We start from the raw sequence: 248,316 nt of genomic DNA, 5'->3' as shown, positions 1-248,316 counted from the left end.
AGCTGTGAGGTTTCATGGAAGATGTCACTCTGGGTACCAGCAGAAATCACAGTGTGTTCACATGCAAGGTTTGAAATCAATTTATGGGAAAGCAAGAGCAGGTTGCAACTGCATTTCTGTTCCCTGCAGGAGGCTTCAAAATAATAAGGGATGCTCTGAAAATTCTGTGTTTTTTTCAGATTATAGTTTAGAAATATTGTTAAAATAGGACCTAGAGGAGAAAGGCAAATTACTAAGGAAAGAGCTGCCACAAGTTAGCAGATTATTGTACCAAGGAAGAGACCATAAACCAGACGCCCTCTGTATATTTTATTACAGTTACCTTTCGCATGCAGTGCTTAGCTCATGAGCTTACGTGCCGGGCACCCTGTCTGCAGCGGGAGCCCTTGTGCGTGCACAGCAGATAAGAGCTGCTCTCTGTGCTGCCCTGTTATCAGGCCAGAAGCCCACGCTGCCTGCCCTGACTCACACTCCAGCAGAGGCCAGGCGTGGGGTGGTGGAGCCGTGGCCCCCCACTCCGAGCTGTGGGTTGGGTGTTTAGCTCTGTTTGCCATATCCCAATGGTGAAAGGCCTCGTGGAGCGTGACTGCCAATGGGTAAGTGGTGTCAAGGGCAGCAAAGAGCCCCAGAACAGCCTGTTCGGTAAACCATCAGCAAATACCTGCAAATGAGGGAGGAGAAGTCTGGGATTCCCTGGGAATGACTCACAAACACTAAAACCTGCCCAAGTTTAGCACGCAGCGTTTTCCAAGCTGAAGGAGTGTAGCAAGGTGAAACACTGAAAGTTTGCAAAGGCAACTCATTCCTGGCTCTTTCACAGATAGGTCCCAAAGTACTTTGCCAAGTAGGTCGATATCATTACACTCCCTTTTTAAGTAGGGTGACAGAGGCTGGCCTGAGGAGAGGCATCCTGCAAGCAAGAAGTGTGGCCAAGGGCAGAACAAAAGTCTTCTTTGTCACTCACCAGTGACCTTCCAGTCTAAAAATCCAGATATTCTCTTTTGTTGGGATGGGGAAGGAAGGAGGTTTTCTCAAGTTCAGATTTGTGCTTTGAATTAATAATGCTGTAAATGTATTTAATCTAATTGCTCAAATTTAAATTTTTCCCCTTATCAAATACATACTAAAAAAACCAACAACACTGTAAGAGAATCTGTTTAAATCAAAGCCAATCCCACTCTAATTAGTTCTTAGGGCCATGGAGCAGTGACCCAACACTTGATATTTAAATGGCCCCATCCTCCCTATTACCAAAATTCTGAATAAAATTAATATGATTCATACTTCTGACACAACAGCACTGAGAACAGGGGTTTGCAGAAGCCAGAGGAGACACTGGAAGAATCCATCTGTTCTCATTCCCCAGTGAAACACTGGTTTGTGAGCCTACAGGTTAATGGAAGCATAACAACATACAGCAGAGCCATGAGGGAGAAGACAGGAGCTGTGATGGGGCAAATGATCACAGCCTGAGCTCCAGGGAATATCCTATACCCTGTCCCACAGTTAACTCCTCTTCTCCCACCCAGACCTGTTCTCTGGGACAGACTCCTCCAAGACCACTGTCACTGAGGAAAACAGAGAAAAATGCTATTAAGATGCTTGAAAGGTGAAGGATGGGTCTATTGTATTTGTCCTCCTCAGCTGCTGAAAGCAGGAACACAGAATAATTAAACTCCATGTGATGTGCCAGCAAAATGTTTAAATGTGACTGCTTTGTTTCTCTGAGTCCTTATTACAGAATCCCCTGGTGGTGATGGTGGGAGATTGCCATGCACAAGCAAGGTGCTCCATAATTTCCACGTTCCTTTGAAATAGGTCTTTCTCAGGACTTCACTGCTTCTCCAACAGGTGTTACCTCATTTGATGCCCGAAGTTTTCTAATTTAGTTTACTGATTCCATCTCCTCCACCTACATTAGACAAATTTCCCATCAAGCACTGATAATGCAATAGAAAAATCTCACTGTGCTGCCCCTAGGAGAGCTTTTGATTTGCCATCAGCCTTGTGAATACTTTTACTCTGAGTTTCCTGGGAAGCAGTATCAACTACATCCAGTGCAGCATTAACTACATGATAAGATTCCTTCCCTTACAAAGATTAAGAGGAATATTTCTTTCTAATTGAAAACTGAAGTTTTTAGAAGGAGTCTGAAAAAAAGCCATCTGAAAGATACTTGCTCCTCTAAGTCTTGCTCATGTGAACAGCACCATGGTGTGTTTACAGGGTGAAAACTTTTCTCTGCCACATCAAGCCCATCTTGCTCTCAAGCAAGGGAGAGGAAGAAGGGTCTTGTGTACTCTGTATGCTTTGTGCACCCACTAGTCAAGTACTGCCTAAAAAATAAATAGTGAAGTTCTTCCTTCGGTCAGCTTCCCTGAGGTTAAATATATTTGTGCAGCATAGAAATCAGTGGTCTTTTACACAGAGTTTATTACACAAAGTAGGAGAGACACAGGTTTTATACAGTTAAAGTCACATTTATGCTCTTAGAAAAGCTGACTGTTCTTCCAAAGAAAATTGTTAACATTAGAAAACAAACAACCCCTCCTTTAAAAAGACAACTCCTCTTTTAAATTACAATGAACTACTGTGGGGTTTTATACACCTGGCCATTACCAGTTGTCTCAGCTGTATTTATCTAAACTCTGTTTATGATTATACACAATATATAACATATATTGTAGCACACCAATAAAACTAGATACGAGTCACACCTTAGACAATGCAGAGTTCAAGGACTTCACATTCATCCGTTGCTTTTATTGATAATTGTGGTGAACTAGGCCAGTCAACTTCAGCCCTCAGCATGAACGGAAAAACACCAGCACGGCAATCCAGATGCTAGTAATCATCAGCTTTTGGGGTAAGACCATCCAAAAAGGAGGCAAAGCAGTCCTGGGAAGGGCCACTAGTGCTTTTACCTAATGCTTTCACTCTGCACTCCAAATGTTGTAAAAAAGAATCTCTACATTTACAGACTCCCTTGCCCTGTGCCTGGCTCCCTTCCAGCTGGGGAAGCACATGAATACAGCAGCTGGAGACATGAGAAGGCTCAAAGAAAAGAGGTTAACTAGTTTAACAGTTAACTAGTTAACTGTTTAAACTATTTTTTTTTATAGCTTGAAGCAAGCCCTTGCTAAGGGCCTGAAACCAGGAAGTGCAGAACTTTTAAGAGTTTATTTTGCATAATTCTCAGCCTAGAGTACTTATTCTCTGTCACAGAACGCAGGAAGGAGAGGGTCTTCTGCTAGACTGACAAGGAACCTTGCCACTCCACTAATTTCCAAAGGTTCTGCTGTGGTTCTTCCTTTAGGCCACCCCAGGACAATGGGGTTCTCAACAACACCTGCAGACAGGACACAAAGCTGCCTCCCTGGGCTGCTTGGCATTGCTGCCCCTGCACTAATTCCCTGCAACTTCGTGGGCAGCTGTGCAGTGCTGCCAGCCTCTGGAAACCACCTCCCTTTTCAGTGCCTAGCAAAGGATTTTCTTTGGAAATTATGGTCATCATCATTATCTGGCAGTTTAAGAAAAGGTGGAAAGTCAGAAAGTTCCTTATTGCTCTCTGATAAATATCTGACAACAATTAAAAACTGTGTTCTGCAACAACCCAGGGCAGGGAAGTAGCATTTCCCTGTCCTCCAGGGCTTAGAAGTACAGGCATGCCCAGCCTAGTGACATGCTAAGCAAACATGGAATATCCGGCCCTTGTTGGAGGGTTTAAAGGTATGTGTTTCTCACAGGGCTCCCCTCTCCACAACCTCAGGGCTGTTTTGGAGGAGATAAACACACAACACAACTTCGAGGTGTTTCTGAAATCCACCCCCTGCCACCCTGAGTCACTAAGAAAAGTAGTTTGAAAATCTAGAGTCAAGCTACAGGAGGTCAGTGTTTGGTGCAGCACACAGGACATACCTAGGAGCTCGGCCTGCTGTATTTCTTTGTGACACTGCAAAGAAAATGGGATCCCTCTGTTTTCCCAAGCCTCACACCTCCAACAGCCTCAGTTTCCCCCCTTGACTACTCACCCAGAAGAGCAGCAGGGCAGGGCAGGTTCAGCTGTTCTCCCCCAGGATCTGGGATGGGGAGCAGTGCCTGTACTTAGACCTATGTCAGAGCTTTTGATCACAGAAGTCCTCCAAATCCCTGACCAAAGCATAACCAGCTATCAGTAACAACAACAAAATAATCCGGGTTTGTGCCATGTGCAGTCAGAACTGATATCCTATTCTATTATGTTATGAACATGTTTGATTTAAAAAAGGAATTACTTCAAATGTTATCAGAAATATCTTCTCTTCATCTCCCTGTGCAAGTGGTGATAAGAAACACCACGCTGACGTTTGCTATCACTGCTTTTTTACATATCTTTTAGCAAAGACAATGACAAATTGGATTTTCAATTCCTCCTATTTTGTTTAGATTCAACTTAATAGTTGCTAAAGTTTCATGTAATGGAGTCCACAAACACATTCTCTCACTGAATTTGTAGATTGTTTGTAAGAGGCTGAAAATAATAATAAATCCAAGAGTGTTCTTTATTCAGAATGATTTCCCTAAAACTTTCTAAGGAGTGCTCAAGCTGTACATAGTTTGTATGTCAGTATTCAGAGTACAGGGCAGACTGGCTAAGTCTGGATGGCCTGATGGATCACATGGAATCATTTCTGAAAAAAACATTTATACATCTCAGCTGCATGTGGCAAAGGAGAGCCCCATTAAGCAGGTCATAACAGCTATACCAAAGTTACAAGGATGAAAAATAATAAAATAGAGAACAGAGTAACACAGGTCTATGAAATACATTTGAATCTGCAGTTCCTCTAACCCTTTCCATTTCAGGGAGGAAAAAATGCACTCATTGTCAATAAATCTGCACATTTGGAGGCATTTTAGTGCATGCCTAAATGCAAGTCTATGCTAATGGGACATCATTTGGCTTACAAAACTGAGGACTTAAAAGTTAAGAAATGGCAATAGGAGGATTACCTTTGCAATCTGAGATATCTCCTCTCACATGTGCAGGCATGCAGACACCTAAGCATGAGATTGCTTGTAGCTATAGCTCTCCCAGGCCTAGCAGGGATACAGAATCTGTCTCATGTGGTCTCTGTCCTTCAAAGTACAAGGCCAGCAGAGGAAATCACACTTTGCTATCGGCTGGGAACAGGATGGAGTAAATCCTAACCAAGAAAAAAGCTTATGGGTAGAAGCAATATTTTTCATTAGCCCAGTTAGGATAGTTAAGAAAAGAAGAAAACCCTCTAGGCAGACAAGTGCTTTTACAGGTCCAAACCAGAATCAGCTCAATATTTCCAATAAAGCTGCAAGCATGTGCTCTGGGAAAAAACAAACCAAACAAACAAAACCAAAACCAACGGAAAATCCCCCTCTCCAACCCCAGGATCTGAGCTCCACAGAGGCAATGGCCACCTAAGCAGACAATACAAATCCCTGCAGATGGGTGCTTGTCTGTCACAAGGTTGAGACCTGCTTTTCCCCAAGATGTGTTTCATATCCTGGAGGGGCCCCTTCTCCCTGGCAATCACTCACTGTGGCTGCAGAGGTAGGGCAAAAGCAGGCTTCCCAACTGCTCTGGGTGAGAGAAGAGTAATGGCACAAGCCATGGAGGATGGAGGCAGCACAGGGCAGGAGCTAAATTCCTCTGCACCCATGACAAGCTCCACTGCCAGCCCACATGGTAGATTATATTCACCCAGGTCTGGGTCTCCCCTCCCCATCTAAATCACCTTCAGCCAGCCTGAGGCATCACTGTGCTCCAGCTGCCCATCAGCATTTTGGCCCTTGCTCTCACTCATCTATCTTCCAAGAAAAGTTATTTTTCTTGTATGCTTCCTCATGGTGCTGGCTGAAAGGTCTAAGGATTGTGGGAGCTGCATTATGGCAAAAACCCAACAGATAAATGGAAGGGATAAATTGGAACACTATGAAAGCAGTAGGCTAGATACACCAAGATTCCAAGGTGGGTCTGTTAGTAATTTGGAACGCATTTCTCCTTTAGGAAAGCCAGTACCAGGAGCTGCAGATCGTAGGTGAATCATCAGGTGGCTGTCCTGGCAGCCTTGCTGATGTTTTTCTGAGATCGGAATATGCACATAGCAATTCTTTTCTCCTTATCTAGTCCTCAAAATTTCTTGTAAGTATGCATGCTTGCAAGTCACCCCAGGTTAGCTTTGTCAGAACAACAACCGATCACACAGGCCTGGCTTTTCGGAACCCTTGAAGGTTGAGAGCCATTAAGTTGACATGTTTTTCTCCATGTGATCCCCCTAGTATGGCTTTGTGGTGGCCTGATGTCATACCTAACCACCAAAGACCATGATCTAATCTACCATAACTGTTAAAAAAATATAGTGTCCAACACATTGGTTTCCAAACCTCACAGGGAAAATATTTATGCCATAAATCTTCTCAGCTTTTCAAAGAGAAGGGCCCTGAAAGATGACATTTAAAATACCATATGGTATACTTGGTGTGTAGGAACATTAAATGGGTGAATTAGCTTTTAAAATTATTATTATTTTACAAAAGCATTTGATACTTCTATAGAATATAGAAAATATTCTAGAGACATGAAAGAACGTTCCTTTCGAAGTCCAGCTCTCTTTTATACCACACTGGCAGTCCAGCAGTTTGACATTGCTGGAGCAGTATAAAGCAGCCTCTGGGTGAGAACCCACTTCAGGCAGTGGGAAATTGCAGTTTAACAGATCAATCATTTGCTGGCCAGAATTGAAGAAAATACTTATAGGAAAGAAGATGCAATTAATCTGTTGCAAAATGATGTTGGCAAGGGCAAGGCAGCAGAAGATATTTTCAGGACCTTGTGAACAAGCAGGAGACTGTGAAGGGGCAAAAGTATATTAAAAAAAAAAAATACAAACTCTTCAAGACACACTGCAGTGTTACCACTTGTTACTGTTTCGTTTCCAGCAGCTGAAATTCTGTGCTGTTTTACAAACACACCGTTTGTGTTTAGAGCTAAAGGTTTTATCTTGAAATGCAGCCCTTTTCCTGAGGGCTTGTGGCCTGTACAGCTTTCTTTCTACCTTTTTTTTTTTTCTTCTTTGCCCAGCTATGGCTTCATTCCCACATTTGACTAAGGTGGAAGTTGGCAGTCCCTAAGAGGCAGGGCAAGGGCTGGAATTTCTCAGATCACATGCTGGACTCCAGCCTCATCCCAGGCATGGGGCACAACCTCTGAGCAGGAAAGGTGCTTACAGCTGCTCTCTGTTCTCCAATACAAGTTTAATAATGTCACTGTCTAAATTAATTAGTTCTCTGCAGAGCAAGAAATACCATCACTGCTACCACAGGCAATCTTCAATGCATGCATTTCCATTTCCCCCTCCTTGCAGTGAGTCAAGGGAAGGGTGTTGTTCATTTCTCTCCTCACAGATGTCTCATAGGTGGTTTTGCCAGCATGATGGTCCTGCAGCTGATTGTGGCACTTCAATGATCCCAAATCTAGAGGTGAGGGCACAGAGGCATCAGAAGTTCCTTGGTGCAGGTTTGGCCAGAATTTTTGGGGGGGCAGGTATTCCAAGTGCTCCCTTACTGTGCTCTGATGCTAGGCTCCACATCTGGCTGATGCAGACTTAGATTCGGACCAGAGCTGAATGTTTTGGGACAGCTCCAGTAAACTGGGCTCTGCCTCAGATCTGGCAGGCAGAAGATGGGGCTGCAAAAGCTGGGAAATCAGTCTAAAAATAACGTATTTCAGTAAAAGTTTGTTTTTTAACTCTGTTTTTCTGCCTTACACGCTAGAAATGTTGGGCAAGTGGTTTTTGGTCCCAAGAACTGCCTTTTCATTATAAAAGAATGTCCCCACCAACCACATCCCCATGTAAGGAAAAAGCAGCAACTTACTGGTAAAGCTGTTAAGTGGGAAGGCAGAATTACATTCTCTGCTAAACCTTACTGTCATTTCAGTGAGGCTTCGATGGTTTCAGCAGCTCCTTGCTGGGCCTGATGTACACAGGAGGTCAGCACGAAACCCACTGGCTCAGCTGAGGGCTGCTGAAAGCAGGAGCCTTGCCAGGCTGCCAGGGAAAGTCTCTGCTCCTTATTGCATCCAGGTTGTAGAGGTCTGTGTGTTTACATAAATCAGAGAAAGCATGGGATGCAATTCTTCTTTATTAAGGCTGCAGCTGGGGTCATGCCTTCTGATTTTTTGAAAAGCCCAGAAAAAACTAGCATTTTGCACTTATTATTTTTGGGCTGAAGAGGAATGTTCTTCTGACAAAATGAATGCGTGGAGAGTGTTATGAAAAGAGGTGAAAAAGTTTCTTGTACCTTTCATAGAAGCGTGCCACATGCAGCTTGGTCTGTCAGCTGAGGGAACTCATAAGCTGTAACCAAAACTTAAAGGCTTACAGGCCCATAAGGCAGTCAGTGCTGGGTATTTGTGTGAAAAAAAAATATTATCATTCATATACATATATATATATATATATACACACACACACATATATATGTCCTGAAAATAAGAAAAGGTTGAGAATAGTTTTTTATTCTGATTTTGTACACAAATTCTGGTTTTATATTTTATTTCATTATTTAATTTGGTTTTATATTTTATTTAATTCTGGTTTGGAACAATCTCAAATTCCAATACCTGGGGAAAAAATAAGCAAAAGGAAGAGTTTGGGAGATACAAAGTCTGGACACAGGATGGCATTTTGGAGCACAGATTCATCTCCTGTTAAAAACAAAACCAAATGCTGAACTATTTAACCCAACCACAGTATCCTGCTGATTCAAGAAGCCCTTCCATTCAAAGAATGTAAACTCTGCTATGACAGGACCTGAGAGCTCTCTTTTATGGGGAGCAGGAAACTTTTAGAAAAGGCCAGTTTATGACCTGGTTGGAGAGCTGGAAATAATTAAGTGTTCTTGTCAAAGGTCAAAGTCATAGGGTTAAATTCCTAGGAACTCAAAACAACCCTCGGTGACTGTGCCAAGACTGATCATTTGGCCCTTTCCTGCCCATGATGGGCGGGCACTGAGCAGCCTGGGACAGGAATGAGCCATGCCTCAGTTATCTGCTCTTTCAATCCCAGGCCTGACAGTTTTAGACTCATCACATGCTCATGGTCTAAAAAAAGCAAAGCTGAGGTTAAAAAAATAAAAATAAAATCTGGAAATAAGAATTGCAGCCAAATGACCTATTTATAGCCACACCAAATATGAGCTAAATGACAAATGAAGATCCTGATTCATATTCTTCTTCTGATGTAACACTGCTCAATTTGATGTGCCATCAGACTCTGCAGGAAGAATCTGGCCCATGGGGAGCTGTCATGCTCTGCTGCGTACACCAAAACTGCAGAATTATCTATACCTATAGGGACCTTGCTGCTTAAATTTGAAGCTGTGCATGGTGTTACTCCTGAGCAGGGCACAAAAATGTAATGAGGGGGAAGGCGGAATTCACTCATTTGGTGCTTTTTACCAAATGATGACATCAGAGGAGCAACAGACTGTCTCCTCTGGTGACACTTAGCTGGAACACTGTGCAACAATGAGTTGCCAACACCCCTAAAGCAAGTTACAAGCTTTTCCTGGTGACACTCTAACCGATGGACTCAGCAGCCTGAAAGCAGAGGCAAGAGGAGAGCAGCAGTGGAGAGGACCAAGATTTCCTCCACAAACTGTATGACAGGGGAGAAATATGCTGCCCTTGGAGTTGCTTTTCCCATTGCTTCTCAATCAAAGTATTTTGCCCTGGTGCCTTCAAAAACTATTTGACTCTGGCTTTCAGCATCTTTATAAGGCAAAAAAAATTGCTCCTGAAATCCTCAGAGAATGTTTCTCAGCTCTAATTGCAGTCAAATTTTCTGTTACAAGCCAAGCAGATTTTCCTTCTACACCAGGAGAGCACAATTACAGTTTCGCCCCAGTGCTTTAAGCTGAAAATTGTCTCCACTCAGCCTTGTGCAAGGAATTGGTTTGTCCAAATCCCTTGCTTCAGTCAAGGCAACTCATCTGGTATCAAATTTCTTCTTTAAAGTTCAAGGTCTCAGACTGGATCTGAAATGTTCACAAAACTTGGTGGACAACTTGCTTCCCCATGGGATGAACTGAGGTCAAATTATAAATATTTCTGCAATTTTGCAGATCAGATCAAGTCCAGGCACAGTGGGATGAGTCAGTCTCTATTGAAAATGGCCCTTCTGCTTGTGTCTCTTCACAAGCTGTGGTTCTGCCAGTCCTCAAGCAATCCTGCTCCACCAATTCAACCGTATTCATCCCACTCCTTCCTTCCCACTCAAATTTCTAAACCTGAAGAGCAACTGAGACCATCCGGTGACCTCCTGAACTGACTGTTCTGTCTTTTGTGAATCTAAATTGATTTTCCTTGCATGGGAACATCCAGGATCTACCCTTTGACCTTCAGACTGGGGTTGTGTATTAGGAGTAAGAGAGAATGCAAAAGTGGCATTTGACTGTCAGTGTTGCCAAGAAATATGAGCCCTTCTCTACTAGGAAACAGTCCTGCTTGTGTCCAGTGCCTGGAAATATGGGAATTGCCAGACTTGCTTAGAAACAAGTGTCAATATCCTGTCCCTGATGCTAGCCAGCACCAGATGCTTGAGAGAAAGGTCTGAGAAGCCTGCAGCTGGGCAGATATGGGATAATTCCATTCTTATCTCCCTGCTTTGGAGAGCAGTGTAGCAAGCACGGACACAAGCACGGGCAGAAACACAGACACAGATGTGCACACTGGAAACCACGTGCCTCAAAGACCTCTTTTCCTGGGAATATTGCAGTACTCTGTGTCAAGTCCAGAATTTTTAATACCCATTGCCACAGTATTCAACAGACCCCAGGGACCTGGCTTTGTTAAGGAAGGGAATGAACAAGGCACAAGATGATGGAGGTTCAGGAACCGTATTTAGCATTTGGTTTTCCATAATCAGCATGCAGTTAATAAGTCAACTTAAAATGGCCACTAAAAACAGCACCGTTCACATGCCCAGGAGCTAAAAATGCCATAATTTTGCAAAAGAACAGTGTTGTTGAACGAAATTGCAAACCCTTCACCCATATTCTACATGTGGGCATATTTTATAACCCAAGTATATCCTTGATGATGGTTTAGGGCCCCTTTTCCATGCTTCTAGGGTCAATTGTTAGGCTTCCAGATTATTTCAGGCAGGTAGTCAATGGTCTTCAAGACTCTAACGTACGTTCAGCTTGCAGCAATGTTCCTTCTAGTCCCTACATACTGGAAGGAAGATGAAGTGGGACCAGGCTGAGCCTGGATATGTTTCTACACTACCCTGAAGAGATTGCCCTTTCTACCTATGATTTAATAATGTTGGATTTTTCTTTTTCCATAATGGCACTGATTCACAGGAAAAAATAAGCTTTCTTTGTGTCAAGCTGCAGCTGGGGATTTGATGTGAGGTTTGTCAGGGATTCTGGAAAGCTACTGGAACAGCCACTGTGGATTTCCTGGCCCAATTTCTTTCTGTGTTTTGAGCATGTCTGCTGTTACATAAATCTCATGATTATGAAAACACTACACTGTTGAATACCCACAGCTCAGACGAGAGGGGGAGGAGGAAGTTTGTGCTGACCTGTAAGAGAATCTTGTTATTGATACAGTTGAGGAAAAGAGATCTCAGCACACTTTGCTTATTTAATTAGTGTCTGTTTCTAAGCCTCAGCTGTCCCACAGAACTCTTTCTGTACCAGTAATTAAAACACATAAAATTGTACAGAACTATAAGATGATAATCCACATTGTCTGATACTGCTGCTATTTGATAGCTCTTCAAACGAAGTACAAAGCAACCCTGACCTTCCTAATGGGTTTTACTCAGAAAGAGACTCAACACAAAGGGATGTGTAACTCTGCCCTCTAAAACCAGTGGGCATAGAAAATAGGATTGCAATTTCTTGGCCAAAAAAAGAAGTGTTTCCTTGGTATTAGGGGAGTAAGCTAATTTTAGTTTTGCTCTGAAGTCTTTGTGAGGGGCCTCTCTGAATCAGTCCAAAACACAGTTCTCCTCCCTAATCTGGAGAACATTGTACTCTTTCTCTTGCAATGCATGCTATTGAACAGCAAAAGAATAACCTCATGGGCAGGTTTTTCTGGAAAGGCTCCTTAAATAAAAGCACCTTCTGTCCTCCCTCATCCTTTGTAGATGCAGTTCCACCCAGGGTTTACCAGCTCCTCTGCAAACAAAGGACAGCCAGGGCTGAGTTCCAGAATTAACTCTCTCCTAGGACTGCTCTGTGTGTGTCATGCTTTGTCCTCACTTCACAGCAGGCAAACTTTCTTCTCTTTCTCTTTCTACTCCTCCCCGTTCTTCCCACGAGGGCACACAACCCATATAATGGTTCTCTTTCTCAGGCAGGGCATCATTTAGGAGAAACAGTACATTCTCTAGATAACTGCTAGTTCCATATGGGAAACTGCCTGGCTATGTTGTGCAAAATTTAATCTGATAAAAATTAATTCTGCTGGCTCAAGGTGGTAAAAAAAGTGTTGATGGTTACCCTTGCATTGGCAGAATTAATATCGGAGCAGAACTTTGCCAGCAGCACAAAGCCCCTGTAAGAGCATGGGATCAGCATAAACCTGTGCTGCAGATTTTGGCTGACTGGCCCACTCATGGTATCCAAATGATGATGGATATGATGGGCGCCACTACCAGGTGATGATCAAGTACATACTAATGAGGGGCTGCTCTACAGAGTCTTGCAACAACAAACATGATACTGAGTGCTCCAGGGTCCTAGCAGGCTTGGCAGTGCCACCCACCACTGCACCTCTGCACAGGGACTTCAAGAGGGGAAGACATTATTCCAGCTAGTCAGATGTTTTCTGGCCTGCCAGGCAGAAAACCCTTATTCACAGCAGGCTGTGACATGGTCTTTCAGCCAGCTGTACCCCATCGGGAAGAGACAGGTGCCCAAGATCAGAGACAGATCACTTTACATGGGATCCTGAGGACACATCAACTCCTGGCTGCCCCCCAAGGGTGTACTTCAAGTCTGATGTGTCCCTGTCTTCAATAGAAACCAGTCTTCAATAGAAACATCAGTTTACAACCAAGAAACCTCTCTTTATGTCTTGGTCCATCTTGCTTTCCCTGAGGAACACAGTCCAGCACTGGTGCCTCACCCTCCTCTGCCAGGAAAGCCAAGCCGAGCCAAGCCAGCCCAGCTGGTTCAAGGACTGCTTCCTGAGCATCCCCACGAAGCTGTTTGGCAGCAGCTGTCCTGTAACTGATCCCACCAAGCTTGGTGGGACATGCCTGGGCTTTCCAAAAAAAGCTACCTTAGGATGTAACAGGAGAAATTGGAGGGCCTTACAGGCTCAGAGCCAGCACAGTGCTGCCTCTGAGGATGCTGTTCAATGTGGCCAATCCCTGTAGCTGTTAAAAAATAAATTGATACATAAAGTCATTCTGCAGTCAGGTAGAGCTTCAGTAACATGACAGTCACCAGAGAGCTGTTGAGTCCTCGTAGCTAGTTGCTTGCTGTTAGAAACATTCCCTAGATTATAAAAGCTTTCAGGGAAAACGTGTTCCCCCCTAAGCCCTGTTGCTAGGGCCAAGGCTGTATAAGGTACATGGTCCTGCTGGGTAGCCCATCACCTGCTCTTTGAGCTGAAACAAAACCTTTTTCTACTGAAAAAGCTTTCCTATGTAAAATCAGTGTGCTAGTTAAATGGAATTATCTGTCATGCCCAACTTATAGAGAGTAAAATGTAAGCACTTGTTAAAAATACTTATATGCTCCCAAACTCAAAAAAAATTTAATCAAAACACTGTAAATTTCAATACACAGCCCAACTCAATGTTTTCCACACAAAATATTTTAAAAAAGAGTGTCTCTTTTAGAGGGACTCTCCACCTTCCTATTTTCTCATTAAATAGTCAGTATCATACCCCTGTTTTGGTGTTAATAGTAAAATAAAGAAGTTATATAGGCAGTTCAGAAGCATTTTTTTTTTTTCCCTACTTGAACATTCATGACAAATTAAACTAGAAAGAAATGGGAAGATATATGATTGTGGCATTTATTAACTGAAAGAAAACAGAGGTAATTTCTTTCTTCTGATATTGATATAAGTCTTTTTCTCTGGAGACTGCAGGAAGAATTTCCTTTATTTTCCCATTAGTGATGCCCCGCTCTGTTCGATGCCCTTCTGTGGTGCTCCATCCTCAGGGATTGCATTTGCCCATGTGCCAAGGCCCTGCCCTTCTGCCTTCCAGTTTCCTCACTAACTTCACAGAGCTGTAGGAATTAGGTGGCATAATTGAGAAGGAAGGTAATAGGCCTTAATCCTGTAAAGTTTTCTTTTAGCAAGTTGAACAGCCTTCATGCTAAAGAGATAAAGTGAAATGTTTCTTTTAAATTCAGAGGTTGAAGGACATCACTCCCTCAGTGCTCTCCATCCATCTCTTTTTAGCCCTCATCCCTCTCCCTGCCAACTGAGTCCTGCCCTAAGGATAGTGATAACTTTACTATGAGTTCAGGAATAACTGTTCCTTTTGTTATCTGTGCCATTTCCAGACTCTCAGTTGATTTCTAACTTTTACCAAGCCTGGGAGTACTTAAATTACAGAAAAAACATATATGAAAACTGCAGTGCTCTGTTCTAAACAAAGCCCAAATGCATTTTCCTAATTTCTTTACAAAAGCACAGTGATAACTTTGAAGCTATTGCCAAAATATAACTTTACAATGAATAGCCATTTTGTGCAGCACCCCACTGTGTTTTTCGGGAATGGGTGGTATGAACATCCCTCACACGAACATAAAATGTGAATAATGATGATACTTGCAGGTATGTGCTCTAAGAAGAAAAACATGGTCCAAAAGCACTGCACATAACTTTTATCCCTGAGAGTGATTAAATGCAGATGGCTGCCAGGAAAGCTGGGTTTCGCAATAGCAATCATATAGGATCCTTCAGACTATTTGGCTAGTAATTTAAGTTAGGAAAGCTATTTGCAGAATGTGACCTCTGGAATGTAGTTCTTCCAGGAAGATGTAACATATTATCAAGGAGTGAATTCCAGGGCTGAGTTATTTCTGGTAACAATTGAACTATGACAAAAATATTTACAACCAACTTATAAAATAAAAACATTCAAATATTTGACAAGGAGTTTATTTACAATGAAAAGTTTCTGCAGATCTCATTAGTTTTTACTTAGGAGAGAAATAAAAGGACAGAGACTTTGGAAATGATCCTGTGCATTAATTTACAAGATACATACCATTCTGATTAATTTTAAACAACGGTGCAATAAACAGCAAAGGCTAACAAGACACGCAACCCACAAACTGCTGCAAGTGCTCTGCTCATAGCTCAGCATTTCACAGAAGTTCTCCATTTCTTCACAGCTGGTCTCCATATGAACCAACAGCTCAGTCCCAATGAAGACTTTTACCCTCGTCCAAATAAACCCAGAGCAAAGGTAAATCAGAGCAATGGTGCTGCAGCTCTTTGCACAGAAGCACAGACCTGTGCAAGCACAAGACACTAGAAACATGAGGGAAGGTCTTAAATGCTTCCTGTGTAAAACTGCCCACCAGCTAGAAAGATTTTGCTCTCACCACCAGATACCATAAACTTTGCTGAAAATGAGGACAGAAGATGGGAAAGGATATTCCAACCCCACATCATACAATTCCTTTCCATCTGCACCTTCAATGGAGGTTTGTTTTTATCCCACCAACACTCCCTGCTCTTGTGGGTAGAGGTCTCCTTTCAGGGCTGACATGAGCATTTAAGGTTCATTTATTCTCATGTCAGAGTTCTTCTTCAGCCTAAACAGCTTTCTTTTTTTTTCTGGGGTATATTTGCTGAAGTTCCTATAAACAGCAATTGTATCCCCTTGAAGCTTTTGTTTTGCAAAGCTAAACAAACCAATAGGCATTTTAATACCTTTTCCTAACAAAAAAAAACACCCCCTAATCATCTGCTTAATGAACCTAATGACCTCTCTTGGCATTTGTCCCAGTATGAATTGATTTTGCTTGGAAGTAGGTGACTAAATTTCTAGATAACATCTTGTTGGTGCTTTACAAAAGAGCACTGATATTTCTATGCCCTGCCTGGCAATTCAATTCCTTTTCCTTCAGGGCAGATCATGTTAGTGACCCCAGGTGGTCTTGTGATCAATTAGTACACAAGTGGCACCTTTGCATCTTTCCTTCCCCTCTGTACACAAACCAAGCATGGTGACTGCACAAGTCACATTCAGACTGACCCAGCAGCTCCTTCCTCTAAAGCACCTCTTGCCCCCTACACCAGCCTTGGCCCAGAAATGCAGATTTGAATGGATGAATGGTATTTCACCCAAAACAAAACTTTGCCTCTGAACACCTCCCACTTGTCAGCAATCCACAGACCTTAAACGAGTGCCACAATCTACACCTTTCTCATTTTGCCTTCCCTGTACACTACTACCTGACACTTCTCTCCAAAAAGGCCTCCCAGCCCTGCTGCTCACCCCTGTCTTGTCAAAACATTGCACACACGTCAGCCTCTGCACTGCTCAGTCATCCATGGAGTCAGGTTTTACATGGCCCCAGGGCCACCTTGGCTGGTTTTCCTAGCACCCACAAAAAGGACAAATGCTTTACTCCCACATAGTCTCTATTGGTCTGTCCTCTTCCTACTACACTAAAAAATACTGGAACAATGCACAAACTCTTGCTCAAGCAGTGCCAGTTATCACTTCATTATTTCAGGGAGAATATTTTGCAATAGCTAAAGATAGTCCTTGGGTTTTATGTTATTTATTTAAGTGCATGTTGAGCAGTCTAACCTTAGCACAGATAAACAAAGTATCCCAGAGAAATTTTAGCACAATAATCTACATGTCCTGAGAGAAAGTCATGCCTCAGAAGCTTTCCGTTAGAAAGCAATAGGAAAATGGAATTTGTAGTGCAGCTGACTATACATTATTAAGCTGATCATTTCACAGTACTTATTTCTATTATTTCTTTTGACTGCAAGCATCCCAAAGGTGGGAGGTGTGTCAGGAAAGCTGAGTTTGCTCTATCAGGCCCATTGAATGGCTCAGTTTGTGCTGCACCTCCCCTTCCCAGTGATCCCAGAACTGTCTCATTTGAGAGACACAGGGGCCACCTGGTCGGGTGGCGACTCTTGTGCGCTGCTGGCACTGCTTCCTGCAAACTTCTCCTGCACCCTGCTGCTAGAGTGCATCATAAAGGGCTCAGCTTACCCATTTATAACCCAGCTGTGTGTCACGCAACACTGCTACTTACACCATGCTCAGAATGCCCCTCTTGGATATGTATTTTCAGTTTCGTAAAACGCACCCGGAAGCCACGGTTTTCTTTTCCCCTCAGAGCCACCACTTTATTCAGCATCTAAACCAACAGAAGTCGGGAATAGAACTCTGTTTCCACTGGGTGAAAACATATCAAGTGCTTCGTGCTACAGCCTTCCTGGCAAGACAGAAAAGTCTCTAAGTCATACCCATTTTTGGACTGCAATGTCAAACCAGATGTGGGACCAGATTTACTGTAAAAGGCTTCTTCTGGCCATGAATAGTCTAGAAAATCTCTAATGCCCTGAGCACAATTTGGAGTAATTATAGCCTCACTTGTAAACCCAATGAGATTTATAATTTCACATAATTTTGACACAAGCCCAGTTGAAACTCAGTGGATTGTTTCACTTTTTGGTACCTGCCAAGCCTTCAGGACAGTTTCATTCCCTCAGCAAAGGCATTAACCCAGTGTGGCAAAATAAGATGGAGAGAGTTTGTACCTGGTTTCAATATGTCTATATTTGGGATATTTTAACATAGATTGTTCTTCCAGTGAAATAAAGAAAGTTTTTTTTGAGTGTTTAGCAGAGTCAAATCCCCAAAACACAGATCTATCTGAAACACAAGTTTTTCAGGAAAACCAAAATAAGCTGTTCCCAGGACCTCACTGATACATACTGATGCAGACACCCACAAAGTATAATTCCTATTTTTTATGACCAAGTCTCACTAGTTCCTTGTTCTTTATTGCTGTCATTTTTCAAGGCTTGTGTTGAGGAACACTTCCAATGTATCCATCTAATGTAGTGGCCAGGGAGAGAGGAAGTAGTTTGTAATGATGTTGAAAAAAAACAAGCCAAAAGTCAATCCTGACACAAAGAGACTCTTCAGTTGATACTGCCAAGGAGAAGAAGAGAAAGGGGGCATTAAAATGCCAGAATTTTTTATTGAAGACCACACTCCATAGCAGATCTGGGAAAAAAGCCTCAAGCCTTTTAGCTTTCAATCCACAGTCTTAACATTCTATACCAGTCTTGTGAACACTCATCTTACACTGGGGTGGCACATCCACCTCTTCCTGAGTATTTATTCTGCTTGCAAGCTTCATCACAGGTCCATTTACATCAAAGCATAGGAAAATTGGGAAAAAAAATCCAAATGAGCCACAACCAGAGGCTCGCTCTATTAAGCTTAATTAGCTAAGCAGTGCTCCAGGAGCAGCTGAGGGACTGCAGATCCTGTCTCAGAGGGGCACGGGGCTGGACAAGACTGCCTGTCATGATAGCCATGTTCCAGAGGCAATGAAAATGGGAAGGGGGCAATTACAGAAGTCCACGAGCCTGCTGTGTCATTTTGTGCAATGTCTGTTTTGTGTCATGTCTCATGCAACAACCGTGCTATGTAAAAGCAATTTGTGTAAAACTACCCTTTCCTGAGGAACTGGGGTGCAGATACGGACACAGCTCTGGGGGCTGAAGCTCAGACAGAACCTGATGAGTCTGAACATTGCAAGACACTAATTACCTCAAAGGGGGCTATAAACATACAGATTCATGGAGCTGTGGAAAGATGATTTGGCCACAGATTTACCTAGAAAAAAAAAAAGAAAAAGTTGGCCACTGAACGTTGGGGAAAATTATTACAGATAGTGTTTGGGGAAATAAATGGGTCTGTTGGACCAGTGTCAAATAAGAAGAGGATTTTTTGGAAATTTTGGCCAAGCAGCACTGTAGGCAGTAAGAGAATAAAAGAATTAACAGAGAGCAAATTATTCAGTAGAAAAGCCACTAGTGTTTATACCAGGAGTCCTTCTGTGAGGAGAAGGCTCTGTGAGCCAATAATACAGCAGTAGTTGATGTTTATAATGTGGATGCACTCTGAAACAAGCTGAAGCTGCCTGAAAGGAAGAGTCTTTTTTCTTTTGGTGTTTGAGCAACACCTTGTTGGTGGTTTTCACCGACTCTGTGGCCATCAGGAAGGATTGCCAATTTTCTTTTTTAGTTCAATAAGCTTGGAATTTGTTATGCAACCAAAAACTTTTAGAAAGCAATGGGTTTCATACACAGAAGAACACACTGACTTCCATGCCCATTTAAAATAACAAGACACACTGTTGGCACCAACCTGGACACACAGCATCAGTTTGTCCAGCTTTGGAAAATGAAAAGCTGGGAGTGAAGGCTTTGACTTGAAAGAGATGGGAAAACCTACGTCATTATATGTTTGTGCTCAACAAATTGCAGCAACAGCATCTGGTTATTCCTCTTCATTTAAAATTAATGTTTCATTTCTGGAGGAAGGAAGGTCCTCAGACATGTTACCTTACATTTTCTGCAAGATTTCTATTATTTGACTTTTCCAGGAGCATCTATCCACATCCCAGATGGATTTTTCTATTTGAAATTACAGCTCAGAGTTTGCAAACCTATGATGAGACTTCTGAGGATCAGACAAATGCTCTGCCTCTCCACTGGCACAGACAACAGCAATCTGCTCAGTGCAGCAGAATTTAATATCAAAAGAGTTACACACACCAACAAAAATATAAATTATTTTCACCAGTAAGAGACATCTTTTGTCAATATGTCACAGTTTGCCCTGAGGACTGTGCAGGTTAAGAAAATAATACTTTTACTTTATCAGAATAACAAATCCAGTCTACTCAGGCCTGATACAGTCTAACTTGCTGGATATTCTAAGGTTTTCAAATGCCTGAGGACCTTATCTGCCTTCTGCCTGCCCAGTTAATTTTGGAGGTAACACACACTCACAGCCCAAACACATGGTTGCAACTCCTGCCTTTGCAAAGGAAGGTTCATTTCTGTGGGAAGCAGAATTTCCAAACATGACCCACAGTGGCAGAGGTGTCTGCAGGCTCTGAGTCACCATCTGACAAGGAAAAGGTGTAAAAAGGAGAGGAGTCCTGCTTGCTAAAGCTTGGTGTCTGCCCCTGCTTCAGCTGCAGCAGTCCAGCACAGATCAGATCACAGGCCAGAGAGCTCAGCTAACAGATTTGTGGCCAGCTTGAAGCTGTTCCCAGTCATTTTGGGACACATGGTCATACTCATAAAAGCAGGAGCTGGTATTTCTTCCAGGCTGCTGCACTTGCAGAGGTGATAACCTCTGGGCCAGGGCAAGGCAGGCAACATGTTTTTGTGGACCTGAATCTGAAGCCCTGATATTGCCACCTCAAAATGAATTTAGCAGCCATGGAGCTAGGAACTGCAGCCAGCTTGGATCATGAAGCAGAAGGGAAATACACTCTTAGGAAGGACACCAGCATGACCATCTGCTGGACATTAGTGCCTTTCTCCTGAGTTAATTAGATTTTCCACTGCCTTGATCTGACTTTTCAGAGCTGAAAGAGTCTTTTTTAACACTGTAGCAAGGTTGGAAAAATCCTCAGGAATTAGGACTGCCAAGTAAATAATGATGATAAAATGAAATCATCACCCATCATAGCTCCACAAGTTTAGTAACTATAGGACAGTCACAGATGAGCACTGGACTCTCCCTGTGGAGTCTCTGATTTGAGGAAAACTCCACCCAAATATCTGACAACTGTGTGCAGCTTGCCAAAACAAGGCTTGACAAGTAGAGAGGAACTAAGAAAAGCCGGAAGTAGTTTCTCTTTTACAAAAAAAAAAAAAAAAAAAAAAAAAAAAAAAAAAAAGAGGGGAGACAGAGTAAAAATGTACTCCTACAGCCAAGCTTTCCGTATGGAGCCAATGGGCAGATGTGGTTTCCTTGGACTGCTCTGACCTACCGAGGACACGAGAAACCTGATGAGAAGGGTCAGAGGAGGGAATCAGGAGCAGAGTCCCTTGCAAGGTAAGTGTTGCCCAGCAAAACCTCTGTTTTGATTGCTGTGTTCCAGAGAGGAGCTGCTGTTCAGGTGCTGAGCCTGAGCCTGCAAGCCTATAAACAACCTGGTCCCTCTCCATTTGTGATGTGCAGTGACCTTGATGGTTTTAACAATGTAGATTTGAAGTCGGTGCTTGTTAAGGGCTAATTAATTACTGGTTTACCTTCACAGGCTTATTTGTTTAAATAATTTTTATTGTGTGACAACTGACCATCCCAATTTAACTCCTCTGACTGTTTGGATCCTGGTAAAATGTTTAATGAAGATACGTTTCATGAATAATCCAGGAAGTCCTACCTCATTTCCAACAGCAAATCAGGAAGTTGGCTGGTAGCAGTAAATTTATTTGCCACTCCTGTTTGAAACAGGGTCAAAACCCATGTACCTGGTGTTTGCCAAGAGGAAATACATTGTAAACTCTTCTGGACAAAGACCATCCATATTCCAAGCTGCATGTTACCAAATAGATCATTATCTCTTAATTATACCACTGACTGTATTTGTCAAATAGGCAATTTTTGGTTTTCTTTTCAGCATTGAGTTTACAGTAAAGTAAGCTTAGTCAGTCCTGGAAGCATCAGGATATACTGATAGTTCTCTAAGCAGAAGTTTAACATGTGACAAAGTTAAAATATAATTAAAATAGAGTTTTAAAGACAAAAGACATCACTCTTTGCAAGTGCAGATTTAACCTAGGTCTGCCTCAGTCTGTCCTGTTCATTCCAAGGCTTTCTAGCCTGTAGATTTTCATGTGGCTGAATTTACATTACAATCTTTTTTTCTTTATTTAGGCAATGCACAGTGATGGAGGAACATAATGTAATTGCTGTATTTTCTAGTCTGTGGTGGTGGGTGAGCTGTTTTCCAATGCTAGTGGCATTTGATTTCTGAAGTAAAAAATGTTTTGGTAAGAAAGCATCTGTGAACATTATTTGAATAACGACTATAAAGCTGTGTCAGCAGTACCTGCCCCTCTTTCACTTTCTGCAGCTGTTCACAACTGCTCTGTGATTGTACAGAGAATAAGTTTGAGTACTCAGGAAACATTATGTGGTGACCTGCCACAGGCAGCCCAACCTTTTTCCATGTCACCATTCAGGGCATGACAGGATATGACAAAAGGTTAATGAGGATATTACTTGAGACACATTCTGTATTGAAAGCAGCAAATGCATTGTTTTGCCCTCTTTCAGACTATTTGAAGGGTTTATTTCCTGGTCTAAGAAATACACTTAGAAAAATGTTTGTAGAGTAAATTTGGTAAGTTTTTTGCAACACCGGGGAATTTGTACTGAACTGACACTTCTGCCAAAAAGACAAGGCAAGGCTGGAGACACCTGTGTAGCAGCCTGACCTCACTAAAAGCAGCCCTCATCAGCGTTCTTGTAAATTACTGAAGTTGGCATCCACTAGCTGCACATCCAACAGATGGACCTCCCCAAGCCAGGAAATAACAGAGACAAAATCCATCTCAGTGCTGAGCCTTCCTCTGAAGCAATGCTGCTTCACAGGATCAGCTAAAAAAAGTTAATCTTTGCTGGTAGAAATGTGGTATGAACAGTAGGCAAAGCTTAACCAAGAATGGGCATTGGAGTGGGCTCAGGTTAAGTGCATGGAACATGAATTTTTTTGCCTGCTTCTCAGGAATATAAAGGAGAGCTGATAACAGCAACTTGTGCTTCATTAGACAAACCACACTGCCTCTTGGGATGAGCTGTGACTCTCCCACTAGAAGAGCCAGGGGACCCACTGTGGCTGAGAGATACAGCCTGCAACTGGATAGGAGAAATAAATAAACATGTGGGGACCAAGCTTTGAAGATGGGTGAGTCAAAACACCTCAGAGCAGGAGTATTCATAATTCAGGTCTGTGACAGAGGATATGAGAGAAGTGGCAACAGGGAAGGAGGAATCTGGTTTTTCAAGTGGGAAGGGAGATGAAGAAGGGAGAAGTAGTTTGGGGAAGGTATGGCATTCTCTGGCATTCTCTGAACAGTCCACATGAATTCCTGCTGCCAGTCTTCCCACCTACTCTTCTACCAAAAGTGAATTTTTCTCCTTACCACTACACCACGCATTTTAATTTTCATGGTTTGCCACAGAGAGCACAAACCTGATGGAGCTGTACACAAAAAATTCCTGTTCCTACTATGTATCTAGCCTGTCCTTCTACATTCAAACTTAGGACTGTTCTCTGCTCCTGGAGTTTGCCCTCAGTAATCAAAGTGGGCTAATTGATAATGACAGTTAAGATGATTTTAGAGTTACTCTGAATAACTTCAGTGGTAGGTTATTACTTGTTTTTTTTGCAAACAAAATAATTTTCATTACCTTACTCTCACTTAAATTTGCTCTTTCAAAGCAAATAATTCTTTAAGTGCCTGACCATACAAGCTTGGTGGCAGGCATTTTATCAGTAGTATATTTTAAATAAATATTGATATTTTAAAGAAATTTTAAAGTTGTGCTTTTAAGACTCAAAACTGGAAGCTATAGTTCTTGCCACTCAGTGGGAAAACATTTTGAATTAATCACACACTAACCAAAGAGTATGTAATGAATTTCAAACACTTAAAACACTCTTAACAGCATCTGGAGAACAGCCTGAAAAGCAGAGACTCTTTTCTGCCTGTGAATGATACAACAAATAGTGAAATATGTGAAATATATCCCATTACTTGTTTTGGCACGTGTGGTGGGCTGTGCCCAGACCCTCAGACTGTCCAAGATCACATCAACAGTTCTTCTCAGGCAGAAGTAAAAAAGAGATCTAAACAGATTCACAGAAGTTTTAGGCAGATCAGCATATTACAGAACAACAGTTAATGGTCCTCAATTAATCTTCACAATCCCTCTGATTTAAAACTCCGTGATTGTCTTTACATGGCATGACAAAAAACCTGGAAGGGTAATATGCCCCATAATTTATGCACAGTGTATTATTTTTGGAGAGACTCAATACATTGCCTAGATATCTTCCCTTGGGTAAGGAACAATCAGGGATCAGACCCATATATATATATTTGTGCTCTTCTCTCTGCCTAATTATTGACCAAGGTCCTCCTGGTTCTGTGCCTGAAAAGCATTGGATTCTCTGCTCAAAAACTGTATTCCAACTGTGCCTGTTGTTGCATCGTGGGTTCCCTGCCCAGGTGAAGGAGCTGGAACTAGGTGGTGTTTAAGGTTCCTTCCAACCCAAACCATGCCATGATTCTGTGATCTTCTACTTCTCTTTTAGAGAAAGTGTAATCTTTGTTTCTGGACTTTACTTGTTCTTGTGGAAATGACTGAAATATCCATGCATTCAGCATGAACAGGAAAAGCTCTAAAGGATTCTGTGGCCTTTAGGGATGCTTAAACCAGAGCTGGTCTACGTTCTGTGACATTTTTTCTCTAAGGTATCTTGTCAATCTGTTGGCTTCCTCCCACCAGTTGTCTGCTCCTAGAGAGGGCCCAAAAGTCTCTGCTAGAGGAATATCAGGGACTGAAACACCTGAGAAGAGGTTATTTGCTCATGTGTTCGTGGAAAGAATTAAAGAAGGGAAAATGACTCTTACTTTACACATCATCTGAAATGCAAGAAATGACCTCTTGTCACTGAGGTTCAAAGGTTGAGGGATGCTGCCTTGGCTCGCTGGGCACCAGCGTGTCCTTTCTTCACAAGCTCCACGTGAGGTGCTCAGGCAGGCAGTCATGATGGTCTGCTGCAGGGATTGGTTGCAGGGGGTAGATGAATCACTCACATCCCTATCCCCCCTCTCTGCCCCAGGCCACAAGGAAACAAATCTGCTTTTATTAAATTTCACCTCCCTCCAAATGATAGCTTATTTCTCTTTGAATGGATGAACTCCTTACTGCCAATACAGCATCTCTAAATGCCTCAGGAAGGACACCTCAGCAGGACTTTATTTTGCCTTGCATTACTCTTGTATGGCTTTCTAAAAATAAGACACCCTTGTGTGACAATAGCACTGATTGTTTCTACTCCACTTCAAAGTAGTACAGAAAATGTTCTTTTTCTAAAATATAACCAAAGAGCTTCAGAAATTTTGATTTTCAGAGGGGCTTTCTCCTTCCCTCTTAACACAGAATGTCTTGATCTGAGGTGAGGGAATAGGAGGCCTTTACAATCATTTAAGCCCCCATGCAGGTACACAGCTCACTTTTCAGCCCAGATAGGGACATGACCCACTGCAGTGGAGATGAGAAAAGAGCTCCTTTTTTGCTTTTCCTGAGACAGATATTCTTCAATTTATTTTATGGCTACAGATGACATAGCTGTCTAGAGGCACTCCGGTGAGGAGAAGCAAGGAGGAGAAGAGCCAGCGTGGGGGTGGAGAGCTGCAGCTCTGCCCCTCCATTTGATGTGGTCTCTTTTAAAGGTCACCCACTGGGACTTGACATCAATCAAACTATTTTAGTAAAAATGAAGATTTATATAACACATTTGTGCTATAGGTCTTGGCTCTTCTTTCTTAAATTACTTAAAGCAATATAATAACTTTCACAGGCATATCATAGAAGATTGCCAACATTTCAAACATTTCCTTGATGTAGAATGATCACAATTGAAAGGAATGTGAATTTTATCCAGCTGTCGGTAAGGTTTTGTTTTCCTTAATCCCTGAGACTAAATCATTGGATAGTTTTCAGCCTCCAAACCAAATCTTAATTGAGACTAGCTGTCATTTAGGTAACTGCACAATTCTTATAACTAAAGCACCTGGGTACATTTGAAGAAAGAATGGGACAGTCTCTGGGATGGGAACACTCATACTTCGCATTAGTGTGAGCTGGTTGTGCAAGAGAGTTCTCTAGCACACAGGAAAAAAACAATCAAACTTTCTTATCAGTAATAAAGTTCCTTACTTTGAAGTGCTGTTCTGCTCAAACCTGTGAGAGGTGCAAGGCAGCCAGAGTTCCCACAGACTGGCAATAAAGCTGGTGGTTTGTGCCCCCATATGCCATTTTGCTTCGTGCTGCATACACGAGGGATTTTTTTTTCCTCCAACATGAGAGTTCAGTTTATCTCTCAAACTGTTCAAAGCTAACACCTTCCATCCCCCAGCAAAAGTCACTAGTGGTAGGGTTCTATCTAGGCACTCTTCAGATGTGTTGAAGATAACAAGTGGTTCAGCAGTGACACTGAAATCAGCAGACAAGATCCTCACACAGAGGGGAAAACTAGAGATATTTCAGTGCCATTTCTACTGCAATAACTTGGAATACCTCCAAGCACTCTGGCAACCAAAAGACAACATTTTTCCACAAAGTAAGTCAGATCCCTTTTCATCAGGAGCAGAGGGCAGTTTCTGTCCCTTTTGCCAGGATCATCCACAGATGAAAGGAGATGTGAATGGAAACACCATGTACCCCTCTGTTCACCTCCCCGGCAGCAACAAATCTATGCCAACACCAATGCAGGGAAAAAGTCCTGTCAAAGGTGGGAGTGAGAGAGGAAGAAGAGAATAGTGTGTTTGCCATGTCCCAGAGTTTCCCCTCCCACACTCCACCCCCTGCCAATCTCCATAGCACCCCTCAGGCAACACAAGGAATGGTCTGGAGGCTTTGTTTAATTTGGAGGAAAACCTAGAAGTACTCTCAGTTCTCTGTGACTTGTCTGAGGAAGAACCATTTAAATTGTAATGCCAAGGCTTAGCTTTAACGAGGATTTTAGCCCAAACCTTACTTAAAGATTAATAATTTAGACGGGCTGTTCAGGTTGTGCCAGTGCCAGTGAAAACAGACAGGCTATTTCTTACCCTGAAAACAAGTAGGGAAGAGGTGAAATCCAGGAAACCCTGGAGGGACCCATTTCTCCCTTTCTAAAAGGACTGTGGATTCCTAGCCTGGGACTGCATATGTAACCTTCTGGTAATTAAAATTAGGTCAGAGGTGTCTGGGTTTCTGCACCACAGCTTGTCCCTTTTAAACAGAGAGTGAAAGTCATTCCTGCTTCACAAGGGAGACACAAGGGTAAATTCAACATTGTGCACACCAACATTGTGCTGAGCACCAACCTGGGCACCTCAGTACTTCATGGCTTTTATTCCAAACAGCACCAATCCGTCCTAGAAACAGAATTACATGGGGTTTTTTTATGTAAGCTGTTGAAATTTCACACATCAGTTTCATACTTCTATTTCATGTCAGGATTCAACTAAATAATGAATCCCAGTGAACATTTTGCTTTAGAAAAGCATTCCAAATAAATACTAATAGGCTTTTGATATTTTTGAAGCTATACTGAATGCATAGCTTAATGATAATGAATGGGTGACTGCTGCTTCTTATCACAGCTCTCAGAAAATTTGCCAAAACCCTACTAATGGAATAGTACAGATTGGGGAGCAACTGGCTGCAGGAAGGGATGTGGGAGTGCTGGCAGGGAATAAGTTCCATGTGTGCTAGAAGCACATGCTGGCAGCAGGGACAGCTGGCAGAGCCCTGGACTGCACTGGCAGGAGCACAGCCAGCAGATGTGGTGAAGTGGATTTTCCCCTTTGTTCTGTGCTCACTGGAGCATATCTAGACACGGTGTCCAGTTTCACCCATCCAATACAGGAAAGGCTCCGATAGCCGTGGGTGAATTCAGTGTAGGCCATTCACTAGAATGGCCACAGCTGGAGCACCCAGCCTTTGAACAGAGGCTGTGGGACCAGGAATCATTCTGCCTGGAGAAGCGATGGCCTTGGTGGTGATCTGACACCCTACAGGACCTACAAGAAGGTTACCATGAAGACCAAGACAGGCTCTTCAGAGGCACATGATGAGAGAAGGAGAGACAAAAACTGTACCTCAAATCAGGGGAGTTTCTGACTTGATGTGAGGAAAGTAATTTTCCCCAAGGACAGCCAAAGCATCAGCAGGTTGCCCAGAGACACCACAACATCTCCATCCTTGGAGATTTTCAAGATCAGCTGGACAAAACTCTGAGTGATCTGGGGCCTACTTTGAGTAGGAGGTTGAGCTCAAAAGGTCCTTTTCCTACCTGAACTATTCTGACATTCTCATACTGTAAACTGTTATTTGCCATGAAAGAAAAAGTATCAATCATCACGGAATATCTCTTGACACATAGGCTACAATGACCTGTGTCCCTTCTCTCCAAGAGCACTGTATCCACTTAGTTAAGGAACTTCTGAGGCAAGAACTCAAAAATTATTTTCATTATAACTACGTGAGCGGTCACGACTAAATGCTGATCTGCCAAGACCTGGTCTGGAGCCAGGTGAAGTAACTGGAAAGTTTGAGGGTACACATCAGCTGATGCAGATGTCCAAATTTGAACTCATTATTGGCAACTCAATTACACTCCGTGAAAAGACGTACTTAGGCAGAAAACTAAAATAGGTCAGACTGATTAATGCCAAAACACATTTACTCTCCCCTGACTACAAAGGGAGTCTGACTACTCCAGCTATAGCTATGTATAGTGCACACCTGTGCAGTCAAATCAGGGGGTTCCTGCCCCTATTGACTTCAGTAGGGGGATAAACTGATGGATTATGCTTGAAGTCTACTGAGGTCAGCACAGTCAGACTCTGAAAAAAATTGTAGAAAGTCCATGCAGAAATGTATTTCTGGTGCATCTTCCAGCTTAGAGTCCTAGTCCCACAGCTTTACCATGTAACAGTTATATATTGAGAATATATTTTCGTCCTTCACTATCATGGGTAGTGAAGTTTTGAGGATGATTACAAGAGACTGGGTGAAATTGTACAGCAGAAAACATGAGGAAAGCTGAAGAGAAAAATACCTGACTACTAGCATATTGTACAAGTTATGAATGTGCTGTGGGATCTGATAACTTCTCCCTGAAGCCTAGAAACATTGTGCCAAGCTTCTTCCCATGTCCATGACATAGGAAATATGAATCTGTTCTCATAGCCCTAGCAGAGGAAAAAGCTGGTGCCACCTTCCATGTTATCAGGGGGAAAGTTGCAGATGGAGTTGAGCTGCCCAGGCTGAAAAGGCCTTAGGGAAGCCTGAAAAAGCTGGGGTTAACTCTGTAATTTCATAGTCTGTTTCTGTTGGCAGAAGCAGGAGGCCGCAGGGTGAAGTGAATCAAGACTCCAGTCCCAGTTAAAAATAACAGCGTGGGAGGAGAGGGCTGTTGCAAGGTGAGGAGAGAAGGCCAGTGGCCAGTTCTGCTTCTAGACAGGCACTTGCCTGGGAGGTGGCACAGGATGAACGGTGGGACTACTGCTCATCCTGGCTGGGACCTCTTCTAGTGGAAAGCTAGCCAGCTGAGGAGCTGAGCCTGGGTGAGGAAAGGTGAAGGAGGGTCTGACTGCTTCCCCAAAACATTCCCAGTGGGGAAACAGAGCAGAAAAGAGTGAGTGACAACAGCTGAAAGACAGTGACATTCCCACACACTGAAAATATGTTTATCTTGGTCAGTAATATGTTTAGGTTGGAAATTAGAATAAGGTTTCATTTCCTCTTCATTTCACTTATTTTCTTCAGTCTTCAGCATTTTTGCCTCCACAAATAAAACAATGTCCAAACTAGAATCCCTCCGGCATCCACTCTCCATTAAAAAATGCCTGCAAAATTACTCCTCTGTCTGCACCCTGATGATGGGCAGAGCTACAGCAGTACAAGGCTATAAATGACAATCAGGTCTCAGAGAAGCAATACCTTGCATTAGGCAAAATGAAATTAAGAAAACAACAGAAAAGCTTCCAAGTACAGAGGTCTGAAGAAATGTCACGTGCCCAAATCTTATTTGTTTCCTCTTAACAAATATGCCAGCCTACAAGAAAGTGTTAACTTCCCCCATCAGCCTTCACCACACTATTCTGTGTTGTTTCATTTTCAGCTCACATTGTCCATGTTCCCATTTCATTTTATTTACATTTTAATTTGCATTCCTCCTATGTTTACTAAGCCACCTCCAGGTACTCACCACCTGTCTATCTACACAGTGGCACTCAGGACACAAAGTGTTAAAAACAGGAGGGAGATGATCATGACGGACAGCATGAGCCCTAAAGGTCTTGCAGGTAGACAGTACACTTGTCTATATACTTTGGAAACCCTTTGATACAGATCAGTCCCTGAGTATTCATGCCCCATCTCTAGCTTTCTCCCTGCATGTTTTACCCCTCTCCTCCTGCAGAGCCCCTGACACTTGCTCTCTAAGTAGCTGGCAGCAGGCACACAAGAAACAGTGGCTTGTGCTGCATGAGCTGGCACAGAAAAACCCACGCTGAATGAGCTGCACATCTAGAAACAGCTCCCACCCAAAGGAAAGTGTTACAATTACCATCACTATTGCAATTACCACAATTAACGTCTTATCTCGACTCCCAATCACGTAATAGAAAATTCAGATCCACTTCAGACCCTCTCTTCCCACTTTTAGAAAGTAGTTTTGCAATTCTTGTGTAGTTACTCAGGAAAAAAAAGAAAGTAATAAAGCCAATTATCTTGTCCATGAGTCATGCCACTTGCAGGCTTAGCACTGTGAGCTGAATTCCCCAACTGATCTCACCAAAACAGCTCTGTGGAAATTTGACACAGTGTTCGGGAATGCCAAGCCAAGCAAGCACACAGTTTATCAAAACAGGCTTTTCTAAATCTGTCCCTTGAAGCTAAACAAGCACATGGGCAACACCTTCTCTATGAAAAGTAGGACCCCAGCCCTTAAACCTACTCCATACTTTGGCTCTAGCATAGCTACGAAAATAAATTTGTGCTAAAAATCACCCCATCTAAAACCTGGTCAAAAGGAATGCCTCAGTATGGACACAATCATATTAATGTCACAAGTCCTTCTTCTGATGGACATTTACTCCAGTTGGGAAATGAATCTAGGCTACAAATGGGTGTAAAGTCAAGATTCTTTCAGCTTTCCGAGAAGGCAAAGTACATTAAAAAGCATGAGATGTGTTACACACTTCCTGTGCAAAAAGCCTTGCTCTGCAGTGTTTGTATCGGAAGGAAGAGGAACGCCTTACAGACAGAATCAAGAGGCTTTTTCAGTGTATTTGTTCTGCAGGCACTTATTCCCGGCCCATGGCATGTTAAGCAGGATTGTTCAGGTATCACTCACATAGAGGATGTGGATACACTTACATTTTACCACATCAGTGCAGCTCACACACACCCGACAAGCTTCATAGATTGCCCACACTGACCTCTGAGGTGGTGGAGGCAGATCATTCGGGAGTGAGACTTATCTCTACACTGAGTAATAACTCTTTGTCTCTCTCTTTCAACTCCTGTCTCCCTCTCAGAGAGGTTAGTGAGCCCCTGCTTCTCACTCCTACTTAACTCCCACCATACCTCATACTCTCCAGAGTGCAGTCACTTTGTGTAAACGCTGTGTGCCTGCTGCCCCTACTTCTTTCAGCCTCCTAAGTTAGCCAGGAATGGCTTTGCAGTGTGCCTGCTACCTAACATAAAACAACCCCTCTTACGTCCAAGTGCAACCAAATGTCTAACATTTCCATTCCTGTTGCACCTATGGAAGAAAGCTGGTGAGGTCAATCTTGATTCACATGTGTACAAGCCAATACTTTCAGTCACTGACAGGTCCCTGCTGTCCACAGTTGACCAAGAAGCTCATCCTGATACAGACTTTCCTACATATAAATGTGCAGTACATCTGTTACTGCTCAGCCTTTAATGTGTTTATGTACAGTTTGCCTAATACTCTGATCTATGTTATTTACATACTGATGATATAACAAATTTGAAAAACAGTTGTAACACAAAAATTCAGTGCCTCATGGGCTCGCAAAAAAGCCATCCTTTTTATTAAGAGCTTTATCCTTTCACATTCCTCCTGAAAGGCTGCCCACAGCTCAAATACTACTGTGAAAGCCTTCACCTTTGCTCAGTACTTGCAATGTTCAGAAGTGAAACAAACCCAATAGTAACATCCTGGCTGCAGAGCCAAATAATTGGTAGCCATGAGGCGAAAATTATTATTAGATCCATATTTTATCCTTGTGTTTTGAGCAGCCTTGTGATACTGAGCCGAAATGTGGCTTTCCTCTCCAAGGAATTTAATCACTAGAATAGCACAAAGCATCTATAGATGCTTCCTCCCTAAAGCCCCCACACTGTTACCACAGAACCACTCCAGTGGCCCTTTGCTGGGTCTTCTCACACATCACAGCTCCCGAGCACAAGACACCCTTGTCCAAGGGACTAGGGAAAAGCCTTGAGCTATGGAGATAGGGGTGTATCCTGCCTGCTTAACACACACCAGGAATGGCAAATGGAGTACTGGATATGGGAGAAATCAGTCCTGTCTAGAGCTTCTGAAACTCATTAATTCACTTAGCCTGGCCTGCTTGAACTATAATGCCCACTGTGTTTTTACCTGTGCCTTTACCACAAACTCTTGTGCCTTTACCACAAGAGTTACCAGAATTATATTTTTTTGGAAAGTATTCAGTGCTTACTTCATGTAACAGGCAAACCCTGCTTCCTGAGTTAAGTGGTCAGTTGCTGGCATTGAAAGAAAAAGGCATTTTTAGTTGCCCATTTTCTAACCCATATATCTAACCTCCAGCACCTAACCACCTTGCTATGTCCAGAGATAATCTCCCATTATTAATTCTCTCCCTGCTTTCAGTTGTTAGTGGACAATTATAAAATGTCATCTTTGACAAAATAAATTGATTTAGATTCTCTCGCCTCTCTTCAGACAGCACAGTTCAGCCTATACTCATGCAGCTCTGACAGTCTCTGTTCCCAGCCCATCTGTCAAAATCCTTTTAAATCTGTAAACATTTCTGAAATGGTCTCATTAATGCTGTGCACATGGAAATACCACCTCCTTGACCTTTACTCAGCAATCTGCTGGGATCGGAGACAGTAACATTTGCTTTGGGTACACTGTATCACACAGGGACTGCATGTTTAGCTGACTATCCATTACAAACAAGCCTGAGTCACTGGTTTCCAGAACACAGTCTCCCAGACAAACAGCGCAGCTATAAAAGCACATCTTTGCTCTGTTAGCACCTTGAATTTGGCTGAGGATTCAAGTACATGTTTTTGGGGATGAGATCAGTTTACCAGACAATGCAGAAGATGTTAAAGAATAGGCCTGTCTTTGACATTGTCATTTATTACTTCATCTCTGGTTGCATCACCATCATTGTCTTTGTCTAATGAAATAAGTCATGTGTTCTTGGATAAGAACCCAAGGAACTGATTACTCTGAGCCTCAAAGAATGAGCCCTTTGGTATATCCCTCAGGAACATCAATTCTGAATGCCTCCTCATTTACAATTACTTTAGAGACCATGACTATTAGCCAGATTGAAATTAATTTGATGTCTTTATTTATTGTTGCTGCCTTATATTGTTACAGCATGGATGTTTGTTTCTTTTACTCAGAGCATCATGTGGAACAAAATCATATCTTACAGAAATTTCAAGAGGTGTATATTTAAGCTGGTGTCAAAAACTTCACCAATCAGACACCATCTTACCAAAATTACATTTCAATTAGTTCACAAGACAATTTTACATTGATTACCATGAATTATATTACTTTTTCCTAATCCCTTCCTAACTTCAGTTCTGTATTGGCTTTCCTGTGATTTGCCCCAGAATTTATCAGATTGCTACCCACTTTTCAACTATTTGAGCCATATCTCCCATTTTTTCCTTATTTTTGGCTTCAATGCCCAGACAACTGGCTTCATTCTTTTCCAGTTCATGGTGCTGAAACATGATGGAAGTACATATGAGTGCAGTAAATGAGAACATACTTTTTCTCAGGCTGCAGCAGAAAAACCTGTGATTTTTCTTGGTCATTCTGATTTCTTCTAGGTCACGCCTCCTCTGCCAGATTACAAAGGATATTTCTGCATATGAGCACAAACATGACTGCTTAGGGGAAAGGAAAAAAAAAACAGAAAACCTTTTTAAAAGTTAAACTCTCAAAGAAAAGAGTTAAAACGCTCAAAATTTTCACCTTTTCTCTTCTTTTGGTCAGGAGAAGAAACCTGTTGGAAGAGTTGCAGGTGGAATCTATCCCTTCTCACACCAACCTCTTTCTGAAGTGATGCAACTCCATCACTCCAAGCCACACCATTTGTTAAGCTTTGGGCAGCACCAAAGACAAACACAGCCAAATCTGACAGATCCCTCCACCAGCACTCCAGTGCACATGACCAGTAATGAGGGGATAACCCTCCTGCCTTCCTTCAGCACCTTCTTTCCCTGAAAGGAGCAACAGGTTTGACTTGGGGCAAGGAAACAGGGCAGATACAATATGGAAAGAAAAAACTCCCCTCTCTAAGCATATTAGCCCTTGATTCCTCTGATTCTTTTAGGATAACCTCTCTCCATTGCACACACATTAGAGCAAATGCAGACACCAAAAGAGGAAGGAAGGAGGGAAGGAAGGAGAGAAGGAGGGAAGGGACAACTGGCCTTCAGGAGATTACCATTTCTTCTTAGTGCATCTCTGTGCATTGTCATTACCATAGGTCTGCACAACTTGTGCTATTTAAATAAGGGATAAATTGGTGACAATTTGAGATTAGCTGTCTGTGTAAAATGATAGTGAGAAACAGAACAGAAACAGAAACATCCCAGCCTGGACACAGTAAAACAGATTAGTAAAGACCAGTATCTCAAATTTCAGGCTGGAGTCTACTGCTGTTTCTAGTTACATAAATGAAAACACAAGGCAATCTATCAATTCACTGCTACCTCACACTCTAACTCGCGGTTAAATGCCTGCAACAAGAGCTCAGGTGACCTTCCAAATCCAGGTGGAAGGTTTTAAGAACTGAATTATTACTTACATACCACAGCAAAGTAAGTGATACTCTGAAGTGTCTTTGACTAATGTATTTTGTCTAACATTTCATGTGCTCCAAAATTGAGTCCTATTTTTCACTTCTGACAAGAAATAGGATCACTTGTGTGGCAAGCTTTACTGATTAAGGTTGAAAACAATTTGTCCAATATTACTGCCACCTCTGTTGAAGAAGGAACAGCTGCTACCCTTCACACCAACTTTAAAGGGTAAAGATGGATGGCTGGAATCTGCACACGCATTCATGTGTCAAGCAGGAGGAAAGGAAAACACTGGCAAGACCCACACTATAAGACATCTGGGCCCAGAGAACAGGCATCCACTATTTAAGGAATGACTCCCTGATGCTCACTTTTGAAAGTGGAACAAATATTTAGTGCTGGCTCTGAATTTTCCAGCTTTCGAGTTTAGAACAACATGAAACAGCCTTTGCAGCATGGAGCCATTCCACACTGATTTGCTCATTGGGCTTGGCTTGCAGGGCTACTCTGGGGATGGTCAAGCCTCAAGAGGTGATCACTGTGCCTTGGCTGGCTCTGGAGTGAAGCCACCAAAGATTATTGGAGGTTTCCAGAGGCCTCACCATCATTTCATTTAAGCACCATTTCCTTGCTGATGCCAATGCTTGGAAAATTAGGTAAGAGTGAAGGACTTCCTGAAATTAAACAGGGCTGTGACACAAGATGATTAAGAGGATTTTGGGAGGGGGCCTTATACAAAGTCTTGGACTCCACCTTTTTCTCCCTTTTTGTCAGCAATATGCTTCCCCTCCCACAGCTTAGCATGGTGCTCTCCCTTTGCCAAGCACACTGACTCCCATCAGGAAGGGCAGCAGCAGCTATCACAGCAGCATAGCGGCTCAAGGGCAGAGAAAGCCTGCACTGACCTAAGGTACTTGATGTAAAGCAATTTTATCAAGAAGCAGCAGGCAGCTGACCTGCTGGAAGGGACCTTTTTAGTCAGTCTTTTTGAATCAGGCAAGGGCAAGGACCATTTGTCTGAGGTGTCAGTGGAAGGTGGAGCACGAATTATTACATAAAGCCTCTTTCAACCCAGCCCATGCTGTTTTCTCAGGGAAAGTCCTCTAGGACTTGTGCCTTTGAGATAATTCTCTGCAATTTCAGATTGGAAATTTTAAAGTTTCATTATGGAACAAATGAGTATTAAGGCTGCCCTTGATGGCAGAAGTAGATGGATTTCCTCAGACTCTTTTCATGGCAAGTCCTGGGCTGTAACTCTTTTCATTGGCTCTCAAAAGCAGCAGGGAGCAGGGGAGATAAAAAAGGTAAGAATAAAACTCTGAAGGAGGAAAACCCAGTAGAATGCAGCACCAAAGCAAAGAGACGGAGAAGAGAGTTCTTGAAATTAAGTCCTATAGGAAGTGGGAGAACAGAGGAGTAGGTCAGCCTCTAACAGTTCCTGCCCCGTCAGCAAACAAATCATCACTCCCAGGATCTTGTCCAGATTATTTACAAGCTCATTTACTGGCAGTGTCAGCAACTCTACAGATCACACAGCATTGCTAGTGGCTGTGGGACAGGCCATGGGTAAGGAGGGTGAATGATTTCAGTCCTACTTGGTTGGACCTATGTGGTCCCTGTGTTGTTGGAAAACCCTGTAGGCACTGCAGACTTCTTGAAAAGCCTTATGTTCATCACAAGAGATGTCAAGAATGCTCCCCCTTACTAATACACATCTTTAGTGGTCTGTGTGGGAAACATCTCCAGTTCCTCAGCATGGCAAAAGAGGGTCTGGCCACAGCTATCATGGTGAGCCCCCACCTCCTCCACGGAGGTCTCTCCTCCCTTCCTGCAGGGTGAGGATGTCAGAAAAAGCTGGAGTCACTAGAGGAGAGCAGTAGAGGTAGGATCAGGATGGATCTCAACAAAACTCAGTTCTCATGTCGTCCAGCCTCTGAGTACATGCCCATGCATTCAGTGGTGCTTCACTGCACAGCCCAAACCTCCCCACAGCCCTCCCTTCAGAGACACCATCCTTTTTATTCTATGAGTGCTGTCTGGAAAGCATCAGAGAGAAAGTAAGTACCCCTAAAATAATGTGGGAAAGGCCTCTGGTTTGAGTAGTTCCACTAAGAGACTGGCTGGGCTAGATTTCCTTTCCCTCTCAAAGAGCATTTGCAGAACTGTCTATCATGGGGGACACTGCTTTACTGCTGAATCCATAATAAACCGGACTAGAAATAAATCTCCTGTGTGAGAGAAAACTTTTGAGGCTTTGACAGAATTATTCTAGAGAAAAACCTAAATGTACAAAAACCAAAAAAGCTAAAATACATCTAGTCCTTCTTTCTCTCATTGTTTTTGTTGGGATTTTTTCCCAGCTTTGAGCACTTCAAAATATATTGATTTTTTTTTTCTTGTTTTGGGGTCCTTATGACTAAGTTTTTAAAATTAAGGTAATTTTGAGGTAGAACTTTCGTTTTGAGCTAGAGTTTACTATGCAAAAATATCAAAACAGGCAATTCAAATAAAAAAAAATCTGAATTTTTTACACCTAAGTCTCTCAGAACTATTAATTATCATAGAAAGGGTTAGTTTTAGACAAAGTAGGATCTAGGTTTGATATAAAAATTATCTAGAAAAAAAAATTCCCAAACAGCTTATTTCTAACCAGGCTGTCAAATGCCTTGTGTTCTCGTCCCAGGGAAACTGTTTTGTAAACTGAAACTTACTGCCATTGCAAAAGCAGGAAGACTTCTCTGACGTCCACAGCTTCCACGCTTAGAAAAGCACGTTCCAGTGCACCAGAAAAAACTGACCTCTTATAATACTGCTTTGAATGCACAATCTTCTGTGTCATTTGTTCAACAATGACAATAAAAAAGTTTATATGCAACTTTGAGTTTGTGACAGCTGGCAGACAAGAAAATAGATAGAAACTGCTTTCTGATTGCTCCTGTGTACATCTGAGCACTGCTAGGGCCACCAGAAAGGTACAAATCCCAGCCTTGTCTGGTGTTAATCGCTTAGCACATTTAAAAAATGTGTCACCTGTTGAAGGGCAAACCCCTGTCCTTTTTCCCAGTTTGAATTTGCTGTCACATTTAACAGAGTTGGCACAACCAGTGGAATTCACTCCTCTCAAGGCAGATGGTTCCCACAGAATCAGGGGACCAAGTCATAAAAAAAAATGGAGGAGTGGTATTTTAGACCTGTTTCTCATTTGTTACATGTAAGGGCAAGCACATATTTTTATGGATACAGCCAGGTCTGCAAAGCTAAGCACACAGAATGACCCCTTTCATTTTCATTTGCTACTTTTCCCTTTGAAATCATTCTCAGCTGCAACTGAACATTAGTTCATTGCTGTTGGGCAGAACTAACCTGGGCAGAACCTCAAACTGTCAGGTCTTCACTGCAAATTGTTCAGTGGTTTCCCTCCAGAGACCTGCCTCAGGAAACTACAAGTCTCCCTGATGCTCCAATAGGTATTGTGAAGACACAACACCGTGTTTGAGGTTCTGCCCAGGTAAGTTCTGCACAACTACACTGCAGGGAACCAAAGGGATCAATTATCAGATTTATCTGTAGCCACAGGCATCTTGCCATCCAAATAGCCCAGAGATGAGAGCAACAGGTGCAGCAGCTCTTATTCCCACACAAAGTAATGTGGTTGTGTGTGGTCCTGAACACCCCAGGGAAAAGGGATGGTCTTTACCACAGGAGGAGCAGAGGACATACAAATCATGGTCAGAACTACACACCACACCACTGGAGTGAGCCATTAAGACTGCATTCTAGAGTTATTGCCCTTGCAAGGGAAACACTCTGGTTTGATTATCAGACCCTCTGAATGACAGCAGATTTGCAGCACTGTGGGTAAAACAGTCCCAGCCCCACACTGCACCATGGCCTGGCTCTCACATGCTGAATTCCCCTAGAGCAGACCCAAGTCAAGGTCAGGCTTCAGTTCCTCATACCATCTCCTAGGGGTGCTAACCCCTGTGGCAGAGCTGCTGGAGCATGAAAGTCTCAAGAGCTGCTTTTGTACATGAGAAATCTGAATACTGGGGTTATTTGCATGGATGGCTGAGCCACCTCACACAGTGCATTTCATTACAGCCCTGTTAGCCTGCCAGTGGGTGTCCACCCTGCCGCCACCCTGCACCCACCTCCCCATCTGTGTCCTAAGCTCATCTGACCCCCAAGACAGTGAGTTCCAGGCAAGCATCCAATGTAACAATTCAGACCTTGCTACAAACAAGTGTTTTTCATTATTGCATGAGTTTAAGGAAAATAGCTTACAGAATTTTGGGAAAAAAAAAAAAAACAGCAAAAACAACCAAAACCCCCTTGTATATATATATACACATTCATGTCAGAGGATTGCTGAACTTGGAGAAGCATTTGGTGCCAAGTGGCATGCCCTTCTTTTTGTCAGCAAAACCAACATATACATTTGGGCTTGGGTGATCGCCTGACTAGGATGCTAAGATATTTATCTAGGGATGTAACTTGCTGTGACAGGGGGAAATAAAAAAGCCCACAAAAACACAGAGCAAAAATTAATTACAAAAATGTCACCAGTGGTGTTTCTGTATTTATTCCAACACTGAAAACAATTACCCTTTGGCAAATTTTCAAAATCTGTTTATTTGACAGTGCTGCACATAAGCCAGGGGAAAATAAGCATGAAAGGGAACAAACTGATATTCCTGATGCAGAACTGGATTGGCACTTAGAGGAAAGCGTACCCAACTTAACCTCCAAATGTCATATGCACGTCATAACACAAAAATGAATGAGGTACTATTTATAGGGCTTCAAATGAGAAGCTGACAACTGATACTTAGCTATGCACATTTAAATACATATCTTTCTTAGATAACTCCTGCCTTTCCCATAAACACATTTGGTTTCAATGAAAGGGTATGCTTGGGGATTCATTTACTGTTTTTTTCTCCTGCCTCTGGCACAGCATACAGCAAGTGTAAGCTCATGTACGGTCAGAGCTGCTGTTCTGGGTTATGTTCACACAGGCAAGAGCAGTCTGTGACAATGACTTCCTCAAGGAGCCTGGCTTCATGCCATTGGTGCCACTTAGAGAGGTCCCATCCCCTTCCAAATACATGGACTTGAACAGGGTGGAACACTGCCCTCCTGACGGCTGCCTAGGCAGAACCTGAAAAGTACCTGCAGCTCCTCTCCACTGGCACATCAGCCTTGATTGCCTGTTTATTGCCTGGGACCATGCTGGTCCCTGATAAACTGAGCTTGTGAGCCAGAGACTGTGGAAGGCTATGGGTTGATGACTATCTGCATCCCGTCAGGCACCAGGGAGGTTCCTGGCATGCTGATGGGAGGAGTGGGACTCCAGGAGGCAGATTTTTGCACCCCCTAAGGCTCTGCTCTGCTACCCGTGACTAATTCTTCACCTAAATTAGAACACGAGGACTCCTGCTGATACATGCACTTCCAGCAGGACAGCCAAGCTTTATTTTTTGTTAGCTTTCAACTAGGGTCCTTTACTTTTACATTAACTCATGTCTGCTCTGCATGCTGTTCATTAGGCTGTTTAGTACCCTGTTTCATAAGAGTTGCCTCCTCCTACCCCCACAAACACCTCAGGGCTCAGTGGGTGGCAACCACCACTCTCACAACACTGAGAGTGGGATTAGGTGAGTAGATTTTCCTGGGAGCAAGTATGGTGAGAGGTGTCGGCATCGTCCCCAGGGCAACTCATTCAGCCAGGCCATGGGTTTGAAGCCCAGCAGGGAGTCAGGTGTCTGGCTTTTCCACTGCTAGGTTGTACCTCCCAAAGTGTGATGGGAAAGTGGCAGGGCCTGGTGCACACTGAGTGCTCACTGGTGCAGGATGTGATCCCTGGTGTTTGGTGGTTAAATCCCAGCCAGTGACTAAGTACCATGCAACCACCCACTCTCACACTCTGCTGCCCCTGCAGCAATAGGGAGGAGAATTGGAAAAAAGATAAAGCCCTCTGGGTTGAGATAAGAACAGTCTAAGAATTTAAACAAGATGATAATTATAAAATAATAATTGTAATGGAAAGAGAGACAACCAGAAGAGACAGAGAGATAAAACCCAAGGAAGACAAGTGCTACACAGCACAGTTGCTCACTACTTGCTGTCTGATACCCAGCCTGTCCCTGAGCAGCCATCAGCCCCTCCCGGACAGCTCCTCCAGCTGACAGATGGAGCAGGATGCTCTGTTGTATGGAATATCCCTTTGGCCAGTTCGGGCCAGCTGTCCTGGTCATGCTCCTTCCTGCCTTCTTGGGCACTTCCTTGCTGGCAGAGCATGGGAAACTAGAAAATCCCCAACTTAGGCTAAGCACTACAGAGTGACAACTAAAACATCAGTGTGCTGTCAACATTACTCTCATACTACATCCAAAAATACAGCACTGTACCAGCTACAAGGAAGAAAATTGACTTTAACCCAGTCAAAACCAAGACACCTATCAATCTCTTTATCATGGTTCCCTACTTGCAAATATGTTGAGAGAGGCCCAAAGCAACAGCTTATATCTGAAAGTTCTCAAAACTGGAAAGTACAGAAGTGTATTGCAGATATTGCCTCCACCATTACAATTTTAACTGCCCATGCAGAATTTCCCAGTGTTTTCCTACTATTCTGCAACAGATGGGACAAAAGCTGCCAGACACTTCAAAGACTTAGCCCAGCTTGTTTTCTTCCTGAGCACTGAATTAGCACTACTGAAAAACAGGCCTGGCACAGTTTGCTCAGGGAGCTGACAGAGCTCAACCGAGCAGCTACAGAGCGTGCTGTCAACAGAGTGTCAGCAGTGTTTGCTGTGCCCTACAGAGAAAAGCTGCAACATCCACACTCCTCTGACATGGAAGCACAAACAAATTTCATCCACCTCCAGGAGCAAAAGGCTGGAAAAACGAATCTTTGGTTTTGTTTTCTTCCTCTTGCTAACCTCAGGCAAGGCAGTAACCATCCTGCCACAACTTGTCATGCCAAAACCAACACCTTGCGTCAGCAGGATATGTGCTGCAGGCCACTGTTCTTTGTGAATTAATATGGCAAGATAACAGAGGCAGCCACCAAAACCTCTCTTCTCCCTTGTCCAAGTGAAGCTTCCTTAACCGACCCAAGAAGCATCGTGCATGCCACATTTTAGCTGGTACTGCAGGGTCCTGCATCACCCTGCTTGCTTATAACTCTCAGAAAGGCTGAGAAGCTTTAGGCCCCCGCTCCCTCAACTGTCCTCTCACAGACAGAATAATGGCTGGGTGAATAAAAACCAAGCATGGGTTTCACATGGGTTTAAATATGTATACCCATATATGCACATATACATCAATCCTCCCTGCTACATCTCAGTCCAGCATTACTAGCATAAAAAACATTTACAAATTAAAAGAACACTGTAGCTACAAAGTCAAGTACTCTGAACTCAGACTGTACAAACAGCCTTTGTATCTGCATTTCTTAGCTTTAGCCCTCATGCACATGCCTTTTAACACGTATCACATATTTGCCCCTAAGTCCCCTACCTCCTTCAGTACCTGTACTTCAAGTGCTAGTCAGGGGCTGTGCTCTAGTATCCTGTCTAGAATAACCCTACTTTATTTTCTGCAAAAAGTCATAATATGCTGCTGAAGTAGTGAACATAGTATTGAAAGAAAAAACATGGTCTCTTGTACCAAAAATGTTTCCATAGCTTCAGCTTGTATCTCTGACATTTGCACAGTTCCTGCAAAATGCCTATTACCTTATATTACCCCAGGCTTTAAAAATAGTTAATTCATATTCATCTACTTCCAATTAATTACACTGAAATATTTTTGGCCTGCTGTACTAGGACGGTAGGTACATGCAACAACCACCAAAACCAGAGTGCTATACATAAATTAATCAAGTAGTATAAGAAAAATGTTATGTACAAGTAAAAAGGGTTTGGGATTTTTTCATCCTAATTTCACAGTTCATTTTGACCTTAAACAAATCTGGTTTTCATTTAAGCCAGCCTGTGAGCAAAGTTGGGTCAAAATCAGTAAATAGTTGTCAGTAACTATTATAAAAAATTTGAACATTTGGGTTTACTCTTCCTCAAAACCAAACTGTTTAAGAACATAAGTATCTAAATTTTGATATTAAAAGCATGTTTCAAATGGAAATTTAAAAAATATTGTAGATTGAATATTTTTACGCCACTATCCCCCCCAAAAAATTGGAAGTAACAGGCTTCAGCTGAAGAGAAGTTTTAGACATGCCTTTCCTCACCCAATGAGAAGTGGCTCAGATGAGATGCCTGATGGCAGGTGCAGCACATCTAGCACATGCCCTAGATGATAATGAACTAACTTTCTGTGCTCCTCTGCTCCTCCCAAAACATTGCCTCTCATCACTAGGCAGAAAAACCTTGTATGGACATCTACAACAGCAGCACTACCTGAGAGACAAACATAAAAATAACTACATTGGCTCAGGGTTGAAGGGGATGTACAATATCTGCCAGATCATGCATGGAGCCACACAGTATGAAAAGGAAACAGACTGAGTGTGCTGCATGACAAGGAGAAAAGTTTTATTATTTTATTAACTTAAAATAAAGGTCATATAGATGACCTTGACTTTGGCATGTATCCAATTTTGAACGTACCATTAGTATTATTTAAAGCACAAATTCATATTAATAGGGTGCTCCTAGTATCACTTACTTAATGTTTTACAATAAATATACTGACACAACAGATTTTCACTTGTGAAAAGGGCTCTTTGAGCAACATTTTCATCTCTCTGCTAGAGCTAGTGCAATGGCCCATTATTACTCCCTTTGGTCCTCCCAAAAGGTGGGTGAGACAGCTTCCAGCAGGTTTGAAGCCTATTGCTGAAAAAGGAAATGTAGACCTGATGGCGAGTGACCTCTGGGATAATGCTTTTCAACCAGTTACTCTCCAGATTGCTTAACAGACTGAGAGTATTTATGGTCCACGTGTGGAGATAAAAGCTGCAGCTCAATACAGCTTAAAGCTCAGCTCAGACCTGTCCCATGTAGCCACATCAGGAGTGCCTCCTTTCAGGAACTGGGACTGGTTACAGGATCTGTGCCTGTGGTTTGACCCCAAAGCCATCAGCCCACCTGGTCTAAGACCTGTAAACACCTCCAGGCAGGAACTTCCAAGCCAGAAGCATCCAGCAATTTTCACTGCAGGTGATTTGAGAATTAGGATACATTCTCTGTATGTAGAGTATGTTCTCAGTTCCCATGCATGTTCTGAACAGCAAAACCAAATGCTAATTAATCAAGGCTTATGTCTCAGCCATCTAGTGGGAGGTGTCCCTGCCCTTGGCAGCAGGTTGGAACTAGATGATTTTTAAGCTCACTTCATATCCAAACCCAATTTTGAAGTGAAGTAAGGTCACTTCATACCCAATTTTTGGATTCTATGATCTATCCCTTTATTTAGCCAGCTTCTTCTGGTTCTCTCCACTCCTGCCTACCAACACTTTCCTCTGCATTTCTGCAACTAGAATTCTTCTCACTGGCCCCCCTGTAAACAGAGTATGTTAGATAGCTATTTGCAGCTGCAAGTGACTGTAGCCAGAATCCTGCTGCAGAGAATTGGCAAAGATGAGACCTCCACATGATGCCTAGAATGTGAACTTTGTTGCCCAAGTCACATCAAGTCCTTACAGCAGGGCTCACTCCCTCACTCTTACCTGCTCAACTCACAAGGACTGCCTCTGCAGCCTGTTCCTCAGACTCTTCTCCTAACTATAATCCAGTAACTTCCTGTAGCACTTCATTCATACCTGAAAGGGTAACAGTTTGAAATACACTGGTGAATATAAAATCCTAATAAAAGGTGAATTCAGTGTCAACGAATAAATTATCTGTTTGTGAAGCAAAGGCACAGGGCATTTGTTCATTATGGAGGAAGAGGAGGAGATGAAATCCCTTATAGCAGATCTTATGGCATATAGGTTGTGCCTTATTTTCTTTCCTCACTGCTATGAGAGGGTACAAAATAAAATCATGGAGTACACAGAGCAACAGTCAGCCCTCTCAGTACAGGGCTGTCCTTCTTTAGAAGTGGGGGGATTGAGATTTTATGTTTGCATTTGACAAGGATTTATTTATCTGTCTTGCCATCATCTTTAGTACTGTGGTTTACCCTCATAAACCACAAGGCTCAATAATTTGCTCTGGTACCATGTGGGGAAAAGAATGGTTTTTGTGTGCTTCAGACTGCACTACAGAAGGAAATTGACATGAATTTAAATGTAAGGGTAATGATCCCAAAACACTCATTTGAGAAACCCTTTTTCACCTTTGGAGTGCTATTGTCACCTAAGCTATAAAGTCAAGCTCAAGTATCCTGCAGCCTTTGGTTCATGGGATTTAGCATGAGGTCACTGCTGCCTAACATGGTGGCAGGAAATGCAATCCCTTCAAGAGACTCTGAAGTAAGCAAGAAAAATGAATGCTCTAGGCATTTCATAAACTGGTTTCATGCCTTACTCTTGGGCAGTGGCAAAATCCCACACTAACAGATTAAATAACACTTCAGACTTGATGCCCTAAACAAAAGGCCATTCTGCTTTACTCTGTAGTGTGGATCCTTCAACCAATGGCTCCCTCCAGTTCCGTGTTCCTTCCCAGGCTCAGCATTCATCAGCAGGTCAGTATCACATCTCAGGAAATCAAGGACTGCTAGGATCAAACATCCTGCCATAGTTGAGAGTGATCACTTCATAAATATCTAAAGGAGACTGAGCTACATTCTTGATCCACAGGCAAAGGAACTGACACTGGCATTCCTGCAATGGCATAACCTCACCGTATAGCTACTCCTGCAGGATTCCCACCACCTAGACAAACTCCAGCAGTGCCAGCACACTTCCCAGGTCACAGGAGAGATGTATATTCAGCAGAAGAAAGAAATCCTGCACAAGCTGGTTGGCCACCACTCCCCTGAAGGGACACAGGGCAGGCACGGACTGCCCTTCCTCAAGGTCACACCTCGCAGAAGAAAAGGCAGCCTGGAGGGAATACAAGACAGGGAAATACAGCTCCTGCCCTCTGCCTCAAGAGGAGGGGCCAAAAGCAGCCTATGAGTCACATACCACAGGGCTGGAGAGGAGGAAGAGCAAAAGTGATCACTAAAGCTTTCTCAAAACAAGGGTCCACAGAGAGATGAACTAAGCAAGGCCAAAAGCAGCAGTTGTGCAGCAAGCCAGAACATGCTGCTTTCATGAGGAGTCCCCCCAGAGCCATCTCCCACCTGGCCAAACTCTTTGGGCAACATATGATAGCAATTGTGAATATATATTGAACTAAATACACTGGGTTTGGGGCATCACCTCTGGTTCCTTCATTCCTCTGGACTTGAGGTATGTGATGTACAGGGAAGTCTTTGATCCTCTTCTTTAAATCTTCTGCATGCTGGATGAGGGGTAAGCAGTTGGGTCCAGCATGTTGAAAACATTTTAGAAGTTGGGAGGACAGAGGGAGTAAATAAGAAAAAAACCCACAACTAGCAGCCAGCAGCTACTTGCACACAAAAATGTAATTTCTTTTTATTTCCTGGGAAGTTCTGCTTCTGTGCTTAAGACCCAGACAGACAGGAAAAGCCCTTGCCAGGACATCAGTTTTCCTCATTTGTGGGAACAGAAAAAGGAGGCTGCTGTGCAACCTTTACCTACAGTCTTGCTGTCAGCTGAAGGACCCAACAGCTTACTCAGGGTCTTTGTTATAAATCTATTTTGGTTGGGAGTTGTGGCAGCTGTTAGTGCCATGATGGAAGCATACTTTAAGGCAGCAGTAATTTTGTGCAGTCATGTCTTCTGTAACTTTGGACAAAGCATTAATATTGTCTAGGAGACCTTGGGGCAGGAAGGAAGTCATGCCTCCTGAATTCTCCACATGCTACCAAGAGGATAGTGAAAGCATCTGAAGGGCAGGAGTCTCTGTCATAACTCAGAGACCCCCCCCACCCAGCCCCAGCAAGCCAAAAGAAACAGAGGCATTTGTTACCACTTTCCTGATTTGGAAGTACAAACAGTGAAAGTTACCAAGCTCTTCAAAAAAAAAAGCAAGTGTGCTCTGTTTCCAAAGTTTCCTCCAGACTGATTCTCCTGGCAAACAGAAAAGATCCCCAAGCCAAGTAACTCTACTCAGCCTCATCCTGCGTGTTGCATGCTCAAAGGATTAAGTTATGGTTTACTGCAGCCTTACCCAGAGCTCGCCTAAAACTTCACACCCTTCAAGGGTAGCATAAACTCTTTGCATATGCCTTTAACTCAGTTTTCTCACAAGCTTGCTCAGCTATTTCCTGACACCTCCCACGGGTCGTTTGGTGGTTTTTTTCCATGCAGTTCATCTTTGAAACCTGAAGTGTCTCAGAAAATTCACACTGAGTAATTGGTTGTCAGTGGACAGTCACCACTTAATGTTCCGGAGGCAAATTCCATGCAGGATCACAGTTTCAGTGCCCCTTATCAGAGCAAGGGTGGGGCCTCAGCACTGTTATATTTATGCTTGTTACCCAAGGCAACAAGCAGGTTTAAAAAACAAATCAAAATGACCTTTGAAAGTCGTGACAGCATGACTGGTCATTTTAAATCTAGATGAATGATCTTCAGTGTAGAGATTGATCCTTTATTTTATGTTTGCATAATCCATATGGTGGGTCTGGCTCTAGACAGTGTCCCAACAAGAAGAGCAAGAAAAATATTGTTTAGAAGTCTGAGTTATTCAAACTCATAAAGCATTATAATTCCAAACCAAAATTGTGATTCGGTTGTGCTTTGGTTTACCAGCTGCATTTCTCTCAAAGCTTATTAGTGAAGTCGACAAAGTAACTGATTTTACTCTGGATGAGGTCTGTTTGTCCTTTAGATTCCCCAGCACAGAGTTGCAACATAGCCTGCAGATATGCAGATGAAGGACCTGCTGAAATAAGTACTCCAGAGCTATTGAACAGCTCTGGGTATCAGCCTCCCCCATAAATGTATAGGGAGCAGTAAAGCTGTGCAGCATGCATCAGTTTATACCTGCCAAAATTCCTTAGACCTCAACAGGGATAAAAAAATGCCATGCCATTGATTAAAAACATATATTGCTGACAGTGGCAAAGTTATTTAATGATATTTTGGAGAGAATCAGAGCTTTTTCCTGGGGAAAGTCTTGTGCACCATAAGGAGAGGCATGCAGGGAAACCCTGTGTGGAACAAAAGTGTTTGAATTGGCAGGACGGTAAGTAAATGGAAAGACATTTTCCTCCTTTGTTCATCTCTATTTCATTGACCTTTTATTTCAGAGGGTGGAAAAAAAGCACTTGGGTCTGTGAAGAAATATTTGGAACAAGGAAGTCCTGCAAGTGAAAAGAAGTCCTACAACTGGGAAAGACAAAAAACCAGCCAGTGTAACCACAATACTGGATTTCCTATGGAGATAACCATCATCAATGCACAAAGCTCCTGTGTTCCTTCAATTAACATACTGTAGGTGGAAGCAAAAAACACTGGATAATGGTAAGTTTCACTTTCTACAAAGTCAAAAGCTGTTTTAATAAAAGCTTAAGTGCCTTTCTTTTCAGTTCAGCAAGAAAGAGAGTATTTTCTCAGAGGCTGACTGAACACCCACGTTGTTCAGAAGCCAGGCAGAGCGCTCCCTCTTAAGCTTACTTGCAATTACGTGTGGAGTCAAAGCTAGCAAGAGCTGGTATCCTGGGTAGGGATAATGCTGCGAGTCTTGGTAGTAAATGCAGTTTCACTGAATATATTGCCAAGAAAATTTTTCTCTGGCTAAGAAGGGGATAGCTTGTCTCTAGTAAATGATGTCTCAGGGGATTGGTACAGCCTATTGGAGCACAGTACATGAGCAATTTAGTCCATCTTCCCACTAGAGATGAACTTTTGAAGATCACACCGTCATGTCTCATATTTAAGGGAAAGTTCTAGATGTCAACAGGAAAAATTGAGTATCTCCTATGTACAGTCTAAGACACTGCAGGAGGCCTAGTACCCCACTACTCCAGAGCCTTCACAAGTTCCCAGATTTATGCTCCTCATTTGCTGGTCCACAGCAGCCAAATTTCCCTGCAGAGGGCAACAACACAGGGCACAAACAGTGAAAGAAAAGGAGATTAAGAATGCTGCTGACCTGCACATTTAATGAAGTATTTCTTCTTTTTGTCAGCCTAAGACACAAACATACAGGCATGTCTATGCATTACCAGACACCTACTCTTCAGCATCTGAAGTCTAGATGACCCTTGAAGCAAGAATCATGTCATGCAGAACAAAGCACAAACTCCATGCCATAATAAACATTTTATCAGTAATGAGACCATATTGGAGTTGAACTACAATCTTAACTTTGATCCTTAGCTTTCACACCCAAAGAACACTCATAGAACGTAGATCCTTACATGGGTGATAGAAAAGATAAGGAAGCATATTTATAATGTAATTAAATAAATCATGCTGGTCTCCCAGCAATGAACCCATTTCTAATTATCCTGGAGTCATCTTATCTCGCGTGTGCTACTTGCACACTCATTTAAGGTGCTGCCAGAGTGCCTTGCCAGTAGGACATGGCTGCCAATAGAAATTTCACAGCACAAATCTGAAGCCAGGTTTGCATACCTGTCCCAGTCTCTAGCACTATTAATTCTTGAAAAAACTATTTTAAAAGAAAACCACAGAGCAATTTTGAAAGGGGTCTGGGTGAAAGAAATCAAATAAGAGCTTGGAATTTATGATTTCATAAGCAACATAAAATACTTTTTTCCACTTGTTACTGTTTTAAAAAATGAAATGATTTCTAACTTTCAACATCAAACAGCCCAAAGGGTTGGGTTTGATAAAGGATAGAAAGATTCTCAAAGTTTTTCTTGAAATCCCCTAAGATCCCAAATGCATCTCTTCACATTTTTCAGTGAATCTTTTAACATATGTGCTTTTCCAGAAGCCATACTTGTTTAGGGTTTACTCCTTGCCCCTTACATTTATTCTCCTCACCTTTTGCTGTTCCCACTGTAAATGAAAGTCATGGTTCTTTATACCCCTTTTAAAGAAGATAAGTGCATAAATAACAACCAAAAATGTGTCCTGCATAAGTATGTCAGTTATACAATTAAACATTTTCTCCTTCTCGTGATATGTTTTATTGAGGTATAAATCAGGACTATGAGGCAATTTAGCACAGACAGGAATTTTATGGAGGGGGTGTGCAGATTCCCCTGGGCTTGTCTGGAAAATGAGAAACATACTCATAGATGATACAGCTTGCTGGGTACAAGATCCACAGGAGCTAGAGAGCACTCCGTCTAGACTGAGATTTAACTCTCTCATTTAAATCAAGTGAAATAGAACTGTGCTGGATGCAATTGCATTAAAACCTTTCTGTGGTGGATTAAGGAGCTTTTTTGCAAAGCCAAGTCACACTGAAGAAATTGTGCGGGCAGAATGAATTTGTGCCAAATCACAGGGAGAAAGCAGAAGCTGAAAGGTAGCAAGAGTCTCCCTGTGTTTAACAAAGCTTTAGCTGTGCTTACTTTCTACCACTAAGCAGAAACTTTCCCTTCTCTCCTGCCACCAAGACAGGTAGATAAATGCTTGGGGCAAACTTTGCTTTCTTACAGTCACGAGTCCCAGTTGCAGAGCTGCCTTATTTCTCTCTAGGAAGGTGTAAATTGAGGTCAAATTAAGAACTTTGGCTTGCTTGCATCTGGAATGTGCCTGGAAACAGCAGGATTCAGATACAGCTTTTTTCTTACTCTCAGACACTGGCCAAAACCACCTCCCTGTATTTTGGCCAAAAGGCAAAGTACCCATGATGGAAGGGAAGTCTCTGCCTTGCAGTGCTGATTGTCCCATTGCCACTGATGGATTATGGAGTGATCCTGTTCCTCTCTCAGCTGGGCTATGAGATGTATACAATCACATTTGTCTCCGTGTCCATCCATCCATTCAGACATCTCCAACCAGGCTCTCACCCAAGATCTGGGGCATTAGCATCCACCTCCCTTGACAAAGACAACTACCCTTGGCTGTTCTCTCCACAGTCAACAGAATCTGGTGTTAGACTTAATAGGCCCTGGGGACACCTCACTCTCAGCATCTCAGCTAGGCAGGATATATTTCAGCCTTCCTGCCCAGAGAAATATAACTTGTACCTAACACTAGCACCTTCCAAAAACAGCCAACTAAGCTCTGCCCACATGCCTTAATGCCGGCACAATTATAGGACAAGGGCAACATTTTCCTCTCTGTGCACAACTCAGCCCACACCTGAATTCAGGTGTAAATTATGAATAAATTATATTGTCCTCTTAGCTGCTTATTTGGAAGCAAATGGCAGAAGCAAGGCACAGCAGTGAGTTACAAGCTGAAACAAGTTGACAGGCTCAGATGACCCTCAGGCAAGTTATATTTGAATCAGGTACTTCCCTCTTGATATGCAGCACCTGAAAGCACACAGCATTCATTTCTTATCCTTATGAGCCTTCCACTGTCCAGCACTGTCAGCTCATGATACATTCTCCAGAGAACAAGGCTATGTTCTCCCAACCAGCTCCCAGATTTTGCAAGAATGCCAGCAATCAACTAAATGTTTTAGCAAAAAATATGTATTTTTTTCTCAGCCCTCGGTGCTTTATCTGCTTCTGCAGTTCAGACCACAAAACCCATCCACTTGGTTTGTTCAGGCAGCAACAACAGGCCCTCCCTGAGGACGTTCTCTCCCAGCATTCCATCATGGATTTTCTCTGCACATTCCCTGGTGCCTTGCTCTACAGTAAACTGAGCTGCTCTGCGACACTTGTTCAGCAGCTCACCCCCAGTCCCTGACCTTCAGCACTTCATCCTTGGCTTCCAGCTTAACATGCACACCCTGGCTAATTGTTAGGGTTTCCAGACAATAGCTAAACACAGGCCTGGCATCAGCAGCAAGCTCTGAATCAGGCTTCAGTAGTATTGTCTGACCAGAGGCTAGCACTGGGAGAGGCCCCTTGCCAACAGGGAAGGGAAACTGGGATTAATACTTGTACTAAGAACCACAGAGAAAGAGTGGGAGGGCTAGGAGAACTCCATGTAAAGAGGGTGAGGGTTAACAACAGAGCACAGTACCTTTCAACCCTCTGTTTTGTTTTGTACTTTAAGGTGCAATAAAACATATTTATACCCAATTCCTCAGTTTACAAGGAAAGCAAGTTGCTTTAAAGGTTTTAAAACTGGCCTCAGCTGAGCAGCAGTTCTCTCAGACTGGATTTTGGGGATTACATTTCACTCCATGAATAATACTTCCATTCATTTTTTCCATCTACAACCTCTACATCTAGCTGACAGAGATGGTTTGTTTTCATCTCCATTAAAACACAGAAAGATAAAGGCCTGAAATAGCAACTACCTAAAATACAGGCAATTACAGAGATGTGGTGCGTAGAGCTTTAGGTCATTAAAAATCACCATGGAGAAATTTGGGTATATTGCCGAGAGAGGCAGCAAGAAAATCTGAGTACCATAGAATGGATTTTGAAGAAAAGTACCAATTACTTTGATTATATATCTATAAGGAAAAAAAAAAAAAGGAGATTCGGACTAAATTAGCAGAGGAGGCAGAAAAATATATAAGCATGTAATATAGATAGAGAGTTTTGTATGCTTTCCATTTGTTTCCCATCTGCTGTGTAAGTAGTTTATCAACATACATTGGCCACAGTTTATCTAAAGGAAGCCTGGCCTTGGGAGCAGCTCCTGCATTTACTATTCTTTAATGCAGCAGTGAGACCTCAGGGACAACTCATAAGCAGAAAGCCCATCCCCTGATAATCCTCATACAAAAGAGACATGCTGGCAGACAAAGCAAAGTATGGAAAAAAGCCTGAGCCTGCTCTGTGTTACTCCTGTGTCCAAACCAGTAAGTGCTAGGCTGCAACCAGGTACAAGTTTAAAGCCAGCTTAGTCCTCCTTCCTTTCCCAAGTGTGCCAAAGTGCAAGAGAGGCATATCTCATGCTCCAGCCAACTGGAGAGTCTCGAGAAGCAGAGATACAGACTTAGCTGAAATTTGGATTATGGATTAATGCATCCTGGACCAACTGGAGAAAGTATCCCTGAGTTAACAAGGATGAGTGCAGAAGGAAGAGCACAGGAGACTAGATGACAAGATTATCAGCTGTTGAGCAACCTGGTATTTAAGAGCTGGGCTCTTGCAGTGTACAGATTTTTAATATTACCTTGGTCAGTTAAAGACAGTTAAATACTTGTTATGTTTCACTGTTATGTGGGACTACCATAGTGTGTCTCTGGATCACCAGGATTCACCTAAGAAGCAGCAGAAGTAAACATGCATGGTACCAATATAAAGCCTTCCTTTGAATGGCCATTTTATATAAACCCCTATCACATGTTCACCATTGCTATTCCACTGGAGAGGGGGGGATCCAGAGCAGCTAACTAAATAAAGATAGCTATAAAAGGGCTGGAATAGGTCAGTGCAAACATTAAATGCTTGGAACCAATGCTTTGATGGTCAGAAGCAGTCAGACAACAGGGAGAAGTCAGAGAGAACTCCCTTTTGATCTGGCTGAAGCCATTTGTTCAGAAGAGCATGAAGAAAACCAAACCAAAACAAAGCCCTTACCTTTCACAGTTTCTCTAATGTCACCAAAGCCAGAAATACTCAGATTTTGCAAGAAAGACAGATCTACAACACACCCAGCAATGTAAACAGCTCAGTGGAGTGTGGCAAGGCAAGACACCCAGAGGGCCACCCTGAAAGCCGCCCACACATGAGCTGGCACATGCAGGGACACAGGACCGTCACCACACCTGCAGGCTGGGCTCAGACCCAGGGCAAACATTTGCCTTTCACAACAAAAACAAATGAAAGGCTTTGGGTTGCCCCAAATGAACATAAATATTTTTCTCTATGAATTCTTTTTTTTTTTTTTTTTTTTGTGTGTGTGTGTGTATGTTTTTTTCTCTTTAACAAAGAGCAGGGTAGAAGTGAAGGGGCTCTCTGAAAACACTTTAAAGATTTATTTACTTTAGTAGTAAGGCAAAGGGATCTCGCATCTACTTAAGTTCCATGAATACACAAATTTCTTATAAGCAGTATTATAATGCCATTACAGAACAGATTCACTCATCTGCCTACAAATTATTCTGTCTTTGCTCACAATGCCTGTTCATTTCATTTTTAAGAAGTCTTATTTAACTTTAGTCTTTTTCACCCTTCTCTCAATCATGACATTTCTGTATGCTCATGATTATTTATTTGGCATGGCATTTTGATGTAAGAACAGCCAAGCCTTGTGTGCATACATAGTACAGAATGTCCAGTTCAAGAGAACTTGGATTCTGTAATTTATAGATGGCACAAAAAACTAACTAAAGAATTGAAAGTTGAGAGGTGTTATCAGCGCATGGCTTTTGGCAAGACAAAGTCATATAATCAGCTTTAGACAAATTTTGACCTTGGCTCTGAACCCAATATTACACCTTGAACCTTGCTCTGCTATTGAACCAGAAAAAACATCTTGACTCTGTGCAGCTGGCCTGCTCTAGGGGAATGCCATACCACCAGCAGTGGCACCCCGAGCCTGCTCATGTGGGCAGGGGAAACAAAAAGGTGGCTTGTCTCAGGCTCTCTGCATGAGAGTTTAGAGATAGACACAGCTCTGTAATTTCCTCCCAGTGACACAGAGCTTCTCCTAGACCCTGGGTAACTTTTTCACAGTTCAGCCCAAAGCCATTTGCAAGTAGCAGAAGGACTTAGTGACTTCATTGGATTGCAGAGCCCACCTAGCTGTTAAAATCACGCTTACCCAGGCCAAGCAGCAGAGATGCTTCCCTCCATCTCACAAAGGATGATGGCAGCAACGCAAGCTGTGCCTTTTGCCTGCCTGCCCACAACTGTGCAAACCCTAACAGCCACAGACACCTGGAAAAGGAACTGCTGGCTGCTTCCCTCCCTGCTAATGAAGCATTTGAGCTACAGCCATTGTTTATTCAAGAACCTAATAAGAGATGACTGTGGCTATTTTCCAGTTAACATCATTAGTTAAACAGAAATTGATTGCATATGGAGAACCGCCATTGTGTTTTAGTACCAATGATTTGTTTCCTGGGATTTAAGAACAGATCTAGTTTGGCAGATTTATTCCCTTAGGCTGCAGACACTGCAAGGTGTGGCCACACTCCATGTTTACAAGCCATTACCAGAGCTGCTTTGGGCTTTTTTCAGCTCCAGGCACGTCAGTAAGTCTTAAAGTCTCTGTGTGAGAGAAGCTGAGTAGAGCTTGGTTTGTTTGTTATCAGTCAAAGATTGCTGACATGCTTTAACTATCTCATAATAGAAAAGCTATCCACTACAGGCAACATTACTTGCTTTCAACAGAAGACCTCAGCAGCCTTGAACAGAAAGGAAAAAGGAACCTGAATGGCTTTTATATATTTTAGTCCTTCAAGTGAAACACAAAAGATATCTCCAACCCGCCCAGTTTAGTTTGGCTGGGTCTTGCCACTCCCCCTATGCTGTACCAGATCAGATTTGTGGAACTACACCTGCAATAACTAGGATGCAAGCTTGAACATTGTCAGGCCCATCTTTCTGCATTAGCACTGAATGCATACGAGATCCCACTCAAAATCTTCAGCTGGTGCATATTAAAAATGAGACCAAGCTAATTAAAACAATCAGTAGGTGTTCTATCAAGCAAATAGCTTCAGAAATCTTTACTGACTCCCAGGATATAGTGGAAAACGGTGCAAAATACCACTGTTGAAAATCTTCTCTGGAGCCTCTCTCAGATTTTTTGCCTCAGATTTCCCCCTTCTGGGACTTTTCCCCTTTGATACTCAAAGGACAGGCGCCCCAGGTTCCCATTCTGTAAGGTACCCTCCATTTACGGGGATGTCAAATGACAGCAAATGACGCTGCAAATGACAGCACTGGTAGGGTCTTGTAGGACCTGATTCTCAGCATTTAGCTATGCAGTATCTCTAGAGCAATTGTAAGATATTGCTGGCAGATGCCTTTCACTGTGTGCCCTCACTATCTGAGGAGCTTCCCTACCGAGCCTGGCAGCTGAACCACCATATTTGAAATGACTGACTGTCCTGACTGTCCTTCTGATCCATGTGCTGGTTTTGGTGTAAAACCAGCTGTGTTGCTGAGGTACAAATAACCTAGCAGTGTCCCCATAGGAGATGCTTGTCCCTAACTTCCATTGGTTACATGTCAGTTCATGCCTTGGGTCTGAAAATTTATAGCCCTTCCACTGGCTTCTAACCCATACTGACCATAAAGCCATCAAATACCTGCTGGCACCCAGGTTATCACTGGGACAGATAAACTCAAACAAAGAGATTGATAGATTGTCCTTCCAGGCTTCCCATGACCATAGAACCCCAAAAAAAGAAATGGTCCACCCTGAACCACCATCCTCACTTTACATGACCATCCATGAAGACATATGTTCATGAAGCCCAGAGATGGCAAAATTTTACTTGTATATTTTTTTACCTTCCCACCTCCAAACAGAAAGTTTCTGGGAAAATGTTTTCAGGGAGTTACTGAGATCAGTTGCAAATTTTTTTCCACAATGCCATATACAGCAGCTGATGTAGAAAACACACTGCATAAATTGTAACATTTTAAATACAAAGCTCAATATTCTGCTGACCATTCCTAATGTTATGTTAGATTTCAGACTAACATCTGACTGACAGCCCAAACTTGGATCAAATTTGCAGTGGGTACAAATTATGCAGGGCATGATTTCTAGCAAATCTATTTGGCTAAGTGCCCCAGAGTTTTCTTTCACGTGACTATTTCCTGTCCAGTACAGTGGTGAATATCAAGTGCAACAATGGGAATTTTTTTCACATATGACAAATTCTGCATTATTTCTCAATAATAAGCACCATAAATAATTTCTTATTTCTCAAGATTTAAAAGTCCATCTGATGTCAAAATTTACACAGTTTGGTATCACTAATGGGTGTGTTAGCACAGCCTCCTGTGTGACCATGTACAGTGGTATGACATTTGTTAGCTTGTTCAATGGTACTACAATCTACTTGCAAATTCAGATTTTATGAGAGAGTTTTTGTTCTTAAGCAGCAGGACTGCTGGCAGCACTGGGTATGTTGTGTGCAATTGCGTGTGGTGTTTTGTGCAATATCATCTGCAACATTTTATTTTAGATCATCCCTCCCGTTCCTCCCCAAAATGGGACTAGACTCTTTAAGGATGCGAATAGATTTTACAGAGGATGGTTGAGAGCTAAAACTTCATGGGGCCTCAAGATCATACTCCATCTGTAGAGAAAGAATAAAGAATCTGCTGCAAATACAGTAAGATTAATGTATTAATCATCTGCTGGCATGGCACACCCTGGGAAAGAGGCTAATTAAAAAGGATTTGTGGAAAGTCACATAGGATTACTCTACTAAAAGCACTGGCAAGATATTTGGGTTATCACTGATTTTTAAAAGTTCTAATTAGGTTCTAGAAAACAATTTTACCAAGAAATTGAGACCTCCAACTTCATCTACACTGGAAATACTCCTACTATTAGTTCTTTTTTTACAGCTTTAGGAAACTTGGAAAAGTAAAGAGTAGCATTCTGTTATCTCAGTACTTGAAATCCTGGTCACATAAACTGCTGGGGTAATGACTTCTATTTACATCAGTGACATGGTCTGAAGAGAGAAGATAGTAAAGTTCTGCTGATTTTATCAGCTGAAGCATGTGATGCACAGGACATGGTTCCCAGCAAATTAAACTAGCAATCAAATTAAGGAGCTGAAATGCCAACTCTGCTCTTCTGACAGGTATTCATTTTGCCCAAATCACACTGTGTTGAGTTTTTAAAAAGAAAACGAAAAATGAGTCAGAGGGCACCTCCTTTTCCATCTCTTGTCCATTGAGAACACTGCTGTGCGCTTCAGGAACAGCTGTTCATACACCTGGTTTTCACCTGCTGCCAGGTAAAGCTCGATCTTTCCTTGTATTCAGGGAAGGAAATAGTTCACTTACAGAACGCCTGTAGCATGATCAAAATTGCATCTAACAACAAAGAGGGACAGTCAAGGCAGATGTGTTTTCAGAAGCAGGGATCCTTTGGAGTGCCATTTGCAAGAAGAGACACAAATTGTGTCCCTGAGCGCAGAGTCTCCTATGGAAATAGCTCAGGTGCTCCCTCAAGCCAGTCTCAGTTACTCACAAGCTACAGCATATGTGCAGGAAAGTTGCATTTCTGCACTTTGTCCATCACTGGGCCTTGCATCTTGCCCTGGCTTCAGTGCAAAAGAAGCTGCATTGCCAGGACCATCCCAGCCAAGGTTCTGGCTGAGGAGCAATGAGGAGTGGTACAGAAGAGTAAATTCAATAGGTACTCCTTACAGAAAACACAACCTCATGTCATGATAGGGCCTCCTCTTTGGAAATTGAAGTGTCTTAAATCCCTGAGCCAGAAAGAGAAGAAAACCTTCCTTACAGAAGCAGCAAGAACCAAGACAAAGAACCTTTTTTTCTTTGATTGGTAACAGCCAAGAGAGATACTTCATGGTTTTGTAATGCCCTGAGGGCAAAAGTAGCTTTGTGCACAGATGTGGTTTGGTGGGATGAATGATGATGTGCATTTAATTCCTATTTTGGATTACTGAGGAATGATGACTAGAGAGGGTCATAAGCCATGAGGCTCAGATCCAGGTCTGAAACATCTTTAAGCATTGCAGAGCATGGGGTGACAGGCCCCTCGGGCTTGGATTTTGCTCCACATCATTGGAGAGAAAATGGTTAACTAAACACAGTTTAGCTCTGTAATCATTCCCGCATTTGTCTAGATTCATGGTTTTGGCTTGGACCCTTCAGTGGTAAAAATTGTGAGCGAAAGCACAAGGGAGGAAGAAAATATAACACAATGGCATAAATTCCAGTAGCTCCTGGAAGAAATACATTTGACCTTTACTATCTACTAACTTCTAACTGTGGTGCTTAACTGTGGTTTTTCCTTTTAAAAGATTGTCCCTGGCAGAATGGAGTCCAAGGAGAAAATAGACTCTGGAAAAAGTGTGAGACTTTGGTGAGACAGTTATTTACTGACAGTTTCACAACAGTCTCTGCACTTCTAATGAAATTTCATTTGTCAAATTCAGTGCAACTTGGTGACAAGCCAAGCTTATTCTGTCTGTCTTTTAGTTTAGAAACATCCCTTTGGTCTCTAGCTCTCAAGAAGTGCCTTTAGTTCATCTAAGATAAAAAAAAAATGCAGCTTGTAGCTAAAAAGCCAGCCTGAAGCCTTCATGCACACAATTTCTTATTTTATTGTGAAAAATGAGTTAAAAATTTTGAACTGCTGTTAACTTCATGTGTAATGAAACATGCCCCTCACTAATAGTACTTCAAAGGGAAATATATACAGTTTTGGCAAAACAAAACAAAACAACAACAACAACAACAACAACAACAACAACAACAACAACAAACAAAAAAACCCACAACTGGCTATGATTTTGTATGTCCTCACCACTGTCTGGGATGAGGCCACCTAATAGGAGTCTGGTCTTAACATTCTTCCAGCACTGGATGAAATCTGTAGCTTCTAAAGAGGGAATGGATCTAACTCATTATTGATGTTTTTTAACATGTGAGTCCTGGTTTGTCTACATAGCTTGCATCACATTCCAGTGGTGGGTAAACCTGCTGAGCTATTTTGACTTCTCCTGGTTAAAATACTACTTTAAGCCTGTTGAAAGTTTTTGCATATTTGGGTTTTAGAGTAGAGCTGTCAACAGAAAGTCACAGGTTTTGTTGGGATTTAGGGAAAAGGAGAAGTAATAAGAAGAGTTAGCACAAAAAAAATTATCACACTTACCCCATTGTTCAGGAAAAAAAGAAGAAGAAAAGAACCCAGTGATTTATTTTAGACAGCCTGAATAGCTGGAGACAGAGAGCTAAAATATGGCAAGGAAATTGCTACCCTAAACAAGTTTCTGTGAGGAATTTGTTGATTTTTTTTTTCTTTCTGTCTGAGTTATGAGCCCTTGGAATGCACATACCATTGAATTGCTGGGTAATTTGCACAAACATCTCTTCCTTAGGTTCTAAAGCCACTGTATATCCCTGAGTGGAAATATTAACATGGCAAAGAGGGACAGAGTCTGACTGTTTACCAGAGTCTGGCTACTTAACCTTGTAAAAAACATGAGACACTCCAGCTTCTCCCACAAAACAGGGAAGCACCTGAACATGGGCTGTCACACACAGAGCAGTGAACATGGGCATACACACACCCACTTGCCCTTTGCTTGAAATCTTGAAACTTCTGTTCTGAACTGCCCCAAATCTCATGGAAACATCATTGCTGGGGTATTGAACATCCCCTGGCTGCGTATCTGGTAGTGTGGCCATCTCTACTGTATGGGGTCCCTTCTTCCTGACAGAAATGTTGTTTGTGCAATGAAATACTTTTGTTTGTTAAAGAGGTTTATTTGTGTTTTCGTCAAAAACATAAACACAACCATAATTATAAACAGACCACAGTTTTATGGGATGAGATTTGTGTGGGTGGTTTGGGTGCTTAATTGCCATGTTTTGCACAAAGCCTGTGGTTCCAACCCTGAGAACCTCTGCCTGCAGACACTGGACCTTGTTTTCTCTTCCATTAGCTCCAAACTGCTTTGTGCCTAATAAATGTTAAATACTGGCTAACTACACCCCCCTAAAACACATGCCCAAGTGGAGGCTAAGAGAACTATGCCACTCTTTTATAAAGGGAGCCAATAACTAAATTCAATTTCTGGGACAGCAGAAGCAAGAGCTCAAATCTTTCTTTGCCTGATATGAAACAAATTGGTGCTTGACAAAGGCTTCTCAAACTCCCAGAGGCTGACTTAGCAGCTATGTTAGAAGTTATCTGGGAGTGATCCTCCCAGTGTCTCACTAGAGAGACTTACCGCACTCTGCTCCCTCACCTAAACTGGGACAGAGAAAACACAGGAAGTAAGAGGGTGCATCAGTAATCCAGCAAGTTGGATGCTCACCTGGAAGCTGGACATCAAGCTGCCTTTTCAATATTCAGTTACATCAGGGATACCCACAGTGCCCCAGCAGGGAGAAGGAAACCTAAACTGTAGGACCCCCTCTTCTTTTAGTTCTTTGTTTTCCCTGGGGAAAGGTGGGCAGATTGCCTTTGAACCCTTCCCCTAACATCCTGCCAGTCTGAGAGGCCAGGGCGTGACCCACCGTGGATGGTGCTGCTCACAGCCTTCACCCTGGGGAGGGACTGCAGTGACCTCCTGCCTCCATGTCCCCCTCTCAAGTGAGGGGTCTGTTCCTCCCTTTCAGGGTGCAGGGGGGCACCCTGATTTCCAGCAGTAAGGGATTAAGTTCACTGACTCACACAGCTCAGCCTCCTGTCTAATTCAAAATTTATCTTAGAAAATTAGGCCTGAAAGAGACCTGCTGAGATCATCTCATATCATTTTCTGCCCACAGGCAGGGTCTAATATATATGGGCTAACCCCAACACATGTCTATTTAACGTGCTCTGGAAGGCATATGAGAAAGGAGAACCCATAAACTCATTCAGATTCCTACCTCACTACTTCATACTCACAGAATTTAACTTTTTTTGTCATACAGTCAACTAACTAATCTTTGCTTCAAATTTATTTTTTTCCTCTCCCAGCATGTCTGAAAGAAAATATTAACTTGATGTAAAAATACTGAAATTAAATTTCAAAGTTAAATCTACTCCACTGAAGCTAGTAATTAGTAGACAATTTTTCAAAGCAAAATAAAAGGGAATTGCTAAAAAAAGTCATGTCTCAATGCTGTGTCACTGTGTAGGGAACCTCCTTTTGGAGCTTTGCTGTGGATGTGGCAGCTCTTTGTTTATTTTGAAAGGATAAGTTAAGCAGTCACTCAAGGGTGGGTAGGAAAAGCCTGAGGCTGGAGATTACTATGTAGCTTTCTAATTAGACTGGAATGAAAATAGGTCTAAATCCATTGAGTAAACAAAATACGTTTGTATACTTGGTAATTGATAATAATTATGGTTCCCTTTAACAACACTAAATGCTTAGTTGTTATTTTGTGACCTCAGGCAAATGAGTAGGGTATTTGTTTTTCTTAAGCTGACAAAACTTGTACAAGAGGCCACCACAATGACATTCCAGAGGACAGGGAGCACTGTCATTTCATCTGCTGGCTGGTAAAGAAATAATATATGATTTCATAATATTATCCTACTAAATGCTTGAGGAATTGCACATCTCATTAGCTGGAAGGATCTGAAGAATCAAACACTAGTTGAACAATTCTAACTGTGAACAGTCTAACTGGGTCTTAGTGCAGGATAGGCAGCCATGTACAGCAGCAGCAACAGAAGAACAAGCTTGCTCTTGAGAAACAGGTGGAAAAGTCTGATTCTCATTTCTTTACATCAAATAAATTACAGAAAAACAATCAATAAGTCAACTTTCAAAATACCAAACGCAGACACAAACTATGTGGTGAACATGTGTTAACTGACAGGCAAAAAATACCTAAAGAATCATTGTGGTTATCTAGGGAGAGAATAGGAAAAAACCAAAGGTACGTTTATACAATGGGTTGTTGTTAAAAGCTGGACTTGTTCTTTGGGATCTGATTTTAACAGTCAGGACTCGCTTATGGAAAAAGAGGAGAGATTTTCAGCTGCATGAATAGAAGTTATGCAAAAGCACTCTGAAACCCACAAGCCTGGTTAACGTGTAGAGAGGTCAAGATTTGTATGTTGAAAGCATTACAGCAACGTGCTCATTTCTGAAAGCCACTTACCAGTGCAGTCCGTGTAAATGTGCCACAGGACCAAACAGCACTCGAGGGACCAGTACAGTTTGTTAAACTTGTCAAACTGATCCTTACATTGACCTACAGAATGCCCATCTGTATGTGTGTGCACCTGTGGGGGTGGAGTGTGCGTGTGCCTGCTTTCCTAAGGAAATTGAAGCTTAAGGGATGTACATGTACATATTTATTAGAAACTTCACTGTGTATGCAGATGACCATTTATCTAAACTTAAGAAACTCCCAACTCTCGACTTCCAGAGAGCCAAGGCCGGTAGCTCACACACAGCATATCCCAGTGAGATGGAATTCCAGATCGCCTATGATATTGATATAGTAACATCACCAAAAAAACTATCGCTTTGCAGCACAGAAATCCCCCTTGTAGCAGACATGCAGCTGCAAGTTGATTTTGCATGGTGAAAATTCTGGGGATTTGTCAGGGATTTTGCAAAAAGAAGATTATTTTTGTGTACCTATGTCTCTGAACATTTTATAAGACAGCTTCTTTCTGCATTTTTGGTATTTGGGATTAAACTTGGCAACAGATGTGGTTTTCAGGTCTGGGAGATATTTATTTTCTGGACATGCTCAAAGCAAGCTGCTCAGTTTTCCAAAGATTTGGGAGATTCATATGTATTCACTGCATTTCAGTGGATGAGTTCCAGATACTATGGTGTCCTGCAAAAACTTCTAACTACCTCCTTTATGGCAACCTGGATTTTAGAGAGGATTTTATTAACAACAGGCATAAGTCCTTTACAGCACTACCTGAGAGAGCAAGAGCTGTTCTGCTGGGTAGTCAGGCAGAGCCTTAATCTTCTTTTGTTTATGTGAATAAATAAACTATTAGCAAAACTATGATGAGCAATAAACATGGAGCTTTTAGTCCTCCAGTGGAAGGTGTTTACAGTATGAACACTCATAAAAATATTGGCCTAAAGGAAGGAGAGGTTCTAGCAGTCCAAGAGCTCCTTGGAAAAGGGAGAAGTAGATCAGGAGCTTAAATTTATTTACATGTTAAACAAAATGAAAATAAAAATGAACCTCCTCAGTTATTACAGAGGTTTTATTCTCTGTAATTTAAAAATGCAGGGAAATATTTTTATGATCTTAGGAGGCAAAGGGAATAAAACACTTTCATGCAACAGCTGTACTCTATTCACAGCTGGAAACGGGGTATTACTTCCTCAGACTAGAAACCCCAAAGTTTCATCCTCCTTTTGTACATGAGAGAAAAAGGAAATAAATCAGTCAGAAATACCCCAAAATAAAAGCACATTGTGTCTCTTCCCAGAAACCAAATAATTACATTGAAATAAAGGTCATTTGGCTTTGTTTTAAAATATCTGCCACCAAAAGTTTTCCATGCCACCAAACAATTCCATGTAGAAAAGCATGCAGCTTTTTCAATTATCATTACCTGCAGTAAATAGATTGCTTTGAATACTTGTAATTTATTTGCCATCATGTCACTATTTTCAGGATATAATGTTCATTTGATTTCATATACCAAAAATCTCATACACCACAATCCTTAGCTAGGCTCTCATCCACCTGCATTTTCAATATAAGAGGACAACATTAATGGGCAATACAATATTCATAGGTACAGCATGGAACAGAAGGGATAAAAGGACATTTTTCCTCATTGTCTTAAAGGTTTCCTTCAATAATAAACTAGGAAACAATTTAGTTCATAGAAAAAAAATATCCTAAGATAAAGAAGAATGAAGAGTCTTAAACTAGCAGCCATTTATAAATCTGTATAGAAAAACTACTATGTATAGTCCCAAAACTATGTAGCATTTGGATGTGAGTGGTTCATATTCCAGGAGAAATGAAGGCTTCCCTTTTTGAAAATACCTCCAGAGGCAAGAGGAAATTCCCAAGTTCCTTAATACTAATCTTTTTATAGGAGAATTGCAATTCTAAGTCCTATTTTCTTGAAGCCCAGGAAGATAGGGAACAATTATTTTCAGCAAACATATCCTCACTTTTAAATAAAAACTACAGAGGGGAATGGTGATGATATTGACATTTTCAGATCTTCCTTTTTCTGTCACCCAGAAGGGGACCAGGTTAATTTAATCCATGTCAATTTACTGGTTGTTTGGTTTTGTGCCTTTTTTTTTTTTTTTTTTTTTTTAGCTGAACTAGAATGATGGAAAGCTTTTTAGATGCAGCTTTCAGAAAGGGAGTAAGGAGGCAAGTGGGATAATATTTCCTCCTGGAAGCCAACCAGAACCCCATTCCCTCCAGAAGTAGAGAGAGCTTCTAACCAGAACCATCTATATTTCTTATTAACCTGATTTTTGTCCTTTTTCAGAGGAATAGCAACAACTACAGAAGTCAAAGATATATATAAAGGTAGAAGGGGAGCTTTTTCTTGATTCTCTAAGTAGAGGCAATTGAAAGGTGAGAAGCATACACTAGAAGTCTGGTACCTCTTGCAATTTAGTAGAAAGACACTGGACCTTAATTCAGTGCAAATCAATGGATAGTCTGTCACGAAAACTGTGGAAGTAGAGGTCATTTCACAGAGCCATTTTGAAAGGCCAGGTCCCTGACAGTGAAGATGTGAGTTGACTCATTCAAATCAGTGCATCTGGGATAACTTATGTTAAGCCAAGGGACAATCCTGAAATTTTTACACTTCTTTTGTCTGCACTTGACACCAAGTGGGGATTTCTTTATGTTTCAGATAAATTCAGTCCTAGTGGCCACTGTTTAAAATTTTTAAAAAATAAAAATTTAGCCATTCCTTTTCCTTATTCAGGAGGATACCTTTTAAGTTAGAATCTCCAGCTCTTCAACTCAACCTTTCAATAATTGATGTCATATGGCATAAAATAGGAAAAAATTGTGTCAAATTCATTTTGCATTCCTTTCTCTTTGAAGTGCCTGTTGCAAAATTCCATACTACATTAATCAGCAGAGGTGCTTGGGTCAGAGTTGGTTACACTTTCTCAGCCAGAATATTTACTTTTCACTTGCACTTATGAAAGAAGACAGGCAACTTAAGATGAATTATATTACCCAATAATATCAGTGCTTTGAATGAAGCATGCATTCAGTACTTACTGACTGTTACTGTTACTAACGTACATAGTGTAATTTACACTTACACTTACAAACCAGAAAAATGTTACCATATTAGTTATAAACTGCTTAAACAGTAAAGTGATTATCTTTACAGAAACATATAATTTTCACACATAAAGATATTTTAATTTCCATTATTAATTCAGAAGTAAATTGCTGAAAGCTGTTGTTTGTTTCAGAAAGTACGGAATCCAATATTTGGTTATCCAGACTGAAAACAACTTGGTCAATGAGTAGCATATCAAAATCAGTCATGATGCTTCACAAATGAAGAAAAATCTTCCTCTAGAGACAGTTTTAATAATCTGGCATATAGACCTCTGTATAACTTCTAAAAGAGCTGCTGCAGTCCTCACCATTGACATATTTGCATGCCAGGCTAGTAGGAGCAATTTGAAATGTAAGTGTTCGGAAAATATTCAGAGAAAAGAATGGTCTGGGAGCAGATCCTGAGAGTGCTATTTAAAGGGAAGAGCATCCAGTTCCCCTGGCAAACTTTGTTCCACGTGAAATAAATTACACTATTAGCACAGCAAAACATAGCTAAATGTACATAGAATCAGGCAGGATTCAGATTATTAGAACCAAATCCTGGAGTGCAAACATGGAACAACGCTGCCTTTTGGTAGAAAGGTCAGGGCTATTTTCACCTGTGTTTGATATTCTCTGAACTTAGAAAATTATGTTAGAGAGAAGAGACATGCTCACATGTCAACACATCAAAAGCAGTGCTGTTAAACTGAGGGCCTGGCTCAATAACCACAAGATCCACCCAAAAGTATGAGCCCCCTTGAAGCTCTTTCACTGCTTCAGGAAGAAGCTTCACGGTTGCAGAACAGGGCTGTAATATTAAATTAGACATAAATATTGCATGTTGACATGGCTAGATTTGGAAGATGCTCTGTGGAAATCCAACTCATGCAAGATTTTAGAAACTTTGAATGTTATGAATGATTCAGCAGATCTGAGGCTAGGTTTAACCAAAAAAAAAAAAACCAAAAAAACAAACAAACAAACAAAAACAAACAAAAAAAACCCACAAAAAACCAAACCAAACCAAACCAAACCAAACCAAAAAAAAACAGCTGGAGGATGTATCTAGTTTATTTAGATTAATGAAAATATGCCCTTTAGTTTTGCATCCCCACACTACCACATAACTCAAAGAGGGGTTTTTTAGTATGGACTTAAATTTTGCAGTAACATTTTCTATATGAGATCCACCAGCAATTACCTTCTCTTAAGTTACCCTGCCATACCATGGTCTACTGCATACCAGTGAAAGGATGAGTTGCTTAGGCCAGAAGCCATTTTGACATCATTGTGAAACTCATTAAAATCCCAGATGAAATCAAGACCAAAAGTAAATGGTTGTGAAGCCTGTGTTTCACATTCAAAACATATTTATGGGAAAAGGAACCCACCCTACATATGATGATTATGCTCTACATATTTTCTTTTGAGAAAAAGAAAAGCTACTCCAGAAAAAATTATATAGTCTGGAAAATTATTAGAATGTAATACATAGTATTGGTCTTGTTCTTTTAATAGCTCTTCTTTGACATGAAATCCTGATTTGTAGCTAGGTGGTGGTTTTAGAGAAGGGTTGTTTTTTTTATTTTGAGGTCAGAGACCACAAATTATGTAATCATCTCAAAAGCTTGTCTTTAAATGTCAGTTTACTAGCTGATGACAAATATGTCCTTCAAGTTTTTCTTTGGTAGCAGTTTCAAGACATGATTCTAGGGGTCTTTATATTATAAAGCTTTTTTTTTTCCTTTGTCTTCTGAAGAAGAAAGATGGAACATGGTTCCTGTGTTGTGACATTTAGCAGGATTGGGTTGAGTAAATTAATAAAGCTTCTTCGGTAGCACATCTAGTCCCTGCTGAACTAGCCCTGTGTTCCTAGAAACTAGCCCTTTTAGAAGAAGCTTCAGGACAGCCACTGCATTTGCTTTTCCCTATCATTTGGTTTGAGGAGTAGAAGTCCCCACCTACATTTCATCCATCCTAAGACTCTCAGTTCTTAACTGAGTAAGAACTAGTTGCGGGAAGTAGCTCCCACAAGCTCCTCCCAGAGAGGCCCTTTGCAGACTCCAAACCCAAAGGGCTGACTCTTAAGCACTGGCAAGGACTTGGCAGATACTTGGCAATCAAAAAGGTGGCATATAAGAATTCCTTGTATAGGATAACTTTAGGTATGGAGTCAAATCAGGATGCAAATTCTAGTTATGTACTCACCTAGGAGGATTTAAAAAGTCAAGATTATTGTGGTGATACCTTTAATTTAAGCAGAAGCCAAAGCAAAAAGTAAGGGCCAGTTGTAGTGAGTATTTGGGCAAGAATCATCATGCTGCATATTTCCATTTGCCCTCCTATCCTAGCTTTGTCCTACTGTACCCAGTGAGCAAGCCAAACTGAGTCTCGCCTTCCCAGCATGCCAGCTGCAGTTCAGAGGACTAAAACAGTGGGTTTCATCTCTTTGTGAAGCCTAATGGCAAAGCATGGGTCACAGCTTACTGCGGATACAGCAAAATTTCTGAGTCCATTTTGCTCTTGCCGCTCTGTATGGCAAGCTGAAAACCACATCCTGAATGTGAGTGTATGGCCTCGAAACACCCAATATGAAGAGTGATTTCAGTCTAAAAAACCAGATACATTTTGTCACGGCAACTAGCAAGGCAGCCTACTGATGCACAGAGCAGGGTACTGATGCATGAGTCAGTTAATCAGTGATGGATTTAAGGGTCTTTTACATATTGCACAAATTAGTAGAAAGAGAAACCTAGACAAAGTAGTTTTCCTCTACAGTATCATTGCCTTCTGTATGCTTTCTATCAAATGAACAGGCTTTTAAAAAGTCCTGGGAAAAACTTACTGACTACTTTGAGCACTGAGATGCTTGACTGCAATGAATCATTTTCTGTTCCTTGCTGTACCAGGGAAGAGGCCACATTGTATTCAAAGGATCAAAGTGGCAGAGGTCGTGGTTGCCTAAGCAAGCAGGCTGTGACAACTTCACAATGGATGAATTTTCACTTGGCTGAATCTTAGGGGCTGGAAACTGGCCCCCATTTTTCTATCACTGCTACTCTAACTACCAAATCTTTCCTGCTCCCAGAATTCCTGGACCAAATTTTTACCTGGAAACAACTCAAACATATTTTGATGATGTGATGATTAGTATTTTATGTGTTTTCTCCTCAGCATGTCTGGATCCTACCAGAAGAAATTATTTGAAGAGAGGGAGAAGCAGGTTGCAAACTCCAGCTCAGCTTTGCTGAGCGAGGACATTTAGCTATCTTGGCCATGATCCCAGTAAACATTCAAAGGTTGGATTCAAAAGGCTCAGGCTCCCCCATTCTCAGCTATCCAGGCGAGGGTGGGTATAATGCAGCTGGACATATTGGCTATTGCTCTCTTCCTGGAGCTGCAGCTGTATGTCAGCTGGGGTACCCCAAGACAGATATGACCAGAGACTCCATGCCCAGGTAACCCAGTCCCATTCCTGGCAGACAAACATTTACTCTGGAAAATCTAGCCTTCAATATTCACATGCCTAAGTGAACCAAACATCCAAACCACTTTGATTTTTGAGGACAAGGACAACACAGGCCCTAGAGCAAGTGAAATCCAGCCTGGTGCTATTTGTAGTGCTAAAAGCAACATAGGCAATGATGTAGTGGGGGAGATTCAGTGAAAATACAGAAGCCCCATCTATATGTAATAAATCATTATTATTATCCTACACATATGAATGCAACTATCAGCTACTTCAACACAAGCTTTATCAACTGGACTGGTGTCAAAAAACAGTAATGACTCATAAAACTGAGCAGCTTCAGTGTAGCTTGTGGGTTCTCAGCACCAGCAAGATCTTGAAGCAATCAAACACAGCTATCATCTTTAGGATGTATGGCTAGTTTAATCAAGCAGTTATATCACATATGTCTTTAAAACTGGCATGCCTGATATAGTTTGGATTATCTAGGGCACCTGCTTACAGACAATACATCTGAAATCTAGAACCACAACTATATAAACATGTCACATGCATGTTTGTTTTCATGTTCTGAAATGCAGAACAAAACCCTGTGAGAGAAAACAACAAAGGCTAAAGCTGAGCTGAAAACTGTCCAGAGTTGCAGGTGGAAAAATTCCTCTCTCCAATAGGTGTCTTTCATTGTATCACCATGCAAAGAAAAGGCTGAAAGATGCAGACATACTTTTTACTCACCCAGATTTCTGGGTGGTGATAAAAAGAAAAAAAGTGACACAAACTCACAGGTTTTTACAGAACTCTTATTTTTCTAGATAGTAAAGTAATGAAACATCTATTGTCATACTCAAAGAGGAGAACTGAAGTCAGCAAACAGAGCAGCCTCAAAGCCTGAGGGAAAGGGGCCAGAGGAGCACTTGCTACTCACCATATGAATGGCAAGCAAAGAAAAAAGCAGACCTGACCTTTCAGGGAGACCTGGAAACAGCCCCAAGAGCACTGGTCATTAAAACAAAACAAAACACACAAAAAGGCATTAAGAAAACCTCACTCCAGTGGGAAGAGGAAGTGGTTTAAGAGGATTAGCTCCCAAAAAACAAAGCTCCACTCTTCCTCAGACTGCCGAGGACCCCCAGAAATCTTCAGTATTGAACAGGGCTGTGAAAATGGACAAATGTTGGCAACCACTCAACAAATGATAGTAATGTGAGGTGACATCTCTGGACCTCAACCAGCCAGCATACAATTGTCTCATTTTCATGCTGTGTCAAATTAAATTTAGACTTTAGCTCTTTGCTTGTCTTGTGCGGTTACCTCCTTTCCAGAGCAGAATACAGAAGAACATTTACAAATTTACACTGACTTTGACCTGCAGACACAAATGCCAGCCCACAAAAATGAATGCTGAATCATTTCTTTTCCTAGCTGCGACCTTTTTACCCCCTTCCCTTTTATGTCAGACCATTTCTTCATGAGAGGCTCTCCTGCATCTCTATCCCAGAAGCATTTGGGAAGAATTGGTGGGTTTGCACTGAGTAGCTGCAGGGACGTTTTCTCAACCAGGAGCCTTTCATGTTAGGCAATAAACACAGTGCCCCTTTTCTGACTGCCCTACAACCATAGCAACCACCACAGCAACAACCACAAACTCCAGGACAGCTCAGTAACCTATTTCACAGAAGTGCAGCGCCCCAAAACCTTGGGATGTTACAGAGTGGCAAAGCATTGCTTGGATACAAAACAGACATCAGTTCAGTCTTGGCACAGTAAAAATGCGATAATTGATTGTCTTCTCTACCTTGAGACCAAATTGATGAATCAGTGGCATCACAGCCACACACGGGCCAGTTTTGACAGGACCAGGATTACACCCTCTCATTCTTTTACTGGAGTAACAGCCTCTTCAACTGTGCAAACCCAGCCCATCTGAAAGTACTGGTATTGAAACCAGACACTTTAAAAGCCTTGATGCTTTTTTTGGAGCAGGCATTAGGAGTCCAGTGTCTTGCTGCATCAAGGCAAAAAACATCAATGCCTTCAGTTGCAAAATTACTCAGAGATTTGAGCTTTAAAATGGGAGGGAGTTTATGGACTCAAAGCAGGGCCAAAAATACAAGTCCTTGAAGATGTTTATCTGATTGTGTGACTTCAGAAGACCCTGAATTTGAATCTGACTGAACAGAGAGCACTTGTAGAGGTGGATGAGTAAACAGAGACATCAAAATGAAAGCAGGCAGTGCCAGTTCTGAGTAACTGCACGGGGATTTTTGAAAAGAGCTATCAGTATGACTGCTAGATTAGATTTGAATAAGTCTGAGTTTAACACAGAAAAAGAGGAGATGTCTTGTCCCAACTGCTTCTTCTCAAGCTGGAAATACTAGAAAAATTCCCTCTGCTTGTGGCATTTTGGCACTTCTGAGTTCAGATGATCAGTACAGAGATGAAAAAAATCAGGGAAGGACCTGAACCATAACTTTATCCAATATCCATATATTTGAGAACTCATTGCACATGGATCAAACTTTGTGGATAAGTTCAATGGGAGATAGATGCAGGAGAGAAAAAAAGCACTGTGATTTCTCAAAAACACTGAAAAACTAACTCTTCTGGAACAGAATTTTGTTGTACAAGTAGACAGAGACTTACCAAGGACCCAGTTCTGTAAAGCACAGACACAGAAACTAATAAAGGACTTCAGCATGTGTGTAAAATTAAGCATGTGCTCAGTTGCTCTGCTGATCAGAGTGTAGGTTCTACTCCCTAGCAGTCATTTCCCATTTGGAAACCCTTGTCAGGAAGAGAAAGGGGAAGAAGGCAGGTTGTTTAGCGCAATATTTTTAGATAGATTTTTAATGGAGTATTTCTTAAGCTTTCTTCCACCCTGACTCCCCCCTGCCCGCTGTCTGGGTTTTGTGTGTGTTTTTTTTAATGGCTAGCAATGCATCATAGTGCGGCTGCTGTTTAAATATTTGCCTGAAAAAAATGTAGTCTGTGCTTAAGAAAAGTGGTTTGGCACAAACCGGACATTTTCAAACATCCATTTACCAGATGGATCACTTTGTTCAATTACAAAGAAAAGAAAAGATGGTGAAGGAGTTGAAAATCGAGTGGAATGTTCCTAAGCACACAGCATTGTTTACTATCTGCATGTCTCCTGGCATCCTGTGAGAAACTATCAATAGGCTCTTCAAAAATGTTCCTTTCCTTTAAAAAGTCTGCATTTTTAACTATAATAAAAAGGCAGTAAATATATTCTACAATAGCCTGATGGAAAAATGTGCTAAAGTATTTCTATAAATCAAATGTAGCAGTTTGGCATTAGCTCTGAGGCAGTAAATTTAGTAAATTAGGACCAGATGATTTTAAAATAGACTCTTACATAACTTTCTAGCATGATATATATTTTTTTTTTAATTTAACACAAGTTTGTCTGTCTTCGTAGTTATCTTGGCTGCTACCAGAATGCGGGTCAGTCTTTAAGGACCCTATTTTTTGTTATTTATCAAGTTCAGAATATTTAAATATCAAAGTAAGAAGTGGAACAGATTTCTCAAAAAACAGAAAAGGCCATAATATGTACTGATCCACATAAGGTGTGGGGTGCTTTGTATCCCTGATGCTCCTGACTATTTCACTTCTATTATTTTGATTAATAATAGTTATATCTCTATTCATCTTCCTTTTTTTGCCCTCCTTCCCTTTTCCCACAAATTCAAGGAATTGTCTCCCTCCATTACTCTCTAGAGTGGTTACAGCTCCTATAAAAGCAACTTGGTCCAACAGACTTCTCCCTCACCTATGTACTTAGGTCAGGAGTCAGAATTTAGGACCTTATATTTCTTATGCTATCCCACTTTGATCTCTGCACCAGAATATCCATCTCTGAGAAATAAGGAAAAAGAAATTATAAGAAGAGCCTAAGGAGCCTATGCCACCAGCTTCAGTCTAAACCTTTTGGCCCCATCTACACATATACCCCCAAAACCTGCTCTCCCAGCACACCTTTGACTTTCATTTCTGTGCCAGCATTTACCCCACCAGACAGTCACGTCAGACCACTGCTTATGTTCTGAGGAGAGGGGGTTGCATACATTTGTCCTCCGTGGTCTTCTTCTTTCTGGGCAAACACTCAGCCATACCATGGTCTTTCACTGGAGGCAACAACTTCTGGAATAGCTACTGTGGAGCCATCCCACGGTAGCTGTGCTCACTACAGTGCTACAGTGACTGGGAAAGCACGACCAAGATCCTTTTACAGAGCACCCTTACCAAGCCAGAGCCAACACCCTCCATCTCAGACCTTGCAGATGAAGGAGTCTATCCAGTCGTGACTCACGGCTTCCAGACAAATGTACTCCACAGCATTGTGACACAACAAAAGAGCTAAACCTCTCCTGAAAGCTGTAAGGACATGGAGACAGACCTTTACAACTCCCAGACAGGGTTGAAATCTGAGGATGTGAAGTGTCAAGTCCTTATGACTCAAGCCCTCATCAGGCTTCAGAAGCAAACACCATGAGTCAGCTGGGGTGTAAGGGAAAGGGCAGGCAAAGACGAGAACAGAGGTGTTAAAGGTGAGGCCACCAAGAGTGGTGCCGTCTCTCCCTTTCATATGATCCCAAGACTCGTGCTTCCATCATCTGTGCAAGTATCCAGACCGAAGGAAGCAGAAGAATAACTGTGGTGGATATTTGTGAGGGCTGAGTTATCTGCAAGTGCTTTCTCCCTCAGCAGAGCCAGCCTGCGAGGAGCCAGTGAAGTCCTCAGTCCAAGGCTTGGGATGCTGCATGGCATTGTCCCAGTGAAGATGAGAGAAGCTTTGCCAATGGGAGCATGCTCTGTCCTTTTCACCCCGTCTTTGGCTACCCTGTTGCTGGAAGCATTCAGTGTTTGCAAATGGAAAAGAGAGGGAACACAGTTCCCACGTTCCTTCTCTCCTAGCATTGTTTCTTGAGAGTCCTGCAACACACAGCAATGCAATGATCTTTTCTCTAAAAGACACCACACTGAAATGCTTGTTAAAAATAACAGAAGAGGAGGAGGGGTTTGAAAGTCAGTCATTTTCCTTTAAAGAATGATTTTGGGAGAGTAGACCATAAACAGATTTAGATGGCAGCAAAGAAAACCTTTTTTGGCAGTTTTGTAGAGATGCAAATTTACACTGAGTATGAGATGAGAGCTTAAACACCAACACCCAAAGAAGAGAAAAATAAGTCAGACATGTGAGACATTTCATATGCTGCTCCCTGTTGTTATGGATATTGACTGATCTCCACAGATCTGTTTGAAGCAAAAGAGAGAAAAGATGGTTGCTTTCCTATCTTATATCCTCCCTCCAAACACCTCCAAATGAAGGAATTCCTCAATCTTCAAAATATATCTAGGTTGAGACTTCATGGAAAGCTTTGCAGTAAAGGCAAAACAGAACTTTCTCCTCAACATTTTTTTTAAACCCAAACTTGCATTTTATTAAAGTTTTATTTTTGCTTCTCCTACTGGAAAAAAACTAGCTGCTGGCTAGTGAACAACCACTGAGCTGATGGCCTTACCAGAGAGAAATACTTTTGGTTTGAAAGAGTTGCTGATGAGAGATCAGGAGAGAAAAAAACATGAATATATAAAATACAGCAACAGCAAATATTTTTTTTTTCCAAAAGAAGTGTGGGAGATTTGCAACAAAAGGTTTTAAAATCTAACAAGCTCTGCAAAAGCAAAATGGCTAGTCCAGCCACAGGACAATTCCTTGAATGATGTGTAAAACTGATGGACAAGTTATGGTCAGGAGAGATTATGTTTTTGGGTCATTATTGATGTTTTTCCAAATTAAAGTAGTGTGCATTTTGCAAATCAGATGAAGGAAGGGTATTTTAACAAGGTTGGCTTTGGTCCCGACTCCCAAAATAGAGTTAAGACACATAAATGCTCTGTACAGAGGATTCACAGGTTTTCAAGGATTTTTATGCAGTATTTTAAATCTAATATATGTATGAGGAGTTCAACACATCCCCTCTTTATACACCATTTTTGTACCTCCATGTGTCTGTACAAGCTCCTTCCACATGAGTTCAGAGCAAAGTGCTAGCATATGTACCTGGAATTGGGCCTGTCCACCCTGCCAACTGCAGGACTGGGAAGGCAGGAGGAGGGGAAGGAGAGGTAGCCAGGAAAAGTAGACAGGAGCAAGGCACTACAGGCTGGAAAGAGGAGAGCTGTGCACTACAATGTTCAAGAGAAAGCTTCTGGGGATGAGTGTTGCTACATCTTACTCTTTGTACAGGTGAGGAGGTGAGAGAGGTCATATCTCCTGAGAAAAAACTTGCTGATCCTAGTCTACAAAACCTTACCTTTCCAGCATATCACAGGAAAGTGAATTTTTTTATTCCTGACCACTCTTTCCTACTTAATTGCTCACATTCACACTCCTGCTCCCATTTAGAAACTCCTTTGCAGCCGGGTTATGTGCTATTTGAGTCAGGACTTTATTCCCACAAACCCAGTATGCTGGGTGAATGTATTCAAAAGAAAATAAATACTTTACTCAATTCATTCCCATTTTAACAGTTTTAGTATCCAGTGGAATAATGTAACATGTTCCATGTGAATAAAATCCCAGCTCTGGAGTGGGGATTCACCCAGCGTGGGGAAAGTTCAAGTAGAAAGTTCAGGTAAAGATCTGAGCTTTTGGATCTTCTTACAACTGCATGAAAAGGTTAACATGCCTAAGCTTTGTGCCGAAATTTCTTGTCTGAGGCAATTCCGGTCCCAATTCTGGATTCCTTTCATCTTAAACAAGCTATGATATCTAAACATACATTTCCTCTTGAGCAACCTCCCTATATTACATTTATCATATTTCATCTGCACAATTGTGAGCCAGAGAGAACAGAAGTCCTTTGCAGTCTCCATAGTTGTGCTGTTTCTCAGTTTTTCTTAGGAAAAACAAGAAAAACTATTTTGGCATCAGTAGGTTGAATGGCATGCACACCACATGTCTGGAAGCAAGCTGGTATTTTTTAACCCATGTATTAAAACAATTCTGTGCTGGAGGGGAAAATAAGGGAGTGTAGCCTGCGAGCACAACTGTGAGACTGGTTTGTTTGTTTGGGAAATGAATAACCCTTTGACAGTATCTCTGGAAGGAATAGGCTAGTGCGTGCTCCATGCTGACATTCTTTTCCCTCTCAGTCTTCCCTGCATACCTCACATTCCTCTTCCCCTCCCAATAACATCAGTTCCTAGGCAAACAGGCACTGCAGACCCAGTCTGCCCTGTACCCACCTGGAAGCCATGGGCTTCTGCCATTTCTCCTCTCACCAGTGGTGCACCAAATCTGCACCAGTGCACATGCCAAGGTTCCCAGAACTCCTACTTTGCCCTAGCTCTGCAAAGGGTACATGACAGCTCAGCTACAGTTTGTGCTGTCCTCCACAAATTCCTCCCAGCACTGCTGAGAACATGAACTCCCCCTGATTCAAGTGCTCTACACCAGCAATCTCCATGGGGAGCTGCTGCATGGACCCAGAAAAGCTTTTCACAGAATCACAGAATATGCTGGTTTGGATAATTGAGTCCAATTCTTGGCTGTGCATAACATACCCCAAGGGTCACATCATGTGTCCAACAGCACTGCCCAAATGCTTCTTGAACTCTGTCAGGCATGGTGCTGAGACCACTTCCCTGGGGAGCCTGTTCTAGTGCTCAACACCCTCTGGGTAAAACACCTTTATCCAATATTGGCCTTGGTCATGGCAAATTTGGGAGGAAACTTCCAAAGAGGTCCTTCTAGAAAGCATATTCAAGCAGCCCCTCCCACAACTGGTCTGGGAAAATATTTCCTTGGAGAAAAGTGCAAAAAATCTGTTTATTAAACAAGCAAAATTTTCACAAGCATAAAAAAAATAATATTAAACAATAAAACCTCTTGCTGTTCTGAAGAGATGGCAAATCAGAAAGTCCTTTTTGTGGGCTACACTTCCCTCCTACACTGAAAAATGCCATGTCCATGCCCAGGTGGGTCACAGGTGTGTGCTCCCGGTATTTCCCTGGGTTTTCAGCCCAGAGCAAGGCCAATAATTTCCAATAAAAAGAAAAGCCACAGTCCAGAGAACTTATCTCCCTTAGCTAGCTTAAAAAAAGCTAGCTAAAAAGCAAAGGAAAGCTCTCTCCCACTGTCCACGCTGCAGACAACACAGTCCACGAGAGAGAATATGTGGGAGCAAGTGCAGTTTCTAAAAACAAACTGCCGGCTTCTTTTCCCCCCCTTCACTCTTGGAACCAGTCTTAAAGGTGCAGAACTTAATATCCAGCATAAACAAAACAGATGTTTGGGGACACAAGCATCATAAAGTCATCCTAGGACAAATATCCAACCTGAACTTCCTCTGATACAGTTTCACACCATTCCCTCGTGCCCTGTCACTGGTCACCAGAGGGAAGAGATCAGTTCCTGCCCCTCCTCTTCCTCTCATGAGGAAGCTGTAACTGCAATGAGGTCTCCCCTCAGTCTCTTCTTCTCCAGTCTGAACACACCAAGTGACCTCAGCTGCTCCTCACATGGCTCCTCCTTAAGGCCCCTCACCATCCTCACAGCCCTCCTTGGGAAGCTCTCTAAGAGCTGTATGTCTTTTCTGTACTGTGGTGCCCAGAACTGCCCCCAGCACTGGAGGTGAGGCTGTCCTACAGCAGAGCAGGACAATCCCCTCCCTTGCCCAGCTGGCCATGCTGTGCCTGATGCCCCCCAGGACAGGAGGGGCTGCCCGGCTGCCAAGGCACTGCTGGCTCATGTTCAGCTTCCATCAATGAGAATAATTTCTGCGGCACTGATTGCCAGTGCTGGAGCAGAGATAAATTTACTTCTTTTCCATATTACATTATTTTTCTCTTCTCCAGAGTAAGATGTGTCCCTCATGCTGTTCTAATAGTCATTCCACTGTTTCCCTTTCCCATGTCCATTCTCCCCTGAGAAGGTGACTGCTTGACTGCTTGCTTCTCATAACAAATGAAAATTGTAGTGGTATTTATACCCCCCTTTTTTTTGTTGTTTTAACTGAACAAACTTTTCAGGTTTTGTTCACTGAGTCAGGCTGGTGGCTTAGTGACAGCCAGTGCCAGAACATCTAAATTCCAACTGCCTTCCATGATTTCTCAAGCTAACAAAGGCTGGATTCACTTTCAAAACCTTTTGGGTGGGAGGACAGCAGTATGTTTCTTTCTGGCTGGCATTTGAAGCAAAACAGAGAGGATAGAAGGAGCTGTATTTATTCCCCTTATCTGAAGGAGGGGCACTAAACGGGGGCCTTGATGGTTGACTTACAAAGTTAAATGAGCACCTCCTGATGAAACACTGCATAAAATGCCCTTCTCAAGCATGTGAACAGCCTTTGTGCCTTAGTGTGAAAGGAGGTGGGATGCCTGTAAGATTAGTTAGTATATATTAAAGTAAATGTAGAATTCTAAAGCAAGGAACATGAATTAACCCTGTGGTTAAAAGGTATCTTAGGCATCTTAAAATGGCAAAGGACAGGCAAATTTAAGAAGACAATTCTATGTCACAATTTTTGTTCTCACAATTTGACCCTTGCATTTAAATCTCACCACTACAATGACTGCTACCCACTCCTCTGTCTGTCAGGACAGATTTCTCATACTTAAATGTTAAATGGAATAGAACACTTGCTTAAAAATATTTCCATCACTGGTAAAAGAAAAATCAAGCAGACTTTGTTTTGGTTTGCTGAAATGCAAAATATTCCCTTCTTTGGGTGAGAATGAAATATTTTTCTTATTATCTCCTAGTGAGGTGGGAGAAGGAGCCTTTCTATGCAGACCAGACAGACACAGAATCCTACCCATATCAGTGGCTAACTTTTGTTAATGTTCTTCTCAGGAAACAGCACTGTTTTATCTTTTTTTTAACAGATATGTCCAAGCAAGCAAATTCCACCACTCTGAGTGTGTGCACAAAACCATTCAGCACTGAAGAAATTCCATCTACTCCATATCTGCTGAACCAGCCTGCATAGCATTATATAGGGGACAGGACGTGAAGCTAATTATTACTCCTATGCTCAGAAAGTGCAGTGGCACTATAACTAAGTCAATTTTAATCCACACTCCCTGGTCAAGTATCACAGCAAGAAGAAATGCAGATGCTGCGCAACATTATCCAAGAGATAGTTAGGCCTTTGTGAAGAGGGAAAAAAAAAAAAAAAGCTCAATGTTTCCCAAACACAGAGCTCACAGACCCTTCCTGAAAAGACTCTCTCAACTGTGAGGGAGACACTCTGCTGTGTCTCTCTTTTCTCAGATTGTGTCAATGGGGAAATGGGAACAAGGGGATTTTTGTTTGAGTAACCTTTCAGAGCAGGATATCTGTCTCATGTTCCCCTCTCAATTGTCACAAGGTGATAGCTGGCTGATGTGCTTCAGCGGGTATTCCCTTCCCAGCCTGCCAGCAGCTCTGTTCCATGCTGTACGCCGAGGGCTGTGGCAGGCCAGCCGCAGAGCCCAGCTGATAAGCAGTCCCTGTGGCTGCCCCACAGTGATAACTTCACCTGCTGCCACCTCCCAGACACCTCAGCACCTCAGCTGGCAACCAGGAGGGCAATGGGAAGACACAGAGCAGAGACATGATTAGAAATAAAGCGTGCGATAAACTCAGCAGGATGGGGTATGAGAGCAGGAGGCAAGCAGTAGGTTGCCCAAATGAGCAGAGAGTAATATTAATTGCCCTCAGCAAAAGCAAAGAAATAAACAAAAGCCATTGACAGAGGCACAAGACGAAGTCACAGAATCCATTTGCCACTCTGCTAGAATTGCAGTGGAATAAATATGAGGCAGTGAATCAAACCATTGCTGTGCTGTGAAGCAAAAGAGGCACATTACATGAATTACCCTCCTGAGAACTTCAATAGGACCCTGTAGTTATAAATCCTGGCAATATAGCTCAAGTTGCCTCTGAAACACAGACATCAGTAATGCCTGGTCCCAGCTTCCTCATCAGCAAGTTGCATTGTATAATTGAGCTGATTATCCAAGGCAACCGACTCAAAACTTCCCTAGGCTGTGCCTGAAATACAATATTACATAGCAAAGGCACGGCCGCTGCCAAGGTCACCAAGAACAGCGGGGTGCTTGCACTAACCACAGACGTGCCTGCCACAATCCCAACTTCTCACAACAGGAGGAGCTTAGCGGCTCACATTTGCAAATCTCTCTTTCAAGGTATATCTAATTCCCGATATCCGTGATAGACCATGGAGCTCTGCCATGCTGCTGGCCCTGCTACGAGTGTCCCTCTGAGTAGGAGTGTTTCACCTTGGGGGAAATTAAAAACCCCCTCAGGGTAAATGGAGTAGGTGAGAGAGGTGGAGGGAGAGTGCATGAATAAATGAGCAGTGGGACTTCACTGCGCAATGGTGTGCCATGGCAATCTCTTTTTCTCCCTGTAAAATACCAGCTCTTGTGTCTGCTCCTTCAGAGTTGTAAAGTACAGCTACCAACACTGACAGACTTTATGGGTTTGTGCCCAGTGTCATTCCAGTGGCATCTAAGTAAAAGTATTTAATAAGAGTTATGGAGAGCGATAAAGGCAAAACAATACACACACAGGAACACTCCAACTAGAATTTCATATTAACACATCTGTTAACTCATATTAAAATCAGTCAGGGACTTTTTACATACATTAAAAGCAATGCAAGCTAAAATAATAGCAGAAGGCACAGCTTCTCAAATGTTCTTAAGTTTCATAATGTGATTGTAAAGCATTCTGAGAAAACACCAATTACAAGAAAAGTATCACTGTTGGTGGGATGACTGCAAACCAGATGCTGTCAGAGTTTAAATATAGGTGAAGTCAGAAATATGATGTTACTTATTTTTGTCCCCAGTACTTATTGGTTCTTGGTGATGTGGTTTTACAATCCTTAATGCGTTTATCTTCATGGTAATGGTGCCATGGGAAGAGATTATACAGAATTTATTCAGGGAAGAGGATCTGGATGCTAGTCCAATACCATGCTAACACCTCAGCTATTGCATCTTCTGTATCTAATTTTCTACTTGGAGTATGAAGAACAAAAACATGCAAAACGAAAAACAGTGTTTCTTTGATTCTTAACTCTTCAATTAAGAAATGCTCCAGAGAGATTTGCACTCTTTTAATAGTAAGCTGGTTATACATAATCACGGGAAGAAGTCCTTTCTTAAGTAAAGTGTCTAAGGACACAGCAAACAAGTGAGTTTTATTCTCTTGAAACTACCCATATTTATATTGATGCTGCACTTAAAATAATCCCGCCCTAAACCCAGTGCATATAAAATGTCATCTGTTTCCCATTTCTTCTTGGAAAATCAGAAGAATCAACAGCAACAACAAAAATGGAAAGAAAGGCCCAGAGAAAAACCTCTACAAGAGGCTGGGGCAGCAAAGCTACAGCCCAGCCACAGTGGGTCTTCTGCACTGCAGAAAGGAGGAGCTTGCTCCTTTCACTAATTTCCAAGACTTATTTTGCACTGACAGGGACACACACCCATGAGCTATTATGGCATGTGCAGTCAATAAGACATCACAGGAAAGAAAAAAGCATTTTTGCATTCATTTAGTAAATTTGTAGAGTACAGCCACATATTTTATGCTGGAATTGGAGAACAGAGGAGATTGCAGATAAAAGTATGACATTCTTTATCAGTCAAGAAACCATTTTAGCAATAGGATCCCTCTCTAGAGGATTAGTCACATGAGAATTTAAGGATAACATTGTACTATGGAATGTAGTTATGTTTGTAATCTGCTAGTACAAGATTATTCTTTGCTATTTTTCCTTAGGCCACCAGAAATAGCCTTGAGTCCATTTGTGACCTAAAAATGTTGAGTAAGATTCAGCTTGGGCAAAAAGGAGAGAATTTATTTCCCGTTCCTCTAAACAATCTGGAGTATGTCCCCTATACAAAGATCCCTCCTATTGTGTGTACCATATTAATCATGCCTGATTAAGAGATCTAACTTGAAAAGCATGGAGGATCACCATACATCTATTTTCCCCACTCTTTCTTGCTTCCAAGATACCAGAGTTAATTATTACTCTCTTCCAAATAATCCTTATTTACAATGGTCACTCTTTATAATGAACATCTCCAGGCCATTAAAGGATTCTTGGCCTCTGGTGTCTAATCAGCCTTAAAATAGCAACCAGGCAAAGTGAACACTTGGCAGATTGATTTGAGCAGTAGTAGATATCTTCTGAAGACAAGTGAGAATAAAAATAATTGCAAAGACATGAACAAAGCAGTGTTCAGCGCCTCCAAGAGCTACATGTGAGAAAAATGCCTGTGGGAGGGATGGACAGAAAAGGTTCACAGAATCACAGCATCAGTTAGGCTGGAAAAGGTCTCTGAGGTCATCAAGACCAACCTTGACCAAACACCATGTCAACTAGGCCATGGCACTGAGTGCCATGTCCAGCTGCTTCTTGAACACTTGCAGGGTTGGTGACTCAACCACCTTCCTGGGCAGCGGATTCAAATGGGTTACACACCCTTTGAATTAAGAAATTCTTCCTGTTCAACCCGAACATCTTGAGGCTATGTTCTCTTGTCCTGTTGCTGGCTGCCTGGGAGGAGAGACCCACCAGGGAGGAGAGACCCACCTCATATCAGGTGGTTACAGAGAGTGATCAGGTCCCCCACCAGCCTCTTTTTCTCCAGGCTAAACACCCCCAAGTTCCTCAGTCTCCCTTCACAGGACTTGCACCAGACCCATCACCAGCTCCGTTGCCCTTCTCTGGACCTGCTCCAGCACCTGAAGGTCTTTCAGTGAGAGGCCCAGCAGTGGACATAGGACTTGCGGCGTGGCCTCCCAGTTCCCAATACAAAGGATAACTGCCCTGGTCCTGCTGGCCACACTAGTGCTGACCCAGGCCAGGATACCCTCCTGGGCACACGCTGCCTCCTGTTCAGCCTGTCGACCCGTGCCCCCAGGTCCTTCTCCGCCGGGGAAAAGTAAAGGCGAGCAGCTTCGAAAAGGCAGAAAGGGTTCCGGGGAGGAGAGCCGCCAGCCCTCGCTCTGTGCGGGGCTCTCTCTCCGCGGCCATCGGCGGAGGGAAGTGGCGGAAGGCGCCGCACCCGGTCCCGAACCCGCGCCCCCGCCGCCCCGCTCCGCACCCCCTCCGGCGGCGCCGCCGCGGCCGGAGCGCGTGGGCGGGGCGCCGGGGCGGGGCCGGCCATTGGCTGCGCGGTTGTGGGGGCGGTGCCATGCAAATGAGCGCGCAGGGCTGGCGCGGCGGCGCGCGGCGGGGCGCGCAGAGCGCGCGGGGATGCGGCGGGGCGCGGAGGCGCAGCCATGAAGTACAAGGTGAGCGCGGCGGGGCGCGGAGCCCGCGCGGCAGCCCCCGGACGGCCCGGGGCTCCCCTCCGCACCTCCTCAAGGCGAGCCGTGTGCTCACGGGCCGGCCAGGTCTCCCTTCTGCCCTCCGCTGCGCTGTCTCCAGGCGCGGAGCGCCAGGGAAGGTGTCGGCGGGGAGTGGGAAACGAGGGGGCAGCGAAGGGGACGGGCTGCGGGGACCCCCGGGTGCTGTGTCGGTGTTGGCTGTGCGGGGAGAAGGAGCTCCTCTCGCTTTTCCCGCTGGTGCCGGCCCTGAATAACGGGGTGAGCCCGGGATCGCGGGAAAGGTGGGGATGCGGTGCGTGATGGCCAGGCGCGTTTGGGACAGGTACCCCCGATCCTCCCCGGGAGCTCATGCACCTCCTTCCAGGCGCTTGTGGATGATTCCTCATCACGGTGCGGTCTGTTTGATGGATCACAAGCGAGGGGGGAAAAAAGAACCCTAACATTTTTTTTAAATGGGTAGCCTATGCCCCGTGTTAATTCCTATCATCCCCGCTTATTGAATAATCGCTTTTAGCGACCTTTTACCAGAAGGGGTGGCGGTTGGTTGGTTTTTTGGTTTTTTACTTTTTTCAAGAGACACAAATGTGGAGCCTTTCATCCTAATATTACTCAAAAATGTCTGGGCAAGGTACAGAATTGCCCACGGGGCATTAGATTACTGTACAGACATACCGTAATCTTGTGTGATTGGAAAAAAAGGGGGAGGGAAGGAAAAACTTTCCTTGCCCAGCCAAAAATAACTTCAGCGTCAATAAAAAGGTGATTTTGGAAATGTCACACACTATATACTTGGAGACTAAGTTGCTTTGGAAGTGAAGTCCATCTCAGAACTAAACTTAGGCAGCATGGTCTGAAAGAGTGCTGATGGAGTGGCAGTGTGTGTGAGAAGTACGAGTGATACCCAGGTAAATGTGCACAGGTTTTTATGTTGTTCTGTACGTCTCTGAGCTCAGGCCAAGTTTTCAGGGTCTCTCAAGCCAAACTTTGGGAAAGGTCAGAGTTAAGTTTCCAAAGCAACTGCCAGTTTCACCATCTCATGGAAGGACAAGGGGAAAATAAATTGTGTTAGATGCGGGTTGACAAAGGTAATCCATGGCTTTCACAATTTTGATGTGGAGCTCATGGCTTTCTTTTTTAAATTGTGTCTCAAACAACTGATTGATTTCAAGTCTGAGATAAAATTAATCTCATCTCTTCTATCTACTCCACCTCTGATCAGTCCAGGTAGACTTTACACCTGCCCAGAGAAGCTGTTACTCTGAACTGAAAACATCAGGCACTCGGGAGTAGAAGAACAGTGTTGCTGTTAGTCCAAAGCTCACAGTCTTCTTTCAGGCTGCCCAGGGCCAGGCAACACTTGTATCCCAGTAGCAAAGTAATGGTCCTGCATAGTTATACAGCTTCCTGATTTCTGTATGTAGGCCAGTGGCACTGCAAGAATAGGGACAGATAAGGTGGCTCAAAAGGGGGAAGTCTTCCCTGTTCTGTAATGTTTCCTTTGCCCTGTGTTGTGGGAATGAGCATTGTGGATTTGGTTTGTGATTACGTAATTCTAGACAGAGAAGGCTAGATGGAGAAAAGAACAAGCCATTAAAAATAAATAAATAAAAAGAAGATTGAGGGGTTTGGCCTCAAAAGCCTTCTTGCTGGATTATGGTTGTTACTTTCCCTGGGAATTGTGAAGCAGTTACGCTGTTTAACTGGGACAAACATTCTTAGATCTATTTCATATCCCTAGTGTAACACACAAAGAAAACACCTGCACACTTGGTCTTTTTTCTTTCTGTATTTTCTCTCTTTCTTTTATCTTCCTATAGGAAAACATTTTTTTTTATTGTACACATGAAATAAAGGAACGTAGAATGCTAATGGGCTGCCTGGGGACATATCATCACTTCAGAGGAGGCTTAGCATCCAGGTGTAGATTTGTCTCTGTTTAACTGCTCCCAGTGTTGTACTGGGGGATGTCACTCCTTATTTTCATTGTGATAGCCCATAAGGCCTCATTTAAAGAAATAAGTGAAATGCTCATTATAGCTTAATTCAGAATTTTAACAGTAGGACAGAACAGGAACTGATTAATGGGTGAGATCCTGAATACATCTCTCCGTCACTCATGACTTTGCTTTCAGTGTGACTAAACCCAAGGTCATTCCTGGTCTAGAAATCCTTTCTGCTACACAATCTATAGATTTTTTTATTCAGACATCTTCAAAACTTGTTCCTTCCTCTCTTCCTTCATCTAAGCTGCTTTTATTGTCCATTGCATACTTCCGTCAAGTGTGAATCCTCTGAAAGGGAAAATCCCCGTGGATTTAAGCAAGTTCAGAATTTACGTTACATATTTCTCTACACCACTGTCTAACTTTTGCACACTGTGTGAAATTCAGTGATTCTGTGACTATTTAAAGCAAAGAGAAATTTAACCCCAGGTCAAGTCCTGTTCTCCCGTTCATGTAGTACTTAAATGCCTGAGAACACAGAAGTTATTTTAACTGAGCTATGGAAAGATGGAAATGGTTAAGCATAAGAAATTCTTGTGTTGGTCTTAGTCCTGCTTGTCTAAAAGCTAGTTTCAGAAACTGTAGAAAACTTTCAGAAATTCCTGTAGGGGTGCAATTGCATGAAGGCAGCACCTCAGTTCTTTAATGACAGTAGCTTGCTTTTGAGCTAAATCCTTATGTACAACAAAGCTACAACCCATCAAGTTCTCACAGGACTCCATTCCAGTATTCTGTAACCTAAGAGGTAGGATCAGCCTTTTCTGAAACCAAACACAGGCTATGACTCCAAGGATGGAGCAGTTACAGCTACCATGTACACTGTACGTGTACCTTGTACAGTGGGTTACTGTGATGAGGGAAGGATATGGATGGGAGAGGGTATATGGTAGCCAGGGCATATCTGACCACCAATTCCAAGGCTCCTTAGCTCAGGCAATAAAAGTGCAACAGAAGCAAAAGGGGGAAGACATTATCATAAGAAGACTTTTGTAGCTTGGTGGCTGTTCACATGCAAGACAAAATAAGAGAGGGAAGGAAGAAAAGGGGGCTTGTCTGTTTACTAAAAATTCCAAACAGTGAAAGAGAGGAAAAAAACCCTGCATTCCTTACCTCATTTAAGCCAAAAGGAATGACGTAGATGTGAAGTATGAGGTCTTGATTATCTATTTTTAGATAATTTGTTGGGCAAGGGAGAAACCTAAATAGGGTTTGAAATGCCTGCCATTTGTGCTAAGGCACAGTTTTGTAATATATAGACTTGATTACAATGTCTGCATGCCAAGACAAACAAAATAGTGTCCCTGGGAAGAAATACAATATTCCCAACCAGAAGTGCTTGTGAAAAGCTGCTTGTAACCCTGGCAATGAAAGACTTTGAGTGTTGGACCATGTTAAAGGGAAAGAACTGTCTGTACTTTATTAACCAAATACTCTCTGTTTTATTTATTCTTCACTTCTCTTCGTTTCACTTTTTTTTTCAGTATCACAGGGTGGCAATCAAACTCAGAAGTCAATAGGAAATGTAAAGCCTTGTAAAATGTAGTAGGAGAGGAACAAACCGACAAGGGGAAAACCTGTCCAAGTTTGTGCTGTCTTTCTTATTGTCATGAGTTTAGAATGGAAGTTTCATGATTTTTCTCTCATCTGTGCACGTATGGGGTGAGGTGGCTGAGGTCTAGCAGGGTCAGGCCTAAGTCAGGAGCAGCACCAGTGAGATGTAGCCAGGACTGTCCCCTTCACAAAGCTTGGCGGGCCACTGTCATTTTCAGGTTCTGGCCCTCTGTGTGCCCTCCTTCCCCTCCCACACCCCCTCTGTAGATTTATATTTGTATATTTAATAGAGGTGAGTGCCCCAGTACCCCAGGGTAGTTGAGAAACTCCCACAGTTGTGTCTGCTTGCCCAACCAAAGTCTTGCTTGGATAGCAGAGTGCTTCTAATTTTGTTTTACAGATGGAGCTGCTTGAGGCTTAGGGGTGTTACAGGGCTTATTTCAGAGGAAGAAGAGGAGCCATCACAAAGCATTACAGACAATAGCATGCAGGTTTTTTGTCTGATTTCTAAACTTCTATCTTTTTATGCTAACAGCTGCTCCTGAGTAATGTAGCTGTGAATCTACTGAATCAGAAGCTGGTAGCCTAATCTGTCTCTGTCCAGTAGTTCCTAGTGTTTGATGGGGAAGCAGAACTAACAAATGAACATCCTTCCTTATTGTTTTGATAGTTCTAATTTGGTTTTATTCTAGATAGAGCAAGAGACATTAGATACTTGTCTAGGGGGGTTTTACTCTTGCTTTTAAGGTCCTGCTAGAGGCTGCAGGTTGCATGTTGGACTATTACTTGGCCTAGGGTATCTTAACTCTGCTGATTTCAAACAGTTGCCATACTATCAAAATACCTCTGAGGGGGACCTATCAGATCAGAGAGCAGGAAAACTGCCTAATAGTAGGACTTTATGGAAATATCTAATGCAAAGAAAAAATGAAAGCACATTTCAGAGGTTACTTACTGTCTTAGGCTGCAGAACTCTGCTATTTTGCCTAATATAAGCTAAATGTCAGAGAAGTCTCATGAAGTGTTATTGGGAACTTGTTAAAGTGTTGGAGCACAGTTCCTAAGACTGCAGAAAAACTCATCTTTGGAATCTTACCATCTCAAGCCTATTTACAAGTGGGGTTAGAACGCTGTATTTGCACTGAAATCTGATTACTGAACACTGAACTCCTGTGTGTCTGAGGAGAAATTTGTATTGCCTGTGCTCCATTATAAGTACCAGAATACTGGCAGCAAGGCCAAGTGCATCTAGTGCATACAGAAAAGTAGAAAACCAGGAGCATAGAGCTTCCTGATTGATAACAGCAATATGACAAAGGTGTTAAGGCATGGGAATGCCTTCTGCATACAATAGATGTGCTTAGGTCACTTAAGGGCCAATGTGAAGTCACTTTTGCCTTGCTTATTTTATTTGGACTAACTTATTGCAGCATTTAAGTACCTAAATCCCATTCATATCAGCAGCAATTCGGAACCCACCTGTCTTCCAAGATCCAGAGTTTAATTCCATTTTTAAAGCAACATGAGTACTTAAGAGGAGTATGCACAATCTCTACCTTGGCTGCAACACTTGTGGAGGACCCTTATCTTTTACTGTTCCCATTTCTGGCCGCACTTGATGGAGACAAGTAGCTGAACTTCTTAGGACATTAAAGTCCACATGCCTCTGTAGGAAACCACTTTCAGTGACATTTGGAATCACAAATGTGTAAGTCGCTTTTGAAGAGGCTTCTTTACATAATAGATGCTCTCTGAGCATCCATGAAAGAAGTGGACATCTTCTGTTAGAGTAGTAGTCTGGCCCCTGAAAGGTGATTTATGCCAAGCCTTCAGCTTGATCAGACACTCATCTGTGTACTATGAAAATAGTATTTATGGCAAGTATTGAGCAATGTTTATTAAGTCAGGCTATTGCTAAGTAAAGCTGCATGTAGAGGTACTTCTGCCTGTAAATAGCTGCAGCTCTCAGCATCAGTGAAGCTGGGTCACTTTATAGCAGCTCAGAGTGCAGCCTCTGCATATTATTGCCTGATTATCACAGCCTGCTCTTGGCAAGTGCCCGTTTTCTTTTGCCTTTTGGTCTAGACATTACAGTAGTGGAAACTCTCTTAATTTTAAGGAGCTCATTTTTCCACAGCAGATTTGGACGTAGTTTGTGTTTGACATGAAACAGGGCTGCTAAAGCTATAGTTCACACTCCTAGAAACACAAGTGCATAGCATGACAGAAATTGTATATTTTCTTTGTCTATAGGGATGAGGCCAGTTCTCGCCTTTAAATTTTTATGTTGGTTTTGAAAACATTTTCTTCACAGTCAGAGTGGATAAGCCTGCCTGGAAAAGGAAGAGTAATAAGAATGTGTTTACTCTACAGGAATGCATATCAGTACATCACAAGCCCTTTTTTAAGCAGGCCTCATCATTGACATCAATGTTGAAAATTTTAGCAATAGGAATAACATAAACCATTTGGTAACAACAAATCTTAGAAAATGCTGATGGAGCCTAGGAGTAAATCTCAGTTCCTCCACTGAATGACCTGCTTAGCTGTAGACAGAGGAAGATACAGACCATTAAAAAAATCAATAATTCTCTTTCTAAAGAAGTTTCTGATCCAAAGGGTTAAGTACAAGACAACCAGAAGTGTGCACTCTGATACAGCTAGCAATAGGTAGCGTCATGATTGCCCTTGTCCTGCAGACTTTACATCCAGTTAAAATACTTAGGTTAATAATCCAACTTTTACTGCTATAGAAGGGCGTATGTACAAGCAGATATTGTCTTTTGTTTTCTGTCTCTCTTTTTATACAACTTTATTTTATTTGCACCCCAGGAACATGATCAAGATCTTACATGATGATGTAATATTGAGATTGAGATGATATAAACTCTGAGATTGAGCAGAGTAACCAGAGCTGCTTAAAACTCACCTATACCTTCACCATCCCTCTTATCCAGGGGTACACTTACCCAGAAAATACCAGCTTGCCAAAATTGAGCTGTTCTGGGAGGCTTGTTGACTTTTGGCCACTGTCCTGTAGAGTGGAGATGGCTCTGACTGGACCTGGCAAACATCAACTGCCAGCCAGGCTTGGCTCCCCTGGAATTCTGATTCACAGGCAAGGTGCTACCTGTCCCACCAGCCTGCTGAGGGCTGGAAGGAACCTGGAAAAAGGAGTTCCTTGTTTTTCTTTAGTTAGCTGGACTCACAGGGCATCCCAAATTGTAGCTGCTATGAGTATCCCAGATGGTGATACTAAATTGACAGAGTAGGATGGCTTTCCCTTCTAATTTTTTTGAGGGACTTGGGTGAAGAAGAGTGTGTCCTAGTTCATCTAGGTTCTAGACTTTAAACAAAAAAAAAAAATTAAAAATCATACTTTTCAAAGCTGAAGCCATCAAACAAGTAAGTTGGTGGCAATACTGAGGTCCTGTGTCTACATAGCTATGGTTTCTTGACAATCAAGTTGTAATTGTTTCCCCAGAGCCGCAGAAGGAAGAGTTAATTTTGGAAAGAGGGTTTTGGCTGGGTTGGTTTTTTTTTAAGGAAACTTTGTCTGGGAGAAGACTGCTCACAAATGCCAGAAAATGGAAAACTGAGAACTCAAAACACACGTTTTGGGATTCTTTCTTTCCCTACTTTTTTTCCTCCCCCCTTCTGCTCTGCTTCTTCAATTCTTTAGCATTTAACATCCGATCTCTTTTCATTAAGTTTTTAATTGCTTGCCTGAGGGAAAGAGGTTAAGTTTTACATCTGCTTTTTGATTCTGATGTACTGTGGTTTAATCACAGTGAGATCATATTTACTCTAAGGGTATTGTTTGCATGCTTGATTTTTTTTTTTTCTTTTTTCCTCTCCCTGCTGATGTCACAGAAGGCACACAGCCCTCTGATGGATTTGAAAAGACCTTTTAAAGTCATGGAACGAGATCACACCCTTCCTTGGGTGGGGGAAAGGAAACCAGTTACGAGGGTGAAACATATACAGAAAGTTTAGTGAGTTAGGTGTGGTGGAATTTCCCAAAATATTAATAGATCTTGAAGGTAAGTCAGGGGATGTGGTTTGTATTCCCAGAAAGAGCAAAGAGAATGCTATTTTGGCGCTCCTGTAAAACCCCAGGAGCTCGGGGGGCAGAGGAATAAGAGGAATACCTGATGACAGCAGCATCAGAAACACCTTATTTAACGTCTAGGATATTATCTTCCTGTGATTACCTTTGTCATGCCTCTCACCCCCTCTAACTGAAGCACAACTGTGCAATTCAATAGACCAAAATTCAGTCGACAGACAAAAGAATATCGTCTGAGCAAACAGAGACAGTGTGGGGTTTTTTTCCTTCTTGCAATGTACAGTTATCATTTTGTTGCTCTCAATAGATATGGAGGCAGAAATCTTTCTTTTCAACTCACTTTTCCATTGGGAAACATCAGGCATGGCAATAAGCTGATGCGCTCTGTGTGGGATAGTGAAATATCTTATTCACACAGGCCAGAGCACCAGTTAGGATCTGTGTTCTAACCTTCATTTTCACATTTTTCCTTCTTTACTTGCCCCCCACACCCGCTTTTCTAGCCTCCTAATTCTTTCTTTCATAGACATGCATCTGGATTCCCTCCCAAGCTGCAGGTTCACTGCTGTGCCTCAGTTTTGCAAACTGCTTTGCCAACTACCTACAAAAAAACCAAAACCAAAAACAAACAGCTACACAAATATGCCCTATTTACTTAAAATTAAGCAGTTGTGGTGCAACAAAAAAGGTTCTCAGACCACAGCACTATCAGTCTCTCACATGTTTATGCCACATTTGAATCCCAGTCTCGGGTGAACCAATGGACCATATCAGTATCTTTGGCAGATTGTGAAGTGCCTGAGCCCTACTTGGTCTGCTCGCTGCTTGCCCACCCTGCTTGATGGAGCACTGTCTGCAAAAACTGGCAGTGAATATTCCAGGGCATGACAGCCATACTGCCTACTTTGGCTTACCCAAGTGGGGTCCTGTAAGGAAGGGGTCTTCCCATTTTTCCTCCTTAACTTTCTGTATAACTTGTCTCACTACCAAAAAAACAGTCCCAGCCAGGGCAGACTCTGAAAATCAGGCCTCTCAGGCAGACAGGCTGGGACAACTTGGTGGAACACTGAAGTAAGGCACTTGCCTCTCTGCCCTGCAGAAAGAAGGTTTTCCACATCTCAGCCTCCAGGCAGCTTGGTCTACTTTAGCATGACTAACAGCCTGTGTTCCAGAGATGCACAGGACCTGAGAGTAAGGATACTTAGGGTGGATGAAGACCTGTCCTCCCTAGGGCTCTTCTGAGTCTGTTGGCTCACAGCTCTCTCATTTGCTGTGAAGCCAGTCTTCCAAATCTGTGCATGGAAAACTGCCTTCATTTCCATCCAGCAGGACTTGGAATTGTTTGGGTGAGCAATGCCTGACCAGGGAAGTATCTTTGCTAAACCAAAACCTTGTGGGTTTTGGTGTTAGAAAGCAAGAGAGTGCCTGAAAAGTAGAACAATGGGCTTTTCCTGAGGAGTGAACTGAAGCATTACCATGGTGAGCATTTGCAGCTGGGCTCCTTATTTTGTCACTAGCTGAGAGCCGAGGGAGCTCAGCGTTGCAGAGCCAGGTGCAGGCTGAGTGCTCGGGGCCTTTCCTCAGCTGCCGTAGCTGTGACACTCTGCTACTGCAGAGGCTCTTTTATGTGTTCTGTGGTAGCACTTCCTGCCTCCTCTGCGTAGCTGTAGACTTCATCTTCAGATAAAGAGGAAAAGCCTGCACACAGCTTGTTGCTGGTCTGCAGTGGATGGGGGCTGTTATGGCCAAGGGGTGCCATTTCACAGTCCATTCCCCATGTCACTGCCCACGGGGACCTGCCCAGGAACATGCCAGTGCAGCTTCGTGTGTATTAGGTGCTGCCTTTGCTGTTCACACTGCCTTCTTCCAGGTTTGAGCAGACCAGCAAAAGACATTTTTCAAAGCTGAATGTCTTATTCATTGACCTCTGTCAACTTCTATTAAGTAGCCTTTGTGGTAGGTTGCTTGTTATAGATAGACCTGTTACCTACTGTGCCTCAAGAGCTGCTTTCCTTGCCAATACAGCACAATGAATGCTTTATTTCAGGGGCAGGGACAGTGAGAAGTAGAAAAGGAGATGGGAGCTGAAAAGAACCGAAGTTAAACTGTCCAATGACTCTTGCACTGAAACCCTTCTGTCAGAAAGCACAGTAGAGCTAAAATTTTCCTCTCTTCTACCAGTCCTGCTTGTAAGCAAACTGTGTATCTCAGAATAAAACTCAATTTTTACAGGGTTTTCAGAACAATCCTTTTATCTCACAGGCAGATCATTACTGTTGGGCCTAATGCAGCCCTGCAAGGGTATGTAAATTCTTAAGCTCACTTCGGACTAGCAGTCATTCGTTTTTAAGAACTCTAAAAAATAGGAATCTGTATTGAAAATATTATGAGGTGGATAATTAAAAGTGATCCAACCAAAATTAAGCTACTGGTTTGTTCACAGACATTGCCCCCACCTTTCCTTCCTTTGTTCCTCCCTTCCTCCTCCCAAGCTAAACATAGGGGAGAAGCTGTTTCTCATTTTAAGAAACAGTCTGCCCAATAATAGAAAAAAAGGGTCCCACCCTCCTTCAGTGAAGAGCAGAACAATTTTCCCAGTCCTGTTTGCACATAAACCCTACACACAGGAAGCAATATTATAAAACAAGACAAAGCCGGACAAAACAATATGCCTCAGCAGCCAAGCACAGAGCAGGGATCAGTATCCTCCTCTTGCACCTCCGAGGCATGCAGCAGAAATCCTTTGAGCTTATGGTTGGTTGACTCTTTTCCTCAAGTGTCCATTCATTGTGGAGCTGGCTGAGAGGAGTCAAGTCGGCAGCCCTGTGCTGGGAGCTTGGCACCGCACGCTCGGCCCTTAAAGGGAGCATTGTGTTTAATCTCGTAGCATGTAATTCATTACTCCTGCGTTTGCTTCCATGGCTGTGGGCACCTCACACACTCTCGTTACTCACGTCACTGGATGTGTTTACTCTAACAGAAGTGGGAGATGTTTCCACTACTCTCTTTAACTCTTGCCTCTTCCCTCTTCTGCCACTTAGCCTCATCAACAAACACCCTCTTCATCCTCCAGACTATGAATTACAGAATTCTGTCAGTTCTCCTCACTGCAGAGAAGGGCAGCCAAAACAGATCGTGATCTTCAAAGTATTTTCATGTGTCTTCATCCAGCTGCAGATGTGTCAGCCATCAATTGCAATAGGCTAAGGAGAGGATAGACACCTTTGACAGTTCTGTAATAGACCTCCTTTATGCAGCTGAATTTGGCCTGTAGTTCCTTCAAGATTTGAGAAGAAAAAATAGCTTACAGAGTCTTATTTATTTAGTTTGGGTTCTGCAAGTAGAACAGCTGACAGTTTTCAGAACAGCATCTTTAGCATACTGGGTCATGCATCCCAGGTGCAAAAGAAAGAAAACTCTAAGGCGTGCAGAGAATACAAATTGCACCTTTCCAGCTTTTATCTAATGGACTTCAAATGGCATTAAAGGAAATTTCAGACAGAAGTTTCAAGTCCCAGGTTCACTTTACCTAGAGAGAGCTCAAAAGCTTTACTTTTGTCTCAATCAATGTAGAAAGTTTGGCACTGTAATCTGCATTTAATCTTGAGAGTATCTGTTTCAGTTCCATTTATTTTAGACAATTTCTGACACATGGCATCAGCAAAGTCTGATGAGCCTTTTCCTGCAGTATGTTCCAGCTAAAATCCCCAGGCAGCGGTCTTTAGGGTCAGACTCCCTTTCATTTTGACCTGCTGACAACTGAGATAGCACTTTTTTCAACAGAAGACTGTAAAACTTCCAGTTATCAGTGATTTTGCATAAGATGCTTTCTACTGCACTCATGAGCCCAAGGTTAAGAGGAATTTAAGCTTCTTGAGAACAAATGTGGGGGTTTTTTAGCACTTAGTGATACAGAAAGGTCACTGCTGTGTTTTTGTCTTTTCATATCAGATCTTAGGGCTTACTTGGTGCTGGTTCTCAGACAGTTGAGTGGACAGATCCATGCCTCTTCAGAGCAAGTCCAGTTAATTTCATGTAACTGTCCCTGTTCTCTGAGCTGATGAGACCAATGAGAAGGAGAATTGATATATGGGCTACAATGCCCACAGAATCAAAAACTTATTCAGATTTGTCAAATCTTTGGAGACAAGGCCCACAGGTGTTGAAAGATGTCTTTGATCAGTAACTTTTGTGTGTGGAAGAGGCTACCATCTTGATCACCACAGCAAGTTAAAGGTACCTCTGTGGTTTCTAAAAGCTTTCTTTCTGTGGTCACAATTGCATTTTTCTCAAGGCTGATTCTGCTGACTCGTGAAAGTGACTGTGACACTGTTTCTGAAGCTCACACTAAGCAATCCTGTGAAGGAAGAATGAAGTCAAGGGAAACACAGAAAGTTTGCTTAGCAGGAGCAGTGCCTTTGCTGCTGCCACCAAGCAACAGGCTTAGTGATTCTGGTCCCAGTGCTCATTTGGAGGAATATTTTTCCTTCTTCACTGCTCCATCAGTGAGCAGTGCTAGTGGCATGGCTCTGGGCTATTTAAAAGGCCTTGGGGAAATGGCTGTGAAAAAAGTGGCAACCAATTAGTATAACTCACATACTGGTGCCTGAGTTAACACCAACAATGAGAATCTGAAGCTGTTTGCAGCAAAGAAGTTCTTGAAGCACATCCAGAATTTGTTAACATGCTGCATGCCAGGTGGTGAGAAGGTCACTGGGACAGAGATAATGAGCAGCTCGAAAAAAAAAAAAATTCACATGGGAATTTTTATCTGCTCTAATTCTACCACCATTTCAGCTTTGTTCTGAGAATTTCTTTGCTGTAGAAGCTAATCAAGCTTTTCAAATACCTTTAAACACCAAAGTAGAGAAGAATACGCATTTATCATTGATTTATCCTGCTTGGTTAGTGCCTCCCCCACCCAGCTGTAATCTTCCTCCTTTAAACAACTCCTCTGTGAAAGTCTTCTTGAAGTTGCACAGGCTCTGGTCCCATTAGTAGATTTCCCCTGTGAAAGACATGCTAGAAAGAAATGTGGAAAGATAAAGAGATTGACTTGAATATTCAGATTAGGCAGGGGCTTTTGTTTTCTGAGCTTCAGACTCTGCTAAGCAGCCTGGTTGTCGCAGCAAGAGCATAGAGGTAGTGCTCAGGAAGAGACCACTGGTTTTGACCATGCTTAAATAATAGTTTTACAGTCCTGCCAAGGCATACACAAAAATTGTGCCCTGCTTTATCTGTATTCAGATATCTTAGTGTTGTTGACTGGTGAGCTGAGAAGGCGTACATCAGAGGGCATGGTGAGCCCCAGTGCTGCTGTTTACATGGGAGTTCAAAATGGCAATCCTGCTTTTCCAAGCCAAAGCTTAATTTATACCAACCTCACTAATGATGCTAATGAAAGGTAAAGCCAGTGTTCCTCATACATTTGAAAGCTGATCTCCCATTCAGAAAAGAGGAAACTGATCTCGTGCACCCCATTTCAACACTGCATGTCTTGGGAAATGCAAGTTCGCCTACCTTTTATGTGGTATCTGAACTTAACCCCCTTCCATCCCTGTCAGCCCTGCACACAACCTGCTACACTGAGCAAGGTCAAACTAAAGTCTCTGTCTCGAGGAAGCACAGGAATGATGGGAAAACATCAGTGTGTCAACAGGGAAAGATATGACAAGTGAGGGATGATAAAAAAAAATGTTCTGATATGTCCAAGGAGGAGGATAAATATGACAGATAGAAACAGTAAACTGTACTTGACGCTTATTCCTTTGACATAGGAAAGATAAATCTTTAAGGCAGCTGCATATCCTTTTTGGTGGATTAGCACCATTTCAGTTTGTATGCTGCATCTACTGCATCCAAATATTTCAACTTGAACACTTCAGACGCAGGGCTCTGTATATTTTTTCAAGTGCTTACAATCAGATTATAACCATCTCTGCTGACCAGCCTTGCTGAAAATCAGGCAGTCATGGAGCAATTGTTTCCAGTATGTCTGGAAATATCACCAGAGCCAAGAAATTAAATCTTCATGGCCTTTTTGAGGGGTCCAAGAATGTTAGTGCAGACAGCCTGCCTACTTTCCATTGAATACCTTGGCCGGTTACTCAGAACTGGATGTGCCATAGAGGCCTGCAAAGAAAGAGGAAAGGGAGGTAGTTCCATCTGCAAGAGGAGATGGTACTTGCTAGTAACACATCACAGCCAATAATCTTAAATCAACTCCAAGCTGGCTTAAAACTTCATAGCAGAAGTACTGCTGGGAATAGAACCCCAGCAGGGTGGAAGTCAGGGCAAGCTGCAAAGCCTGCCTGAAACACTGGGCAAATGCTTAGGGGTAGAGTTGTGTGAAGTTCATTGTTAATGGTACTGCTCCACTTGACATAATCAAGCCAAATGTATCTAAGAGTGCTTAAACTATGTTGACACAAGTCAAAGACACTCCTTGGCTACCCTAAGACTCCTCTTAAGTCACACACAGAGGCTCTTTATGGTGCTGGTTGATACCTACATTCTTACATTCTTTGAGATGGGCACTGCTTTCCTCATGGCATGGGCATGACCCCACTTGGGGTCACTGCGCACATTATTTTTTAGAATTATATTTTTATCTTGAAGGTCTTTCTACAGAAGGTGGACCTCAGAAGAACCATGTTCTTTGAAGTTGTTTTGGAGGGTTTTTTGGGTTTTTTTTGTGGTGGTGGTTTTGAGGCAGCAGGGGAGGAAGGGTTTTATCTGTTAAGCTCCTGCTATGCTATGCTTTGCCCCTGAAGAAGTTTGCATAGAGTGAGAAGGTACAAAGCTACATGCAAAGATGAGCATCATAGCTCAAAACCTGTAACATTTTGTCAACTCGTATTTTAGATAGTTTTTCTTACTAAGAGATCCATCATTACTAAGTCAACTGCAGGTGTCAGCTAAAAAAAGCCAGGCCACTGTCTTTACACTAATGGGATCTGCACCTCTGTGGAAAGTCTTTTGGGACCCCAGAAATGTAAACCTGTTTGGGAAAAACTACTCTGGATTACTCACTCCTTCTGAGTCTTGTTCAGGTTTATTTTTAATGGCTGCTAGCTGGCTGTAGCAATACACAGAGCATGTTTGTAGGGAAATCAGTGTCAAGAGATGACGGTATAAGCCCCTCATTCACAGGAAGAGCACCTCAGTGCCAGGAGCAGAACTCTTCTAACATTCTGTCTATTCAGGTGACTAGGCCATATAAACAGCTTCTAACCGACCCACTGTTGCTGAAAAATTTCACACTAGAAGCGTTGCTAATGTATAAGCCTCTTAACTTTCCCAACTTGGGACAGGGGAATTCTGTGCTGTATGATTTTCCATGTTCTTCTGATTTCCTGCCCACTTGTTTTTCAAATTCAGTTCTTATTTCCTATAACTTAGAATGTGCTTGAATATATAGAAAACTTCTGGCTTGTTTGTTGACTTGCTATTCTTGCTTTTGTTTCTCCACAGAATCTTATGGCAAGAGCCCTGTACGACAACGTCCCCGAGTGTGCAGAAGAGTTGGCCTTCCGCAAGGGAGACATCCTGACGGTGATAGAACAGAACACCGAGGGGCTGGAAGGATGGTGGCTCTGCTCCTTACACGGCCGGCAAGGCATCGTCCCCGGCAACCGGGTGAAACTCCTCATAGGTCCCGTGGTACAGGACAGTCCTCCTGGCCAGGACATGCCCAGCTCAGGATTGATGAATCAGCCCTTCAACCACCAAAAGATCTACCAAGTGCCAAGCTCGCATGCCTCGGTGCGGGACCCTGTCTACCAAGTGCCGCCTTCCCACCAGAATCAGGGAATTTACCAGATACCCACTGGTCATGGTCTGCTGGGACAAGACATTTACCAGGTGCCACCCTCCATGCAGAGGTGTATTGATGGTCCAGCTGTGGCTAACAAGGTGTGTGCATTTGCTTTTCCTTCATAGCTCCAGAGCAGTTCACGTGTCCTGAGAGAAGTGTGTGATTCTGGTTCCCCCCAGGCTGAAGCACATTTGGCCTGTGGCACTCTCACATTATATGTTCCAAAGAGCTGCTGCAGCAAGATGAACTCTCCCAGTTATTAATGAACAGTTCCATCATTTGCACAAGTAATTTTTGTTTAATTAAAAATTATATACTGTCTTGCTGGAGCAGTCCCAGTGGGTCTAAACTACAAAGAGGAATCAATGATTGATGTGACAAGGGCCATACTTGTAAGAGTGAGGAAACAAGAGGGTGATGATAATGAGGGATGTTTTAATACTAAACCTAAACCTTTTAAGAGTGCATTTAATATTTATCTAAATTTTTTGGTTAAAAGTGAGAACTGCAGCAGCTCCATGATGTAGCCATTACTGCATTATTGCATCATGTGGGTCCTCCCTTATTGCTGCTGTTCTTCTTAAGCGCTCCCCATCTTCTGCCACTCCCTCATTTTACGTTCACAGGATACCTGCCAGGTACCCTGGTGTCTGAAAAGGACTAACAAAGGAAGTATTGGAGAGCCAAAAAGACATTCTTTCAATCCCTCCATTCCCAGTTCAACAGCTCCAGATATCAGCATCCTCCTTACCTTTAGAGCTTAAAGCAAAGCATTAATATCCATTTTATGAGCAGATGATGGCTCTCCGGGAAGTTGTTTACTGGTTTAAACTCTCACCTAATTGAGTTTGGCAAGGTTGTCTGTTGTGTGGTTTTCCCCCACATCACCCACAAGTCAGCCTTTTTCATATCAGGCCTTTGGAAGACATCGTCTAATGTTTTTATTTCCTTGTTATAATTTCATTTTCCTTGATAAGAATAAATTGAGTTTTTGCCTTCTGAGCAAGAGAGGAAGATCTGTGAAACCATTCCAAGTCAATTTATAAAGAGGTTTGCTTACTCAGCTTCCACAGTTATGCTTTATAGGCTATGCAGGAAGATTATACAAGAAAATTGCACTTGCAGCACAGAGATAGGAGCTTTGTTGGAGCAATTAGATGAGTTTTCTTGATAACTCCCATGTATTTTCCTCTCATTTTCTTCTTTCCGTTTAGACTACATACACTGAAATCTTTTCCAGGATATTCTTTGCTTATCCACAGTGGATACCCTCCAGGGTAGGCAGTCAGCACCTGGTAAATAGTCTGTTGGGCCAGCACAGAAGAGATCTCATTTTAGGGTATGGCTGTAGGAAAAATTTTACAGCTCTGTTCAGAGATGCCTCAGCTATCCAGCTTGAGCACAGGAGATGCACCATACGGCAGATCTGCACTAAGGTCTCTAGGAAAGCCCCAGGAATTAGTTTGGAATGAGCACTGTGTGCCTTCATTTTAGTATCTGACTTGCCTAAATACTAGTAGGATAGTTTACTTAGCATAATGAATGTGTGTTTCTACTCCATACAGAAAGAATTTTCCCACTGATTAGAGGTGTCTTCTCCCTCCTTCCACCCTCTCCAGCTCCAGTGAAAATAACAGGACATTCTGCATAAACTTGTTGGCTTCTAGGACTGTGTTAGAACCCTTGAAATATTGAGAGACTGAAATCTTTGTTTTAGTCTAAGTGCAAAGTTCTTGTTGAGATACAAAAATCAGAAGCTGTGAAGCACCTGTTTTCTTCAAATTTATGCTTAGAAATTTTTCCAGCAACCTTGATGATGATTTTTTCTGAATTTAAGTCACCTTTAGCAAGTTATCTGTTTGTCAGAGTTGTGATTTGTTTTCATTTAATTCCTTGCAGCCCATGAAAGGCCAGCTTTGCTGCTCACTGTAAAATAACTAAACACACATGTTTATAAAGCACTTTATCCTCAATCAAAGTAAATGCCAACCTGCTTAGCCCTAGCCAATATTTGCTTATTGCTTTAGTCCTGACTCTAAATTTATTTAGCCCAAGAGTTCTTAGTCTCAGTATTCGTTGTGTTGTGTTAGTGGCTGGCAAGACTCATGGCAGCATCCTAGTTTGACCAGAGGTACATATGTCTCTTGCTCCTTGGAATTGCTCAGTTCTACACAGAAAGGAGCCCATTGGGATTGAAACCATGGCATGCAAGAGACAAGTTACTAGTGAAGGAGGTGTCTGAAATAAAACTACTACATTCTGTATCATCCTGATCTTGCTAAGCTGCTTTTTTACAGCTACAAGTCTCTGCTAATGCCTTTGTGAAAGAAAAGCCTAATTAAAAGGAAGCACTTTAGCACTTGTCTTCTTTGTATGAGGAAGCAGTCTGCCCTCCAAATCCTCCTCCTCTAGGGATCAGTAAAAACAATCCTTAATATTAAGAAAAACTGGGAATTTTGACAGTTTGAATTGGGGCCTCTTTGTTTTGTCTTCCAAAATGAGTAATCTCTTTTCTCAGACTTGTGACACCTGCTTCAAAGGCTTAAACGAGCCTCTCTGCATCCTTCCATCAGCAGAACCAGCTGGTCAGCAAGCTGTGGACTTTGGTAGCTATAAGGATGTTGAAGGGTTTTGCTGCAAGATCTTGCTGTATGCAAGTCTTCTCCCTTCCCATAGCAGGAGCAAGAGAAGAAAACTGTGTCCCCTGGGCACCAGTCTAAGCGGGACCAGCAGCAGTTTTTGTGCTATCACTTTCTACACGTGTCTGCTTGCTTCCCTTGTGCAAATGTGTGGCTTGGCTGCCATACAGGTTCTGCAGGCAGGGCTTAGGAGCTGCTGTCAGGCAGGAATTGTCTAGCCTCGAGCAGCATAAATCAACAGCAGGCATGTTATTAAGCTGTGCTGAGGTAACGCATCTCCTAAGCCAGCAAGGCAAAGCCAGTCAAAAAGGAGTCCTGAGGCAGGTAATTACAGTGATTGATTGATTCTGGCCAAACTGGTTGCTGACAACAGAGCTGTATTGGCTCCCTCCATCAAATAAAAATAGCTCCTTCTAGAAATCACTCTACCAGTGACAGAGATAAGGAGGGGTGGTTTAAAATTAGCCTTGGTTAGCCCCAGGCTTTTGCAGCTCTGCAAGTTCAGTCACAAAACGGTTCCGCCCCAAAGTGTGGAGAGCATCTGAGGAGCATAAAGAGGTGGAAGCTGTGTCTTAGAATATATTCCCTCTTTCTGTGCTCTACCTTGGAACTTATTCTCTTTTGCTGCAGTCAGCAAAAAAAAAAAAGAACTATCAGACAAATCTGACATTCAGGAAACCTGGATTTTATCCTTGTCACAGAATTCTGCATGGTCTTGAGTGTTGCTTTTGCATCTCAGCTGCAAAATATGTGGGTTAATTATGAAGGAACTCATTCTGTACAGACTGCTTTGAGAGCATCCTTTGGGAAAGGTGCCGACAAAGCACAAAGATTCTTTTGCATCTGTGATTAATCATTAGTTCACACCTAAGCTGTGAGTAGGGAAAGCTATACATGAAAAAAAATAGTCACTATCATAATTTAAACACTCATTTTCTGGCTCAGTGTTTCCCCTGGCTGATTTGTTGTGCTGTCCCTGCCATCCTGAAAATAGCATTGGCCAAAAAAATTAAGGGAATTATTTCCTTGTTGGAAAACAACTTTCTGTAGGAACCAGTAGCTGTCAGGAGAACTGTTGGTCAAGGAAACTCTGCACCAAACAGATTGAGACTGATGTTTGACCAGGGAAGAGACCGGACTGTGGGAGTTACCAGCCCTGAACTACAGGTCCCACAAGGCACGGACCAACTCAGACAAATACAGATAATTGCCAGCTTGGAACAAATCACCTTTTTTGTTTGTTGGTCTGTTTGAACTGGAATGCTGCGGTTCAGGAAACACTCAGATTTATCCACCTTTTATAAGTGGATAGAGCGGAATAGGGAAGGAACTCATCTTCATCCCGGCCTATTTCCAAGTATAAACATGTCCTTGACAAATCCAGGGTTTCACACCCCACCATCCTACTATCTCTGCCTGTATCAAGAGGTCACTGCTTTCAGCAGGAGATTTGGGTAAACCATGGCTATGGGAACGGACCTTGTTCCCTGGGTTTTATTTATGTTAAGAGTCATGCTGGTTCAATGCACGAGAAAGTAGAAACACCACCCCACAAGCAGCACCACCCTGACAATTCTGGCACAGACTTCAGTAGCAGGAGCCAGTTAGCCACATTATGACATTTTTTCTTCCAGTTACACAAGTACTGTCCTAGCTGGGAAGAAACAAATGGCTCCTTATAATAGTTCCAGAAATAAGCCTGCCTTGACATTATTGTCTTCTTTTCCCTGCCTATTTTCACATTTACAAAATAAGAAGAGAAAGACATTAAGCACAGTAAAGAGTTGTGTGGCAGATTATTTTAGAAAGAATGGGATCATATCTAGTGTTGTTAAAATGTATTTACATACCAAGATAATGTCCCCATTTACCCTCAGTCCTGAAATACCATAGTTTTCTGTGATGGGGTTTCCATAAATGGCCCCAACAGTGATCTTATAGTCCCTCTTCTCTTCTGCTTTCACATTACAAACTCTACTTTGGGGATTTGTATCCCTCGTAACAAAATATTGCTTCTGTGTTAAAGTGCTGAGCACACAGGAAGTTTGCTGAGTGCAGCAGGAATGGTAACACATACCTCAACACTCAGAGCTGGCTTTCACAAAGTGTCCTCTAAAGGATGAAAATACCCCAAGTTAAATGCAAGCTCAGTGGTTAAAACAGCACACAGCTGTTTTCTTAGGCTCGGGAGTTTCCCTTGTAACTTTCCATGTGACGTTAATAGGAGAACAACCATTTTTCTGATAAAAAGTCAGTGCAGTTAATCCCTCATCCACAAGGCAGAGTAAGCAGTAGTTAGTCTCTGATGTGATTTGTAGAGAAGTATTTAAAGAAAAAGACTGCATTTTATTGGGCTGAGCAAATATATGAGCTCAACATTACTCCCTGTTCCTCCCTGAGCACAGGGCTCTTTTTCATCAGTTCTATTTGTAGACCAGAGGCATGCATTTTCTCCCCCCGGAGTACCAGAAAAAAAGGCCAGTCCTGCAATCTCATCCAATAACCAAGGTCTCCAGGGACAGAAATCTCTATGCACAAAAGCAGGATCAAACTTTTGCTAAAAATAGTAAAACAATAGCAATAGCAATAATAAAAGAAAAATTAAAGCTTATGGATTCTTTCTTAGTGGTTAGAAACCTAACTGAACCTTTGGTTATGTCTGAAACAAAACACCAAATTCAGGTAATCTAAGTTGCCCTCCAAGTACTAAAAGCTAAGAACAGCAGCAGAGCATTTATAAAAAAAAAATTCCACATGAGTGGAAAACTGATTATTCAGAAAGTGAATCTCATCATGAGGAGGAAGTGTGGTTTCTGGAGGTAGGAAATGGGGAGATGAAGACAGGTTGCTGGCCATCAGAAAATACAGTTCTAGTGAATCTAAAGTCTTGGCAGGCATTCTATGATTTTTAGATGTTTTTATTTGGAAGATGACTAATTGGCATCAGAATATCATCATTCCCTATGTTTGCATGAAACATTTCAATTTTTCTTTTTTATATAGCAGAGGCAGTATTGCAGGGTTTGGTTTTTTTTTTGTTTTTTAACATGAATCTAAATTAATCTTTCTCCCCAAACAGACTGTTAAAATGGGAGCAAAGTGAAATTAAGGTAGTTAAGTTCCTAGGAGACAGGAACCTTCCATAAGCCAGTCTATCCCTAATCCTTAAAAGACAGTAATAGAGTCCCACTGGGTCTTACGATCACAACTTTTGCATATGCACAATCAGTCATGACTGAGGTTTGGTATAATTATTACACAGATGCAAAAAAAACTATTAAGGACAGAGTTTATATCTGCCTAAAAGGTGTCTTTGCCTTCCATAAACTTGCCAAAGTAAGCTGTGCTAATCTAAACACCACTTACTAGAAGCACTTCTCTGTACAGCTGCCATGAGATACCCATACAGAAATGGTGCCAATACAGATTGTGAGCCAGAGAACCTCTACAAATGAAATCAAATCAAATCAAATCAGGCTTCTTCCTCATGGAAGGTTTTATTTGCCTCTCTCTCTCAGAGCAGCATCGTTCCCAACTTAAATGATTTAGGGGCAGTTCCATTGTTTCTGCCCAAGTGTACCTCTGGGAACACTCAGAGGAATTGAAACTCTCTGGCAGTGCTTTGTCTCAACCATTTTTTTGCCCACTGGGAAATGCCGATTCACAAAAAGTTAAATTGTTGACAGGGAAGGATCTGTTCTGGGAAATGTCTTAAAGGAAGGGAAACAAGAAGTCATAGAAATACCCTGTTACAACAATTCCCAAATGAAGCTTCTTCCCCCAGTCTAGAAATTCAATATAAGAGGAAAAAAATAACAGAAAAAAAAATATTAAATACCTCAAAAGAATTAAAATTATTTATATGAACTGAACCAAACTGGTTTTTGTTTGTGAGCCTTTAGGATTTCGTGTCATTCACAAGATATTCTCTGCCCTACCTGTCTTAACACCTTATCCTTTTTCTTTCTTTCCTCTCCTCTGCCCAACTTGCTCTAAACTTGGGCTTCTGTCTTTGAAAAGAGACAGTCATAGTATTACCAGCACAGAAAACAAACACTGGTTTGCAGTTGGTTCTTCATGTGACAACCTTATTGAAGTGGGGAGACTAGACAGGCTGGGATGGCCAAAGTAAGATCCTCTTCTTTATCATGGACAGGAGACCCAAATGCTGAGGTGCTGAGTTTTGCCACATACTTTTCATTTATTGGAACTGCAGCTCAGACTTAATCACAGTTTTCCAAAGAATGCTTTAGCAGACACACAGACTTCTCTACTAAAACTTATCACACAATAATTGGAGAGAGGATTCTTTCTCTGTAAGACCCATCCACAGACATTACTTCAGGGTTCATCACCACAGTATTTCAGAGCTCATCACCTCTTCTATCACCAGTCCCATCACATATCAGCTTTTTAGCTCTGGTGGCCAATACATGCAAAAATGATGATGTCTCTGTCTGCCTAAATATGAGTAATTGTCATGGAGATGACATGACACTGGTAAAACTCTTACCAAGGATGTTGGACCACTGTCTTCTTCACACTCCTCTTTAAAGTGCTGATAATTTAATAGCAATTGTATGATTTGCTCATCTCGTTCTCTTCCTCTCCACTCAAAAATGGGACATTCTCAGAAGTGTTGATTTGACTGTCTTTAATTACATTTTGTAAGCAAGAATGACTCTTACCAGAATCTTGGAAATACCCTTTCCCAGTCAGCCTTGCAATTCAAGGCCAGCCAGTGCCAAGCCTGTTCCACTGAAGCAAGCAGAAAAGTTGCTCATAACACAACTGGCAGCAAGCCCTAGAGCTGATGTGAGAGAGAGCAGGATTATGTCACGAAAACATCATAAAATAAATTAAAAAAAAATACCCAGTCAAATCTTGCCAGTGACAATGCTGTTGAGATTTTTTTTTTGTGCTTTGTACAGCTCATTTGGTAAGATCTGGAGATACAGACCTTTTTATCTGCATTTAGTTTGTAATCATGAACATCAGTGAGAAAAAATTCAACACTATCATTAAAGGCTACAGCTAATGCAAATTCAGCACTATTCCACCACACTTCATAGAGCCCTGTCATTTTATACTAATCAGAGCTTAGAATGTTTATGTAGCTCCAAGATTTTTTTTTTAATTGTTTGGAAAGACTATAAATCTGCATTTCAGTTTTAGGAAAAAAACAGAACTTAAAAATAGTGTAATGACCCTGCTTTTGTGTACTGATTAATGGAAGAAGTAATACCAGAAGTTAAAAAATCAGGATTAGGCTAGTTGCAAAGCAGTTGGTTATACCCTTTTCACCAGCAGTGAGGGCTTAAATCCAGGCCAGCTTGGGATGTCACATTTTTTTATCTTAAATTTGTTTCACAGTTTGTCCTCTATATCTTCAAGACTTGTATAAGTCTTGTTGAAATAATATAACCTCAAAATTGTAACACCCATTTTCCTTACATGCTATTGTTTACATGTTTTTTTAAGACTGGGCATCTACTGGTGAGGCACTTCATAGGCCTCACCAGTAGAAAACATTTAAAAGTTTGTGTTTAAATTCCTGAACCTAATAATTTTTAACACACCATGAATAAGGGACATCTGGACTTGCTTTAGGTTTTGAGAGCATTAACAGCAGAATCTTCATAGGTGTAGGTCTTGGACAGCAAATGGAGATAGTGTAGGAGAAAATAAGCAGGTTTTTTAAAGATAAAAGCAGCATCAAGAGGTAAATCAGTTGTGCATCGGGGCAGTATTTGTCATGTGTTCTTGTCTTCACACATCTGAGTATTCTAAGAAATCTCAGTGGCGAACACCCCCTCAACAACAAGCAGCAGTGTCACGATGCGCCTTGGGGCCACACTTCTTTTTGCCGCATGCTACAGCTGATAACTCGCTCAGCCCAGAAAATCAATACAGTAATTTCTGGCAATTTCCTCTTGCCTAGCAGAGACATTTGGGCCTTAGCACTAGGAACAACTCATAGCTGAACTACAAGTCCAGTGCATCAGAAGAAATGCCTCTACAGACTTCCTCCCCAATCTTCCAAGCTTGTGAGACTTGATCAAAGCTCTCCAACAACTCAGTCTTGGCAGAAAATACTACACCAGAACATTTTATAGTGGCCCAATGTTCATACATTATTTGGATTAAAATAAAGTGCTATGAGTTCCTAATCTTAAAACCTGTAGCAACTTACAAACCCAAACATTGGTAAGAGTATCCTTAGCACGTGTGAAACTCCAACCTTTACTCCTTGGCAGCAGGGAAATACAATGTAGTTGTATACAGCAAATAAGTAAGTAAAAACATGATTGCTTGTTTTTTTCAGAGCAGGCAACAGAAAGTGATATATAGGTATTACTGTCAAGAAATTTATTATCAGTCACTGGAAATCCTGATGCAGCTTGCAGAAAACATGAGTGGAAACACTGTGTGCTTTCTATGAAAATGACAGTTTTAGCCAGCTAGCAAGGTTCTTTCAAATACCTAAATTACCTGTGTGTTTTTCAACCCAACCTTTCTGCAGTTCAGCTTAGCCACTGAAACTTCACCAAGGGAAAAAAATGTAAAACATTTAAAGAGACATACGTGGCTTCCTAAGTACATCCAGCAGAACAGCAAGAAGGGCTAAGGAGTGGTTCACTGCCTGATCTGACATAATTCAATGGCTTCTGTCACTGCCTTGCAAAAGGCAAGGACTTCAAGAGAATAGGGAATTTTTCCCCCTTAATTCTCTCTGATATTTCCCTGTACTCTCTTTGTCTATTTTATGCTTGTTACAAGCCTAAGACAACCCAGATGGATGTTACATATCCACTTATGGGGCTCAGCAGCAGAATTTCAACAATTAGAGCTTCGTGTTAAATTTAAAGAAATAATTAACAGCAGTAAACAGACATGGCTTTTGGTTTCTTTTTTTCATTTCTTTACATTTTGATTCATGTTTCCCACACACAGGCTTTATGCCAGCCCCCTTTCATGCACCACCACCTGGCCTTCTCCATGGCAGAATTCTTCCCAGGGTAAGCAGTGGCTGGCAGTAGCTCATCAGCTGCTGAGTCCTGCCCATGGGGTGAAGAGGAGAGCATCGTGGGGTGAAATATGTTTTAATACAGTGATTTGTCCCAATCTAAAATATATGCCCTTCCTTTTCCACCTTCAAAAAGCACTGTTTAAATCTATTTAAAAAGCAGCCAGCAGGCATTAATGGGCTCTTGAGGTTGAGAGGCTATACCAGGAAATACCAAGCTGCTGTTTTTAGCTCCCCTCTGCATGTGGTTTGTGTGGGGCAAGGTGTTGCAGAGATGCAACATACCTCTGGTCAGTTCTGTCACCTGTAAAACTCACTTGTTTCCTATCATTCTGCATATCAGGAACTGCGGTTCATGAGAACAGGCTAGATTCTGCCCTCATGGTACTGCTATAAATTCAGAGTAATTTTGTTTGCTTCAGTAGGTTTATATGCTCTTGTCCTTGTGAAACAATGTAAACTACAGTTTTGTGTGTCTGCTCTAGGCACGAGAATGGTATTCTTGTTGCCGTAGTTAGGAATGTTCTCTGTTGCAGCCCAACATGCATTTTAATCCTGGGAGAAATAGAATGTTGGTTTTTTTCCCCCCCTATATTTAGGAAAGCAGGATTTAATGAATCACAGGACTGGATATTTTGTAAAGTACATGCAGAGTCAGCTCTTTTTTCTTGGTTAGGGACATGCCATTGGCATGGAGAAGGCCCAAGAGCGTGGAAGAGCGTGGTCTTCAGCAAGAACAGAACAAACTTTCTGCTCAGTTGTCTTTGTTTTGCAGTACTGAAAGTTTGAAGGCTCATTACATGTTTCACTAGAGCCAAAGTTGGTCCCTGTTAGCTGCTCTGCACGGATTAAGTGGTTAACAATGTTTTGAGAATGTTGTTGGGCTAGATAGTTTGTGGGAACACCATCTGTTTCCTTTAACACGTAAACAAGGAAAATTGCTGGTTTGAAATGCAGGATTATTTTTTTATACTTGGGTGACCACAGGCATTCTTAAAAGAGAAGAGGTAAAAGGGAAAATAATCCTCATGAGATATGAAGTGTAATGGCATTGTTAGAAAATAAATTTTTGAGTGTCAGATGGGGCTGCTATCCCTGATCTAGAATTGGCTAATGTGGAATATCTCCTTTGCAGTCACCTCCTTCCTTCTGAATTCATCTTCAAAAATAAACTACCATAAAATCATAAAAAATTGTTCAACGATACATTGGAAGGGCTGAGCATCCCATTCAGAAGGACCAAGTTAATTTAATATATTTATGGGTAAATATCCAAAATCAAAAATTACTTCTGACTGGGTTTGTTATCTTTCATACTTCATCTGCCCAGCTACCCCTCTCTTCCTCAGACAGAAGCAGTGCAACTCCATGTCCTGATGACCCATATGAGGTCATGAGAGTAAGAACAAATGCCCCACATTTTTCCTTTCTCAAGCAGTGTGGACATTCTTTTAATTATTGTTACAAAATGTTTACTCCAGATAAGCTTTGGTGATGAACTTCTTCTGTTCTGAATTGATCATATAAGCAGTCCAGCTTAAAGAAAAGCATTGGAAGGAAAGAGGAGTTGAGGTAAAACAGGAAACATTCTTGTACTCAGTGCAGACCAGATTATCATCTGCAGGAGATTTTGCTGTGAAATTACTGGTAACTGGATAATAATTCTCCACACAGGAAAATATACCCAAGTCACTGTGAGAAAAAAGCTGTCTTTCATGTTATCGGCAAACATTGATTTTCAGTCGCTGGGTATCTTAAAATAATATTTTCTGCCTTTCATATAATTTTTTCAAAAGCCTAAAGAGGAGCAGAAATAAAAGCATCTGATGCATTTTTATTTGGAAAATAAATGCCATCATAAGTAGAGTGCACTGCTAACCATAGCCCTGCAGACACCTCAGGTCTTCTGTCCACAATGGCACTTGCAGGCGGACTTTACTCATGAATACCCAGAATCAAGCATTTTGCACTTTAACATCTCACTTTCTTTGACAGCAGCTAGACACACCCAGAACACATTTTTGTTTCAACCAAATAAAGGAGTGACAGTGCTTGACCACTGCTTCAGGTCTGGGAAAGAGCAAAAGTGCCTAGATTATATAAAAAGTCTTGCAGTGCTGAGTGAAACTGGTTTCCCTTGTGTGGTCCATCTATCTCTAGTGTAATTTTTTAGGATTGTATCAGCACAGTAAATAAAAGCAGCACCCTTGTAGTACTGTAAATCTTTCATATGGCATTTGTTATGTCAGTATTTTTTTGAAAAGAGGGAAAGGCCTCTAAAGATGACCTACCAGAGTATCTGCAACTGCATGAAACTCCTGTATGCAGAGGAGGGAGAATTTCTCTGCAAACACTGGGCATGAGCAAGCATCTCTTCCATGCATGTTCCAGGATCCATGGTGCAAGGCTATCATATGTTTTGTGACCAGGGATTCTTGTTACAAAAGCAAAATACTATGTTTACCTGTGAGAAGAGCTAGTGGTTTTACTTGTGTGTACTTAGGGACATGGCTTAGTGGTGGACTTGGCAGTGTTAAGTTTGTGGTTGGACCCAGTGATCCTAAAGGTCTTTTCCAGCCTTCTGTGATTCTATGCGTTATTACCAGTGCTGCTTGGATCAACTCCCTTTTTTATATTAGAGGCCTGTGACTTTGTTCACAAAGATCAATTCTCTGAGCAAGAAGAGAGTGGTGGTGTCTTTTATCACAGAATCACAGAATGAATTAGGTTGGGAAAAACCTTTGAGATCATTAAGTCCAACCTGTGGCCTAATACCTCCTCATCAGCTAAACCATGGCACTGAGTGCCACATCCAGTCTTTTTTTAAAACATCCAGGAATAGTGACTCTACCACATCCTTGGGCAGACTAGTGCCCAATCACTCTTTCAGTGAAGAATTTTTTTCTAACATCTAATCTAAACTTCCCCTGGCACAGCTTAAGACAGTCCTCTTGTTCTGTCAGTCATTGCCTGGGAGAAGAGATCAAACCCCAGCTGGCCACAACCACCTTTCAGAGAGCTGTAGAGAATGATAAGGTCTCCCCTTAGCCTTATTTTATCCTGAAGGAGTTCAGTCATTCAGTTTCTGGTGTAGAACGAAACTGAACAAATGGGTATAAAAATTTCACACGGAGCAAGCAATATCTGTCTTTTTGGAGCCTGACACATCCTGAGTCCTGCACTGTCCATCTAGGCAGCAAACAGCAGGTGAAGCAGAGCCAAACTGCAGCAGTGCACCATTCCTCCTGCTTCCAGCACAGCATGGGGCCTCTGGTTGCCTGCCATGAACACCCGTTTTTTTCTTTTTTCTGGGATGGTCAAGCAGTTTCCCAGCATATTAGCAAGCAGCCTAATGCCACAGTGTTCACAGCAGCAGAAGGGCTGGTGGAGATGGGCTACCCAGGAAACAGCCCTTTGTTTTTACTGCACATTGTTGGTTCTCCCAGAGAATCACTTCGACACACTGAATGACTCATTGAAGTAGCTCCATGGTTGTAATTCTGGAGCCCTTGGAAGGAACCTCTGAGTAAACATGGCTTAAAACCAAATTCTTCTGTCTTGACTTGGGTAGAAATCATTTGACCAGCAGTACACAGCTGAGGGGGAAAAAAGGATGCAAAATATATATGGCAAACTATTCTAGTCTGGTCACTAACCCTCACTGGCAGAAAAAGCATGATGAAGTGATATTGATACAAGTTAGAATTTTCTCTGGCAAACAGAATAATCCCAGTATTACATGAGAGTGGCCTGGGAGGGATACTGTCTGGAGTGACCCCTTGTGGGAAGCTCCCAGTAACTTCAGAAAGAATTTCCTTTAAAGTTTTGCCCATAGATACCTTTTACAATGCAGTAGATGATTCTGTGGGACAGGAACGGCCTGTCATAAATGCAATATTTTTAGATTCTTTTTTAAAATACTCTTGTGTATGTATGCCCTATTAGCCACATGCCTAACTGAGCAGTTCTCTCATATGGAGCCCTCTGGAGACTCTATCACTTCCAGTTCCTGTCCTCTGATGGTAATTCAAGGAAAAGCACTTGCAAAAGATGGGTGGTCTTCCCCCGCCTGCCAGGCGTGACTGTTTCTCCTTTCCCCAAGGTCCATAGTCAGGGCAGGGCTGGTGCTGCCTTGGGATACTCACTGAATCAGACCTGCACTTGTGCTACAAAGGCACTCACCGAGGGGGAATCCAGTGCTTGTTTCATGGTACAGGAACAGAGACTGCACAGCCGAATCTGCGTGGCAAGTGAAAAGAAGGAAAGTCTGTGGTGTTAACATAGCAGAGAAGAGGTAGGGGGTTAGCATGAGGGACCTCAGTCTAGAAAAACTCACTGTGAAATCTGGCCAGGATGCAAGGATTCCTTACAGCAAAACCTGCCATGGGATGCTTACTAAGCGTTTGGGTAGAAATGCTGTTGGTATGTCTTGCATACATTTCTAAGGAGAGTTAGGTAGCTCTGGTATAAAATTTTCCCCGGCTCAGTACAAAGCCACATCTTATACAAGCCTATGTACTTTGCCATTTTGTGCTTTTGGGTTACAGTATTTATATTTTTTTCTTAGAGCTAAATAGCACCAAGCAGAGGTTAAGATGTCAGCATTTCCAACAAACCCCATTCTCTTTCAGGGTTAGGTAACATTACTTTTATACCACACTGTGCTGAAATTCTGCTGTGCAGATGCTGTCCAAGACTTAAGGCATTCCTTTTTCACACGATTTTATTTGTAGTTATTATGGTAGTTAATGGTTTACAAAATGTCAAAAAAATGTAAATTCTAAGCTTTCTTGTTTTTCAGAGACTGATATTGCATTATATACTTCAAGAATGGCTTGACATTTCCCATCTCTTAGCCACTAACATAGATGAACCAAGCAGAGACAGCAAAATCAAATGTCCTGCTTTGGAAAGTTTAAGCATATCGTTTCCATATAAAAAATTTCTAAAGCCTCAACTCACACTCAGTTCTCCAGGATGTTGTGCAATGGAGCACAGTAACACATGGAGTCCTGCTGGAGTAGGTGGGAAATACCTCTGCAAGCAAAGGCATAGACTCCCAGAGACTAAACATAGGATTTTAAGCCTCTGACAAGGAGTGGGGATAATCACACCTAGCAGGATCAGTGTACACAGCCCTGATCTCAGCGAGTGGGTGGTGCAGCTATCACCTCTTATGGTCTGTGCTAATGGGAGGTCAGTGGGAAGAAAGGACCAAGCTCTCAGACCTGCACACAGTCTGTGCTTGGCAAATAGAAGACAGTGTAGAGCACTAGAAAACAGTCATGTCAGGGCTAGTCTGGAAAAAAAAATGGTGCATTTGTAGCTACTAACACTCATTTTAGAGTGTTCAGCTCTCAGAAGGGTATGCAGACTGGTGTTACTAACATTGCCAATGATGCTTGAATGTTAACAGGATTGGATTGTTTATACCCTGTGCAGTTACAGAGAGATCCTCAGAGACTTAACGTTTCCTCATTTTCCTTTACCCACAGGTAATAACACCAGTCAGGTCAGGACAAGGTTATGTTTATGAATTCCCTTCTAAACACCAGAAGGATGCCTACGATATCCCCCCCGTTCGCCCTCTCCAAGGGGTAGGTACCAATAAAAGTGCCAACAAGGCTGATAGAGCACAAAAGGTGATGAATTTCTACCAGACTTTTATGAGTAAGGCAAGTTCTCTCATTTCAGAGAGAAAATATGTTTTAATTAGATGCTGTGGCTTATTCACAGATCACAGACGTATTTCAAAGTTTTATTTGATGTTGACTAAGATTTGGCAGCACACCAAATGCAAAAGTCCCATTTGTTCTCTCTGTTTTGATCAAAGAGTATATCTAAACAGAATAAATTTGCTGCCTGGGAACATTTTTTTCCCCTGTTCTTTGTTGTTGCATAGTTGACAGTAATTCACTCAGTAAGGGTAAAATTATCACCTAGATGAACAGCTGCTATGCAGGGAGTTGTTTTAACCACCTATTAACTGCACCATGTCACTGAGCTTGAACTGTATCTTTGTTCTGGACCCTTAGCAGTCAGTCCCCAGGACCACAGACTGGTAGAGTGGATGCTGGCAGGACCTGGAACTCAACCACCCTGGATGTCAGGGTGTGATCAGTTCTGGTCAAATGTGCTCCCCTGTTCACCCCAAGAGGTAACTGTAATGGACTGACCCTGATTTACCTCTCAGGAGGGAAGTCAGCCTTGACTTCATCTCTCCAGCCTGATGTCCACACCATTGCCCAGAGGAGACCTAGCAAAGTTCATTTCCTCCTAACTGTCCAAAATTCTAGGCAAATCCAAGATGTTCTCCCATATGAAAAAAAACTGAAGAGCTTGGGTCACATTCAAACTTTCTGAGAGGAAACACAGAATCTGTGAAAATTCATCTAATAGCAGAGCTTTCCCTGAGGTGACTTGTTTCTGTAACCAATTTATTCTTTCTTCAGATATATGACATTCCCCCCACATCGGTTAAGGGGCCTGTACGTCCAGTTCCCATGGGAGAAGCAAAAGCCTTAGGAGTGTATGACATACCACCTGCCAAAGGGGTAAGAATTATTCTCTTTACACAAGATCCTGTATTTTCATGTCTAGCCAAAGACATGTTCTAACAAAGGTTCATGTATGATCCTGAAGGAGAAGGAGAATTAAATGCTTTAAAAACTTCCTTAGGTTTTTATATTATTAAAACTCGTGAAGTGAAGCCCTACATCAAATTTAAGGTTATGAACTATAAATTTATAATTAGATCTACATTATCTTTGTGGCAGCATGCTGCCTTTTTGGATTTTGCTGCTTATGGGAATTTGCGTTGAGATAAGTGATAAAAAGTGAGGTATTAAAACTGACTCTCAGTCAAACTTAAGATAAGTAGCTGTCTCTTTGAAAGTCAATAGTAGATCTTCCATCCCAAATGGAAGATGGTAAATATTTTGCTATTCTAGTCAAAGGTTTCATGTTCTGTTTTCTGTGACTCAGGTCTATGCTGCACCTCCATCTGCATGCCAAGATGATACAGCCCTGAGGGAAAACGTGCAGGATTTTTCATCTCCAGTGGGCCACAGTGTAAGACCAGAAGGGGTATATGATATTCCTCCACCCATCACCAAAGCAACTGGAAAAGAACTTAATAGATTTTCTCCTGAGAGCGTATTATTGCCAGGTGGAATGCCACAGACACAGAGTGTTTATGATATCCCTACGAACCATCAAAACCATTTTCTTGGACAGCAAATTGCACCTGAAAAAGATGTTTATGATACGCCAAGGGGAATTGCATTCCCAGGACAACACACAGGACTCAGTGAAAATCCCATTGCAGAAGGAAGGGAAGGTGTCTATGATGTGCCACCACCAATCCTCCAAGACAATAAAGGCTTACAGGATGTGACTGATGGGATGAATAGGTTGTCTTTCTCCAGCACAGGAAGCACAAGGAGTAACATGTCCACATCATCAACGACATCAAAAGATTCTTCTCATTCAGCATCAACTGCACAGGACAAAAGATTAATCCTTGATCCAGACACTGCTATAGAGAGGCTTTATCACCTCCAGCAGATGGTAGAGGCAACTGTCAATCACCTCACAGCCTTCATTACACCAGACTGGCGGTCCTATGGATATATGGAGAAACACATCAATGAAATTCACGCTGCTGTGGATAAGGTAGAGCAGTCATTGTTGGAGTACCTCCAGTTTGCCAAAGGATCGGCAGCCAATGCTTCCTACCTGTCTGAGTTCAGCCTCCTCAACAAAATGAGGAGGGAGGTGCAAAGGCTGGAGGACTCTCACCAGATCCTTACCCAAACCAGTCATGACTTGAACAGCTACAGCTGGTCTTTGAATGTCCTAGCTGTCAACAGAGTGCAGAACAAGTGCGATGACCTGGATCGGTTCGTTATGGTGGCAAGGACGGTCCCGGATGATGCCAAGCAGCTTACCACCACCATCAGTGTCAACGCAGAGCTGCTCTTCAAACAGGCACTGGGCAGCTCCCATTTCAAAAACATACCAGAGAATATAATGAACGCTCCTGACTGTGTGTATGACAGTCCTCAGATGCAGCGTCATGGAGAAAAAGCACAGAACCACTGCAGCTCCCTTCCCCCACTCCTGAGTAAAGGCCAGCACCCTTACAATGCTACCAGTGAGATCTCAGAAAAGAGCTGGATGGATGACTACGATTATGTTCACCTGCAGGTAGGTAAACCCAACACCTTGTTCTGCACGAGGCCGTGTAGGAGCTCTCTGTGGCTTTTGTAGAAGCTTCTTGTGGGAAAGCAGCAATCGATTGCCACGCTAAAGCATATTCCAGAGTAATTTCACCAGGGTGATTACTTACTGTCAAATAGGACTGTTGGATTTCTAATAGTGGTAGCCTTTTGCTCTGCCACACTATCCTTTCATTTTCTGTGGAGCACTACTAGTGAAAAAGCCAATACAAAGCAGCCTCTTTCTTGACCTGTGAGCTCAGGAGCAGTTTTGATTTAACACAGTCTCTTCTGTTATACAAAACAGGGGAAAGAAGAGTTTGAAAGGCAACAGAAGGAGCTTCTGGAGAAAGAAAATATCATCAAGCAGAGCAAAATGGAGCTAGAACGCCATCAGGTATGTTCTCCCAGGTGTATAACTGCCCTGGAATGCAGCATTCCTCACACACAAGGAGCACTGGTCAAATAGAGCAGGAGGGGCCCTCCCCTTAGCAGTGTGCAGAGGATACAGATAATAAAAAGCAAAGAGTTTAAAAACTCTAAAAGTTCACCACGGAAGAGAAACAAGCTTCTCTGATGTCTCACAGCAGGTCAGTCACAAAGCCAGCTTGAGAACTTGGCTTTCCTGACCTGCCATCCAGGGCCTCCTCAATCACTGTACCATATTGAATACATGTGCCACCTTCACATCTGCTCAGTGAACATCAATACTATCAGCTTAAATATTGTGCTAAACATCTCTTTTAGTGCTAAAAAAAGTAGGTTCACAAGATTGAGTGCTGTCACTTTTCCCTCATATTAATTCTTCAGTATGTTGTTGCCATATTGTATGGCAGAAAATTGTACAAGCAATGAGGAGGTGATATTTAAAGGGTTTTCATCTCAAAATCCCACAGAGATGACAGCTTTTTAAAGATTGTGTAGGAGTCATTGCCACTTGTATCCATCTCTCTCACTTGTGATTTCAGAATACTCCAAATGAGCAACAGACTGTAAATTCAGGAGTTCGTGTTGTTGGGGTTTTTTAATGCAAATGAGGTATTTTAGATGTTTCTTCCTTCTGAACTCTGCATGTTTGGATTTACAGTAATCAAAGCACTTGATCCTAGAAAATAATACTGTTACTTTTTATTTAGCATAAGGTCAGTGTAGGATACCCAGGGGTGTCCTGAGGCACAAAGTGAAATCGTAATACATAACAGCATCTTACGAGAATACTTGCTGATGGGAGCTTTTGTTTTTCCTTTCAGATCAATCAGTTTCAACGTCTGGAGCAAGAGATCACAAAGCCAGTGGAGAATGACATCTCCAAATGGAAGCCTCCACAAGCCCTCCAGACCTCCCATGACAGCCGCCTGCTTTTGTTCTACTCTGACCAGTGCGAGACTCACTTCAACTCCCTCCTGAATGCCATCGATGCCTTTTTCAGTTGTGTCAAGTCTTCTCAGCCCCCCCGGATCTTCGTGGCACACAGCAAATTCATCATTCTGAGCGCTCACAAACTCGTGTTCATTGGGGACACGCTCGCCAGGCAAATGACTACTCAGGACATGTGCAACAGAGTGATGAACTCCAGCAACCAGCTGTGTGAACTGCTCAAGAGCGTTGTTCTGGCCACCAAGGCGGCTGCCTTGAGTTACCCCAACACGGCATCCCTGCAGAAGATGGTGGACCGAGTGACAGAGCTCTCTCATCATGCACAGTTGTTCAAACTCTCGCTGGTCCAAATGGCGTCCTTATGAAACCCAGCAGAATCCAATCCGTGAGCAGCAAAGTAGAAGAGCAGACAAACTGGAGTTATTTTTATGCAAATGGTATCTTTTTTTAGATATTTTTTATTAAATATTTTAAATACATTCTTATACATTAGAGAGTCTAATCAAATCAGGGATCTGGGAATATTGTCTGGTTCTGTATTATGGTTCTTATACACATTTATATTTGTATACACAGCGTATATGTATATACATATGTATATGTATATGTTGTATATGTATATGTTGCTACCTTACCTAAACCATCAATTAAGCACCTTAAAAATTACACATCAGGTAAACAGTGCATATCTTTTGTATATACAGCCTGTTTCCTCAGCATATTTGTTAACTGGATTCTGCACTCTTTTTGTTTCATTCCATCTTGATGCTGGTGCATGGACTTGGTTGTGAAACCTACTTGTAGCAATCCATGAAACAAGTGTAGTGGTTCTCATAGAACTCCATTCCCTTCTTAGAAATTACTTTCTATAGGTTAATTCTGTGAAGTTTAACTCCTTTTGATGTTACTTTGTAGTGTAAAACATTTGGTCGTTCTGACCAACATACATGCACAGCTGCAATAAGCAACATATCAAGGAAGTCATACAGCATTTGGGAGAAAAGCATTTTTAGGCCATGTAAGAAACAGGACCTAAAGGAGGAAGGCAGAATTGTATATATTTAATATCCTTTGGCATTCAGTTTTTGTTGTTTGTAGTAACTGTCCAACATGGAATTTCAAAACCATGAATGGATTCCCAGCAATGTAATTTCATACATGTTTACTTTGTATGTCTTTGCATTGGCAGTTTAATTTAACAGTCAGGCTTGAAAGCCTTATTGTTTACGGACTCAAGAGATATCCTGAGGGCATCCCAGGATCCATTGGTCTAATTTCTGAGGCTGTGGGCGAGCAATGTTTCAAAATACCAATCCCTTTCAGAAGGATTAACATACAAATCATATTTTGTATGGAAAGAAAAGAGCTTAGTTTGAAATAACAGATATTTAAACATCTCTATAGGATATACACAATTTAATGAAGAAGTAGCACTTAATTTTCTCTGATATATTATTGGGAATTAATTGCATCTGTTGCAATTCTGACTTCCATTCAACTACTGGGCTTTTTTCCAGAATTTTATTGTGTAGGTGCTGGTCTTTTCTGCACTACACTGTTGCCAAAAATGATGTCCTGTTTTAATGGGACCATTCCATCAGTAAATATGCACAGTCCCGCCTAGTAATTTTCAATGTAGACCCTTAAAAATTGTTAGCAGAGTATTAGCCTCCTTTAGAAATTTCATGTATGCTGGTCTCTCCAAATCCCATATAAGCTTATTTGTCATTGTTGCCTTCTGTAAACGTCCTAAAAATAAGTCACAGTGCACCATTTGCCTGTGGTCCCTAGCCTAAAAGCTGTGCTTCAAAGTGAGCAGTAGCTCAGGAAAATTCCAGGTGATTCCTGCATTTTTAAAGCAGAAGCAGTACTGCCCTTCAATTCAAGGTGGTCCCGCATTAATGTGTTGAGAGCATTTGCCAGATCGCTGGTAACAGCAGGGCGGTGAGATCAGTCGCACCTGGAAAACAGGCACTTCTCACTTCTGCCTGACTCCTGACTTTCCCATTTTGTAGCTGAACATGTGCCTTACTGAAATGGGATTTGTTGTCTTAGGTGACAGAACCATTTCAGCAGTGTATGAAACCCCACAGCCTTAATGTATTGTCTTAGAGTGAAGACCACTCTTCACTACCATAACATTCCAGAGAGCAAAACATTCCTGGAAGGTCAGTGTAAGCCAGCACAACCCCAGCTGGCTCAGGATGGGCTCCAAGGCTCGGCCTGGTGTAACATCCTGAAAGAGCAGTTGTGATTTTGTAACCTAGAAGCAGTTGCCAAAAAGCAATCTGTGTGAACCTGTTTTGTACTATTGTTGTTTGGGATTCTTTTGTATTTCCTTGTCCACTTTTTTCACTGTATATTCTTAGAAAGTGAAAACGTGTTTCTAGGTGTAGTGGTTATGTTGATAGTTTGTGCTTTCCAAAGGAGAACCTTTATTGCAACCCTGTATTACAGTTTGTTATCATGTAGAGAGTCATTTTGAAATGATTAAAATTACTAGCTTTTTTATATTAAAAAAAAGGCAGTTTGATCTTATTTTTTCTTGTTTTCAGAGTCTTCTAAGCATATTAAAAGGAAATATTGCTGCTTTCTGATATACTATCAAAGCCATTCTGAAATGAGGAACTAATTTTCTGTCTTTTCAGTGGTCAGTGCTTATAGTGTGAAATGAGAACTTGGGAGTTTTAGAGAAAGGGACAGACAGTTTCTCTGCCTATCCAGAAGCAGCAGGGTGCACATTTTTACAACTCAGCCACACAAGCTATCAAGTCCAAAATACTTCTATGAGGACCTGCAGTACACTGAGACACAATCCTGTTCCATTCCTTGTGTGTATTCCTGCTGCATAAGCTGCATCCCAAACCACCTCTCCCTAGCACTGACAGTGGTCCTTCACCTGAGTGGGGCAATTCCTCTCAACAGGATCCCACAGGATGATGAGGTCATAGGACACAGCTCTGCCTTCCACCCATTCTGGCCTGTTCCCCCTCTCCAGCACTTACTGGTGAAGCCATTATCCATGCAGGAACTGGAAAATCAACTTTGCTCAGTACAGGCACCTTTCTCCCCTCAGTCAGTGGTAAGAGCACTCCTCTTCTACATGTCAGGTTGAGCATTATGTCAATGTGAGCTTCATCTGAAATAACCCCGTGGCTTTAAGGATCACAAAGTTTTCCCAAAAGTTACTTTCACATTTCACTGCTGCCAAGGCACTCACTGCTCAACCTCCCATCAAACACCCAGGGATGCAAGGAGGAGAGATGTTATATGTGTCTATGATAATTCGTGCAAATAAAATTGTCACATATTTTATAGTTTTGTACTGTTAAGATAATACTCCTACAAGAAGTTTTTAAAATGCACAGGCCAGTGATGGGATTGCAACACAATTTCAAAAACAACTGGACAAAGGAGTGAGGACTTAATTTACAAGCAAATGAATGTGGCCAGCCCAGAGATGGGTCATCCATCAAGATGGTCCGAGGAACGCAGGGACAATGAATGCACGATAAATATCTGATATGGAGAAGCCATCAGAACATCTCAATACTGAATTCTGGGAACACAATCACGGGTGTTCATCACTCTCCAGACATGTTTTGTTTAACTTGCCACAGAGAAAAGAACACCACATGAATATGTGCAGTCCAAAAAGGAAGAAAAGGGACTCTGCCTTGGGCAAGAAAAACCATATAAAAATCAGTCAGACAGGACAGTCGGTGTGAAGCATAGGAAACCAGAGCCTCTCTGCTCCCCTCTCTCAAGCTGCAAAGTCCCCATGCAGTTGTCAAGAAACTGCTGTTGTTTGGCAACCAAGTTGATGGCCAGTGTGAAATGACTGTCTCACGGCCAGTGTGGGAAAAAAGTCTGCCTCACACTCATGGCAAATGCAGAACACACATGGCTCTTTACTGCATAACTTAATTACTGTTTCATGTTTATTAGAAAAACCCTTCCTCTTTCAGGATGATGAGCGAGGGAAGGAAAAAGCAGGCAAAAGCCATCCTTGAAATGGGCAGGTTTTAGAGAAATTGCCAATTCATAATTCATAATAATAGGCCATAATTCATACTGCATAATCCCCTGCTGCTGCCTCTGCCATTTCTTGCAAGCCAGGGTTGTGCAGCTCCTGCCTTTTCTAGAGCAGTGCACTGCTGCAGCCTCGGCAGAGCCACTGCCTGCTGCTCCAGCACAGGCAATAATGTAGGTGAAAGATGCCCACTTCCCACAGCATCATCTGATGCCAGAGTACACCCCAGCATCTTCACATCCCCCATAACTTCTAGGCTCTCTCTGAGCTTTTGGCACTCTCTGGCATGAACATCTGGGCTGCATTTTAGAAGTGTCCCTCCCACACCCGTCACCAGCTCTTCAGAGTGTTGTCACACCAGTGACACACACCTTCCCTCTGCCTACAAACCAAGCATCTGTAGCTTTTCAGACCCAAATTCAGCTTTTCCTTATTGAACTTCCACTTCCAGGCTGCCTGCTGTACTTTAACATGCCTCAGTCTCAACCTAAAGGCTTTAGAAGCTTGTGGGATTTCCTCCAAAGGTAGTTCTTAACCTTCCCTTGCCATTTCTCCTCTCACAATGTCCACAGCTTTAGTCAACATTTAGACAGTAACATTTCCAGGGCAAAGCCAGGGTCATGCCAGTCCCCAAAGACTACACAAAACATTCCTCCCTTCTCCAAAATATGCCTGTTCATCATCTTAGCCTGTTAAACTGAGATTCAAAAGCTGCATGTGTGTATCTTTCTTAAGTCAATGGAGCCCTTTTTCTGCTACAAGGTTTTCCCATCTCAGAGATGGACTGTCTAGATAATGCAGATTTGAAGTATTTTTAAAAATTATTTATTTTTGTAACTTGCACCCAAATTACACCTATGACAGCAGCTTTCTCTAAGAGCCTGGATATAGCTGTGTGGCTTGTCAACATCACAGCAAAGCTGCAGCTGTATCTAGTGCTGCAAAGTCCTTCCCAGAAATTCTTCTGACTTTAAGAGGGTATTGAAGCCTAGGCTTGAGAGTACCTGCATAAAGTGAACAGCAGCAGGAAAAATATCTAATCTAGCCCTATTGACTGTTGACTTCACATAGAGCAGGGATGATGTTTGACTTCCTGGGAGGTTGCATGAGGGGTAGCACAGACTCTCCGTAACTTGTACGACATCATTTTCCCTCTGATGTACTGCCCAGAGATAATTTTACTTTGATTTAATTAGAGCTAAATTTGGAGTGGAGTTCACATCATGAGCAAAGCTTGACCATGCTGGACATATTGCCAGCTGTTGGATTAATTTTGGAAGCCCAAGTACATAATTCTTTATTCAAAAGCCAAATATTTAGCCTTCAGTGCCAGTGTGTTATGCAGAGTATGAAATAGCCAGGCAGCTTCCTGACCTTGGAAGAAACACCTCTCCAGGGCATTGATTTGAGCTCCTGGAAAGCTTCTGGGTTCAGATGAAGGTGATCTTTATCCCCCACCTTCCAGGTCAGTGGCTAGGATCATTTAGGTGTGGCTTCCCAGATCAAAGGACCAACAAGGATAGTTTCAGGTCAAAATTTCAGGGCACAGTCTGGGCATGCACACTGCCAGCTGCTGTAGAGGCCTTTTCTTCAGTTCTCAAAGCAGCAGAAAATCAGTAGTTGCCCATCCCATGGACAAAAGCTCTTAGTGTCTCCTTGTCTCTGCAGAAATAGCCTTTGCTCACAGATGTTGTGGACTGCTGAACATGAGAAGCTGAAATGCTCAGAGGGAGAGGCAGTGCTGAGTAGATCACTTTCCCATCTCTCCTGGGGTTTAATTTGCAATAGTAACCTCTTCACAGCAGTTTGAGCTTCAGTTCTGTCTTTTCAGCAGACAGCATCAGGCATGGCTTAACCCACAACTGAGCTGCAGTTTGCTTTCTTCTTTCTTCACCTCTCTGGTCCACTTTTGGCCCTCGCCCCCACAGGCAAAGTCCACCAAGTCAATGCTCCTCACAGGAATTCACTTTGCTGCTACTGGCCCCTCCATCCTCCCAGTCCCTGCTGCAGGCGAAGCCCAGTGCCTGGGAAACCAGTGCTTAAATAGCACTGCTGCAGCTGCAATGGGCTCGGCATCCACACCACCGCCCTGACAGGGGCTTCTTTTTCTCTGCTGAACACCGAGAGAAAGGATATCTGCTGTACACACAGCAATTCCACACACCAGGCTGACTGTGGTAAAACCAGGAGCAGGGAGTAGGAAGTCTCAGGTCTCCAGCAGATGCATGAAGCTCAGCTCATCTGCTCTGCGCTGCCTTGCCTTTGCTGCAGGAACAGCAGCAGCTGCTGCCCAGCCCGCAGCGGGCTCCCAGAGGGTTACATGTTCCATAAGACCAGGCAAAAATTGTAATTCCCTGGTTCTGTGCAGGCTCGTGCCCACTGAGTATCAGCTCCTGTCAGCCAAGGGAGGCATGTAAACATCCCACTGCTGGGTTGGGGGAGTTGTCCTCTGAAATCAGGACTTTTTTTCTCCTTCCACGTAATTTCCCTTTATTACAGAAAGAGTGATCAGGGCCTTTTCCTTGATGTAAAGCTGCAGGAAACCAAATTCAAGAGGCCCTTCACAGCTTCCTACTTAGCCAGCTTTACCTTGCTCAGCACTGCAGCCAGGGCTGCCCAAACCATTGCCAACCAGGAAAGCACAATAACAATGTCCCAGAAGCAACTGCTATTTATATGAAGGAAGACTTAACCGTGATTAAATGAAGGTTACAGTGAAGGACAAGCAGAAAAATCTGGAGAGCAGAGAACAAGAAAAGCAAAAGAAAGCCTTCTCTGGCTTTAAATTTTCTTGCAGAAAGGAATCAAAGTAAATCTTACAAATTTTTGTGCAGTTAGAGGACCCCAGAGCATTTTGCTATGCAGTGATTCAAGTTCTCCTTTATTCCCAGTCAAGCGCAAAGAGAAAAGCCCCAGGGGTGAGTGGCCATGAACATGCAAAAGAAAAATAGACTTTTACTGTTTTTTCTCCCTATGCTTTGTTTTCATGAAGGATGTTAGGAGCAGCCCACCCAAAAGCCTTTTATCTCAGGAGGAGACTTGAGCTGGAAATAGGTACCTGTAATTAACTTGCCTTCCAGAAGGGGAGAAGTAAATTTACCTGGCTTTTCTTCATAAGGCATTTCAAAGAGAAATTAATTTTTGATGAATGAGCATGTGCATGCTGCAGTGCTTGACCTGCAGTTAGTTTTCAGGCCTCGCTGCTCTAGACACAGCTTTCACTTGTCCACTCACAGATGTACTAAAGAAATAAGCACAACAGCCCTGCTGGAAACCTGTATCACTTTCACGGGAGTTGCTACAATGAAAAGTGGACAATGTCAGAGCAGGGCTGCACTGCACAGGACACCTCATTCCACCCCGAAACAGCAGCAAGTGGAGCTGCCTTTGCTCCTGAGAAGGTGAAAATCCACAGGTCCCTCAAGTACAGGCATTACACAGAAACACCGGTTCAATCCAAGAAGTAGAGCTGCTGAAGACAGCAAGATAGACAAATAAGAAAGCTTGTTCCTCACTTCCTCCTTTTCTCTCCATGGGTGGTGATGTTCAGAAATGCCTCAATTTGGATTAGCCTGTACCTACTCTCAGTGTGAGGCACCTCAGATGCAATTCATCCTGCCTATCTAAAGACATTTGCTTGTGAGAAATATCATCAGAGTCCCCTTTAAGTTGATTAGAGTCCAGTCTATATGATTAAATCTACTTTAGGATGAGACAAATCCTTGACAGGCTCCAATGATTGATTGCATCTTCTTAGGTCTTCAAGGGCAGCTGAGACAAGCAGCTCAGGTGCAAATGACCACATCATACACTCCTAAATTTTGAGGATGATGAATACTACCTGGAGACCTGCCTCCTGAATCTTGGTGTGGCCATATACACAGCTCAAGTCATGACCTGAACACTAAAACACTGTAGAAACTCATGGGCTCCCCCAGCCCACCAAGCCTGAATCTGGTATTGGTACCATCAAAGCACTTGTCCTGAGGGTTCAGCAAGTCAGGGCACTTCTGGAGCTTGAGCCAACAAATGTCACAACCCTCATCCAAGCTGAGTACCCCCAGTCATGCCACCTAGTCCTGCCTTCAGACAGCCTCCAGGCTTTGCAATTAGCCCTGGCTCTAAAGACCCATCAACTAAAACATGCTCTGTGCCACATAGGGAAAAAGTTGGACATGCAAGCAACTCACAGATCTGTGCCTCCACTCTCCCTGCAGTTTTCTTGCCAGCTCTGTACTTGTAGCAATGCAAAGTCCAGGTGGTTACAGACCTCCTTCCTTAGGAACTCCCAACATGAAGGATTCCTGGGTTAGGTTGCTCTTCCTTGTACCAGTGCAGAGAAATACAAGAAAAGAGGAAAATGAGACAAATTTCCTTAAGGTCACAAGGGTAGTTGATAAGTTTCCCTCCATAAGTAATCTGCATATATGTCTGCCTTGCTGAAAAGTGTAACCTGCAGTTTCAGACACTCATTTCCAGGGAGAGCATGCACCAGATGCCAGGTTAAGTGGCTTTGGCACAGGAAGGGCTGAATCACCAAGAGAGGCTAAAGGAGAGTCAGACAATAGAACAACTCTGTTTTGAATGTTGGTTTCAAAATTATTTTCTGACAAAAGTGAATTTGCTTTCTTCTTCTAGTTAGAAATGTTCTGTGAACATCTTTTTTCATTTACTCTGAATGCTTCTCACTACCACACGTATGTCTCATCCCATTTTTGTCTGTTTTTCTCCTCACATGGGAATGAGGATGACACAACTGCAAACAGTAAGTACCTTACATGGCGAGTATGTAGATCCAGCTGAAAGAGATTGCACATTTTTATTTTCTTCTTCTCGAGAACACTATCTTCCCCAACACTTCTTCATTATATTTGAGAAAAAAAAAAAAACCAAAAAAAAACAAAACTTCTAAAGAACTTATTCTCAATGCTGTATCAGCCAGGCACTGCCTATGCAGTGACCTGAAGTGGCAGCTGGCAGCACAGGAGTAAAGAGTCATGTATTTAGGCACTGTGCTCATTAGCTGTTAACCAGAAAGGTATCAAGATACTCCTAAGCTACTTCTGTCCTACAACAAACAGCACATTACTGGATAAAACAAAAGCACCCACTTGGAGGCCAGCACAGGACACCACTATTGCCATATAATCCAGAGCCCTGCAGCTGACCAGTTTTCTAGCAAGTGATTCTGTCTCATGTTCTAGCATGGGGATAAATCCCGTAATTCATATATTTCATATGGAGCCATTACAGCTCATCAGCTACTTATCAGAGGGGCTCTGCTACAGTTAAGTTTTTATGCTAAAATTCCCATAATATGCAGACACAGGAGCCTGTGGCATCTCTTCTACATCAAACCAAAAATCTTTGGAGTAACCCATCTGATCCATATAAATTATTCACAAGTAATAACTTCAGCAGAAAATGCCAACCTCTACTTCCAGGCAAGGCAACAGAGCATAAAATCTCCATGCCCTGTGATCATTGCTCAGTTTCTCATCCTATGAAAAAAACCAATCAAGGGGAAAAGTGAAATTCAGTGTTTCCCACATGAATGCATCCATGGCTTCCCAGGAGGACATTGTTTGACAAGCATCTAGGAGGTCATTAAAGCAGGCTCTGTTCCTCAGCAATGCTGCTTTTCCACAGGCTCAGTGATGAAGGCACAAGCCTTACACACATAAAACCCCAGCTGTGGCTCCATCACCAGCTGAAATCTATTTTTAAAGCTGTCTCCATGTACACAGAAGCAAGTCCTCCAAGCCTGATTTTTCTCTAGCCCTTGCAGTTTAAGTGAAGAACAAATAATACCTTTTGCACAAGCAGGAACTAATTAGCTCTTCAAAGCTCCCCTTCACAGGTGAAATCAGCTAAGGAGGCTGGGACAGCCTCACACCTGCTGGCTGCAGCCCAAAGCCCAAAGGCAGAGCCCAGCTCTGCTCTCTGCTGGTCCTGCCCAGTATGCAGGGCATCCCAGGCAGGAAAGGCTCCCATCTCCTCCCATGTGCTGCGCTGAGTGCTGGCTTCTTACTGACTGTTCACAGCAGTAAATATGAGAGCTATTTGTGAAACAAAGGAAGGGTTTTCTTCATTCTCAACTTCAAAGACTTTTTTAGTTGAGGGAATATACATGTATTGGTTTTGTTCTCTGAGCATTTCTAGCTATCAACCTGACAACATTCAAGTAAGAACTTACTAGGTGGGTCAGGCCATGGAGTACACAGCCCCCATGGAGCACACAGAAATATTCTGTTTCTGAAGGGGCAGGAAGATCTCTTTAGGGTACATTTACAGGCCAACTCTCTCTAGTGTTCACAATCATTAGATATTGGATATTAGGAAACACAGCACTGACTGCCCCTCTCATCCTATAAACTTGGGATTTGCCCAAGGAAGTATCTATTAGTTGGTATCTGCAGGTTCACAACCTTATCTTTGTGACATCCTGTGGCAGCAGATTGCAGGTTTTCATTACCTACTGTGTGAAGTGTTTATCCACATCTTGAGACATGCCAAGAAATGTTCTGCTGCAGCAACCACTGAAGTGCTTGGCTATCCTAGAAAAGATACTGCTCCTGTCACGTACCTGTACCTTGAAACAGTGTCCTTAGTCTGTTGTGTTGTGTTTCCTGAGTGGGAAGTATGCACTGAACCCAGAAGCTCCCCCACACTCCCCTCATCCTCGCACACTTTCTTACTTTCCCTAGGACAGGTTCACCCTGCTGTCCATCACAATTACTTCTGAAACACCCACCAGTCCTGGTTAAAGTGTTGATGACAAGCACATCTCACCTAACATGAACTGAGAGCAAGGGTCTTGGAGAACAGAGAAAATACAGTGTGACACAAGTATTTTCTGGTTTTGTATACAGATCCCGGCTAGTCACCTTCAGGCTGGAGTTTGGCCAAGAGAAAAAAGAGAAGCCCTGTCTTTTTTAGCCTCAAACACCACAGATACAAAAGGTTGGCTTCAGCTCTTCCTCTTGCTGGCCACAGGGCAGAGGCTTCTTCCTCCTGTCCAAGCTCCCACAGGATGGGTGGGTGGTCACAGCTGCAGCGGTCCATAGCATTGGCCAGCACCTACTTTCCAGTGGCATTTGTGCTCCCCATGGAGCTGCCAGGCAGAGGAGTGGTGTAAGAGCCAGTGCCACCCTCAGCCCTATTTTGGTGTTATAGACAGCCCAATTTTTAATCCCAGCATTTCATCTCCGTTTTGACTTGGACACTCTCACAAGCACTAGAGATCACTAACACAAGAGCAGCAGTCCTTCAGACCCAAATAGCAGATGAAGACTCCTCAGGCACACACCTGCACAGCCTGAGTTTCCCTGGCAAGCCACACAGACTGAAAAAGAAAAAAAAAAGTTAGTTAGTTTATTTGTTTGTTTGTTTTTAATGCCATCAACCCCTCTAAGTGTAAATGCTAGATTTGCTAATGGGGATTCACTGTAGGTCTTGAGTAATAAATGAGGGATTCAATAAGGGGAAAATATGTTTCTCCAAAGTCCTATGCAACAAAATGCTTACTCCTCCCTTAGCCTCAATACAGAGTCAGCAGCAGCATAACTCAACAAGGCTTCCACCATGTCTCTATCCCCTAGCTTTTCTCCAGAATTTTGGTCTTTAATGCAAGGAAAATGTTACACAGGCTCTCTGTCTGCAAATCTAATAATAATATTGTGCTATTAATATTATATTTTATATTAATGGTAGGCTACTATTGGATTAATCCTAATATTAGTCTTTGGGAGAAGGTTTTAAAGTAAGCTGATCACAGGCACTTGTTTTACCTGATCAGTAACTAGCAGGATTTAGACCAGCTTTGATGAGGTGGAATGCCACATCACATCTCAATTGTGAGAAGCATGAGGATGCAACATCAAGAACTGGTTTTGAAGAGATCTGGACAGCAGACAGCTTGCCTTTGCCATCAGACTGGGGAAAAACTCCACAAAACCAATACTTCACCTAAGCTGCTATAGACACTGGTACAGTATGTTTGTAACCCTAAGAAGAAGTCGTGTGTTTTGTAGACTTTTTTTTTATTTCTCAAGCGCAGTGAGAGTTAAGAAAAGCAGACCTCTCTTGGCATTTTGAGACCTCCCTCCCTGAAGAAGATAGTTTTGAGGTCACTTTCCTTTACAAAGTAAAGCAATGCACCAGTGCCCTTGAGGCTCCATGCATTCCCATAGGTATGCAGGCTCAATACCTACAAGCAGCTGCCCTTGTACTTCCCAACCCACTAAATAACAGCAGAATTACTATTTATTACAATAATAATAATAATAATAATAATAACAATAGTAGTAGTAGTAGTAATAGTAATAGTAATAGTAATAGTAATAGTAATAAAGCTACAGCACCGGCAAAGGAGCTCAGCAGCATCGGTCCTGCCAGAAGGGCCTGTCTCCAAAGCCTGGCGGCCTGTGCCATCTAGCGGTGACAAGCGCCCTTCCCTCCCAAACTGGATACTAAAAGCCTCCAGAATTTTACTATCTTTTTATTTACTATTTCAGACTGAATCTGAGGTGTCCGGTTCAAGGATAAGCATCTTCCACTATCCATGACATCACTTCAAGGCTCAGGAGAAACGTGAGGAGATCCTGGAAGCAAAGACAAAGGAAATGCAAAACCAAGTCTACCCTCCGTACGTGAATATTTTGGAAAATGTAAAACTAAGGCTGCAAAGTGCCACTGCTAGTACTTCAGTGCCACAATTGTTAAATGAACCTCGTGATTTTGCCCAGAGAAGCTCTGGATGCCCCATTCTTGAAAATACTGGGTTGGATGGTGCTTTGAGCAACCCCATCTTGTGGCAGGTGTCTCTGCCCATGTCAGGGAGGGTTGGAACTGGATGGTCTTTAGGATCTCTTCCAGCCCAAACCATTCCATGATTCTATGATTTTGGAAAATAAAGAGGCTAACAAAGAAATTCAGTAAAATGTGGCAAATCAGAGCCACAAAGTGAAATTCACAGCTCCCTGCCTTGGCATGGCCCCTCTGCTGGCCTGGAGGAAAGATGAACATTCGTCCACATGGCTGTAGTACTCACACTGGTTTGTGTTTTCCAATGTGTCCCCAACCCACTGACACCACAGGTTGATCAGACTGGTTCTGCTCTCGGAAAACCAAAAATCAAGTTGTGCCAGGATCAGAAGTCAAACAGATACGGTGCCACCCAGGCACCAACATGAGAGAGCTTTAGAGGATTTCCATCATTGCAGAGAGGATGCATACCTGGCATGTCCAAGCTAAGCACATCCTCTGCCTATGCCTTGCAGACACCTGCTCCCTGCACCAAGCTCAGCCCTCTTGCAACCACCCAGGTCACCAGGCAGCAGCTCCTGCTTCTCCTAAGGATCTTCTCAAAGCAGGGTCTTTCCAGGGGGAGAAACTCTTTATATTTCTAAAAACTGAGACCACTTATGTTGGAAATAAGTGGTAGGCAGGGACAGATTTTGATGCATTCCACCATGGCAAGGAAGTTGCCCAACATTTTTAAACATGTTAAAGACCAAAAGCTCATCAGCTAGCATCAAAAGACTCATTTGCCACAGGAACTACAATTAACCCAAAATAAGCAGTAAGTTCTCACAAAGATAGAAGGCTCCTGATTAAATCCTCGAGTGAGAAGGAGCAGGGCACTGTGCTAGGAATTTAGAGATTGACTTTAATAAAAATTCAGTGCTGACACAGCCCCAGCAGTTCAACTTAGCACACAGTTGTAGCAAAACTTGCTTTGAGCCACAGCCTGTGTTACTTGTGAACAAACAAATTTGCTGGCAGAAGGCTTTCAACTCCCCCCAAAAAAGTTAAAATACTCTAGTGCAGAAGAGAGGACATTTACATGACAGAGAAAGGTATTCTCCTTGGAAGTGTTCTGAGGAAGACACAGGTTACATGTAACTTTTTTTGAAACTTCACTGTTACCTGCATTGAAGGCTGGATGTTTTAACAGACTGTGGACAGCAGTCAGCTGCCTGAATTGTTCAGCACACCCAGACCCAGGGAGAAAGATTCACAGGCAAGTACCTCTCAGACCACAGATGTGGGATCCCACAGATGTGGCATCTTACCCTTCTCAGTTCAAGTACACTGCCAGCATTTGGGATGAGTCACAGTGGCAGTGACACAAAACAAGCCAGCAGAGGCAGGTACACCACAAATAGTATGTTGTGTGTTTTCAATATGTGGACAACAACCAGAGTGGCCACATTACAGCCCTATCCCCCCATCTTTCCCTACATATTAGTCTCTCAGCTGCCAAAGTTAAAGGAACATTTGTGCTATTCATTTCCCACTATGGAAAATGAAAAGCCCAGCGAATAGAAACATATGGAAAATAAAGCCCAAGATGTACTTGATTGCAGTGTCCCACTTTGTGAAAATAATTCCTTTGCCTGAAGTGGAGTCCACCACTGCTAGACATCCACGTAAGCCCTAGACCAGATGAGAGCCTTTTCCCAGGCACTGTGAAGCAGTGCCAAAAAGTCTCCCTTCTATCCAACTTTCGGTGTTCAGCTTTCAGAGATAACACTGTGATTACAAACATCCACAGATGATCAAAACATAAGTGCTTTTATGGTCGACATGAAGAACACAGCAATATTCATGTCTTAAACATTTAACATAAGACCCAAGATATTCACATAGCCGACTTCCAGTCTGATCACAGATAAAAACATGTTCATGTTAAGTAAAACCCAAGCAAGATGTAACACTGGCTGTATTTTATAAAGATTGTGTACTTTAATTACATAGACTCAAGGCCACAGGAGACCCCTGATAGCACAGGAGCACCCATAGTACCAGTTAAAACAGCTTTTGTTGGAACTTGTGGCAAACTTGTACAATGGCACCTTTATTCATCCCACTGGAACAGACCAAAAAGGGATTCTTTGGGATCAGCACCAAAGCAGAAAAGCAAGCACGAGTTTCACATGCACTTGACACCAGTTGCCCATCACTGATTGTTCTCACCTATATTAGCCCCCAACACACACCACCATATACAAATCCAACTTTCTGAGCTGAAAAGCCTGGGTGCTCAAGTCACGTAACACCAAGACATTTTGCTGCACTCCATTAGTAGCCTGTTTTTAGAAGGGAGAAGAGTAAGACAACAGCAGAACATTTGTTCTCTCATATTTCAGATTTTTCTTCAAAATCTTCTTTTAATGTCTGATTCTTAAATAAAATAACCCAGGATACAATGTATGCATTTTTCTTAACAGAAGCAGTAAGGGATGAAGCATGTTCTCCCTTCCTTCTCCTGTACATCTTCATTTCCAAAATAAGAACTTCCTACTTCATCAAGACACTTATTTTAGAAAAACTAGAGTCTACAACCAATCGTAGATGGAAAAAAGCAGAGAGGGGAGGTGGCTTGATTTTTGGGTGGTTGTTGTTTGTTTTGTTTTTTTTAGTTGCTAAAATGAAATTACAACTTCCAAGGTATATGGCAGGAAAAACACCTTTACTAACAACTACTTTGAAAGATATACACAAACCTGCCCTTTACAATGAAGTCATCTGCAGGTATAGCACCAGCTAGAATGTGACTGTTGATCAATCCTCTTTTGTAGTGTTTCACACTCAAACCAGCAGTCTAACTCTACAGATGAAATCCCACTCAAAAAAGTAATCAGGAAATCACTCAGGTCAAATATTCATATCAAGTCTGGTTACTTTATTTTTCATCTGTGCAGTCAGTTAAAAGAACAGTAATGATGAAAACATAACCACAGAAGCTTTAGGTACAGTTTTGTAACACTGAAGAAGCAAATGACCACACTGAACACATTCTTTATGCTGGTCATTTCTAAATGAAACAGGAGGACATACACAGGCCTAGTTCAGTGTAAAACCTGATATTAAGCAGCAATGTGATCACAAATTGCAACACTGGCAAATACAACACAGGAAATTACTGCTTATTCGAAGTTACACAGCCCCTGCAACAAAGATGATATGACTGTATTTAAAATAAGAACCCAAAATACATTCAAGATAACAGCTGCAACAATAAGGCAATCGTTTTAAAAATAGATCCCATTAAACAAAACAAGACCAACCTGTTGCCTTCATAAGGTTTCAGACTTGGATGGGTGAATATAAAGTTAAGTGCTTACCCACCACTAACGCTTCGGAAGGACATTGATAAGAACACCTGAAGACAGTATATTGGACTGCCAGCAATCACAACCCAGGTCATACCACAAGCACATGTCCCACACACACAGCTTTGCTCTTACACGTCTGCATGAAGTGCCCCGTACAAAGATTTCACTACAGTTTCCTTCAAGAAAAATTAAGCATTGACAGAAGACATTAGCATTTCAAAATTCTTCCAAACCAATTATATACCTTTGGCCTGCTACTAGTAAGATCATTAAAGCTATACACTAGGGAGAAAGCGTAATTGGTAGCTACATCACAACAACATTAAAAAAAAATAGCATCAGCTGTTTAAGAAAAGAAAAAGACTGAAAATAACTTGGGAGTGAAATGTATACCTACATACAGCATGGAAGGGAGAAGAAAGTTGTTTGGCTAGAGCAGATGAGCTTCCCAGAGGTTCCACGTCCATCTTATTGCATATTTGATCGGTGTCCACATTCAAACCCACACAGCTTTCTCCTTCATTATCTCGCTGCAGAGTCTTGATTGTTGTACCTTCAAAGCTACCCTGAACTAGCCATGTATACTGCCATAACTTCACGTTTCTTCACAGCTCCTAAAATCAGGGACTAAGTTACTGTTTCTTAGCCAGGGACACTATAGGCATCAGCCTTTTTCTGTGCACTAAAGGCTAGGTAAAGTGAAGTGCAGTGGAGTGTCAATATCTTACATCAGTACAGAGCAAGTATCTTTATTTGTAAGCCTATATTAGCAAAGCTTAAGACAAAGATGCTAAGTTCTTAAGAAAAATGTCCCAGCACTTGAATAGCACTGCTAGACTGGAAGTCTCACCATGTGACAAGACATAAGCACATAAGAAAATTGTGACATTAAGTTATGTGAGGCAAACTGGAAGCCACAGGTTTAAACTTTTTAACAGCTAAAAATACAAGACTGATTTTAAAGTCCTGATTAAGTTTTTCTCCATGGAGCAATGATCCAAATACTACCACATATCCAAACTTCAAGAGAAAACTGAAGCTGTTCAAGATGAGACCTGTTGGTAGTTCTCTCTCATACACACATTACAGGTGGTACATGCATGCTCCTTGTCCTTCCAAAATCTCATGCATCAATCTTCAGAGTTTCTAGATAAACAGAAGTGGAGCTCTTCATTCTGAAGTGCAATGTCGAAATAGCTGTAGAACTCATCATCAGAGAAAACAGGAGCAACTGCTGATTACTGGTAAAAATCTGCAAGTCCTACAGCAAACATGAGGTATCGAATTCCCTGCTGGAACACTGTCAGAGTGTCCTAGCAATGTCTGACAAACTGCTAAGAGAGCCTTAACTGCTTCTAGGAAAAAAAATCTGTTAGATACCAAATACCTGATGTAAAGGTGTACTAGGAGAGCTAAGAGTAGGGCTCATTATCCAAATACCAAAGATGACACTTCAGAATACTAAACAGTGAGTAGTGCATAACCCAGGCACCTTCCCGTCTCTGGCACAGGCTGGACTTGGAACAAAAGGTTCAGGAAAAACATTCAGAAGCCTAGCAGAACTGTTTAAACTATAATCCTTCTTATATACCAAAACCAAGAAAACAGGTCTTGCCATCCAATTGCTTTCTTTGCATCTCCTTCTTTTTTAAAAAGGAGGAGATAATAAAAACCTCCAAATCATGTGCACCTAGTAGGATTTTTCATATTTCATTTATACTTTTTATATATACAAGAACTTAACTAAAATCTCACTTTAGAATATGTTCTAAAGCAGGATATTCTTTCAAATGAACTTTTTAGTTCACATGCTTTCTCAAGGTTGAAAAAATATATATATTTATACACCACTAAGGAAATAAAACTCAATTTCATTATATGTAGTTACAGTGCTGTAAAGAAAAAATAATTTATTAACTATTTCAAGTCTGAAATATTTACTATGTTCAGACTAATGCAAAGGCTAAGCCTATGGTCCAGGACCTGTTCTTCATCTGCATGCTGAGATGGGAGATATGGGAGCTCAGCATTTTTTGTGATGGAGATTTCTCTCCACCCCTCCCTTCTTCCATATTCTGTGACTTGCTGCTGAAGCCCTCCCTGAATCTCTACTGTAGTAGCATCATCCATTGGTAGATCAGAAGTAAAGGTCCACTGGGATCAATGGTACCTCTTAGGTCAGTTTCTTAGTACGGTCCCACCACCGAAGGACACAGTGCAGAGGGGGAAACCATTCACCGTTCATTCAGAAGTTCAGTGGAGTACTTTAAGTTGTGTCTTCCGCAGGTGCCCTTCGCTGCCGAGCTGATTTCTGTCTCCCTCTATGAGGCGAGGGAGGAGTTTCCTGCTCAGTTTCAGTTTCTGATGGCTCGTTGTCCCCCTGCTGGGACCCGGTATCACCTATCAATTCTCTCAGGAATTTGAATTTAGACAAGAACAATTGCCAGACCACATACCATCCTATAGGAGAAAGAAAAAGGATACTGCTTAGTTACTTCATACAAATTGATAGTCAGATCAATGGCAAAGTATATCACAAGAGGGGAAAAAAATCTGATCAGCTCCCACCCTCTATTTGCCAACCCCAACAGCCCTCCACAGCACATACACTTATTTTTACAGTCCTATAAAAACCAATTCAACTTTGTAAAGTTCGTCCTCACCCAGAAGCAACATTTAAGCTCCAGGAAAAGCCCTACACATTCCAAACTGAACTGCCACAGCAAGTAGGTGGGTGATCACCATCACCATCACCATCACACAGATAAAGGCCTTAATTGTCAGGAAAAAAGAAGTCCTGTGGTTATATCTCAAACAACGACTCAGGATTCATTACACAGGCACTGTGAAAGCACTAGAATTTCTCCCCTTACCCAGCAAACACTCCAGTCTGGAAATCACATTTTAAAAGTTGCATAACAGAATCACTATTCAGCACACTTGCTCAGATCCTCAAATTAATATATTTTATAATAAATCCTATTCTGAAATGGACAAGGTCTTCCTTATGTTCATGAAAAGACCACATCCCCCAAATTCAACGAGATCCCTCACCATGCCCAAATCCCACTAAAGTAAAAATAACATTCTGTGGTAAATCTATGTTCTGTTCCACCACTAAAATACTCCAGGTCCCAATATTATGCAAGTAAAGAACTGAGATGGCCACATTTCTAGAATCTATCTTTAAAAATACTTAAGATCAACCTGCTCCTCCTCCTTTGTCTTATCTAAGTGTTTCTATAACAGGTAGAGGAACCACAACTTGAAAAAGCAGATATGGAAGTATGACTTGAGTATAATTTGTTGTAAATAAATATTCCATTAAAGGAGGTACTTTAACTTAAGCTAAATAATGTGAACTACATGCTTCCTCTATCACTGCAAACAGGCTACTTAACACCCAGAATTACTATGTGTTGGGGAAATACTATAAAACATATGAAGTTCATTTGCACTCTCAAGAAAAATGGCACTAATTTCTTTTCATTGTTTGGTTTGAGTTAGAGAGCAGAGCAGAATGGTCAAAGTATCCAAAACCCCAAGTACCATAAACAGATTTTGGAGCTCTCTAGCTTCAGACTACAAACAAACCAGTGTAAATAATCAGCCAAGGGGACTGGTTCTAGCAGCCAAACAAACAGACCAGAGTAACAGACGGGTGAAACAAACCACAATGCAGTGGGTTGAAAATAAAATTACAGCAGGCTAAGCCAAAGGTATTAGTGGGAGGGCAACCAGGCTTGAAAACCAGAATAAAAAACCTCACAAGACCGCCTAGCCTGTACCAGAGACCTTTAGGTATAATCAAAGTAGAAAGACTTCTTTCTTTCACTTGCTCTAGTTAACATGCCAGCTTGGATGGAAAGTTAAAAAAAAAAAATCCCCAAAACAAACACACTTGTCCAAATCAAGTTAAGACTGCCTCTTCAGCTGAGCCTCCATGTCACTAAATAAATAAGAATTTTATTGGAAATAACCAGACTAGTAAACAAAAAGTTATTCTGGGTAATAAAAAAATCTCTCCAGCAACAATATCGGCTAAATACATCATTAAACAAAACCACACACACAGACACAAAGCCTGGAGGCAGATTCACATTGTCTCTGAATCAAAAGACAATGCCTCTTCTATTTTCTCATTCTATTAAGAACATTGCAAAATGGTAACACCCATCACTGTGCCATACTAAAGAACTGTAAGTTACATAACTGTGTTTGAAAAAAGAAAATAATTGTAAACTAATTTAAAATACACACACACACACAAAAAAAAAAAAAAAAAAAAAAAAAGGAAGATGGGCATCTCTAGGCATTCTTGACTGTATGTGGCTTAGTTTAGCTTTGTGGGCTTTTTGCTGTAGAGCTCTTCCTGGACGCGTAAATGACACCATTGGTTTGCATCTCTAACACTTCCACTCTGTTCAGGTAAGCTGCTCTCAAAGAAGTCCTACTGGTTTATCTTCACCACACACAGAAACATTTGATTAGAATCAGTCTTTCAGTGCTTGCTTTATTTTCTTTAGCTATTTGATTTACCTTTCAAAATAATCCTTAGCTTGACTGAGCCTGTGGAAGCCAAACAGCACACCCACAACCTGTCCTCAGCAAACAAGCAGTGATGACATGCAGACTGATACATAATATTTCTAGACTAACTGGCGAAAGAAGTTGCCTCTCAAAGCAGTAAGCCAGATCAAACAAAGCAGGGGATCCAACTCTTGACGTAGCACATACCTGAATCCCGTTTTGCAAAATCTAAGCTACCAGTGTTTTGCAGCTAGGCAGAACAGCAGCTCCCAGCCTTGCAGAGTTTAGTACTCATTAAAAACTGGGTGCCACCATCTCACTTAAAAATGCCACAGCCAGATGCCATGCAAAGACACATCTGGTAATGTGGATTCAGTAGGTCAACCCCCCCTAATAAATCACGATGCAATGTGTTTGTGAAGATGGGGCTGTGAGTCAAAGCCTTTGACTAACTCATCGAGGATGTATGTAACATACATGCAATTCAGATGTTAATCAGATTTTATGGTTTGACTAGACTTCATAAAAACTACTTTTTCTGTTACTTCCCACATCGGCTCCTGGTTCTTTGTAAAGGGGAAAGAAACAGTGATGTAACTACAAAGTTACTCCCAGTCAGAAAGTGAGGGATAACAAGCCTCAGGCCCGTCTATTTCATTCACCTTTCACTGGCTTGTATGCAACAGTTGAGTTTTCTTTTTTGGAGCACATTTTCCTCTTCTATCTCAATCAGGAAAAGCAAACAGAAGAAAAACCCCAGGGTTAATATGGAGTTCTGGGTAAAAGCAACTTGGTTTTTCTTATGTGAAACACAAATGAAACCAAGAAAGGCAGGATGGTGATGCAGTAACTGCAATAACAACACAGAGAAGACTGAGCTTCCAATTTTGAGCCTGCTGTGGAATTCATGCGTAGTCTTGCAAGATCATTTTACTTCTGTGGATTTGGAAATAGGATCCTATCATGCCAAAACATGGCATGATTTAAAACTAGGGTATCACCATGGTGAATGTTGCCTATATTCAAATGCTGAAGTGCCCATTGCAGGAAAAAAAAAAAAACACAAAAAAAAAAAAAAAAAAAAAACACACCACGGATCTTGAGATGCTACAAGTCACTTCATCCACATCTCTGAATCTCTGAAACAGTGCAGCAGTAGTATACTGCCTTAGTGGATAGCTTTGCTGGAGAGGCTCATCCTGAAGGAAGCACTACTCTGATACTGGGATAACATGGGACATCAGATGACACAGTGCTTGGCTCTGCACAGCTCCATAAACCTGTTCACATTTAATGCAACACTACCACTTGCTGCTTGCTGACTGAGCCAAAGGAAACTTACTCTCTTCTTATCTCCCATTTACAACAGTTTGTAAACTCAATTTCAAATTAAAGGATATTTTCTCTTTACAAGTAGTCTAATCAAGCATGACTTTCCTCATCTGTTAAGGTATTTCCAAAGAATCACTCATTGAAGATAGTTACAAAACTGTTTATGCAAAGCATTAAAGAAAAGTTATTCAGGCAGAATTTAGAGCTGAAATATTTTCCCATCTGCAACTGAATTCATATTTCTGAAGCAAACCACACATTCATTTCAGCATTTAGAGTTACATGATTTTTATTTTAAGGTTGTATGTCTCAACCCGCATTTCATTAGCCTCTTTTGACAAATGAGATGAATGCTTCCATCTGCTCCAGTGAAGGCACTATGGCAATTTCACTTGGCTTCATGCATTACTACACTGGGAAAATATAACAAATACACAGAGGTAAGCAGTACTAGAGTTCACCTTGGCTGGTATTTTATTTTATCCTATATCTTTGACCATGCACAAGTTCCTCCCATCTCAGAGGTACATGGAATACAGAAAAGCAGCAATAAGACCACCAGAAAAAGAATATCAGAAAATGTGAGAATGAAAAAAGTGGGAGCAAGTTATCTTAGTCCCACTTTTAAGGGGGCAACTGAAAATTTGCTGTGTTTACAGTACCTCAGTGGTTTCTGTGTCAGATGTGATCAGTTTACAAATGCTAGCTGCAAGCCTCCCATGCTTCTTAACTAATTCAGATTAACACTGAAAGTAGCACTCGCCAGCATTCAGACATGTTTTAAAGAAATCAGGCCATTTATTCAAAGTACATTTATAGACATAAATGCCTAATTCACATTGCTGAAGAACCAGTCAAAGTAAAAAGTAACTTCTGATAATTTGTGCTCTGAATTTTATCTTTTCACATTGAAAAAAAAAAGGTAAAGTCAATGTTTTACTCATTATTTAAGTTTTGATAGTACTTATCATATTATGTATGGATGGGCAGCAGAAATCCACCTGATCCTGGATAGTTAAGTTTATTACTCTCTACAGGAAATCACAACATAAGTCCTTTTATGAGCCACACAAAATCCAAGTCCCAGTTCTTTACCCTTCCTCTCAATGTTGTTTCAACACCTCTTGTCAGATGGCTGCAAAACATTCTTATCATCAGATCAGGCTTACTCCAGATTATATCCAGCCCTTCCTATGTCAGACCTGTCCATTAATTTGTATGTCACACTGACTGGCTTTTGCTCATATGCTGTCACACACAGCATTTAGGCAGTTTCTTCTCCACCTTCTCACCTACAGGTCGCTACTTTTTCCAGCCTTTCCAGGGAAACTGCATGTCACTAGCACAGATAAACAATTAAATTCAAAGTACTTTTTTTTCCCAGTAGTGGTCCTGACACTGCTTTCCTTGATTATTTTCCACGGCAAGTGAAGTGTTAAGTGGTATGCCCAATATTAATTAATTAATAAATGCTGAATGATGGAAAAATAATGACAAATACTATAAATCATTATCAAATCCCACTGAGTCACTTCTATCATGATATATGATAGAATGAACTATATGATAGTTCAAATCCCTCCCCCAAAAACCCAATGAATGTGTCAGCTTCCTCTGTTCAGTACATCTGAAATCTAGGGGACTTTTACCAATCATTTTATAAAGCCTGACATTGATCAAAGTAAAATAAAATTAAGAATTCAAAGCAAAATATTAATGAAATTCAAGATGAATGTCCAATATATAACTCCAAACAAGCTAAGTATTTACAAGCCACTTAAAAGTAAAGTTATTCATTACTTCTGCTTTCTTTAACCACGAAAGCACTAGGCAAATGATTATGTTATTAGCCAAAGTTAATGCTTAGCATTCCAACTCCATTTGTCATATACTGACAAAGGCAGAAGGGCCTGAGGAAAATTATGCTTGTTTCTGAGTGTGAACAGCAGGTTGCAAAATTGTATTACACTTTCAACAAGATAGTAAACAAGTATCTTGTATGCATACTTAGATATAAAAGCCCTAGCAATTACCATGCTACATCTTCTGAAAGTTGAAAAGTGGCCAGTCAACAGCTAATGAGGGTAGAGAAACTTAAATAAATATCTACTTAGGCCACTGTTTATTCTGTAACAATAGACAGTACAGGACATGCAGGAAAAGAGCAGGAGACCAAGCAAAGTATAGCCTTGCAGTTCCAGTTATCAGTATTTTACAGATTTCCTCACCCAAGATAATGACCAAGATGTTGACCTTTCTTCCAGGAATGTTAAATGACAGAAGTTTCAACATCCAAAATATTCCTTGTTAATGAGCTTGCAAATTATTTCCCCATTGTGTAAAATACAATTTTTTGTTTTCAGCCTGTTTCTTGATCATTTATCTTCACTTACTCCAACTCCTCTGCAATTATGACATTTCACAATGCTTCCCACTTGACTTTTGACTTGCTACTCAGTGGTATAGCCATCACCCCTTCTCCAGTCATCTGTTTTCCAGGCTTTAACAGATCTAACCTGTTAAGAGTTTCTTCATGCAAAATAATTTCACAGCACTAAACAAAGAATTGCTGAGGAAACCCTGTCTTTTAAAAAGAAACTAGGATTTCATTTTTTTAATGAAGTAATACACTTTAACAAGAAAATACACTGTGTGAGACACATGCACATGAATGATTCCTATAGCAGTATAATGACATTTTCTCTTCTGTTTCAGGCTTCTAAAGTTTGATTGCCTGTTTGCTAGCTACAAAGCATTACAGAGATATTTTAGAAATGCTTGCAATTACTTCAGCTAATCCTTTATTTGGTATAATAGCAGCTCAGTTTGATTCCATTATATTTCTGCATACAAATTACATGTGTATACATTTCACACTTTCTAAGTGCCTTACTTCATACATGCTAATACTGGATTTCACTTCCCATTTCAGTATCCACTCCCTTGATAGTGCTAAATCTTTCCACAATGCTTTGTCATTTTGACAACAATTAGCAGCTTTTAAACTATTAAACATCAGTCTTCACTTTGCTCCCTAAGTTTTTCAGAAACCACTTGTAAACACACCTGTCACCAAGGTGCCAGGTAGGTTTAGAAGTGGTTGTAAGTCTCACAAGCCTTTCATCACATGTTATGGCATAGTTTGAATTTGCTGGCGTGTTTTTTATTTGTTTTGTGAGCTGCAAGCTCTGCATATTGGCCACAACACTCACACACTGCACTGCTGATTCCTTCCAAGAACTCCCAAAAGACCTGCAAGTCATCCCTTCCATTGAAATAACCCTTCTCTCGGTGTATTGAAAAAAAAAAAAAGCCTTGGATGAATCATCGAGGTTGGAAGAAACCTTTAAGATCATCCAGTCCAATCGTTCACCCAGCGTTGCCATTTAACCCCTAAATCAATAAACTCTCCCAGCACCACATCCAGACACCTCTTGAACACCTCCAGGGATGGTGACTCCCTGGACAACCTGCTCCAATCCCCAACCACTCCAACAGTGAAAAAATATTTCCTAATACCTAATCTGAATCTGCCCTGTCTCAGTTTAAGGCCATTTCCCCCGGGCCTCTCACTGCCTGCACAGCAGACGGACCCCGCTACAGCCAGCCAGGAGGTTGTACAGGGAGACGAGGTCCCCCCCGAGCCTCCCTCTCTCGCTCCACATGAGAAGAACCTCCTAAGAGCTGTCTTCAGCCAACTCTAGCACAGGGACGTCAGGAACTGAGGGATGCCAGCCCCAAGTTTACCTCCTGCACCCACGGGCACTGCAGATCCACGCACGTAGAAGCCGCACAGGGTGACTGCTCAGGAGTCCCATCACTAAAACAAGCCCTCATTTCCAGAGGAAACAGCGAATTAAACACCGAAGTAAAGCTCTAGGAGCCTATCAAGGCTGGGAACGCCTCGGGAACAAAGAGAAGAGGGCGCTGCACGCCACACACACTGCCCACAGGCCGGGGCACGGTGCCCTTTTCCTCCCCCAGTCAATCCGAGCCAAGGGGAACCACCACAGGCTGGAGGAACCACCACAGGCTGGAGGAACCACCACAGATTGGAGGAACCACCACAGATTGCGAGGCTGGGGCGAGGGCGGGCGGGGGGCACCAGCAGCGAACGCCGCAGCCGGGCCAGCAGGAGCCCGCCGCGCCCCGGCACTCACCGCACAGCATGAAGAGCAGCACGCAGGCCAGCGTGGCCACGATCACCAGCAGGGTCAGCCCAATGCTCTGCCACATGGCGCGGCCGGGGGCAGCCCACAGGACCCGGCCGGGCCGGCGGCCCCGCTCCTGCTCCTCCTCCCGCCGCCGAGCCGCCGGCGGCCAGGCGGGGCGGCGCTCCCGGAGCAACGCGCTGGCGCGGGGAGGTGCGCGGGACGCGCTGGGAGCTGTAGTTCATTTTCCACCGCATCGCCCAGAGTGGAAAGGCAACTCCCGCCAGCGAGGACTACAAGTCCCGGTGTGCCCTGCGGCAGGGTGGTGGTGGCGGGGGGCGGTTAGGGCTGTGTGAGGGCGGGGGTAGCGGTTGGTGGCGGTGGCTGCAGCCCTGAGCGGGGCGAGGGGTGGTTCGAGGCCGGGCGGGCGAGGCTCTGAGCCGCCTGAGCTGGTGGAAAGTGCCCCTGCCCCGGGCAGCGGGGTTGGAGCTGGGTGGTCTTTAAGGTCCTTCCCAACCCAAGCCATTCAATGATTCCATCTCTCTATGACTCAGATTTAGGGATGGAGCAACCCTCTTGCCATTCCTGCCCTCGCGTCTACCGCGATTGTATAAAGGGACAAGAGGAATATCTAGGCCTTAGCCAAGGAAGCGATTCTGCGCCAGACATGGTTCGAATTCCGCCTAACCTTGGCTCTTGCCCTCTGTTGACGTGGTGCTGGCACATCAAAGCTGGCCCTTCCCACTTAAAAGAAATCTGAGGAAATAATGTCTCTCAGAACTGTGAGATTACCTTAATTGTGATATGGACTTTGCTGTTAGCACTGGAATAAGGTTAAACTTTTCCTTTGTAGTGTGCTGGTTAATGTTTCTAAAACTACTGGAAACGTGTGTAAATCCAATATTACAGAAGCTCAGTTTCCCGTGGGTGTGCCACCATTGTAGTGACACGCCAGAGAAAGCTAGTCCAGTTCTTTATCTCTTTTATGTGTTATTTAAAAATCTCCCTGTTTAGGCGAAGCTGACAATTCTTTGTTTTCGTGGACTCTGAGCATGCCACATGCCTCCTCCCTTCAACATACCTGTAAACGAAAATTACCTGCACGTGTGGTCCCCCATCAACATCCTTAAATCTGCTGTGACTTCACCAAATCAACCTGGAGTTCTTTCTTTCTGATCCTAGCATTCTTTTCCCAGCATTCCAAGCCCTGTCTAATAGTCTGCTTGGAGTATTAAAACATAGCATATCTTTTGCAGTATAATTTTATTTGAAACAGGCTTTCTGTTATTTTCCACCTTTTAACTTTGACATGACTCCTGATCTTTAAACGTGTTCATAATTCTGCCTCAGCACTTGTTACATATAACCTTACTTAAGAGAGGTTTCTTTTGTATTACAAAAAAAGCAAAGTAGTAACAGTTGCTACCATATTATTTTTGAAAAATAAGCTTCCTCCTAGCTGCACTGTTCTGCTTCTCTGATTTTTTGCTTATCATCTGCAGTTACAGTAAGTTCTCTGGATATGGGACTACTACCTTCTCTTTTTTGTAAAACAGTTGTCAAATTTAAGGGCTATTAAAATATTCCAGATATGTCATCCTGCGGTTCCAAATTGGTATAATAATAGTAGTAATAGATTCATTCACATCACATCCTCAAGCATTGCAGAACCACATAGCATCAGAATTGAAGAAAGAATTAATCTTGGAATTGAGAGCAATAATCTTGGAATTTTGGAGCAATAAATATACGTGATCCATGTATACAGGCCTTAGATATACATACGTACATATATATACATTCAAACATATATAGTATTGCTCAAGGCAATATGGAATTTCAGGCACACAATAATTCTTGGGGTGTCCTGTGTCCTGTTCAGGGCTAGGACTTGGACTTGATGGTCCTGATGGGTCTCCTCTAACTCAACATATTCTGTGGTTCTAATAGACTAGAAAGTAAAAAATTAAAACAAGTAGCAATTAGAGTTCTCATATGTTCTGTACATGTTGAATGCCTAACCAGTGTATGTTCAGTTTGGAAAACCTTAATTTTACTTATTTAGGTATCACTTTCTCTAGTTCATTCACCAGGCTTGTCACATTGTTGTAGAGGGCCATCAGGTGACTTAGGCATTATTTCCTGTCCATAAATCTATTTTGACTAGTCACAATTACTTTGATCTTCATGGTTTTGGAGACCACATGAATTCCAGAAGGATTTTTTTCTATGACCTTTCCAGGGACCGAGATAAAGCTCACAGGCCTGTCATTCTCCAGATTTTTCTTCTTGCTCCCCTTGAAGATAGAGGAGATGCTTGGTCTCATCCAGTCTCCAGGAATGTCTCCCAGTCAACAGCATATTTAAAAGCTAATTGAGAACAGCCTCACAGTGACATCAGCCATCTCTCTCAGCAGTAAAGGACACAACCTCTTAGGCCCTGGGAACTTAAGATATTTCCATTTTGTTTAAGTGCCCCCTAATCTGATCCTCCTCCACTGAGGTTAAGTTTTCCTTGCTCCATTAGACTTTCCCTCTAATATCTTTCCTGAGATGCTGAATGCCAGTATGGGTGAAGTACTGAAATTGTCCTCAGGACAGACATAAAAAGTCCTTTTCTGACATAATGGCCAGGGCACTTAAATAGGAGATAGATATATAGGTGAGGGGTTACTAGGGGTGTTGCACTATAACCAAACCACGAGGTACAAGAAGAAACTCTTCCCTCTCCAACCATTTGGTTAATACAATCTTTGTTACTCTATTTTTCCCCAATACATTAAATAAACCCTTTCTTTTGAACCACTTCATGTCAGTTAAGATTTATATGCATTCCATATGAATGAAAAAGCCCAAACTTATTCCATGCATTTTACCTAAGACTTTTCTTCAGATTAAAGTTAAATGACACAAATAAATACACATATATCCCACTAGGTGTAATTTCATGTGCTAATGTGCCAAAAATCTGTACAATACTAATAATGATGCACTCTGGAGAAATGAGCTGCAATGTGGACATGGTTATTTTTCAAAACCGCATAAAATCACATAAAAGAAAACAGAACTACTGTTAGACACATGAGGTTTTCTACTTACTGAAGTTCAGATAAAAGGATATATACAAATCTAATCTTGGTATGTCCAGTTCCTTAAGTGTGTATGTGTGATGCGTAGTCACAAAATTGGATATAGCTCATCCATTCCCTGAGGAGAATGGAAAAATGTCACTCATGACATTATGACCTTCTCTCCATCCTCTCATTACGTTGCATACTATCAATATTCTACATTGAACACTTTTTCCTGTGATGCTGAACACTGATTAATATTCCCACATCTTCTTTCAGCATGTACTACCACAGACACACTGAGATAATATTTTGGGGGTAGGGAAAACAGGATGGTCAGGCCATCAGGCAGCAGAAGGACTGCAGCACCAGACTGGTAAGGGGGGCACTCAGGAGGCCCCAAAACCATGGCTTACAGCAGCAGCATTTGTCATGTTTCCTCAAAGCACCAAGGCTCCACAATGCTGTGAATAAGAGAGATAAAGATTCTTTAGCTCAGGGGAAATGGGTGCAGATGCTGAGGGCACAAATCTTATTTTCAGGGTGTGAGAGCTGATGCATCTAGACCAACCAGTTGTTTCACAGAAGCCAGTTAAGCAGTGTTTGTGTTTGCATGGCAAGACAAAGGGAGGGATCTTATTATCCCTCCTTCACCTGTGACAGGGCTGACGCAGACAGACACATTTGAAGTCTCAACTGATTTTTGATTGTCCCTTTTGGTCTGCTTTTGAGCTGGCATGTGGGGCGAATCTCATGCCTGTTTGTTTGTAGCACAGCTTTTGCTGATGTCGGGTATTGCTGCAAGTGCTCAGCACTTCAACAAACCCACACTTGGTTACCTAGAAGGAGACAGCAGAAGGAAGAATGAAATCATTGACTAGCTGTAAAAACTTATATGTAAACAGCACAGAAATTATTCTATATGAGGCATTTATTCTTGTCCTGAAAAAGAATTTCAGCCACTTTGATTTGGTTTGGTTTTGTCCTTTTCAAGATCCTTGCATCATTCATGGCCTCCTGTTTGTTTATTATCATCCCCACCCTGCATTGATGAAGTGGGAGTGTTGCTGAAGCCTATTATTGCAAATAAGGCTTAGTAAAATGAATATGGGCAGGAAGAGCAAGTTAACGTAATGCAGGCAGTTTTTGTTCTACCGTGTCCTAATTTTTTAATCCTTCTCTTGGCAGTATCTCTGAAGGTAACTGGCAACCATATCAACTACTGGAGCCAAAATAATGTATAGGAACTTGACTGCCTATCAGTTGTACCCCAGAAGCTAGGCAGGTAGTTACAGTTCATGCAGAAGGTGCAAATTGTTGTCTCTTCTGCTATTCAGAATATACTTGCTGACCTTCCCACTGCTGATTTTCTTTTGGCATTAATACACTTTTCTTTCCTGGGGTGGGAATACAGAGAAATGGCTTCCTCCCACTCCTGTTACTCATGACACTGTGAGTCTTGGATGTACGACACAGCAAGACAATGGTCCCAAACTGGGACCTCCACAAGCTACCCTAACACCAAATACTGGTGGCTGTAAGAGAGAACATTCAGGTTCATCCTCAATTCACAGCAGTTAATGCCAGCAAGCTCCTCGCAGGAGACATGCAGACAACGAGGAACAGCAAGGAACTATGGTCTTTTGTAACAACTCACGTTCTATATTTGCTTTGGAGGCCTCATGCTTTTCCTAGTTCTTAGCTGACTTAAATTACTTATACAGACTATTTGTATGAAGATAATAATCCTAAGAGGGATCAGAAAATTCTATTTATGTTAATTTATAGAATACAAAAATACATAACAAAGCTGTATCTGTGACTGCAGCCAAGGACTTTTCCTGTTGCAAATGCTTTCCAGCTTTAGCCAAGCCTTTTAATAGTAAACACCAGCAATGCTGGTTTGTGTCCGAGAGAGGGTGCTAAAATAAAATATTTACTACAAAAACTTCAGAGCTCCACAATTGCTTAATTCAGTGCTTCTGCCTGCATAAATTTATTTTGACTTAGTTTTTATTTTACTTGCTCACAGCTGGCAATTTAATACAGGCATTAGCTTTAGGACATATTACACCAGCTGTAGTTTCAAAGCTGAAAATAACATTTAGAAAGAACTAACCATACCAGAGAAAAACAAGGGGAAAACTCCCAGATTTTCACTTCAGCCTGATTACTCATTTTTGATTGCATGCAGTTGTATTACTGATAGTTCTGAGTTAATAAAATTAACAAAAATTAACAAAAGTTAACCGAAGGAGGAGATATTTAGGTTAGATACATAGAAGAAATTCTTTACTGTGAGGGTGTGAGGAATTGAAACAGGTTGACCAGGGAAGCTGTGGATGCCCCACCCTGCTAGGGGTCAGGGGCCAGGGCCAGGTTGGATGGACCCTTGAGCAAGCTATTCTAAAGAATGGTGCTCCTGTTTATGACAGAGAGCTTGGAACCAGATGATCTCTAAGGTCCCTTCCAACCCATTCGATGATTCTATAAAATTCTGTCATACTGACTTTGTAACTCCCCATGGTGCCACTAGCAAAATCGAAATCTGCAGGTGCATAACCATTGTGCTGTGCCAAAAACTTAGAAAAAGAATGGATAGCATAAGAAATATGTTCTCTTTCATCTGAGCTAGATGCTCAGAGACAGAATAACATTTTGCCAGTGAATTAGATAGAGGCTACTGGCAGAACAATTTTGTGAAACAGGATGTCCTGAGTTTAAATTCCAAGCTTTGGAAGAGGTCATGGTCAGGTCAAGAGCAGTGACTGCTAGAGATGATATGGTAATGGGAGACAGAAAGACTTTTCTTTCCTGAACTAAAACTTTCTCCTGCTGATTGAAACTTAGTGGGAGCTGAGTATTGCCGGTAGTTGTCTGATCAGTGATACTTTGTCCACCCTGTTTCCTACTGAGTTGTAAGGCCAGTGGGACCTGTCAGCTCTGAAGTCATTGCAAATCAAAGATGCTTTTTCTAAGATACAGAGATATCCAAAACCTGCTTAGACACCACCGTGAGCAGCTGTCTGTGGGAGACCCTGCCTCAGCAGGTTGATAGCACCAGATAATCTCCAGAGGTCCCTTCCCACCTCAACCAGTCTTATTCTGTAAATTAGGTAGTCTGTGATCAAGTACAACCTAGAACCACCCCTAGACCAGCAGTGCTCAAGCTAACTCCCTTTGGTATTGCACTTTGAACAGTGGTGGTTGTGTAACAGCATTGCCCCAGAATGAAGTGCTGTTTAAACTGCTTCCTTGTACTCTGTTTGTTTCAGGGAATTTCAGCTGGAACTAAGCAAATCTATTTGTCCATATGTCAATTTTCTGTCTTTTATCTCAGGAAAATTTGCTGCTCAATAATCACTGAAAACTGGCTGGCAGAAGTCTGCTCTGCTTAGTGCCTGGGATCCAACCAAATGCATTGCATCACTCTCCCTACAAAACACATGAATCCAAATCCTGCCACAGCCCTTAAATCTCCAAACTCACATCATTAGAGAGGTGTTAAAAATATCCATAATGCTATTACAGCTTCTCTTAGATGCCACCAGAATCCTATTTGTTCTTCACTGGAGACACTATTGTTGTTCTAAAAAAGAAAGTTGCTACTGTAGAAGAAAACTAGTTAAGGAAGAAAACTATCAATTGCTTTGAATGTAATGTGTCAGGAACAAGAAACTGAAGAAAATAGAAATGTGACATCTTTACCAAGCTTGAATATATGTTTCCTTTCTGTTTTAAAGAAGAACAAGAATAAAGACAAAAATGCCTTGTATTACCATACTCTTAGGTCTAGATTTGGCTTGACACACTAACACAGATTATTTTGAACTTTAAAGAAATTGGAATAAAAATTGCAAAGTCAAAGCATTGCAATGCACTTGGTCACTTCTATGTTCCTCTGTCAGTCAGCTTCCAAACTGCTCCTTGCTCTACAGCACCTACAGAGTGCTGAGTTTTTTGGACAAAGAGGACAATTTTCTGTTTAGGGAACAGCTTCTCTGGGGACAAAAGAGGTATGAGAAAGTATTTTCCCTCAGCATTTCAAGATGGTTTCTAATGACACACAAAGAATTAAATTAATAACCTATGGAAGAAGTAGGGGAAAAGTTGGCAGGTCAACCTCAGGAATTGCGGCAGTTAGTTTGGACTAACATGCTGGAATTTGGAAGCTTGAGCAAACAAGTTTGTGTCTAGAAAAGTGGGTTAAAAATTACATAAGGACGCACTTTCATATGAGTCTCCTGGCAGTATAATTTCTGGGCAGGCAGCAGCCCTGGGAAGATCGCTATCCTCACTGCCTTTGATGGACCTGTGTGTCTAGATCTAAGAGAAAGCAAGGGCTGAAGTAGTACATGGACAAAGAGCCAATCAGGAAGGAAATCTCAAGGTCCAGAACATCAGTGCTACATTTTGGATAAATATCACGTCTGTACATCAAGTACGCTTGAGTTTGTGAAGATGACACCTCACATGGTCTCCTTAACTTATTTCTACTGTTTGTCCCACTGATGTGGAAACACATCTCTGAGCTCTGGTCAACCGAACTATGAATACAGAACTGAGAAGGCAGCTATGGAAGTGCATGTATGGAAACATAATTTCTCAACAAATTTTCCTATAGAAAATAAAATAAAAAATATTAATAATTGTTAAGAAATATTATCTTGATTTCACATGCCAAATATTTCTTTATTAAAAGCAGGGATAAAGAAGCAGGAAATTTTCAACCAACTTTGGTAGTTTAAATGTTTTATAGTAGCTGTAAGACTTTGTTAGCACTTGGAACAAAAATGAGTTTTGAAGGTGTGAGATTCTGTGCTTGTTACACCAAGCACAAAGCCACTTCCTTCCCTGACTCTTTTTCTATTGCGTATCAGAGGCTGAGTTGTGATGGGATCAGTAGCTCCTGTTCTGTGTGATTTTTGGTTCCTTCCTAGGCAGCCTAAACATTTTCTTAGCAATCCCTCCGTAACACACAGATCTCCTGGGAGATGCCACAGTTAGAATCATGGAATCATTTCGAGACCTTGGAGACAATTGAGACCAACTGGTGACTGTTAGGTGGTGGATCTCACTTTGGCACAGTGTGTGCGGAATTCAGGGCTTCAGGTTAGAGAAGTTCAGCTTGTAAATATGAGTGCTGGGCCATAGACCAAGCCCAAGCTGAATCCAACAGATTCAATGACCTTGTCTGCTCCCAAAGTGGCCCGACAGTGAATGAATCTTCCCGACAGGGTAGATTCCAACAAAGGCAAACGCCAGCCATCTGCCATGACAGCTGGGTGGGTGATGGCACAGCACCACAGAACCTCTCCTCCTGCTCAGATACTGCTCCCCACCGCCTGCCCATCCCTCCGCTTTGCTCTGCCCCCCCTCGGCGGAGCCCCGGCCGTCCCTCCCGCCCCGTGCCCGCCCTCCCCGGGGCCGGGAGGAGGCGGTGCCTTATAGGGCGGGCGCGGGGGCCGCGCCCGCAGAGCCGCGCCGAGCCCGGCGATACCCTGGACAGCGCCGCGCCGCCGCCATGGTGAGCGTCCCCTGCATCCCCTGCCCGCACACGCCCGCATCCCCCGGGGCTGCCTCCTCCGGGCCGCTGCCCTCCCTCCTCCCTGAGCCCCGCTCCACCGGGGCCGGCGGAGAGCCCCCGCCGCCCGCCCTGCCTCCGCCCCCGCCGCTGCCCCCGCTCCTAAGGGCCACGTTCGGAGCGCGATTTTTCGGGGGAAAGGGGGGCATGGCCTCAGATGCCCCCAGCCCCCGCGCGAGGCACCCGAGCTGCCGGCGCGGGTCGGGTCGAGCGGCTGAGCCTGGCCATTATAGGGAAGGAGGGAGGGACAGAGGGACCCTTAGGGAGCGGGGGAGGAGGGATGGGGGAGAGGGAGCCTCGGGAGCACCCGCGCAGCACGGGGAGCCGGGCGGCGTGCGGGGACAGGCACGTGGAGGATCGCGGTCCTGGGCGGCGGGAGGGATGGATGGAGCAAGGAATGCCAGCCCCCGGGCATCCATCTCCCCGCCCGGGCCCCTGCGCCCTGCCCCGCTCCGAACAGGTGCATTCTGCTCTACTCCGAGGTGTGTTTGAACGTGTTACATAAACCGATTATTCCCGTTAATTTGTTATCTTAATAGAAGCTCTTGCTATAGCCATTCAATCTGTAGTGGAACACTTCCTTTTTTTTTTTTTTTTTTTTTTCCCATGTAATGAATGAACAATGGAGTTTTAGATTCTAGTTCAACATTTAAAAGAGTTGAGGTGGAACAATGAAGTCACCTATTTAGTGAGCAATGCCGATTCCCCATAGCACATTGTGTCTTTGCAGTCATAGTAACTTTCCCAAAGGGGCTTATCCTGTTTATAAACAGCAATGCATTAAGTGTACTGCCAACCTTACAAAGTAGGACACTATCAGAGAAGTGTTTCTCAGCCTTAAATTTTGAGGCACATTGAGATGAATGATTTGGCGAAGCTTGTTGTATCAGAAGCTTGACACACGAACAACAGAGCCTAGTTTTTGTTTTATACAATTCAACAACAAAAATACTTTTTTCTCCCCAAAAAAAGTCTTTACATCATAGATAGTAAATTCTGCCTTCCTTGAACAAAAATCAGTTTGGAGTCTTCCTTCCTCCATAAATCCAGACATGAATAATATTCAAATAGTCATTCTATGAATTAACTTCAGTCCTCTTTCTAAAAGTCATGTATCCACCTCCTGTCAGTCTGAATCTGTTTCTCCTATATATTCCATTTGCCACCAACTCAGCTTTGGGATGCTAGATATGAAAATACCTGAAATTCTGCAGTTTATGCTGCCTGAGCCCCCTTAGCGTGACATAATTGAATTCCTATTTCCTATCAATTTGGAATATAAACACAAAAGCTATGACTGACTTACCATAGCTGCACAAAGCCTAAGTTAATACTAGCCATTGGTAATGTCTTCCTTGTGGCAGAGGAAGAAGGTTACAAAGATACCAGTGTTGCAGACGGTAATGTACATTATTTATCAGTAATTGGTACAGGTAATACCCAAGTGCTCAGGAGTACTGAGGCAGCTGGAAAGAAAGGTAAAATACCCAGAACTTGTTAAAATGTTTCATTTTGAATCATTATCAGTAATTGGTACAGGTAATACTCAGGTGCTCAGGAGTACTGAGGCAGCTGGAAAGAAAGGTAAAATACCTAGAACTAGTTAAAATGTTTCATTTTGAATCCTTCTAGGACTGAGATGAAGTCAGTTGTACTAGTGCAAATCAAGGAAGCATTAATTGGTAACATAGGCACTGGCAACCTCATACCAATGGAAATTATAGTTGAGACCTACACTTAACCTGTTCTTTCTGGTTCCTAGAGCTGTTCAATTAACCTTGACATTTTTCTTGAAATGGCTGGAAGCAATAACCAGAAGTCACCATTCAGAGCTACATGTGGGTTTGGATTAGCAAATTTTACACTTCTGTATGTCCAATAATCTTAGTATTCAAATGTTGCTGACTTTTCCCAAGCTTTGTTAATCATACATAAATTTTTTCTGAAGAAAAAATTGCCAATCTGAGAAAGTCCTTGAAGTGATATAAAGGCTGAAGGTTACTTTGGCTTTGAAAGTTGGAAAGAGTGTCCTTGGAATAATAGTTACTGAAACTAATACTGAGCTATTGATGAAACCTGTTGCAATGATGCTAATGTGGGGTTAAAAGTTACAGCACATCGATTTCTAGATGGACCTGGAGTTTGGTGACAAGGGGTTATGGGGACATCAGAGTATACACCAAAGGTATCAGGAGCAAATGTAGCAAACAGATTTTTGGCCCAAGCAGTGGGAATATTGAATAATCATTCCCTTCAATAGTATACAAATAGAAATAAGCAGGTTATGTTGCTAGTGTCCTTTAAACTCAACTGAGAGTTTTTTCATCATCCGGAGTGTTCAATAATCATGATTATTTGTAGAAAGTTGCATCAGAAAACTTCTTTGTCTGTTTGTTTTGAAACTACATTTTGCTGAAGCAGCAAACCACTGCTATCACAAAGCATTAAGTATTTCCTCATCATCCTCACTGTATGAGGGCAGCCACAGTGGCTTGGTTCTTCTGTTTATGTAGTTCACTGCAGCTCTCCTTGCTTCAGTGAATCTAGGTCAAATTACACTGGCTCAGGATTTGGCTGCACCCTTGAACTTTAAACCGATTACACATTTTGATTTGTCAGTGTGTTTTCCATGGGGTCAAATCCCACTCCCATGGAGTAAGAAGGTATATAACATTGCACAGTCATGGCAACTTATGCTTACAAAGAGACTAGGTAGCACTAAGGTAAGCATAAACATGAGGACTCTATTTAGATATTATAGATACTGTGCCAGTATCTATACCTCTACAAGAATCCAGTGTAGAGGGAGAGACAGAAGGTAGAATATGCTCTTCATTTCCTTCAGAGGCTTTGATACCCCTGTAATCTGAAGTCAACACAGAAAGACACCTAACTCTGCTAAGCATTCATAAGCATCATGGCCACCATATCAGCATATGGACCTTAATATGGGCATATACTGGATGCAGAACATACCCAAAAAGCCCTAGAGAGAGAACAAAGAAAATGCCTCTTCTTTGTTGACAGTGGCCAAAATAAACCCGTGTCTCATTGTCCATTGCTGTTTGTTAGTTTCTCTGAATACTGCATAAGAGGATTGCAAAGACAATGTTCTAGCCCCTGAACAGTGTCATGCAAATTGGAGGAGAATGTTTTTCAGCAGAGATCAGCTCAGCACAAATACCTGGTGACAGAACAGCCAGTGCTACAGCACCCACAAGATCTCTCCAGCTCCAGCAGGGTGAAGAGGGAATGGACTGCAGCAGCCCTGCCATCCAGAACCAGAGCAGGAAGGCAGGAGTTTGCCAGCTGACAGAGAATTAATAGGCTACAAGAAAGCATGCTGAGAAACAGCAGAACAGGAAAAATAGGCTCTACTTGCATAGGAATTCAAGAAGAGACACTGAATCCTTTTGCACATGGTGGAATTGATTAGGAAAAATACCTTCGAGGAACTGAAGTAAGAGTCCACCAATTCATTTGCATAGTTACAGATGCCTACTTACCAAAACCTGCATGCTGCCCTTGGTGTTGATCCCTCTCATCTCAAGGAAGATCCTTTGATTCTTGAAGACTGATCATTGTATCTTCATTACAAGCAGTCTGACCTGTGAAAAAAATCACTGTCCTCTTGTTCATCAGGCACTTGATTTTACATTAATTTAACTTTATAGCATCTCTTGACTTGATTGAAGAAAAAGGTTAATAATAGGCAAACACTTCAAATTTGAACCTCTGACTCAATCAAAAGTTGGAAAAAAACCTGCAATAGTATTTTCTTGAGATATTAGTAAAGTCCAAAGTAAGGCAAATATAAAGGGCTGGTTTATTCCCTGATCCAAACAAAATTCAAGTGTAAATAAATAGAATAATATAATCATTCTTCCTGGTGCTTTCATGCTATGCTATATGATATCTTTGTTAAACACTGCCTATAAAACTGATTTAAAAGCTGAGACATTATTAAGCCTCATACAAACAGAGTCTGAAGTCTGTATTCAATGATAAAATAATATGTCACAAGTGCAGTCTGATTTGTAATTAAAGAAGGTAATGGAGAAGGGAGGGAAATTATGAGGATGGAATGAAGCGTACAGTTCCTTGTCCCAGCCAGAGCTGCTGGGATGAGCCTGCCTGGTGAGGCAGTGGTGGAAAGGTACAAGGAGGATTGCCCAGCCAAACAAAGAAACACCCCAGGATGTGCAGCTCTGTCACATTTTAAATGCCACACTTCAGACTTTGAGCACATCAAATTTATCAGCCAATTTGTGAGTGCCTGGCAACAGTGGAGCTTGTAAATCCATTATCTGCATACACCCTCCATGGCTTGCCTTCTCATATGCTAAATACATGTGCCACAATATCTGAGTGACTGCATCTTTACCATGGGACTGCTGCACAGCCGACAAGTAGATTACAATATGAAATGAAGTGAATATTTATGACTTCTGTGGGGCTCCTTATCTACCTAACAGCAAAAGCCACTTTTAGTTTTTGAGGAATAGTTAAATTCAGATTTAGGAGGGTAATTAGAACTCTACATCTTCAAGAAATGACAACATTTTATTGTCATTAATACTGATAGTACTCTGACTTGATGTCAGAGTCTAACAACAACAGAGTGATAATTTTAAATATTGAGTTAATGTAGGTAATGACTTTTAAACTGCACTGAATTTCCCTTTTTTTTCGGTCAAAACTGACTGTGATAAAGTGGTAGAGGTCAGCTCCCCATACTGAAGAAAATCAAACCCTCTGGTAGAAATTTGTATGCAAAGATATGTAATTAGGGAATAAAAAATCAAGATCATTAAGTTTTCATCATTGTTTGGAGAGATTTTGATTTTTTTCACCATAAGGAGGACAGATATGGAAATGAAGCAAGAAATAGTTCATATTCTGGGTCACCATTTGAAAACCAAACACAGCAAGAAATTAAAATTAGAAGTAGGGTGACCAAGTTTCAAATAAATATCCTAAACCCAAGCATTAGGAGCCACAACCAAACCATTCTTCCCCTAGTTCTTAAAGAACCTCCTACAGGATACTAGCAAGTAGTCAATATTCATGATGCTTTTTATCCAGCAAAGACAATGTGGTGCAGCAGCCTAACAGGGGGACTGACCTACACACATGATAAAAACTCTGCAGCTGTTGTTATTTCCTCTATGTGACAATAACTGAGGCAGTTTACAGACATTTTGTATCATTAGGGCATTACCATGCAGCACAGTCATTAGCATTTTTATTGGGAGGAAAGTGTCAGTCTGGGTGTTTCCATGGTGTAATGGGTTTAAGAGTCTGGGCTTTAAAATTCCAGTTCTGTGTGGATTAAACTCTAGGATACCCACTGTTGGGGCTGACGGAGAAAGGGAGCTAATTAGCCTGTGCACCCTCATCCTGTGCCAGCAGACAGCACTCTGTTATTTGAGTTTCATACAATTTTAAGGTGTTCTTGGAGTTCATTAGGGTTCATTTAGGGTTTTAAAAGAGGTAAATTTAGAATTGTTTTGGAGAAGAAGACATAAGAGGATTTCCATGTTTTCTTCTTTATTAAGCTTGAAAACCAGCTGTCATTTTCTCTCCTTTCCCAGTCTTCTTTAAACATGACTGAAGTCCAAAACATGAATTAGCATTTGAAATACAGGGTTTTGCCCTCAAGGATTTAAGGGAGAAATGGAAGGAAGAAAAAAAAAATTAAGGACCACTTTGGAGAAGAAGATATTTCCTTCATTAATTGTTGTTTTGTGTTCTCAAGTGACACTTTGGAAAACAGGCATCAGCTTCTGTTTCCTTATTTCCTTTTATTACACTTGCATTTTCACATCCAACTAGAAAAAAAATACTGTTTCTTGCATTTTTCTGTAAGTATGCATAGAACTGTTCTGAAAAGCAAAGTGCATTCAAATTGGCAAGGAATAAATGGTTGGCAAACTTTTTGAGAGTGATTTCCTTGTCAGAGAATTGGCATGACTCTCAGTAAGGCAGTTCTGAATATTACTATCCACACCTGCTTTCTCTCCCATGGCTGGCTGCAGCCAGCCAAGTTACTTCTGCTGGAGTTTAAAAGATTAGCTGTGAGGTTGTGCAAGTTCTGGTCTGATAGGAGTTGCTATTTGTGTCAGAATCATGTTTTACTGTGCACGTGGTGCAATTTTTTTCAGAGTTTGTCAGTAGTCCAGTAGTCCATGCAATTCCAGGGGTAAAAATCATTATGTCTGTTTTTGTATTTATATGCTTGTCAATTTATTATTAAAATATCATCATCTGCTAAGTAATTTACACAATTTGCATTATGGCTGGCATAATGCAAATTGTGTAAATTATCCTACTCCCCAAATCCAGATATTTGTGTGATATGAAAAATATCCAATGCAATGGGATATTTTTTAGAACCAGCTGCATCTGTCCTCTCTGCTGTTAGTGTTATGTGTCTTCCCAGAATAATATTTCAGTGTTGCTTTGCTGTTACACCAGACTGTACTGTGGATTTAAATCTTAAAATCAGCCCTTCTTACCTAAGATTACCCACTTACCTTGACTTGACTTCTTTCCAAGGCATATCTTTTAATATGACAGAAGAGTATGCATGAAACCAGACAAAACCTCCATATTTTCAAGTTAATGGAGGAAAAAGAAAAATCAAATACTTAGAAAACAAGTGTATCAGAAACCAGTTCAGATTAGCAAAGCCTTTGTAGGTTCCTTTCTTCTTCCCACTTCCTGTGGCTACTGAAAGCAGAAATGAGAAATGTCTTCCAGCCAGCAGTGATCATCACTCTCACAGTAGTAGACAGCTTATTTATGTGCGTTACCTAAGAAATCCAAATCTTCTTCCAAAAATTAGGTACATCCACTGAAAAATGTGTTAGAAGAATCTGGATTCACCCTTAGAAGCAATATTGGAAAAGTTTCCTGTTGAAATACTGAACTATTGGCTTTATCTGACAGCTTGATGATTAAGAACCATGAGAAAGAACTGCTCAATCAGTCCTTCCCCAGAACCAGAAAAACGAAGTACATCACATCTCTAGTTTTATAGCATTCTTTTCAATTTCCAGAGCTCTTTTTTTGGGCAGAAATTTAGTTACATATTCTCTCTAAGATTTTTTTTTTTTTATATGTGTCAAAATCATCACAGGATCTTCAAGCTCTCCTTTGAAAGCTGAGATACAGCTTGTGATTTCTTGGTGCTGAAACACATTTGAAACTTGTCTTTAAAACTGGCAATTTGTGCAAGGCAACAGATGAGGTAGCATTTAGCTTTATTGTTCTGCAAAATAGAAATACCTCTCAATTTCAGTGAAAACTGAAATGAAAACCTTCTGGGTTTTATGCAGTTATTCTTCCTTACTGCTGCAGACTTTGTAAGCCTGCATTTTAATAGTATCTGCAAAAACCCTTCAAAGGTAAAAAGCTAGATAAGAGTTATTTTGCTTACAATAACTTAAAGAAAAACCAAGAAATATCTCTCATAACCTACCTGGAAAAAAACCCCACATTTTTTTCCCATTTTGCATTTACTGAATTAGCAGCATAATTTTATTTTATGCTTGGGATAACTAAAATGTCCCTCTAGGACTGCATTTAATAATTTTTTTTTCACAAAATAATTTCTTTGTCATCAACCAGGAAGTAATTTTCTTCTATTTGCCAGACACCTTTGGGAGATGTCAGAATTCTGATCAGAAAGTGCTTTGATTGAAAGGCACAAAGTTGAAAGCCAAGACAGAGAGCAATGTCATCAAGACAGGTGTAAGGGAAAAAAGACAGCACTGTCCCATTTCCCCCCCCAGATGTATTTTCCCGAGTTTAAAGGAGTGTGAGTATTTCAATATTCTGGCTTGTTAAACCTCAGGTCTTGCTGAAGCTTGACATGCATTCTGCAAGCACTTAATAAACCTAACAGCTCCTGAGCACTCAATAGGATAAGGAACATCCTGATCAGCTGAAAACAAGAAACCCATACTAATCCCCTGGTCTTCAGAAAATTTGGGGTTTCATGTGTTCTTGCTTCTTTTACAAAGGGGTCCCCCCACTGTTCCACCTCCGAATATGAACAGCATTGCTAAGACACTGGTGTAAGTTTAATTCTCAGAGGCTTTTATTGGATGCAAGAAGGTGGTTGTTTAAGCAAAGAGGATACAATATTATCCAAATAACGAGTCAGTGTAAATTAAGAACACTGAACTCAAAGAAGAAAGCAATGTGAGATGATTAAATACCTGAGGCACTTAATTAATCAATCCATCATTAGATGGGGTTTGAGAATTTGTTACCTGAAACGATCATGCATTTGACTCCAGAAGCCATTTTAGGGCATATCTGTACAGAAACTTAAATCAGCCACAATGCCATCAGTGCTGCTTCTAACTTCTCCTGTAAAACAAACTTATCTATTGCATTTACTTGTAAGAAGTTGTCATCTCTTCAAATAGTTATTCCTAACTTGTAAGAAATTGTCATCTCTTCAAGTAGTTGTTCCTAACAACACACATATGATGCAAAGTAAGAAGTGATGGTTATCCTTGGAAACCTAAGCTGGTGAGGATATTCATTTTCTGGAAAACGGTACTTGATCAGTGCATGTGATGTATATCAGGTCTCAGATACTTCAAGCTGACCTTGCCAGCAACTCTGTTTTTCTCCCACCTGCTATCTGTCCACTACAGAGCAGCACTGAACTATCAAGGGATCCAAAATTTTTCCAAATGATGTCTATCTTTATGATGGCTGTTTCTTCTGAGAAGCAATTGATTCAGTCTGGATGGGTGTGACAGCCACTGCGGTGCAGCGCTCCCATGGAGCTGTTATGTCACATGGAAATTCCCAACTTCAATGGTGCTTGACTTTCCAGGTCAGCTCAGGCTGATCCTATCAGATGATCTTCCTGAATGCTGAAGAAAACTAGCTGTGTGAAAAGCCTCCATCAAGAAAGCTGATCTTCTGAATATAATTACAAAGGAACAAGATGTATTGCAGGAGCAGCAATACCCACTGAGTACTGCATGTTTTCTAGTCATGTTTTCTTTTAGAAATATTATTAGATACTGTGACATGCTTACCCTTCAGAATTTTTTGGGCTTTAATTTTCTTCTTTCAGTCAGCAGTTACTGGTAAATGGTAACTACCATCAAATGATAAATTAGGAGATAAAAGTCTATTTCAAGCTTGAAATCTGCTTGATTTAAAATCTAAGGTACAGATTTTAGAAGTAGGTATTTTTACTATATTTATTTTATTCATGCTTCTTTCCCAGAACAATTTACACTCCCAACTGAAAAGCTTCCTGTACTGAGTTTTGTGCATTTGTCACACAGCAGTTAGACAGTTTTGTACATGGGTAATGACCTCGAAGTGAAATTGAAAGGCTTTGCATATGTTGGAAGATTAAGGCTGAAACCTTAGAAGCTGGGATGTGAACTCTCTAATCCTCAGCAGCATGCTACAAACACCTCCCCCTCCTTCAAATTCTTTTCCTTTGCCTTTTCCAACTTACATCCCTATAAATAGCTCAGAAAAGCTTCTATCCATTTGGGCAGAAACTACAAGAAATGGCACAGCAAATTACTACAAACCAAGGAAAAACATTTTTTCTAGTGGGCAAAAGAACACACCCAAGATCTTCTTCACCCAAGCTGTAAGATCAAGAACAGCTGAGTGCTGTTACTTTTAGGGATGTGACTAAAGCAGGATCGAACATGACCTATGTTATCAGTCCCTGAATGGAGAACAACCGATAGAAAACATGCACACACATACCTCAAGCTTAGTTACCTTGCCAGAGTCCTGCATTCCAAGTTTTTGAAGAGAAATTAAGATACAAGCACTGAACTGCTGGCAGTGGATCCAGTGAGTCTGGCCAAAGGCACTGTTACATCCATGTGGAACTCTGCTGGTCTCTCCAGCAGCCAGCATGGCATTTACCCATAATGTGGTGGGTTATAATTGTGCTGTGGACATGCTTCCTCATAAATCTCCTGCTTCCTCCAGGAGCAGGGGAATGGGAATTTGTCCTGGTTTAATGTCCTTGTATAATTCAACAACTTGAGCAGGTTATACAGAGTATGTTTCAGGGTAAGTTTTACCTTTGGGCAGGTACTTAGCCCAGTTTGACTAAGGGTTTATAGGTGCAATTTTCCACAAAAGAAACATCTGGGCAGAATTCATCTTAGTAGATTTAATGCATAAAAAGACACTCTGTAGACAGCTTGGAGAAAAAAATCAAACGCATAAGCATTATTATAGGTGTGCTTTTGTGGGTTTTAATCCCACTTTGTTCCTTTCTGAGCTTTCTGAATTTACAGAGATCAGTAAAAATCATTATTTAGAGGTATTCATTTTAAATATTATTCTGGTTTTACTGTTACAATTAAAAGCTTAAAAGTATGACTTTAACTTCTAGATTGTGTAGCTTTATGGAAACAAGAACCCAGTGGCTTAGTTCAGTAAAAATGCAGGGCAGAAGGGGTTTAATTTGGGGAATCTGTACTAAAATAGTCACTACAAAAGCTAGCCAAATATATGAACACCTCTCTGCTCCTGTCCCAGCTGTGCCAGCTCCCAGGCACACAGCACCATTCCTTTGCTGAAGGTCGCTGTCCTGCACAGCTCGCATGAACTTGGTACAGTGAATTTTAAGAGCTCCAGTTTGGATAGTTTCAATTAATCAATCCCTTTATCTGAAAGAGGTAACAGCTGTAGAACCAGCACTGCCAACAGCCCTGCAGTGTCATTCCCAGCCCAGAGGAAGCACAGCTGAGAAGCCAGTGCATGGCAGTCCAAATCTCCAGCCAGCACAGTGGCTTTCATGGTACTTAAAATGCCACAGATATTTAGCTCTGATTTCGTTTTTCTGTATGTTTATGAGAATTCAGGGCAGTTAAATAATTACATCAACTGGAGACTGTTTCACTCATGAGGATGAAAGTATTTTCAGACCATTTTTTGTTTCTGAAATGTAAGGTATCCTATGTTACAATTTTCTATGTATGCATGGAAACTTTTCTATTTAAAACAAGCTTCTGTGCACAGTCTCTAGCTATTGCAACTTTAAAGTATGAAATTAATAGTAGTGAATTTCACAAATTCATAAGATATTGCCTATATGTACTGTACATGGTTAAGTGATGCAAAAAAATTTGCTGCATTTCATTAATTTTCTTACATACAGTACCTGTAGCATTTTATATGTTAGAAGTGCCTTCGACTTCATACATCCTGTCAATGAGACTTTGTAACTGGTTTGAAACAAGTGTTAATTACATGTATGTAGGGAGCTGTCAGTTTTTCCAACATCTCTTACAGTTTTCCTTTTTTTTTTACATGCTTCAGAGGCTGTATTCAATCTTCCACCAATCTTGTCCTTGGCAAAAGTGTGTCTATAAAGGGAATTAGGACTGCAGGAAAAAGTCTGAATTAAGCAATTATTTAGTTAATATTTTACAAGTTGAGTTCTTGAGTTACAGTTGCCTGTCAAAGATTACAAGATGTAAAAAGAACCCTAACACTTTATTTAATTTTTATATGTTTACATTTTAGTACTTTATTTTAATTTAATTAAAATTTTAAGAGAAAAACACACAGCCTTACTTTTAAGTGTGCCTAGGGGAACTAGAAATGCTACCCACACAGATTTTCAAATACTCCTGCCTTGTCTCCCCTGCCAGCAGACGAGGATCCCCCAGCACTGGTATGAGCTGATTAAGAAACTCAAGCAAAACTGTTGAATGGGGGAAATCCCTAGCCAGGGAACACATTTTATAAAATCCTTTTTGATCCCCCTGCCTCTATCAGGGGGGACAGGCAGTCCCTTGCCCATTAATCCCTGCCATGGGGACACAGTTGCAGACATCTGGGACAGCAACCAAGAAACCTACTTCTTTGGTATAGAGTGCCCTTTGTCCTCCTGCACTGCCAGCATTGTGGGAAAATCAGAGCTCTTGCTTTTGGGTTTTTTGGGGGGTTTTGTTTTAGTTTGGGGTTTCTTTAGGGTTCTTTGTCCAACAAGCCATGAGATTGTGTGCAGAGGCTGAAGATCTATTCATCTTAGATTGTGAAGTTTGTTGTGGTAGCAAATGAAGAGATTTCCACAGTACTAGAAAAGAAATGTTGTCAGCTTGTCCCTGTTTCTTTCTCCAGAAAAATGATCAATTGTGTGTGCAAAGCACAAAATAAAGTCCTGCATGCATTTTACTAACTTATGGAATCGGCTTCTCAGCAGCAACAAAATCTGTCTGCAAAAAGTGAGGAAAACAAACTTACCATTATATGGCATATTGAGAAAACTGAGCTGCCATGTAAACTTGTTGTAATTCTCCTCTGCCATTACATCTGCTCCCTGTGCACTTTTGGTTTATTTATTGTGTGGGTCTAAAGGTAGGATGCAAAATCTTTGCTGCAAAAACTACGTAGTAGCACATGTGGCAAATTTTGGGTACTCTATACCCGGTATATATTTGGGGAATATTCTGTTCCAAAACTAAATAATCTGTTAAATCCAAAGCCTTAAAAGGGTGATTGCCTTGTTTTGGTAAAATTATTTTGCTATGCTTCTCAAACTGCAGCTGGCTGTCTTGCTCCTATATAAGGCAAAATTTTATACTGGTTCTTCAGACACAGTTTGGTTGGGCATCCTTTATCAAGCCTAGTTGTTTGGAAGCAGGTAAATTAAGCTGTGCAGGCTTTCACATTGCTGATGTAAAATTAATTCTGACACTGATCTGTCTTCCCAATGCCTCGTAAAGTCAACAAGAGCTGAACAATCAATTAAGAAAGCAACCAAAACAGAATTAACTTCTCTCTAAAAAAACTCACTGGGGTTCTTTGCTTGTAACTTTAAGACCTGCCCACTCCAAAGGAAACTTTCTGTTATGCAAGCAAGAGCCCATTCCCAAGAATTGTTGCTTTGCTTGAGAAAGTGATGTATTCACTCAGGCTGTTGGAAAGATGCAGAATTTTTAGCTACTATTTCATTTTTAACTGATTTCCTTTCTGTTTATTCTCTCACCATCACATATTCTTGTTACATCATCCCTGTCAGGAATTATGCTCCAGCTCAGGTCATTCTGTCATTTTAAATCTGATTGTTAGAGCAAAGGAAAATGAGGTCAGTAATTGCTACCATTTTCTTGGGAACTGGCAGGCCACATCTGCAGTCTCCCTAGAGAAATCTCCTTTAATTACAAGTTAAGCTGATGTTCCCCTGTGTAGCAGGTAGAATTGAGCAGGATTACTTTTAAAAGGATTGCACTGATCTTCTTTGGTGACAGTTTCATTTTGAAATTCTGACAACAAGCAAGAGGATGGATTATAAAGATACAGTTTTTGGGAGTGTACATGACTGACAGATGCTGCAAATTGGGCCACAGCAGAAACTCTTCTTTTTTACTCTTCTTTTAAGGCTATATAAGAGCTATTTTAAGAGCTGAAATTGGCTTGCATTATTTTAGTGACTACTTAGTATGTTCACAACAAACAGAGCAAAAAACAGTCTGGGAATTATAGAAGGGAAATCATGCAAACAGGCATTCAAGCAAGGGGATTTTTCACTTGGAGACATTGTGACCCTCAGCCTTTGATAAGATCAAAAAATAAAAATGTGTAAAGGGAAGAATGCTTTCAAGCACTTCAATTATGAAAGGGTTTTGTAAAAGCAAAAGTGATTCTTAAATCACTTTTTTGCTAACCCATGCAACTGTAGTGCAGAAACCTTCCAAATTCCTTTTCCTTGTACTTAAAAAAAAACAAACAAACAACCTTGAACAGCTGATTAATTTTGCAAAAGCAATTTATCTCACAATAACTGATCTGACAGTAGCGTGACTGGTAAAACAAGTCTTGCCTTGTTTTATGTGAGCAGTAATATTTTCTATGACTACTAGCAGGTTGCATAGTCCAGAAACAAGACTGATGTCAGAAATAGCTCACATACTTACAATATTTTCACTAAATTCTACCTCTTAGTGCTTTCTCACCTGTGGTATTGATGGTGTTTTAAGTTGTTTCGAATCCTGACAGAAACCATAAAGCAGCTATTCCTCCATCCTTATTGCCATGTGTGGGATGAGCAGGTGCAGTGCTGAGCAGGACTACAAAACCAAGTGAAAATAGACCTCTTGTTAAACAAAATTTAAAATCCCAAAGCAGAAGGAAGATAAATATTAGTGCCCTTTTATCAGAAGTGAAAAGTCTGGAGTACGTTGGCTCCCCAGCTGAAAACAGCTCAAACTCTCTTTTCCAATGTGAGTCACCAACCATCAACCCACAAGTGATCAGGCTTGAGAGAAAACTCCTCCCCCAGCATCCCCTGGTTGTAAAGGCTGTCACACAGAACTGAGGTGCTTGCAGAGTGCCTGCTTTTGACAGCAATCCCCAAAGCCAGGTTATCCATTTTCAGGAGTTTTACACCAAATAAAGTGTTGCACAGCTCACTTCTCAAATGTAACTGCACTAAAGCAATACATGCTGGCCTTTGGGCTTTTGTCATGCATTATGATAAATTTGTCAGTATGAGGCAGAACTTGCCCTTCTGCTTCACTATAGATAAAATCTATCTGGCATTTTCAGAGAGCCATAAGAGCTCTCTTTGTGATACCTCAGTATCACGACTTAAAACTCAGACTTTGTAGGAACAAGGGAGAAATAGAAAGCAGGGTCTTTTTTGTTAGGTAGGAAGAGAGAATGAAAACATGAATGCAAAGCTTTTACAGTTTGATCTTCATTTTGTATCACAATTTTTTAGAAAGGTGAATGTTAGAAGATCCAAAAGTAAATGCAATTTTATTTCTTTCATTGCATTGGGTTATTAACCATTGCGTTTTCCCTTATGTGAGAGATAATTTTACCAATCCCTAAGCTGTTATTTCAGACAAGGAGCAGCAGGAAGGGTTGTCTGTAGATTCACACATGTAAAAAAACAAGAAAAAATCAGCAGTGAAGATGGATATTGCTGCTGGATATGAGAGGGATTACAGCTGGTGTAGGGTGTGTGCCTACGCTGTGGTTACAGCCATGAGCAAGACGGGGTGCAGACGTGCTTTGGGAAAGACCAAGCATAGCAGATCTCCTTGGGTCACTCTGCCATGCTGAGGTGACCAGCCAAAGCCTGGCCTGGAGCTCAGAGACCTGGAGCAGAGCATGCTTGATGCTTTGGGGGCAATGAGCAAGCTCAAAGGGATCTGCTTCCTCAGGGTAAGGAACGCTTCTACCCACAAGTTGTTCTTACAAGTGCCATGTGGGCAGCAAGACAAGTCTCTGCCTTTAGTAGGCCACTATTTCTCTTACATCTCTCTAAAAACAATTCTTAGATAGCCATTAAGATGCCTAAGGACATGTGGTTAAGAGAGCCCTGTGCTGTGATTCATGTGGAAGCCACCCAAACTCACTCCACAGAGGAAAGTGTGGCAGTTTCTCAACCCTCAAGCCTCAAAGTCATCTGCTTCCCTTTCACCAGAAGGAAAGACAACACAGGAACAGATACTGAAGGATGGGGTTGGCTTTCTGCCACCAGCTGCTTTAGCAGAAAATGGGAATTAAGTCAGGGGAGGTCTGTACCAAGTCCCTTCTGGACTTGCTCTTTTCTGTGGTAGTTTCTATCTGCCTGTGGGAGCTGATGGTTTGACTCTGCTGCTTCTCCACTGTCAGAAATGATGGGATGTTTGCTGGCTCCACAGCTCCTAATTTTCTAGTCTGGTTTGGGTGTGGAAACACCCACAAAAAGTACCATTGGCACAAATGGAACTGCATAAAAGTAATATTATTAATTAGAGACATGGAATCTGCACAGCAACTTGGTTTAGGTGCATGTTTGCCAAAAGATCAATTTCAAACTCCCCAAAGTGCAGAGGCATATTATTAAGAGGAAAGATTTCTTCTTTGAGCAACCTGGTCTAGTGGAAAGTCCCAGGCCATGGTAGGAGGGTTTGAACTAAATGATCTTTAAGGTCTAACTATTCTTCTACCTAACTTGAACTCATATCTGACATCTTTTTATGACTTTCTTAACTGCACATCCCCCTGATTTTTTGAGGATAGTCAGCTATTACCACCATCAAAGTAAAGGGAAACATTGGAACGGAAATAATTCATCTCAACATCTGGATTGTAGTCCCTGCTGTGACACATACTTAAGTTTTCCATAGGGAGACAAGAGCTGTAGTTGCAGAAAAGTAAATTCTAGAGTTAACTGCTAGTCTGAGGCTCAGGGCAGATTTAGAATGCAAGCTGAAGGTCCACTGACAGATTAAACAGAGAGCAGGTATGAACACTTGTATCACAGGCACACCTGGCATGCTGTCTGCTGCCTGTATCCAGGTACTGCTTTCTTATCTTGGCTGTGTCTGCAAGGGGAAATACTTGTGTAGGTACCTAGCTCCAGAAACAGCCACTGGCAACCAGAGGGAAGCAGCCACAGCTGCTTAGCTACCATCCTGCAGAAAGGGAGCTCCAGTACCCTCTTCAAGCCCATCCGTCTCCACAGTGCAGGGAGGCAGGTCACAAGGTCTTGTGCCTTGAAAAAGAAGATTAAACATCTCCCTGGGGATGACAGAGCTCATCAAGACACCTCAGCATCACACACCACAACACTACACCCCATATATCTTGGATGTCTCAACTATTTCTTGAAAGATCTGTTTGGGTAGAGAGAACATAGAAGTAAATTGAAGATAAAATTAAATTCAGTTTGCAAGTGTGAGGAGCATTTTTCAGCATGCTCCTAGTAATTTAGGCAGTCAAACATTCTCCTTCAGGTTTGATGAAAATACTACTAGCAGCCTCCTGCTTCCCTTCAAGCACTGCTAAGCCCTGTGGTAAATTTCTCTGGGCAGCAATAAATTAAGAGAATCTGAAATCAAGCCAACTAGACTGCTCAAATGCCAGATAAAACCTCTGGTGATGTTTAGCTGTGTCTTTCCATGCTTACAAAATTTCACATCCATTCATTTTTTTTTATCAGAAATGGCTAGCCAATCTTCTTGTTGAGGAATCCACTGAAAATTGCATTTTCTTCCAGGCAGTGTAACCTGAGCAGCTGCTCAGGGAAAACCTGCAAGACTGCCTTCCCTTTACAGCTGCCTTCCCCTTATCTTTACATCCTCAGTAATACCATTATCAACTCAGCTCTCTCTTCAGTGACTAAATCAGCACAAGAGAAGGTGTTCAGTGCTTCTGGCTGTAATCCCTGTTCAAACAGCTGTTCTCCATTCCCTTCAGAGAAAACAAACCTATTTGATGAATCAGTTCCCCCACCAATTTGCTCTGTCAGATAAGAGGCAGACCTGCAAGCTCCCAGACTCACCTAGGCCACCAACCCACAGTCAGTCATTTCCAAATAAATGCAAAAAATAACCCTGAAATGCAAAAAAAAAAAAAAAAAAAAAAAAAAAAACACACCAAAAAAAAAAAACAAAACAAAACAAAAAAAAAAAAACAAACAAAAAAAAACCACACCACCCTGTCACAAAAAGTGCTGGATTTGGCAATATGAGCTGGGAAAATATCCACACATTTGCACATATGCATGCAAGCAAGCTTTAGCAGTGGACTGAATCATATATTGCATAGTATGAAAAATTAATAGGAGTAAAATATGATCTGGTTGAAAAACACTGAAAGTCTTTTTTTTTTTTTCAGACCAGACATGACTCTCACTAAGACCTTTTAGAAATACTGCATGTTTCTCAAACATAGGCTGTGCTATTCTATGCTACCTTCAAAGATGCTCTTGAAGTTTTTAAAAATAATTTGCTGACCACAGTAACAACATCTTTCTTTCTTGGAGTGCTTACAGTTTAATGTGAAAGCCTTTAGAAGAAATAGAAGGAGAAAAGAAACATACAAAGACCATTCATTTTTTATTTCCTGTGCTAAAGCTGGAACAACCTTATTTTATTTTTTTCCACCATACCATATTTTTCAGATATTTTTGCATTATATTAAAATGTAGTGCACAGCCTGCATTTCCAAAACAAAGATACAGCTCTCTCTTTTCTTGGAATTCTAAAAGAATGACTATATATTTAGATTAAGTAGTTCACACATAGTTCTTTTCTTGGCTATTTTCTGTAAAGTAGGAGCATTATCAAATGTCTGCATATTATATGGGCATCTTTCCAGACCCAGACCACTGGCAGGACTTCCCTCACTTCCCTTGGCTTCAGTAATTTCTGTCACACTGAATTGCACGCATGTGAAGGAGAGATGGAAGGATTCAGGCAGTGAGATTGCTACAGCAGCAAAAACATCTCCCGTGGATGTGTCTTATGTTGGCAAAAGAGCCCTTTAGTCAGCCCAGGTTACCACAGAGGGCTGTGCTGCTCCGGGAGTTCTGGCAACACCACTCTGCTGGGTAAGGCTTTTATGGCACAGCCCCTAATCCTGGTCAGCCGCCGGAGGGGAGAGAATGTCCCAGAATGTGGGACGCAGAAATTACCATGTCAAGTAAGGACTCCAGTTTCTGTTTCTTCAAATGATCTGTCTAAAATGCTAATAAAATATAAAGAAGATCTAATATTATGTCTCTTCTAGCTATTTTTCCCCTCCCTCCCAGTGCATCCATGGGATATAGCAGCAGTGTCATGCCCCAGCTAGTTGTGTTTCTCTCATGAGCTCAATCCAGATTGTTCCTACTCTCAGTGTGGTTATCTAGCAGTGAGATCAATATATTAAGCATGAATTACACAAAGCAGCAGTTTATTGCCAGCTCCTGGATGTCCTGCCTCCCAATTTCATTGAATAGCTCCCTTCTTTTGAGGTACAATTCATAGAAACATCTGTCTCACCTTTCTGCCTTCAGCTTCAACTTTCTCTGCAGTTCACATGTAAATCCCTAAATATGTGCTTTCTTTTGGGATTTCTTTTTAAAAATTATATGTATCTGTTTCCCCTACAGATATAACACACAAACCATAGAAGGTAAAGATGATAAAATCCTAGAAGGTTGTCTGAAGCAATGGAGAATTGTCCCTCATTGTACAAGAGTAATTTTAAATGCTTCAAGCATAAAAAGCTAAACAATTTAATCTATAGGCAGTTCTGAGTTGGACTCAACTTTGCTTCATTTCATCTGCTATTTTAGCCATTCTAGAGCCAACACTACCATTTACAAAATCCTTATTTGCATATTTTAATTTATGCACGGTAGCATCTATGATCAGTTTCTTTAAACATGCTGCTAAATTTGGATTCCTTCCAGTACTTCACAGACACTATGTACAGAGCAGAACTCTTCAAGGAATCAAGGAAAAATTGCCATTTAAATAATAAAATAAATCACATATATATTTTCAATCAGAGCAGTTTAAAATATCACTGTTACTTCCAGGAGCTGTATTGGAGAGCAGAGACTGGCACCCATTTCCACTTCTTCTTTGAAGTCTGAAATGAGATCTTGTTTTGTGCAGAGGATTCTAATTTCTATGTAGCCGTGTAAGAAGAAGTAAATAATTATATTGGATTTTTGAGGCACAGAATGACATTCAATGGTATTTTTGACAAAACAAAGTTATTTTGATATCTGCACTGTTTAGATAGCATTTACCTAATTTTTACATAACTTATACTACTTTTGCTAAAACTATTAGAAAACCAGTAGATAATGGTCTCTCAGTGAAGACCAACACTTACAAAGATATATAACACTTACAAAGGCATATAAACATATAGCAAGTGATAGATTTTTTACATACCTGGTAACTTTGAAATTGTGTTTTAGGTGCAATAGCATGAAAACTAATCCCCTTGTGTGCACTGTGCTACCTATTCACTTACCTACATTTCTGTGCAAAAATACTGAAATATCTCATTAGAGACATCTCTGTTGCTTTATCATCATCGACTTTATACTCCCTCCAGATCTTTCCATTTGGGTGATTTCATTTGCTCAGATAACCTGCTGTCTTTTTTAAATAGGTTTAGGTAAATAGATCTTCCACAAATCTGCCCAAAATCCTGCCAGGGAATATACATTGCTAATACCCAGAGCAATGTCCTGTACAAAAAGAGAAACAACATGAAAGACATGTTAATCTTTAGCCTTGTAATCCAAATACCTTCATTGATAAAGGCTATTACAGTGATTTGCCAGAGAGAAGTCAGTTGTCTGAGCACATGGATTTTTGGGTTTATTTGCTTTTCTTTAGAAATGTGACAGACCATGCTGAGCAAGACATTTGAATCTAATCTGTCCAGGGGTACTATTAAGGACGTGTTCTAAAACACAGAAATACAGTATAGTCTCTGTAGTAGTGTTGACAGGAATGTGTCAAGACTAGTCACATAAAATTACCTACCTTTTTTAAGAAATTCTTTTCCTAAACTATTACTACTAGTTTTAGGTGTATAAACAAATACAATTTCTATAACAATCTTACAATCTATATCTTGTAAACTACTGTTTTTCTTCCTCTAAACTAAAATAGGCTGTGCAATGTTGAAAGAGAGGCAAAGACTGAAATATCCTTCTTAAGAAGAATATTTGTTTCTCTGCTGCACCTCCTAGAAATAGTTCTACTCTCAAACTACCAGTGAAGGCAAACCAGGCACTGAATTTTTGCAGTGCTAATTAATATAGATGGGAACAAGGTTATCAGCTGGTACAAGTCCTCACTGTGTCATTTAAGCACACTCATGAGGAGGTAGATTTCATTTCAGACTGGCTCATCTACGCAGCATGCTGTCTGCTCATCCTAACCAGGTGTAAGTGGTTGCAAGTTGGATCAATGAAGACAGTAACCTGTGTTGGGTGGGAGCGTTGATCTGCTGGAGGGTGGGAAGGCTCTGCAGAAGGATCTGGACAGGCTGAATTGATGGGATGAGGCCGATGATGTGAGGTCCAGCAAGGCCCATGCAGTGCTACAGGCTTGGGGCAGAGTGGTTGGAAAGCTGCCCTGCAGAAAAGGACCTAGACCAGCTGACAGTCAGTGGAATGTGGAATGTAGGGTAGCAGTGTGTCCCGGTGGCCAGAAAGGCCAGTGACATCCTGGCTTGTATCAGCAATAGTGTGGCCAGCAGGACCAGGGCTGCGATCATCCCCCAGAACTCAGCACTGGTGAGGCCACACCTCGAATCCTGGGTTCAGTTTTGGGTCCCTCACCACAAGAACAACACTGAGGTGCTGGAGCAGGTCCAGAGAAGGACAACAAAGCTGGGGAAGGGCCTGGAGCACAAGTCCTATAAGGAGCAGCTGAGGGAGCTGGGGGTGTTTAGCCTGGAGAAAAGGAGGCTTAGGGGGGACCTGATCACCCTCTACAACCACCGGAAAGGAGGCTGTAGCCAGGTGGGGATCAGCCTGTTCTCCAAGGTAACAAGTGACAGGACTGGATGAAATAGCCTCAAGTTGTGCCAGGGAGGTTTAGATTAGGTGTTAGGAAAAATGTCTTCACTGAAGGGGTTGTTGAGCTCTGGAACAATTTGACCAGAGAAGTCACAGATTTTATCACTATCCCTGGAGGTATATAAAAGACATGTAGATGTGGCACTCAGGGACATGGTGTAGTGGTGGAGTTGGCAGAGCTGGGTTTATAGTTGGACTTGGTTCCCTAAACGTATTTTTCAACCTAAACAATTCTATGGTTCTTTTCTTTTATTCTGCTCTTTCTTCTTAATATCCTACAATTCCTGTTCCTCCATCTGTTAGAAGCATTCAGTACCTAATTTCCATTTCAATGCAGCTGAGAATAGGTTTGTCTACAGTATTTTAATATAAAACAAATATACATGGTGTTTTACTTTGTTCTGGACATGTAAGATTTGTTAATGAAATGTAAAGCATGAAAGCAAATAACTTTGCATGCTCATTTCTACAAGTCACTCAAATTCATTACAGTATTTTTTCCAAAGCAGTCTGTTAAGTCTAACCACAAAGCCATTAAGCACAGGAGTAGGTCTGTTTCAAATTAATGCAGCAGGTGAGCACATCACAGACAAGCAGCAGTGTGGCATTTCCCAAAAGGGAGTATCATTGTCATGAAATAAGAACAGAACTACTGTATAGCTCAAGGGGATAAAAATGGAAGCAGATTTTTGCACAGGTCCCACACCTAGAAATTAAGTCACCTCCTGTGACAGAAGCCATCATTAGGCTGCTAAAGTAATTGTCTGAAATTCAGAAAATGCCTTTGTTTATGGGCTGTAGCCAGGACACTTAAAAGCCAATTTAATCTCCTCAGTGCTGTGAAGTATGAAAAACTTTTTTGTATCATTAATCATCAGTTTCTTTTGAGGAAATAATTTTGTTTGTTTCAGTTTTTTGTTTGGTTTTCCTTGCTTAGAATAATATATAATTTTAGTTTGGGGGTTTTTGTTGGATTTTTCTCCAAAAAAACATCAATGCAGTAGCATCTTACAGAGACAGAGGTTTATAGCTTAAGAACCTCACATTACCACATGTTTGCACAAAATCTGTCCACTTTGAACAATCCAAGGACCAAAATCAAGAGCAGAAGAAACACAAGAAAAGAGCTTGGGAGTGCCAGGAGCTTGTCCCTGCCCAGATCACAACACAGTCAGTCCCAGTAAAGGAATGGAGAGGCCGAGGCTGGACCTTCCAGTGTGCAAATATGGTTCTTCACAAGGCAAATCTCTTAATGGTGTCTGCAGTCCAGGCTGGTGTGGAGATATCTGGCATTCAAAGGCACCACAGCAGCTCCTGCCCTGCACTGGGGCTCAGCACCACTCTGTCTCTCTCCTCAGCCTGGCTGCATTTTCTCAGTTCTGAAATTAATTCATCAAGTACAGTAGGACACTTGTCTTGGGAAGACAAGAGGAAGAACCTGGCTGACCTCTGGTTGTGGCAAGGAATTATTCAGGCACAGGCATGCAGGAAGCCACTGCCCAGAGCTGCAGTCTGGGAAGAAATCATCACATCCAGTTGGGGGAATGACTGTGTAGATCATGGCTTAGCTCTCAACTCAGTCAAAACCAGACACAGATTTGCGAAACCTGCCAGCTTAGCAGCTTCATTGACTAAGACCTCAAAACACAATGTCTCTGTAAAGTTACCCACCTCTTCCTGCCACCCTAGATGGCCTGAACTTTATTACTGGACCTCTAGGTTCTTCTGTAGGCTTGCTTTATAGGAACTTGGGACCTGGTTTAGAGAAATCTCAGTTGGCTCACCTTCACTTAAATCATTCAAATATTTCCTTCCTTAATGTAAAGCATTGAGATATTCAGTTGAGGAAACATAATAAAAACAAAGAGGCATCTTTATTAGGGTGAAAACTACACTCATCACAGATGGATTTACTATGATACTTGCTGATTTTCATAACCCTTAATTTCCCTTCCTAAAGAGTTCTGGTTTGGGCAGTGTCCAGGAATGAGACCTGTATTGTTATCTAGACCACAATCTGCCCTAAATTAATTTTTAAAGAGGCTTGGGGTTTTTTCTGTATACATGATGTTGTGTACTTTGGAAATACTTGTGCATAACAAACTTCTTACAAGTTTATTGGAGGTTTTTTTTAAAATCATATTCTCTCTGCAACCCTGAGATAATTTCTTTTCCACATGTCCTTTTCCATATTTTTTAGGAGACCCTGAAAGCTTTTGACCAGGAAGTAAATGCATTTGTGGACTATATGTTTGGACCTCGAGGTAAGCTGCTCCACTTACAGGCCTTTAATGAAATAATACTTTTTTATTTGCTGAGTAACTTCTTATTGAAAAATGTAAACTAGGCAGAATCACAGTACTATCAGGAAGACACCATTATTGTAGCAAATCTATCAATGCAGTGATTTATCATTCCTTTGTTTCTGAGAATGTCAGAGAAATTCAATTTTCCTTCCTAACATGGAATAAAAATGGATCTTTCTGAAAGTCGAATATCTGCTTTGGGACTGATTGCCATTCATAATCCAGTTTGTTTTGTCCAGCTACTTATTAAATTACCTAGTTCAGAAGGATGCTTGGAGCAAAAGCAACCTGAATGATCACATCCAAAATGTCAATAAACCAATAGATTGGGTGGGAGAACAGATGCATCTTTTGACTTCCTATTGTTGCTTTTCTGGAACAGTTTGGACAAGAGTAACTTAAAGAATTGTAGGTTGGAAGTGCCTCATGCTTTGTTAGGATTGAAACAAGTAAGTAAAAAAGAAACCAAACCTAAAATAGGTCTGCAGACGAGGATGAAGCATCAAAGTCAGGGCTAAGAGAGCCAAGCAAATACAAGAAAAACATGAGACAGGAGCTTAGACAGGACACAGTCTTCAGAGTAGGCCCCTGCAAGTCCACCTTGCTGTTGATAGGGCTGGGTTTAATTTCAGGAATTGCCTTGCAAACTTTTACTCATGGTTAAATCCAGAACTGCTGCTGTGGGGATGGATGCATGATTAAGGATTCCCAATTTGTTGCAGTAAAGTTCTCCATGTCTCGGGAAGAGTTCTTGCTTAATTGGAAGTAAAAGGGAAAGATGTGTTCTTAAACACCAGAAATTCTAATTTTTCTTAGCTGGCTGGCTGGCTACAAAATCTTTTCCATCATATCTTCAGTAGATGTGAAGTTTGAAAGAAAGATTTCCAGTGAAGAAACACTGAATAGCTTGGGAACTGCAGCAGCAGAAGTGGTTAAAGCAGAATAGGTTTTATTAATGGCTTCTATAATAGCACATTTTAATATTAACAAAGAAATGTGATCAGAAGAACAAAAGCACTACTTTTTGGTGGGTTTTTTGGTTTCCAAATAAATATGATGTCCTCTTTTATTCCTCTTTCCTTGTTGGTCCAGACAAATTGTCTGAAGGATTACGCTATAGTTGATACAATTCTGAATAGCACAGAGATCCCTCTGGGATTTTGGAAAGAACTTTAATTAAACAAGTATTATTTGTATTGCTTGCCAAGTACATAACCATCCTATCCTTCTCCAGACATCAGTGCTGAAGATAGCTTTGTTTGTCCACACCTCTGCGCTCTGATCTTCAATTTAACTGGTGGTATAATGACACAGTATCATACATTTCCTGAATAGCATATCTCCCTCCAGTGTGTTTATCCACATAAATAATTCACATAAATAATTCACAATAGACTGCAATCAGTTTTAAATTGAATGACCCCACAGATTAATGAATTGAGAGCTTCCCCAAACATCTAAACCCACAAACAATTCCTCTTCTACCTCTCTGATTTTCATCCACAGTACACACTTCATTCAGCAGCAAGATGGATTAAAAGGATAGATAACAGCACTCAATTATTTTAAAAGCCAATCCCCTATTTTTTTGTTTATATTTTAGGTAGTAACTCCTGAAGTACTTGTGTCACTATGCAGGTCTTTGTCATCATTAACAGATGTGTCTGAGGGCACTAGAAGAGACAGAATGCCTCTAGGAACTAGAGTGTGGCTATCTCTGTCACGCTGGGAGCACCAGGTTAACACAAGCTGCAGTGCTGCCTGACTACAATGAGGGACAGGCTATCAAAGATCTGAATTTGATTTATAAATATTGGCATATTTTGTACCTTCATTCACTGCTATCAGCTGGGCTTTGTAGATTTCCTCTGTGTTTGCTTTCAAACTAGCAGAACAAGTCCTTTGGATCAGGAACAGCAGCCATATACCTGCCCATTGGTTTAATCTCTAAGTAAGGGGTGGTCTTACAATTTGGTGTTGGTCCCTCTTGTTCTTATGCTCAAGGCAATTTGAGAAGGAGTGAAATAGCAATTTTCTTCTGTAAAAGATAATTTTTTCCGATCTAGCTCTTCATCTGCAGAGTATTGTTGGTGTTTTACAAAATTAATATTGAATTGCAGGAGCTAAATCTAGTTGACTGGTTGGTTATCTGTGAAAGAAGAGGTGGCCAGGAAGAGATGTATTTTGTTAAAGTTATGATAAAGTAAAAAGCACTTTTCCTTAATAGACTCTGATCAGTAGCAAGGCGCTGGAGCAAACCCATCTAACCTCTGCACCTTAAAAAGGAGTGAATTTACTCAGACACTGGCTGGCCATAGCTATAGAGAAACTTGAATCACAATGTTTCTCAGCCTCATTGACAGAGGCCTGATACGTTCAAAGAGCTTGGGAGGCCTGCCACTCATGGAAAAGGAGCCAGGATTTCACCCCAAGGGTTTGGCACACGATGGCCGGTGACCGTGAATGAGCTTATTCATGGAGTGATCAGAGTTTGCGGGCGCCTGCTCCTTCCCCTGCTATAGTCCAGTGCTTCCCCACTGTGACTTTATTCACTGCTTTGGTCTCAATTTCAGATGCTGTGCAACTTCAATACTGTAAAAATAATCCTTTCTCCTATTGACAGTGTAACTTTATGGTACTTGAACACAGAGATTTAACTGTCGGTCAACAGAAATACTTTCCAACTCTCATTCTTCTGATAACTTCTTCTGAAATACATTCCCTTTCCTCCCCCTTCTTGACACATAAAAACCTCCCTCTACTTGTCATTCAGGGATAAGTGGAAGTGGAAACAAAACAGTCACATTCCTTGGCTGCTCTTTATAAACCACTCTCAGCCAGAAACTGTCTTACTCTTCAAGGTATTGAGGTCGTGGTGGGAAATATTCAGGAAGGGTACATGTTTAAACAATTTCTCTTGAAATTGGAATACTACAGGACTTAAAAATACTTGGCATGCTGACCTGAACAAGAACACGAGTTCTGCTTTTGTGTAGATCAGCTCACATGCTTGTGGCCACTCATAGCAGAATGAAAACTTTCTGAGAGCATACTGGGGCAGAATTTATTCTGTGTAGTTTAATTTGTATTCTGAACTCTTCTGAATTCTTTTCCTTTTTGATCAAGCATGCTGTTTTGCTATCTACTGATACCAATTTGCCTTTGTGCATGTAACCTTTATGCACCAAGTGTTACAATCCTCAGATGGGAGACCTTTCTTAAAATAGCAGTCTTGCTGACATGACTGTCTTCTACATCTTCATTTAGGATAGCAATTAAATAAATTAAAACCTTATGCTCCTAAAACACACACTCCTAAGACATCAACGCCTAAACTTTTAACCTTTACCTGTCCTGTGACTCCCATGTCATGGTGAGAGCCCATAAGGGAGCAGAATCACTTCTAAAATATTCATTCCAGTGCTTCACATAGGGCTTGTGAGTTTTAGGAGATTGTTGAAAGTGTTTCCTTCTCACACTGAGGTGATCCTAATAAGCACTGAGGTCTGAAGACAGACAACAGGCGTTCTAGCTTGGTAATACACCACAAAGCAAGGCTGCCACAAAAGGAAGAACTGAGCTCTTGTGACTGCTTTAATCCTACACCTCCTTGCTCCTAGAGGTTTTTGGAAGTCCAAAAGGGAGAGTCAAAAGGAGGAGAGCATTGGATTTCCATGGCAGTGGTGGCCTAGTTGAAAGTCTTTCCTGCGAAAGGGCTAACAAGCCTCATGGAATCCAAATTCACCAGAAGAATGTTACAACCACTGCTATGGAAGCGATGGGGAAGCAGAGGGGAAAGCAATGAGAAAGAAAGCTGGTGTTCAAAGCCTGGCTCATATGCAGGTTACTCCAACATATATAAAATTTCACTTTACATATACCTGTATGCAAGTATTTCTGAGGAAAGAATTGATGGAAAGAATATAGTACAGCAAATTCCAATAAATTACTAATTGTTTGGGCACATTTACTTGGTGCATCATCCATTGCCCAGTCTTTTCCAATTTCAACACAGGGAGAAAAACAGTAAAATGTTTTTTTCATGCACTGTGAATAGCTTCTATTTTACAATTTTTAACACCATCCTGGCTTTTATAAAAAAATAACCTAAGTAATTTAAAACATTTTCCAAGAGCAAAAACATCTTCCTAAGAACAGAAAGAACAACTTTCTGTGAGACCTGCACAGTGACTCCTCACTGACTTCTTTCTTCACTTGCTCCATACATCATTCTAAAAACTAGCTGTGATGCCCCCTTGCTCTTTCCATAGGTGAATGGCTGAAGAATGCTGCTATGGAAAGTTGACTCTAGATTTTGCTCCATCTTGGAAAAAGAAAAAAGAAAAGAAAGCACACCCTTTTCACTCATGACATTCAGTTGCTCGTATGACAATAAAGTGTTGCCTCCAGCTAGGCATCTGGGATTAGGCTTTGCTCATATACACTGAACTATCTGATTACTGCCAATGGGATTACTTGTGTGAATAAGGCAAGCAGGATTTGACCTTAATATTTCATTTCAGGACCAGGCAAGTGGGACAGAAACTGTGAGAAAGTGAGCCTTCATTCAGCCAAAAATCTTTGATAACCATCAAAGTAAACATTTGGCACTTGCTTTTCATATTTAATATTTTTGAAAAGTCTTCCCCTTGTATGAACATTTTCTAGTCAATGCTATATACATTACTACCTGTATGGCAAGAGCAGAATTAAAATAGCACATGAGCTGGCAATATTACATGCATACTTTGGATTTAATATTGTCTCCAAATTGTCTGTGGAGCAGATTAAGATAGGATTTACATAAATATTACATGAAAACATTAAACAATTTTTTTTAAAGTCATTCATATTCCTTCATTTCTCTTTCATTTTCTCTTTACTATTAAAATGAGGTGATTTAGGTGACCTTAAATTATTAGGGAATTCCATGCAGTTTTCAGCCCACATTCTCTGAGACTTAGCATGCAGTTTTGATAAGTTAAAAGCAATGGATATCTCTTGTGAGGAAAGAATGGCTGATTCCATCCCACTCTTTTAGCAGATTCTTTTCATTATGTGTTCTGCCTTATTTTAGCAATACTTTACCATAGCTCTCTTAATTGCCTGCTCTGTGTGTTTCTTTTTTTAGATGCCAGGGTTAGAGGATGGTTCCTTTTGGACTCTTACCTTCCCACATTTTTCCTTACTGGAGCATATCTACTCTGCATATGGCTGGGCAACAAGTTCATGAAGAACAGGCCTCCTTTCTCTCTCAGACCTCACCTCATTGTGTATAACCTGGGCATCACACTGCTCTCCTTCTACATGCTCATAGAGGTAAGTGCTCTGCAATGCAGCATGGCTGAGGAAGGTGACCAAGGTTCAGTTTTTAGCAGAAATATCTTAGTGACAGGTGGTTTTGCTAGGAAAGTTTAAATCAACAGCAAAATAATATTTAAAAGCTCCTTCTCATCTTAGATCTTGGCATGCGTTGATCGTCCTTTCTGAGCTACAATCCACACCTGGTGACAGCTCTTTGCTGCCCAGACCCTGTCCACAAGCATAAATTTGAATCTAAATTTGAAATGTCACTCTGCTCATATGTACCTTGTCCTTCAGCACCCATGAAAATGCCTTAGATTGGGCTTTATTTGTATGACTGACTGTGGAATGATTTTTCCAGGCCCATGCTTAAACACTAATAGATTTATAGATGAGAACAAGTACTGATTTATTTATGGTACTGGCAATTCAGCATTATTTTTCTGCTTTTGTGACTAAGAAGCTTTCCTCATACAGTCAGACAGTAAAAGACAGATGTTAAAAACTTACCACTTCATCCCCAAGGGCTGTGGGGCTTGGAGGCTGAATATGGTCACATATTATTATATCCCAAGTATTTATCAGAAAGGAACATGCTTATATAATTCAGGATCCATTTAGAATCAGAAGAGAGGTTTGAATGCATTGATGATTTTGCAGCAGAAGAGGATTCAAACAGTGCCCCTCAGCAGATGTGTGTGGTTTTACTTCTGCAGAGGGAAACAGAATCCAAAAGTCACTATTTGGATATTATTTGGGAGCTGCCCTTTTTCAACCTTTTGATAACTGTGATACTTTTAATATTAACCTGTTAACACACATTACTTGAAGGCCTCAAAACCAAAAACTAAAAGACAAAACCCACAAAACCGTTTTTGTATTTTTTGCCAAAGAAGTGACCCTGGGCATGAGAAGCTCTGGCTGAAGAGTGTGCTTGATTTCAGTGTCAGCATGTGCCTGACACTGCTCTGTTACCTGCACAGCCTTGTAGCATTTTTCACTCCCGGGGCTCTTGGCCACAGTTTCCACCTTATTCTGTTGGTTGGACAAGAAACTTTTCAGAAGCTAAACAGGACACCCAAAGACTTTGAGTTTTAAATTAATTTGCGCTAAACTGCAAGTGACTGGCCTGGTCAAATGGCTGAGGAGCGGTTTAGGGTTGTGCCTTTGTGCAAAGGACTGACTGTGTCATGCAGAGCTTTATCCTGGTCAATGTTCCAGCTGGCTTCAGAGGCTGCTGTGGGTGTCTGGGAGTGCAGGATAAGGTGTAGAGCAAAGGAGAAACCAGCACAATTGCTGGAAGATTTGATGACTCCACAGTGATTGTTCTCCAGAATTTAAATTAGTACTTTGATGTTTAAATCCCCATTTTGCTTGAAGGTATGCAGATAAATGGCTGCAGTTAGCAGGACTCAGCAAAAAGGATTAACTGAATAGAAAACAATACTGCTGCTCCCTTTCCCTTCCAGTCTCATTTGGCCTGCCACAAGTAAATAAATGGAAGAACAAAGACAATTTTAGCAGGTCTCATTTGCATCAATTAAGCAAATTTGGTTTTAGCCACCTTCACATCCTGGTAGGAACTGTATTTAGCCACCTCCTGTTCAGCTGCCTTCCCGCAGCTAACTTTGCTGCAGACAGTTGCTGAGTTGTGTTAGTCCTCAGATTAGTCCCTTGAGACCTTGATTTTGAGGCTGGAGACTGCTGATTTACACCTCCCAGATGGCAGCTGGGCATGGCTGGCAGTGCCAGCTCACAGCTCCACATTCTGCAAATTTGGGAACCCAGAGAACACGATGGCTGATCTGCACTGCCAGCTGTTCTACTGCAGATTTCACTCTTAGCTCTGGACTGTCAGCCAGGCTAGTTTTACACTGTACAAAACACACTTCCATTATATCGGCTCTGTATTTTCTCTTAGTCTACTTCCCTGGCTCCCATCACAGCTTCTCCTGCGAAGAAGCAGAATGGAAGTTAATACTTGCAATCCTGCCTGAGGTTGCCTGTACATCCCTGCTGAAGGAAAACAGGCAAATGGGAGAGCAGAAATCATCTTCATTACCGAATAAAGTAATGGCGATTCAATATTTCAAAATGTCTGATTTCCAAAGCTTCTCTCTGTGCCCCTTATTCTCTCAGTCTTTTGTGGACAGTAAGCTCTTTAAGGCAAGAGTTACCTATATTTAGCACATTCTGCACAGTGGTTCCTTATGTAAACACAGTTGATACACAGCTGATCCTTCCAGTGACTGTGATCCGGGATCAATTCCTGGTTAGACACATCTACAATAGTTGTTTTATTCCTCCATCCTCTCAATGCATCTACACCTGTCTGGTCTCTACTGGGGATAAATCACAAAATAAGCAGCTCTACAATAGAGATAAAATATTTTCCCCCCACCCACCCACCATCAAAAGAAACCTCCATAACCAATCATCTTTCTTTGTTCTGTTTGTAAAATGCCACACAGCATTTCTTGCAATAGCTCCAAAATGTCTTGCTTCTTAGACATTCAAAAGAAAAAAAATATCTCGTTCACAAGAAAGGGTGTACCTCCAAATAGAGCCTGTCTCACATGATGGATTTAATGAGAAACATGGTAAACCTGCTGATGAGGGTACCTGTGCTTCAATTCTTCATCTCCTCACCCTCATCTCCTGACTAGTTATAGCTGGCACTTCACGATAGTGCAACCTCAAGGCATGAAAACAAAGGTGACAGCAAAGAGTCATAACAAAAGGATTGTTTTTAAATCTCCAAGGGTAGATTCCTCTTTTGAGCCAGAGCTCCATGCACTGCACAGTGGGCATGAACTATCTGGAAGCCAATTTTATCTCTGAGCTTTGAGGTCAACCAATCTGCAAAGCACTTGGAGGAACAACTCCAGGACAACTCTAAGATGTGCCATTAGCATGAGGTCAGATACCCCTACGATCCCCCAAGGACAAGGTCTAAAGATAAACAGCTCTGCCCAGCTGCCCTCATCCTAATGAGATATCTCAAAATTTTTGAGTCAACAGAGAGGTGCCTCTGAAGGCCTCCCAGAAGGGCAGCTTATTAGACCTCTGGACTTCTGAGTTAGGCAAATAAATTTTCCTGAAGTTGCCAAAGTTGTTTACTTTCCCCAGCTGAGTATGGTCAAGTTGGCACTTGGGTTTGGAGCATATTTTTTTCAAGTACCTGAAGCTTAAACACAGGTCCTGTGCTTAGACTGGGCAGGCTGCAGGTGGGCTGCTGAGGAGGAAAAAGAGAATTCCTTCTACCCTTGCTGCTACCAAAGAAAGCCGCATCAGGAGTTTGTTATTGTTGTGTACTTTTCTCTACCAGTAAGTGCTCATAGACCCAGATTAACTCTACTGATCCAACAACTTCTAGAACATTGTCAAACTCTGTATAAGGAAAAACATCCAGCACCTTTTTACTTCCACAAAAATCAAAACATTTAACAATTTCTCTTAAGAAATATATGCCCTTTTTTTGCACAAATCTTTGCTTAAGATGCTAAAATACCAACTATGAGCAGTAAACCAGCTTACTGTGAAAAAACATCACATCTGTGCATATTTCAGAATTGTTTCTTACAAACCACACTTTAGGGATGCAACCTGAGGTACCAGAGGCCAAACTGTCACAAGTTCAGTGATAAATTTAAACTGAAAACAGGGGAGTATGATGCTGATCTCTGAATTCCGAAATTACTCAGGTGAGGATACTCTCTCTCACTAATAGGAATAGACATAATCTCTGCCACAGTCCTAGGCTGCTTTCCCCAGCAGAAAGTATCACCTCTGCCCTATTTAAATCAAATCTCAGCTGGTCATCAAGGTCCCATCCAAGTCTGTCTGTTGATCAGGCACTGAGAAAACCAGGACACTGGCACCATTTGGGTCAGATTAAAAAGGAGATCTAGAGATATGTGTCATTAGCAGAGAGGTGGCGTGATGTCTCAAGCTGCCTGTATCCCCAGGTAGCTTCTCAGACTTATTACAAATCCATGGGATTTGTAAGCAAGCAACCACATCCATGTAGGGAAGCAGGACTTGCATGTGAGGGCCCCTCTTTTTGTGCAAAGAGCAGAACTCACTATTGCCAGCCCATATTGCATTAATCTTTCTGGAGGAGCCAGGAAAAAAATGTCTTCTACCTTGCAGGATTCAATAAAATAAAAAGCAGCAAATCAAATGCACTTTAGCTATTTCTAGGAGCTGAAAATTCATCCCACATGAAATCCAGTTTCTGAATTATAGTCATAACTTGCATATTCACAGATGCCAAGGTGGTGAGAGGATTCCTAGGAGTGCCGGAATGATCAGGGCCATCAGTCACCCCTTTTAGCCCTACACACTGCAATTGCAATGATATCTCACATATTATTAGAAAGTATAATGCCTGAATTAGACATAATGGGGCAAAACAAAGGGAACAAAGCAAAAATAGAAGGTGCATTTAAATCTGTTTGTTTCCATCATTATAATGGCTCACATCAGAAGGATTTGCTTCCTATCTGTGCAAGTGTTAAAAAGATAGAGCTAGTGTAACACAAGTTCTAAGTAAACCTTTAACAGTGCAGACAATGAGGAAAGGTGAAAAAGATCCTAACCAATTTGAATTCTCCTGGAATTTTACTGTAGAAATCCAACCTCAACATAATCTTGCTTTTGGTGTTTGTTTTGTTTTGATTTTGCTTTCTGTTTTGATTTGGTTTTTTGCCCTTTTTATTTTTTGTAAGATTATGATAAATTGTTGTTTACTCCTTCATTAATTGTTGAGAAGTTAACAAATGTAAATTAGGTACAGAAATACAGAAATATTCTAGATCCATCAGTACTGATGCTTGAGGTGAAGGCTTCCTTTGAAGCAATTGTTTAGTAGTGAAATATTACTTGTGCCTTAGGGCAGCAAGAGAAAAAGAACAAAGTGAGAAACCAGGAGAGATCAGGTGCACTTCTCTATCATTTGAAGAAAAGGAGAGTAGGGAAAAAGAAAACCTAGAGAGCAAAAGGTCACCAAGAGTGCATTATAAAGCAGTGAAATGTAAGGACAAGAACAAACAGATCTTTTGATAGAGGAAGAACTTTGTGTGAATGGAGTTAAATTACCAGGTGTTCTATCTTAATCGAATAATTTGTTTGGAGAGCTGAGGAGCTGACTTTGCTTCCTTGCCTGCAGTTATTCCAGCTGGGCATGTTGTCTTCACATCTCAGTTTTCATCCTCTGTGTCCTCCTTGTCTTTCATACTGACCTTTCTGAGCTCTGCATTTCAGTAGAACATTTAACCTGATCATCGAAAAAGACAGTGTTCTGGATCCCTCATGCACATTCAAACAGAATTCAGTAGAACCTTATTGGAAATCAAGAATAAAATTTCACATGATCAGGCTTTCCATATGTGCACAGCTTCTAATGCCCCCACTGGTACCACAAAATATGATAGAGGTACTATTCAGAGCAGACATAATCAAAGACTCATGGAAAATAAGCCTAGATGGGATTTCTTTCAGCCTATCCCCCTACCCCAGACAACAGCAATATTCAAAGGAATTACCATTTATAAGTAATTTTGAAGTCATTAGTTCACTAATCCTTCTATCAGGCTCCCATTTACTTAAGGAGTATTAAATAGAACTGGTTGGTAGCTTCTCAACTATATGGCTTTATATTTGAAAGAGTTTTTGTTGATAAAAAAAAATTCAAACAATTATCAAAACTTCACTTGGGAAAGGGGCTCTGATTTTTTTGTCACCATGTTATGAACTCTCTGACCTTAAAACAGAAAGAAAACATAGGACCACATGTTTTCTCCACTCTGGAATAACCAGTATCCTTTTAGCTACAATGCTCCAGGTGGAGGGGACATCCAGCTTAGGGCCCAGATGTGTGTTCTGCAGGTCAGTATAGCAAACTCTGCTCTGTGTATTACAGAATTAGCAGATCTTTCTGGGGGAGACACCATGCATGCAATTTTTTGACCCCTCTAACCAGACACCTGAAGAGCTGGAGAGCCTCACCAAGCAGTAGCCAAAAGCACACTTTTCACAGTTATATCCCCATGAAGAATATCTTGAATGCATCATAAAGAAGAATAACAAAATATTTCCCTAGTGACAAATCTTGTGGGGTGTTTCCTATTCAGCACCTGTGTTTGTTGGGCACAATCCCACCACTAAGGTTTTACTTTGGGGAAGGCATGGCACTAACCAAGTGGAAAGGCTGGAACATTCTGGGATTTCCCCATCCTGGGCTGAACCATCAAGCCCATGCTGCTTTCATATAGTGTTTTAGTCATGCCAGACTACAATTTATCCAAGATCTTTGAGGCACAAGGACACCAATCTGGAAACACAGGCTGTTCTGCATCACAGCTATCCTTCTAAAATCTGGGATTATATCATAATTCTTGGATTCTTGTCTAAAGATAGGCAACCTCTATAGAGAGATATTCTTCAATAAATATTATTCACAGATGATTTTACAATTTAAATTTTTAGTCAAAAGACACCCCCAAAACCTGCCTTAAAGCTTTCTAGCTATTTTTAAGACTAATTTAATGACAAGTAAAAGATGATTAGTGGTTACCTTCCTCTTTTCATTGAGTTATCATGTAAAAGTGTGATGGCCTCAGCAGCTTTGTGGTGTGCTTCCCCCCAGCCTCTTGGGTATAGCAAGACAGTTCAGATGTTGCATGCTTGTGGAAGTGTCATGTTACAGGCAAGGAGCTGATTTCTCCCTTTAAAAACAAAAAATAAAGGAAAAACTTGTCTGATTATTAATAGCTGATCTCTTTTATTAGACACTCATAATCTTCTCAGGCATTCCATTCTAAAATTTATTTGAGATAAAAAAGAAAATGTAGTTTCTCTCTCCTTCCTGAAACATTGCCCTGTGTCACCTCCTTTTCCTTGGGATGTGACCATCAGGTAACTGCTTTTAGGACTATTTTGTCCAAGTCTATAGATCTAGGGAGGATCTGCCATTCACAAGGACTAACTTAAGTCTTCGGTTGCCAAGGTCAGTAAGTGATTCACAGTACTACAAGTCAAGCCCTTCCTTGTACTACACAGATAGATCAGTCTCCTTTACTTAGTTTAGTGAAACTTCAATTGCTTAAGAATAGTGGTCAGCATACCCATAATAACATTCTGTTCTGGTTTTTTTCACAAGAAGAACACTGGTGCTCATATTCCTGCTCTGAACTTTTAAGAGGAATTTTAATTACTTGAATACTAACTCCATTATTAGTTTTTCTCTTTCCTTCTTAACTGTTTCCATATAGACAGACCATGTACTAGATAGACCATTTCAGTTGGAAGGGGCCCACAGCAACCACCTAATCCAACTGCCTGACCAATTCAGGGATGACCAAAAGTTAAAGCATGCTGTTAGGGGCACTGATCAAATGCCCCTTAAGCATTGACAAGCTGGCAGCATTGACCACCCCTCTAGAAAGCCTGTTCCAGGGTTTGATCACCCTTGTGGTAAAGAAATGCTTCCTAATGCCCAGTCTGAATCTCCCTTGATGCAGCTTGGAACCTTTCCCAGAAATCTTATCACTGCATCCCAGGAAGTAGAGCTCGGCACCTCCCTCCTCCTTCCCACCCTCAGGAAGCTGTAGAGAACAATGAGGTCACCCCTCATCCTCATTCTCTCCAAGTTAGACAAGCCCAAAGCCCTCAGCTGCTCCTCACAGGACCTACTTCCACCTTATGACACCACCATGCCATAAGGTGGTGACCTTTGTTGCCTTCCTAGTACATTCAAGGATCTCCACAACCTTCTTAAATGGTGGGTCCAGACCTGCACACAGTGCTCAGGGGGAGGCTGATGCAGTGGGATAATCCTCTCCCCTGGCTGGTTGTGCTGTGCTCGATGCACTCTGGGATGAGGTTTGTCCTTGGGGCTGCCAGGGCACACAATGAATCACAGGGAGCTGCTGCCCACCTGCACTCCCACATCCCCTTCCACAGGGCTGCTCTCCAGCCATTCCTGCCCCAGTTCATACCTGTGCCCATGACATTCCATCTCAAGAGCCAGATCCAGCATTTGGATTTGTTACAATTCATCCCACTGATGACTGCCCAATGCTCCACTCTACCTCTCTGCAAGGACTCTTGTCCCTCAAGAGTCAGCAGCACCTCCCTGTTTCACACCATCAAACCTGCTAATGGGGCATTCAATTCGTGCCTCCAGATCACTGACAGGTATTTGGAACAGCACTGGCCCTAGAACTGATCCTGAGGAACACCACTGGTGACTGGTCACCAGCCAGATGTAGCCCAGTGCTGATGCCTCACCCTCTGCCTTCCTCCTGCCCTGGAACAAAGGGAAATACCTTATTGCTTCTAGACATTTCCTCTCTGAGAAAGTCCAACCATGCACAGAGATTTTTCTACAAGTCAAAAGAGCACAGAGAATCTGCAGTCAGTAGAAATTGCAATATCCATTCAGAAAATCACATTGCTTTTCTTTCACAGAATTCACGGAATCCCAGAATCACTAGGTTGGAATAGACTTTCAAGATCACCAAGTCCAACCCATGCCCTAACACCTCAACTAAACCATGGCACCAGTGCCACATCCAGTCTTTTTTAACACATCCAGGGATGGTGACTCCGCTGCCTCCCCAGGCAGACAATTCCAGTACTTTATCACTCTTTCTGTAAAACACTTTCTCCTAATATCTAATCTAGGTTTCCCTTGACACAGCTTGAGACTGTGACCTCTCGTTCTGTCATTAACTCGTTCTATCTATGGATAAGATAAGAAAAACAAGCTACAGGTGTGAGATTTTTGAATTTGAAAGCTTGAAATGAGCAGGGCACAGGTCTCTGGGTCAGGCTGTTTGACCTTAGTCTGCTACTCAGTGAGGTGAGAGGATTACATCATCTTTTGGTACCTGCTGCCCACTCCCACCCCTGAAACCTCTGACACAGGAAGCAGCTTTCAATTCTGAGCACTTTGATTCCCCAGTTACAAAAATAAGACAGGAGTTGGACTGATGTGACAAAACAACTCATGTGAATTCTCATGCTGTTTATACTTGAGTAGATAAATAGAAGTAATTTCTTAGTGTAAAAACAGGAATCTGTTAAGAACGACATGAGGAAAACAGGAAAATATGAAAACTCTTCTAATTAATAGGATGTTGCTACTTAGCAGAAATTATTCACAAGGCATCATTTTGCTCTTTGAGTGATCTGTTTTTCCAAATAGCTTCAAACAATACTTGTTTTAATATTATTTTCAGAATAGGTTACCAAGAACACAAAGAATTCAAGTAATTAGTTTCTAGGGGGAGAGATTTTGTGTTTCAAAAGAGAGAGAGGATTTCTCATCCCTTTGATAGATCCTGCACTTGCACCATCTCTGAGTGATTAATAATACCATCAGCTCTGCAGAGTTGTGACTGCTCAGTATACAAAAGAGAAAGTGACTGAAACAGTACAAGTAATGTATGGTTCTGGTATCAGGAAAAAAGAGACCTGGTACCAAAATGTCTCATGTCAATGTGCTGGCTTCTCCTTCCAGATATGCTCATCTGGCTCATTTGGCACCACTGAGTGAGCTACTTACCTTCCACATCATTCAGAGCCAACAGGAAAGTCATGGCCTGGGATCACCAGGAGCCCATGAAAATTACTTGCTGCTTTCCAAATTTCCACTCTTTTTTTTTTTTTTTTTTTAAATTAGGAATTTAGCTAGAAATCTTGAATGTTGTCATGCAAAGCAGAGGAGACACAGCAGTATGTTAGTCACCTGCAATGGAGAATATAAATGTTGAGCTACAGAAAAGCTGATGTGAAAGACTCAGAGTAAAAAAAGTCATAAAAGATACTCCGTCTAAGCTATTGGCTTTTGAAATGCAGACACAAACCAGAGGAAACTCTTCTGAAAAGTAAAATGACTGGAGAATAAGCAAACAGAATGGTTTGCAAAATCTGGCATTTTTAAAGTCATGGAAAAATGAACAAAATAAATTAACTAAAACCATGCAGTCATACAGACTGGTATTCTGACCCCAAAGCTTACTCCCCATTTTCATGCTGATCATTTTTAAAGAGTTGCAAATTACCTAATTACCAAGTTAAAAAATTGTGATGTCCAAAAGAAATATTAATGTTGAAAATAAATATTTTCTTTATGAGCCTATAAGGGATTTTTAATCTCATTTTCCAACATGGAACCTTTGAATTAGGTACTTGAAAAAAATAAACCTAAAACCTTGAGATACTACTGGGCTCACCTGTTCAGCATTGGCAGGAAAGCTTCAAAAATTTTGTCAAGACACCCATCAGGATGATTGACTCCAACTCCTGGCCCTGCACATGACACCCCAACAGTCACACCATGTGCCTGAGAGCCTCGTCCAACACTTACTGAGCTCTGTTGGGCCTGGTGCTGTAACCACTTCCCTGGGAAGCCTCTTCCAGTGCCCAACCACCCTCTGGGTGAGAACATTTTTACTGATATTCAACCTAAACATCCCCTGACAGAGCCTCATGCTGCTCCCTCGTGCCCTGTCACTGGTCACCAGAGGGAAGAGATCAGTGTCTGTCCCTCCTCTTCCTCTCATGAGGAAGCTGTAGCCTGCGATAAGGTCTTTCCTCAGTCTGCTCTTCTCCAGGGTGAAGTGACCTCAGTTGCTCCTCACACAGCTTCTCCTCCAGACCCTTCACCATCTTTGTTACTGCCCTTTGGATGTTCTCTGACAGCTTGATATCCTTTTATATTGTGGCACCCAAAACTGCCCCCAGCACTGGAGGTGAGGCCGCCCCAGCTCAGAGCAGAGCAGGACAATCCCCTCCCTTGCCTGCCTGGCCATGCCGTGCCTGGTGCCCTCAGGACAGGGTTGGCCCTCCTGGCTGCCAGGGCACTGCTGGCTCATGTTCAACTTGCCACTGACCAGGACCCCCAGGTCCCTTTCCATGGGGCTGCTTTCCAGCCTCTCATTCCCCAGTCTGTCCATAGATCCAGGGTCACTGTATTCCAGGTGCAGAAGTCTGGTTTTTTATCCCAAGGACTATTCCATCTGTTACCCTCCCAGTCTCCTGGAGATGCAACTAGTTTACTAATCTGCACAATGTCAGGAGGATTTGGAGCCCACATAATCATTAGGTCCACTTTTTCCTTCAACTTTTATTTTTCTTTCTGTTCCTCCTGTAAGCTGTCTCTGGAGCAGTTCTGTTTTGAAGGACTGTAGTAATTCAGTACCTTTCCATCTCAGTTTTCAGTCTTTGTTTCTCTTTAATATTATCTTTTCTGGAGTGGCAGGCAGCCTCTGGAAAGGTATCTAACATTTTGCAAATGATCACTTTCTTTTTCCTAGCCTTCATACAGCCCCTGCAACTTACAGACGTTCCTCCACAGCTTTCAAATCACACCAGTTATCCTGAGCCCATTTGTCTGAGAACTTAGGACTTGGACTTCTTCTGTGCTTTTGTAAGTAGTCAGTAATACTGCTTGCAAACCTGCTGACTACACCAATTTTTGGTGACTGTGTGTTTTAAGGTCACTTAACAAATCACTGTTTAATGTAGAATTAAAACACAGCAGAGTTCTTTGGCAAGGTTTGCTCTACTGCTTACAGACAGCTAAAAACAAAACAAAACAAAAAACAAAAAACCAGTATCAATTAATCCAGATAAAAAATAACCCCAAAGTATCTCCATGGAGGACTGCAGCTCCTGACATGTGGTGAGACACCACCTTCCTTCCTCAGGGCTTTATCCAGGACCCGCTGGGCAATCAACCAGCCCACAGTCCTGACCTTTAATACACAAGGAGACAACATGCAAAAGATTTTTCAAAAATCAATCCACTGTAATCATGTACAAATCAGAACAGTTGTAATAGAGTAATGCAAATGTTGAAATTTGCGTATTTTCCTAGCAAATTTCTGTGAACAGACATTTTACCTACTGCAGCAGAAAATTTTGAGGTCAAGTTTCTTCAGCAAAGCAGAAAAATGAGTTAGTTGTAAAGGAATATGTTTGTTTTAATTGTTAAATATAATTTATTGATAAAACACTCATTAACAGTATTGTCATCTCTCTGCAATTTCTATGGACTGTTTTGGCCACCTAAAACAGCTAAGTTCATATTACAGGGACAATCACAGAGTTTGAATTCAGACAAAAAAAACAGTAGAAGACCCTGGTTCTCCAGGTTTCAGTGCATTTTAATGTGAATTTATAATAATCATTCTAGGCTACTTTCTAATCCTCTGGATAGTATCAATAATATTTTTTAATGTATTTACTCTAGGAATTAATTTTGTTTGATCACTGAGACTGTCTCTGCTTCACTTTTGTATAGACTGTCACAGATTTAACACAGAACAGTTCTTTTCATTGTGTGCTAGAGGGAAAAGTTCTGTGCTGACACACATAATCCCTGTGAATGTAGCTCCAGAGCTGAAAGCAATCCACTTCTCTCAGCATCTTGCAATTCTGCTTACAGTGTAACACTTGAATGCATTTCTCCCACCTTCACTCACTGCAGTGGCTGTAGAGGGTGAGAAAAACATAGAACATAAGTTGAGAATAAGCAAGACCTTTTCAAAATCAATGGATTCTACATGGCATTTATAAGCAAGAGATGATGCTCCCTCTTCCAAAAGGGCTGCCAAACGCTTTAGATGGCTGTTACTATAAAAATATTCCATATCTAGACTACCATATGGTTTTCTAGAAACCTGCTCCATCCCAGTGCGGCACTCTGATGTGTCATTGCTCTGTCTGCTTCCCTTATGTGACGTGCAGAACCTAAGAAATTGCTTGTGTGCTATTCATGTCTCCATTCAGCACTGTGCCTACTCTCTTTCACTTCCTCCTGCATTTAACAGTGTAGAATAAAGTGACATGTATGGCATTAGGAAATATTTCTCCCATTGCACTACTTTGCATTTGCCTTCTGTTTGCTTGGCAAAGAGGGAATTTTTCTCAAGGACAACTTTGCACAAGTAGCTGTGTTAAGCTCTGCTCATACTGCTTCAGAACAAGGATACACCATTCCAGTGCTTTGGAGGAAGGATTTGGAGGTGCATTGAATGATGAGAGATTTTAATGGGTGCCTTGAAGGCTCTAAAGACAGAAGAAATGCATCATTTCATATCTCCAGCTTAACTGATGTTTTCCCCTTTCAAAACAAGATATAAGCAAGTTGTCTGGTTCAAGAGCATCAGTTCATGGAAGGAGTGGATACCCACCAGTGAGGACAGAACAACTGCAGGGGGAAAAAGCATTCCATCTGTTCATGAACGTAATTCCTCTGTTTTCTGTTCCAGCTCATCCTTGCCACGTGGGAAGGCAGCTACAACTTGCAGTGCCAGAACCTCCACAGTGCAGGGGAGGCTGATATCCGGGTGAGAGACAAGAGCAGCTCAGCCCTCAGCATTCTTTCTGTTTTAACTGCCTTTAACTGTCCTAGGACATATCCTGAGCTCTGATAAAATAGCTCTACTCTAGAGAAGGATAGATTTAATTGTATTGCGTATCAAATTTAGATTTTTTTCAAAAGAAGACTCTGGCAGTAAAATCTGTCCAGTGTCAAGAAAATAGCAGTACCCTTAAAAAAAACTGAACAAACAACCCCAAAATGAAGCAAAAAACCACCCACAAAACTGTACCTTTGGAAAAAACCCAACAAAATAATTAGAAAACCCTTCCTCAAAGCTTCTATTTCTTAAATTATATTTTGGTAATTATATATTTATACAATTTCTTAAAAGATTTTTTTTTTTACAAAACTGTTTCATTGAGAAGCAAAATAAAATTGAAGACAGAGCTTGTACTTCTCCTTTAATAGCATATTAATGCCTTCTGGGAAGTTATAGGCCTAGGGAGTGAAGAAGTACAGTAATATTTAAGCAATTGTATGGACAGATATTGATTTCCCACTCCTTTGTTCTTGCTTGTACAGGTAGCCAAGGTGCTGTGGTGGTATTATTTTTCCAAAGTAATTGAATTCATGGACACTATCTTCTTTGTACTGAGAAAGAAAAACAGCCAGATCACCTTCCTTCACGTGTATCACCATGCCACTATGTTTAACATTTGGTGGTGTGTTCTGAACTGGATACCCTGTGGGCAGAGTAAGTCTTTGTTTGCTTCATCACCCCGGGTCAAAGTCAGCTGCAGCTGGGGAGGATTCACATCACCATGCAAAGGAATTGTGTCACTGTGCAATATGAGGGCACCTTTAGGGTTCAGAGCCTTTCAAGCCACCTGCGGAACACAGCAAAGTTAAAAGTATGGTTAAAAGTTCAGGCCAAAAATACCTGAGTGTTAAGCTCTAGATTTTTCACTTAGCTGCCACAAACTCATGTATTTCCTTCTCTTCAAACCACATTTAAGCACCACAGTACTGGGTGGCACAGAGGAGCCAGCACATACAAGACCTACTCCAAAAATAGATGCAGGAAGAGCCTTTATCAATCACAACAAATTAAACCAATGTCCCTCTTACAGGCTCAACTCTTGTATACATCAATCCCTGCTTTAGCATGATACTTTACTTACATAGTCACTAATTAAAATACCAGTTTGAGTTTCTTCTGGTTTGTATGAAAATACATCCTCAGAAGGTTATACCAACTGTCATCATCTTCCCTGTTAGGAAGGGATCTATGATGCCACAGGCTGGTCACTTGGCATTTGTATAAGAAGTCCAAACAGCAGAGAACTACTTCAGCTTTCTCACAGCAGACACACTTTTCCAGGGCTTCACACAGCTAGAGGCTTCCTGTGGAACTGCTTTCAAAGTTGAGAAAAAACACAGTTTTTCTACAACTTATTAGACTGAGTCACCTTAGCCCGTTGTAATATTTTGTAAAGAAACTTGTTGCAGGTCTTTTTCAGAGCTAAAAGCAGAATTCATATTTGTTGGCACTTACTGTGGACAGCACAAAATCAAAGTAAATCACTGTCAGAGACAGAAGCAGGGATCAGAGATTTCATAGCGATTAGGAGCTATTTCTAGAGGTGTAAACAAATCAGTGGGGGTTTGAGCTTTCTAATGTGTGGTCCCCACATTTTACACTAGCACTGCACAACAGTAATTAAATCAGTAGCTAAGTAATTAATCAGTGGTAAAATCAGAACAACTGGTGAGTCCACCTTGTAGTTGTAGTACTGCCATCAAACACACAAGCACACAGCAGAAAGTAGCGCTGCTGCTTCTCCACAGTCTGCAAAGTACAGAGGATGATTAATTTCCTCTAGAACATTCGCTAAATGTAACTAATAAGAGCAGCAAGTTATCATCTGGGATGAAATTCTGTGAAATGTGCATCTAGCAGAAGAGCCAATAAAGAAAACAAAAGTGATCAAACACAGGTACAAAAGGCTGGTTTCATTCAGAGTAAAGCCTTTGCTATTGCATCAGAGAGAAGGAATATAGATGTCTCCCAGGGTCCTAAGCTGCATACCAACAGCAAAGTCATCCACAGCAGTGTTTAAATCTTACAGGAATAATAGAAAGACTCATAGCAAGAACAATTTTAGGAGAGGGGAAAAAATAACCTGTAAACTACAGGATAGGAAAAAGTGAAGAAGAAAAATATCAGATAAAAATACAAAATTCAGCAAGAGAACAATCTTCTACAAGTATCATCTGGTTTTTCAATTATCCCTAGGAGAACACCTTTACACAACAGGAATGTCTTTAGCAAGGAATAAGCATGAAAGGAACATTTACCATATGCAACAGATTCCATATAGGAGCAATACCACAAGCAATAATATCCTCTCTCACTTCTTAGAAGTTAGTATTTAATTTTTTTCCCCTAATGGATTTTTATAGGCTTCTTTGGACCCACCTTGAATAGCTTTATCCACGTGCTTATGTATTCTTACTACGGACTGTCAGTCATCCCTTCTATGCGCAAATATCTCTGGTGGAAGAAATACCTCACTCAGGCACAACTGGTATGTATCTGTCTTACTTTCATTTTTAACTACCAGAAATCCTTCAAAATGTGAGCCAGGACTAAATGAACTATAGGTAAACATTGTTATTTACGCAATTAAGCCAGTTAGAATTTAAGTATAACTAAACTATCATACAGGATAAGTTGCTAGTGCAGCGTGATAAAGTTTAATGAAGGAAATTATGCTCAGAAGTGTTTTCTGTAGAAAACAAAAGTAGAAACTCTTCAGTCCACAAAATTCTGTTAGTTTTGAACCATTGCATAGAAAATTACTACTCCTTAATTGTGGAAAAAACTGATTTAAAAGTCACAAAAGATGCCTGACAGAGCCAGCCAAGACAGACCTCCCCTGCTGGCCAAAGCTGAGCCCATCAGCAAAGCTGGGAACACCTCCGTGATACTGGATTTATTTAAGGGTGAAAAACATAGCACAGCAGCTGAGAGAGAAAATGGGAAATGTGAGAGAAACAGCCTTGCAAGTGCCCAGGTCAGAACAGAAGGAGGGAGTTAGCATCAAAAGTTCCCCTGCAGCCTGTGGTGAAGCTGTTCCCGTGCAGCCCATGGAGGAGCTCATGCTGCAGCGATGGACATGTCTGCCCTGAAGGAAGATACATCCAATGGGAAATAGGCTTCTATGGACCCATGGAGAGAGGAACCCACCCTGGAGCAAGTTTGCTGGCAGAATCTGTGACTCCTTGGGGACACACATAGGAAAAGCCTGTTCCTGAAGGACTGGACCGTGTGGAAGGGACCCATGCTGGGGCAATTTGTGAGGAACTGCAGCTCATGGGAAATACCCACACTGGAACTCTCTCCTTTGGGAGGGACCCCACAATGAAGCAGGAAAAAGAGCGTGAGGAGAAAGGAGCAGCAAAACCAAAGCAATATGGGCTGACTACAAACCACATCCCCCTGCACCGCATGGAAAGAAGTAGAGGAGTCAGAAGTGAAGTTCAACCTGAGAAGAAACAGGAGTTTAGAGGAAGGTGGTTTTAATTTTATTTCTTGCTATCCTTTTGTGTTATTAATTGGCAGTACTTGAAACTAATCTTCCTCAAGTCAAGTCTATTTTGTTTATAACAGTAATAGGTAAGTTTTATCAATTACAATCTCTATCTTTATCTCAATCCACAAATTATTTTCATCTTATTTTCTTCCCCTATTCTACCAAGGAGAAGGGAGAGAGCTGCTGGGTGGGCAGCTGGCAGCCAAGCCAGGTTAACCCAAAACACAGTAGTACAACTACAAAATGCAAAATTATGTAAACAAACTTTAGGCAATACAGAAATTGACTGACTTCTAAAAGTCTGTTCCACCTGTTGCTGTACCTGAGGACCTGAACCACATCAAAAGTTTCTATCAACAAGATATGAGGTTTGATATGAAATAAAGTTCCTTTTACTTTTTTTCTCTTAGGGCCTGTTCATATTATTTGGAAATTCAGATGTTTGCAGCGAGCTTTAAAATGCCTGTGTAGAAATTTGCTTAGCAAAAGCTGCTTCTCTGAGCTGAGACCATTCTTGCAGGTGAAACACAGTGCCCTGTTGGAAATGCACCTCAGTACTCTGGTTTGAGGACATAATTATCTGTCCGAGGAGAACGAGGTGCACCACTGTGGGCTGTGGCTCACAGTTCTAAATACAGACAAGTCTCTGCAATTCCTTCCCTGTCTCATTTTTGCTTCCTTTGTTCCCTCCTTAACTCTATTAATGCAAGTGATAACCTATCTGAACTCCTCGGACCCGAGTTTCACATTTTCTGTTCAGACTTCTAAAGCTATTGCCAGGAATCTTCAGTCTCCTCCAGTTCCTGCCCAGTAACAGAGATAACAACTCTACCTGTCACATGGACTGGAAGATAGAACAAAACCTACTAAATCTGAAAGAAAAAAAAAAAAACTTCCCTTTTGCCAATTATGCCTATAAACTTACTTTAAGAAACCTCTGACCCCTTAGGGTTTTATTTAATTTTACAAGAGCACCATTTTAACTTAACACTCACAATACATTCAGAGGTTATAAAGGGATACTTTTCAAGAGTACTCAAACTTTCTGGGAGCAGGACTAGGGGACATTGCTGTGTGTGGTTTAGCTAGCATTGACCCTTTCTCAGCAAATAAACCTGCATTATTTTCTCTCCACAGATCCAGTTTCTGCTCACTATTGTGCACACACTCAGCGCAGCTGTGAAGCCATGTGGATTCCCATTTGGCTGCCTCATGTTCCAGTCCTCCTACATGGCCACACTGGTCATCCTCTTCATCAACTTCTACATTAAGGTAAGCAGTCTTCTGAGAGCTCTCTGACAAGGATGGGGAAAACAGGTCTTTTTGGATAGCAGTCTGGGTGGACTCAGATGTAATGATCATCAGTGCTTAAAATGTATTAGTCTTAAAATATATACATCACTTAAGAATAACAGATACAGTCTGAGAGTTACTCAGTGATGATGACTTCCTCATTGCAGCTCGACTCTTCTGCACTTGTATAGCAGATCAGGTACTGCATTCAGTACGTACAAGGTCTGAATTTGCTTTGGTGGACAAATTTGAGTTCTGCTTCTCAGGGAAAAAAATAATTTAGAGCTTTGTCTTTGCCTTGTTTACTTCAACATCTTTTAGCAGGGAGTGCTCTAGCCTGCCTGCATGCATAAAGCTTTTAGTGTACAAGGCTTGAAATCTCTTTTGACATTGAGAAGTATTAGATAAGACTAGTAAGTAACATCACCCACAGCAGTGAAAAGGCTACTATATCCCTTAATGCAGTCTGAAGCAAATATATATATCTGCATCAACAAGCAGCAGACAAGCTTCATTTACAGTTAACCAGAAGTAGTGTTTTGTCAGGCACTAAATGAATCCAAACATTTATTTTGGATTTTGCTTTTATAGACATACCGGAAAGCACCTTCAAGAACAGCTGTAAAGGAACCCCCTGTCACGACAGAAATCAAGAATGGTTTCCATAAGGACTACTTTGCTGCTGCCAATGGATTGCTAAATAATAAGAAGGCACAATAAGTATAGTGTTTCCTATGATTTTTTTTCTAAAGCAAAAAAGAAGAAAAAGGACTGAATTACAAGCTTTAGCTTAAAACCTATTTGATTACATTTATCAGTTCTTTGTACCAGACATTTATTAATGTACTGCTATTTAGGTTTTAACAAAATGAGTAATTACTTGTCTTGTCAAAGATCACCATCAGAACAAAGAAAGCCAAGATATTTCTCATGAAAAAGAAAACCTTTCTGATCTCTAATGCTGACACAAAAACGCCTTATGAAACACTTGATGGATAAATCCATCAATGCCTTCAAAAGGTTAGGACTCTATTCAGACTAACAGTCTACACTTTCTGTGCATGAAAGAGGTCTTGAAGCAAGGCTCCACAGTGCACCCAGTACATCCAGCTAAACTGCAGTCAAGGCCAGAAAAATAAAGGAGGGGTAGAAGGCGAGAATTGTACCTTTTCCATCACCATACCCCTCTTTTCTTCTTCTCAGCAATTCCCCAAAGCATGGTACCCTAGTAAGGTACCCTTTGATCCTGTGGAAGCCCTGGGGAAGGACATGACAGAGAGCAGAGCCCAGGTGCACCATCCCATAGTTTGCAGGCAGTTGTGCACTACGCTCACTTGCTTTACACAAGTGCAACATGATTCAAATCCCAGGAAGGCTGTCGGGAGCTTTCTGTTTCAGGGTTGGTAGCCCCTGGCACTGCCAGGGAATGGTATTCTGAACACAGAGCAAAAGAAGTCACTTTGGATGTGCTAAATTAATAGGAGTTCTAGGTAAATGGATTTTGAAAGAAATAGGGTCATGCCAACTTAAGGAAGATAAATCTGTTGAGTGTAAATGCGTGTAAAGTTAATCCTATACAAACACTGCTAACTCAAAGCAAACTGCCATGCCACATATCATTAGACTGGAAGATGCAGAAAATTTGAGAAGTGACTTCAGCAATGAAGTTACCCAAGCAGGTTATACAGGAATTTCTGTGGCAGGTGGACCTTACTCAGACTGGTCTCCGGCTGGAGGAACAGACAGGACTGAGACACAAGCCACTGGAGAAGTAAGGATATATCTGCTGTTTGCAGTTATAAAGGTGTCTCTCTCCCAACAGATAGTGATGCCATCTTTGTTGCTTCAGTGAACTGCATTTACCCCCACTTAAATGGTTAGAAATTAAGAATACCCAGGGTTAACTTAATGGGTCTGCCCTCCCCCTTTCCTCATTTAGCCCACTTTATTTCCTCTACTAAAAATAGACACAGACTTTTTTCATCACAGTGAAGTAGTTCTGATCTCTTCAATTCTCATGTATAAAACTCTCTCAACAAAAACAACTTTTGGAGCCACTCCAGCCCAGCAAGTCCCTTGGACTGAAGCAATTCTGTAAATGAAATACCACCTCTCACTCCTGTCACCTTTTAGAGTCCTGGGGCAGGAGGAGGACAAAACACACACCTAGCCAGCACAGAGACCCATGCAGCCACAGAGGGCACACATGGAGAGGAGTCTGTCCCACATCCTGCTGTCCAATTCTTCTCCAGCTCTAGAGGGTCAGTTATTCCCTCCAGATATCCCCATTTAGGTGATCTGCCATCAGGGGTTGCTGGAGACTGCAGGCATAAAGGCAGGAGGAAGGTTTATCCCAGGGAGCAGTATGGACACAGGGCAGCCAGCCTCACCAGGTGCAGCCCAAGAGACCACAGCCATGAGGGCTCATGGATAGGAAGGAAAGAGACTGAGGAAGTGGTACAGCAGGGGATTGTCCAGCAAAAGCAAGAGGAGAAAATGGCATGAAGAAGGGTGTCTTGTGTCAGAGTTCTGCTGGACTTTGTGCTTGAAAGTCTCATTGAAGCCATCTGTCTCCAGCCAGTTCCAGCTCCATTGCAGTGTGGATGAGACTTTTCTGCTCCAACAGAAAACAGAAATTCCCAGAATGCTACAGCAGAAGCAGTACCTTAGCAGCCAGACTGCTGAACTTCATTGTTGTAAACCAGGTAACCAAAATAACTGCAATATTCAAACACTTTTACACCTGCCTAGACCTAACTGGTGCATATTGACATTTGCTCCCCTCTTCATGAAGATGGCCATGAAACCTCACTTCCTGAAAGTCTGTGTTTTGTTGTATTTAACATTCTGGGAAAGCAGCAACCCAAAAGAAAAAACCCATACAAAAACACCCAAGAACCCTGCATTCACAAATCCTAGACACTGTATGCACATCCTATTTTTCACTGGCTCTTGTAGAACTTTTACAGGTATTTCTGATACTGTAAAAATCCCAAGCTGTAAGAAATTAGTGGGTTTGACTGAAGGTGTTTTACGCAGGCCTGAGTACAGGCAGAGCTTCAGAGCTCTGCAGAAATCAGTTTAATCCTGGAAGCCAGGGTAAAGGCAGAGGAATCTGAAAGAGCTGACAAGTCAATGAAGAAGGCAATGAGCTGGACCATTCATCCAAGACAGGCAACACAAGGGTTTTGTGGCCCAGCATGGATTTTAGGCTGAGTGGAGTCCATAATCTTTTGATGGCAAAGCGTGCATTTGACTATCGAGGTGGAAAGCGTCAGCTGTGCTAAGTGTTAAGGTTTACTACAGCAATCAAACCCACAGATATTGTCTTTTGTTCTGTTGAAACCTCATTCAAAAGAAAAAGAAATAAATGCCTTACTTGAAATTCAAAGGGCTGGGGAAAAAAAAAATAAAGTTAAAAAAAAAAAAAAAAAAAAAAGGAAAAAACCAGATGGTCTCAGACCTTGCAGATCCAGAAGACCTTGCAGATCCAGATCAGCCAGGAGGGCTGGAATCAGGTATGTTTAAAATTCTTCAGATATGTCTTAACATCTTCAAAATGTTGCAACTGTGAAGAAATAGAAGCATTGACTTTTTAAACTGATTTTCCTGTAATACATAACACTGTAAATAAATTTTACTATCAGACTGTCTCCACTTCTCCTTCGGGCATAAAATTGGGCTGGTAACTGGTTACTTGAGACTGCTTTTGTTCTCCAGATTTTTCAGAAGCATTTTACGGTATTCACATCAGATTGAAAAACAATCTCCATAACTTAATACAACATCTCCACTATTGGTATTGGTGTAAAGCTCCCATGCAGTTTTTTTGCCCCTCTACTTATAAAATGATGGGCTTTTGAACAAAGGTAATATTGAAGCAGAGAACTCATTTGTTCAAAGCTTGTACTTGCCCATCAAGTCCTCATTTGATTATCAGATTGTTTTCAGATGGAAGCTGATGGTAGACAAGAGGGGAGAGACAACAGAGAAATCAAAATCTCAAGAATCTCAGGATTTTAAAAATAAAATTTCCTTCTGATTGAAAATACAGAATAGCTCTCAGCTGTTGCTAGAAACATGTTTATTTTCCAGTGCACTACTCTATTAGACACAGTTCTACTGCCTGCAGAAGCAGCACCTGTCCCTGTGTGCTCCAGCTAACCTCAAGCACACCTTACCAATAACAGGGTGGGCTGTCCCCAGGCCAGGGTAAACACAGCTCCTCTGCCCACTTCCAGCCAAAAAGGACACCCTTTTTTCTGGCTTTACACAGCCTTGACATGAGGTAGCTGTAAGCCCTTGGGTGGGCCACTGCACTGTCACAGAGCGTGCAGGTAAACAAGCATTTGGCCCAGCACCATCCTCTGAAAGAGATGCAGCATTAATAGCAGAGGTTATAGTCAGTGTAATATTAAACCCTATTTAGAGCTTAAAATGCATAAAGTTCCTTAGCCGGAACTTTTCTATTTCCCATTTTTTTCTCTGGGTATTGGTGCATAGTTTTTGCACCTCAGCACCTACATCTTTGTTGTTCTGGCTCAGAAGTGTCAAGGAAACTGAACAGGTTGAAAATTGAGCTATATATATTTGCACTGAAAGGAAGAAAATAAAAGAAAATAGCTGGATTAATAGCACTTTAAAAAGCATGAAGAGGGAAGGGCAAAGGAAACCTGCCAAGGTCAGCTACCTACCTTCCAAAAGGTAATTTTAGGATAACCCAATTATATATCTGTTGCAGAAACCAAATGGACTTCAGACCTTCAGGAAGTTTGAGGTCAAACATATTTAATTGACCCAGTAGTGCAGGAAGCAGTATGAAATGGGCTGTCCAAAATCAGAAAATGTTATTTCTGGCCCAGATGTGCTCCCCAAACACTTCTACTGCCTACAGATGGAAAGACCATTAGTAAACTCCAAGGTTTTCACCTTAGGCAGTTCACAAGTTATCAAGCTGGAGCACACTGAGCCTCTCAAATGCTAAAGTGTCTCATATGAAGGGATAGATGAGTGCAGGGGTAGAAGGTATTTAAGCAGTGTGACATCCCTTTCTGCTCTCCCATACCTATCACTAAAACATCCTTTTGGGATTCAGACTTTTCCAATAAAACAGTTAAAACCAAGTGTAAGTGCATACAACACTATGGCAATTTTTACTAAGTAAGGAACCCTGATTTTTCCTTTATCCATGCTCTCTGAAGTGCTCAATAGTCACCTTCCAAGCTTTATAGTTATAGGTTATCCAGAGATGGAACAATAAGACACAGAAATGCACTCTAAGTTATCTAGCAAAGATACTTGGATGAAAAGTATTCCTAACTTTTTACAGTTAGAGGAGACACCAAGAGAGCCTTCTGCCGACACACATGAAGAGTGAGGAAATGCAGCAAAACAAGTATTTCTCTACATCTACTTCACAGTGCTGACAAAGCTTAAATGCTTATTAAATGCTTAGCAGCTTGAACTTAAGAGAGCAATTAATCCATTCAAAACCTCAGCTACAAAAAAAAAAAAAAAAAAACAAAACCACTACTGTCATAGTTTGAAAAAAAAAACCCAAAACCACACCACCTTAAACCAGAGAAAGACATCCCATCTCCACCTCTTCCTACTTTAAACCTTCCCTCTGGGCACAAACTGCTTGGAGATGCAGATGAAGGAGCCTAAATAGGCCAACACTCATCCCAAAGATGACATGTGCCCCAAGGGTGTGAGCTCTCAGTGCTGTTTCTGTGGCATTGCAGAATTCACTGCACATGAACAACCCCAGTGCAGGCAGCTCATCTTGATTCTTCGGTCTGCTTCACATCAAGCATCCTGATAGCCCAGTTTGCACTGTCATGTTGGGCCAGGTAGTGGGGAATAAAAGCAGGGAATATAGGCATTTATGTGGGAATTAGTGGAAGGCTCACCTTGGAATTTAGGAGTGGGAGCCACACAACACAAGGCATCCCTTTACATTCACCAATGAGAGCTCTGAATCACAGTAAGAAGCAACAGGGCAGTTCAATATTTATCACACTCCTACAGCCAGAACCTAGGGTTACTACTCAAATAGTGAAAGCCCCAAATTTAGGACCTGGCTCATCCAGGCAGTAGGATAGCGATAAGATCAGATTATTCAGGCTGGTATCTTAAAGCCTCTTTTGGTTAATGACACTGCTGGGGCCATCAGAGTATATCACCACAATAGTGGGGCCAGAACCTGCTGAAAACTCTGTTGCCAAGATACAAAACTAGTTTTACCAGACTAAAGCACAGCTGCTTACAGAGGTTATGGCTTCATCTCCCAGAAGTCACAGCTGCTTCAGCTGAGAGCTTTGAGAGTCCAGAATTAAACAGCAACTGTAAGAACACTTAAGAATAGCAGGAGGATGCAGTGTAGGCAGGTCACTAGGGCCAGGGCCAGCCCTCCAAGAAACAAGCACAAGTCAGTGAATGTAAAACCAGCATTTCAGCCCTTCACATTAGGAATAGGAGGGGCAGACCAATAGATCTGAGCTTTTGGAAATGGCAGGGTTGAAGAAGTATTTTCTTTTAAACCACCCCAGGAAGAAAGCACCAAGTGCAACTTGATGTGGATGAAAAAACTTCAGCTCATGCCAGCCCTAGTCAGGACTACTTAAGAAATAAGCATAAAATGGTAACACTATGGCAACAGCAGCTTCTTGCTGTGCTGGTGTTACCCCTGTGTGACCTTCTCAAGTAGGAACAGCATCAGCCCTATTTCAGTTATGAAACAAACCCTGCCAGGGTTTGGGCTTTTGTTATGAAGATATATTTTGTGCAGGGGAGGATTTCCTCAACTCTAACCCATACAGCAATCTGAGGCTGGTTCTCTAAGTTAAGGAGATAAAAACCCAATACCTGGAAATCTGCCACATTCCCACAAATTCATTAAGGTGCATTAGCACTAATGCTGTTTTTGCAAGAACACACTCTCTTGTGAAGAGTAACTATATTCTGGGGAACTCTGTCACACTCTGCCACAGCAGAGGACAGTATTGAATAGCATGGGTTATCTGCTGCTTATTTCCAGAGACCTCTGATGGTATTTCAAGTCTAATCCTTGGTGTTGTCCACTGTATTCTGAATTCTCCTTGGAACCAAAAGTCACTGGTGGCAAAAAAAAATTTCTCCTGCTTCACTTCCCATTTTCTGTTCAGTTCTCTGAATTTCTTGCCCTCTGCAGTCTCCAGCTTGCTGTAAGGCATCTGGACAATGGAGCCCTCTCTGCTTTCAGCTCTACAATCCAGAATTGAGTGGCAATGGTGTCAAACCAGCAGCTCCCACACTTGCATACACACAGGAGAGGCTATACCTAACACATCCTATGCAAGGCACACAGAACTCTAGAGCACCTTTCCAGACACTCACAGTGCATCAATTTGAAGGAAAGAGTGAGACTGTTACCCTAAGCAAACAACTTTTTATTTTTAATCTATTGTTAAGTGCTTTTACACTTGATAAAGGTTTTAGCAGAACAGTCAAAGTAAGCCAACAGATCCATCAATTTGACAGCTACATCCTTATCTTTAGTTGATTTTTTAAATTTCTTTGATATGTAAGAGACCCAATCTTGCAATTTTCCAGAAAAAAATTCTTATCCAACTCAGGGGTCACAACTGGACCACTTAACATTATATATTCTTTTTAGGCAAAAAAAAAAAAAAAAAAAAAAGCTCAACATAATGCTTTTCCTGACTTTCTTTTCATTTAGAATAGACTATAACATCATTCACAGAATCATCTTGTCTGTGCTGCACACAAAGTGCTCAAATGCCATGAGCAATAATGAATTCAGGGGTTTGCTAGTCAGAAGGAACAATGACCACACCATCTTCTGCCTTCTCCACTGAGTGTTCATGCTGCAGGGAAGAACAAAAAAAAAAGGTAAGAGAAAACTGCAAAAATTTATATGTACATTGAAACTCTACAAGATAAGAAATTGCAAAGAACCTGGAAGCATATTTAGACTCAGCTCTTAATTCTCAAGCACCTACCCTGGAACAGGTGCTTCAGGATGAGCAGCTGCCATGATCACAAGTGCTCCTTTCTCAGCCCTGCTACTCTTTGAGTGTCCTTATTCAGGAGCACCTGTGTCCCTCAGCAACTCAACGCTCATAATGGAAACTTTTCCCTTCGGAAAGGCTCCAGATTGCAACTTTAACTGCTAAAACATACAAGCCCCTGGTTTTCAGCATCTTTTTTAAGATCCCAGGCTCACTCCACTGTGGTGACCACAGGCATGGTTGTTCCTTCAACACAAGGAGCTTTCTCAGCCCTGTGAAGTGCAGGCACATGGCATCCCACACATGGCAGTAATCCATCAATTTTACTTCAGAAATGCTAAACTCCCAAAGCCATCAGATCTGGACACAGACCTAGAACAGCAGCAGTAGCAAAAATACACATCCATATGATGGAGTGAACCAGATGGAAACTAAGCATTGTATGAAAGTTAGCAAAGTATTGTCTTAATTTACAAGTAATTATTTTGATTATTGTCTTATTTTACAAGTAAAAACAAGGGCATAAAGTAGTGATTACACTCTGGAGAGCTTAAGAACTTCAACAGAGTTAAATAAAGATTGTCTTGAAAAAAATCAACCTTGAATACATCAAGGCTAGAAGTTAGCAGACCTAAAGAGTAAGTGAGAGAAAGCATGCAAGGTGTTGTTAAACTGCAGAGCCCCTAGCCACAGGTTGTCGTGGATGTGTAACTCCAAGGGCAAATGCACTGAGGGTCACAAACTACACAGAAACTGCTCCAGAGTGTGAACTCAGGAGAAACATCACTACCTAATGGCCCTTGTCTTCATCTTCTCCCCCAGGCAAGTACTGTTTGATCTCTTCCCATTGTCAAACATTTCTTTCTCAACACTTTCCATGCATTAGGGCCAGAGCACTCAACAAAGAACAAGTCCCACAAATCAGTCAACCAAAGGCTTCCCCTCCCAGGACTTCAGTTTCATTTTCTCACTTCTGACACCAATCAGTCAGGACAGAGCTCAGTCCCCCATCCATAGGGAGCTGCTTTTGTACCACACATACCATTGTATTCTGGACAGTGCTGGCAAAACCCTTTGTCGTTTCGCCCAAGGCTGAGTCAAGAGATTCCGTTCTGAAAGAAAAATGATCTTAGCTGATTTTTCATTAAGCACTTACTGGTGAAATTTGAACAAATATATTTACCACCAAAAATAAACCTGAGAATGGCAGGATTTTACTCAGCATTTATGCCAGCCAACAGTGTCTTTTATACAGAAAATTATCACCTCCTTCCACCTCCTCTGACTCCTAGACATAGTCATGCACTGCATGTTGTTCCAGATCCTGGTACAGCTCTCCTAAACAAGGTTCCTCTCCTGCACAACTTCCCATACAAAGTTCCCTCATTACACTCTAATTCCAAGTGAAAACCCTCACAAGGCTGCAAAAGCTCAATCAGCGGACACCAAGTGAAGATGCCACACTAGGTTTAGAATCCTTTCCCATTATCAGCAAGGGTACCATCAGCCTAATGACCATCAGAGGACTTGTAAGCATGCAGGACAGCCAGCAGAGATGTACCTTTCCTTTTGCTGGCTGAAGAAGGTATTCAGTTTGAGCAGCTGCACATTCCAGAAATCCTAAAAAGAGCGTAAAGAAGCCCTCTGTTACCTGGGAAGGGGCACCTTTTCGGGCCGGCACACAAGAAGCTGTACGCACCAGTGCGTCCTTCTCCATGACTGCCAGAATTTGAGTTTCCCTCTCAAGGCTGGCAAGCTCTTCAACAACAATCTTCCGCAAGGTCTCAAATTTATTCAGCCTAGTGATGGAGATAAGAAACAATTTTGCCACTTCAATGTGCAGTCAACCCCTTTAGCACCAAACCTACCCTGAGGCAGAAGAAAATTTCACTGCTGAACTATATGGGGCAGATTTGTTCTCAGATATGTCACAGAGCATGTGAATAGCTGCACCAAAGTCCCACTGCAAATAAATAGGGCTCAACAGCCTGTCCCAAACAGCAGTCAGAGGATTGGGATAGAGCATATAAACAAATTCCCAGCACAATACTTGTACTGAATGCTCTCCCAGGCTCCAGGGAGTTCAGCAGAGATTTTCTGTGCTAAAGACCTCTTTAAGGCCCCTTCCAACCCAAAACATTCTATGATTCTATTGATACAAACAGCCTCTATGGATTTTCCTGCCTTAGGCTTGATGTACAGGATGCTAGCAATTTATAAACCTTAAAAAGGGTTGTGGTTGCAACATCCTTACTGACTTGAGTTTGCCACCATTTCCAGCTGCATTGAGGTAGGAAAACTTCAGCACAGCCCTGAATCCGCTATCCTGTGATCCTGGTTAGATCCAAGTTACTTAATTGGCAACCAAGCATTGAAGCATCTCACTGCCATCTACTCTTATCTTGCACCACAAAACATCCCATTTTTTTTATTTTGGAACTCAAAATTCTCCATGTACCTTAATGACAGCAAATTCTGCTCATAGAGGTCCCATTGACAGCAGGGATTTTTTTACTTTAAAGGTTATTATTTTATAACCCATTTGATCTAAATCCTAAAAAGTGAATGTGCAATAGATACAGAAGCCTGATACTCTTACAAGTACAAACAGGATGTATCTCACTTATACCAAATTCATAAATATTAGAATTTATTTTTTTATCTAGCTCCTATCTAAGAAATTCAGGATCTGAGAGATGCCTTTTCTTCTCCTCCATTTCATTAAGTCACAGCCTGGTTTTTTCTTAAAAGATTTAGAAATAGAAGCTACTAAGTTGACGACAACCAGAAGACAGTCCAAGCACTGCTCCATCAACTGTTTGTAACTCAAGCTTGCTTTACATGAAGTAACCCATCCCCTCCACCTACAAGAAAATTAGGATCAATTCCAGGAGTTATACTTCTGAAACTCTTCTTGCATCAAGGGAAAAAAAAAAAAAAAGACACCCAAGTTATTTTGTGATACAAACCATAAGCGCAACATCCAGCCCTCAGGTTGGTTTTCACTATCAACCAAAACTGACAGAAAATTTAAGCTGTTTTCAGCCAGCACCAGTCCACTTACCTGTACTTATGTATCAGGTTCAGCTGGGCAGACAAGTTCTTCTCTGAAGATCTCAGGACATCCTGTGCGCTGACCTCAATCCTTTTGTACCGGGACTAGCCATGGGAGGCACAGTTAGGGATAGGCAATGGCCCAAGTCAAAACCTAGAAGTCTAGCTAGCAAAACATTCCCCTGGAAAACATGTTCCTCTGCAGGAACTTGTCATTCATCTTAGCAGAAACCATTTTAAATCAAATTTAATTTGCAGTAAGATGACACACATCAGTGCTACAGATACAATCTGATTTAATTCAGTCACAGTAGTTACACCAAAATGCCTCAATGTAACCCATGTGACTTCAGGGCAGTGTTGTTAAGAAAAACTTAACCAAAATTTCCTTTATGCCTTCCCTGTAACACTTCTCAGAATATATAAGTTCTGTAGAATACTTCTAAGAGCTCCAGACTAACAGACACTGTTGCCAAAGCAATGTCTCTCTCTTGAACACAAACTAAAGACGGGATATTTGCACCAACTCTCCCTGAGATAGAAAGGTAATTTCACATAACATGATCAATTGCCACATGTGCTGAAAAAGCTCACATTACCCAGAAATATTTCTTCAGTTGGACAATAAATCTTTCAAGGGCAAAAATCACTTCTGATTCACTCGAATCTTCATGGAAAATCTTGGAAAAAAACGCATCATCTACACTACTGATCATTTCCTGACCTAGGAGGAAGCACATGCCCAGTTAGCATCATGCTGGAAGACATTCTGGAATATAAATCTTCCTGCTACTAAGAGATTGTCATTCGTGAGAGCAACAACTTCTGTTAGAGAGCTGGAATTTGGGGCTTGCTCTTCTAGAGCTCACAAGCAGGAGGGAAAGGAGTTCAAAAATCCCCAGAGAAATACTTGTTAGAAAGCAGCAGGGAAGGATAGGCACAATAGAGCAACACAAAGAGCTACTTACAGATACTGAGGCAAACACACAGAATAAAGGCAGAAAATAGTCAGGCCACCACTGTTTGTCTTCTACTTAGGCATTGTAAGGAAAGCCTGATCCTCTCGTCCTCAGAGTTAGCAGTATTTTGCAGTTACTTCATCCATTACCAGCATACTTTTTTCCCAGCCCCTGTGTGTGATGTTTTTTTTAATAACTCTGGAAAATCACACTCAGAGTAGATCTTGTGGATGTTATGGAGCAGCTGACCAAGTGGAACCCAAATTTCCTTATTCACACCTCTACATACACAGTATCCACTGCCATTGGCAGTGCTGCAATACCTCCTGCTAATTTTTACTTTTGGATTTTGGAGAAGTTGGCCTCTCGACAAATGTATCTCTTCAAGATTCCATGTGACTATGATTTCTACCACAAGAAAAGGAAAGCTGAAAGCATTTAAGCACTTCACCTTAATTACCAACAGGATTTTACCTTTCTGCATCTCCACCTCATCTTCTACTGAATCAGACATTTTCTTTGGTGTATGGTTAATCTCAGAAGGCAAGTGATTTTTCTCCAAATTAGAAAGTTTAGGCTTCTTTGTGACAGTGTCACTCAGGATATCTAGAAAGAGAAGATTTTTCAAAAGAAATCTGTCCTTTTGCACGAGGTACGTGACAGTGCCTGCTCAAGGAGAAACCACCACTGGAATTACCAATGCTTCAGAAATAGAGGCAGTCTCATTTTATGGTCTGGCATCACACAGGAAGTCTTGACCTGAAAGCATCTGCCCTTGCAAAAGCAGGGAACTAGCCTGACTAATGTTGTACAGGTATTTGGAAAGCTTCCATGTCTCCATCTTAAAGATGGAGAGACTTCCTTTCCTGGCCTTTTACTCTGGCCATCAAAAACCTCAGGTGTCCAGCTTCTTCCTATTCCCTTTTCCAAACCAAGTTCTCAAACTGATTATGAAGAAAAATTTTGAAAAGGATATTGAATCAATCCAAACAATCAAAATCAAAGCTGCAGCCTCTACTTTATGGAAAATCTGCTAAAAACCAAAGAAACAAACTAGACTCCCATTCTTTTGTCTCACTGTGAACTTTTTTGGAACTCGGCAAGTTCTCTGTTTGACAAATCATCTTCTTGGAGTCTCTGTAGGGCAGAATGAAAGGTGGTGGGGCCCAGAACAAGGCAGACAGTAACACCAAGAGAAGCATCCTGGAGTAGATTTAGAGTTCACAGAGTCCAAATGCAGTTAGAGACCACACCTGAAATTCCTGAGCATAACCCTGCTTGTGCCTTTGCATGGCAACAACTCCTCTCCAATTGTAAGGCTGTACAGTGAACAGTGATAGAAATTAAGCCCTCAGCATCTGTCTTCCCCCAAAATTAAACAGATGTGTTATTGCAGTGAAGGTGTATTCAGAAAATGCTGGACAGGTAAAAGACATACTGGGAACACAAACAGAGACAGCTCATGAGAAAAGGGATGCTTTTGCAAAATTTCAGTGACTCACTCCATAGTCACAACAGTAAATCGGACTCTCGGAACTACATCAACACTGAAAATTATTAGGATGAAAATAACCTCATTGCTGCTTGACTTGCTTGAAGTTCAGTTGTTTCCAACCACAAAGAGAGTGTGCTGCACTTTTGAGTTAGTTTATGAAAGTTCAGTTTCATCTTAAAAAAAGATCCCGACATGCCACTTACCTATTAAAAAGCTACAGCAGTAATAAGCATTATCCAAGTCCCCATTTAACAAATGCTTATAGCAATGGCTTACAACCATGTTCTTAGGTATAAAGAAAATCAACAACTCGAAGGGATGCTTGTTTTGTTTAAACTGAAGCTGCAGTTCACTTTCAAAACACTAAAAATTATTATCTTTTGTGTGTCTCTTGGGTCATTAGCTCGTAAATCTACAAAAGTCACCCTATAGTCAAGGACAGGTTTTAAGAGTTAGCAATGAATTCATGAGTGTATCTAAAAGCATCTTACCACAATCTGTCATGATATACGAAACACAGAAACAGAATTTAGCAAAAAAAATAGTAATCGCTAAAAAATCACTGTTAATTTGTATTGAAAAGAAAATAACAGCTCTGGCACCACCTCTTTCTGCTTTTAGCCAACTCTTCCATGTTATCAAGAGTAACAAACCTGAGTCATTCTGCTTGCTATTTTCTTCCTCTCTTGATAATTTGCCTGATGCACCAAGAAACTTCTAAGGAGAGAAAGGAAACAAAATAAGAAAGTACCCACCCTACAGACAAGCTGCCAGAGGCTTGTCTTTTTACAGGAAACAAAGGGACACAAATCACTGGTTTCAGGTAGAGGTAGCCTGACAGCAGACTGGGAGGAGACTAAGCACTGCATTCTGCACCTGTGTGGCTTTCTCCACATCAGTGGAAGGGCTCCTGGGAGATATATCAAGCAGCATTGGACTCCCTCCAGGATTATCTGAGAGCACTTCATCTGTGTGAGAGATGAATAAATGACACAGGCAATAGAGTTTGAATCCTTTATCTCAATTTAATGGCACAGAAAGTAAAACCCAAGCCCTCTACCCTCTCCTTTATCTTGTCACACAGGGAAGAGGTGGTGGCTCAGACTCAGCCCAAAGGCTGTTTTATTGGTGGTTGTCAGTTAAATTCATTCTTTCACCTCTCAAGAGCACCAGTTTATCTCCTCCTTGTACAAGAGACTATCTATACAGACGGTATCAACCCCTCATAGCCATCACAAAGAAATATCACGAGACAAATATTTATGGAAAAAATGTGAAGAAAAAGTGGCAAAATCAAAAAGAAAAACCCAGCACCAAAAAGCTCATCCATCCAAAAATACAGACCCACACATACCAAAACTCTTCTAATGCACTGAAGATGATCAAAATAAAAATACCAGAAAGATTCACTGTGGGTAAATCATCTCTCTTGGAGCTAGATGGGCTTTCTTTCCTTTGCATCTCCTTTTGAGCTCCTTGCCTTGATTTTCTCTTCTAAAACAAAACAAAGTCTAAGCCTTATTTAAACATTACTACAGAAGTAGGGGTTGGGGCGTTGTTTTGGAGGGAGAGCTTTGAATGACTGATCTGTTTTTTAAATACACTAAGAGTAGATATATACATAAAATATGCCTAACATACTGATGGCTCTATCTAGCACCAAGGAGACCTGTGCCCTGAAGTTCAATGTATGCAAAAGTTCTCCCTTTAGGCATTGGGGATATACATCTGATATTGTTTCTTATAAGCAGAATACAACCATTGTGGTTAAAAAAGAAAAGTTTTCCAGGGGGAAAATAAAAGCTTTTAGTGTGACTACTAGTTCTGGAAGATAATTTTTTTTCCCCAGACTTTCTGTATTTCAAATATGTATATACAAATATATATACATACACACATATATATGTATTTGATATGCAGCATTTATCAATTTCTATGAGGTTTACCATGTTTTCCTAAAATCTCCTCCATTAGACCAAGAGAGTCACAACAGCACTCAGCAGACAAATCTATCAGAACATTTGAGAATTAAAATAACACCAGTTTATTTAAATCTCGCTCATTGGTACACATCTTACATCCATGATGTTTTTTAAATCTGAGGTACTAAAGCATCACACCTTACCTTCTTTGGCTCATAGTCGCTGTCACTGCTTGAAGAAGAAAGTGGAAGCACTGCAAGAAGAAAAGTTTCCCTGGTTACTGGCAATGTTAAGCATGTACTTTACCCAGTTAACTGAATTAGTCACAATGCAAACCTTTTCAGTTTCGCTCTTCTAGCCATTTACAAGATAAAACTCCACAACACTTCCATTAAACGTCAAAAAAACACCTTTCTCTAACAAAGACAGATGCAAACATACACAAATCACTGCATCCAGAGCAGCCATACAAGCAAAAAAAAAAAAAAAAAAAAAAACATGCTCAGCATCTTGTCTGACAGTCCCCAAGTCCCAAGCAAGAACAGTGTGTTGACACTGGAGTGAGAACAAACTGCCCTGGAAACCCAGTATAAAGAATAATTTGAAGCTCAACTTTCTTTTGCTTTTAAATCCATACAGAGTCCAACAGCGACCTGAACAAGCATCATTTCTCCATGAGCGGGAGAGAAACATTCCACCTCGTTCAATTTGATTTCCATTTGGTGGTCACAGCAGCACACAGCCCTGGATCATGGCTGCAGGGGAGGTCTGCTGCTGGTCAGGCCCAAGCAGAGAATACTATCAGAGATTATCACATCTGACATTCAAGAGGATGACTGGCTTATTACTGCATAAACAGGGGAGGAGAATGCCCTGGTCTGCAAATTGTGAGGATTTTCAAGGTTTACTTGCCAAGCCAGTGATGTTTCTAGGGAGGTGAGGAGGGGAAATTTGCAGGAAGGAGGTGTAGTCGCTTCAGAGAGATGTTCCTCCTAATGTGGTCAAGAGCACCAACAGAGCCATCAGCTCAAGATCCATGGGCTCTTCAGTACCATCACAGAGAGGGCTGCACCCACACAGTTTGTTCAGGTGCCAAACGTTCCATCTGGACATTTGAACCCCAAACTGGGAAGGAGACAAGAGCCCAGTTCAAGTACAAGGGTGTGCAACGCATCTCCTCCACAGGGCACCCTTTGCTGCTGGCCTCAAGCCTGCTCTCTCCCACTCGGGAAAGCCAGGATTTGGCCAAATTCTCCTTTTTCAAACCATCATCAGCATTTACTTTTCTGCAGCTCAGTTCATCCGGCACAGCTAAGTGTCAGTAGGGGACTAAGCTTACCTTTTAATTTACTTCTCACCCTGGGTCTTTTTCGGGTATAGTCAAATTTTGGCGTTGCCTGTATCTGAGAGTTAAGAATCCAGCTTCTCTCACTCTGACCAGGGCTTGTATGTTCATTATTGCTTTCAGAGAAAAGATGTTTCCTGTAACTGAACTAAAGACACAATTAAATCCTTTTCGCTCAGAAGCCCCTCAGCCACTCCATTTCAGCTGCTACCAAGTTATCCCATTTCATCCTCCCCGCATTACAGCATGTAAAGCTGTGAAATCTGCCAAAACAGCCACAGACAGCTGTTGAAACAGATGTATAAAAACATCAAGAGGCAGATGCTTGCCTTTTGCCAGTATGGGGTTTTTACAGTATCCTTCTTCCTTGTCTCTCCCTCTCTGCCTAAAATAAGATCACTCTTACAAGGAGGAAAGCTTCAGTGTGTTTGAGTTGCATCCAGTGGCACATCAGGGGAGAAGAACAGGTAACACAGACAATTCACTAGCTGGTCTGGCAGTGATGGTGCATCCTGATCACTGCTTTCAAAATGACAAGAGTATTTAGAGGCCACCAGAATCACATTGCTCCACCTCTGCACTGGGTAGGCCTTAAACTTCAGTTTCTTTATGGGTTTGACAAATTTTACAGGTAGAAATACACAGCATTCTAATCGGCAACAATCAAAGGCTCTAGGGATGCACAAGCATAGACAACCTACCTGCTTTCTCTCAACACTGTTTAATGCCTTGCTCTTGCCTTTTGTTTCGTAAGTCCTGCCAAGTAACACAAAGACCCAAAATTAGAGTAGCAAACACAGCAATAACACACCACAGCATGGTGGAATGGGCACAGACAAATAGAGGTGGCAAGGGGCCCCTTAAGAGTTCAGCAGAAGAACCAAAGTGTTAAAGAGCATGCAGCAGCCAAATTTTTCTTTGCCTGGATTTTGAGAGTAGCAATTTAAGGATATCTAGAAATCAGCACTGTTTAAAATAAAAACTAATCTGCATTCATAGAGGTGGCAAGTCCCTGGAAGCTTGCTGTGACTGGAAGGCAGCCAAAGCAAGGCAGGGAGTTTAAGCATTTTTCAAAAATTAATTCAGTCATTTCTGCATATCGTCAGGAAAGGATGATGTTTAAGAGTTAAAATCTTACTGTCAAAGTCGACAGGAGTCACTATTTTCTCCAGTAATCTTTATATTCTCAGGTACTAATTTAAATATTGATATCAGTAACATCCACAGATAGTATGGTAGCTAAGCAAGGAAGTACTGTATTAGAAAAATCACACAGCCTTTTGGATCCTAACTTAAAAGATCTTAAAGCTATGAGCCCTTATTCATATAGCAAAAGGTTCATAAACACTGAGTGTATAATACTGTACCTCTGACTTTTTGAAGATTTTTTCTGGGCAATAATCATTCCTTTGGCATTAGAAACCTGAAAGCAGAGTTTTCTTAGAGCTCAGTTACCCCATAAAATACTCTATATATTGAAAATAGATCAGAATTCAGAAGGGAAATTGATAACCAGTCCTGCCCAGAAATTTCACTTTTTAATGGAATTGGATTTGTTGAATGAAAGAGTGTCATAAATTATAACAGATAAACAGCTGAACCTTAAACAGAGTTCTTTTCTCTTTTCTTTGCCTTATGAATAATGATCATTTTAAGCACTACCATCAATCAATAGCAGCACCAGCAAGGTGTGAGAAAGGTGCAGGGCCCCTGGATGGCTCTGGGACAAGGGCAGGGTGCCATGGAGCAGAGATTTATGCTGACACCCAGTGGCAGCAGCAAGGATCAGCCATGTCCAGTTTATAATAAAAATAAATTTGGGGTGTTCCATTCAGCACCCACTGCCTCACAGTTAGCAGGCATCAGTGACAGTCCCCTAATCAGGGAAAAAGCTGAAAGCAAAAAGGTTTGTCCAGCACAGCCACCTTGACTGAAGCTGTCAAGAGCAAGTTCACAACTTGCTAGGAAAGCCCACACTGGGCAAAGTTTCAAACAAAGTGATTAATTTTTATTCCCCCCTTTTTTTTTTTTTTTTTTTTTTTTTTGAGAGTCTACAAAGGCAAGTTAAGCAGAATTTTCAACAAAAGTTTTGTGAGGAATGAGTTTTAACCAGGGATTCCCAGTTTGCAAAGCACAGCTTGAAGGGGATTTCAGTCTCTTCTATTTAGCCTAGGAGGACAAATTGGATGCTCAGCAATCTGCTTTTGATATTCAGGAAAGCACAGAAGTTGGCCTTCAATCAGAGACATCCCTTGGCCTCACTGAAGCAACAGCTCAAATGTCTGTTGGTGTTATCATGCATTACCCACCAGAAAATTCACACAGTGATGAGCATTCTTGCCACTAAAAAAAAAAACATTTCCACAACACAAAGAATAAAAAAATAAAAACCAAGTTCTCATTTGTCTGTCTTGCTATAACAGCGTGTCCATCCTTACAGCATTTCTGCAGTAAATTATGTCCTCTACTTCAAGCTACTACTCCATTAGGCGCTGAGCTTCTGTTTCGAGTTTACCTTTCTGTGACTTGAGGAGTCTGAGCTTTCAAAATCATAGAGTTCCTTCCTGCAAATCAACATAAATATGGCAGTGATGTACAATAGTGAAGAATCATTCCATTAAGAATAGGGAGGTGATAACATGTTTTTTTTTCTAAGCCCCCTTTCCTCAAATACCTTATATGCCTAAAAATACTGTTTTCTAAGCTTCTAAAAACTACTTGCTTCTTTTCTACTTAGTCTTTTTGCTGTCTTGATTCTTGCTTTTAAAAATAGCACCTGTTTTAAGGAATATTCTAAACATAGAAATTAACCTATCTCTGTTTATGTAGAAGGTATTTTGTTCTCCCATCGCCCATAGTAGTACATGGTAGGAAGAAGTAATGAGTAGAAATAAAACACCAGAAGCATTTTAAAAATTCCTTTTAATTACTTTTTGAAAATTCTAGTATTTAATATTTGTTCTCTAATCTCTTCTCTGTGCACACCTAGATCTTGTTTTCATGTCCTCCAACATTTAAACTTAATTGTAGTTTTGTAGCTCTCTCCAAATCGTAACTATTTCTAAAAAAAATACTATAACAACTGCTCAATATACAGTACATCTTCTTTTTACTAGTAAAAGAATGAGAAGGCTAAAGAGCTGAGATCCTCACCAAAGCTTCCCGAAGGAAGGAAACGTTCATTTCCACGTGAAACACAAGAGGGAGCAGAATGACCAAGCTAAGTTCCTCACCTCTAACTTCTACACTGCTTCTCCTGTTTTAAAACAGGTATTTGCTGCATCAAATTGTCTTAAAACACACAAAACAAAAAACTTCATTAAGCCCTGCATCAAGTTTTCCTATTCTTACCTACAGTCAGTCAAGAAATCATCTAGGCACTTGGGGTTTATGGAGGTTTTCTGAGCTAAGAGACATTGGGCTGAAGCAGGACTCCCATGGAAGCCCCAGAACAGGCATTAAACACAACACTTGGCAGAGTGTAGGAGGAGGGCTCAACAAGGCAGACTTTCAGTGCTACAGGCTGCATACAGCCCCCAAACCTTCAAGTGTTTCTTCCTGCAGTGCCCTTAGCTTTAAGTGCAGACAGATGTGGGGGTGCAAGGGGAGAAATTGAGAAAGAGTGTTAGCTAGGGTTAAGTTTCTGAGATCTTTATCACTTTGGGCACCCAAAGGGCTCTACAGAGACCAGTTATGACCCTTCATAGCCTCATACTTGCTTTCCTGCCTGTTCTAGATACAGTCAGGCCACCCCCCCATGGGGACACCCTTCCTCCCCGTGTGCTAGAAAAGGTCTAAAATGACTTGGTGTACCAGTTCTTGCATGGTCACAGAGCTTGTATGTCATACCTGCCTTCAGCCTTCTTCTCAGCCAAACTCTTTTCCCTGTTTTGATTTTTGCTGGTAACGTCCTTTGGTAAAGGAGAGAATTGCGGGATCTAAAACAACAATACCTAAAGTCATGTTCTGATTCTAGAGCCTTGAAAAAGCAGATAAAAGGTGTGCCAGGAAACTTCCCTCCTCCATCTACAACAATTTTCCAGGTCCAACTGTTGCCTGTGGTACTTTCCTACCACAAAGTAAGGGATTCATAGAGCTGAAACTGAGGGGGTCAAGAGGGTGAGAGAGAGTTACTCAAAATCTCTGAATTCACTGTAGAATGGGCAAGTGCTACAAAACAACTAGCATTAATTTTTATTTTTTTTTTAATTCTGAAATTAGCACCTGGAAACATAAACCCAAGAACAAGTCTAAAATGGGATTTCTTATATAAGTATCTAAACTCAAAAACATTGCTTTGGGAATTTAATTTTTCTCACATAGTGCACTGACTTACTTGTTTTAATACATGGACACACCAATAAAACTTGCCAAGTGCAACTACAAGTGACTCTCAGTTACTTGGTAATTTACCCAAGTTGCAAATTCTTACATGGGAGAGTCATTAGAGGCCAAATACAAAACTGAATAAACACATAGATAGATTGCCAAGGCTTGCTTCCATTCAGGAAGCAAATACTCCCCCTTCAGGAAGGTGTGCAAGTCTTGTGACACGCAAGTACACCCCACACACCACTGGACACAGGCACAGCACATTCCTTCGGGGCTGTCTGTGTGCTGAACAAACTCCAGTGAGCTTGAAACTCTTGGCTGGGCCCCTCTAGGATGAGGCTGGCAGCTGTTGCCTCTGCAGCTAAGCAGCACAGCATGTCAGGTGTGACACTCCGTGGGCTCAGGACACTGCTTAAAGGCACGAGTAGGTCAACCCCTCCCAGCTTTCTTTACAGCTCCACCAGAATGTCTCTTCCCTACCCTGTATCTATTCAGTCAGGGGGACCCCCAAGGCATACATACCTTTAATATCTGCTCATCCATAGGTTCTTCTTCTAGGGGCTCCTCACTGGGAACAAGAGGACACGTGAGGGAGCTGTTCATCTAAAGACCAATACCTTTGTGAAGTACTAAGTTGGGGGGGAAGCCAAACTTGGACCAATTAGCACCAAAAGAATGGTTTAATGCACAGCAAAGAAAGGTAATCAATAGCTCTACAGAAGTCTAGCTCCTTAACTACAAGAAATCCTGTCCTGCAAAGGTCTGGGAAAAAAAGGTGAATTCAAGCCAAGGTGAATTCAACTTCACATAATCTATCACAAAGTCATGGTGCCCATTAGGAACAACCTCATATCTGGCAAGCTCAGGTTTCACAGCTGAAGTTTAACTGCCTGTAAATCAGCTGTGGGCTCACCTTGCATTTGGACTAAATCCATGGTAAGAAAAAAGTCACACTAAAGCAGCTGCCAAACTGTTCAGCAACTCCAAAGTACTGTAACTCCAGGCAAACAGCCCTGATGACCAGGTGGCAAAACGAAATCTTCAATTTTGTAATTGATGGAAAAACCTCCAAATTATGTACATTAAAATCCCAGAAGAAAAAAAAAAATCAAACATACACACAGGAAAAAAAAAACCTGCAAAAAACTCACTTTGCAACTTTCTGTCTGCAAGACACTCACCTAGGCTTAGCTTTCATCCCTGAAGATGGAGTTTTGGACTTTTTTCCTGAAGAAAGTAAGGAAACTATAGTTTTACCCTGAAACTTTATCTGTTTTTGCTGTAAGACCCACAAAAGCAGAGCCTTCAGCATGACAACTGGGTCATACTCAAGGTACTGAAGGGAGCCATGCCTGACCTTGGTTAGCACCTTGGGGATCAGTCTGCTGGCTCACTGTAACCATGGCAACACCAAAGTCCGACATTTTCTGCTGGAAGACATGGAACCATGAACAAAACATGCATATGATCAATAAAAAAGTGAGGGTTTCAACAAACAGATTTTTTAGCAGCTGCCTGTGGCAAGAGCTGCATGGCAGATTCATCACTGTCCACATGTAAAAACCTTTTTAGCTGTAAGTGATACTATGGGTTTCTCACTAAAAGCATCCCACTGTCCCCTTACAAGAAGTAGGTTTTTTGTTTTTTTTTTTTGTTTAAAGCAATTTCGCCAAAATTGCAACAAAATTGCAGCTCTGGAGATAAGTATTTGAGCTGAAGAGATACAAACCAGTTTTCTTTGAAAGAAGGTTTTAGTCACACCTGCAAAAAAGTAAGACTGGAGAAAGTGAAAAGGGGCACGAGGATTGCTCCATCATGCACCACTTACTGCTACAGTCCCTGTTAACTGCTGTCTGTGCAGAGAGATTAAGTTGTCTTTTTGAATCTCCACGTTTCCAGGGCCTGAAGAATGTCTCCACCTCTGTGAGTTAGAGGGCACAGGTGCTTCTGCAGAACAGCAACATGGGTGAGAACGTCGTTGCAGTACCTGAACACACTCGCCACCCCTTCTTTCCATTCCCACAGATGCATGCATAAATTGCACCAGTGCAACCTTCTAGGCATGTCCCAAGCTCACATTTAACAGAACAAACCCAAGTATCTTTCAAGTACCCAGTGAAGACTTGCAATGCTAAAAAAACAACATATAGGTTCATCAATACTGATGAATTCACACAAGTTTATCACCTTGCTACTTATATTGCTACATTGACTCAAACTCTGGAAAACATGGAGCAAGCCTCTGTGTCTGACTAAAGCAGGGGGATTTTCCACTATATCTATTTTCCTCCACTGAATCTCTATCAGGCACTGCAAAATTTGTTTCAATGCAGATTAACTACCAATTTTGCCCTTTGTACTCCTTGACTGCTTCAAGTAGCAGTGCCCACCTTGCACCTTTGTGTGCTCCATAGTGGGCACTGATAAAGGAACTCCTAGCTCACCTGCATCTCCAGAAGCTGGAGGACTTCCATTCTACCTTATTTTAGGCTGTAACTGGAGGAAAATGGGAAGGACTACTGAAAAAGTTACTGCCCCAGACATTTAGGGCTGGAAGGAGCTCTTTCAAGTATTCACCTGAAGAAATCTGAAATGCACAGGAACTTAGAGGAAAGTAAAAATTTCTTTTTAATGTTGTCACAGAAAGAATGCTAGCTATCCCTAAGAGCTCTTCAAACTTAATTTGTTTTAAAGACAGTGGGTGACAGCAGTAGGAAGAGCTGTCATTTCACAGCCTTAGAAGATGTGGAACTATTTGCCAAGTAAATTACATCAAGAAAGGATCCACACAAAAAGTAATCATGCTAAAACCTGAAATACAGCCAGTTTTGGAACAAGGACAAACCCCAGCCTCCAAAGTTAAAAGGCCACCATACAGGAAAAAAAAACAGCTTCCAAAAACTTTTATACCAAAGTTGAGCTGAGAAAGCATTTCCTGTTTAAAACAAATTTTGATCTCAAACACCTCTTGCTTTTTTTGCTATAAGCAGCTTTTCCTTAAGGCTTTGACCTACAGTTTGTGGGGACTTACAGAAGAATTTCAGAGCATGAGAAGGAAAGGAGTTACTCTCCTTTTCTTGACAAGTGCTGGACTTAGACCTTCCTTTGGGTCAGACACCAAAAGGACACATCTGTACTTCAAGCTCCAAGTTACCTCAACAACTACTGCATTTACAACATAATAAAATTCCGCCAAATGATCCTGGAAGAAGATGCCTTGCAGGAGATGTTCACTGGCAGCACAGGAAGTACCAATATTTGATGATGGAAAACTTACTCTGCCCAGTTCAAAGAAACACACAGCACTGGCTATAGGGTGGTGAGAATATGGAAATAAAAGCTATTCCAGGTGCAGCCAAGAGCCTGTCCTGCCTTAAGGCAGACAACTACTTTTGTAGCTGGGGCACACACAGAGACAGCCCTGCAGCAAAGGGTATTTACAGCAGCAGGTCACCTCCTGCAGAGGAGCTGGGCTGCTGCTCACCTTTACCCACAAATAGGGATTGCAGGTGAGCACTTCTGCTCCCGCAGCCATTCTTCCACAACAGCTCTGGGCACCTCCAAGGCATCATCCACTGCACTTGGGACAAGGGCTGGAGCGCATCATTCACTAGCACATCACCTTGCTCAGAAAAATCAAGAAGTTGCCTCCCTGCAGGAAGCTTCAGTAGAGGCTGCCCCAGCATATGCACCCCACTGCACAGAGAAGAGCTTGTTAAGTGCCAAGGTGCAAGCACTGGCTCATCAGAGAACCTGTGCTTCCAGGAGGCCAAAGGCACCCACATGGCATGGCCAAACCAAAAACCAGGCAAGCCAGAGCGGACGACAAGAGGCTGCATCCCACCACACCTGCAGATGGAGGAACAGTTCTGCACATCAGAGGTCAGCCAGCAGCTGAAATGTGCCTTGCCAGGCCACCTGCCAACACACAGATCCTGTCTCCTTGAGCATCCCCCTGCCACCCCAGCAGCACATACATGGCCATGGTGTCCAGCCCTCACTCCCTGGGTTAGAGGGACTCAGCATCTGCCACAAGCAGATTTACCAAGCTCACAAGGGAGGAACAGTAGAAGACTGAGCTTGGGCATTGCTTGTTTTTTTTGTTGCGAGTTTTTTTTTTTTTTCCTTTTTCTTTTTTTTGTTTTAAGTGAGGTTAACTGTAAGCTGTAGACTACAAGTGAAAATTATAATTGAAAACAGATATTTAAATTTAATGAAAGAACACAATTAAAAAAAAAAAAATCACCTGCTTCATTCTGCACAGTTTCCTTCCCAGAATGGACAATCTCATCTTCAGACTTGACTATCTGCTGATATGAATTAATCTCATGTGAAAGTGGTTTTGAAAAGAGTAGCCTTTATCTAGTAAAGTTGGCTACTTAATACAAAACTAACAGTTGCTAATTGCCAGCAACAAATCAGTGGATACTAACTGAGTTATCATTTGGAAAGGTCTTAGCTCCTTTAAGGGCAAATGACAGTCACTATATTATGGTTATTTACTGTCATGTAAGCTTTTCTTCAAACACCACAGACTGTGGATGAATTACAAATTAAAAAAAAACTATATTAGCATTTGGGGAAAAAAGAAAAGATCATACACAGTTTATGGTCTTTTACATTAGCTAATAAAAAATCCTGAGATTTTATAAATACTCTATTCTTTGTCCTGAACTCCTATCTACAAAGTCAGTCTACAATATGTATTTTTCAGCACAACTCCAGGTTTTTGTGTAACAATTTGGTCACCCTGTGCAATGTAACACTTGGAGCCATACATGAGAGCATGTTCATACTTAAAGTTATGCCACAGGCTTTATTTTCTATTTCAGAAACTCAGGAAAGGTTATAACACAATGAATTAATTAACAAATCATTTTAACCTTTCAGCTTTTAAACCATAAATTTGAGAACCTTAAATTTCTTTCCTAAAATATCTAATTTCTCTTCCAGGCCAAAGCTTAGAACATCTCTATGTGGAGTGTCATAAATCCACAGTGGGAAAAAATATATAGTAAAGAGAGACAGAGGAAACCACAAAACACAAATCACACAAACCTGAATGGTTCTGTCCAGTGTAAAATATAGTTAAGAAAAAATCACACATATTAGAGCTTACCATCAGTTTTTCTTCTCCCAGGACTTTTCTAAGCGTACCAAGTATTTCAAACTCAGCACTGAAAACCAGTTTGAATTTTAATGCAGCTCTATTGTAAAGAGGAGCGGGTCTCTTCAAAGAAATTGTAACAATCTTTTGTCTATCCTTCTCTGTGTAAAAAAACCAAACCAAACAATCAATTACATTTGTTTTAGATCAAAACCTTCTTCTGTTAACCCAAAAACATCTGAGCAATTGTTTGGGATTTTTAAAACAGCCTTTTACATCTTGCCTGTGCATTTCCAGTTACTCTGTTTGCTCATTTTTTTCCCAGTGAGTCTTGGTTATTCTGTTCCCCAGGGCACCTATCAACTGACACCTCAAGCTGTCCTGCTTGAGTAGGGTGGGAGGGTATTGTGCAGAATGGCCCCGCACAAGTCCAACGAGCAGAGCTAGTGCAGGATGACCAAAGAGCAAGGCAGAGAGGGAAGAGAATGGGCAGGAACACCTTGGTGATGGTGAGATTTTAGGTTTACAACGTGTGCCTCATGGACCCCCAGCCAAATAAGAAAATCTTGTTGGGAAAATCTTACCCGTCACACTGTAGCTCTTGACATTTTCTTTTGACAGCCTCAGAGAGTCCCAAAGTTTTCCCTTTGAAAACCAGAGCCATCATGTCAGAAGGGTTGAGGGAGTGCCCACTGGCTTAGGCTAACCCAAAGGCACCTGGGCTTTGCTGTTACCTTATTGCAATCCACATAGAAAGTCACACTCTGGCTGCCAGCGTTGAAGTCAATCCAAAACTCCTCCAGGCTCTCTTCTGATGGCTTCTTCATCTGGTGAAAAGGAGTGGCACTATTGTTCCCCAAAAAGGCCCACAACTGCTATATCAGTCGCAATTTTCTTTAATGAGAGAAAACTGGAAAGCATTACCCTACATAAACATCCGTACACCTTGCAGAAACAGGAGTTCAGATGACACTGTGGGGTGCCAGCCCTCTGCTCACCCAAGCACACCCATTGCAGACTTCAGCCATGGGAGTGGAAATACACAAATGCTCGCATGACTGCGCCAGGAAAGAAGCTGTGGAAGCTGTTTCTGAGCACTTGAAATAAGGAGAAGCAGTGGAACTAGTTTCCATCTACTTGGGTTTGATTCAATATGACTGTCAGGAATGGTGCCACTGTTCATTCAATTGAAGGCCAGTGAAGCAAACTGCAGGATCTGCAACCCTTCTCCAGGGGCATCAGGCTAATCTTTTTTCTGGCAGTCTGGAAACAGCTCTGCCAGAGGACTCTGTGCTGTCCTGTCCTCCTGTTTCTTTTTACAACTCTCCTCTGTCATCACCATGAAGAGAAGCTTTGCCTCTGTCACTTGGCTCAAACAACAGCAAAGTCAGCAGCAATACTTTGGGAGCTAAGTGACAAACAAGCAAATTTCCCACCTAGAAAAAGGTTATACTCTACACTCCAAGAAATTGAGCTCTTCAATGAAAAAGAGGCAGGGGGAAAAAACCTCAAACATTTACCACAGAAAGCAACATTTCAACAGCTAAAACACTGTAGGGAAGGTGTCAGAGCTTTAAGGGCTATTACCTCCTTCCCGCCAGCAAAAGCAGATATGCAAGGAAATGTGTAGACTCTGGAAGAGAAGCAAACTTCACATGATATATTCAACATTAAAGTCTGACTTCAATTATTTTATTTTTAATAAGATTAATTTTAATCTTTGAACGATAAGATTGGTTACTAAAATTTCTAAAAGTAAATTAAGCTTGGATAAGCTAGAGACTACAGTATTTTAGCAGTGAAGCAATATCTTCACTGAGCTTACTTTCAAAAGAATCACCATAAAAATGCAAAAAATTTACTTCTTAAAAACAACTTAATTCATCACGTGACATGAAATATTTTTTAATATAAGTCAACCCATTTTACAATTCTATTTATTCCCCTCTGCAGTAATTGTGCCACCAATTTATTCTGTTGGGTCTCAGCTTACCTTTTTTTTTTATCTCCAAGCCTTCCATTTAGTAGATTAAGAAATTTTCTGCAGTCCTTCAAGACAAATGACATTTTTTTTTTTTAAATCAGGCTACTTTTCCTTTGCAAATAGTTATTTTATTGTGTAGAAAAACTATTTGCTATGAAACATCTATTGTCCAGTTAAAAGCTTAAAACTGGTCAGTGGAATGCCAAAGACCACTGGGAAGAAACCCTCAATTTACTACAAAAGGTCAGACCCAACTTAAAACCAGTAAGAACTCAAATATAAACCCCACAAATTAACTTATTTATGCATTGTTATTATTTTTTTTTAACTTTTTTATGGGTAAAATAACTTAAAAATAGGCGCTATTTTAGCAATGTGTCATTTAATATTTACCATATTAATAAAAAAAAAGGTAAGGTAAAACATGCCATCCACAAATATGTGTACTTATAAAATCAGTTTTGCAGGAACTGCTTGCAAGGACACCCTGGCTTAACTCAACCATATCTAGCCCCTATACATACTTGTCAAGTGTGTTGCTTTCAAAATAAGGACCCTCACCGTCTCAAATTCTTGATCCTTGATCTCTTTGAAAGCTTCAGCAAGATACTTATCTTCAAACAAGTGGTGACCAAAGTCATCCCTCCATCTTTTTGACAAAAACCTACAAACTGCTTCTAAAAGGCCAACCTGAAGGTCATAATCTGCAGGGTAATCAAAAGCACAGGATAAATATCGTCCCTCTAGCATAACCACAGGTTATAGCATTGCTACTCCTGCCATTTTACACTACATGGTCACATCCATCCTCTAGCCTTGGTTTCCCCTAGGAGAACAGGGCAGAGTAACAGCCAAGTGTTGGCTCAGGCATCCTCAGCCCCCCCAGCTCAGTGAGATCGAGGTACAGAGCACTGCAAACCACAACACACTCGAGCACTGGGAGATATGCTTGGGGCTCAGGAAAGGGATGGGAGCAGAGACTCATCACTAACCCACTAGGATCAGGCCACATTCCATATACCATGCCAATACTCTAAAAAGTGCTATTATTAGAAGAAAACAAAAAAAAAAATTCACTCAAGAGGCCATTAACCTTGTTAGCTAGATTTTGTCCACATCATGGCAAAGCAATTCAAATTTAATTTTTTTGAGACTAACAGCCAGCATATTCTGTAAGCACATATGTAAAGCCAATCTAATTACTCTTCTACAAAAATCAGTTCAGCCTGCCTGATTAGTCAATATCCATTACTAATACCAACCAGAATGAGCTAATGCATTGCTGCATTTAACTTGTTTTATATATATTTTGTTAACGCACATTTGACTTGCCTCCTTTAAAAAAAATCAACCCATGACAAAGGAAATATAATTGCAATTATAATTCATCTATAATAAATAAACAGATGAGGTAAAGGTAGAGAACTTCCTTACCACCAACCTCCAGTATAGCTTCTGCTAGGTCTTTCCTGAAACAACATAATGCCACACGTTAAAAGGGAAATAACTAACTCCTAATGCAGAGAAGAGAGTATTTAGGTACAGAAACTGGAGGGAAAAATCACTTACGCAAGCAAGCATATCTCCTCACAGAGAGGCAACAACCTTCTATGCTCCCGTGGGATAATCTCAAGTATAGTGTTGAGGGTCTTCAAGGCCTTTCCGCCCCCACAAAAGGAGTAGAAAATGAAGGAAAACAAATCGATAACAATTTCACATCTTGTTATCCAATTACAGAAACTTTCACACAAATATTGCCAATTTTCTCCTCCTAGTAAGAATCTTACCTCCAGATGCAGAGCACAGCTAAGATTTGGTTCTGTCACTAGGCACCCCAGTTCAGGCAAAAATAAAGTCACTAGCTCTCTCTTCCCTAGAAAAATAATTTGAAAAGTACAGCTAGAAATGGGTGGAGTCCATATAAAAATAGTTGAAGCAACAACAGTTTGTCGTGCTGAAGGAATAAAAATACCCCAGCTGTAAATTCATTTTAAGACAAAGCTTCCAACCATCTAATCCTAGACAGAAAGGGGAACTGGTAACTTCCATCTGAAAAAAAAAAAAATGCTCCAGATACACTAACTTCTGACCTGGATAACTATTTAAAGAGGCACAGAAAGGGGATGCTAATTACTAGCCACTAGAGAAAATCTGAATATACAGGTTTTGTCAAAGTCAACAGAGCAAACCAATAAAGCATTAACCAGAAGATGCTTGTGCCACTCTGCTCCCACTAGATTAAGGTAAAAGGACAAGTAAGTACACATTAACTGACCTACAGCACAATGCTTCATTTTTACATGGATTGTGAGCCTGGATGTCTGGTCACATAGATATTTTCTGAAAGCACCTGCTCCCCCCCCACCCTAATGTAAAACCAGCTGCAGCTACAGAACAAAATTTTGCTGCTGAAATGAATGAGAGACAGACATCTCTCTGCCGAGTCTGGAAGGCTAAAGGAGTTACCATGTTATACTGTGGAGATGGTTGCCTTCAGCAAGGGAATGACATCTGATACCAGAACAAACAGATGTGCAAGAACAGACTGTATAGATTGAACCCCTTTCAGAATCCACTTACACTGATCAACTGAAATGCTTGATGCTGACCATTTAAACAAGATAACAGAAATAGACTTTTCAGCATGTACGTAAACACAAAGAGAAAGAGAGAAAGGGTTTGTGCTCCAATACAAATGTTAATGAGAATTAACTGAAGAGAAATAGTTGGAGGATTTTAAAAAAATATTACAGAGAGGAAGAAGTAGAAAGCTGAAAAGAGAACGGGGACAGAGTTCAAGCAGAATGAAGATATATGCTCCCAAGATTAATATTCATTATATTGAAGAATGGAAGGAAAAAAAATACTTACCTTCACGACCGCATCTGCAAATCACCTGATGGAAAGAGTAAAACAAGCCTTCAGTAGCACACCACCATCCAAGAACAGCAGTATGTGAAGTGCCAAGCTGTTTATGGACACCTTCCTCACCCCCCAACTTTCAAATGAAACAGTATGTACCCACATCAGAGTAACATAAAACACTAGCGTACCCACATCAGAAAAAGCCACCTTATCCAGGTATGTCACATATGGTCACCCTGATCATACAATATGCAGGGAGGGTAAAAGTAGCCAAGCATCCACTTCCCCCAGGGATTTCAGGGTGTTGAAGTCCCTCGAGGAAAATTACAAACAACTCTATAACACAAACACTTTCTCTTCCACAGTGAAAGCATGTGGAAGAAACGTAGCAGGAAGACATAATTCAAAAGAAATTCAATTTTTGGGAAAATAAATGGGTATTTTATAACTTCAAAGTGGTTAGTACATAAAGAAGGAAGCTTGATTTTGCTCAACTATCTTTTAGCAGAACTTCTGAAAAGAGCCATAGGTATTGATATGAATTCTGATGCACAAAGTGACACAGTTCCAGTAAGCTCCAGACAACAAGACTGGGAGCAACAGCTTGGGGGCAAAAAAGCTAAAAAGCATTCTTGCTATTACAAATGTTACATCACTAGGCCTCTAACACCCATAAAGTCATGAATATTTAAAATTCAAACCTAAATGAGAGTTGTAAGCAAGTTAGATCATTCTTTAGAATTAAATAATCTGTTTCAAACAGAGTAGGAACAAATCACCAGGACCACCTTAGCAAACATGCTTGTACATGAAGTACAGTTCAGTGTTAGTAGCTTCTGGGTCTTAAAGACAGCTTCAGCTCACAAGCTTTCATTTACAAAATGCATCAGTATTTCTTGCAAATTTTTCTACAGAAACAAATTCTTCAAGCTAGAAAATGAGAAAATGCTTCTCCCAAGTGTGTCAGCCAGACGCCAGCCTGGAGCACACTCCTAGACACTGCCCACCCACACCACTAGGCTGCATCCCAGGCTCAGCCTGAGGGCACCATGCACATATTTATTTTCTAACAGAAAATTCTTTGTGAACAATAGCTATCTTATCCCATAAAGGCAACCCTTCTGTCCCCTTAAATGCACAAACATACCAATGCAGAATCAAAGAAGTCTTCAAGCATTGAGATCAAAAATTCATTCTCATTTGGGTCGATGATGGTCATAAACTCTTTTGCTCTTTCAAACCAAGATACCAGGTAAAAGTTAAAAAAAAAAAAGTAGTTAAAAACTGAGAAGAGGAATTAATAATCTTAAATTATATACATCTGCAGGAAAACCTTACAGAGTTCTTTACCTTTTTAAACTTCAGTCATGTACTGTGTCAAAAGTTACATGGCTTTAAGGACGTGAAAAGTGCCATTTCCCCTTCCCTCCCTAGCCCTCCTTTTATCCTCCTTTCTTGTCCAAGGCATCCGTTCATGGTGCTCAGACACAATAGATGCTGTTAGTGGCACCAGAACTACTACAGACATTTATAGAAGACATCAACTCACAGCAAAATACTGTATAATATTTTCAAGCTTTTTCAAGGTAAATATTTTAATACTTCATGGTTTTAAACATTGCATAAGATCATACAAAAATGGTGAACTAGAAATCTGCGTTCCACTGACAAAGTACAGAGCTCAGACTGGAAAAAAAATATTAATTTATTTCCATACAGGAATTTTGAGCAACAGTAACCCTGAAAAGCATAACTACAAGGCAGGAATACAACATTTTGGACTGAGGACTCTCAGTCAGTTCTCTGCTAACCGAGAGCATGTGTTAGCTGTTCCCTGACAGTTACACCTGTGTTACATCCAGGTGTTACTTGTCTTCAGCACAATTTCCTTTCTGCTACTACAACTACTACCAGCTGAAATCAATATAGTGGCAGAAGATAAAACACAATTGCAGATTAAATGCATTGGGTTTACTACATAACTAGAGAGGGATCTTCATAAAGAATATCTCAGTTTTTAAAAATATAAATGCACAAATTACTCATTAATTCTATTACTAAAACTGTATTTTGCTGGAGCATTTAAAATGGATTTAGAAAGTCTGTATCATTTCAATAATGGGACTTATAGAAATTCATCCTCTCCTTCTACTATCAGCTTTTAAAAAACCCCAAACAATCCAACCCTTTACATCAGCTAGTAAGTGGAGCCATAAAATTGGGTGCTACACCAAAAGCAGTAAGAGACTAAGCATTTTTTCTCCCACTCAGTTCATGCATATATTAAAAAAATATTTTGTTTCTGTGAGGCCAACAAGCCATCATCTAGTTTTCACTTCCTTGGAGATTTTTCTGATGCAAACAACCTTAAATCACATTAGTAAATTGTATACAATATTATACTCATCTTTGGTACCAGTCCTTGCTCAATAAGCAAGCTCTTTCCTTCTCCAATATCACTTTTAAGGTAGAGCTGAATACATTTCAGCAGCAATGAAACATTCTTGAATTCATTCTTGTCCAGCTCCTGTAGAAACACAGAGTGCTGTGCATCATTAGCCTGCTACTCTCCGAGTTGGCTGCTAGGAAAGTTGAGATTATTTATGATACTCGCCTTTATCAGTGCTTTGTCCAGCTGGTTAAAGAGAGACTCACTGTATATCTGGGGAAGCTTTACTTTCGCCTCTTTAAACAGTTCGTCAATTTTTTGAAACCCCTTCCCTTTAAAGGCATCAATGAGCAATGATTCGAGCTGCAGAGAGAAGGGAAGGAAACAATTAGTGAATAAAATAAGCGGGCATTGAAATTGTAGGCACACTAATTATGATAAAATACTTGTAATGATATTTTAAAAGTTGCAAGTTTCTGTTTGTTTTATATTGTTTCTCTACTTTCATTTTATTACTACATCTGAAGTGAAACATCAGTCTTAATGTCCAAAAGAGACAGAACCCTTGAAACAGAATAATTATAAAAGACACCAAGCAAAGAAATAAGCAATTTAGTATAGCCAGTTTGTAAGTCCCACAACTATTACAGTAATTTCTTCTCACTTACTAAAGAAAAGATTAAGAGGATTACTACACATCGCACATTAAAGAAAATTACTAAAAATTCTGGGTCATGCTATAGTCACTTAAGAAATGCACTTATATATATATATATATATATATATGGCAATTTGTAAGATAAAGATAAGAACGCATTTCAAAGATCCTTACGTAGCCTTCTGCTCTGTCTGCCATACCGCCAAACACATCTCTACTTAGTTCGTCACTTCTTTCTTCCTTTGAAAATAAAAGAAGAGAAAAATACAGGAAAAAAACAATCTTCTTCCCCCGTCTCCCCCAAAAAAGAAAACCCAACCAACAAACCCAAACAACTTTTCCCGCCCCAAAATTGAAGAGCACCTACTCATCCCCTCCCTACTTCCAAACTCAAAATTCCAACTCGTTTCGCTGGTTTTCCTTCATTATCATTACCCGAAGTACAAAACTACCCACCACAACACCCGAGGCTCCTGACGGCGCCGGGGAGCGCGGCGGGAGCGCGGCGGGAGCGCGGCGCGGCCACCTCGCCGTGGCCGCTGTGCGGTTCCACCCGCGGGGCGCTAAGCGCACAAGGACCATGCCGCAGAGCTGCTTCGCGACCTCCCTGCTGCTGCTGCTGCTGCCGCTCCAGCCACTGCTGCAGCTACGGCTCGACACACCCGTGCTTACGGCGCAGGGCGACCCTGCCGGCCTTTCCCACAGCTCCGAGCACTTTCCTTTCTTCAGCAAGCCCTCGCACGCTACCCCAGCAGTGGCGGGAAAAAGAAAAGAGGAAAAGCATCCCGGGTCGCCTTCCGCTCTAAAAAGTCGCGGCTGCGCGGCACCTACGGCGGGCCCCACGTAGCGGATCCCACTGACCCCCGCCGAGCCCCGGGGTGCAAAGGAGGGGAGCGGAGCATCCCTGGGGGCTGCTCTTGGCCGAGGGGTGCCACAGCCGGCGTGTGCTGATGCCGGGTGGGCGTTATTTGGCTTAGCCGAGGGTAAAATTCAGTAAATTTTGGACCAGAGAGGAAGGAAGTGAATGAGAAAAATCATTGCGAACACGTGGCGTCGTTTAAAGTGCGATAGCGGCGCTCGGAGTTCAACGGCTCGGTGTCTATGCTGTTGTGGATGGCGTTTTTCTTTCTTGTTTTTCACACCAAAAATCAATCTCCCTCCTTTCTTCCCATAATCTCTTCCCAACTCCAAAGAAAAACTCAAACCAAGGAAAAAAAAAAAACACACACACACACAAAAAAACCCCAGAAAACCAATAAAACCAAATTCACGAAAACCAAACGAACCAAACAAAAAGTTCCTAACTTCAGACCCCATCACATGTTCTTTTCGAAAATAAAAAGGTAACACAAAATCTGTAACTGTTCAATAAGTTCAAATGTGCCTACCAATACAACGGTACCAACTTTGCACTTTAAACCAGCTACTATCGAGCATATGGCAAGGGGAAACCGGCCAAGTAACGCCGATTTCGTTTACATCCAAAAAGCAGCTTATTCAGCATCTTTGCCTCCCTCCAGACACTTTACGAGGTGGGGGCAGCTCCGAGCCACGCTCAAGAGAATCCCGGTCGGGCAGAGACGGGATCTACCCGTCACTCCTCCCATCATCCCGGCCGCCCGCGGGAGCGAGCGGCAGAGCCCCGCGGCTGCCGGGTTAGACTTCCGAACCCGGCTCAAATTTGCCGAGGTCACGGCCCCCAGTGTTGCGGGGGGGGGGGAGTGCATTTGTGCACGACCCCTGCATCTACCCCCCAGTCACACCCCTTCAGGTGAGGGTAGCGAAACCCGCCCGTGGCGTGGAGGAGGAACGCAGCTCCTACCCCACCCAGGGGCCGCGGTGGGGTTCGGTGATAGCGCTGCTGTTCCGCCCACACCTCAGCAACGCCCCCGACGGCATAAAAAGCCGGGAGCCGCCACCCACGGCCACCCTCTGCCATGAAACTTACCTGGGACATCAACGACCCCAAGCTGCCGCAGGTACAGGGTGGGCGGGGAGGTACTGGGCAAAGGTTCCGTCCAGGTCTAACGTGGAGCTGGGGAACAGCAGAACGAACTTCACTCTAAGCAAAGCTTTGTTTTACATCTGCTTTACTCCTCTTTTCACTTTGTGTTGTTTTATAGTCTTTATAGAGTCACTTATAATAAAAGTATGGATTTGATACACAGCTTTGCCTAGCTGGATATGAACTCCTAGAACAACCTGTGGCTCCATTTGGACAGTTTCCTCCTCCTCCTTCCTCTTCCTTGTTCAATAGGAACTCAAATTGATTGTTTACTACTATGACCCAAGCTACCTAATTATTTCTTTGGTTTATTGATGCAACACTTTAATGCCAATGAGCACTCCACTGTTTTCTAGTTGCGGATTTCAAATGGGTTTTTAAATTTGCGACTTTTTTCCTCTTAGAGTTTAAGCCCATGCTCTTATGCCTTAATGAAGGTCTTAAGGCTGTAAATACTGATAGTTTGCTTCTGTTTGCTGGGATTCCTCTCACATGTGGTACATACATATGTTAAATACATATTGCATTATAAATATTTGCAGTTTAAAATCTTCTTTCAGAGGTCTAGTAATTTCATTTTAGTAAGGAACTCCAGAAAGCCATGAAATCCCAAACTGAAATGTTCTTTGTTTGTGTGACTATACATATATTGAAAGTACATTTGCAATAACAAATCTTTTTATCTCTATTCTTTTTGGGAAAAACCTTATTCAAATCATATTAGATGCACTTTAAGAAGCCATTCCATAGCTAAAACTTCTAGTTTTCTGCCTGCAGGTGCATTATCCCACAACAAGGAGAACTTAATAGCAGTCATGATCAGAGTGGCTTGTATTCTGTCTGGGCACACTGATAGTACACTAGTCAGTGAATTCTGGGAGTAAGGCTAATGTCTTATAGCTGATATAACTTCACTGGAAAAGGCAAATGCATCAGCAGACGGTGCTACAATGCATGATGCAAAAGAGGAAAGGATCCCAACTTTCTTTTCAGATACGGAATCTTAGCTTGCCCTAGCCCTTTTGGAGAGCATTTCTGAACAAGCTATTCTTTGGATGTTTTTTTGTGCTGCTTGTCTGGTGATAGAAAAAGCATTTACCCCCGTTATGTGTCTTATAAGAAGGCAAAAATATCAGGTTGTAATACGTTAATAATGTTCTCTTGCTCTTCTCCTTGCTGCCTTGCCCTCCCACCCGACCTGTCCCGCTGCAGGAGCCCAAGCACTTCGACACCTTCCAGGAGTGGCCCGATGGCTACGTGCGGCTCATCTACTCGAGCGAGGAGAAGAACGCGCAGCGGCACCTCAGCGGCTGGGCCATGCGCAACACCAACAACCACAACTGCCAGATCCTCAAGAAGTCCTGCCTGGGCGTGGTGGTGTGTGCCCGGAGCTGCGCTCTGCCCGGCGGCGCCAGGCTGCAGCTGCGCCCCGCCATATGCGACAAGGCTCGGCAGAAGCAACAAAGTGAGAGGCACCCAGAGAGAGCTGCGGTGCCCAAGGGACCCCATTTCTGGCATCTGGGCTTGATTTCCAAACTGGAGTCACCCTTACTTGCAGGCAGACTAAGGCATAATTGCAGTGACTGATTAATTCCAAATCTCATCAATGTCTGTCTGCAAATATTTAAGGGGATATGGATTTAAATCCTTTAAATTACTAGCGTATACATCTAGTGGGAACTTCTAGTTCATACCATTTAGCTGTACTTGGTAGTCCATGTTGCATTTCCTTAAATAATACATTTTAAGCTGAATTTTGGAAAAGTGTGATCATGTTACTCTTGAGCTCTGTTTACTCTCAGGCAACATCCTTGTCCCTAACCAACCTCTTCAGTAGTTTCTTTCTGTTCACAGAGAAAGCCTGCCCCAACTGTAACTCTGCCCTCGAGTTGATTCCTTGCCGAGGACACAGTGGCTATCCGGTCACAAACTTCTGGAGGCTTGATGGCAAAGCAATATTTTTCCAGGTAGAAAGCAGCTGTATGTATTTGTGCACACCATATAAAAATAACCAGTATATAAAATAATACCTGCAACATGATTTCTTCTTTCTCCCCTGTTTTTTTTATGTAATACAGATCATGATGAGCACGATAGATGTCTCATTCATGACTGAATTTCTCTTTAATATGAACATGATAAGAACAAATAAAACAATAACACTTGGCTGTCTGTTTAAAAGCAGTACTTATGGGTTGGCAATATTCAATTTTAACTGCAATATCACTGATGGGTAAAATTTTCCTCTTTACAGAACACAAATATGAAAAAAAAATGGTTGTCTTGCACCCTGGTTACATATGACAATTGGATCTCTCCAATGTTATTTCTAAATATTTAATTTCCTACTAAAATAAATGGGGGGAAAAAAAGTCGTACTTAGTTTACATGAGTTGAAACAATAATTCTACTTCATGTAAAATTAGCCTTTGAATTTTGAAGGATTTAAAATCTTGACAAAAAAGAAGAATCTTAGCTGAAACTTGAAATTTCATCTGGATTTTTTTTTTTAGCAGCACTGGAACAAAAACAAAACAAAAAGTTTCTATTCTGAGATTACATTTTCTCCTGGATAATTTTTTCCCTGACTCACACGGCAGTGAATTCTGTTTTCCAGTCAGTAAATGGAAGAAAACTAGCCATATTCCCAGATTCCCCCCTTTATTACTCTTATTCAAATGTTCTCTTACAGACATGCAAAACTGGAAGACTTTACTATCAAAAAATTGATAAACCCTTGCTTAGAAGTTAATTTCTGCTTGAGAAAGAACAATGTTTTAAAAGCAATTTTTAGCTTCCTACTTTGTATTAGGGACTGTATGTAGGTGTGTTCAGACAAATGAGTAAGGAAATGCAGTGTCCATTACTTCATCGTATGCCAGTGTAACTTTGGTTATGTAGATCTGCATACCCACAAATAGCAGAACATCTTCAGATGGTTTTCCAGGATATAATTTTCAGTCCTGTTCAAGAAGGTGTGTTGCTTTAAGAGAATATTTTTCATCTTGTGGCATGAAACCTCTTTAAAGCCCATTTATACTATTTATATATGTGACTATAAGGCAGAACTGAGATACTGGACTGCAGAAAACCAATCAAATTAATTTTTTTCCCTTGGTTCTAATTATCTACTCCTGAATGTCACAAACTTAGGTAGCACTTTTGTTCCTTCATCAGCTCTGCAGTCCTCATTGACTTCTTCACTTTTTCCTTCTATCTACATCCAAATAATGGTTTATTCTATTTGTTTATTTTCACAATGAATTTGTCCATGTTTAGTTTCTCCTTCCTTTTTTCTTGTGCCAAACCACAGACCATGCTGTGACTACCCCTTGTACTACTTACAGCATTTTCTCTAATCTTACCCCCTTCCAGGTTCACATCTAATTTTCAGTTAATCCTAATTTAGGCTAAAGGAGTCCATGACCACCCCCGGCCGGAGAGTAAACTGGAGGCAGAGGCAAGAAGAAGTGCAATTAAGAAGCAAATGTCCTCTTATCACCACTCCCAGAAAAAGAGAACTGTAAATTCAGAGGTAAATCAAAATCATTAATTAAATAAAAAGGTGACAAAAATGAAGACTTTTTTTGTCAATTAGAAAGATGTGGTAAGTATGTATTGGGAATCCCAGGGCAAAACAAAGCTTTACACCATGCTATTAACATGTATTAATAACAAATCTGTTAATTTGGAGCTGAAACCAGAAATAGCACAAGTATTGAGACTTTTGTGTTTGGGCAGTATTGATTCCTGTATCTTAAAGATCTACTTCTCCTTGACAGGCAGGAAGGTACCCTGACAGCAGCGGTTACACCAATAACCTACAGAATTTTCACTGCATGGATGGCCCAGAAAGAGTCGGTATCTTCACAGACACCAATTTTTCAGTTCCAGCCCAGTCTTACCCTTCACTGCAGAACACAGACCTCTACAAGGCACCTTATGACTCAGCCAGCTTCCAAGAGGACCAGCTATCGCCATACCCTCCTAAATGCCCAAATCCAAGGATCTACATGCCCATGCCATGCAGTTATGAGTTTGGAGTTCCTACCTTTATAAGCTCAAGTCCTTACCCGACATTTTACAAGGATCTGCCCAGTCCTGCCATTGATGCAGACCCCCTCAGTCTGAATGGGTCTCACTACAACGCTGTGACCTCCCATGATAAGAGCTTTGATAACCCTGGCAGACATTACGGACTGAAACCAGCGTGGGGGAAAACCGGCATCGGAGACCGGAGCGACTACGGGCAGATGGCAACAAGTGCTCCCCACCCTTACTGCAGTGGGGACTATCCCTGCAGGTACAGCCCCAGCCCTGCTCCCATGGCCCCACCACTGCAGACAGTCATCACCACCACCACCAAGGTGTCCTACCAGGCCTACAAGCCACCCGCACTGAAATACAGTGACAACCTCTGTGACGTGAAAAACCTCCAGAGCTACACCCACGTGGCAGAAAACATCTCGGGTGCTGTCTATTCAGGGATGAAGATTCAGGAAGACTTTGGAATGATAAAGTCAGCTTTGCTCTACCAGCATGACTCCATCCCCACAAAATCCAAACCAGCTGAGAGTGTGGAGAGCTATCGGTATGGGCTCCCTCTGGGGAACAGCTTTGCTGAGCATGAAGGCCAGGCCCTAAGGTTTGAGAGTGCTGAATATTGACTAAATGGTGCCTAAATGGCAAATACCCACTGATGGGAGAATAGATCATTCTGCTGAGTATGTGAGTACTAAGCCAAGTGGTTTGGGGTTTGAGGAGATGTAAGGAAGCAGAACATCAAGATAAGCTTTTTCCCAAAAGCGCCTTTCTGGATCTGTGTGCTGAGTGAATTATATTTTGCATCCCATTTCAAAGAAACCCCACACAATCTCTAAAATGGCACAAAGAACTGAGCCCAAAACAAAGGTAACGTGGAAACACAGCAATCCACTTATAGCTACAACTCCTGCCTCAAGCCTTGAGAGAAAATGCTCTATCTGTAGGAAAGAAAAGACTAATCAGGTAACGGGAAAAAATGAAGGAAGGTGGCTATAGATTATAGTCAACTGAAAGAAATGGCAGGGAAATAAAGAAATAACAGAAATATGAAAAGCAAGACAATTTTCAGAATAATTCACTTGCCACAATCCTTTTGATGAATGGAAAGTTCAGCTAAGTTCCTCTGAAATAAGAAATTAAAAACCTGAAACCTGAGAAATGAAACATGCTAAATTCATGTTGCTTTTTGATCCTCTGTATCAAAGCAGAGACAACCCCGCCTTTCTATGTAAGAAGGACAACCCAGCACAGCTACACCAGGAACTGATGCCTTGTAACAGCCTGGAGGCAGAAAGGCTCAGGCGACCACCACCAAACATGCTCAGCATCACATGGCTGCCAGAGTTAACACAGAGTGACCCTGAAAACCATTTACAGTCAAACTGGCTTTTGTTTTACAAGGCCTGGTAAGCCGGTCAGACCAATTGGTTACTGGTGCAGAGTTCTCTTTACCCATGAATACAACTCATCCTGTTTAAGAATTCAACATCTCAGCTTCTTAGTACAGGTCAGTGTTAAATGAACCTTTCCTGGCTCCCTCTCTGCACTCCATCAGGTATTTCTCCCTCTCCCAAGGGACTTGTAGCAATTTTTCTCTCTGTAAACATAGCTCCCCATGACAGCACTACTTCAGAAATTAAACAACCAGGCAACAGAGAGGTTACAGAACAAAATCTCCAAACTGAGCTAATAAAACATAAAGAAATACATTCTCAAATTCATCCCTAAAACAACTAATTCTTCTTTAATCTGGAAAGAAGAAAAAAAAAATGAGTAGTTCTGGTTTAAAACTAAAGATATTTTGAAAGCCACATAGTACTGGGGAATAGAAGCCTTACTCAAAATGTGTGTGCCAAGCAAGGGAGCTAAGTAGACACAAGGGTTGCTCAGGGTAAAAAAAAACTTCTTTTGGTGTCATTATTATTGAGTTACCAAGTATCTTTAACTTTTTGAACACTTTTCTTTTTTACCTCTGTCTTGTGTGTATTTTTGCTGCATTTTGAGAAGTACCATACTACTGTAGTCTTTCAATAAATGTAAAATCACAGTTAAAAGCAAGGCACCATGTAAAGCAATGTGAGCAGCTGGCTAGTTAGAATTATAAGGTTCTGTGCACTGAAGCTACCATTAAACTGGTAAACAAATTGTATCTTCAAAGAACAGCATACAAATATCTGAAGTTTAAAAATAGTTATTACTGATGTAGTATATTTTCTTTCTCTTTATATTTTTATGAAAAACAATGTGTTCAGTCTGAGATGTGAAACTGAGACCCACAGAAATTTAGTTTATAGCAATCTGTTTCAGCAGTGGATTGTTCAGCATTTTAAAAATTTAAGCCAGGCAAAGAAAGAATTCACAAAAAGACTAGACTGATTCATCTACAGCAAGCTTACCTTGTCTTTTAGCTCTAGTGTACTTTCTGTGTATCTCCCTTGGCTTCTGTTAAACTCTTATGGTGATTCTTCTACCAAGTGTTTTAAATTACTGATCAGAAGAGATTCAGGTGAACAACATCAATTTGATAATTAGCCCACATACTTTTAACCCTTTAAAAAAGAAAAAAAAAAAGATGGTTTGTGAGTTACTATGCAGAAAGACTAATGCAAAATTTTAGAGTTTATAAATATATAACACTATGCCTGTTTACAGAACTGAGATTTCTCGGCTGCATGCCAAATCATATTGAGGCATTTAACATGTTGAATAATAATCAAGGCTTACAGCCTTGTAGGTTTAAAGGGGGAAAATGTATAAGAGGGGAATAAGGCAAAACAAAATGACTAGAAAAGCTGGAAAGATTCACTGCAGGTGGGAAAATAAAGGAAAATATTAAAGCTGTAAATTGCTATATTTTATAGTGATTTTAGAGGAGTTAGCCAACCACAACTCAAGTAGAAGTTATTAAAATAGTACTAGCTATTCAAACAGACAAGCTGTGGGGGTTGCATGCTGTTTACATTACAGGTATTAAACTTGTCATTGTAGTTGTATGCTTAAATCATTATGCTGTCCCATTTAACATATCCTTTAAAGGAGTACTTTGTACACCAGTAAAGAAAATGCAGCCAATTGTGTTAAGATGCTACTTTTAGTGTGTGGATATATTTATAATAAACATCACAGCTGTTTAAGCACAGTGGAAAGCATAGTGGTGGTTACCTTGCTGCATCATCTAAGCAGTACAACAAATAAAACCACTCTAAAGATTATCGTGTTCTTTCTTCACCTTGATTCCTCTCATGTACAAGTGTCTATGATGAGATTAGCTGTATGTTACCTTTTAGAGATAAAAAATCAGATGGAAAAAGTCTAGAGCTGCATACAGGTTTTCTCTTCAAAATACATAAATGTAAAGGCAATGGGAGCTTCTGTAACAAAAGAAAGAAAAAAAAGCTGAAATTGAAAGCCTCATTGTAGGTTTATACAGCTGCAGCATTGACTTTAAAAGCATGTTCCTCAGGCAAAGCAGCATCCTGAAGCAAGATGGTCCCTGAGTAAGCATCTTCTCTTCCATTACTCGTCCTTTTCAAGTGTGGTTTTTGGTCCTGCATTGAGCACCTGAGAGAAGTCCTTCACCAGCCTGTGCCCTCTACTCTGACAGGCATCTTCATCTAACAAACTCCAGCTGTTATGGCACAATCACGGAGTGGAGGAGAAGGTGCTTTCAAATGTCAGTCTCCTGTGGCTCTGGCTTCAAATGGGTTACAAGTGCCCTGCTGAGTAAAGCACCACTTGTCCCCATGCTGAGGATGCCCTTTGTACCAAAATGGCAGCCACACAACGGCAAAGGTTAAAAGCCCAAGTGTTGAGCAGATGCCTCCCAGAGCCAAGAGGCCCTGTGACAATGTTTTTCACTCCTGTACCCACGAAATGTAGCCATGTGTCACACACCTGACAGATGCAAATACCTGTGGGCATCACATCATGGAGGGCAGAAAGAGCCTGGCAGACTGTCCTGCCCTATGACCACCTGTATCCACCCAGTCCTGCTGAAGAACTCCTGAGAGAGTCCAAGCAATCTGCTTAGTCCTTGCTCTTCTGAAACCAGGTTATTTCTGGGCTTTTCAAATGTGCTAAATGCTACAAATAAGGCATGCAGAAACTTGGCTGTTTTGGGCTTATTGAGCCTGAAGTAGCTGATCTCTTCATCCGGGAATAAAAATTAACACTTTAAAGACAGAGTGTTTGCATTTAGTGAAGTTCATGTCATTCCCACCCTTATCAGTTTAAGTCAAATGCAGACAAAAAGGGGAGAACTAAGGCATTTAGTTTGGAGTGGTTCCTCTCAATACACAGAGTGAAGTTAATCCAGGCCTGTTAAAATCCCTGTGCCTGAGAAATAATGAGATTGGTGCACAGTGGTTATCCATGCCTGGATTACTGCCTTTGGTGTTCTAGCTGCTTGAAGCTAAATACCTGTCTGTCACTTAGGAGCAAAGGGAAGGTGAACCAGATAGTGTTTATGTAGTGCTGCACCTGGGATTGTGCAAAATGGAAAGTTCATTTCAGCACAGCACCTCTCCAGGTTTGCAAGAGTCCTGTGCATGAGACACAAAGATCAGTGGGATGACACAGGTGCAAGTAAGTATCACAGGGAAACATACCTAGTTTGGCTCAACCTTATTCAAACAAACAGAAAAATTAATTTCACACAATCCCTGTAAGCTTCAGTATGCATGCTGGTACTTGTGATGGTGTTTGGGAGAAGGTAGTTTCAGGTATTTTGGCTGGCACTTGAGCATCAACACTTTCAAGGACCACAACCAAAGAAGGTTCTTTCAACAGAAAATCACCAGTGAGTTTGTGTGTGTTGTTTTGTAAAATAAGCAGAGAAGCAGGTGTATAAGGATGTTCTCAGAGGTCCTTTAGCAGGTCTCACAAACATCCTGGGTCTCTGTTCCACCCTGTTGCCTTCAGCTTCCTGGTTCATAGCAAGAGCACAGGACAGCATCTGTGTCCTGTCTTTATGACAAAATGAAGTGTTAAGTGAGTGGCTTGCAGTGCTTGTACTGCAACTCCACATCATATTACAGTCTCTGTCAAACACTGACAAGTCCTGTCTATAGCCTTTCTGCCTTCACATGTGTGAAATTTTGGGGACAACAGACATGAGGTCCTGGTAACAGAATTTAGACTTAAATATTTCTCTTGTGCAAAACTAATACATAAATTATTTAAACATCAACCCCTTGCTTATGCCAGATCTCTTATAAGTGACTGTAATTAGACTGAAAATGTCCCACAGGCAGCCAAGAACATTTTCATCTTGTTCAGCAACATGGACAGTGGGATTGAATGTACCCACAGCATGGCTGATGATGACATCAAACTGTGTGGTGCAGTCAGCACACTGGAGGGAAGGGATGACATCCAGAAGGACCTGGACAGGCTGGAGAGATGGGACTGTGCAAACTTCATGGAGTTCAACAAGGACAAATGCAAGGTCTTGCTTGTGGGTTTGGGCAGCCCCGAGGATAAATATGGGCTGGGGGAAAATGAAGTGCGAGTAGCCCTGAGGAGAAGGACTTGGTGGTTGTGTTTGTTGCTCAGCATGACCCAGCAGTGTGTGCCTGCAGCCCAGAAAGCCAAATGTGTCCTGGGCTGCATCCAGGGCAGCGTGGCCAGCAGGCTTTGGGGAGGTGATTCTGCCCCTCTGCCCTGCTCTGGTGAGACCCCACCTGCAGTGCTGCATCCAGCTCTGGGCCCCCAACATGAGAAAGACATGGACCTGATGGAGCAAGGCCAGAGGAGGCCATGAAAATACTCAAAGGACTGGAGCACATCTCCTATGAAGACAGGCTGAGAGAGCTGGGGTTGTTCAGCCTGGAGAAAAAGGGGCTCTAGGCTGACCTTGTAGCATCCTTCCAGTACCTAATGGGGGCTTGCAAGAGACCTGGAGAAGGACTTTTATATGGGTATGTAGGGATAGGACAAGGGGAAATGGCTGTGCACTGAGACAGGGTGGGTTTAGATTAGATATTAGGCAGAAATTCTTTACTGTGAGGGTGGTCAGGCACTGGACAGTTTGCCTAGAAAAGCTATAGATGCCCTGGAAGTGTTCAAGGCCAGGTTTGGATCAGGCTTTGAGACACCTGGTCCTGTGGAAGGTGTCCCTGACCATGGCAGGGAGGTTGGGACTAGATGATTTATAAGGTTCATTCCAGCCCAAACCATTCTGTGATCTTACGAAACTGAGTGGCAGCACCAGAGGAAGAGGACGGAGTCCATCACTGGGAAAGGACAGTCATGGGATGTGGCTAAACTGTCGAGAGAGGAAAGGACACAAGAGCAGGGAGGAGACATCACAGGGCAACTGCTGCATCATTTCCACTGACAGTGGAGAGGTGTTTTCACATATTTAAGGTAGGGGTGTATCCATGTAGTAGTGATCAAACATATTCTTAGAGGTTAATGAATGGTTAAATTCTTTGCTACATACAGTCAGCTCCTGCTGAACCTCTGCTTGAATTCTGCTGTGTGGGTTATGGTACTTTCTTCCTTCTCATGTCCAAGTCTCACCTCTGAACTTTATTTTACCTGGCAGTCACCCGGCAGTCACCTCTGATGTTTTATTTCAGTAAAGGAAACAGGCATATTTTGTTTCAGAAAATATAATGTTGTTTTCTTGTACTTTCATTTCATCAAATTATGTGCAAGTGGTCAAATCCTTTGAATTCCAGAAAACCAATTCCCATAGCCCCACGTTCCACCCAGTTGACTTGAGGTAGAATCAATTAATCTGTCAACAGTTCTTAAACCATCACAAAGTTACCATGCCAATTAACGAGGAACAGGGAGGGGGGAGAAAAAAAGAGGTAAAATGAAGACAGCTTCCCATTTTTGCTCAGCAAGCCTGAACTGCCAGCGTGGTGAAGCGGATAGGAATCTGAATTTCTAAAACAATTTTCTGCCTTTCCCTCCATAGTGCTTCTAGTAGTTATTGTATTAAAATGATCTCCTCCTTTTCTTGCCCTTCACTCTCAAAAACATTAAAATATAGAAAGCTCAAGCTAATGCTGAGAACTGAAGCTTAAAATGAGATTTCCCTGCCAAAAGCACCTCCGGGTCAGACACTAAATATCCCATTTTTATTAACTGTGCATTCTGTACACCCTGGAGAAATGCAAGATTCCAAAGAACCAAGGAGAAAGTTCATTATTTTTTTTGTAATAGAAATACATATATTTTAGAATGCACAGAGCACTCAGAATTTCTCATCTGCCTCAGTGTTAGCAACTTGCAATTTAATAAATTGCTTACAATAAATAATTTTTTAAAATGCTACGGGAGAAAAAATCCCTCAGGTTTCACTACAGCTGTGAATATTACAAGTGGTAATTTCTGTACAAATCCTAAATACACTGTGGCTTAGCTAGTAGCTTTATTTCATATGATCATATAATGGTTTGGACTGTAAGGGGATCTTGAAGATCACCCAGTTCCAACCCCCTTGCCATGGGCAGGGACACTTTCCACTATGAGCATTTTCCAGGATGCTCAGAGTCCCATTCAACCTGGCTTTGAACACCTCCAGGGATGGGGTATCCACAACTCACTGGACCAGTTGTCCAGTGCCTCACCAGCATCAAAGTAAAGAGTTTTCCCCTAATATCTAATCACTTTCAATTTGAAGCCATTTCCCTTTGTCCAGGCTCTTGTAAATAGACTCTATCCGTCTCTCCTGAAAGCTC

At 41.7% G+C, this 248,316-nt stretch overlaps 5 protein-coding genes across 10 annotated transcripts; 3 read left to right on the top strand and 2 right to left on the bottom strand.

Annotated features, from left to right (window-relative positions):
- The first annotated feature begins 20,945 nt into the window (after positions 1 to 20,945).
- NEDD9 (neural precursor cell expressed, developmentally down-regulated 9) lies at positions 20,946 to 137,872 on the top strand. Of its 3 annotated transcripts, none has more exons than XM_085571486.1 (8): positions 20,946 to 21,128; positions 48,237 to 48,450; positions 98,855 to 99,295; positions 114,359 to 114,460; positions 115,316 to 115,417; positions 115,848 to 117,071; positions 117,390 to 117,479; positions 118,333 to 137,872. In XM_085571486.1, the coding sequence occupies exons 2-8, from the start codon at positions 48,448 to 48,450 to the stop codon at positions 118,822 to 118,824; spliced, it is 2,454 nt and encodes an 817-aa protein (XP_085427612.1). In that variant the 5' UTR covers positions 20,946 to 21,128; positions 48,237 to 48,447; the 3' UTR covers positions 118,825 to 137,872. The 3 variants fall into 3 exon arrangements, with proteins under 3 accessions (XP_085427612.1, XP_085427613.1, XP_021392201.3); XM_085571487.1 differs by lacking the exon at positions 20,946 to 21,128 and adding an exon at positions 45,637 to 46,308; XM_021536526.4 differs by lacking the exons at positions 20,946 to 21,128; positions 48,237 to 48,450 and adding an exon at positions 83,615 to 83,722.
- On the bottom strand, positions 134,161 to 144,800 carry SMIM13 (small integral membrane protein 13). The gene is made up of 2 exons (XM_021536527.4): positions 144,637 to 144,800; positions 134,161 to 137,074 (listed from the first exon to the last, which is right to left on the bottom strand). Exons 1-2 carry the CDS (start codon positions 144,710 to 144,712, stop codon positions 136,881 to 136,883), a joined length of 270 nt encoding a protein of 89 aa, XP_021392202.1. The 5' UTR covers positions 144,713 to 144,800; the 3' UTR covers positions 134,161 to 136,880.
- Positions 144,801 to 153,099: 8,299 nt separating this feature from the next.
- Positions 153,100 to 204,104, top strand: ELOVL2 (ELOVL fatty acid elongase 2). The gene is made up of 8 exons (XM_021536528.3): positions 153,100 to 153,225; positions 176,817 to 176,880; positions 182,054 to 182,241; positions 195,510 to 195,587; positions 196,145 to 196,316; positions 198,026 to 198,150; positions 200,296 to 200,430; positions 201,043 to 204,104. The coding sequence occupies exons 1-8, from the start codon at positions 153,223 to 153,225 to the stop codon at positions 201,169 to 201,171; spliced, it is 894 nt and encodes a 297-aa protein (XP_021392203.2). The 5' UTR covers positions 153,100 to 153,222; the 3' UTR covers positions 201,172 to 204,104.
- A 3,756-nt stretch (positions 204,105 to 207,860) lies between these two features.
- SYCP2L (synaptonemal complex protein 2 like) lies at positions 207,861 to 243,152 on the bottom strand. Of its 4 annotated transcripts, XM_085571483.1 has the most exons (37): positions 243,019 to 243,152; positions 236,522 to 236,608; positions 234,748 to 234,813; positions 234,141 to 234,278; positions 233,934 to 234,053; positions 232,674 to 232,778; positions 231,533 to 231,557; positions 230,449 to 230,534; positions 230,231 to 230,319; positions 230,096 to 230,130; positions 229,223 to 229,365; positions 228,671 to 228,726; positions 228,265 to 228,310; positions 227,412 to 227,504; positions 227,262 to 227,322; positions 226,690 to 226,838; positions 225,817 to 225,880; positions 223,399 to 223,517; positions 222,928 to 223,000; positions 222,752 to 222,797; positions 222,093 to 222,138; positions 221,088 to 221,176; positions 219,754 to 219,802; positions 218,606 to 218,661; positions 217,940 to 217,994; positions 217,233 to 217,386; positions 216,097 to 216,146; positions 215,369 to 215,465; positions 214,848 to 214,939; positions 214,625 to 214,688; positions 212,951 to 213,082; positions 212,117 to 212,241; positions 211,528 to 211,622; positions 210,163 to 210,262; positions 210,025 to 210,083; positions 209,506 to 209,575; positions 207,861 to 208,319 (listed from the first exon to the last, which is right to left on the bottom strand). In XM_085571483.1, exons 2-37 carry the CDS (start codon positions 236,528 to 236,530, stop codon positions 208,263 to 208,265), a joined length of 2,913 nt encoding a protein of 970 aa, XP_085427609.1. In that variant the 5' UTR covers positions 236,531 to 236,608; positions 243,019 to 243,152; the 3' UTR covers positions 207,861 to 208,262. The 4 variants fall into 4 exon arrangements, with proteins under 4 accessions (XP_085427609.1, XP_085427610.1, XP_085427611.1 ...); XM_085571484.1 differs by lacking the exon at positions 243,019 to 243,152 and having other exon boundaries at positions 222,928 to 222,997; positions 236,522 to 241,140; XM_085571485.1 differs by lacking the exon at positions 243,019 to 243,152 and having other exon boundaries at positions 225,817 to 225,877; positions 236,522 to 241,140.
- Positions 235,980 to 241,245, top strand: GCM2 (GCM transcription factor 2). Its single transcript, XM_021534977.3, has 5 exons — positions 235,980 to 236,552; positions 237,791 to 238,043; positions 238,433 to 238,545; positions 239,988 to 240,113; positions 240,361 to 241,245. The coding sequence occupies exons 1-5, from the start codon at positions 236,511 to 236,513 to the stop codon at positions 241,243 to 241,245; spliced, it is 1,419 nt and encodes a 472-aa protein (XP_021390652.2). The 5' UTR covers positions 235,980 to 236,510.
- Positions 243,153 to 248,316: the final 5,164 nt, after the last annotated feature.

Source organism: Lonchura striata, chromosome 2, assembly GCF_050655825.1.
Source record: "Lonchura striata isolate lonStrDom1 chromosome 2, ASM5065582v1, whole genome shotgun sequence".
NCBI classification, from domain to species: Eukaryota; Metazoa; Chordata; class Aves; order Passeriformes; family Estrildidae; genus Lonchura; species Lonchura striata.
This window is presented reverse-complemented; position numbering and strand designations above follow the sequence as displayed.

Coding starts and splice junctions, on each gene's coding strand:
- NEDD9 (XM_021536526.4), top strand. Junction 99,296..114,358: donor GTCCAGCTGTGGCTAACAAG/GTGTGTGCATTT, acceptor CTTTACCCACAG/GTAATAACACCAGTCAGGTC. Junction 117,072..117,389: donor ACGATTATGTTCACCTGCAG/GTAGGTAAACCC, acceptor TATACAAAACAG/GGGAAAGAAGAGTTTGAAAG.
- SMIM13 (XM_021536527.4), bottom strand. CDS start 144,712: ATGTGGCAGAGCATTGGGCTGACCCTGCTGGTGATCGTGGCCACGCTG. Junction 137,075..144,636: donor GCTGCTCTTCATGCTGTGCG/GTGAGTGCCGGG, acceptor TTTCTCCTATAG/GATGGTATGTGGTCTGGCAA.
- ELOVL2 (XM_021536528.3), top strand. Junction 195,588..196,144: donor CAGGGGAGGCTGATATCCGG/GTGAGAGACAAG, acceptor TTGCTTGTACAG/GTAGCCAAGGTGCTGTGGTG. Junction 198,151..200,295: donor ACCTCACTCAGGCACAACTG/GTATGTATCTGT, acceptor TTCTCTCCACAG/ATCCAGTTTCTGCTCACTAT.
- GCM2 (XM_021534977.3), top strand. CDS start 236,511: ATGAAACTTACCTGGGACATCAACGACCCCAAGCTGCCGCAG. Junction 238,044..238,432: donor GGCTCGGCAGAAGCAACAAA/GTGAGAGGCACC, acceptor TTCTGTTCACAG/AGAAAGCCTGCCCCAACTGT. Junction 238,546..239,987: donor GCAAAGCAATATTTTTCCAG/GTAGAAAGCAGC, acceptor ATCCTAATTTAG/GCTAAAGGAGTCCATGACCA.
- SYCP2L (XM_085571483.1), bottom strand. Junction 217,995..218,605: donor AAATCTTCAAAAAGTCAGAG/GTACAGTATTAT, acceptor GTTACTTGGCAG/GACTTACGAAACAAAAGGCA. Junction 216,147..217,232: donor GGTGAGAAGTAAATTAAAAG/GTAAGCTTAGTC, acceptor TTCTTCTTGCAG/TGCTTCCACTTTCTTCTTCA.